Source organism: Elephas maximus, chromosome 4 (assembly GCF_024166365.1).
Source record: "Elephas maximus indicus isolate mEleMax1 chromosome 4, mEleMax1 primary haplotype, whole genome shotgun sequence".
NCBI classification, from domain to species: domain Eukaryota; kingdom Metazoa; phylum Chordata; class Mammalia; order Proboscidea; family Elephantidae; genus Elephas; species Elephas maximus.
Genome location: NC_064822.1, coordinates 32,417,904 through 32,696,825, shown reverse-complemented (window position 1 = coordinate 32,696,825; position 278,922 = coordinate 32,417,904). Strand labels below are relative to the sequence as shown.

Below are 278,922 nucleotides of genomic sequence, written 5' to 3'. Positions count from 1 at the left end.
CAAAAAGACAAATAACCCAATTAAAAAATGGACAAAGGATATGAACAGGCACTTCGAAAAAGACATTCAGGCTGCTAACAGATACATGAGGAAATGCTCACGATCATTAGCCGTTAGAGAAATGCAAATCAAAACTACAATGAGATCCCATCTCACCCCAACAAGGCTGGCATTAATCCAAAAACACACAAAAATAAATGAGAGGTTATGGAGAGACTGGAACACTTATATACTGCTGGTGGGAGTGTGAAATGGTACAGCTACTTTGGAAATCGATTTGGTGCTTCCTTAAAAAGCCAGAAATAGAACTATCATACGACCTAGCAATTCCACTCCTTGGAATATATCCTAGAGAAGTAGGAGCCTTTACATGAACAGATATATGCTTACCCATGTTTATTGCAGTACTGTTTACAATAGCAAAGAGATGGAAGCAACCAAGGTGCCCATCAACGGATAAACAGATAAATAAACTATGGTATATATACACAATGGAATATACTACACAATGATTAAGAATAATGATGAATCTGTCAAACATTTCATAACTTGGAGGAATCTGAAAGGCATTATGCTGAGTGAAATTAGTCAATTGCAAAAGGACAAATTTTGTATGAGACCACTATTTTAAGAACCCTAGATAAAGCTTAAACACAGAAGAAAATATTCTTTGATGGTTGGGAGGAAGGGAGAGGGATATTCACTAACTGGATAGTAGACAAAAATTTTTTTAGGTGAAGGGAAGGGCAACACATAACACAGGGATAGTCAGTACAGCTGGACTAAAAAGCAAAGAAGCTTCCTGAATACAACCAAAAGCTTCGAAGGCCAGAGTAGCAGGTACGGGGGTCCAGGACCATGGTTTCAGGGGACATCTCGGTCAATTGGCATAACAAAATGTATTAGGAAAACGCTCTGCATTCCACTTTGGTGAGAGGCATCTGGGGTTGTAAATGCTAGCAAGTGGCCATCTAAGATGCATAAATTGGTCTCAACCCACCTGGAGCAAAGGAGAATGAAGAACACCAAACACACAAGGTAAATATGATCCTAAGACAGAAAGGGCCACATAAACCAGAGACTCCATCAGCCTGAGACCAGAACTAGATGGTGCCTGGCTACCACTGATCACTGCCCTGACAGGGAACACAACAGAGAATCCCTGATGGAGCAGGAGAACAGTGGGATGCAGATCTTAAATTCTCGTAAAAAGACCAGGCTTAGTGGTCTGACTGAGCCTGGAGGGACCCTAGTGGCCACGGTCCCCAGACCCTTTGATAGACCAAGATTGGAACCATTCCTGAAACCAACTCTACAGACAGGGACTGGCCTGGAGCATAAGATAGACAATGATGCTGGTGAGGAGTGAACTTCATGGCTCAAGGAGACACATGAGACTATGTGGGTGACTCCTGTCTGGTGGCTAGATGAGAAGGAAGAGGGGACAGGAGCTGGTTGAATGGACACAGGGAATGCAGGGTAGAGAGGAGGAGTGTGCTGTCTCATAAAGGGGAGAGCAGCTGGGAGTACACGGCAGGGTGTGCATGGCGTTTTGTATGAGAGACTGACTTGATCTGTAAACTTTCACCTAAAGCACAATAAACAAATTAAAAAAAGAAAAGATGGTGTGTCAACTTGGCTGGGCCATGATTCTCAGTGGTTTGGCAGTTATGATGAAGTTTGGCAGCAATGTAATGATGTAATCATCTCCATAATGAGATCTGATATAATGTAAATCATCTCCATGATGAGATCTGCTATGAGCAGCCAGTCAGTTGAAAGGGAGTTTCCTTGGGGGTGTGGTCTGCATCCAGTATTGGTGGACTTTCTGGCAAAGCTTGAGAGCTTTTTCTTCTGGGGATCTTGCACCTGACCTCCAGTTTCTGGGACTTGAGCTAGCAGCTTACCTGCCAAGCTTGAGATTTGTCGGCCTCCGCAACCTGTGAGCCAGAGCCCTGCTGTCTGACCTGCCTACCTTGGGTTCACTAGACCCTGCAGCTACATGAGTCCAGGAAGCCTCCAGTGTGACCCAGGGACTTGGAACTTTCCAGCCTCTACAACCGCATGAGCCATTTCCTTGATATAAATTTCTCTCTCTCTCTCTCTAGATAGGTAGATAGCTATAGATACATAAAGTATATATATTTGTGTGTGTATGTATGTATATGTATATATTTTATATATATGTGTATATATAGATGCTTCACTGTTTTGCTTCTCTAGCCTAAGACATCTTTTTACTTAGCATAATAGTTTTAAGATTTATCCATGTAATATTGTGATTTGTTCCTTTTTGCTGCTGAATACTACCCTGTAGTATATCTATGAATAACAATTTGTTTATCCATTCACCAGATAATGGATATCTGGGTTGCTTTCACTTTTTGGTTAATACAGTAAAACCTGCAAAAGCCAGAACCCATGTAAGGCAGAACCCTGTCAAAGAAGGAAAACTGAAATATTTTCCACTAATACACAGTGATGGAAAAGTGTAAGACTATATTCAGTCAAAGGCAGAAAACTTGGGAGACACAGAAAAACAAGGCAGTCCCGTAGAGTTCTGGCTCTCACAGTTTTCACTGCATAATTAATGCCATTCTGAACATCTGCATACATGTGTTTGTATGGGCATATGTTTTCATTTATCTTGGGTAAATATCAAGGAGTGAAATTGCTGCATCATATGGTAAGTACATGTTTAACTTTATAAGATACTGCCATACAGTTTCCCGAAGTGGCTCTACCATTTGAATTCCCAGCAACAACCTATAAACATTCAAGTTATTGGCCAACACCTTCCCCCGCCCCAACCCACCCCACAAATAGCCTGGTCGTCCCAGCACTATTTGTTGAAAAGACTGTCTTGAATTTCCTTGGTGATTTTACCAAAAGTTAATTTACCATTTAAGTGTCTGTTTCTCGACTTTCTGTTCTGTTCCTCGACTTTCTGTTCTGTTCCATTGATATGTCTATCCTTACAGCATTACCACAGTCTTGATTACTGTAGCATTATAGTAAGTCTTGAAATTAAGTAGTGTGAGTCCTCCAACTTTGTTCTCTTTTTAAAAATTGTTTTGTCTATTCTAGTTCCTTTGCATTTCTGTATAAATTTTAGAATTAGCTTGTAAATTTCTACAAATTTTCCTGCCGGAATTTCGATTGGGATTGCATTGAATCTGTAGATCAATTTTGGGAGAATTGACATCTTAATAATATTGAGTCCCTTGAACCATGAGCATAGTAAATCTCTCCATTTATTTCAGTCATCTTTAATTTCTTTTTCTATATTTTATAGTTTTCAGTATGTGGGTCTTACACATATTTCATTAAATTATTTCTAAGTAGTTATCTTGATGCTATTGTAAATCAAGTCATTTAAATTTTACAAATTTTCTAATTGTTTATTGGTCTGTTCTTTTTTTTAAATCTATCTCTGTGTTCTTCATGTGGGTAATTTTTATTGATCTATCTTTAAGTTCACATACTGTTTCTTCTGTCATAATTATCTAGTGTTTAAGTTTACCTAGTGTTTTTTTTTTTATTTCAGCAATTTTATTTTTCAGTTTTAAAAAGTTTTTTTTTTGTTTATTGTTTCTGTTTCCTTGTTGAGGCCTCCTATTTCTCTTCTGATATTTTCATTCATTCAAAGCATGTTTTATTTTAGTTTATTGGGGATAGTTAGAATAGTCAGTTTAAAATTTTTGCCTATTATTTCCAACATCTGATTCATCTTGGGGTTATACTTGATTTTCTTTTCTGTTGAGACTATTTTCCTCTTTTTTGTGTGTGTGTCATATAATTTTGAATTGTATCCTGAGTATTATGAATGTTAAGTTGTGGAGATGGTAGACTTTTATATTTTCCAGTGAGCGTTGTCTCATTTGTTTTAGTAAGTAATTTTCTTAACTGCACTTGAAGTGCAAATCCTTTTACATGGGTAGATGCTTCAGTCTCAGTTTAGACTTTTTTATTATTGTTCTGGTGGCGCAGTGGTTAAGAGTTCGGCTGCTAACCAAAATGTTGGCAGTTTGAATCCACCAGCCGCTCCTTGGAAACCCTATGGGGCACTTCCTGTCTTTCCTGTAGGGTTATTACGAGTCAGAATTGACTTTATGGCAACAGGTTTGGGGTTTTTTGTTGTTGTTGTTATCTTTATGCGAGCTGCACCAAGTCTGTTCCATGCATACATAATCCATGGATCAGTCAGAGATGCTGAGTAGATGAGATTTGGGCATTCCCTCTCTGGTTTCTTCCCTTGTAGGATTTCCCCCACTCTGTTCATTGTTCAGTTTCCTGGTTTCCCTTTTCTGATTCACCAGACCAAGGATACTGAAGGTTTTTTTCATGTTTTCCTCCCACCACCACTTCTTGTACCCAACAGACTTCACTTAGCCTCAGGCTAAAATTTGAGCACTTGCAGACTGTTTGCTATTCACTCTCCAGTACCTTCAGGTGGTTGCTTTTTGTATTGCATTCAGACTTTATAGTGCTTTCCTGCAGGAGCATAGTCCTCTGGAAGAGTCTTAGTCATTTTTTTCCAGAAACAGAAGCGTAAAACTCCCATTTGACGGTATCTTTTTTCAATGTTGTATCTTCATTTTTGGCATAGTCTTCAGAACTTTAATTGAATTTTTATTCAGTAATGTTACACATTTTGCAACTGGTTTGTCTGCAGGGCTCACCAGGAGGCTACATAATTTAAAAATAGATGCTTCACATGGGTAATTTTATTAAAAATGGATGCTTCAGAGGTTGATCACTGAGGAGTTTTTCTAAAAGCAAAGGCTAGTGGCCAACTCTTGCTTTTTTTTTTTTTCAGGCTAAAATTCTCATGGGATTCTTAGTCTGGGATCCTTTAATGAGCTTCAGCAGATTGATGAACCACTAAAAATAGAAAGAAAATGTGATGTGTGTGGGTTTTTCTGGGAAGAGGTTTTGTAACTTTTATTAGATCTTCAAAGGAGTCTCTTTCCTAAAAATGATTTAAAACCATAGTGCTTTGCAGTAGAATTACGGAGTCTTGGGTATTGTCGAAATGAGGTGAAAGAGAATCTTGTTTTGACGCTTAAAGTTTCATAAAAGAGTGTTAATCCAAAATTTTGCTTTGTTCCTTTTTCTAATATATAACTTGGCCTTAACATGAGAAATGCAGCAGACAGATCTTTAACAGATGAATTTATATTGTGATTTTCTTGATAACGAATAGCCATTTGACTCCTGTGGTATTTGATGAATCAAGATATTTTGTGCTGGATATTAGCTATGAATACAATTTATGTGCTGCATTCTGGCTCCCAAACTTTGATGGGCTTTAAATTGTATTCATTATACTACAGCCAGTTTAGATTACGTTACAAAAATATAAATCACCGTTAACAGCCAGTTATCAGCTTACAAAAAATATGATTGTTTCTGTTCCCTCTCTTTCTTTGCATCTCTCACACCTTAAAGCAACTTAAGTCTCTCTAATTGTTGTTTTTTGGGGTTTGGAATCACCAGAGACTATACAATTCAGGCTCTTGGACTCTCATAGAATCTCAAATACAAACCCCTCCGCTAAGGCGGCTGGCGGGGCAGGGGGCGGGGGTGGTGGTGGCGGGGAGGGATCCATTCAGAGAATTCTGACTGTTCAGACAGGTTTCTTCAGCCCCTGCAGAGTTCACATGGTAGCACTTTTTTCCAAGGTGGTTTGCCTGACATTGGGAGTGTCTCCCACAGTATCTGTCAGGATTTCACTCTGACCATATTTTTATTTAGGAAGGACCTTCCCTAAAAATAGAACGTTATTGGTGTAGTTGTCTACTCAGGTTTCTGAAGGCCTCTGCCACTCTAATCGAGTGTGTACTGTGTAACCACTCTCACACTGAAGCACTGAGTAATGCGTGTGGAAGAATGATAGCATTGAAATAGACAGCGGTTCACTTGTCCTCATCTACTTTCCAGGCATGATTTTCTTTGGCCACAGAAGAGAGTCCTAATCATTGTTAACTAGATTAACAAGCTTATAGATTGACCTTATATAAAGGAAGCATACACACAGTATATTAGCACATGTACATACAGCGTTAAAAAAAAAAAAAAGATAAAGCCAGGGAGAAGTTGAAACCAGTGACTTGTTTGAAAAACTATAGCATTATGACTAATGAAATGATCATTGGATTATGTGTTGGTAGGTTGGTTACACCTCTGTTCCACTTTGTTAACAACAACAAAAAATCCACAGGTGACTGGTTTGATTTATGTCTTAAGATTTGGAAGGAATATTAAATTATTAGAGTAAGAGATTGAGTTACACTCATATTTATATATATGTGTGTATATATATATACACACATATATATAAATGTTTTTTAGAGAAAAGAGCACTACATACCAAAAATTACAGGGTATTATTAATGTGGTTCTTAATGTCATGCTACCTTCTGAAATGGTTGAACGTCGACCAGTTCTTTTTGGTACGGTAACTCTGTGTATTCCTTCCATCTTCTTTTGATGCTTCCTGTGTCATTTAGTATTTTGCCCATGGAGGAAAAAAAAAAAAAACCCAAACCAAACTCATTGCCCTTGAGTCAATTCTGACTTACAGTGACCCTAAAGAACAGAGTAGAACTGCCCGCATATGTTTTCCAAGAAGCAGCTGATGGATTTGAACTGCCGACCTTTTGGTTAGCAGCCAAGCTCCTAATCACTGTGCCCCCAGGGCTTCATTTTGCCCATAGAATCCTTCAGTATTGCAACTCGAGGCTTGAATTTTTTCTTCAGTTCTTTCAGCTTGAGAAATGCTGAGCGTATTCTTCCCTTTTGGTTTTCTAACTCCAGGTCTTTGCACATTTCATTATAATACTTAGTCTTCTTGAGCAGCCCTTTGAAATCTTCTGCTCTTTTTTACTTCATCATTTCCTTCCATTTGCTTTATCTACTCTACATTCAGGAAATCCTGGTGGCATAGTGATTAAGAGCTACAGCTGCTAGCCAAAAGGTCAGCAGTTTAAATCCACCAAGCACTCCTTGGAAACCTGGTGGGGCAGTTCTACTCTGTCCCTTAGGGTCACTATGAGTCACAAGTTTCAGAGTCTCTTCTGACATCCATTTTGGTCTTTTCTTTCTTTCCTGCCTTTTTAATGACTTTTTGCTTTCTTCATGTATGGTGTCCTTGATATCATCCCACAAATCCTCTGGTCTTCAGTCATGAGTATTCATTGTGTCAAAATTATTCCTGAGATCATCTCTAAATTTAAATGAGATATACTCAAGGTTATACTTTGGCTGTCATGGATTTAATTTTCTTCAGCTTCAGCTTGAACTTGTGTATGAGCAATTGATGGACTATTCTGCAGTCAGCCCCTGGCCTTGTTGTGACTGGTGATATTGAGCTTCTCTGTTGTCTCTTTTCACAGATGTAGTCGATTTGATTCCTGTGTATTCCATGTGGCAAGGTCCAGGTTTATAGTCACTTGTTTATGTTGTTGAAAAAGATATTTCCAATGAATGAGTCATTGGTCTTGCAAAATTCTACCGTGCTATCTCCGACATCATTTCTATCACCAAGACCATATTTTCCAACTACTGATCCTTTGTCTTTGTTTCCAACTTTTGTATTCCAATCACCAGTAATTATTAGTGCATCTTGGTTGCATGTTTGACCAATTTCAGACTGAGGAAGTTGATAAAAAATTTTGATTCCTTCATCTTTGACATTAGTGATTGGTGCATAAATTTGAATAATAGTTGTACTGTATAGTGGAATTGAAGTAGTATTGAAGAAAAAAGTCCAAGATGAACTGAAGGCATTGACAAAAAACAAGGCTACAGGAATTGACGGAATATAAGTGAAACATTTCAACAAACAGATGCAACACTGGAAGTATTCACTCGTCTATCCCAAGAAATTTGGAAGACAGTTACCTGGCCAACCAACTAGGAGAGAGCCATATTTGTGCCCATTCCAAAGAAAGGTGATCCAACAGGTTGCGGAAATTATCAAACACTATCATTAATATCACACACAAGTAAATTTGTGCTAAAGATAATTCAAAAACAGTTGCAGCAGTACATCAACAGGGAACTGCCAGAAATTCAAGCCAGACTTAGAAGAGGATGTGGAATGAGGGATATCACTGTTGATGTCAGATGGATCTTGGATGAAAGCAGAGAATACCAGAAAGATGTCTACCTGTGTTTTATTGATTATGCAAAGGCATTTGACTTTGTGGATCATAACAAATTATGGATAACATTGTGAAGAATGGGAATTCCAGAACACTCAGTTGTGCTCATGAGGAACCTGTACACAGATTAAGAGGCAGTCCTTTGAACAGAACAAGGGGATACTGTGGGGTTTAAAGTCAGGAAAGGTGTGCACACTTATTCACTCTGTATGCTGAGCAAATAATCTGAGAAACTGACTATATGAGGAAGAATGGGACATCAGGATTGGAGGAAGACTCATTAACAACCTGCGATATATGGATGACACAAATTTGCTTGCTGAAAGTGAAGAGGACTCGAAGCATTTACTAATAAAGATTAAAAACTACAACCTTCAGTATGAATTATACCTCAGCATAAAGAAAACAAAAATCCTCACAACTGGACCAGTGAGCAACGTTGTGATAAACAGAGAGGAGGTTGAAGTTGTTCTTTATCTTAAAGACTAAGGTGCGCCTGACTCAAGCCATGGTATTTTCAGTCACCTCATATGCATACCAAAGCTGGATAATGAATAAGGAAGCCCAAAGAAGAATTGATGCCTTTGAATTATGGTGTTGGCAAAGAATATTGAATATATCACGGACTGCTAGAAGAACAAACGAACCTGTTTTATAAGCAGTACAGCCAGTATGCTCCTGAGAAATGAGTATGGCAAGACTTCATCTTAAGTACTTCGGAGGGACCAGTCCCTGGAGATGGACATCGTGGTTGCTAGAGTAGAGGGTCAGCACAAAAGAGAAGACCCGCAGCAAGACGGATTGACGCAGTGGCTGCAACAATGGGCTCAAACATAACAATGATTGTGTTGATGGTGCAGGACCAGGCAGTGTTGCGTTCTGTTGTACATAGGGTCACTATGAGTCAGAACTCACTCAGTGGCACCTAACAAAAACAACAACATTGTTAATACTATATTTGTAACCTTGAATGTTTTTTATTATTTGTAAAAGAAAATAAATGAAGTAAAAGATTCAAGAAATTACAGAAAAGAATAAGGTAACCTTAGAGAAAATAGGAATGAAGAAATAACAAAAGGAGAGATTACTGTGTTTTTACACAAATAACGCGTGCCATCTAAGTTTGTCAACCACTGTCTCCTCCCTTGAGGTATTTTTTGAGCGCGCTATACTAATTTTTTTTTTTTTTACAGCAACACGTAAAAAAATTTGGCATAGGGACACTTAGGAAAATACCTCATAGAGGGAGGAAGCAGTTGGCAAACCAACATAGAAGGTGTGCATTATTTCTGTAAAAATACGATAATAAATTAGGAGAGAAATATTGTAGAAGAAAACAAAGAAAGGAGTCTCTGAAAAAACAACAATATCAAACTTCTAAAGTTTTAATCTATATAAAAAAAAGAATATCTGAACTAAAGAATTAGCAATAAAATGTGGGGTATAAAGACATATGGACAGTTTTTAAGTTATTAGCATATACTCTGTAGATAGAGCTCAATTGGAAATTATGAATGAAAAGTAATATTTTTGCAGAACATATTAAATGGCTAAAGTTGCTATAAGGAGATCTATGATACCTAAAGAGACTATTATCCCCCTCCCCCGCCCAAAAAAAATCCTTGCCATTGAGTCAGTTCCAACTCAGTGACTCTAGAATAAAATTGCCTCATAGGGCTTCCAAGGCTGTAGTCTTTACAAGCAGACTGCTACACCTTTCTCCCCCGGACTGGCCCTGGGTTCCAACCACTGACCTTTCAGTTAGCAGCCAAGCACTTAACCTCTGTGCCATCAGGGTCCTTGAGACTAATATACATAGAGGAAACTTCAGAAATTATTTATAGTTACCTCCCTTTTTAGAGACTCTGAGCCTAGGGAGTTTTATAAGGGAGTTCTGTCACACCTCCAACATTTCCTGTGTTATATAGTTCCTGCGGCAGGGGCTAGGGGGAGAAAGCAGTTTTAATATTTGAAAAAAGAGCATGTCAGTGACATCAAATGCTGTCAAAGGTAGCTTTATAATTCAAAGAAAGGGGATTTATGGACCAGTTTTACCTAAGAAAATAGGTGTGAAAACATTACTAATAAAATGAATTCAACAGCATATTAAAAGAATAATTCACCTTCTACTTGGATCAGTAGGACCACTCAGATTCTCTGAAGGGCCCTCCAGTTCAAAACAAAACCAAAATAGAACCTGCACGAAGCACCTTGTTTCCTTTAATTAAATTACTGGCTTTACAGAAAATAAGAGGGTGGGGAGGCAAGGCAGGAACTGGAAGTGAGAGCATTAAGCATTTAGAAAAGTATAAAGCTGACATCATTTATCCATTCAGTCATTTATTCAATAAATATTTATGGAGTATCTGCCATATGCTAGGCTCTTTCCTAAGTACTGCAGATATATTCGGAGTTGCTGGGTGGCCCAAACAGTTAAGTGCTCGGGTACCAACCAAAAAGGTAGTGGTTCAAATCCATCTAGAGGCACTTTGGAAGAAAAGCCTGGCAATCTGCTTCTGAAAGGTCACAGCCATGAAACCCCTATGGAGTACAGTTCTACCCTGCAACACTTGTAGTCATCATGAGTCAGAACTGACTTTATGGCAGCTGGTTGGTTGGTTGGGTTGGGTTGGGTTGGGTTGGGTGGGTGGGTGGGTGGGTGGGTGGGTGGGTTGATTGGTTGGTTATGTAACAGTAAACAACAGACAAAATCCTTGAGCTCCTGCCCTCATTCGGAGCTCACATTCTAGTAGGAGAGATAGACAATAAAATAATAAATACAGTCAAATGTTAGATGGTTCAGGGTGCTATTGAGAAAACTTAAGCATGGAAGATGATGGGACATGTTGGGTGGTTTACAGTTTTAGATAAGGTAGCCAGGAAAAGCCTCACTGAGAAGGTATTGTGAAAAGACTTGAAGGTGCAGGAGCAAACCAAGCAAACGGAGGAGGAAAGAGCATTCCAGGCTGAGGGAGCTGCACACTACAAAGGTTCTGTGGAGGGAGCATGCCTGCAATGTTTTAGGAACAGTGAGGAGACTGGTATGGCTGAAGAAGAGTGAGTGAAAGGGAGAATAATATGAGGTCAGAACAAGTATATGCAATGAACTGTTTATTCCAGCATGGTGAATTAAATGGAGATATGCTGGGGACACCACCCCACATTCTTCCCTCCATTCATTCCCTCCAAATTCCCTCCATTCTTCCCCAAATGTCCTACAGCCATTTGCTACAGTAATCATACTCTGGGGAGGGAGAAAACCTAGAACTTTTGAGGTCTGTCGGATATGGGATCTGAGCTGTCACTGATTCCAAACCCAGTGGCACTTGACTCCACTCAGACTCATGGCAACCCTGTGTATATCAGACTAGAACAGCGCTCCATGGGGTTTTCATTGGCTGAATTTTCAGAATTAGATCACTATGCCTTTTTTCCAAGGCACTTCTGGGTAGACTCAAACCTGTAACTTTTCAGTTAATAGCTGAGCACGTTAATTGTTTGCACCACCCAGGGACTCCTGATCACTGATTCAAGGCCAAAAGGCATCATGGCCCCCCTGCCACAGTTGGGGTACACAGAAGCCAAGTAATAGATGGGCCTGGCCCAGATTCATCTCACAGGGTATCTGTCTACTGAGTCCATGGACCTAGCCTGTGGTCATTTTGCTGGTCCTTGAGTGCATAATCAAAACGGATATACGTCCCAGCTGATAGAACCCGTACATTGGTTTCTGGACCTGTGGAAGAAGAGCAATTGTGATAAGAAGGTTCAAATGGAAGCCCCTAAAACTGTGTCCCCCGCCCCCACCGAGATAGTAAATCAGAAACATATTACATTCCAGATGGAATGGCAGAGATTAAGTTTGGAAAAACTAATTAGAATAAAAAACAAAATAGTAGTTAAGCCAAGAATGCTGGACTGCTTTTCATACAGAGAGCTCCTTCTTGCTGTTCTTTGATTTTCATCTTAGCTTGATGTTTTCCTCTGAACCATGGCTTTCTATAGGCTGATTTATGTATATTAGTAGTTTGTTTGGCTATTATTGGACTTAAGAAAGGACAAAATAGTCGCATGTCACGTTGCCGCTAGATACACATCTTGTCCTAAATCACAGAGTTAGACTTGGCTAAAAAATTGGGTTAAAAAGTTAACCAGACATTATGCTGAGGGAAATAAATCAATCACAAAAGAACAAATACTGTATGATCTCACTATTATAAAAAGACTAGATATACTGAGATCAGCGTTCACTGGTGGTTACCACAGATAGGTCAGGGTGGGGAGGAGTTACTCTCTAGATAGTAATAGACACTTGTTATTTTTGGTGATGGGAAAGGTAACACCAAATGTGGGTGAAATGTGCACAGCTTAACCAAGGTAAATAATGTTACTAAGAGGTACACAAGAAAAAGCATGTTTTTGGTAAGGTAAATGCTATGACATATACAACTTACCAACAATACCAACAACAACTAAAAAATATGTGTGGTTACAGGTATATGCATGTATCCATACAAGTATATGGGTATGTATATGTGAGTACATATGTGGGCATATATAAATTTAGCTATATGTAGGTGTATTGGAAACCCTGGTGGTATAGTGGTTAAGTGCTACAGCTGCTAACCAAGAGATCGGCAGTTCAAATCTGCCAGGTGCTCCTTGGAAACTCTGTGGGGCAGTTCTACTCTGTCCTGTAGGGTTGCTATGAGTCGGGATCGACTCGACAGCAGTGGGTTTTTTTTTTTAGGTATATATATATATGTGTAAGTATATGCATCGATATATATTCATATGTACCTACACAATAAGGCACATAGGGAGCACAAACACGGATACTTCTTAGACTTAACCAAACACCTCGAGTGATTGGTTTATGGAATCTGAAGGCTTAGGACCATAGTCTTATGGGACAACTCAGCCAATTGGTATAATATAGTACATAAAGATTATGTTCTACCTCCTAGTTTGGTGTGTAGCATCTGGGGTCTTAAAGCTTGCAAGCAGCCATCTAAGATGTAACTATTGGTCTGTATGTGTCTGGAATAAAAGACAAAGAGGGAAAACAAAGACTCAGAGATGAAACTAGTCTATAGGACTAATAGTCTACATGAAACATGACCATATCTACCCTGTGACCATAGGAACTAGATGGTACCCAGGTACCACTACTAACTGTTCTGATCAGGAACACAATATATGGATCCTGACAGAATGGGAGCAAAATGTGGACTAGAACTCAGATTCTTAAAATGTCCAGACTTACTGGACCAGTTGAGACTAGAGGACTCCCCAAGACTATCACCTTGAGATATTCTTTAACACTTGATCCAAAACTATCCCATACCTTTTAGCTAAACAACAGGTTGGCTCATAAAATAAACATTACCCATGAGTACTGTCCTCCTTTAAAATATCATCAAATGGTCAACATTAACTCTAAAGCAAAGATAAGAAGGCAAGGGGGCAGGGAAACTAGATTACTGGAAATGCAACAACCTGAGTGGAAATAATGAGAAAGCTGACACACTGAAAAAACGTAAGCAAATTGTGTAGAAATCATTAAATGGGAACCTAATTTGCTGTGTAAAAGTTCACCAAAAACACAATAGAATATTAAAAAAAAAAAAAAATTAACTGATAAGGCACTCATGCATGTCTTAAGGTGTAGACCTCAGGCCAAAGGCTGGTTGATGACTCTGAGAGATGTTCTATAGTCACATGTTGGAATGCACCATTAATGTGAGGGATTTTTTGTCTTTAAGATTGACCCAAGAATGGGCCTCAAAAGTTATCTTGGTTATCTTAATTCTGCCTTGGTACAGGATGTAAACAGCATTATCCATCCCTCATGCAAGGGCGATTTGTACACCTTAAGTCACTAGTCACGTAGAGATTCCCATTGACATCGTAAAGTGTCCTGTGAGACACCACTTGGGGCTTTATTTAGGACTCCAGCAAAAGGCCATTTTCTCAAGACACAAACCAGTGAGGAATGCTTCAAAGAATAGATAGTCCACAGGCTTGCTTTCTCTTATCTGTATAATCTCCTCTACTCACACTCTCTGGCTTTTCACCCATGTTGAAATGAAACGCACCAAATAAGGTTCGTCAGAGTCTAGTTCTGAGGAGCACAGGTGGGAGGTTGGCCTTTGAGGCCTGCAGGGCTGAGTGTGTTTGGTCAGTGTAGTCTCTGGGCTCCCAGGCCACTGCTCAGTTCAGCCTCAGACAGAGGCATTCTGGGTGACAGCCTCCCAGCAGCTGTGCGGTGATGCTAGGTTTGTGTCTGGGAGATTATCCAGGACTACGTCCTGGAGTCTCAGAGCACAGGACGCCCTTCTGTCAGACCCTTCGTCTCTTCTCGTCAGAGTTATGAACAAAAGAATAATTTATGGTACATTTAGATGCTGATTATGGGGGTGGGTAGAAGTGAGGGTGGAGGGAATATTCCTAGTAGTTGGAGTGTTTGGCTGATTGGTAACTGTTTACAGACTTGTTTCTTTCTAGCACGTACCCCTTGAAATGATTTTCTTTGTAAATGTTAAAAGCCGTATGAAAAAACAACAATAACCACCACCTTGATTACTCTTCTTTGTACTTCAATCAGCAGCATGTCAGCCTCTGAATAAACTTTAATTCCTTCACTAAGCCTGTCAAGAACATTTAGTCCACATTTAAAAATATATCTCGGTAGGGCTCTCAAGAACAATGAGCAATTAAAATCATCTGTTTTCTCCATTTTTACTCTGTAAACGGCTGCTTGATTGATTTCTCAGACTCGGGCATTGCCTTGCTCATAAGCCCCACCTTCAGTAATGCCACAGCTCTCTGAATTGTTGAGGCATCTTAAATATTTTGAGGCAGCTCTCACTGTTCATGAATCTATTAGCGCTTCATTAACTTTGGAACAGAACTTGATGCCTTTTCCAAAGCACATGTTTCTCAGGTTCACTGGTACTCCCCTCTTATCTCCATCCGTGGGGCTGGTGGTGTTAATAGGAAACCCCCTGGCCAGGGCAAGTGCTGGTCAAAGTCCTGCTAAGCCTTCGCTCTCCCCTTGCCCCCCACCCCAACCACAGCCCATAAAGCGCTCTGCCCAAAGATACAGTCCGATTGAGGGTATTCCCGGAACCATAAAATGCTACAGATATAAGAGAATTAAAAATCATTTAGCCCAACCCCTGGAGATTAAAAAGAATCAAAAAACCAGTTGCTGTGAAGTTGATTCTGATACATGGTATCATGGATTGAATCATGTCCCCAAAAAATATGTATGTCAGTTTGGCTAGGCCATGATTCCCAGTATTGTGTGATTGTCCACCATTTTGTCATCTGATATAATTTTCCTTTGCGTTGTAAATCCTATCTCTATGATGTTGATGAGATGGGATTAGTGGCAGTTATGTTAATAAGGCAGGACACAATCTACAAGATTAGATTGTGTTTTAAGCCAATCTCTTTTGAAATATAAAGACAGAAGCAAGCAGAGAGACAAAGGAATTTATACTACCAAGAAAGTAGTACCAAGAGCAGAGCGTCTCCATTGCACCGGAGGTCCCTGTGCTGCGAAGCTCCTAGTCCATGGGAACATTGATGACAAGGACCGTCCTCCAGAACCAGCAGAGAAAGAAAGTCTTCCCCTGAAGCTGGCGCCCTGCATTTGGACCTCTAGCCTACTAGACAGTGAGAGAATAAGCTGTTTCTTAAAGCCATCCATTTGTGGTATTTCTGTTATAGCAGCACTAGGTAACTAAGACACATGGTGATCCCATGTGTGTCAGAGTAGAATTGTGCTTCCATAGCGTTTTGTTTTTGTTGTTGTTGAGAATATACACACAGCAAAATATATACCAATTCAGCAGTTTCTACATGTACAATTCAGTGACATCGATTACATTCTTCAAGTTGTATGACCATTCTCACCCTCCTTTTTTGAGCTGTTACCTAGGGTTTTCAATGGCTGATGACTTTTGGCAGTAGATTACCAGGTGCCTTTGAGTGGACCCTAGCTACCAACATTTTATTTAGCAGCCCAGCACATTAACCTTTTGCACCACCCAGGGACTCCCTGTGAATTTTACACCTAAAGAAGCTGAATTTTAAAAAGACTTAACTAGGTGGTGACAGCCATGACTCCCAAGGTTTCTGAATCCTCATGCCAGTCTCTCTACTACATGGCGTTTGTAGGTGGAAATGTGGCTTAGGTTGTTCTGCTGCTGGAAAAGCAAGATGTTTTATTTGCAAAAAGGTTCAGGTATGATCCTGATTTCAGGCGAAGGAATGGACATGTTGACTTCTGGAATGAACATGATGACTTTTCAAGGCCATAGTTAAGCTCAAGATTCCATAAGAGCTTCAGAAAATGTGGTGATGCTCTATATGGGTGGTTGACTGTCCTGCATCACCTCGTTTTCTCACTTAGCTTCCTGGAGCCCTATCATTGAGGACTGGAAGTGAGGCCCTGCAGCAGGATCAGGATTAAGGTGAGGTAAGAGAGGCACCTAAAGCATCTCACTGGTAAGGAGGCAACTACTCCGACTTTGCACTTGCACAACCCTGAGAGGGATGGATCTATACATTTTGCATCCTGGGCACCTCTCTTTCATCACCTTAGTCCCTGCTGCTAAACCCAAAGGATGTGGGAACAGTGGAATGGAGATGACAAGGGCAGGGTGACTTGGACAGGCGACTGGTGCTGGGGCTAGTCACCAAGATGAGGTGCAATGGAGAAGAAACATCCCCAGCAGGAACCAAGCTACTGCAAACGGGCCCTGAGTCAGAGTTAAGGGAAAGGAGGACCCCTTTTTAGGACCTATAGGGTGACCATTTCCACCTGTACCTAAGACATTAGTCATCCCTGGATCCTGTGCTAAGCTATCATCCCAGGATGAGAATGATGACCTTGTGGACAGAGCCTGTCTCTGGCTGTCTTTCCCTGGGCCACAGCTCCTCAGGGAATCTGTATGCAAGTAGGATCCGGGAAGAACAACCCAAGGGTCCCCGGGAATAATTTTGTTGATCCTTGTTGCCAAAGATAAATTGGAGACATTAACATCCAAGCTCCTCCGCCCTTCAAAATTCTTCCGTGGGCTGTTAAAACGTAGATTAAACTCAGTTCAGCAACACCACCATAATCCCTGAGGTGAGTGTCATGCCGTTTTGCCATGGACAGTAAGCCGCCAGGAGCCAGAGGCCCCACACAAGCAGACGTCACTTAGCAAAGTGGCTTTGTGTGTGGTTCAAGGTGAATCATTCAAAAACAAATAGCTTAAAAGTTTGTTACATGGAGTAACAAAATGGTGGAAAAAATAGTAAAATGCTGTTAGGCATTTCTTTTTCACTCCGATTTTTTGTTGTTTTTAGCTCAGGGAGAGTTGAGGGAGAGTTCTGTTTATGAATAAAATGGGTGAATGACTGTCCTGCTTTAGCTGATTTTCTCACTTACCGTCCTAGAGTCCCATCATTGAGGACTGGAAGTGAGGCCCTGTAGCAGGATCAGGATTAGAGTGAGGGCTTTTAAAAATAGCCTTAAATAAATAAATAGACTTTTATGAGGGCTGTTTTCTAGGAGTCCCTGAGTGATGCAAATGGTTAACGTGCCCAGTCACTAACCGAGAGGTTGGAGGTTTGAGTCCACCCAGAGGTGCCTCTGAGGAAAGGTGTGGCAATCTACTTCCCAAAAAACCCGGCCATTGAAAACTCCATGTAGCACAGGTCTACTCTGACACACGTGGGGTTGCCATGAGTCAGAATCAACTCAACAGCAATTGGGAGATTATTTTCTAAATATAATGTATTTTTTCCAAACTCTGGGGCATATTTTTCCTAATTCATTTAAGTCACTATGTGTTTCTAAGTCACTATGTGGCACTATGTTTTAAATGAATTTTTACTTTTCTTTTTGGTTCTAAGTAAATCTCTGAAAAAATGTTGATCAAAAATTAATCTTTCAAATCACTAATATTTGTATTAATAACACTTGTGGCACTCCAGGATTTTATATTTAAATGTACTTTCAAGTGATTTTGTCCACTTTCTCAGTTACATTGTCTTTTAAAATTATTTAGGCTCATTTTCAGTCAATAATTCCTGTCTTCCTGTTATAAATAATAATCAACAATTGTGCATTCATGCCTCTGTTAGTGAGATGAACGGTAATGCAATGTGACAGGACATTTGGGGCTCACCCAGATGCTGTCAGTGTAGCTCATACTCCCTAACTCACGTACCTGTATCTGTTTGCATTTGTTGATACACACGGGAGCTTTTATTTTATAGAACACAGGAGGGCCTCAGTTTTCCTTCGGGCCCCTTGGATGGGGTTCAGCCCCAAGAAGCTGAAAGAACTCCTTTCATGAAAATCTCTATAAGATTCTGGACAAGAATCAGGAGCCAGAATCAGACTGAGCTCTTCATGAGACACTTTATGAGACTGGGGACAAGTTTGGGGGGTGGGATCAGGCGATAGTATAGCACAAAGATGGGGGTCAGCCATTCTCCCAGCCTCTTCAGGGATCCCAGCACTGTTCATTACTCCAAAGACGAGTGGCTGGGGGTTGGTCAGCATTGGTGTTCTCACAGCAGGCACCATCAACATAGCAGTAATGGGCTCCCTTGCAGCATCATCACAGCAGAGACCATGGACCAGTGGGAGCTGTGGAGCAGAGGAGAAAGAGCAGGCCGCAGCATGGGTGACTGCAGTTAATAGACTGGTTGGTGGTTACCTTTGAGGCTCCCTTTGAAGACTCCCCAAAACCACTGGGAGACATTTCAAGAGAGGATGGTTATGTCCCTTTTTAGGTCTGTTTAGGTAACCCCAGGAGCCTTGGTGGTGCAGTGGTTAAGAGCTTGGTTGCTAACTAAAAAAGAATCCACCAGCTGCTCCTTGGAAAACCTATGGGGCAGTTCTACTCTGTCCTGTAGGGTCGCTATGAGTCGGAATTGACTCAACGGCAACGGGTTTTTAGGGTACCCCAAACTACTGTAATTTGGCATTGAAAGTTAATTAATGGGACTTCATATTGCAGCCACAGGCTAGTGAAACCTGGATGTAACCTATATAACTGTGATGATTGTAATTCTAAATAACAGAGAAATTATCTAGTCAAAACATTTATCACTTTATTAAATTTTGACTGAAAAAATTATACTTAGCTAATTAAAATGTCAGTGAGATATTATTTCTCACCTATCACATTGGCAAGAATCCAAAAGCTTGATTAACACATTATTGGTGAGACTATGGAAAAACAGGAACTCACACACATTGCTAATTGGAATACAAAATGGTGTAACCTCTACACAGGGCAGTTTGTTATAATATCTCCCAAAAAACATATACATTTACCTTTTGACTCAGCAATTTCTCTTCTAGGAATCCATCCCAAATACATACTGCCAAAAATAAGAAAAAGAGAATGCACAAGGCTATTCATTGCAGCACTGTTTGCAATAAAACATGACTGGAAACAGTCCAACTGTTTATCAGTAGGGTGTTGGATAGTCTAGGGTACATCCACACAACAGAGTACTGTCTAGTGATGAGATGAAATGAAGAATATCTCTATACACTATTATGGAGTGATTCCCAGGTTATCTTGTTAAGAGAAAAAAGGCAAGATGGAGAAAAGTGTGTATAGTACCCTACTGCTTATCTACTAAAGTCAAAGACTTCTCTGAATAAACCTTCTTGTATAGATTTTTCTTTCAAACCATGGATATATTTTACATCATTATCAAACAAAATTAAATTTTAGAAAACAATCAAGATCAAACTTCAACAATGAACCTAACTCTATCAAGTTAGTGGCATAACCACATGGGGACACTGTTTCGAATAATTTTAAAATACAATAATTTGACTGTATATCTCTAATAGGATATTATCTAGAGCAAAAAGAAGTGCAAAAGAAAAAAGAAATACTTCTTAGTACCATATTTTGGTAAGTAGTGTTAGTATTTTTATTCTAAAACTATTATGTGCCTTGTGATACAAACCATATAAGTAATTATGTTAGTGTCATTGGGAACTGAGATTTTCAGCATGGAAGAAAGGAGAAACCAATGGAAGAGAGGTAAGTTTAAGTAAAGGCCCTATAGTTTTCAATTTTAAATACAAATATCTGTATATAATCATATAAAGCTCATCATATATTTTATCTTTAAAAAATTAACCATTTCCAAATACCAAAAAGCAAGGTGAAATCCAGTAGCAGTGAGCAGCCCAGTGCCCAATCTTGTGGACTCTGAATATTTTTCACTAAAAGAAATCAGGGCCCTTTGGAAAAAAGAGAATGCACAAGGCTATTCCATGCAATGCGGGACTGGAAACAGTCCAGATGTTTATGGTACATCCACACAGTGGAGTTCTATCCAGTGATGAGACAAAATGAAGAATATCTCTATATACTGTTATGGAGTGATCTCTAGGTTATGTTGTTAAGAGAAAAAAAAAGTAAGATGGAGAAAAGTGTGTGTGGTATGCTACTGTTTATCTACTAGTAGATAATAGATTCTAGATCTGAAACAGGCAATGTTCAAGATGAGCCTGGAGCACTTTGCATTACCAGAAAGCAAGGAAGCTATCCAACACTACTCAGGATCATGTCAAAAGCACTCAGGATCCACGTGGAAAGCTCTCACACTGGCTAAAGATGGGACAATCTGAGCATCAGTGAGATGGTATCTAGAGTGGAGTGAAATACTTCAGATATGTCTAAATCCATGAGTTCCTAATGATTTAAATTAAAAAAAAAAAAAAAACCTCATTGGGCCCTTTTGAGGATATTAGGTAACAAAGTTAGTATTTTTTTTTTTTTTTAAAACAGGTAAAGGGAAAGAATCAAACCTTTATCTTGCCTTTCCTGTAGGAACTATACTTGAAGATAGCTAAATCATTGCTTTTGGAGAGGTTTCTCTTAATAGAAGTAATCCAGATAATAAATAGAATATTATCATTCTGTATCACCATTGTGCAATCCCTAATGAAATAGTGGACCGAGGTAATTATCATCACAAAAAGGAGTGAAAAGTGGACATTCAACCTGAATCTGGTCAGGTTCTGGATAGATACATCAGTGTGTAACAAATACTGGGTATAGAAAACACGTTAAATGATACCATAGGGGTGCAATCAGCAAAGTCCAGACTGTGGAAAACTCTACAGGACAAATAAGCTGATTTCTTCAGTAAATAATTTGTAGAGAGGGGAGATAGAGAGATGACGTATAAATTAGAAGAGATTTAGAAAACATAGTGACCAATTGCAGTGTATGGACCTTACTTGGATCAGGATTTGAACAAATAAGCTGCAAAACATTGTTGAGAGAATTGGAGAGATTTGAACATTACTGGGTATATAATTATATCAAGGAATTATTGTTAATTATTTTATGTGGAATAATGGTTTTATGGGTTTTTATTAAAGCATTATCATTACTTAGAGATGCATGCTGAAATATTTATGGAGGAAATGATACGATATCTGGGATTTGCTTTAAGTAAGGCAAGTCGTAGGATATAGATGGGAGAAGACTGGCCATAAGTTAACGGTTTTGAAGTTGGATAATGGGTACATAGGGATTCATTATATAAGCATTAAGAGGAGAAAACTTCACAAGTGCATCCCACGATTGCTCAGCTCTCTTCCCCGGGGAGAATTTCCCAGCCAAGGAACAGAGCAGAGAAGAGGAGTCTCGCTGAGCTAAAAAGGCAGAGATCAGAGTTCAGAACAGCTCAGCTGTTAGGAATCCGCAGAGAAGGCTTCAGAAAGGAGGGAATTGTGCAGAATAGGGGCCTCAGAAGTCTGTGTGGCTGAAGGCTGGATGGTACTATTATATACTGCATACTCGACTACCCAGTAGGAGAAACTGTATCCAGTTACCAGCAAGCCGATACTACAGGACTGAGGGTCAAACAGAGATGGTAGAAGCTGAGCAGACTGGGGGATATTGAACTTCCAGTCCTGTCATTACCACCTTGTTAACACCTCTGGCATCCAGCGGAGACATCAGAAAGGCCGTGCCTTAGGGATAAGGACACACCCTGACAAAGACTAAAATCAAGCCCCTCCAGACTCAAGCTCAGTCAGGCAAGGAAATAAGATTTTAGTAAAGAAAAGAACAGAAGGAGAATGGGTCTGCTGGACCAATTTTACCTAATGTTTAATTTTCCCGAAGATAGAGGATCTGTGTGTGTTGTGTTGTGTCGTGTTGTGAAGGAGGGGTGGAGAGTGAAGAAGGAGGAAGAAGGAAGAGCATGTGGAGAGGCTCAGCTATGATGGAGCTCTGCTCCGTGAAGCTAATGAAGAACTGTGTTTCATTGACACTAAAACCTGTATTCCCCCTCCCTCCCCATTTTAACATCTCCTGAAATGCCTTACAATATACGAGGTTTTATAATTATAATTGGTAGAATTTTTTTTGTTGATGTCACATAAAATAATGGTGCATCTTACAATTGATGTTTCAAGACAATGAAATTTCAAGACTTCAATGGAATTACAAAGCATAAGGTAGAAAGCTATAAGAAATAAGACTGAAAAAGTAAGCAGGTGGCCAGGTTATGTATATACCACATTAAGATGTTTGAATTTTATCGTGAGTGTAACAGAAAGCCACTAAAGGATTTTTAATAGGGGACTTAATTGGTCAGGCTCGTGTATTTTTGAAAGACAATAGAGAGGGTGAATTGGAAGGGAGATTCAGAGATTATTGCAGTAATCCAGAGAGATGATCGTACTCTGCACTGGGGTTGCAGGAGTGCGATGGAGGTAAAGTCTTCAGTTCTTGTTGATAGTCTGAATGTGTGGAAGGTGGAAAGAGAAGAGTCAGGGGTCACACCCAGGCTTCTCACTTGGGCAGCTGGATGAATGGATGGATGGTGGGGCCATGGGCAAGCCAACTGTCCCTGCTCTGGGGCTGTTGCTGCCCCTGTGCCAAGGGCAGCTCTGCCATGGCCCCTGCAATGGGGGTGTCTGGCCTCATGATGCCAGTTCTGGCTCCCAGCTCCTGGAGCTAGATGGTGCTCCTGGTGGCATGCTTCTCTGAGGGACTCTCTGACCCCATCAGATTATCTGTCCTGTGAGCCAATCCTTGAGCCTTGATTAACTTATTAAGGTGTAGTTATTTAGCATTTACTGAGGACTTAATGGCGCCGGTGCCTGGCAGTGCTCATCTCTAAGGTCTAACAGTCTTAGATTGTTGGGCACATGCCTGCGGAAGACATTGACTTTCCTTTCACCATGTGTATTGTAATGGATCAGACATCCCTAGATCTATCTTACCCCAGGTGCTGTTGTGTGCTATGGAGCGGATTCCGACACCTAGAGACCCTAGGAGACAGAGTAGAACTGCTCCATAGGGTTTCCAAGGCTGTCATCATTACAGGAGCAGATCACCAGGTCTCCGCCCCCCACTCCCCCAGTGGCTGGTGGGTTGGAACCATGGATTGTTATCAGTGGAGCGTTTATCCATTGCACCACCAGGCCACCAAGGCCAAACCAAGAGTGAAATGGCTCCTCCGGGAAAAAAAAAGGCAAAGCCAGCCCTGCAGAAGCAAGAATACCCCTCTCAGTGCCAGCAATACCCGACCCTAGTGATCAGCTAGTTTCTTTTCTGTGGGCTGGGCCCTATCACCGTGCTGGCCCCGGGACACAAGATTTCTAGAGCACTTGAAAAGCATGACCCTAACACAGGAAGCAGCAAGAGGGAGTTTGGGACATCAAAACCAGCGAGCTCATAAAAGCACTCAGAGGGGCCCTGACAGAGCCCAGCTGCTCTCCCGCGGAGTGAAGGGGCCCACCCTGGAGGAGCATTCTCTCCGTCTCCGGTCTGCGGCTTTAGGACCCACGTAGTTTAATCCGGTTCCTGACACCCGAACCGCTTCTTGTGCGCTTTCCAGGAAGTGAAGTGTAGCTGTTGATTGCTTTACTCGCTAAACCTCCAGAAAGACTTTTATTGCTGTGTGCAGCTTACAAGCAAAGGAATATCGGAAAATGAGGAAATAACACGGAGCACATGAACCTTCCTTCTTCATGCTCCCGCCATATTGGCTCTGTCGGATCCATCACTGTGCCCGGCTCCTCGCCTGCGGCCTTTGAACGCTCAGAGCCTCTGTTTGGTGCAGCTTCCCTCCCCCTCCTACCCTAACTCCTGCCACTCCCTCAGGTCTCTGCTCAACTGCTTTGGGAAAGCTTTCTGTGAGCTCCTAAACCCGGTCAGATCTTCCGCTTGTGCACCCTGGACTCTTTCAAATCACTTACTACATTTGCAGCTCGTAATTTACGTGATTATTTTTTAAGGGCATTCTTCCCCACTAGATGAGGAACTGTAAGCATCCCAGTATGGTCTCCCAGCTTCTACTTAGCCTCACCCATCCCAATGGAGGAATCAAAACGCAGATTTAAATAGCATTTCTCACTTGTGGCTTAAAAAGCCAGAGTCCAGGTGTTCCTGCCTCGGAGCTGCTCTAGAGGTCTCCAGAAGCAGGGTTCCTATCTGGAGATAATGAGCTCAAAGGGGCCACCCACGTCTGTCATTGTCACTGCTGTTTCCCCGGGACAACAACACATAGTACTGGAAACTATGCCACCAGTATGTCAGATACCAGCAGGATGACTGGTGGTGGAGAGGTTTCAGCAGAGCTTGAAGACTGAGATGGACTAGGAAGAAAGGCCTGACGATGTACTTGTGAAAATGAGCCAATGAAAAGCCTATGGAGCACAGAATACTGGCCGAGACTTTGACTGTCCTAGTTGGGCTGTGTCATCAGGAGAGACCAATCACTAGAGAAGGCCATCATGTTTGGTAAAGTGGAGGGCCAGGAAAGGCAAGAGAAAAATTTCAATGAAATGGATTAATACAATGGCTGCAACAATGGACTCACACATATCAACGATCATGAAGATGGCACAGGACCAGGCAATGTTTTGTTCTGTCATACCTGGGACTGTCATAGTTGAAGCTGACTCGACAGCAACTAATAACAACAGCATATTGCCTGGTTCACATTGGTGCTCAATAAATAATCGATGGATGACTGAATGAAGGTAGGATGCGTGGCCATGTGAGTCGTGTGGTGCATAAAGTACTTCAGGGGTTATTGTTAGGGTGACCTTATGTCCTATGTGCCTGGGATAGTCTGTGTCAATCGTGCACTCATTCTCAAGAATGTCCTAGTTTAGATGACAATTTTTATGGATGCCCTAGTCTTAGTGGAACTACCAGTCAATCCACATCCTTCTTCCTATTAAATAAAAACTTCTTAATGAAGAAATCAAAATCATTTTGCAGTATTCATATTTTTTAACTACCTTTTATACAGTCCAGCCAGTATGTCCTTTAGAGATGTGCTCTGACTAGAGAGGAAGATAGAATTGTTCTCGTTTCTCTGCAGAAAGTGGTCTCCCACCAGCCTGGCCCTGCTTCATATATTTTCTAAAGGTCAATAGGGACCCCAAACTTTTCTTTTTGTGGAAGTAGAGAAGAGTCAGTTGTAATTCTGTTTCTTCCAACAGCTAACAATTCATGTCCTGGGTGGAAATATTGACCACCACCGAGGGCAGCGGTAAAAATACTCAAGGCTCTAAACTTCTTCCTTACACTGATCCCAGATTCAACAAGAATTTTAAATGCAGTTTTCCTTTGTCGTTATTATAAAAGTAACAAGTACCCAATTTGGAAAATCGGAAAAATTTAGGAAATACACATGCAAAAAGAAGAAAATCTAAATCAACCCTAAATCGACCCCAACACCAGAGATAAGCACTATGGATATTTGGGAACTATTTTTATTATTTTCCCCATGGAAATAAATACTTTGTTTTATAAAATTAAAAGCACATTTGGAAGCACTAAAAAAAATTAATACAGAAAAGTACAGCGTAATCTAACAAACACAACTGTGCTATTCAATGGAATTGGTAAATGCTAATATCTGGTAATGATGTGTGGGGTGGGTGTATCTCCGTGTGTGCATAAATGAAATGCTTCAGATAAAGTTGGCATCCCCTGGGTTCCTCTCCACAGTCCTGTTCCCCTTTGTTCTCCCCAGGAGTAAACAATAACATGACTTTGCTATGTCTTCTTCCAGGCCATATGTATATGTGTGCACTGTTCATATAAATAGTAATTACTGTGCTTGTTGTTTTGCAAGCTATTATTTCTGTTCTACATTTTTTAGATCTCTCCACACTGGCTTATGTAGTACTGATTTATTTAAACAGCTGTATAATACTCTGTTGTGTAAATATATCACATTTTATTTTATTCCTCTACTGTTAAAATTTAGATTGTTTCCAATTTTTTACTATTACAACCAATGCTGAAAGGAAACTCATGTTTCCTTGTGTACTTCTTCAAGGGTTTCCTAAGGTGTGTCAACTTGGCTGGGCCGTGATTCTCAGTGTTTTGGCAGTCATGTGGTGTTGTGGTCTCTTCCCTGTTGAGATGTGATATGTGATCACCCTCATGATGGGATCTGCTGTGAGTAGCCAATCGGTTGAAGGAGAGTTTCCTTGGGCATGTGGCCTGCATCAAGTATGGGCAGACATTCAGGCAGAGCTTGGGGGTTTTGCTCCTTCTGGATCCTGCAGCTGGCTCCTGTTCATCTGACCTCCAGTTCCTGGAACTTGAGCTAGCAGCTTACTTGTGGCCTTACCTGCCAATCTTGGGATTCGTTGATCTTCACAGCCTGTGAGCAACAGCCCTGCTCTCTGACCTGCCGATCTAGGGTTTGCCAGTCCCGGTGGCTACGTGAATGAGGAGAAGCCTCTATCCTGACCCACAGACTTGGGATGTTACAGCCTCTACAACCACGTGAGCCATTTCTCTCTCTATATGTATTTAAACACCTTACTGATTTTGCTTCTCTAGAGAACCCAGCCTAAGACAAAGGGTATATACTTCAATTTCAGTATTGCCACATGATTTCCAAAGTGGTTTTACAAATATATACTCCCTCCAGCAGTCTATGAAAGTTCCCATTTCCACATATCCTCACCAGCACCTGGTATTGCCAGATTTTTTTAATCTTTGGCAATCTGATAAGCTAGAAATTGTATTTGACTCCTCTTTTTAGTTTGTCCATGATTATATGTGAATTTGAGCCATGTATTGTTTCATAAATGCTTACCAGGATTAAGATATTCTAAACACCTTCCCACATAAATAAGTATTCTTCCATATAATTTTAGGGGCATACTATTTGGTATGGCTATGCTGTGGTTTATTTAACAAACACATTACCCCTGGACATTGTTTTTAAGAGTTTGCTCTCACAGTAAAACTGACAAAAGCCATAATCTGTGTAAGATGGAAACCCATCAGAGAAGGAAAACTCAAATATTTTCCACTAAAACAAGCAATAAAAAAGTAGTATGACTGCACCCTGTTAAAGGTGGAAAACTTGCAAGACCAAGAAAAACAAGGCAGTTCCATCGAGTTCCGGCTTTCACAAGTTCCACTGTATAAAGAGCACAGAAGAGGTATTATAGAAGAGCGGTTCACAGAAGGGGCTTTAGAGTCAGACAAAACCTGGCTTTCAGCTGGCAAGCCATCACTTGCCATCTGTGCAGCCCTGGGCATGCCACTAATATCAACCCTCCAGGATCTCACAGTGCAGCAGGGAGGTTGAAAGTTCAGCCTCTTAAACCAGCTACTGTTTGAATCCTGATTCTGCTACTTACTAGCTGTGTGACCTTAGGAATGTTCTTTAACCTATCTCAGTTGCCTCATCTATAAAACGGGGGATGATAGTAATAGGTCCTACCTAAGAGGGTTGACCATCAACCATCTGTCAGTTTGTCATGTTGTGTTGGTTTACATGTTTCTGTGATGCTGGAAGCTATGCCACCAGTATTTCAAATACCAGCAGGGTCATCCATGGTGTACAGGTTTCAGTGAAGCTTCCAGACTAAGACAGACTAGGAAGAAAGGCCGGGCGATCTACTTCAAAAAATAGCCAATGAAAACCCTAAGGATCACAACAGAATTTTATGTGATTTAGTGATGGAAGATGAGCCCCCAAGTTGGAAGGCACTCCAAATACACAGTAGCTACAACAATGAACTTGAGCATACCAAAGATCATGAAGATGGCATAGGACTGGGCAACATTTTGTTCTATTATACATGGGATCACCATTAGTCAGAGCCAACTTGATGGCAATTAACAACACAAGAACAACGAGGAGGGTTGATGGAAGGATGATACAATATAATGCATGCGAAGCTTTTGGCATAGTGCCTGGCATATAATAACATCTAGTGTTCATTATATGTCCACTATTCAAGTCTAGTCAAAATAAAGTAGAATTTGGGTATCAAAAAAGGCCTTTACTCTCAGGTACAATTTCCTCAGATGGAAAAAATGAAGCTCAGAGGAATTAGTGATTTGCCCTCTCCAGTACTTCAATCCATGTCATGATGAAGAAGCTGAAATGCCAAGGATTCGTAAACAAAAAGCTCATCTCTTCAGTGCACCTTCGTCCCATGGAGTCCAGTAGCCATTCTCCTAAGGGGGGTGTCTTGTAACACTTTCTGGCACACCAGTCGCTGTCTAATTCTGGAAGCCGACTTGCTCCAGGATATGACCATACCTAAGTGTTAAGTGTTAGCCTGAGGTTCGAGGATTTTGTTACCAAACCCAGATGCCAGAACCTTGGGTGTGCCAAGCCCTGTGTGTTCTGCTCACTGCTAGGAAACAGGGGTCTGCCTACAGGGAGGAGTGTCTCAGCCTTCATTTCCCTCTAGGGAACTGATCTGTGACTGCGGCCACTGACAAATCAACAGCTCTAATTGTCTTTCAGGGAACCATCAGGGGGTGGTGGAGAGTGGGTATGGCTAAGATACGCGAGTTGCCTGTCGGTGTGTAACCCTTTTTGACCTTAACATCTTGTCGCTGTTCATATGATTTGTTATCTTGCCTAAGCGAGCTGGGCTCTCAGAGCCTCCGGAGCCTCCTTGCCCTTCACCAGGCCCGACAGCAGGCGCAGGCAGTCATGTGGGCGTGCCGTGGCAGAGCACTTGCGAGCAGTGAAGAAGGGCAGAGAGCCGGAGCTGGAAGGCTTCAATTCTTGTAGATGAAGAATTTCAATTCTGTTCCATTTTGGAATCACTGCTCGATTTTCGTCACTCAAATGCAGAGCAAGGACATTTCCAAAAAATAATATAGTTTTCCTTTATAGGGTCGCTATGAGTCAGAATCGACTTGGTGGCAGTGGGTTTTGGTGGGTTTTTAAGGGTAAATTGGTAGAATTCTTGCCAACGCAGAAGACCTGGGTTCAGTTCCCGGCAGTGCACCTCATGGGCAGCCGCTGCCCATCTGTCAGCGGAGGCTTGTGTTTTGCTCTGATGCTGTTCAGGTTTCGACAGAGCTCCCAGGCTAATATGGACTAGGACAAAAGACCTGGTGATCTACTTCTGAAAATCAGCCCTAAATCACAAGGGTCCCGACTGATCATGGGGATGTCACAGGTCGGGGCAGCTTTTGGTTCTGTTGTGCATGGTGTCACCAAGAGTTGGGGGTGACTCAATGGCAGCTAGCAACAACAACAATTCAGAAGATTGTCCAAATAGGGGAATGTGGCCAAACAAGACTTCTGGAGGTTCCTTCCAATCCTGTATTCCTATGACAAAATATCTGTGGTAGTGTTCTAAACCCTGTAAACCACTAAAGCTGCCAGTTACTGTCAGCATGCCTTTGTGGTCATCTTTCACATTTTGATAAATTGAAAAATATTTCTCCCTTTCAAGATCTTTTTGGAAGAAAACAGATTGTAAAACATATAATTTTTTTATTATTATTAAAAATTTCTCTCACTCTCTTCTTTCCTTTTAGGTCCTCTGTTGAATGTAAGACCAACTTTATGATTTTAAGTTGATAACTAAAATTACATTAATAAATCAAAATGCATAATGTATTTATTTGTTTTAAATAAACATTTAAAATATGCCAATTAGAGTTACAGCAAAGAGAAAAGAAGCAATAGAGTTGGGAATATGAAAGACTAAGGAAAGATGGGGTGTGGTTGATGGGTCGAAGTCCTGGAGGAGTCCAGGGTAGTGGATGTAGAGCATGTGGATGGTAACTGGCCTGGAAGAGAAAGAGGAAAAAAAAAAAAAAACGAGTGGATCCTGACTCACAGCAACCCCATGTATTTCAGAGTAGAACTGTGTTCCGTGGGGTTTCCAGCCTGATTTTTCGGAAGTAGATCACTAGGCCTTTCTTCTGAGACACCTCAAGGTAGACTCGAACCACCAACCTTTTGGTAAGCAACTGAGCACATTAACTGTTTGTAGCACCCAGGGACTCCCTGAAGAGGAGGAGGGACACTTATTCTTCTGAGAATGGAGGGAAGGAGCTAAGTGGGGATCCAGATACTGGTAATGATTATCAGTCAGGGGTAGGAAGTTACAACAGATAACTCTCAACTGCCTCAATATTTACCCTGTAGGACTGAGGCAGGTTCTTGGACTGCGAAAGCAACTCTGCCCTGTAGTTGATGAGGGGAAAGAAGGAGGACATTTCTAGACACATGTAAACAGGCTTTATTCATTACAACAAATGTTAATATAAAAATATTAAAAATATAAAAAAATACCATGAACTGCTGGTGGTAGTGGACATTGGTACAACCATTTTGGGAAAGTATTGGGTGGTGTGGTAAATTAAAGTGGCCCCAAATCCTTTGTTCCTTCTGCCATTCAGAGGTGGAGACTAATTCTCCTCCCTTTGAATCTGAGCTGGCCTCAGTGACTTGTTTGACTAATACGATGTGGCAGAAGTGATGCTCCATAATTTCCCAGGCTGGATCAGAAGAGGCCTGGTAGCTCCCGCCTCAGTCTTCTGGAAGACTCGCTGAAGGGGGAGCCAGGTAGCGCGGAGGACTTCCCACCGTCCTGAGATTGCCATGCTGGAGAGACCACATTTAGGGTTTCTGGCCAACACACCTAGTGGAGCCCAGCCTTCCAGCTGTCCACACCAGCTGACCAGATACAGGAGTGAAGCCATCTGGGACCATCCAGATCAGATGCCAGCTGAATACCGCTCAAATGATCTCAGTCACGCCACCTGAAAAGAATTATCCAGCCGTGCCTGCCTGAACTTCTGACCCACGAGACAAATAAAATAAGATGGTGGTTGCTTTAAGGCACTACATTTTGGGGTAATTTGTTAAGCAGCAATAGACAACTAGGACAGATAATATATACTAACTCTGAACATACTCATATCCTATTTATCCTACACAGACAAATATCTAACAAAATATATGCCTCTGTGTACACCAAGTGCTACAGCTACTAACCAAAAGATCACAGTTGGAATCTACCAGGCACTCCTTGGAAACTCTATGGGGCAGTTCTACTCTGTCCTATAGGGTCGCTATGACTCGGAAGCAACTCGATGGCAATGGGTATGTGCACCAAAAAAAGCTACAAGAAGGGTCATTGTAAGACTATATTCCTAATAGCCATAATATGGAAACAGCTCCAAAAAGGCAAGAGGAGAGCTATCCGTTTCCTAGATTGGACTGGATGGAACCAGAAAGGAGCAGGGAGGTGGGTCAGAAGAGGAGCCTAGATTGGCTTTTGGTGATCTAATTAGGAAAGGTCCCAGTTGGATGGTTGTACAGTGTGACAGCTGAACAGACCCATTAGAAGAGGAAGCAGACACTGGCCACCTCCCTCCATTCCTCACTTCATATGTGAGCCCTCCCCTGAACCCCATCCCAACTCACTGATATTTGTTCTTATCATTATAGCCTTACAGTGCCAGGCACTGTGTCTAATGATGATGATGAGAAAGACTGAGGAAGGGAGGGGGAGGGGGAGAAAGGAAGAGAGGGAGACAATGAGGAAGGAAGGGAGGGAGGGAGGAAGGGAGAGAAGAAGGAATAAAGGGAGGAAGGAAGGGAAGGAGGGGAACGAAAGAAGAGGGAGAAGGAAAGGGAAAAGAAACAAGTAGGTCTCTTTCATTTCAGGAACACTAGCAAGAAAACAAATCATTACAAGATGGTAAGTGCTGCATTCCAGGTTTGCACGTGGCTTTTGCATTAATCACTGGGTTTTGCCTTTAATACACCACCTGTCTTCCCTGCCCCTACCAGATAGGAAACTCCTCGAGGATAGGGACAATGTTTTACTCACTTTTCAGTTCCTACAATATCCAGCACAGGGCCTTGTACAAGTAAATACTTTTTTTTTTTTTAAACTCAAGAGGTGAGTTAAGCGAGAGAGCAATTATCAAAAAGTTAGGTTAACGGGGCCACCCAGCCTTCAGCTGATGTGAGTCATTGCTCCATCTGCAGTCAGGTTAGAGGAGATACGCTTGGGGCTGACGAGAGAAGAGCTTATGAGTAATTAGCCTCTGAAATGCCCTCAGCACCCACCTGCACTAAGTCAGTTGGGCTGAAGTGAAGTCAGTTGGGCCACTGACAGCTAAATATATCCACAAAATAAACAGCTAAATATATCCACAAAATAACTCCCCTGTCCCAACATCCCGTGATGCTGCCATCACAACGACCACTGAGCTCCAGGCGCGGGAAGGTCCCATCAAATAATGCAGCGTCCTAAGATCCAAGCAGGCAATGTCCTCTGGCCATGGGGCCAAGCAGAGCCCTGGGGGCCTGGGAGGGAGTTCAGCTGATCCCACAGAAAGAAGGAAACACTCAGGTGAGCAGTGTCTTTCTGTACCTGTTTCTGTTCTCCGGCGGGCAGGCTCCCTGGGTGCTCTGTGCATGTCTCCTTCAAGGGCAGGTAAACCTCGGAGATGGATAGATAGTCCGCTGATGAGCTGTGGTTTAGACATTGTATGTGGTTATAAAGTGGGGGTGGAGGGAAATGCAAATATCTCTCTTCTAATTTTTAGTCTTAAGAATGTCTAAAAATTTCACGTTTCAAATTAAAAATACAAGGTAATTGCTTCAGGCTTCCCACAATTATGAAGATCAGCAATTAATTTTTATGTGAAATCCTGGCCAGGCAAGTAATGGGAAGCTATTGGTGAATGGCAGGTTTTGTCATTGGCATACCTCACTGTCCGTCTGTTTCTATCTGTATCTATCCCATGATATTCTAAAATTCATACTTTGGATGAAGATTATTATTTGAACTTAATAGAAAAATTAGAGTTAGCAACATGATCAGCCTGACCATTTTGTTCCCATTTTAGTGTTAGCTGTGTTGGAATGATGAAACCAAAAATTTAGATTAAACTCCATTTTGACCTATGTCCCACATATAAAGTGGCTAAGACTTTCAAGACCTGTCACTTACCTTGATCTGCCTTTACCACGGGAGTACTAATAGTGCTAGGCATTGGGTCTCAGTCTGAAGGAGGGGGGCTTAGGATTCTTCCAACGGTCCATGGATGCTCCATACATGGACCATACACTGCCCAGAGACTAAATAGGTATAAATATTATGTCTTAGTCATCTAGTGCCGCTATAATAGAAATACCACAAGCGGATGGCTTTAACAAAGAGAAATTTATTTCTTCACAGTAAAACAGGCTAAAAGTCCAATTCAGGGCGTCAGCTCTGGAGGAAGGTCCTTGTCATCCACCTTCCCTTGGTGGGAGCATCTCAGCGCAGGAACCTCGGGTCCAAAGGATGCGCTCTGCTCCTGGGGCTGCTTTCTTGGTAGCATGAGGTCCCCTGTCTCTCTGCTTGCTTCTCTCTTTCATACCTCAAGAGATTGCCTCAAGACGCAATCCAATCCTGTAAATTGAGTCTTGCCTCAATAACACAACTGCTGCCTATCCTCCCTCATTAACATCATAGAGGCAGGATTTACAACATATAGGAAAATCACACCATACTGGGCAGGACTCGTGGCCCAGCCAAATTGATACACACATTTTTGCGGGGACATAATTCAATCCATGACATATTATGTCACCACTATATATGTGTCACCACACACACACATAAAGGTTAACGGAATACAGATTGCACATTACCTTATCACTAAACATATCTTACCAATCAGTTAGAAATGGATGACTAGCATCGTACTGTGGAGGAGCCTCCTTGAAATCTGTAAGTTTGAGAATCCAAGCTCTAGGGTAAGGATAGACGCTGTTAGTTGGGGATTCCACATGAAGAAAAGGGCACAAGTGTGGGACTTACCCAAGCCAAAAGAGGGCATCCTGTGCCTTTAGAAGTCTCTTGAGCACTATTTTTAGGGAGGAAGGAGGGCACAACACCAGAGATGCATTGAATGGGTTTTTTTCTGTAGAGTATGGCACTATTGAGGAAGAATTGATAGCTAGCAAAATCAACCTAAGAGTATTGTTAAAGTGTCATATTCCTTTTGCATGAAGTACAGTCGAATTAATTTTGTCTCTTAAATTAAGCTCTAGCTCTACTTAGATTGACCTAAAGGTCTTAGCCAGTTCCCCTACCCTTGGCATGTAACAGGGTGTGGCGTGACTTACTGTTTCCCTGTGTCTTTCCGTTTTCCAAACAAGTGTTGAGTTTGGAATGTCAAAAAGGTTGCACATGGAGGAAAGAGTGATTCTGTGTGAGACCACCAGAGGGAGCCAAAAGACTGCTTTAGAACCACTCACCAGCTTAGTGTCGCTTTCTTCTTTTGGGAAGCAATATCCTGAAAACGTCTATTGAGCTTCCTATCTCTCAAACCCCTCTCCCCCCACCACCCACACACGCAAAGACTCTTAAAAATTCAGAAGTAATCCTAGCGCTAGAAATGCACATCCCACATATTTCACCTAACATCTCACAGACTTTAAACAAATCAGTAATACTGTTGTGGTGTGCTATGATTTAGCAACGTGCAGATTCTCTACCCTCTTAATAGGGAATGTAAGAATTAAAGGAAGCTTGGCTTAGGAAGAAAACGGAAGTGTGAATACACCGTGAGGAGTAAATCTAGCCAAGTACATTGAAGGTGAAGGGAGGGAGGACTTGGGGAAAACTAGTGAGAATGGTTTACGATTATAAACAACTTACCCAACTGAGCTGATGACTTGTCATACATTTTCAACCAACAATTTCTTCAAGATATATTTTAAAGGGGGACTTAGCAATGAACTTTTCTTCTTTACAGTGTGATGGGGTTGTTGTTGTCTTGTGTTGTCTAGTCAATTCCAACTCATGGTGACCCCATGTATTTATGGAGAACTGCTCCATAGAGTTTTCTTGGCTGTACTCTTTATGGAAGCAGATCACCAGGCCTTTTCTTCCATGGTGCCTCTGGGTGGGTTCAAACCACCAACCTTTCGTTTACAAGCTGAGCACAAACCATTTGTACCCCCTGGGAGCCTGTGATGGGGTTAGCTCTGCATTAACCCATACCGTCAATCTGTATACTGCAAAGAGCTTTGTGTGCCTGAACACTTTGTGATGGCAGGCCTAGACCATGACATTTTTTCTGCTTCTGTCCTTTAAACATATGAGAAGGTCCATCGAGATCAACAGCATGCCCCCATAGAGATGGTATTTGCTGTGACTGGCATTCTGTAGGCCAGAATCTGCTGGAAAATGGTATATCTGAGTGTTAGCCAAGTTCTTAGAATGTCCTCCCTTCCTCCTTCTACCCACCATCACCTTTCTACCCACAACCTGGGGCTGCTTGGTCCTTTTTCTGATATCTCATACACTTTGTAACTTGTAGCTCCAATCCCACTATGTATTTATTTTCTATTTTACTTCCTTATTAAATTCTCAGCTCCTTGAAGAAATAATTGTCTTTATTTTCTCCAGAGACCAGCATGGTAGAAGGCACATACTGGGAGTCAATAAATATTTATGGAATAAATAATACGTTTATGGACAAGATGTAAAATAATAAATAAAAGTTAGCAAGTACTTACTGTGTGCCAGCTCCAGTCTAAGCACAAGATACATGTTAACTCATTTGATCCTCGGAAGAACCCTACAACAAACAAATCCTCAACTTTATACGGAAAGACAAGAGGTTCCAATAGCCAAAGCAATTCTGAAGAAGAACAAAGTAGGAGGTCTCACACTTCCTGACTTCAAAACATATTACACAGCTACACTAATCAAAACAGCCTGGTACTGTTTTAAGGACAGACACATAGACCAATGGAACAGAACTGAAAACTCAAAAATAAATTCACACATCTGTGGTCAATTAATTTTCGACAAAGGAGCCAAACCCATTCAATGGGGAAGGAACAGCCTTTCCAACAAATGGCGCTGGCAAAACTGGATTTTCACAGGTAGAAAAATGAAACAAGATCGATACCTCATGCCGTACACAGAAACTAACTCGAAATGAATCAAGGACCTAATTTTTAAATCTGAAACCCCAGAGTTCTTGGAATAAAATATAAGAGCAAAGCTTTTTGAGAACTAATTTTTCTCAATGATAGATTATCAGACACAACAAGTAGACGAGCAACAGAAAGCAAAATAGGTAACTGGGACCTCATGAAAGTTAAATACTAATGTTCTTCAAAAGACTTTATCAAAAGAGTAAAGAGACAACCTACGGACTGGGAAAAAAAACCTTTGGGAATGATATAATCAACATGGGTCTAATACCTAAACTATACAGAGAACTTCTACAATTTGCCAACAAAAATACAAACAATCCAATCAAAAACTGGGCAAAGGACATGAACAGACACTTCACCAAAAAGGATATTCAAATGGCCCACAGACATGTGAAAAGATGCTCAACCTCATTAGCCATCAGAGAAATGCAAATTAAAACCACAATGAGGCACTATTTCACTCCCACTAGGATGGCTAAGATTAAAAAAAAAGAGGAAAATAAAAAGCTATGGAAAGGATGTGGAGAAATTGGAACCCTCATCCATTGCTGATGGGAATGCAAAATGCTACAGCCATTGTACAAAACAGTCTGGTGTTTCCTCAAAAAACTAGAGGTAGAGCTACCATATGACCTAGCAATTCCATCTTAGGTACATACCCTAGGGATCTAATAGAAGTGACACAAACAGATGTATGCACACCTATGGTCTTCATAGCACTATTCACAGTAGCAAGAAGATAGAGACAACATAAGTGCCCATCAACAGATGAATTAAAAAAAAAAAAAAGGAATGGATAAGTAAAATGTGATGCATATATGCATACAATGGGATTCTACTCAGTGATAAAGAAAAATGAATTCCTGAAGCATCTTACAATGTGGATGAACCTAGAGGACATTATGTTGAGTGAAATAAATCAATCACTATATATATATATATAGTATGTTCTCACTTTTATGAAATAACATGATTGGGTAAATATACGTAAACTATAGGGTCACTATGAGTCGAAATCAACCCGATGGCAGTGGTTTTGTTTTTGTTTTTTGGTTTGAATGTTCATTAGTGGTTACCAGGAGTGGGGATGGGAGGTAAGAGGGAGAAGTACTCCTTAGGCAGTAGTCGCTTTTTGTTTATAGAAATGGGAAAGTGGCACTGGATATGGGTGATGTTTGCATAGCGTGAGCAATGTAAACTGAATTTATGGGCAAATGCTAGGTTGTATATGGTTTTACAACAATAACAATAACCAAAAAAAGGGAGGGGCTACAGATGCTGATACTAATTAAACATAACCAATCACCTCATGGGATCAGTTCTCCTGGTTTGGGCACTTAAGGTTGTGGTCTGGTGGGACAATCCAGTCAACTGGCATTATATAGTTCTTAAACTTTATGTTCCACCTCCCAGTATGGTGAGTAGTGTCTGGGGCCTTACATGCTTATGAGTGGCAATCTAAGATACAACTATTGGTCTTTATTCATCTCTGGAACAAAAGAGAAAGTCAGAAACTCAAGAATTAGAGAAGGAACTGGACTACAGGACTGATAGTCTAACAAACCACTGCTTCCTCCACCTGAGACCAGAAGAACTAGATGGTGCCTGGCTACCACTACTGCACATTCTTATCAGGAACATAATAGAGAAATCCTGACAAAAAGAGAGAAAAATGTAGAACAGAACTTCAAATTCTTAAAGAATCCAGACTTACTGGACCTATTGAGTCTGGAGGAGTCCCTGAGACTATGGCCCTGAGTTGCTGCTCTTCAAACCTTGAATTGAAACTATCCCCCAAGGTCACTTTTAAGCTAAGCAACAGTGTACCCCAAAGAGAAAAGATTGTCACCCTTGTGTATTGCATTATTTAAAAAAAAAACTATATAAAATCAGATAGTCAACAGCTATTTTAAAGCATAGGGCAGGGAGATTAATTACATGGAAGTGAAACAAGTAGAACAGAAATAAAGAGAATGTTGACACAACATGGAGAATGTAACCAATGTCACTGATCATTATGTCTACAAACTGTGGAGTGGGTGTGGGTTTTGCTGTGCATATTTTCACCAAAAAATGAAATTATGAAGTGTGGTGTCTGGGGTCTTAAATGGTAACAAGCAGCCATCTAAGATGCATCAGTTGGTCTCAACCCACCTGGATCAAAGGAGAATGAAGAACACCAAGGTCACAAGATAATTATGAGCCCAAGAGACAGAAAGGGCCACATGAACCAGAGACTTACATCATCCTGAGACCAGAAGAACTAGATGGTGCCTGGCCACAACAGATGACTGCCCTGACAGGGAACACAACAGAGAACCCCTGAGGGAGCAGGAGAACAGTAGGATACAGACCCTAAATTCTTATAAAAAGACCAGACTTAATGATCTCACCGAGACTAGAAGGACCCTGGTGTTCAGGGTCCCCAAACCTTCTGTTGGCCCAGGACAGGGACCATTCCCAAAGCCAACTCGTCAGACATGAATTGGACTGGACAATGGGTTGGAGAGAGATGCTGATGAAGAGTGAGCTACTTGCACCATGTGGACACTTGAAACTATGTTGGCATCTCCTGTCTGGAGGGGAAATGGGAGGGTAGAGAGGGTTAGAAACTGGCAAAATGGTCATGAAAGGAGAGACTGGAAGGAGGGAGTGGGCTGACTCATTAGGGGGAGAGTAAATGGGAGTATGGAGTAAGGTGTATACAAGTTTATATGTGAGAGACTGACTTGATTTGTAAACTTTCACTTAAAGCACAATAAAAATTATTTAAAAAATGAAATTAAAAAAAGAAGAAGAAATGCCTTATGAAATAGGTAATAGGTATTACTATTATCTACTTTAAAAAATGGAGAAAACTGAGATGATTGACGAAGGGGATTAATATAACTTGTCCAAAGTCGAGAGTAGTACAAGCTAGGAGTTATGCTTGAACTCTGGTGCCAGTGCTTACACACTCAACCACCACACCACAAAGCACTGGAGAAATAGCGATAGGGTGATTATGCAGATCTGCTTAATGATCACACTCTAAGGGTGCTGATTAATCACACAGTTGATGTAACCTTGAATGGAGCTCACTTCAGCGTATTAACAAAAAACTCGCTGACATCAAGTCAAGTCCAACTCACAGTGACCCTATAGGACAGAGTAGAACTGCCCCATAGGGTTTCCAAGGAGCAGCTGGTGGATTCGAACTGCCAACTTTTTGGTAAGTAGCCAAACTTTTAAAGGCTAAGATGCTGTAACTACAGACACCTTCTTCCCAAATACAACGGCTTAAAAATTTTTTAAATATTCACTTATCACTTACGTAAGAGTCTAGGGGAGTGTTCTGGGTCAGTAGGCAACTCTGTTCCATGTGTTCATCCAGGGACCCAGGTGCTTCCATCCTGGAGCCATTCCATCCCTGAGGGCCTTGTTGCGTTCTGTGTGGGGGAGAGTGGATCACACCATGTCCAGGTTCCAGCCAGCGGAAAGGTGGAAGAGGGCACAGGGGAGGCACACTCACCATCTAAATGTCCAGTCTTTGGGGAGAACTTGTTCACATTGAACTGCAGAAAGATGAGGTCTCACTGGGCAGCCATGTACTCAGCTACATGCCAATGACAATGGGAAAAGGCAACAGGAGATGCAGGTGGGGAGTTATCCATCTCCAGTACAGTCAGTAATCAAGCCCATGCTAGTCAACACTTTGTTAATGACTTTTGTAAGAATAGATGTTACCTGCTCATTAAATTAGAGGGTGACACCAATACCAGTCTGAGAGAGAGAAGAAATATACTGGATGGCAGATGAGGATTTTTTTTTTTAAAAAATAATAAATTTTGGGAACATTTCTGTAGATACGACATTAAAAGCAAAAGAAACAAAAGAAAAGTAGATAAAGTGGACATCCTCAAAATTAAAACTTTTTCAAAGGACACCAAAAAGAAAATGAAAAGGACAACCCGCAGAATGGGAGAAAATATTTGTAAATCATATATCTGATAAGAGTCTTGTTTTTAGAATATATAAAGAACTATTATGGCTCAACAATAAAAAGACAAATGCATGTAAACCATTTTAAAAATGGGCAAATGACTTGAATAGACATTTCTCCAAAGAAGATATACAAACTGCCAATAAACATGAAAAGATGCTCAACATCATTAGCCATCAGGAAAGTGCAAAGCAAAACTACAATGCGATACTGCTTCACGCCACTAGGATGTCTATTACTAATTTTGGATGTGGAGAAATGGGAACCCTCATACACTGCTGATGGGAATGTAAAATGGTGCAGCCACTTTGGAAAACAGTGCAATTTCTCTAGCAATTAAACATAGAGTTACCACATGGTCCAGCATTTCCACTTCTAGATATATACCCAAGAAAAATAAAAATGTATGTCCACAAAAAACTTGTACACAGATGTTCATAGCAGCATTATTCATAATATCCAAAAAGCAGAAACAACCCAAATGTCCATTAGCTGAAGACTGGTTAAATAAATGTGTTGTGATAAGTCCATACAATGTAATATTATTCAGCAACAAAAAGGAGTAAAGTACTGATACATGCTACAACATGGATGAACCTTGAAAGCATTATGCTAAGTGAAAGAAGCTAGTCACAAGGACTACACATTACATGATTTTATTTACATGAAATGTCCAGCATAGGCAAACCTATGAGTTGGAATCGACTCGATGGCAACAGGTTTGGTTTAGTTTTGGTTATAGAGACAGAAAGTAGATTAGTGGTTGCCTAGGGTTGTGAGTATGGGGGACTGGGGAGTGATAGATAAGGAGTGCAGGGTTTCTTTTGGGGGATGATAAAAAAAAATGTCCTAAAATTGATTGTGGCGATGGACATAGTATATAGTGAATATACTAAATTTGCTTAAAGTCATTGAATTGTATACTTTAAATGAGTGGATTGTATAGGATATGAATTGTATCACAAGCTGTTTAAAAATCATAATTATCCAGAACAATGGTTTAAACTATGAACTAAGTTTGAAATTTTTCATAGCTCCACGTAAGAACGAACTCTTAGACCCTGAAAATCAATTGCACAAGTTCAGGGTAGAGAGAGGCATGGCTTAATATTGACACCAGTGAAAGGACTTAAGGGGCTCAGGTTATCATAAGCTCATTATGAAGAAGCAGCATGATAGTGCTGCTGAACAGTTAAATGTGCTTCATTTAAGGTTGTCCTCTCCCAGTTTAACTTCCAGTGGCTTGTTACAAGCTTTAAGGCAGATGGTACTCTGGAAAACAGAATCTACCAAGACATTATTCACAGCTCCAAACTCACTATTAGGAAAGATAAACACGACGAATTGAAATCTTAACAGCAGCTACTATCAAGGTTTCAATGTCGGAGGAGTCTAGCTGGCCTCAGGTCATCTGACTCCAGGCCACTGGTGGCAGGCCTGGTTGTGACTTACGTCCCTGGTGGACCCTCTCTGAGTCTTAGAGGAACTGCACAGATCTGAATGGGGAAAGCCCCTTTAGTTCAGGTGGGGCTGTTTGCTGGAGATGTAGATTGGCAGCCATATTGCCAGATTTCCTACGAACACACCAGCATAAAAGAGAGAGGGCAGTTAGGGATCAAGTGGGTTTGAAAAGAGGAAAATCAAAATCGTTACAGGTTTAATATTTTTTTAAATACCTCCCAATTATGCTTTCTTATCATTAAGTCAGTTCCTCATTCTCTATACTTCCTCCAAGTCCCTAAGGTGGTGCAAAAAGCTTGTGCTTGACTACTAACCCAAAGATTGGGGGTTCAAACCCACCCAGTGATACCAAAGGAGAAAGGCCTGGCAATCTGCTTGCATTAAGATTACAGTCAAGAAAACCCAATAGGGCAGTTCTACTCTGTAACACACGGGGTCACCATGAGTCAGAATCAATTCAAAGGCAATGGGTTTGGGTTTGGAGTTGTTTGTTTTTTGGTTGTTATACTTCCTGCACCGTCAGTTTTACTTTTGTTTATTTGTACTCCAGCCTTTACCAACAATAATTTGAGGATTATTGTTGTTAGCTGCTGTCAAGTAAGCCTCTGACTGATAGTGACCCCACGCACAATGGAAGAAGACGCTGCTCAGTCCTGCACCATCATTGGCTGCAGACTGGACCATCATGGTCTATAAGGCTTTTATTGGAAGTTTTTGGAAGTAGATCATGGCTTTTCTCCCTAGTCTGTCTTAGTCTGTACACTCCTGAAACCTGTTCACCATCATAGAAACACACAAGCCTCCGCTGACAGATGGGTGGTGGTCGTGCATGGTGCACTGGCAGGAATTGAACCAGGATCTCCCACATGGAAGGTGAGAATTCTATCACTGAACTACCAATGCCTCTTGAAATGATAGAATTGAACATTTGAGCCATCGAAAGGATTTAATACCGTTTCTCTGACTAGGTTTTAATTTTACCTTTGAGTTCCCAGCAGCAAAGGTTAACAGAAAGCCTACTTATTTCAATAGTCCTTCTTTTCAGAAAGGGAAAATTATACCAAATTCTCAAGATATAAAATATCTGATACAACAACTAAAAGAACTTTCTGACATGAATTTTGTTTTAAAGGATCAAATCTAGGTAATGGAAAATCATTTTTCAATAAAGCATTTTATTTTATTCTATATTACATGTGTTGCTCAGAAGTGTCTGGCATTTGCCTCCCAGAAACTTAGTTGGCAGCTAATAATAACACACATGAAATAATGTAAAACATGAAACAGTAGACACTTAAATCCTGATGTGGGTGGCTGTTAGGTAACTTACACGTGTCCTGTAGGAGTTTGAAGAGAGACCAATGAGAACCACAGTAGTCAAAAGTCAGAATGAAGATCTTGGAGACCCGGACTCAAGAATTCTGACCAACCTCTCCATAAAGAGGGCACCAGGCTCATGACCATTCAAGACAGTCTGATCCCATGCCAATGAGGCCAACCGGCCAGAGAGCAGAAGCTGCCAAGCCACAGAGCTCATTATGGGGCAGCCCTCCCCAACAACAGATGCAGCCCCACCCAAACAAGAGAGTTTGGGGACAAAGGAGAGCTAAATCCCTTGGCCATCCCCACCCCCACCCCGCCCCCTCAGCATCACACTGGGGCCTCAAAGGGGCCAGGTGGCACTGAGGGCAATCCTGCCATCAGCTCCTGGGAACTGGCATTTTTAATCTGCTCAATTAGAAATGTAACGATTTCTTGCTTCCGTTTGCCAGGCTGGCAGGGAGAGCATGTAGACAGCCAAATGTGCTCTGTGTTGCTTAGCAAAAGCTGAGAAAGCGCAACCCCTAAAGCAACCTCCTTCTGAATTACAAGCAGAAGCTGAGAAAAAACCCGGATATGCCCCAGCTCTTCCTCTTGACTGTTTTTGGTCATGACTGCAAGCCTGTAATTGTCAAGCACATGGGCTTTGGAATCAGCCCGGCCACTTATTTGGGCATATTTCTTTCCCTCTTTTTTTTCTCATTTTTTAATTGGTATAATGACAGATAGTCTCTGCTTTTGTGAAGATTAAACAATGCATGTAAAATGCTTAAGCCTGATATCTGGGCATACAGGAAGTACCCCAATGATGGCTGTATTTACCCTGTTGGTTTGCAGTATTTTTAGTCCCTACATCTAAAGCTATACTTCCCAGGACAGTGACTTGAGATGCAAGGGAAGCAGGGCTCAAACAGACACCACTAGGAAGATGCACTCAGTAGGTCAGGGTCTCAGCAACAAGCTGGGCTGTTGCCTAAAAATGCCAGAGTTAACAGAGATATTCCAATAAACCCAAGGATGCCATTTCCAGAACTGCAATGTACAGTCCCGTCAGTCGCAGCGTTTGCTCACTTTTCTTTTCACTCTGCCTCACCAGGAAGAAGCAGAGGGGCAGCCATTTATATACCCCCAAAGGTTTAGCCTCCTGTACCCAGGACCACCACCCAGCCTTGCGCCCATGAGGCACCAATCAATGATTTTGTTACAAAGAATCTGTGGTAGGCAGCGTAAGGACCCCCAAGTATGTCCACATAGTAATCCCTGCAACACATGACTGTTAGGTTGTTGTTGTTCGGTGCCGTCCAGTCTATTTTGACTCATAGCCACTGGTGTGAGAGAACAATTGCCCATAGGGCTTTCGAGGCCATAATCTTCCCAGAAGCAAATCATGAGGTCTTTCTCCCATGGAGTTGCTGGGTGGGGTCAAACCCTTTGGTTAGCAGCGAGCACTTAACCATTGCACCACTGGGCTCCTTGAATGCTAGGTTACAAGGTATAATAGTTTCCTAGGGCTGCCATAAAAAATACCACAAACTAGGTGACTAATTAGAACAGAAATTAATCTGTCACGGTTCTAGAGACTAGGAGTCCAAATCAACGTGTCAGCTGGGCCACGCTTCCTTTAAAGACTCTAGGGAAAGACCCTTTCTTGTCTCTACCAGCTTCTGGATCGCTCCAGGTGTTTCTTGGCTTGTAGACACATCTTCACGTGGCCACCCTTCTTCTGTGCCTCCTCTCCTCTTTTATAAGGACATCCCTCAGATTGGATTAGGGCTCATCCTACTCCAGTATGATCTCACCTTAACTGATAACATCTTCAGAAACCTTCTTTCCAAACAAGTCCACAGTCACAGTTACAGGGGTTAACATTTTGACACAATTTAATCTGTAAGACACAGCAAAAGGGGGACTAAGTTTGCAGATGGAATTAAAGCTGCTAGTCTCCTGATCTTAAAATAGAAAGATTATTCTGGATTACTCCAGTAGGCCCTAACTAGTCACAAGGGTCCTTAAGACTAGAGAGAGAGGCAAAAGAAGAGTGTCAGAAGGAGGTGTAACTACAGAAGAATGGTAAGAGAGATGCAACGTTGCCGGCCTTGAAGATGGAAGAAGGGAGCCATGCATCAAGGAATGTGGGTGGCCTCTAAAACTTGAAGAAGCCAAGGAAACAGATTCTACACTAGTGTCTCCAGAAGGAACATAGCCCTGATGACACCCTGATTTTAGCCTAATAAGACCCACGTCAGGCTCCTAATCTACAGAACTACAAGGTAATAAATTGTGTTGCTTTAAGCCACCCAGTTTGTACCCATTTGTTACAGCAGCCCTCGAAAACTAATACAGGGTCTTTCCTTCTCTTGTCATCTGGTGATATCCATTCTGCCTCTCCAGACGTATTTTTTATAGAGGTGGCACATGCCACCTCCCTGACCTTTCTTTTACTCTGAGGTAACAGGTTAGTCAAATGCTGCTAAGCCCCAGTGCTCACCAAATAGAGGTAAAAATTGTCATCATGCATGGGAACCATCGAGTGAGAGCCTGCTCTGGGAAGTGCAGAATAGCCAAGAAAGAGGTATTAGAGCAGGCAGTTGTGTGCATATTCATGAATGCCCAAGGGCACCCTTCAGCAGTTCCCAGCTACTTCATTGCCAAGGGCCCCAATGGGCCCCAAGGTTGAAGAGCTTATGTATATGTTAATTTTAAACTAATTTTCCTGTTTTTATAAATCAGACATACATATATTTCCAACAAAAGCTTGCAGTTAGCAAAAATTAGCCAGAGTTACCACACTGAGTTCATGTAATTCCAGGCAAAAACAAAGCCAGGAAGCTTTAGAAAGCCTGCCTGACCTTATTTTCAGTAAATGTTTGATTTCTGTTGGTTCTTACTTGATATTTAAAATATTTGGTGTAGGCCTATCACCATCTCTATGGCTTCCTAAAAGAGTTCCTGGGTGGCACAAATAGTTAAGTGCTTCACTACTAGCCGAATGGTTGGTGGTTCAAACCCACCCAGAGGCACCTCAGAAGGCAGGCCTAGTGATCTGCTTCCAAAAGGTCACAGCCTTGAAAACCCTATGGAGCAGTTCTACTCTGCACACATGGGGTCGCCATGAGTCAGAATTGATTCTACAGCAAACAACAATGTTCAAAAAATGAATTAATTCTGCTACCTACAACAGCATGGATGTAGCTCTCATTCATAGTGTTGGATAAGAGAAACCCAATACAAAGGAATGTTCAATAACTGCTTACATAAAGTTCAACAATCAGATGAGATTATAGTGTTTACGGATGCAGGCTTAGGAGACGAAGTTCTAAAGAAAAGAAAGGAAATAATTATTACCATGGAAGTTTGATGGCCGTTACTTGGGAGGGAGGGAGGGGAAGGTGATTGGGAGGGGACATGAAAGGGGTTTCTGGGGCACTGGAAATGTTCTGTTTCTTGACCTTGGTGGTGATCTGTCTTGTGATAAATTCTTGAGTTGTATATTTTACACATTTTTCTGTGTGCTACATTTCACAATATTTAAAAAATTAGTCTAAACTATTTCTTTGAAACCAAGTTGTTTTATTTCATTTTTTATTTTATGATTTTCTATTATAAAATTGTAGTCATGACCACAGGAGAACAACTGAAGAAAATTAGCAAGGTAGGGAAAAATCATCTCTAATTCTTTCTCCTGAAGACAAACACAGTTAACATTTTGGTATATTTCTTTCCAATCTTTTTTTCTATGACTAGTTTTCAATGTTTTTATTTTCCATTTAATATGGTCATTTTTATTGAATATTTTTCACTTACTGTTATCCTGCAAGCATTATCAAAGTTACTATAAACTTTCTGACATGATTATTTGAATGACCTCATACTTCATTTAATGATATATGATTAAATGAGCCAAGGAATTTGGGTAGCCTCTAACAGTTGGAAAAGTCAAGGAAACAGATTGTACCCTAGAGTCTCTAGAAAGAACACAGCCCTGAAGGCACCTTGATTTGTGATCATTAAATGACACACCAATTTAAACATTTGGATTGTTTCTTCTCTTTCTACTTAGAAGTAGTGTTATGGCAGAGTTTTCTGTGCACAACCTTCGCTGTATTTCAGATGATTTATTTAGAATGAATGCCTAGAAAGGAAGTTTTTAGGGCCAAGAGTAGTACGCTCCTAAGGCTCTTTATACAGAGCAGGCCCCTTTACCAAATCAGAGTTCAAGGCGTTCGTGAAGCCAGAGCAGGTTTGTCTTAGGTCCATTTAGAGTAGCTCCTCACAGAGCTGGGCCAACTGGCCTATTGCATAGGGTATAGCTCTCCCCAAGCTGCTGCTCCAGTCCGATAATAGCACTAAAACTGAGTTCATGATCCGTTCTCTTTCCATCTTCCCAATGAGATGTTGCATAAGTTGGGTGCGCTTATGTCACCCAGTAGGATTCCTTAAAGGAGCAGAGCTGTAAGTTCATCAGTAAGCCTCTAGATGCCTACAGCAACAATTTCAACAAAGTTTGAGAGTCTTTATTATAAAATGGGAATGCCAATACTTATTATGAAGGAACGTGTTGCTAGCTGCTATTAACTCCGATCATGGAAACCTTATGTACAACAGAATGCAATGCATGCCTGGTCCTGTGTCATCCTCGCAACTGCCAGCATATTCAAGTCTGACCCATCTCACCAGAGGTCTCCCATGTCCTCTTTGGCCCTCCGTTTCACAAAACACCATGTCTCCCTCTATCAGGTGATCCCTCCTGATGATGTAGCCAAAGCAAGCAAGTTAGACAATGTTCTGTTGTGATCCACAAGGTTTACATTAGCTAATTTTCCAAAGTAGATCACTAGACCTTTCTTCCTAGTCTGTCTTAGTCTGGAAGCTCCACTGAGACCAGCCTAGCATGGTTAACCCTGCTGGTATTTGAAATAGTGGTGGCACTATCACAACAGCACGCAAACCACCACAGTACAACAAACTGACAGATGGGTGCTGGTTAAAGAAATATGTGATAGCATAAGTGATGTATTTTTAGGCTGGGTTCTCTAGAGGAGCTAAACCAGTGAAGTGTATATATAAATAGAGAGAGTGTGTGACTTCAAGGAAATGGTTCACACAATTATGGAGGCTGACAGGTCCCAAATCCATGGGTCGGCAGCAGCAAGAGGCTTCTCCTAACTCACGTGGTTGCAGGGGCTGACGAACCCAAAATCTGCAGGTCAGGTGTCAGGTTGCAGGCTTCTCACATCCCAAGCACCGGAGGTCAGATGAGATGAGTACAGGATCAAGAAAGAGATTCACTAGAATACCATTTATATATTGGATGCAGGCTACACCCTCCAGGAAACTCTGCTTCTGACTTACTGGCTGCTCACATCAGATCACAAAATGGCAGATGATATATAGTGTCTGACAAACCACCGAGAACCATGGCCTAATCAATTGACACATAACATTAACCATCAGAGATATAATGCATGAAAAATGTTCAGCACAGTGTCTGACACATAATAGATTCTCAATAGACATGACTGCTCTGCCTTCATTTTTTTCTGGGACTCATCTTTCTCCCCCAGTGGGGCAGGATCAAGGAGGAGAGAGAAAGATGAGGAAAATAGTCACGAACCACGGTAATATTATAGAAGTTGTGACTTCCAAGAATATGTTATGAGGAGGCAACACTTACGGGATATAATTAGACAGGCACACACTACCGTTTACACCAAATCTTGCATTCACCTGAACTTCTACCATGCCTGGAATTTTTACTATTTGAATCAGTCTTATAAGTTAAAGATTTGTCACCAGAGGGCTAAATCATTTGCTTCTTCACAGCTTGACCTAGGGCAGTGTTTGTCCAAATGTGGTAAATGGATCATTTTAGCATTACCTGGTATATAGGGAAAGCAAGTCTAGATGCTATAACAAAGTCACCAAATCTCAGTAGCTAACAGCAGAAAGATTGAGCTATTGCTCATTTCATAGTTAATGTGTGTTGGCAGGCTTTAGGGGGTGGTCTTCCCTAAGCAGTTGCTCAGGAGCATAGATTTCCTCCATCTATGTCTCTGCCATCTTCATGGACTTCAGAGTCATCTACTGAACAAAAAGGATAGTCAAGGCCTACACTGAGTGACACAAATAGGAACAAGCCCGTAGAACTCAAATCCATTTGTTTTAAGGATATTGTTGAGGTTGCTGTTCAAGTCATTTTATGGAGACACACAGAAGAAATTTCTCTCTTGTCAGTGCCATAAATGTGGCTCTTCTGTGAGAAATCTGTTTACTTTTATCTTAGACACTGTGAATCCTGACATTTATTGTGTTTCTTCTTTGCTTTGGCTGCCGCAAAGTTTGGAGCCAAAATTTTTGATCATCACCAAGTCTAACAAGTATACAAAACTTAATCCCAGTTACATCTTATTTTTCCTATATTTAACCCAAATATTGTCACTTGCTTATTTTCTTATCTTGTTCAAGTATATATATTTGTACATGCTACTTGATAGCTATTTTGAATGAAGCAAGATATAAATAGATTTTAATTAATAAAGATGATATTGTGGCAGAAGTGTGAACAGAAATATTGGTCCTTGGGCTTTTGACAACATTTTAGTCCAAGGGAAATTTTCCTTGCAAATAACACACATAATGCCTTAGTCATGGGGTTTAGCACACTGCCAACTGAGTTTCCTCAGAATATATTCATTGATTAAAACCAGATGTACCTTTTCAAGATCACTCTGACCCTATGATGGGATCACCCTATCTGGGCCCAGAGGCACTATAAAACCACCCAGGAGTAGGGTGTTTGGTGAACAGCTCTTGTCTTTGATAAATTCTGCTCTCTGTCCAAACTTTTCCACAGTAATGTTTACATCAAATGGTGGAAAGTTAGAAAGCTAGAAAGAATTTTGATACATTTAAGACATTCCGATACTATTAATAAAATTTTCCTAGGTTGAATTTTAAAAGTTATGGAGGGGATTGAGAGAAAGGTAGGCAATCCCTGGAATCCTAAAAGTAGCCATTCAATTAACTAAAATTTATTGGGCACCTGTTTATGTTTCAAACACTATGACTTTCACATGTTATTCTCATTTTACACATACACACCCACACACACACACACACCCCCACCCCCACACACACCCCACAACACACAAAGTCACAGCCTGGGCAGGGAGGTATTAAGAGTCTGTGATTCCGTTTCTTTTAGCAGTCCCGTCAATGGGCGGAGGCGGGGTGGCGGGGGAGACTAACTTGGGGGAGATTCCCTTTAAAGGCGTGGTCACCGCCTTCAGCACCAAGGTCAGCGCACCTGGCTCCCCAAATCTTTCTCACTGAGAAGCTCTAACGCCCAGAACTGCAATAAAGAAACGTTTCTCACTGAAACAGGCCTTACTGTCCATCCCTTCCTAAACTGTTCTCCATGAAGTGCTCAGTGGTACCAGTACAAAGAAGTTGTTGACAATGAGAGATGAAAACGTTCAATTTATTGGAGACATGCCCTCCTACACACAGAGGTACACACACACAAACACACTGCCAAATGGGCTATAAGTTGGTTGAGTTCGGCTCTAGTCACTCCTCAGAGACCCAGCCCCTCTTTGCCTGGGGAAGCCACCGTGAGGAGCCTCGGAGCCCATGAGTATGGAAGAGCATTTTTGCCTCCCTTCCCAACAAGCAGTGACTTCTGTACAAGGAGGGGGAGGAACATGAGTTCTCAGAGCTCTGGTTTTCTGAGGTCTGTTTTTCCAAAGAGCTTTTTATCCCTGGAGTTTGTGTATAGCTCTTGACTTTAAAGCAAACAATAACCATCTACCAAAAAGACTGCCATTCCTAACCAATGTAATAAAAATTCCGGTGAGGAAGACAAAGTCGGACATTGGTATTACTATTCCCATTTCATGGATGAGGAAAACAAGCCCTAGATGTTAAGTTACTTGTCCAAAATAACAGTGAAATCAGTGACAAAGTACAGCCCCCAAAGCCAGATTTCCAGTCTTCTTTCTTGCTAGACTTTCCTCAGCAAGATACATACATTTACCAATTGTTCCCAGGATCCCTAATTCTGCACTCCTCCAACCCAATTATCTGAAATTCAAAACGGCAGAAAATTGAAAATGGGATTGGGGTCGGTAGGGACCTGAAGCCGCGGGATCGTTGCTGCTTCCTTTTTTAGAAGCCAAATCGACTCTACTGTTCCTAGGAGACAGCACCTCGCCCGCCACGGGGCTCCTAGCTTCCGCGGGCGTCCGCGCAATCCGGGCGCCTCCAGCTGCCCCTTCTCCTCCGGGGGTCTCCAGGCGCAGAGCTCCGGGCAGAGCTGGGGCTAAATAGAGGTGCTCAGGGTGCCCGTGACTGTGCTGCTGTCGGAGTCGCCCAGGGAGCCCAGCGCTGCTTTCTCGCTCTCGTCCGGCGTGGCGGCTCCTCCCGGAACGCAGCGAGTCGGGAAGGCAAGTAGGTTGGTGGGCGACAAGGGAAAACCGGGCGCGGGGTGCGGGGGGGGGGGAGGGCGCGCCCGAGGCCCAGAGACTAAACTGTGCGGAGCGCGGAACCCCGCTTCCCCCCTGCTCACTTCGGACCAGCACTCGCGATGTCAAAGAGAAGCGCGGGTCTCTCCCACCCCACCCTACTCCCCAAGTGCACCGGGCGCGTTTCCATCTGATTAGAATGACGGTAGCTTTCAAGCCATTCATTATGAGAATTTTAGTCTCAAAAGAAAAAGTGGGTCCGACTGTAATTGTGAGTCGTAATAAATGCAAACTTCTGGTGTCTCCTCTGCAGTATGTAAGACAGTAAAAAATGTGTCTCGTCCTAACGCACCCCCTTCCCAAGCCCATTGTGAAGTCAATCGCTAACAAAGGGGACGTGTGAATATTCAACACCGAGTCTTTCAGTTGTATTTTCCGGAATCCCTGAGTCAGTCTTTTTTTTTTTTTTTTTAATCAACGAATACCTGTTTAAGTTTTAAAAGCACATGGAAATCGCCCGCGAGCGACCATATAATTTGATTTGCCAGGCAATCTGCAGAGCGATCGCACATCATTTATAATGTTCATTGAGCATTTTGCCTAATTGTGTCTGTTTCTGAAAGGGCAGCGCACCCCCTCCTGACCGCGAGCAGCACAAGTGGCGACATTCCCATGGAGCGGCCGCGCCGCAGCTTGCGGCGGCCGGGCCGCGCGCTTCCCCGCCCAGGCGACCAGGCGCGCCTGACACTAATAGCTCGCGGCTCAGGTACGAGCGGGCGCCGCGTTTGACTCCATTCAATTCACAACCGGCCGCGCTTGCAGGTGTCGCCTTTTGAAACCGCCATTCAGACGGCCGCTGTTCACTTCTTGCTGCGCCGCGGGTTTTGTGGAAGCGCAAGAATGGGGCTGATTATTCCGGTGCCCACATGCTGCCCCCACACACCCCCACCCTGTCAGACGGGAGTCGTCCCTCGGCCAAAAGAGGCGTTTAATTAGTTCTGGGGCTGCAGAGAGCCAGAGTAGCCCACAAAGCCCCGCTCCCCAGGTAACCCCGTTCCCTACGGCCCCGGGAGGGGGCGCGCGGCCCCAGAGGACCGGTCTCTGGCTATGCGCTCCCTCCGGCGTCAGCGCCGCCTGCCCTGCCCTCCGGCCGGCTCTGCCGAGGCCAGAGCCCTCGCCTGCCAGACGTGGGTGGCCTCGGCCAGCGCCGCTTGCGGTCCCCGGGAGGAGCCAGCTCCCGGGTCGGCACCCCCTTCCTTCCTCTCCGTCCCCAGAGCTGGGCCAGTCTGGAAGCCTGGTTGGCAAAAGATGGGTGGCCGTGGCTGTCTTGCTTGTAGGAGTTTTCTCCGTTACGTGTCATTCTGTCCCCTTCCCACTCTTCGGGAAACATTGGAAATTCTGAAAAAAAAAAAAACCACGTTTTTTCACTTTATCCATCTCTGCGTCTTAGCGCCATGCGCTGAGCTCAGGGGGCTAAGCCGGTTCTCTTCCCAACCGCTGCTCCAGGCACCGCGCTGGCCCAGAACCAGCGATCTGTTGACAACACTGGCCACGGCGCCGCAGGTACAACTTTGTCTAAACCCACACGGCCCCCAAACCCCGAGCCGCGGCCCTGGAGAGCGATGCGCGCCTACCCAGAGGCTGTCTCCGAGCTGCTCTCGCGTCCGCAAGAGCCGGGCCTTTCACTGCGCTCTGGCCGGGAAAGAGTAAACCTGCGGGACAGCGGTGCGCGCCTACCCGGGCAGAGAGGGATGCTGTCTGTCGTGAAGCCCGAATTATACCTTTCCGGGCGGAGTGTGTGTCGGTGCGAGGCGGGGGAGTCCCATCCCACTTTATCATTTGATTTCCGCGAGCGTCTGAGGACAGGGACACCCCATTCGTTACACTCTGCGCTGTGTGACCGAGCGGCGGGGCGGGCGGGAGGAGACTGGGTGGGGGAGGGCCGGGTGGTCGCGCTCCCCCGCCGGCCCCGCCCGCCCCGCCGGCCTCGCCCGAGCACAAGTGTTGGGATTCCCACGGACCGGCGTGCTCTGCGGCTGGAGGCCCTGGCACCCGGGGCCCGGGAGACGTGGCGGACACAGAGCGGTTTGTAGACACGGTGACCTCCGCGCTCCCGCTCTGAAAGGGCCTGAAAGGAGCCGTTTATGGTGCATTACCAGTCAAGGGCTCAGGTACCAGCGCCTTGTGTCGGGGAGCCCCGGCGGCCGCCCCTGCTGCAGGTGTCTACTATACAAACGCCCCGGGAGAGGGGAGGGCCGCGGGGGGTGGGGGGAAAGGAAGAAGAAGAGGGGAGGGGAGGGGAGGTGCCTCCCGGCCTCGCCCCCGCCCGCCGCTCGCGCGGTTTCGCTCTTTCTGCTCTGCTCCGAAAGCAGCCAGCCTGGGGTGCAGACGGAGGCCCGGGGGGGGGGGGTGACAGTGAAAGCAGCGGGCGCCGGGGGCGCAGGAGACGTTATTTATGGGCCAGGCTTAACGGGGAGGGGAGTCCGGGGGTGGCTTCGTGCCTATGCGCAGCGCCCGACCCAGTTTCAAGACTGAGGGCAGAGGAAGGTCACGGGAGGCTAGATCCTCTCCGCGGAGGGACATTTTGCCTACGTGTTGGGCTGCTTGGCGCCCTGAGGGTCTGCCTGGCGCCCGGAGGTCTGCCAGGATTTACCTTGAACTCCGCATCTAGCTCCACCCAGTCCTGGTCTATCTTCGGGTGTCAACATGGGCCTTTCCCTGGGCGAGCGTTTCCTCACGGCTGTACTTGGTTAAAGCAGTGGCCATCTCTTCACTGGCTTCTCCCCCCAGCGCGAGTCACTTCCTGCTGAGAAAAAGCCAAGAAAGGGGCATTCGTTCTTCAGGCTACAGCAACAGGCACGCCCTTAGTGGGTCACCCCTCTGTGCCCCCAAAGGCCTGACAAGCGAAGAACGCAGGCCCCTCAAGTTGGCGTCTAAAGCGAAACCTCAAAATAACTCTTCCCTTGGATGGAGTTCAATTTCCGAGTCAACCTTCAAAAGCTTTTCACATGGTCAAAATACTTGAAAAAGAAACATGGCATCAAAAAATACTGCCATGATATTAAACAATAAAAAAAAAAAGAACAAGTGGTGTTTAATGATATTGGAGACCAATTTGAAGCAGATAAGGAGGCAGACAGGAATTTGGGGGGCATGTCTAAAGAGAACTTCTGGGTACCTCCACAGATTTTAGAGGTTGCCCGTCTTGTTTCCTGATTGTGTCTAATATCACTTGGGAACTGCCTTTTCCTTGCTGCATCACCATGGTTACTTTTATGTATGTCATCTATCATAATAAGTATTAGCTTTCAACTGAGTAAAACTCAGTGATTTTCCTGAAGTAACAGAGAAGTGGGACAAGAGAGGGTGAAAAAGATAAAAGAGATGGGTGAATGTCTGAAAGGGTTTATTTAAGAAAAGAAAACATTCTTACCAGGTCTTTCCTGTCTTAAAAACAAGGGGAATCATTGCCCCCACCTCTCTCTCCAGCCCTCTCATCACATTCACAACTAAGTTTTTTTTTAATACATTGTCCAAAATAGGTGCCTCTATTTCTCACCTTTATTCAGTCCTCAACACACTACCTTCTTGCCCACACTCTACCACAGAAACTAACTTTTTAGTCATTTTTACCAGTAACTCCGATGTCCTAAAATTTAAAGACAATTTCCAGACTTTGGCTAAAATCACAGTAAACAGGCCCACCAGAGCACACATCTCAGTATCACCTTTTAATTTCTCTCTTCTCCAAGTTCCACATTCAATCAGTCACCATGCCCTAGCAATTTTCTCTCCAGTATCTCTCGCCAATCCACCCACCTCTGTCTAACCCACTGCTGCCACCCAGTCCAGGCCTGGATAATCTCTTAGCTGTTCTCTCACTTCAGCCTTCTGATTGGGCTCCCTGCCTGTTATCTTGCTGTGCTCTGATCCAGTCTTCACACTGCAGCCCACGTATCCTTTCTAAATGGCAGACTTGACCATGCTACTCCCCTCCTTAAAACCCTTCCATGGCTGTGCATTCCTTTATGAATTGATTATTTGTAAATTGTAATCACATGTATTAATCAACTATTAAACCAAACCCATTGACACTGAGTTGATTCCAACTCATGTTGACCGTACAGGACAGAGTAGAACTGCCCCATAGGGTTTCCAAAGCTGTAAATCTTGAAGGGAGCAGACTGCCACATCTTTCTCCTGCAGAGCAGCTGGTGGGTTAGAACTGCTGACCTTTTGGGTAGCAGCCAAGCCATTAACCACTGGGGCTCCTAATCAACTATAAACATTCTAAAACACAAAACAAAATTTTTTAATTAAAAATATAGATATTCTAATAATTTCTTCCCAGACCCCAAAAGATCTTTTTATCCACTCTGGAAAACTGGCTAAAACCGTTTAGACCTTCCTTCATCTAGCCTCTGCCTATATTTCCATCCTCTTCATCTGTTTACTTCACCCTTACTAAGTTATTTCTTCAAACATTGCAATGATCATTTTGTTTTTCTGTTTCAGTTTTATTTCTACCTCTACTCTCCATTTCCACTAAAATGTAAGTTCCATTTAAAAAAAGGATGTGTCTGTTTTATTTGCTACTCTGCCACTAATATTTATCACAGTTTCCAGTACAGAATACCAGAAAACTCATTGCTGTTGAGTCTCTTGAGTCTACAGGACAGAGTAGAACTGCCCCATAGGGTTTCCAAGGAGTGGCTGGTGGATTCGAACTGCTGAACTTTGGGTTAGCAGCCAAACCCTCAACCACTGTGCCACCAGGGGTCCCAATAAATGTTTGCTGCATAAGTGAGGCAGCCACATTTTCTATTAAAAAGACTGATGAGCAGAAAAAGCTGGTCCACGGAAAAAGAAAAGAATGAAACACATGTGCACAGGAGAGCAGATGGAAGCACAAGAAAAATGGAGAGAGTGTCCAGGCATCTTTCCATAACATGGTGTATTAATTAGGGTACAAGTTAGACTTTTCTATAAAAGAGTTGAAAAATAAAATGATTTAGAAGAGGCAGAAGTTTATTTCTTTCTCACAAAACAAAACAAAAAAAACTGGATAGGTGTTCCAGGCTTGGTATGGGGGTCTCAATTATGTAGGAGGCTAAGGATCCTTGTATCTTGTTCCACATCCATCTTCAACAAGCAGCTTTTAACTCATGGTTCACAATAGCTGCTTCAACACTTGCCCTCACATAAGCATTCCAACAAGTGGAAACAGGGAAAGGGACAATGTAGGCCATGCTCTTCCCCTTCACGAGACTGAGCTCCAAAGGGGAACGTCACTTCTGCTCACATCCAATCAGTTAGAAGTTAGTGTCATAGCCACCTGGAGCTGCAAGGGTGGCTAAGAAATGTAGTATTTATTCTGGATACCCAGGTGCCAGCTAAAATTCTGGGATTCTGTTACTACAGGAAAAGGGAGAGAATGGATATTAGGGGAGAATTTTCAGTCTCTGCCACACTGAGTATTGCCACCTTCCTGGAGCCTAGCCACATTTCAGCTCTTGGGTTCTAGGAGACGCCCTCTACCCCATGCTGTACCCCCCCTTTAATGTCTGAGTTCCAGTTGGTTTCCATTACTTGGAACCAAGAAGTTTTTAGCAAATATACAGATGTGTGCGTATTTGTACAAGGACACAGATGAGGAACACTAACGCAGCAACACAGGTGTGGCAGAGAAGCTGGGTATGCTGCAGTGACAGCCCCCAAATCTCAGTGGCTCAATGCAACAAAAATGTATTTTTAGTTCAAGTTACCTGTTCTATCAAGGTTTGGGCAGGGCGATAGGCTGGTCACTGTAGTCACTCAGGGTCCCAGGCTAACATACATTCTGCCTTAAGGTGTGTTTCCACAATCATTTCAGAAGGGGGAAGCAAAGAGACAAATTGTACACCGGGTGTTAAGGCTTGCCCCCAGAGGTGACACAGATGGTTTCTCTCACCTTTTGTTCCCCAAGCCAGTCACATGGCCACATCTCATCTCAAAGAGCGTCAGGAAGTACAAACCTATCATTTCCCTGGAAGAAGAACCAGGGTATCTGGCCTGCCCTACTGGCTACCACCACAGGGGATGCCTCTCTAGGATGAGAGCATTTCAGGTTAACTCTCACTTGTAAAGCTCCCAGAAAGCATCATATGCTCCTTCCGTGCCTTCCCTTCTCTGCTCAAATCTGCCCGGCTGAAGAGGAAACTGATCCCTGAGTGCTAGATAGGAGTCCCTGGGTGGGGTAAACAGTTAATGCACTAGACTTCACTGAAAGGCTGGAGGTTTGAGCCCACCCAGAGGCACCTCAGAAGAAAGGCCTGGCCATCTATCTCTGAAAAATCAGCCATTGAAAACCCTGTGGAGCCCAGTTCTACTCTGAGACACATGGGGTCGCCACGAGCTGAAAATGACCCTATGACAACTGGTTTGATTTAAGTACTAGAGATTTCTACGCCAGTGACAACATAAATCTCTCACATTGTTTAAATCAAGGTAGAAAAATAATATAAAATCGGTCCATTTGCATCTTTGGTTCCACTTAGTTCATCCCTTCACGCTTTTGGGCATCTCTGCATATACTCCTAGCTCCATATTGGGTTTTTACGATCTGAGTTTGTACTTAGATGTGGTAGGTACCAAGCTTCTGAAAACAGACACCGAGGACCAGGAGCATGTGAGAAGACAGGAAGGCCTTTTACCATGTGTAAGCACAGGGAACTGGGCCCCAAGGCTGGCAAAGGCGAAATACATGGTAAGATTCCTGGCCGTGAGGAAATCTCTGACTACCCCAAATGCTTTCAAAAGACTGAAATAAGGCGACAAATGGCTCATTTGAAAAATTCATTCCTGTGATTTATGGCTTTACCTTTCAAGGGTACTAATAAAATGCCAGAAAGACAATGGATTTGGTTGCTATGTGTTGCTCATACCTTAGTGAAGCAGATGTTTTCCTTTATGACCTCTCGCTGGGATCAATGGCTCTGAAGTAATCAGCTTTTGAAGAAGGCAAAAAGATGGATAATTTTGGAGCGCTGGGCATTCTCTGAGGCCACGGGCCTTGGTGGGGCATCCATGTGGTCATCAGGAGGCCACTACATGTCAGCGGTGAGGGTGGGGAGTGAGCCAGGACTAAGAAAGGACATGCAGAAAGGCATGTTCACGTGCACCGAACCTGTGCTTGGCTTGAGATGGAGCCTGTAACATGCACGTAGATTTGTTGGTACTCACTCCCCTAGACCAGCGAATGCCACGGGCTATTGTGTGACTCTGGGTTTTGGTAAATGTGCGCGACCTCCCAGAATGTGCTACTCTCTCTCCTCACACTCCCTTCAAGACTCGCTTAGCCCAATAGCATTCCCTTTTTGAACCCCTCCCCATTCCCTGACTCTTGTACCCTGTTGAGGCCCTATACCTCAACTATTGCCCTTTCTACAAAAAAAAAAAAAAGTTACCATCGAGTCCATTCTGACTCATTGTGACTCCATGTTTGTCAGAGTAGAACTGGGCTCCACAGGGTTTTCAATGGCTGATTTTTTGGATGCAGGCTGCCAGGCCTTTCTTTGGAGGTACTTCTGGGCAGACTTGAACCACTGACCTTTCGTTTAGCTGTTGAGTGTTTAACCGTTTGCACCACCCACTGACTCCTGCCCTTATTCCACTGTATTGTAATCATTGTTCCTCTTTCTTACCACCCCAAGAATGTGTTAAGGGGCAGAATCTGCATCTTATTCATCTCTGTATCTCCAACAAAAGGAGCCCTGGTGCCGCAATGGTTAAGCTCTCAACTGCTAACTGGAAGGTTGTTAGTTCAAATCCACCAGCTACTCCATGGGAGAAAGAGGTGGCCCTCTGCTTCTGTAAAGATTACAGCCTAGAAAACTCCAGGGAAGTTCTACCCTGTCCTATAGAGTAGGTATGAGTCAGAGTCTACTCTGTGGCAACGGGTACACAGTGACGTGAACATAGTTGATGCTCAAAGCACATTTCTTAAAGGGATAAATCAAGGCTTAAAAACGGTGTTTTTCATTTTCGAAATACTTCTGCATTGCTATACATATATTATAGCTTTGTATATAATGATGGAAATGATGAAAAACAATAAGGCAATCTAGTTTTAAAAGATTTGATTGATTGATTGGCATTATATAGACTGGGTGGCTCCAAAGTGAACAAGATGTTCAATTGGGGTACAGGAAAAATTTTAGAACTTCTAGTGTATTTTTACTCATCTTTTAAAAAATTCTTTTTTTGTGCATTTTTAAATGTATCATAGTACAGTCTTATTTGCATGCAATTTCAAATACACAAATGCAGATAAATTCACATTTAGAGTGCACACTCCGAAACAGTAGTAATAAGGTATGTCTGGCACAGCTAATCCTCCTCTTCCCCACACACAATATGTTAATCTTATTTGATAGCAATGCAAGTTTTAACTAGGAACATAGCTGCCCAACTCAAGACTGAATTTATCAGCTTCCCTTGCAGCTAGCTCTGCCATATGATGGTTCAGACCAACTGAACGTGAGCAGCAGGGCTGTGTGCCACTTTCAGGCCATGTTTTTAAAAGGAAAGGAGTGTGCCCTTCCTCTTTTCTTCTTCTTGCTGACTGGGGTGCAGACACGATGGTGGGAACTGGGAAAGCCATCTTAGACTAAGGATTGGAAGCCATGTTTCAGGAAGACGGAGCAACGAGTTAAAAAGAAGCTGGGCCCCCAACCTGTGTGGCTAGCATAAATTTTAAATTGCTTATGCTCAGGCTATTAATGAGAGAGACATAAATTTTATATTTTTAATCCCTATTATCTTCAGATCTTTGTTACAAAAGCCAGAACCTGCATCTGAAATAACACAAGGTGTGCAGTCAAAAAAGTTTGCAGATCACCTATATTGACAACTAATTTTGAAATTGATTCCTTAATATAGACAATCAGGGTTCAAGGTGTAGGATACCAGCAGGGGCGGGGGGAGAGCCCTCAGTCATTCTTCAGATGCCTGAGATAGCACTTCTCACTGATTGTTTTTTCTCTTCTTTTTCCTCCTATACTTATAGATGTTTAATAACAACTTACTAACCTACTAAGTGTAGAGGAAAACAGGATGGGAACTAGCTTTTAGAGTGTCTACTATGTGCCATGTATTTTGCATATATCATTTAATTTCCACAGCAGTCCTTAAGGTAAAGGATATTATTTACTCCATTTCTATAGCCAATGGAACTAAAGCTCAGCAAGATTAAATAACTTGCCAGGAACAAACAACCGGTAGGTGATAGCACAGATATTTGAATTCAGGTCTATGTGAGTTCAATGTTCTTGTTTTTCCATTCTCCACTCGTTCATATTGCTTTTCTTACCTTTCAAATTCTGCCTCTTCTCTTCTTTTACTTCTCTTGCTTTTACCTTACTTCTCTCTTCTTTCCTCTCTGCCTTCTAACACACCTCCACCTGAAGCCAAGTATGCTTATTTGATAATTATCTGAAAGAGTATTTCTCAAATTTGAGTTTTAATCTATGTATTTATGTGTGTGTGCAGGTGTGTGTATATCTATGTGCATATATGTATATACATATAGGACAGAGTAGGACCGCCCCACAGGGATCCCACGGAGTAGTTAGTGGATTCAAACTGCCTACCTTTTTGGTTAACAACCAAACTCTTAACCACTGTGCCGCCACGGCTTTCTCTCTCTATATGTATTCTTTTAATAGAAAAACAACAACTAATAAAACCTCATAGGCCCTCGGTGTCAACTTAAATTATTTTTAATATGACATAACTTAAATATTTGCAGATATAATGTTAGTATAAAATCTTTATGCATGTTGTTCTTATATAACTATAAAACCAAATTTTTAAATTAAAAAAAAATCTATAAATCAATAAAATTCAAATTAACCTTAATTTTGTGTGATAGATGATATGATTTTGTTGTAACTAAAACTGCCACATACAAAGTGAACGTGGTATTTGGTCCCCTACACCACAGGCTATTTTCAGTGACCAGCCTGTTCCACTGCGTGCCCCGTGGTGATTCAGTTCTACCCCCAGTTTAATTAATCTAATGCCATAGCCTGGTTCGCCTAGCTTGTTGTGAGGTTACTTGTGCACAAGCACAATATTTGCATATTTTCTTTAGCCAGCAGCAATTCAGGTAGCCTGTTGGCACCACCACAATCTTAGACACAAATACAAACACAGATTCAGGCCCCAAATCCAGTGGTAGGACCAGGGTATAAGGTGATCATCAGGATGGTGAAGAATATGCACATATTTTGTTGTTGTTGCTTAAGACTGCCATCTAAATGGTGGCATAAAATTGAAAAATTATTGTAATAAATTATCTGAGTCCAATGACCCAGCTAATCCTCTGGGATTGACAGGTCCAGTGGTAGGGCTTCATCGGGAAAGCCCAACTCCGGGTTATGGGAATAGTCCCCTCATTTACTGAAGAGATAAGAGACTCTACTGATTGCAAAGGAATGAGCAGACTGGGGAGCCATTGTACTGTATACCAAGCCCTGCTGACTCTTCCTTGCAGGTGAGGGAAGCACCCTTGGCTTCTCTTCAGGGCTAGTGACAACGGAGGAAGCAGGCTCTTACCCTACTTCTGCACTCAGGGCCTTTGTGGCAGCCTAACCGGTGGCTCTGAGAGGAACATTGCAGACAAACTGGAGAGACTGGCCTGCTCGAATGGCCGCAGTTGAGAGCTGCAGTCTTGCTGCTCTGCTACACTGGCTTTTCTCTTGGACCAGAAGTATGTAAAACAGGCTGCTTCTCTACTCTCCACCTTACAGGCACAAGCATTAGCAAAAGGCTGTAACGAGGTCTAATCCTGAAAGCCCCCAAAGTTCATGAGAGCAGCTGACTAGAGGTTCCTTGCATTTTCTGGTGTGAAGGGTGAATGAGGCTCACTGTTTGTTGGCAGGTGATCCACTTTTAATCTAGGAGGTCTGCCAGAGGTGGGCAATGCCAAAAAGGGTGACTCTACCTGATTAAGAGGACTCCTACTTTTCACTGACAGTACACACTGAGGAAACCCTGGTGGCGTAGTGGTTAAGTGTTACAGCTACTAACCAAACGGTCGGCAGTTCAAATCCGCCAGGCGCTCCTTGGAAACTCTATGGGGCAGTTCTACTTTGTCCTATAGGGTTGCTATGAGTCGGAATCGACTCAACGGGACTGGGTTTGGTTTTGGTTTTGGGTATACACTGATCCATTCCGCCAATGTTCACTGAGCACCTGCCCAGCACCAGATTAAAGGGTGGGCTATAAACAAGCAGTCCCTGGGTGGCACAAACTGTTTGCACTCAATTGCTAACTGAAAGGTTGGTGCTTGAAACCCACCCAGTGATCCCCTGAAGAAAGGCCTGGTGATCTGCTTTCCTAAAGATTACAGCCAAGAAAACCCTATGGAGCAATTCTATTCTGTAAGACAGGGTGGCACCATGAGTCCTATTCCACTGGACAGACAACAACAAACAGCGCTATGCTTAATGGGGTATCAAATTCGATATGTGTCAAAAAATTAATCTGACTAAAATCTTATGAAAACGAACTAAATACCAAGTAGTTAACATAATGTTATATAGATGTCCCCAAACTATGCTGGTGCAATGGCATAAGCAGGGTGTGCCAAACAGTGATGTGGAAAATACTCTCATGTTTAAGAACCTAGTTACTGTTTTAATCTGGCAGAAAAGCTCACCACTATGCTATGATGGGAGCCCTGGTGGCACAGTGTTTAAGAGTTCAGGCTGCTAACCAAAAGGTCAGTAGTTCAAATCCACCAGCTGCTCCTTGGAAGCCCTATGGGGCAGTTCTACTCTGTCCTACAGGGTTGCTAAGAGTCGGAATTGACTCCACGGTGATGGGATTTTTTGTTTGTTTGTTTTTAAAGCTATGACTTCAGACACCTTGTGAGGTGTGCATCACCAAGTGGGAACCCCGTGAGGGGCCCTGAAAGCGACTGGACACAAACAGGTGCATCACTGGACTGCTGTTCCTTGACAAGGGTCCACCTAGATTTTTATTACATTATTTTCCTCAAATTTTCAATTTAATTATTTGAAATAAAGAAGTAGACTTTTTTTCCTGGTGCTATTATGTTAAAGGGTGCCATCAACACCCTCTACCCCTGATGGGAAAATATCTTGTCTGGCCCTACACCTAAGGAGCCCTGGTGGTGCAGTGGTTAAAGCACTCACCTGCTAACTGAAAGATCGGTTGGAATCCACCAGCCACTCAGGGGAGAAAGATGTGGCAGTCTGTTTCCATAAAGATTACAGCCTTGGAAACCCTATGGGGCAGTTCTACTCTGTCCTATAGGGTCACTCTGAGTTGGAATCGACTTGATGGCAATGGGTTTATGTTTGGGTTGGCCCTGCACCTACCACTACTGAACAACTTTTATTGCCCTGGTGGCGCAGTTGTTAAGTGATATGGCTGCTAACCAAAGGGTTGGCAGTTCAAAACCACCAACAGCTGCTTGGAAACCCTATGGGGCAGTTCTACCCTATCCTCTAGGGTTACTATGGGTCAGAATTGACTCAAGGGCAATGTGTTTTTATGTATATAGCACCACTTAAGTGCTTTATATTTGTTAACTAATTTAATCCTCAAAATAAGCCAATGAGGTAGTACTATTACAATTTATTTTTGAATCTGCAGAAATGGAGGCACATAGAGGTTAGGTAACCTACCCACACAGCTAGTGAGCAGCAGAGCCACGACTCCAGTCCAAGTAGTCAGGCTCCAAAGCTCACATTCCTGACCACTGGGCTGCCTAGTCTCTCTGGCTGGATGCCTGGAAATTGCACAGGATAATGGGTCACAAAAATGTGACACACATCTCTCATGGGTTCCAGTCTAAGAAGGGGCCTTATGATGGCAAAACCTGAGGCATGGCTGGGAACATGCAGGGTGCTTATTTCTTGGGAAGGACAAGCATGAAAACTGTACACCCAAGTTTTCAGGCAGCTTTCCCAAATAGTTCTTAACTAATAATGGGCACTTCCCTGCTTGGAAACCCTGGTGGCATAGCCATTAAGAGCTACGGCTGCTAACCAAAAAGTGGACAGTTTGATTCCACCAGGTGCTCCTTGGAAACCCTATGGGGCAGTTCTGCTTTGTCCTATAGGGTCACTATGAGTCAATAGACTCAATGGCAGTGAGTTTGGTTTTTTTCCTGCTTGAATCAGGCATGGTCTGGCACAAGCACCTTCAAGCACAGATTAACCCAGCTTGAGGAAGAGCTTTTTCTCTGGAGAGGATTTTAAGAGAAGGACAATAATGCCACTGCAATACCCCAATGTCTCCAGGACCACTGATTTGGGCAAAAGTTAGTGCATTAATTGATAAAAGTAAAAAAGATTCTCTTAGAATCCAAGCAAGGTATAAAGTCAAGGTTGAGACCACAGACAGAACACAAAGGCATTCTGAAAGATGCAGAAAGTATGAACTTGGAGTTCTCCGAAGGAGTGAGTGTTGCTCAAGTGAAAATAAAATTATCCAACAATGCAGCCATGTGATGAACCATCATGCCACTATTAAAACCTGTCAATAAGATATAGGGAAATTATGATGAGACACTGTCAAGTGAAAAATGCAAGATACAAAACTATAAATACATGGAAGAAAATATACCAAAATGTTAACAGTAGTTACTCTTAGGGTGTGGGGCTGTGGACATTGCAAAACGTGTCTTAATGAGCATTCAGTAATTTTAAATTTCCCTTATATTGTTGGGAGCCTTGATGGCACAGTGGTTAAGAGCTTAGCTGCTAACCAAAAGGTCAGCGGTTCAAATCTACCAAGCTGTTCCTTGGGAACGTTATGTTCTACTCTGTGCTATAGGGCTGCTGTGAGTTGGAATCGACGGCAACAGTTGGTGTTTTTTTGTTTTGTTTTACATTGTTGAATCCCTCTAAGTTTTGCTTGATATTAATTTCATGCAAAGAATAACATTTTATGCAGTGCCATCCCGTTTCATCTGCACTGGATGAGGGACTTAGATAATTAGGGTACTGGCTCTCTCAGAATCTGGTCCACCCTCTGAGCACCCTGGACCTGGATGCCCCTGCCAGCCCTCGCCACTCCCAACTGCCAAGGGGTCTTACTGGTTTTTGAAGGCTCAAGCTAATATCCGGGCTCTCCAGAGGGCTCCTCCAGGGTCTGTATGAATAAATAGATCATAAACTCAGAAAATTTTGTTAAAAAACAATTCATTAAATATTTTATATATTTCGTGCATACATTCTAGGTTCACATCGTTCAAAAATCAAAAGGTACAAAAAAAAAAACTATGCAATGAAAAATCCTATCCACTAGCCACTCAGTTCCCTTCTCAGTGTAACCAATGTCATCAGTTTCTTATGTATGTCTAAAGACACTTTATGTCTACACAGACAAATGCACTCACGTATAGTCATTGCCCTCCTTTTTTAAAAACTATGTAAGTGGGAGGATCCTAGCTTTACTTGCTTCTTTCACTTAGCAATGTATCTTGGAGATCATTTCACATTACCACACCAAAAACATGCTCATTCTTTTTCACAGCTGCAGAACGCTCCATTATTTGAATGTCCCATAATTCACTTAAGGCCTTAAAAAAAAAAACCATAATAGACATTAAACCAGAAAACATGTATACCATGGGGCGGGGGTGGGAGGGGAGGAGGACAGATAAGGAAACAAAGTTCTCGTTTCCATTAATTTTTTTTTTTCCTTCACTGCTCACTAGGGAGGTGAAGAAGTAAAAGTTTGGTAAAAATGGCTTACAGTGTTTACATTACTAAAGTTCAAACACCTTCTAGAATAACAAGACTGAAGGACAAAGCTCAGAAGCTTTGCTATTCATCAAACAAACCTTGGCATGACAGAAAACAGCTATTTGGATAATTATATCAGCATTTAGGTGTTTTTTCCCTTTAAGGATTAATGTTTAACAACGGGAAATGAAAAGGCAAGAAGGAAGGAGGTGGGGAGTTCAGCACTGGGTATTTTCCCTGTTTCAAGGCAGCTACTTGCCTCTCTGTCCTCATTCCCTAATGGGGTATGGACCAGCTTTTTTTTCTAGGTTGAATAGCCTCAGAGTGAAGACTGCGTGATGGGGAGCCCTGGCAAATGATGCTGACATCCTCATCTCTTGTGCTAAAAACCCACTTATTTGCCTTCCTGTCTTCATGGGGCCAGTGCTGTCACGCCAAGCCAGTTGCTTAGCCTTTCTGAATCTGTTTCCACTTGCAAGTAGTAAGACAACTTTCCCAGTTCACCTCATAGTTCCTGGCTTCCAGGAACAATGATTGGAGGGTTAGAGCCCAGGCCACTGGCTCTTTCCCACACTGAACTTGGGGTTCGTTCGTTACCCATTGCTGTCCAGTCAATTCCTACTCATATCAACCCTATAGGACAGAGTATAACTGCCCCGTAGGGCTTCCAAGGCTGTAATCTTTATGGAAAGAGACTGCCACATCTTTCTCCCACAGGATGGCAGGTGGGCTCAAACCACTAACCTTTCAATTAGCAAGGCACCCTGATTTTGAAGCAGAGACTGCTAATGAAGAAAGAGGTCTCCAAGTTCTCAGTCCTTCAGCTGCCTCATCACAGATCCCCACAATGCTCGCCTCTTGCCGTGTGTCTTCCCTGCTGGAGCCTAGACTTTACGGAAACCAGGTGCGTCTGTTTTATTCCTTAATTATGGCACACGCCTTGCTTAGTTCTTGCAATCACCAAGTTCCTAACACATTAGAAAGGAATTAGATAATCCCTGTGAAAATCACATTAAATCTCTGCGTTAAATGCAGAGACAGAGGCAGAGAGATGGCATGGAACACATGAGATACGGAGTCAGCCAAACCTGCACTGAATTCTGACTCCTCTTACTGGCTATGTGACCTTGGATTTAAGGCCGAGTCTCATTTCTTCGCCTGTTGAAGTAAAGAGGATATACCCTTCAGATTGCAGGATTGTGAGGATAAACGTATCTGACGGAAGGTCCCCAAGATGTTCATTTCTGTCTTTTCTAGCATTAGTATGACTTCTTCTATCTTAGGATAGAGTAAGATTCTTCAAACCGAATCAAGGAGCTTTCAGACTAGTTGAAAGGAGTAGAGATTATAAAGGGAAACTGAGCAAGCTAGAGAGGGATCATCACGGCATTTGGAGAAATGAAAGCTAATTAAGGGTAAAGAGTACAGGAAGCAGATGGAGAAGTGGGCAGGAGCTATTCCAAGGAAGGCCCTATAAACTGTGTGATGGAGATTAGCATCATAGGGACCAGTCATTCTTTTTATTCCAGGATAAAATGTCACATAGTCAGAGTGAGCCTTCTGCGTAGAAAAACCATCCATAATCTGTATAATGTGACTTTGGGGATCAGAGAAAGCCCATGATTCTCTATTTAATTTCACGTACTTTGTCTTATTCTAGGAATTGCAAGTGATTCCCTGCTCTGTTATTGTCGCTTCTGGACATCAGGAGGTGCTGTGCTATATACATTGAAGACAGGACTGGGTGGCATGAGAGTGGAGGCCAGAAAGGCAGCAATTGGTAATCTGGGCTGGAACTTATATTGGGCTGAGGGGCATTGGGCCTGAACCACATGCTGTGTGACCTTAGGGAAGTCACTAGATGTCTCTGGGCCTCAGAGCCCTTTCAGCATTAACCCTGTGATTTTATTTTTCAAATCCTTTCCTTAGATATACGGGTAAAAGATGGGTTGATGAGGGCATTAGGCTCTCAAGTGAGGAAAAGAAAGGTACCGGGGCAGGGAGGGGAGGCAGAAAATGACAAAGAAAGGGGAAACTGATACAGGAGAAGACAAATCACCCACCTGACATCACCTCTGTGTTTAGGAGTTAGGGGAAGGGACAGTTTGGGTCATGAGGAAATAACAGGGACCCATTTTCAAGCTGGAGAACAGACCACAAGTCACACCACAAATACCTGCTTACAGGCACTAAGTGACGAGTGTGGGATACCATGAGAGCAAGACAGATGCATCTGGTTTCTGCGAAGTCTAGGCTACAGCAGGGGAGACACATGGCAAGTGGCGGCACTGTGGGAATGTGTGATAAGGCAGCTGCAGGACTGAGAACTTGGAGGCCTCTTTTTTCATTAGTGGTTGTTATAGATTGAAGTGTGTCCCCCCAAAATGTGTGTCAACTTGGCTAGGCTATGATTCTCGGTGTTATGTGATTGTCTACCATTCTGTCATCTGATGTGATTTTCCTATGTGTTGTAAATTCTACCTCTATGATATTAGTGAGGCAGGATTAGAAAGTTATGTTAATGAGGCAGGACTCAATCTATAAGATTAGGTCGTACCTTGAGTCAATCTCTTTTGAGATATAAAGAGAGAAGCGAGCAGAGGGACAGAGGGACCTCATTACCACCAAGCAAGGAGAGCCAAGAGTGCACGCGTCTTTTGGACCTGGGGTCTCTGCACTGAGATGCTCCTAGACCAGGGGAAGATTGATGACAAGGACCTTCCGCCAGAACCAACAGACAGAGAAAGACTTCCCCCGGAGCTGGCACCCTGAATTCAGACTTCTAGCCTCCTAAACTGTGAAAGAATAAATTTATGTTTTTTAAAGCCATCCACTTGTGGTATTTCTGTTATAGAAGCACCAGGTAACTAAGACAGTGGTCTCTGCCCCAAAGTCTGGGTGAGACCCAGGGGCCTGGGCTCTAACTCTCCAACTATTATTCTTAGAAGCTAGGAAAAGACTCTGAAGATTTGTTGGGGAACAAACTGAATAAGTTCTTAGGTCCTTGAGACCTTGAGAGGAAGGAGAGAGAGAGATTGATGCAACATCAGTGGCCCTTGCCAGAAGTCCTCCTGGAGCTGATGACCTTGGAGATGGGACTAGACCTAGGAAGAACTGGGAAGGAGGTATGGGAGTCCACCAGGCCCAGGACAACAGGGTGGGGGTGTGGTGGGGGGTAAGCACTGAGACCCTGTTGAAAGACTTGAGGCCTCACCAGCATTTGGTACTAGAAACCAAGTGCCCCTTCCACTGCCCACCTTGGAGGATGGGATGTTATTTTATAATGAAGCAAGAGGTTCTTTATAACATTAAGGACTTTCTCCTGTGAGGCTAGAGGGAGGAGAGAGGGAGAAGGCTGAGCTTAGCAGAGGGTGGGGAGGCTTGCACCCCTGGGACAGGTAAGCCTTTTCCTCTCTCTCCATGAGGTACCTGGAACATTTTCCCTAGGCCCTCTGCATGTGTCACCACTGCTCAGAGGATCCGAGAGTGTGGAGGGAAGTGCTGGAATGAGAGTTGGTGCCCTAGCCTGACAGGACAAGGCTCAGACCCAGCCTTCTCATTGTCCAACCTGTTGCTTCGAGTGGCAGAGGGCTGCCGTCCACGCTATTGTGACCTTCAGTGACCCAGAGAAAATCCCTTTATTAGCAGAAAATTCTTCTTTTTTCTAGAGAAAAGAATGATTGTCTCTTACTTAAGGACAGGGTGTGTGTCTGTGTGAACTCACCTAGCATCAGCATCTGCAGGTCTACCCCTAGCTTCCCAACAGGACCAGTCGGCAGACAGCCAGGCATTCTCTACGGGACAAAATTAGGGCTGGAACAAGTGAGTACCGTTTCTCTACCCGCCTGCTCATCCATGCAGCCCCAGGAGCTGCATGCTAGCTTTCCATGCTAGATTTCATCAGCCTCATAAGACAGTGAGGTTTCCCACCAGCAGCAGGTTTCCCGTTAGCTCACCTGGGTGCCCACAAACTGATCGAGAATATGTAAAATGATTTTCTGTGGAAGCTGATTGTTACAATCTTATTGATTTAAAAGGATAATGATAAACACACTCATCAACTCCCATGTCTGCCTTCGCTCCTCGTGCCAACATATCCATGACACAAATATACTTTCTCAAGAGCCATCTAGACCCATCAGAGACCTCTTGCAGGAGAGCCTTTGTAGGCTCATGTCCAGTCTCCTCACTGGTCTATGGTTGTCAGTATTTTGGATAAGGCTTTGAAGCCTGGTCATTTGCTGTTACTCTTGCACGTCCACTGATACAGCCAAAGCTACGTTTTCACTAGGTTTCAGTCTAACCAAATGAGGGGAGGGGATTAGGCCTTTTAATGTAAAAAGACTTGAGTGCATACCACCATCTGGCTAGATCCATGGTCTTGACTACCATGGCCCGCCCCCCAACAGTTTCCCTCCCTTTGCGGAGACCAAGATAAATCTAAATGCAGGAAATGACAGCTCCGGCTCTGTCACAGGATCATGTCCCCCTTTGCCTCATTTAAAGATAACCACCTCACTAGGAAGGGAGCACGGGTTAAGAAACTAACACAGGAAAGGAACTGATGAAAAAACACTTAAATCTTTGGGTTAAAACTGTCTGAAGTTCTTGACCATTCCTAGCAGGGTGAGGCTCTGGTGTTCTGGTCTTATATATCTTTAGGCTTTAACTTTTTGGTCTCAGAATTCAGTTAATTACAGTATAATGTCTAAAACCAAGAAATAGGCTCAAATCACTGTTCTTAGAAGGGGTGGATGTGGAGTTTGAGAAAAGTCTGAAACCCAATAGAATCTCTGGGACAAGTGTCTGAAGAAGGAAGTAGCTGCTACAGAAAGATGGCTACCCCTTGTCTTCTGCTGAAGGACTGCGCACTTCTGAACTATCCCGGGCTGAGAGCTGTAGCTGTTCTTGACAAGAGCTGCCCTGACCTTGAAGGCGTTCCTTTGTTGCCCTTCAACTGAAGAACTGATGTTGCATTGCAATCTGTGATCAAGTGCGGCATGGGCAAAGAATATATGTTTTTGTGTTTCCTTTTTTTATAAAAAGGTCGAGGATGGAAAAAGCCTGCAGGGACGGTCCCGGTGGTAAGTCAGAAAGGTGAGAGACTCAGGCTTTGAAAACGGTTCACACTCTACCCTTTAACTTCAATGCCCTCCCACCGGACTGCTCCGGAGCAGACGATTCAATCGACTTCTTTTGTATACAGTTTTATTGCTCAGAACCCCTAGGGTCTTGATATGCTCTCAGAAGAAACGTGCCCCACTGAGCTGCTCTCAGAGGCAGCCCCCCAGTTTCCCCATTTCTTTTCCAGCGGAGGGGGCAGAGTCTCTCCGGGGCAGGGACCCGGCACCAGAGTCTGGCTTCTGAGTGCCGCCCTGCAGGCGCGCCCCTAGGCCCAGCACTGCGTCGATAACGCCTTCGGAGCTGGAGCGGGGCGACTTCCCACACCATTTGCACAGACTCCGCCAACTTTGCAAGAGTCCTTGAAAGGTCCAGTCTGGGGATAATAGATAGAATCCCCAAATGAAATCCAACCCCGCACGTGCCCCGGGGATGGGGATGGCGAAATACTCCAAATCTGCCCTTTCCTGCCGTTGGCCGGGAACCATGCAGCGTGCGGGCGATTTCTGCGCCAACCTCGAAGAACTCCGCCGATAATCAACTCCCAGCCGTCCGAGGCTACCAGAGCGCATCCCTAAATCGGTAGCTGCCCCAGACCCAGGCGCCGGAACGGCCGCCCTCCCCAGCGCGCTCGGGCAGGCAACCCGCCCCGAGGGCCGCAGGTGCCCCTAGAGCTGCTGGGAGGGGGGCAGGGATAACAGGCACTGGGGGGGGGGCAGTAAAGGAGAAGAAGCAGGAGCCCTGGGGTCGCGCGGGCCCCGCCTCCGCTTCTCCCCCCCGAGCTGGGAAAGGGAGGAGAGCACCCCCACCCAGAGCCGGGCCTCTCTCCCCCCGCCGGCACCCACACCCTGTGATTGGCTGGCGCGGCGCGGCCCTGGCACGCGCCTGTGGATGTAGTTATAAGAATCCTCGCGTGCCGGCCCTCAGCTCCGGCAAGTCCGCCACTGCCCTCCCCAGCGCCGGGCGGGCGCGGGACAGAGCACAGCGGCTGCTGGCACACCAGGGAGGGCCGGGGGCGCGACGCCGGGAGGGAGGGGGTGCCAGACAAGCAAGAGCTGCAAAACACAATTTTAAAAGAATTACCTCAGCCGATCAGGACCTCCAACCCAACGCGGCGGCGAGCATGGACTCGGTGCTGCTAGAACACTTCCCCGGGGGCCTGGACGCCTTCCCGTCCCCCTATTTCGACGAGGAGGACTTCTTCACCGACCAGTCTTCTCGCGACCCTCTGGAGGACGGGGATGAGCTGCTGGCGGACGAGCAGGCCGAGGTGGAGCTCCTCAGTCACCAGCTGCACGAGTACTGCTACCGCGACGGGGCGTGCCTGCTCCTGCAGTCGGCGCCCTCGGCGGCCCCGCACGCGCTGGCCCCGCCGCCCTCGGGGGCCTCGGGGGAGCTAGACGAAGGCGGCGCCTACTGCTGCGAGCCGGGGGCGCCCCCCGGCGGCTTCCCCTACTCGCCCGGCTCCCCGCCCTCGTGCCTGGCCTACCCGTGCGCCGGGGCAGCCGTGCTGTCCCCCGCGGGCCGGCTGCGCGGTTTGAGCGGGGCGGCGGCGGCGGCCGCGCGGCGGCGGCGACGAGTGCGCTCCGAGGCGGAGCTGCAGCAGCTGCGGCAGGCGGCCAACGTGCGCGAGCGGCGACGCATGCAGTCCATCAACGACGCCTTCGAGGGGCTGCGCTCGCACATCCCCACGCTGCCCTACGAGAAGCGCCTCTCCAAGGTGGACACGCTGCGCCTAGCCATCGGCTACATCAACTTCCTCAGCGAGCTGGTGCAGGCCGACCTGCCCTTGCGCGGCGGCGGTGCGGGCGGCTGCCGGGGGCCCGGCGGCGGCGGGCGCCTGGGCGGGGACAGCCCGGGCAGCCAGGCCCAAAAGGTCATCATCTGCCATCGGGGGACCCGTAAGTGCCTCCGGATCCCAGCTTAGGGAGGCGGGGACGGTCACGGGAAGGCACCGGGGGTGTTGGGTGACAAGACTGACCGACGGATAGTCGGTGAGCAAGGGCAACCTTGAGCCGGAGCTCAAGTTCCCCAGGTTTTCCTGCCATTTTGACCATGGCTTGGAGGGCGCGCACCCCGCCAGAGTTGCAGCTCTTGGGATTCTGGGGACAGGGCTCGGGAGTTTGAGGGGTGATAGAAGAGGGGTGGAGGCATGACCTTAAGAAGCCTGTGCAGTTGAGGTGCCCATGAGGGGGTCCAAAAGGACAGGATGGGGCCGCTGGGAATGTGGATGGACGTTCACAGTCTATTTTTTGTTCTCCCCACCTCTCCAGGGTCCCCTTCCCCCAGCGACCCGGATTATGGCCTCCCTCCCCTTGCAGGACACTCGCTGTCATGGACAGATGAAAAACAACTCAAAGAACAAAATATTATCCGAACAGCCAAAGTATGGACCCCAGAGGACCCCAGAAAACTCACCGGCAAATCTTTCAACAACATAGAAAACGAACCGCCCTTTGAGCTTGTGGCCTGATAAGTCTGGAACTTGCCTGAGGATCTGGTTGTGTGTCTGTGCATATTGTACATGTGAATATCTATGATGGAAATGTAATTTAAGAATCAGATTTTTCTAATGGCAATCAACGGTTTGTTATTTATCTATTTATTATCCTGTTGAGTTAATGAAATAGATTATCTTTTAAATATATAATTTATATAATTTATCCTGGTTTTCTAAAAATATGCAATAGTCTATGGTTCCCACAGCACCTTTGGCAGAACACTGCGTTGTTGAAAGAGCTCTGGCCAGAAAACATCATGCTAATTTATTGCCAGATATGATACTAAGTGTTGTGAATAAATGTTATTTACACCTTTTTCTAAAACGTATTTGTTTAATACACGTGGGGGAAACTGTATCTTTAAAAAGAATTGACTTACTTTATAAAACTTAACTGAATAAGACTCTAACCTTATCTATCTAATAAGAAATCTCACTTGAGCTAGTTTAACGTGAAACGGGTTGGGTGAGAAGTTCAGGCCTCAGCTCTCTACCAGCGCCCTTCATTTGCATCTGACTTTTGCCTGTATTTTTACCCACACGCCAAACACTCAATGAGGCAAATAGATCACGAAGTATTTATTATTCCCATTTTCTAGAGGAGAAAGCCAAGTTTAGGAGACGATGTTTGATTACCTAAGGTCCTCCCCCACCCCACCGCACCCCCATTCTGTCTTTACCTGGTGTATTCAGTGAAAGCTGTTTGTCCCGTTGGAGCAGGGGGCTAGTTTCAGGGCTGGTCAAGGGAAGCGACCTTTCTGCTTCCACAGGCTAAGGAGGCTAAGGAGGAAGGGGTGCTCTTGAGCTTCCCAGTGACCCATCCCTTCTGCAGTTACAGCATCAGGTACTTAGAACTCAGACACACCCCTCTCAAAGTACAGTGCTGAAGCTGAGAGACCACTCGGATGCCTCCCAGCAAAATCTTTTAGGTAAGGAGAGAAGGAGCCTTCCCGCTCCCACTGCCACTTCTGCCATTGGGTTATTTCTAAAACTGACTTCGTTTAGCTTCCAACAGAAATTCGTCCTCCTTGGCAAGCAGCCTTGGGAGAAGATGAGCCTCTGACGGAGAGCACAGGACCGCCCCCTAGCGAAGGGGAGAGGCGCGAGTGCGTGGCCGGGATTGCCCAGCCAAAAAGACCCAGGGAACCTGGGTTCATGCTTGGCACCTCTTCTGTGACCAGCGCGGGTCCCCTGCCCCTCGGGGCGTCCCTGTCTGCCCGCCAGGGGGGGGCACACGGCGGCTGAGGACGAGGTCCGGCGTGCGCTCGGACGCGCCACTGGCCGCGCGGCCGATGCGCACTTTTTCGTGGAACCTGTGGGTACCTGCTGGACGCTGAACTGGCCAAGGCAAGGTGCTGCTCCGCCACCGGGCAGAGACCTGGTCCGCCGCCGTGCAAGCACGAATTGACCCCAAGACGCACGGCCTTGCTGAAGGACAATATGCCGGCAGCGTGCTAATTGCTTTAACCTAGTTTCAAACCCACTGAGGGGTTCCCCGCGCCCCGCGGGTGCCGTGGACGTTGTCCAAGGGCAATTAAGGCGAGGCTAGAGCCTGACCCTGCAGCACAGCCTGGCCAGACACTCAGAGATTCGGGGTCGCAAAGCTCCCAGGAGGCCCTTGTCCATGGACCCTACCATCCCTATCAGAATACGGGTTTCTCCCTGCCCCTCCCGCTAAAAGATGATTTCACACTGGAGACCGAATTTGAGAATCAGAAAAACAATTCGATTTTGTCCTGTATTAGGGTCTCATTAAACACGAAAGTTGCTTTTGCATAAGTGCTTCTATCAGGCATGTAATCTCATTACACTCATTAGAAAGTCAAATGTTGGGCAGATTTCAACTTAATTATAAGTTTTGGAAGTATTGCACCGTTTTCTCCGGCAGTGTAGACCTGCGTTTCAATTCGATTTGGTACTGTGGCACTCTGCAGTTAAAATACTACAATCATTGTGATGTGGCACCTTTTATTTTGCGTGCCACTTTTTTTGTGTGTGAGTCAATGCTTCAACACATCCTTTAGTGCGGTGCAGATGAAGCGGAAGACCCGGGCTGAGCCTGCAAAACACCAGGGTCTCTATCTTGTCACTCTTCTGTCCCGACTTGGCAAGTCCCTTTAAACACAACCTTCAAAGAGACTGACAGCTTCTTTTTATTTACTCATAACCCATTCATTCTAGTGTATCAATTCTTTCTTTAAAATGTGGCAGTAAAAGCAGAACAAACGTATCATTTCAGAGTCTCCTTTGGCCTCAGGGGGCTGAGCTGCCCTGGGTGCTGGAGCAGCTCTCTTTGCAGCTCCAAGCTGGAGGGCCTCTGGCCTGGGGCATCTCTGGCCAGTAAATACAGCTTGGCACTGGAAGGATCAGTGTGGGGGCATTTTGAGTGACAGGTATTCAGTAGTCCTTCTGAGTCGACACTTTCCTTCCAATTAAAAAAAAAATGTGTATGAAAATAATTGAGCAAGCCAAATTCCTGGAGGCTATGGACAGCCTTTGCCCAGTCCTGCTCTTCTGAACATCCATCAGGCCCTGCGCTAAAGCTCAGCCTGGGACCACCAGGGAAAAGAGTGTAAAGTCCACCCTGGCTGCCCTTGTCCATTTAGCATGATAAAGAAGCTGGAAACCCAGTACAGGGTGGATTTTATGATCTCTACTGGAAAAAAAAAATACAACTGGAAAGTGGGCTGAATCATTCCCCAGTGGTCTTGGCTCCGCAGCTAGCAGTTGGGGCGGGGGAGGGGAGGGAGGACTGGAGAGTGTTTCATAAAGTCTTCTGAGACCAGAGGTTGGGTGGGGTGCCTGTGTTGCCCTCTTCTCCCCACCCTCCACAGCTTACCACACCCATCCTGCTGGTCTCCATCCCAAGTTGCTCTGCCACTCTGCCTGGGTGTCAGAGTACCAAGCACTCTATTCAATAAAACTCCTTCTCCCCATTGCTCTCTCTCGCCTAGGTTTCTGGTGGGCACTAGGATTATTGGAATCCTATTACTGGTGCTTTAAAAGATATTACATGTCACAGAAAGGTGTCTTTCCATACTTAGAGGCTGAGAACTCTGTGCACCATACCTCTTTGTTTTTCATCAGGGCAGTTTCACTTACACGAAGGTATGAAAGGTGATGGTTCCCGAGGGGGCGGAGGGAGGAAAAGGAGGAGAGGGGAGCCACTCTGCACCCTTAGCTGTTGACTTCTGGATGGAGGCCCCTTGTGGAGCCTCTTCCTTCCCATGGAGGAGACACTGTGGGTTAATCAAAAGGCCCACATAAAAAGTTGAATTCTGGAGCCTGTAGGTTCTGTAAGGCAGAAAAAGTAGGTGGGAAAGAGAGTGAGTCTCTGACCCCAGGCTGGGAGCAGAGCGCATAAAGAGCCTTGTTGGAACTACTGTGAAATCGCCTGCGCACAATTCCCAGGACTACTCATCTGCCAATACCAGGATTAACACCCCTGCGTGCAGAGGGTGTGAAACCTCTTAAATCCATAAACTCATCCCATTTCCATTAAGGGGCCTTTGCAGTGGCACCGAGTACCAGCTGCGAGGTTGAACAAACACCAGTTGAGTGCTCCCTGGCGAACCTCTCTGGGAAGAGCCCTGGCCCTCCCTCTCACCCTCGCCCTCGCCCTCCCCTCCCGCTGCCTTTCCAAAGCCTTCTGCAGCCTGTGGGAATGGTCCTAAATAATTCCACAACCAATTGCGTTTTTGAGATCTGGAACCACTGGTAGGAAACGATTCCCACGACGAGATGTGAGGTCTGGCCAACAGGTGTTCAGATTTGGCCCAGGGAAATGGGGAAACTCAGGGAGGGAGACAGGGCTGCCAGAAAGCAGGCTGCTCAGGCGCCTCCCAGCTTTACAGGCCGTGGAAGCCGCAGACAATCGAAATGATATCTTTATTGCTAGGTTCATGTCCTGGGCTATAACATATCAATCCCTGTCGTGGTTCTCTAGGATGCACCTGGTATTTCAAACTTGTTCTTTTTGTGCTTCTGGGTCCTGGGCTGCAGCTGCCTAAAACAAGCAAAGAGAGAGGCCCTTACAATGTCTCCAAGACGTGTTGGCATGGTTTGCCTGTCTTTAATGTACCATTAACTATTGTCTTTACACAATATGGGAACTGTAAAGCATGACATGTGTTATAATAAAACACATTTTCAATGATACACTTGGACTTGAGGCTGGGGTGCAGCAAACAAACAGGCCCAAATCTTGTTTTGTCTCCCTTGCTAAGCCTACTGGCAATTAAACTTAAGACCACTGTTTCCCCTCCTCCTGATCAGCCAATTAAATTTTATGTCTCCTAATTTTTCACATAGAAAAAAAGTCTCAGTGCTGGCCCCTAAAGACATTGATTTTCTTGCTATCACCTGGCGCTCAGACCTTAGTTCCATTTATCAAGAAGGGAAACGTCAGGCGTTACATAAAGTGACTCTGTTACCATAAGGCTCTCACCATCCTGGCCTATTGTTTTCCCCTGTTAATAACTCATTACCAGGATTTAACAAATCAACCATTACATATGTTTTGTGTCTCCATATTTTGATCCGTACGATTAAGCAGATGTTACGATTGAAAATTGAAAAGTCCAAGGCTACTCCAGTCTGAAAGAAAGAGGGCAGCCTCAAACAACGAGCTAACAATGAGATTCAGAAGATCTTCAGAAAAACATTTACCACCAATAAACAGACTCCAACCTGCTCCATTTCAACCATTGTGTGCTTTGGGGGAATAATTAAGTTTAATAGGAATAGGTCTGGAGGGTTTTCAATGCCAAGACCACAGGTGCGGGGTGGCATGATGAATAATTTGCCTGATTTTTGCCAAGCTCAAGGGCTCTTCTCTTGGACTTTCAAGCAGATAGAAAATATTGTCATTTCTTTTAATTCACAGCATTACTTTCAAGCCGAACAAAGACCGGGGCCGGGGGGAGGCGGGGGAAGGGCTCGGCTGTAATGAAGCGCTTCAGAGGCAGAGGTGCAGCCCAGGAGGCTGAGGCGGCGGCGAGGCGCGCTGCTGCGTTTGTGCGCAAGTGACTCTCCTGTGCCACACACAAAAGACCTCCCTCTCCCCATCTTCTGCCGCCTCTCAGCCCTCGGACCCCTGCCGAGCCTGCTCCCGGGACTCTGGGGGCCTCCTGGCCGCATCCCCAGGCCAGCTCCGCTTTTGGTTAATCCGCCGCGGACAACGCAAACTTCGCCAAAATTTCCCCAAACTCGGCGGGCTGGGGAGGGTCCCTGGCCGGAGGCGCGCATGCGCCCCGCCCGCTGCTCGGCGTTCCCAGGGTTCCAGAGAGCCTGGGTAGACTCGGACGAGTATCCCCGGAGGCCGGGCTGGTCCCTGCTCCCAGGGCGGTCGGGGGTTGGGTGCTGCCTCTCTTCCTTCGAGGCTGGAAGTGGCTGCTCGGCGCCAGACTCTCCGCAGTTCTGCTATCTTTGCGCATGGAAGTCTCCAAGAGGGGCTCCAGGAAGCGGCGGGTAGAGACTGGGGCGAACGGCTTGAAGGAGGCCAGGAGATGGGACCCAAGGCTTCCTTTGGGGAGGCCTGGGACAGCTACTCCTCCTGTCCCGGCGGAAAGCCCTCGGGCGGCCGCCTGCAGAGGGCTCCGTGGTCCAGGGCGCAGGCTGTGGCGAGCTGCTTTTGCCTCTGGGCGGAGGCGCCGGCGCTAGCACAGGCGGCGTCGAGGGGCGCAGGTTTCTAGCAGACACCTCCACTTTCCGGCCCCTGGGGGCCTACTCTTGCTTCTCAGGCGTTCTTGGCCCTTAGCTGATCCACGAGGCTTGGCATCAACCCCTTCCTTGGCAGGTCAGCCTCTGTTCCAAATAACCTGTTGCGCTGACACGGCTTTGGAGAGGCACCGGCGCTTTGTTTGATGGAGGCAGGCTACGTGCAGGCCCTAGCCGCCAGGAGACTGTTTCGGGTTCCTTAATAACGAGAGGCATTTCCTCCCTACCTGCCGTGGCACGCAGTGAGCCTCACCCATGTCTGCATCCCAGGAAATCAAGGTGTCCTGGGCACCCCTGTACCTCGCTCACTCTGGGTATTTCTCATGTAGCCCTTTGCCATTTAGGTGGAAGTGTTAGACAAAGATCGGGACTAGAGACAGCCACGGGCTAATCTTTTATCTTTCTTGTCCCCCACCCCTACCCCCTCAGTCAGGTAGGACTCTTTGGCCCCCCACCCTCCACCCCCAGGCCTTATATGCGTGCTCCTAGAGAAAGTTAGTCACATTCGCCTTCCTGTCGCAGAGGAACTGGCACTTTGGGCATTCTCACTCTTAAAGCGAATTTCTCTGAATTGTTTCTGGTTTTACAATTTATCTTCAGCGATGGTACAGGATTGCCTTTAGCTCCTTTCTTATCTGGGTCACTGGGAGTGCCCCAAAGAGCTAGCTACATATCTCCGGAGTGCAAGACTTTGGGATTGGATTCCAGTGATAAGGCTAACTAGGGGGGTGTGTCTAGAAGGAGTTTTGTTACGAAACCCAGTTGGGCGACCGTTGTGAAATGGACAGCAACATGTTGCTGGCATTTGGATTTTAAAAAATAGCTGTGGATTCTCATTGGGCCACTCAGAAGAAATTCATCTTGTGGCGTTGGCCAATGACATGTTAAATGGAAATTAAAAAAAAAAAAAAGCTACTTCCAAATGAAGGACGCCAGGCTGCAACGCCACACCTAACACGGTGAATATAATTAAATATTAGGGTTCAACAATTAGCACTTGTGACAATAGCAAATGTGCGACGCCTCTGTGCAATTGCTTGGAACTTTTTCATACTTTTGAAAACATACTGGGCGCCTCACTTCTTTGATAGCTACGCCCATGAGACTCTAGCTGAGCCGCCCCCTCCGCAGTGGTCCTCCTGCGTGCAGCGCTTTCATCCAGGACTTGAATTGTGTTGTCAAAGTTTAGTAGGAGACCGAGGAGGGGGCATGAGAACTGGGGGGTGTCTTGAAAAGTCTTGGAAATCGGTACATTTTGCAGGTGTAGAATGTGCCTAATAACCATAGCTAGTGCGCGCTCCCCAATGGCGAGGGTATGACAGGGACAGCTGGCTCAGTTTTCAGTGTGAAAACACCCCCTCGGTGGACCAAACACAACGACACTGACCTTTCTGCGGGGGAACCAGAGATGTGCCTTTGACTGAATTAGCCATAAAGACGTCTTGCTATGACTTTTGTTCCCCACGAAAGCAAAGAATATTGCGTTTAATATGAGAAGTACTGTTCACAGCTTTTCCGTGCCCCTTAAGAAATATTACAGTGCTGATTTACTGGCTCTCTTCTACGGAGTTGGCCCCAAGGCCAGGGCGGGGGGGGGGGCGGGGGGGTGGGGGGGTGGGGTGGGGGTGGGTTGGAGGCGGTGCGCTAAAATGCCTGTTCCCTGTTTCCAAAGGTCTCTTTGCAGCAGCAAATTTATCAATCTTTTCATCTGACAATTCTTTGAAATATATCATTGTCATCCAGAGTTGTTTGATAGATTATCTGCAGGCACACAGCCTTTTCCAAGGTCAAGTTGAAGATTCTTGTTTGCTGTTTAACTGGGTTGTTTAAAAACTCAGAACAATGCCTGCCTGTTAATTTTTTCACTTGTTCTCATACGGCATTTGAAAGCAAGTTTTCCTATTGACCCCGTCTCTGGACACTTCGTCCTCTTAAGCTTCTAAATTCAGCAAACAGGGCTTGACAGTTTAACAAATATTGGTGAAATCCACAGGAGAAAAAGAGATTAAGCCATCTTTCACATCTCTTCAAAGTGTGTACTAATTTTTCTCTGCACGTTTTGGGCTCTTTATAGCCACACGAATCTCATGAAACTCTCTGCCTTTATTTCAGAGGAAAGCTGCAAACCCACTACCCTAAAGCAGGATTGCAAACAAATTGTGGCAACTCTCTCTTTGCGAGTGTACAACCTGTTGCTCTAAGAACATTTTAAAATCCAGTCAGCCCCTAAATTGTCATGTTTTATGCACATACCTTTTTAATGGAAGTCTGGCTTCACAGTTTTCTCTATATCTTCGATGATTGATATTTTTTTATTCAGCCAACTTTTATTTACCTTGCAAAAATGTTCTGGACCAATGTGATAAATTACAGATATGCAAATTTCTTTGAATGGTGTTGTAAGTGTGTCTAGCTGGAGCTGAATGACTCCTTGCAAGTCAGTCTGTGCCTGCTCAGGACCCCAGGGAGCTGATCAAAGCACCCATTCTCTTTCATCCCCGGTATTCTCCTCCAAACTATTTCGATACAATATGTTTCCATGATGAACTTAATGTGCTAGGGACAGAGAACTAATTATAACCTAGCTAGTTCTGCCGACCTCTTTGTTCCGCGGCAGAAAGTCAAAGAAAAAAGGAAAAGCGTTGCCAGTTGCCAGCTTTCTGAAATGCTAAAGCATGCGTCATTTTTCACCAGGTCTCGTCTTGATATACTCAAAAGACAAACTATGAAACCGGCCTCAGCCCTTTCTGGCATTAATTACACTGCTGTCCAGCCGATCTGTTTTTCCTATTATATGCATTTCTCAGCAGGGATTTTTTTTTTTTTGCAAGACTAATGCAGCTGCGAGTTAAACTATGAATGCATTTTTTTATCACTATGGAAAAAATAAGTGAAAAGGCTGCAAAGCACACAGCAAAACTTTTGAAAGGTTTCTGGTAGATAACAGATTTGGGGTGGGACTTGGGAGTTTTTGCAAAGTCTTTAAACCTGAAATTGACTGAGGGCCTTTAGGCGTTTCCAATGCACCCTCGGTGCTCTCTGGAGACACTTATTGTACCGTGTGAAATGCTGCTTTGGTAGCCAGATAAATCTCAAAGGTGAAACCTTTCAAGGCTTCTGTTAAAATCCTGAAATGAAAGTGTGTCTTGTGCCCACATAAGGCTGCTTCCGAGGAATTTCAGGCCAGGAGAGTGGCATAGAGAATATAAATTCTATTTCATTTCCTCTGTTTCATGTAGGGTTGATTGGTTGGTGGAAATGGCTGGCAGCCAGTTCTGGGAAAGATTCCAGACCTGACTCCGATTAACCCTCTCTGGTGAAACTCTGCTGGAAACCAACTCACCAGCAATTGCCATTAATCTACTTACTAATTAAGCCAATTCATTTCTAAAGGAGAAAAATTCCTTTCTTTAGCCAAACTGATGGGAGGAAATTTGAAAGAAGCGCCAAACTGTGTAACTGTAATTCAGCCAAAGACTGCTAAAACAAGGTGTTGATATATAGCAGCAGATTTAAAACAAGTTTCTAGGGCAACACTGCTTTGGAGACGGTGGCATATAGTGCATAGTAGATGAAGCTCGAATAATGCTCCCCGGCGCTATGCCACCCCATGTACTCGCGATGAAAGTAACAGTTCTCTCTTCCAATTAAATCCTGTTCCTTTTACGCACAAATAAATCGCCTCTTTTGTTTTCTTTCACACTAGAGTGTATCAGCTTTATGTGACAGCGACCACAACCATATTTCTTGAAACTTAATAAATAGCTTTAGAGATTTAGAATCCAGAAAACTGGGCTACTGACTGACAGGGCCTAGCTTTTAGTTAGGGGAGCAGAAAGGACCAATTGAATGTTACGCATGGAAGAAAAAAAGCAAACGGTACTTTTCAGTAAACGGTACCTGGAATTCTGTAAAGACTATAATACATGGATTTTGGTCTTGATACTTGGTGGGAAGCAAAACTCCAAAGAGTTTCCCCACTTACAAAGAATCATTTATGGCTTTTTAAGGCATTGTCTGGAGCCCTGTGCCGATAAAAGTGGATTTCCCCAGAGGAACTTCAAAACCACGTTTAAATCTTTATGGTTCACCTTCTTGGGGATTAGTTGACAGGTGAAGAGGCAGAAAATAGGTTTGACTTTGCTGATGTTATAGAGAGACTGGATTAGACAGAGAGTCAAACAAGTTTAGTGCCTCAAACTTTTGAGGTGAAGTTCCTTTCTTTCTACCCGTAGGCGCAGGGCACACCACTGAGCCAAGGAAGCTCCCAAATTGATTTGCTGGCCCCTTGGGGTTTGTGAGGTGAGCACTAGAGAGCAGTTTTCTTAAAGGCTTGACAAGATGTGTGCAGAGGGCGCACGCGGTGTTCTTTTGAAGTGCCGTAGCTCTAGTGTACATCATCTGAAGGGACTGAACAGTTATTTTAGAAACGCCTTGGAAAAAGGTATCCCTTGCCGGAGAGGCGGGCTTTACACCAGGATGGAGAGGACCCTCTTTCTGTGGCGTCTCTCTGTGCAGCCCAGATTTCTGCCCCGCTACTCAGCCATGTCCACGTTGTCCACAGGGGTGTTCTGGAGCATCTTCCGGTTGGACCTCTCTTCTACCAGGAGACCTGACGATCTCCCTAAGATGTGGAAAGATAAGCAGTCATGAAATTTGTTGTACTTTCTATGCCTAAACAACTCTCCACTCTTCACCCCTAGCTTTTTGCCTCATTTTTAATTGGTCATCCCAGTCCTGGCCCCAACTGTGAGCCTCTTCAGTAACCTGGAGTGGGAGAGCAAGTGGTCAGCACCTCCTTGGCCTTCAAAATAGCATGCTCTGCCAAGTTTTCCTCTGAGACAGCTTTCTTGCTGCCCCAGTCTGTAGAAATAGCCTTAAGTCCTTGTGACCAAGGTCAGTAAATGACCTTCAGCAGAGTTCCTTTCCTGGGATTAGGAGTGGATGTAAGAGAATTAAAAAAAAAGAGTAGGAGGATTGTTTTGTGTTTGGGTCCAGGAATTTAACTATGGAATGTACCCAAGATTTAAATTTCTATTTGTGTTTTCAACCCCACCGCATATGAAATAGAAAATTACAAATGAAAGAAAAGAAAATCACATTGGCACGTATTTTAAAGCTGGGGAAGGGGGTGAGTTGCTCCCAAGTTGGCCTGTAGGGAGGGGCGTTTACCTGGTGTATAAATTGTGAGGAAAGCCTTGGGGGTCTGAGACAGGAAAGCCACAACATGGGATCTGATGTTTCAGCTTTGAAGGGGAACAAAGGCCCTGAGCTAATCCCTGTGAAAGCCAGGAGCGTGGAGAAGGCAACAAAGAATTGCAGCCTTTGGTCACCGGTAGGTGTCAATATGGACACTTAAAACCGGGGCAGTGGGAGAGGGGAACACAGAGCCAGGCTGTCATTCCAAGGCTTAACATGAACAAAGATAAAAACGCGACAACTTCAGCTTTCAATGGTTAGGGAGGTTCAAAGTGGCGTGTTATCCAGTCTATCTTGGTCAAGTCCTTTCTGAAGAAGGGCCTTTCTTTTTGAAGTCAAGTGTCACCCAGGGAAGCTCTGAGGGTATTTCCCCAAAGTAACTTTTCTTACAGAAAGAAAGTTTCTTCAACGTAATGTTCACTTTTACCCACTGCCTAAGGTGAAGACATGGAGCTTTCAAGGTTTCTGGAAACAGTAAAAAGGGCGTTGTTTACTGTACCCCAGTAGCCCCGGTAGCTGCCTTAAGCCTTTATTAACATGAACAGCCTACCTCAACTTTTTGGGTAAAGTTCCCATATTATTATTTTATACATTTAATGAAAACAAATAACATTCCATTTTATGAAGCTAAGAGTACACGTAGATGAGTCTATGGGTATCACAGCTTAGAAAGCACTAATCTTAAAAAGAAGTTTTGGTGGTAAAATGTTGAAGGAACAACGGAAACCTGGCAGAGTTAAATATGCCCAAGGTCTTAGACTTACTATTAGAGAAATGGGAGCCCTGGTGGTAAGGTAGTTAAGAGCTCGCCTGCTAACCAGAAGGTCAGCAGTTCGAACCCACCAGCTGCTCCTTGGAAACTCTATGGGGCAGTTGTACTCTGTCCTACAGGGTTGCTATGAGTTGCAATCAACAATGGGCTATTAGAGAAATCAGCAGGCAAGGCATTTGCCAACAAATGAATCTCCTCTATAATCTGAGAAAAACAATTGAGAATCTTCTACTAATGTAACTGATTAACGAAGATTATTTTAGAGGATTCATAAATGGAAGTGAAAACAAATTATGTTAATTCAAAGAACTAAGACACATTGTTTTCCTTAAATTCTGCCATTAAAACTAAAACGCAAATTAAAAATCATATGTAATAAAATTCTGATTTTCTTTAGTTGAAGTTAAGTCTTCTAAATGATTAAAAAAAGGATGTAAATATCCTTAAAAGACTAATGACATTTCACAGGTAATGCAATTTAGAAAGAAACACTTCCATGTTTTCTTTTCCAACAATGTGCATTTTTGTAAACTGCTATAAATTGCAATTCAAAAGCACTGATCTCACCATCCCCAATCATTTTTTATACTGATCAAATGAATGCAGATACTCCCATTTGGGAGGGGCGACATGACATTTCACTTGGCAGTTCTAAACAGGTCACAGACCTTTCACAGACCCTAAGGCAGTGGGAGGGAGCTCTTTACTAAACCGTGTAACCAAATCAAACCAATGGTTACCCCTTTTCAAAACCATTGGAATGGTTTGCACAATGCTATTCACATAGCAGCACAGAAACTGAAAGGATGGTCATCCAATGGAAATTTCTTTCCTTTTGTTTAAACTTGCAGAGCTCAAACACTAATACTTGAAAACAATTACATGTGCTATGATTAAAATCATAAACAATAAACATGCATTCTTATCAGACACTACCTGGCATAGCTCCAACTGTCCATTTGTATGTATATACATGCGCATGTATATATGTATATGTATGTATATTTATTGGAGATGTTGCTTTGTTTGAAACCTGAGGCACAAAGACACAACATGGCTGCCCTGGAGATGACCTATTGCTTTCAAGTTGCTTGAACACATCAGAATTACCATTGTTAAGGTTGATTAATTGAAACTGATAAGTTACCATGAATAAAGATTGTTTTTCTGTTTAATGTGGTAGGCCTGATTTGGTAAATGCCTCATTCATGTTGCTTTGCAGCGCAGCATATGGGCAAGAGTCATTCAGTATCACAAACATATACAATTTATTATGCTTGTATGGGCACAACCAAAAGGCCTTTCTATTTTAATGACAAAGTTTCAATGAAAAATTCCATTTAAAGAGTCACTAGCAACATGAAGTGTGATTTTGTAATTTATTCTTAAGAGTTTCTGTGAGTAATTTAGAAGATAGAATATCTGAATGTAGTAGAAAACGATGGGTATATCTAGATTATATCTTAGCATTAGTCTTGGGGTGGGGGGAGCAGAAATTATCTTAAATGTTAACAGACACATACGAAGAGAAAACATTTTATCATCTGATGTCACCTTACATCTCATACTATTGATTAAGTTACCATGAACGTTTTCATTGAGACGCCACCAGTGGTAGCTCCCACTGCCCTGCTTGTAAGGAAATGCAAAGGAGGTTACTGGGCAAATAACACGTCAACTTCCTAATGCCTTTCTTATTCTTAATGAATTAAAATTAAATAAATTTAGGGACTATCACATTAAAAAAGTGGGTTTATTAATTTTTTCACAAGCTAATTATCGCTAATGTCCTTAAATGCTGATACCACTTTTTAAGAAGTTGAATACATAAAAACTGTCATAAATATTTACCAACAGAGGTAAGATTTCTAATTTTTTGTAATGATGTTATATACAAACTTTTTTTTTTTTTTAACTTTTTCATTTAGGCTACTCATATACTCACCAAAAGAAGAGTAATAACAAAAATATGAAAGACATGCAAATGAGCCAAAGAATTGACTGTACTAAACCATCAAAGAGATAGTTACCATATTTAGCCTTTAATGTCTTATCAAATAAATTCTCTGGTCATTCATGTCTGTGAAGCAGTTCAAGTTCACTCAACATTTCTCAGTTAAATAAGATGGGTAATCTCAGTTCAACTCTTCTGGAGAGTAATAAACCACATTGGTCACAGTTGACCACAGTTAGTATGTGTTTCATAAAAGAGGGGATGTCCATTGGAAAGCTAATCAGTGCACCGTCACTTGTAAAATTCCCTCCTGCATTTTGAAGTGATAATCTGTATCTAATTTTTAAAGAAAAATTTACTCTCCTTTCACACTTCTGAGGCCAGTTTCTTTTCTGGACCTGAATAGACATCATTGGTGAAACAGTACCAAATAGCTTCGGTATGTGTATAACAAAAACCCATCTCTTTGTAGAACGTAACAAATTATGCAATGTTCACAGATGCGCTTCACATTGTGCCTTTTGTGAGAAAATGAAGGAAGGCCCAACTCTATCCCCCACCCCGCTCTTGATGAAAGACTGAGTTCCCAATGCAATCTGTCCTAATCCTAGAGAAAAATAAATACACTTAATGTGGAAACTTCCAATATTTGTTTTTAAAGGGATTCTCCTTTGGACTTTTGGCCTATCTAATTTTCACAAATATATATTTGAAGTTACAAGCAGCTATTTATTCCTGTAAACAATGGACAATTTGGTCCCTAGGATTAAAACTTTAACTGCTACTTTAACCCACTTTTGACGTGTGAATGTTCAATGGAAATGCCATTTTTATATAATGTCATGCTTGGATTTAAAGGCTACCAAAGAAATCTAGTAATTGTTCAATTACAAATTTTAAAACACACATGCTAAAAATATTTTACATTTTGTTTCTATATTTGGGTTTCTGCTTATTCGTGTGGGGAAAAGGCCATCATTAGATAATCCTGGAAGGTAACGATTTCTGCAGAAATTGTAAAGAATATAGAGAGGCTTTCTCACCACCCCCCTTACCTTGTGGGACCTCTGAAAATCCTGGTATGATTTTATTGAGTGGACTAGTCTTTGAGTGACATTTTAGAATATAAATTCCAAGCACTGAGAAGACTCTGAACTCCTCAAGTGCAAGGTTTCTCTCAATAATTTATGTATCCTCAGAGCCTAACCCAGGGCTTTGCTTATAGCAGGTGTTCATGAAGTCTGTGGAACAAATGAATGAATAGATGAACAAAGAGAAGGTGAGACCTTGAAGGTTGTGTGTGCAGCCTCCAATTTGTATTCTCACCCTTTGTTGTTCCCTGGGCTTGGTCATGGACTCTGGGCTTGGCCAGATGACTTGCTTTGATTAGTGGGACAAGAGCAAATGTGATGCTAGCAGAGACTTGAACAGTCCTTGTGCACTAGAGCTTGCTCTCTCTTGCTGCTCTTGGGAAGCCTGAGTCTACTACCATGAAAGCAAGCTAGTCTGGCTACCTGTCACCTCAGCAGAGAGCCAGCATGTGAGTGAGGCCATTATTTTCCAGCTGACCACAGAACATGAGTGAGCCCAGTAAGACCCAGCAGAAGATCCACCACCTGGGCGAAGGCTTGTATCAAGGCACAGAAGCATGGAATAGGATGGAGCAGCAGGGAAGTGCAGTCATTTGTTATGTCTACATAGAGAGCTCATGTAGAGAAGAGGCAGAGATTCTGAATGGTTTTATATGCAAAACTGCACAACCTGATTGTGTCCTGAAAGCAGTGGAGATCTACTGAAGGGTTAAAGAAGGTAATAACATAAAGTGTGAAACAAATGAACCAAAGAATGAAATCCTTAGTGATCCCCACATTAACACTCAGATCAGGGACAGGGCTGAGAGACCAGCGGCAACTGAGAATAAATGCTCCGAGAAGGAGAAGGAGAACCAGAGCAGGTTGGTGTCTTGGAAGTAAAAAATACAGTAAGAATTAAAACCAAAAAAACCCAAACCCATCACCATCAAGTCGATTCTGACTCATAGTGACTCTACAGGACAGAGTAGAACTGCCCCATAGGGTTTCTAAGGAGTGCCCGGTGGATTCAAACTGCTGACCTTTTGGTTAGCAGCCATAGCTCTTAACCACTATGCAGCCAGGGTTTCCATCAAGAATTAAGGGGTGCTCAATAGTAAAAACAAAAGAAAACACTGGGGCAAGGTCAAGTGAGGTGAGAACTGATAATTGTATCTGGCAACTGAAAGACTCTGGATATCTGTTTGGTGCCGTCAAGTTGTTTCCCACTCATAGAGACCCAATGTACAACAGAAAGAAACAATGCCTGATCCCGTGCCATCCTCATGATCCTTGTTATGCTTGAGCCCATTGTTGAAGCTACTGTGCCAATCTATCTCATTGAGGGTCGTCCTCTTTTTCAATGACTCTTTTCTTTACCGAGCATGATGCCCTTCTCCAGGGCAGGGACTGGTCCTTTCTGATAACACGTCCAAAGTATGTGAGACAAAGTCTTGCCATCCTTGCTTCTAAGGAGCATTCTGGCTGTACTTCTTCCAAGACAGATTTGTTCGTCCTTTCGGCAGTCCATGGTATATTCAATATTCGTCACTAACACCATTATTCAAAGGCATCAATTCTTCTTCAGTCTTCTTTATTCATTGCCCAGCTTTTGCATGCATATGAGGTGACTAAGCTGGCCTGGGTCAGGCACAGCTTGGTCCTTTGAGTGACATCTTTGCTTTTTAATACTTGAAACAGGTCTTTTGCAGCAGATTTGCCCAATGCAATGTGTCATTTGATTTCCTGACTGCTACTTCCATGGGTGTTGATTGTAGATTCAAGTGAAATGAAATCCTTGACAACTTCTATCTTTTCTCCGTTTATCATGATGTTGCTTATTGGTCCAGTTGTGAGGCTTTTTGTTTTATGTTGAGGTATAATTCATACTGAAGGCCGTGGTCTTTGATCTACAAGTTTTCTTCACTTTCAGCAAGCAAGGTTGTGTCATCCACATAACGAAGATTGTTAATTAGTCTTCCTCCAATCCTGATGCCCCGTTCTTGTTCATATACTCCAGCTTCTCCAATTATTTTCTCAGCATACAGATGGAATAAGTGCGGTGAAAGGATACAAAACTGATGCACACCTTTCCTGACTTTAAACCACACAACATCCCCTTGTTTTATTGGAACAACTGCCTCTTGGTCTATATACAGGCTCCGTATGAGCACAATTAAGTGTTCTGGAATTCCTATTCTTTGCATTGTAATCCATAACTTGTTATGATCCACAAAGTTGAATGCCTTTGCATAGTTAACAGAACATAGGTAAACATCTTTCTGGTATTCTCTGCTTTCAGCCAGGATTCATCAGGTATCAGCAATGATATCCCTGGTTCCACATCCTCTTCTGAGTCCAGCTTGCATTTCTGACAGGTCCATGTAAATGTACTGCTGCAGCCACTTTTGAATGATCTTCAGCAACATTTTACTTGTGTGTGATATTAATTATATTGTTCAACAATTTCCACATTTGGTTGGGTAACCTTTCTTTGGAATAGGCATAAATATGGATCTCTTCCTATCCATTGGCCAGGTAGCTGTCTTCCAAACTTTTTGGCATAGACAAGTGAGCGCTTCCAGCACTGCATTCGTTTGTTGAAACACCTCAATTGGTATACATACCATCAATTTTTGGAGCCTTGTGTTTCACCAAAATCTTCAATGCAGCTTGGACTTCTTCCTTCAGTACCATTGGTTCTTGATCATATGCTACCTCCTGAAATGACTGAATGTCGACCAATTCTTTTAGGTATAGTGACTCTGTGTATTCCTTCCATCTTCTTTGGTGCTTCCTACGTTGTTCCATATTTTGCCCATAGAATTCTTCACTACTACAATGCAAGGCTTGAATTTTTTCTTCAGTTCTTTCAGCTTAAGAAATGCCGAGTGTGTTCTTTCTTTTTGGTTTTCTAACTCCAGGTCTCTGCACATTTCGCTGTAATACTTTACTTTGTCTTCTCGAGCCACCCTTTGAAATCTTCTGTTCAGCTCTTTTCCTTCTTCATTTCTTCTGTTTGCTTTAGCTACTGGATGTTCAAAAGCAAGTTTCAGAGTCTCTTCTGTCACCCATTTTGGTCTTTTCTTTCTTTCCTGTCTTTTTAATGACCTCTTGCTTTCTTCACATATGATGTCCTTGACATCGTTCCACAAGTCATTTGGTCTTTGGTCATTAGTGTTCAATTTGTCAAATCTATTCTTGAGATGGTCTCTAAATTCAGGTAGAATATACTCAAGGTCGTACTTTGGCTCTCGTGAACTTGTTCTAATTTTCCTCAGCTTCAACTTGAACTTGCATATGAGCAATTGATGGTCTCGTCTGCAGCTGACCCCTGGCCTTGCTCTGACTAATGATATTGAGCTTTTCCATTGTCTTTTTCCACAGATGCAGGCGATTGTATTCCATCTAGTGAGGTCCACGTGTACAGTTGCTGTTTATGTTGGCGAAAAAAGGTATTTGCAGTGAAGAAGTTACTGGTCTTACAAAATCCTATAAGGTGATCTCTGGCATCATTTTTATCACCAAGGCCATATTTTCCAACTACTGGTCCTTCTTCTTTATTTCCAACTTTCACGTTCCAATCACCAGTAATTATTAGTGCATCATGATTGCATGTTCAATCAATTTCAGACTGCAGAAGTTGGTAAAAATCTTCATTTTCTTCATCTTTGGCCTTAGTGATTAGTGTGTAAATTTGAATAATAGTCATATTAATAGGTGTTCCTTGTAGGTGTATGGATATCATCCTATCACTGACAGCATTGTACTTCAGGACAGATCTTGAAATGTTCTTTTTGATAATGAGTGCAGTGCTATACCTCTTCATTTTGTCATTCCTGGCATAGTAGACCATATGATTGTCTGATTCAAAATGACCAATACCAGTCCATTTCAGCTCACTAATACCTAGGATATAAATGTTTATGCATTCCATTGCATATTTGATGATTTCCAATTTTCCTAGATTCATACTTCGTGCATTCCATGTCCGAATTATTAATGGATGTTTGCAGCTGTTTCTTCTGATTTTGTGTCATGCCACATCAGTAAATGAAGGTCCCGAAAACTTGACTCCATCCATGTCATTAGAATCAACTCTACTTTGAGGAGTCAGCTCTTCCTTAGTATTTTTTTAATTTAATTATTATAATTTTTTGTTATGTTTTAGGTGAAAGTTTTACAGCTCAAGTTAATTTCTCATACACAAATTTAGACATGTACTCTCTTGCAACATTAGTTGCAATCTCCACAATGTGACAGCATACTCCCCCTTCCCACCTCGGGTATACTGTGCCCATTCAACCAGCTCTTGTCCCTTCCTGCCTTTTCATCCTGCCTCTGGACAGGAGCTACTCATTTGGTCTCATGTATCTGATTGAACTAAGAAGCATACTTCTCACATGTATTATTTTTTGTTCTCTAGTCCAGTCCAATATTTGTTTGAAGAGTGGGCTTTGGGAATGGTTTCAGTCCTGGGTTAACAGTGTATCTGGGGGCATAGTTTTGGGGGTTCCTCCAGTCTCTATCAGACCATTGAGTCTTATCTTTTTACTTGAATTTGAGTTTTGCTCCACACTTTTGTCCTGCTCCATCCAGGACTCTCCATTGTGTTTCCTGTCAGGGCAGTCATTGGTGGTAGCTGAGCACCATCCAGTTCTTCTGGTCTCAGGCTGGGGGATTCTCTGGTTTGTGTGGTCCTTTACTCTCTTGGGCTAATATTTTCCTTGTGTCTTTGATTTTCTTTATTCTCCTTCACTCCAAGTGGGATGGGACCAACTGATGCATCTTAGATGGCTGCCGGCAAGATTTTAAGACCCCAGATGCCACTCACCAAAGTGGGATGCAGGACATTTTCTTAAACTTTGTTACGCCAATTGTCTAGTAGTCTTTTGAGTGCCTCCCAACTCGAGGGGCTCATCTTCTGGCCCTATATCAGACAATGTTCTGCTGCTATTCATAAGGTTTTCACTGGCTAATTTTTTTCAGAAGTAGAGTGCCAGATCCTTCTTCCTAGTCTGTCTTAGTCTGGGAGCTCAGCTGAAACCGGTCCACCATGGGTGACCCTGTTGGTATTTGAATACCAGTGGCATAGCTTCTAGCTTCACGGCAACATGAAAGCCCCCGCAGTATGATAAACTGACGGATGCCTGGGGGTCTGTTAACCTATGGAATAGAAATGTCAGTGAGATGCAGAAAGGGTAAACTGTGAAGAGAGTAGTGAAGAAAGCAGTTCAGGTTCCTCTCTAGAGGGGTTAAGACTAAAGGGGAGGAGAACAAGGGGGTGGGTACTTGAAGAGGAGGGCAAAGAGAGATTAATTAAAGGAGACATGGACACGCTTATTGGTAGAGGTTATAGAAACATGATGGTACTCTTCAGTCTGAGGACAAATGGGGGATGTTGTGAGGCAGCAACCTAAGTTAAAAAATTATGAATCTGAATAGGGTGAACCTCAGATTAGTTTTATCATACATCTACTGACCACTTCCTAACTGCCAGGGAAGTGGCAGATGCCTTTATACAAAAACCTTATCACATTTAATTCCTTAATTGTTGTTGTTGTTAGTTGCCATCAAGTCAGTTCTGACTCATGGCAACCCCATGTATGCAGAGTAGAGCTACTCCATAGGGTTTTCAAGGCTGTGATCTTTTGGAAACAGTTTTCCAGGACCATCTTCCACAGAGCCTCCGGATGGGTTTGAGCTGCCAAATTTTTGGATAGTAGTTAAGTGTTTACTCATTAACTTGGCCCAAGGACTCTTAATTCTTAATACTAGAACATATTTTGAAGCTTGAAAGAGGCAGCTTTCTAATCAATCAAGGGGAAATATTTCCTTTATGATGGGCAGAAAATGGCAGAATTCTTTGCCCTAAGATGTAATGGAGGATGGAAACAAACATGAACTCATTTGGGATAATGGCCATACAACCGTTTAATGTAGACGTCATGGAAGTTATTAAATTGCTATCCTTTTCCTGAAAAGGCAGTTTAATCCTATGCCACAGATAAAACAACAGGGAAAGGACTTTTACTAAGGTACAACACAGACTTTTCAATGCCCCCCCCTTTTTTAAAATGACAAATATTTAATGCATGCTTCTGATGATTAGAATAACAGTAGCTATGGGATTATCTACAAAGATAAAGTGTCCTCAGAATAAATTGTATCAATAAGGTAAGGTTGAAATCAAATGAAGTTTCTTTGGTCCATAAGCATGAAGAATACTGATTTGTATAGGATTTTTTTTTTTCTCTTTTTGAGGGGGGAGAGTAAAATGGTATAGTGAGTTTGTGATTTAATATACCATATGGACACGACAGATATAATTTAAAGAGAGAGAGAGAGAGAAAGGCATGCTGGACTAAAAAAGAAGATAAACATCTCTCTGGTAAAGAAATGTAAAGCAATGAACCAGACTGAAACTGATAAACAGGAATAAAGCTCCTTTTTGGTAACAGAGGCTAAATGTGCTCCATGCTGGTTGAAAGGCCAGTCTCACTTCTTGACACCAGAACCCTGAATGAATCAAAACAAAAAAACCCGGCTGCCTTTGAGTCTGACTCATAGTCAGACTATGAAGTAGAACTGCCCCATAGGGTTTCCAAGGAACGGCTGGTGGGTTTGAACAGCCAATCTCTTGGTTAGCAGCCATAGCTCTTAACTGCTGCACCACCAAGGCTTGAATGAAAAGAAGTTGAAAGAGGAAAAAAAAAAAACCTCCCTGCCCCACCTGCAAACAACAAAAATAACAGTTTCTAACCCGGGCCTATGGCTTTATAGAAAACTATAGGCCTAGGGAGGTAGGGAAAAAGCTTATTTCACATTGTCATGGATTGAATTGTGTCCCTCCAAAATATCTGTCAACTTGGCTAGGTTATGATTCCCTTGTATGAGTATATGATTGCCTACCATTTTATCTTCTGATGTGATTTCCCTAATGCAAATGTAAATCTTATCATTATGATGTAATAAGATGGATTGGCAGCAGTTATATTGATGAGGTCTACAAGATTACATAGTGTCTTAAGCCAATTTCTTTTGAGATACAAAAAAGAGAAGTGAGTAGAGACACATGGGGACCTCATACCACCAAAAGAGCAGTGCCGGGAGCACAGCGCGTCCTTTGGACCTGAGGTTCCTGTGCTGAGATGCTCCCAGACCAAGAGAAGACTGATGACAAGGACCTTCCTCCAGAGCTGACAGAGGGAGAAAGCCTTCCCCTGGAGCTGATATCTTGAATTTGGACTTGTAGCCTACTGAACAATGAGAGAATAAATTTCTTTTCATTAAAGCCATCCACTTGTGGTATTTCTGTTATAGCAGCACTAGATGACCAAGACACACACCAAGGAAATAAGCCAATATATTTGCTCATTTGGTGGCTTTAAGATACTAATGTCATAGTAGAGCAGGAATTCCAAACTTATAAGAACTGGTTACAAATTGGTTATGAGCATGTAAGCAGCCACAGCACTGTATTCATGAAAGGGTGGACAGGAGAGAGAGAGAGAGAGACTTGATCCTACAAACCAAAATTCCAAAAAAAAAAAAAAGACTAGAATGCTAGGAAAGACAACAGCAAGTTAAACTTTCAGAACATGAATTCACTCTAGATAAATTTAAGCTGTCAATATGGTGTGACAAAGATTGTAAAATTTGTATGTTTAATGTCCTCAAAGAGATAATTGATAATATCCATTAAAAAAGAATAACAAATTATGATACAAAGCGAACAAGAATAAACTAAGAACAAGTGACTAGGAAAAAGAGTTAATTAAAATCTTGGAAATAAAAGAGTCACTAAAAGAAAATGCTAAAACATGGAATAAGCTGGGCACAGCTGAAGAAAGAATTAGGGAACTGGAAGGTAGTATTGAGGAATCCACTCATATGCATGACAGAGAAACACAAAAATTAGAAAGCATAGTTTAGAGGCAAAAAAAGTATTGAGGAATCCACTCATATGCATGACAGAGAAACACAAAAATTAGAAAGCGTAGTTTAGAGGCAAAAAAAGTATTGAGGAATCCACTCATATGCATGACAGAGAAACACAAAAATTAGAAAGTGTAGTTTAGAGGCAAGAAGAATAAATTGAGAGGTGCTTCAAAAGGAAATAATGTAGGGAATTGTGAACAAGCAATATTTGGAAAGATAGTAGCTGATAAATTTCTAGAATTAAATAAAGTTGTAAATCATCTGATCCAAATTGTACTCTGCATATTGACAAAGCTAGATACACCACTAAATACATTGTAGTTAAACTACAGATCATCAAGAATAAAGAGTAAACCTTAGAGGCTGGCAGAAAAAAATGACAAAATGTTTCTAAATTATTGATAAATTGATAGCAAAGTTTTCATCACCATAAGTACAGGCCTAAAGGCAATGGTATAATGCTGAGGAGAAAACAAAACAAAACAAAAACTGCTGACCTAGAATTTCATACCTTGCTAAACTACCATTGAGAGAGGTCAATTACAGTCTCATGGGACAACTCAGTCAATTGGCATAACAGAGTTCACAAAAATCATGATCTGCATCCTAGTGAAGCGAGTAGCTTAAGGGGTCTTGAAAGCTTGTGATGGCCATCTAAAACACAACTACAGATTTCTACTCTACTTACAAAACAGTAAGAAGGTAACCAAAATCTCAGAGAAGAAACAAGTCTACATTAGCCACAACCTCATCTGCCCTGAGACTAGAAGAACTAGATCGTGCCCAGCTATCCCCACCGACGATTCTGACCAGGGTCACAATAGACGGTCCCAGACAGAATGGGAGAAAAATGTGGAGCAAAGCTCATATTATTAAAAAAAAAAAAAAAAAAAAATCCAGACAAACTAGAAAAGCAGAGAACGGAGGACTCCCTGAGACTATTGCCCTAAGGTACCCTTTAAACCTAGAATGGATCCTATCCCCTGAGATCATCTTTTAGTGAAATAGCAGAGTGGTACAAAAAATAAAGGATATTACCTGTAAGAACAGTGCTGTACTTAAAAACCATCCCATCTGTATGAGACCAAAAGATCAACAATTACTCAAAAGCAAAGATGAGAAGATAAGGGGGCAGGGAAACTAGAGTACTGGAAAGGGGAACAAACTGAACACAATTAAAGAGAATGCTGACATATTGTGATAAATGTAACTAATGTCACTGAACAATTTATGCAAAATTGTCTAATGGAAACCTAACTTTCTGTGTAAACTTTCTCTAAAAACTCAACAAAATATTATTAAAAAAACAAAAAGGACAAAGTGAATTTATTATCAATAGGTAGTCAGGCCCTCACTAAACAAATTATTAAAGGATATCTTTCAGCAAAATTAAACAAATGGTATCTGAGAAATAATTAAGAGCACAGAATTTGGTGAATATGTGGATAAATTTAGTAGTGATTGTGAAAATACTATAAAATTTTGGATAATAAGAAATACAGAGCTGGGGCTATTCAGAGGTAGTTAAAACATGCTTAGGTCCTATCATGTTTGGAAGCAGGGAAGAAATGTTGAATAACTTTAGACATTTATAAAGATATTAATAGTTACATTTATATGCTAAAATGAATAATAACAATTAAAATAATAATAATCATTTAAGGAAGTACAACTCTTAGTTTTCAAGCCAGCAGAGGGGAACAAGAAGGAATATAGAAAACGTTACTAACCCAAAAGAAAGCCTGAAAGAAAAAAATAGGAAGTAAAACAAAAGGTCCCTAATCAGAAAAACGTGAAAATAAGATGTTAACAATAAGTTTAAATATATCAATAACCACAATAATTGTGAACAAAATAAACAAATGATTACAAGGAAGATATCAGAGAGAATTGAAAAGAAAAAAGATTCAGTTTTAAGTTGCTTAAAGAGAAAATCTAATACAAAGAATCATAAGATGATAAAAAATAAAAGGATGGAAAAGAAGATATAAAACAAGTACTAATCAAAGGAAAGATATTGTATCCTTATATACAATAAATAAATACACAATAGAATTTAAGGCATTGAAGAATTAATTGCTAGGGATAAAGAGGAACACTGCATGCAACAATCCACCAAGGGGAGGCGGGGAAGATGAATTAGGACACACTTAAAATAGTCTCAAAATATATAAAACAAAAATTGACAGAAATACCAGGAGAAATTAGCAAATCCTCACCATACTGAGATATTTTTTATATCCCTCTTTCAGAAAAATAATACAGCACATAATACATTAGAAGAATAGAGAATATTTGAACTACCAAATTACCAAGATGACCTAATAGCCCATTGCCATTGGTGGATTCTGACTCATAGTGACCCTATAGGACGGAGTAGAACTGGCCCATATGGTTTCTAAGGAGCAGCTGGTGGATTTGAACTGTCCACCTTTTGGTTAGCAGCCAAGCTTGAAACCACTTTGCCACTCAACAAATAGAGAATATAAATTATTTTCAAGTTCACATGGGATACTTAGAAAAGTTGAGCATATCCAATTTCATAAAGTCTGCACAAATTTCCAAGGATTAATGCCATACAGATGCATTCCCTGACATACATACAATTAAATTAGAAGTCATTAGTTAAAGGTGGGGCCTTCGTGGTGCAGTGGTTAAGAGCTCAGGCTGCTAACAAAAAGGTTGGCAGTCTGAATCCACTGATTGCTCTTTGGAAATCCTAGGCAGGCAGTTCTACTCTGTCAGAAGGGTTACTATGAGTCTGAATCAACTTGATGGCAACGGGTTTAGTCAAAGGTATGGTAATCCCAACAAAGCATGTTTACAAATCACATGTGTTAAAGAGGCAGTCATGATTGCAATGAAATATTTAGAATTAAGGAACAGTTAAAGTACTACACATCAAAATTTATGCTTTGGAGTTAACGTGCTTTGCAGAGTCATAAATGCATTTATTAAAATATAGTAAAATGAAAAGAAATGAATGAACTAGAGAAGAAACAGCAGATATTTCAAAAGTTGTTCTTAGGTGCTGCAGAGTCTATTTCTACTCATAGTGATTCCATGTGACAGAGTAGAACTGCTCCATAGGGTTTTCTGGGCTATAATCTTTCTGGGAGCAGATCACCAGCTCTTTGAACCAAGGAAACACTGGGTGGGTCTGAACCACCAACCTTTTTTTTTTTTTTTTTAATGTTCCTTAGATGAATGTTTACAGAGCAGATTATTTTCTCACTAAACAATTAGTACATACAGTGTTTTGTGACATTGGCTGCCTACCCCACATGTTAACACTCTGTCCTTGGGTTCGCCATTATCAACTTTCCTGTCCTCTCCTGCCTTCTAATCCTTGCCCCTGGGCTGGTGTGCCCATTTAGTCTCATTTTGTTTTATGGGCCTATCTAATCTTTGGCTGAAGGGTGAATGAACCTCAGGAGGGACTTCAGTACTGAGTTAAAAGGGTGTCTGGGGATCATACTCTCGGGGTTTCTCCAGTCTCTGTCAGACCAGTAACACTGGTATTTTTGTGAGTAGAAGTTTGTTCTACATTTTTCTCTAGCTCTGTCCAGGACCGTCTATTTTGATCCCTGTCAGAGCAGTCAGTGGTGGTAGCTGGGTACCATCTAGTTGTACTAGACTCAGCCTGGTGGAGGCTGTGGTAGTTTTAGTCCATTAGCCCTTTGGACTAATCTTTCCTTTGTGACTGTTTTTTTTTCATTCTCCCTTGCTCTGGATGGGTTGGGATCAGTGGAGTATCTTAGATAGATGCTCCCAAGGGAATTACCAACCTTTTGATTAGCAGCCAAGTGCATAACCATCAAAGGTAGAAGTAAGGAAATAATAAAGAAAACACATAAATTAACAAATCAGAAAATGAAAAAACAGTAGAGAGAATCAACAAACCCCAAACATTTTCTTTTACGAAAGGCTAAAAATTATACAAAACCTTGGCAGGATTAAGAACAGGAAAAAAAAAAAAAAGGTGGTAAATATTAAAACAACATTATGGACATTATGGACAGAATAAGGAACATAATTACAGAGATTGTAGAATTCATAGGAGAATATAATTAAAGTTTATCTAAATGTATTTGAAAACCTAGATAAAATGGATTGTTTAGAAGACATGTTGCTAAAATTGACTCAAGACAAAATAGGAAACCAATAACCATTAAAAAAACTAAGTTGGTACTCAGAAATCTCTTCCTTCCTTCACAAAAGATACTAGGCTGAGTTTGAAAGACATATTTCCATACCATCAAAGAACAGATAATGTCTACCTTATACAAACTTCAGTAGTCTAAAAGAACAGGTAGGACCACCCAATTCTTTGAGTCTAGTCAGACTTGCTTACCCAAACTAGTAAAGGTTAAACCAAACCAAAAGCCAAACCTGTTGTAGTCAAGTCGATTCCAACTCGTAGTGACCTTATAGGACAGAGCAGAACTGCTTCATAAGGTTAGCAGCCGAACTCTTAACCATTATGCCACCAGGGTTTCCCGAGAAGGGTAGTTCAGGGAAAAATAATTATAGACCTAGCTCGGGAGAAAAATCATAAATAAAATACTACACAATTAAATTTATTCATATACACAAAACTTTAGGAAATGTAAGTATTATTCAACATGATGTAATTTTAACATTAGAGATTAAAGGAGAAAATCACAATTATCTCAACAGATAAGAAAAAAATTAGTGCAACTATTTAGCAGCACAATTTGACAGTAGCTAGTAAAGTTAAAGATGTATATACCCTTCAACTCAGTAATTCCATTTCTAGGTATCTAGTGAAACTTGCATGATCATTATGACAGATGTACAGGGATGCTTATTGCAGTTATGTTCATGATTGTGACAAACTGAAAATCTTCTAAGTAGCCATCAACAGGAGACTCTATAAATATATTGTAATACACAATGGGATATATATATATATATATATATATATATATATATATATATATATATATATATACTATACAGCAGGTAAAATAAATGAACGCAAAATACATGCAACAACATAAATTTCAAACACATAGCATTTATGGGGAAAATTCATGGATACATATATTCCACTATCATTTATATAATGCTTGAAAAATGCTAAATGATGTTATATATAAATGATGTATGTTGTTGTTGTGTGCCATTGAGCTGATTCTGACTTATAGTGACCCTATAGGACACAGTAGAACTGCTCCATAGGGTTTCCAAGGAGAGGCGGGTGAATTTGAACTGCCAACTTTTTGTTAGCAGCCTGAGCTCTTAACCACTTTGCCACCAGGGCTCCAAATGATACATTTAAATGTTATATAGAATATATATACCAAAAAACCAAACCCACTCTCTTTGAGTCAATTCCTACTCATAGGGACCCTATGGGACAGAGTAGAACTGCCCAGTAGAGTTTCCAAGGAGCGCCTGGTGGATTTGAACTCCCAACCTTTTGGTTAGCAGCTGTAGCACTTAACCACTACGCCACCAGAGTTTCCATATGTATATATACATATACATATAATACATAGAAATGTTATATACATATGCTAAAAGATGTTATATATAAATGATATGTATATAAATGTTACATATATGACATCATTTAACACGTTTTCAAGCATTATATAAAAATGATAGTGGAATATATGTAACCTTGAATTATATATATATATAATTATTATTATTATAAAATATGTTGTTGTTAGGTGCCGTTGAGTCATTTCTAATACTCATGGCGACGCTATGTGCAACTGCCCCGTCCCGCGCCACCCTCACAATCCTTGTTAAGCTTGAGCCCATTTTTAGCAGCTACCATGTCAATTCATTTTGTTGAGGGTCTTCCTCTTTTTCGCTGACCCTCTACTTTACTAAGCATGATGTCCTTCTCCAGGGACTGTTCCCTCGTGATAACATGTCCAAAGTATGTGAGATGAAGTTTTGCCATCCTTGCTTCTAAGGAGCATTCTGGCTGTACTTCTTCTAAGACAGATTTGTTTGTTCTTCTGGCAGTCCATAGTATATTTAATGTTCTTTGCCAACACCATAATTCAAAGGCATCAATTCTTCTTCGATCTTCCTTATTCATTGTCTAGCTTTCACATGCATAAAAGGTGACTGAAAACACCACGACTTGGTTGAATGCAATGTGTCATTTGATTTCTTGACTGCTGCTTCCATGGGTATTGTTTGTGGATCCAAGGAAAGTGGAATCCTTGACAACATCAATCTTGTTTGTTTATCATGATGTTGCTTATTGGTCCAGTTGGTTCCGTAATCCATACTGAAGGCTGTGGTCTTTGTTCTTCATCAGTAAGTGCTTCAAGTCCTCTTCACTTTCAGCAAGCAAGGTTGTATCATCTGTATATCACAGGTTGTTAATGAGTCTTCCTCCAATCTTGATGTCCTGTTAGTCTTCATGTAGTCCAGCTTCTTGGATTACTTGCTCAGCATACAGATCGAATAAGTATGGTGAAAGGATACAACCCTGATCCGTACTTTTCCTAACTTTAAAACCCACAGTATCCCCTTATTCTGTTCAAACAACTGCCTCTTGGTCTATTTGCAGGTTCCTCATGAGCACAGTTAAGTGTTCTGGAATTTCCATTCTTTGCAATGTTATCCATAATTTGTTATGATAAACACAGTCGGATGCCTTTGCATAGTCAATAAAATACAAGTAAACCTCTTTTTGATATTTTCTGCTTTCAACCAAGATTGATCTGACATCAGCATTGATATCCCTTGTTCAACATCCTCTTCTGAATCTGACCTGAATTTCTAGCAATTCCCCTTTGATATACTGCTGCAGCCGCTTTTGAATGATCTTCAGCAAAATTTTACTTGTGTGTGATATTATTCGATAATTTCCGCATTCTGTTGGATCACCTTTCTTTGGAATGGGCACAAATATGGATCTCTTCCAGTTGGTTGGCCAGGTAGCTGTCTTCCAAATTTCTTGGCATAGACAAGTGAGCATTTCCAGCGCTGCATCGTTTGTTGAAACATCTCAATTGGTATTCCGTCAATTCCTGGAGCCTTGTTTTTCACCAATGCCTGGAGTGCAGCTTGGACTTCTTTCTTCAGTACCATCAGTTCTTTCAGCTTGAGAAATGGCGAGCGTGTTCTTCGCTGTTGGTTTTCTAACTCCAAGTCTTTGCACATGTCATTATAAATATTTTACTGTCTTCTCGAGCTGCCCTTTGAAATCTTTTCAGCTCTTTTACTTCATCATTTCTTCCTTCTGCTTTAGCTACTCTACATTCCAGAGCAAGTTTCAGAGTCTCTTCTGACATTCATTTTGGCCTTTTCTTTCTTTCCTGTCTTTTTAATGACCTCTTGCTTTCTTCATGTATGATGTCTTTGATGTCATTCCACAGCTTGTCTGGTCTTTAGTCTTTAGTTTTCAATGCATCAAATCTATTCCCTTCACAATATAAAGTATGCAAACTCACTCACAAACACCAAAACCAGGGTAGTGATTACTTCTGGGGAGGGAGAGAGGGAGGAAAATCAAATACAGCCAGGTGGTGTTCAACATGTAATTTTTTGTATTTTCCAAATATTTGAAATATTCCATAACAAAAATAAAAATGTTTTCTACATAAATAATGGAGCCCTGGTGGCATAGTGGTTAAGAGTTCAGCTGCTAATCAAAAGGTTGGCATTTCGAATCCACCAGCCACTCTTTGGAAACCCCACGTTGTAGTTCTACTCTGTCCTGTAGGGTCGCTATGAGTTGGAATCAACTTGACAGCACACAACAACAAACAACACATAAAAAATAAATAAAATGCACATTAAATATAGTTTCTACATTAACATAAAGAAATTAAGCCCTTCCTCAAGTGAATTTTTGCTGATAGGAAAATAAAAATGATGAAATTATTTTTGTTAATTCTAGCTTATCTTTGTGTAAAATTAGTAACTGACAAATTACTTCTTCATTTGACGTGTTTTGTCCATGTGATTATTTCTTTGAAGTTGAAGAACCTAAATGAAAGAAGTTGCTCAAAGTTAGTGAACTAGCCAGGAATGTGTAGGCTGAGGGTTGGAGTCCAGTGACATTTCTATATACTGAATCTTACTAATACCCTCAATTTCCAAACTTGGTGTTCCTCTAGTTGAAAGTGTTGTTAATACTGTATCTTTCATACAGGAAGATGTCATTTCTAACTAGGGTACACTTGATATGTACATGGATTTGCAGGAGTCCATATACAATATCTTGTAACATTTTGACATTTCTACAAAGGAAGCAAAGAGCCCTGGTGGTGCAGTAGTTTAAGCACTCAGCTGCTAACCAAAAGTCTGTAATTGGAATCTACCAGTCACTCTGTGGGAGAAAGATGTGGCAGTCTGCTTCTGTAAAGATCGTAGCCTTGGAAGCCCTATGGGGCAGTTCTATTCTGTCCTATAGAGTCACTATGAGTCAGAATCCACCAACGGCAATGGGTAGTAGTACAATGGAAGTATTCCTAAATTAAAAAAATTAATACTCCTATGTCAGTACACCAATGAAACACTTTTTCAATATTTTATTACTACCACAAAGGCAAAACCTCTGAAAATGATTTGCAATGCCTCTTAAGCGACCAACAGTATCAGTCTGCAGCCAAATCTGTGAGATTTGAGATGAAATCTGTGGTCACTGGATCTAGAGGCTGCTGAAATCCAACCTGTGGCCCTTCCCTTAGCACCACAGCCCAACAAGAGAACTAACAATACACAGCAGAAAGGTTGGGGTATAATAAGGAATGTCTTAATGGCATTTGTTAAATGAAGCATTGTCTAATAGACTAAGTATAAGACAGCCAATTTAGTAAAGCCCATCTTTAATATTAAGTAAAACTTACCTGAAGTTTAATCTTAACTTTTTACCTACTAAGTTTTTACAATCTTGCAAGTTCAAAGTAATTATCCACCTTATATTTCAAAGATTAACACTGTATTTTCAAAGCATAGGTTCCCTTTCATATTCCTGTTTCACATTTTTCAATCCCCTATCTGACCTGTGGACAGAGCTTCACTTAGATAAAGAACATTCATGATTAATTCTTTAATCCAATCAGTCACCCTGACACCTTTCCATGCCATTGAGCACTGGCCTTACTTGGAAGGATAATATAAGAGATAGGCTTTTTTATCTTCTAGGCTTTAATTTATCATCTAACTTCCTAAATCCTATGCCTTGAGTAGAAGCTATCTCTAGAATATATGTAAAGAGCAAGGAAGATTCCTGAAAGGAAAATAAAAGGTAGCAGAAAATCAGCTCAAATCTCAAAGACAAGGATGACATAGGTAGCTTAGAAATATAACATTAATAACAAGCAACGGGGAAGTAGTAGAGAAGTGGGTGGCAGTGACATCATGAATGCTTACCAACTTCTTAAGACACTACTTAGTAAATCACGTTGTTCTGGTACTTAACTCAAATTCATTGATTAACTCCTTCTCCAAGCATTGTCTATAGCCATCAATATACAACTCACAAATTTGAAAACCTAACCAATTATTTAATCACAGCTGACAGTCTAAAAACAATATAAAAAACTCTGTAAAACAATATCAACCTGTGCCTAAAATTTCTTATTTCATTTTTACTATTTATCTAAATTTAAATGTATTGTGTGGTTTTAAAAATTATTTTTGCATTAAAAAAAAGAGGCAACTGAACACCACCTTCAAATGATATTTATTTTTCATACATTGGTGGAAAATACTCTTAGTAAAAGGAAATACTTTTCAGGTCCAAAGTTTCAAAGAATGAAAAGAAAGGTTTTAAAAGTACATCGACTGTATTGCTATTATTCTACTATTCTTTAAAAGGTTTAAGAATCACCTCTTTGGTGTTTTTCCCCTAAAAATTTCATGGAATTAACAACACAATGTAATCTAGGTTTAAGTTTGGGTTTCTCTTGTATTCTCAGATATTTATGTTTGAGCTTTCCCTTACCGGCAAACCACTTAAAGAGTCACTGTTACTTTGAGGTTTAATCTATGAGATTCGTGTCTTTGGAGCTCATTAAGAACCTTTCCAAAGATTACAATGTCAATAGCATCTAATTACTGGACTGTGAGAAAGGTCTTCTTGAGTACATACAATCTGTGCCTGTGCGCCGTATACAATGGGCAGCTCAGATCCCAAATTTTATCACAGCTAAGCAGCAAACAAATTAATAATGTTACCTGGGCTCTCCTAGGATAATTACTACTATGTAAAAAACTACTTTGAAATTTTGCAGATAGTATTGTACTCATTTTTTATTCTATTACCTTCACAAGGATTTATCTATCTAGTAAATTTTCTATGTTGCTTCAATAACTCTGTTGTCCTTTTTTAGAATGTTTTGATTTAAAACGTCCAACACAATCTAAAATGATTTTTAAGCTGCTTCGGAAAGAAAGACTTATTACCCAATATAGCATTGTTTAAAATTATATTTTATCTCACTGCTTAAAAATATCTTTTTATTATTTTGATAACAATGCTGGATCTTATTCCTACATCTTGTAAAAATTAATTATTAAAAACTATAGAGAGACTAGTTCTTTCAAATTACTAACATATTGCTCTAATGTGGTGGATTAAAATGTAGGTTTATCAGACTTGAGTAGGAGGAGAGGTAGGGATGGGATTAGCTAGGCACTTTACCTCATCTAATCTTCATAACAAACCTATGAGGTAGGGTCACCATCTCCACTTTACATAGCAGAGAGAATTGAAAGGAATGTTGTCACCATGCATGAGTCAAAAATAGCCTCTGTGTATTGGCCCCAAACAGACCTCTTAGCTCCAAAAAGCCCAGTGGCTCCAAACTCAAATTTGTATATATCCAGTTGTAAGAATAGCCTAAATAAGCAGATTTTTAGCTGCTTAGAGCCTGCGTGCTTTCTATATCCTATGAGACAGTACCCGGCATCTGCTGACCTTGGACAAGATAAAATCTCGTAATTATAAGGACCCTACATACTGCTGATCTCTGGAGCTCTCAGATCCAGACTTCCCAAGGCTTGCTGTGGGAGGACATCACTGCAAGGTGCTGAAACTGAGATCTAAACCACAGTCTGTATGTCTCCAAAGCCCTTGCTCTCTTCCTATTACATCACGTGTTTTCCCATTGCGTGTTGCTGAAAATGGGATAATGCATTGTCATGCATGAGCCGTGGGGCAAGTCAATACAATAGCGTGGGCTCTGGGGCCACACGGGCTGGACTTGAATCCAGCTGCTCCACCTATTTGCGGTATAACCGCATCAGCCTTCTAAACACCTCTGATTTCAATTTCCTCATCTGTGGAATGCGGCAAAGCAAGAGCACCTACCTCATGGGTTTTTGTGAGAATTAGAATTAAAACTTGAAAAGCATTTAGAATAGTACCTGCACAGAGTAAGAACCCACTAAGTGCTAGCTATACATGATTTAAAAAGTATTTTATGTGAAAGTACAACCTAAGAACCTCAATCTTTGATGCAACACTGAGGATTTATATCAAGGAGGATAGATTTTAAAATGGAACTCAATACAATAATGACATTAAAGAGTTCATTTGGGGTTTACTATCAGGGAGGTTTGGAAACCCTGGTGGCAGTGGTTAAGAGCTACAGCTGCTAGCCAAAAGGTCGGCAGTTCAAACCGACTAGGCACTCCTTGGAAACTTTATAGGGCAGTTCTAATCCGTCCTATAGGTTCCCTATGAGTCAGAATCGACTCGATGGCAATGAGCAATGGGATCAGATAGGTTACAGTAACCCCCTAGTTACAGAAAATAATAATGATTTGCCTAAAAGCCAGGTGCATACTAACCATGTAGGTGATACCTCTTGATACATATTTGTGAATTAGTGCTTTAAAACCCTGATAATGTATTAAACTTTTTCCTAGGAGACTGAAGTGGGTACTCAGCTTTCCAAAGTACCTTGGTACCTAAGAGTGACTTGTTTGATGAAAACAATTTAGCTCTATGAATGTCTAGTGTGATTAAAATCCACTAGCTATTACCATTAAAGACTATACTTCTTACTGAGAAGATGAATTAACTCCCTGAATTAGTAATTCAGAATTTCTCCTGGCATTTTTCTTTTTTAAATACATTTTATTCATTCAAAATAGAAAATTTGGATTAATTGGAACCCGATAAACAAGAAACTTTTGTTGATGGGATTATTTCCTTGCATTATATTCAAAGGGAAGAACATGACACGTCAAAGTTGACATCAGAGATTTACTAGAAAGAAACGTCAGGGTTATATAAATCTGGAGGCATTCAGTGTGAGCATTTTCACCCATCTCTCCTGTACAATTCAGGGTAATATTCACAACAGTGAGCCTTGTGGTACACTGCAAAATTACGGGTCATAAAAATTTATATTTGATTTTATTAGTGAGGCAAAAAAAGTGGACTAACGAATTTTAGGAGGATTTTCAGTAGAAAGGGTAGAATTAACCACGTTTTACAATTTCAGGGCTGAGGAAAGGGAGTGACAATGCTTTGTTTCAGCTGGGACTGCCTTACAGGCCAAATGGCCATCAAGATGCTACTCAAGTGAACTGGTGAAAAATGGCTTCCTTGATGGGAAAAAGTCAACTTCGTAAATGCAAAACGCCCACTGAGCTTTTTGGGGGGATGGGATGCTGTAGTGAACTAATTTTCTAATTAAAATTTTAGATCAACCACAGACTCCAAACTCATCCATCCTACATCTTTTATGAGAAATCATGAGGGTCTCTCTTTTCCTAGTGCATTAAGATGTTTTAGAAATAACTTACTGTACAGGTTAGAATTTCTAACAACTCAGCAGATTTAATTACTTCCTTAAATACTGAAACCTTTAAAGGGCTGTTGCTTTCTAAGCTAGGGGTGCTATAACGTCCAGTCTTGGCATTGCCATAACCTAGCTGACAGCTTGAGGAGGCAGCCAGCTCCATGACTGCTGAAAGGTTCCTTTATACCCCAAGCGGAACCTGTTGAACAAACACCACCAGTAGGTAGATGCACCCCAGAAAAAGCTTTTCTGCATTGCATGGGGGCCCAAGAAAATTGAAGTTCAATCTTCAAAAGGTAGAGAATTTTAAAATTAGGGCCCAGGATTTAGACGTATATCACAATCTCTACCTTGCATTAAGATTTGTTATGAAACACTCTACTTTTAAACATTCTCAGACATGAAAAGCAGACATTCTGAAACCTTTTGGTTGTCACAGGGAGCCCCTGGGTGGCACAAATGGTTAAGTGCTCAACTACTAACCGAAAGGACGGTGGTTCAAACCCACCCAGAGACACCTTGAAAGAAAGGCTTGGAGATCTGCTTCTGAAAAGTTAACAGCCTTGAAAACTCTATTGAGTGCAGTTCTGTTCTGGAAAACGTGGGGGGTCTCCATGAGTTGGAAATGATTCAACAGCAACTGGTTTGACTGATTGGTTATCAACAATAATAATAATTTAAAGTAATAACATTATATTTTGTTCATCCAACTTGTTTATTAAACTAAAATCCAAACTGGTTTCCACTGAGTCAATTATGACTCTAGTAATAAGCTGTAAATTATGAATTTCTTTAATTTCACCTAATCACTCTGTCCTTCCACACTCTCAGCTGGGTTAAAGAAAGGGGCAATGAGTAGGCTTCCTATTTTGGCTTCCAAATTTAGAGAAAAGGAGTCATGGTTGTTCCCTAAAGACTTAGAGAAACATAAGGACCAAAGTTACTTTCGGTTTCAAAACAGTCTAATTTGAGGCTCTTAAAAGATTGATGGGAAATAAAGTATGCTAGAAATAGTTGCATTTTTCTTCCAGTTTTTAAATTGGAAGAACAGGAATTCAACAGGAGCTCCAGGTTTGTTGACAGCTTAAAAAATAAAAAAGGATTCCAACTGGGACAATTTCTAGTTTTGAATTATGACTAAATTTGTTTTTAATTAGCAGCAATTGATATTCAGAAATACATATTAACATTCTTTCCTCCAGCATATCTACGTATTAGTTTTACAAATTGTCTGAAAACAATGTCATACCTTTACTCAGAATACCAACTACATCAGGGTGACAAAGAAAAGCAAAGTTAATATAGGCTAAGTACCCATTCTATGTGTGGACCTTTTTCCCACAATAAAGATTCTTACCTTTTGATAAATGTTGAGAGGATATCTGATCACTGCCCAAGTCTATGAACTTGCTGCCTCTCTGTCAAACCAAAAAGTTTTGTTACTGAGACTGAATAATACCAACTGATTAAATGTTTAATAGAAAAATAAAAGCTACCTACTGAATATGTATTAATGTCACTTCGGGAAGACGTAGCATCTGTTAGGTTCACACTAGACTGTACAAATAAGGGTTTTACTCTCTGAAACACACAAAACGCACACACTGTGTTATCAAGAGGGAATAACAGTCAAATCAAATTCAGGTAAAATGTTCTTCAACTCTCAGTTAACCAAGGTATGAAACCTATGCTCCCAACTTATTTGCTTAAATATGGCTGAGGCGATTCTTCTCTTTCAACAGATGGAATAGGTTCCCTTCGTTATGCAGGCTGCTTTGAGAGAAAATCAAGAGAAGTGTTTTCCTCAGTTTCTTTCCTGATACCATTTCCTCTCGATTACCTCTATGTCACTTGGAATTACTAGTAATTGGTCAGGCCACCACCTGTTGGTGTGTTGTATTGTAGTGGCTTGTGTGTTGCTGTGATGCTGGAAGCTATGCCAGCAGTATTTCAAATACCAGCAGGGTCACACATGGTGGACAGGTTCCAATGGAGCTTCCACACTAAGACACACTAGGAAGAAAGGCCTGGTGATCTACTTCCAAAAATTAGCCAATGAAAACCCTATGGATCACAATAGAACATCGCCGATATAGTTCTAAAACATGAGCCCCTTAGGTAGGAAAGCACCACCCAACAGCTGCAACAATGCACTCAAGCATGCCAGGAACAGGCAACATTTCCCTCTGTTATACAGGGAGTTGCCACGAGTTGGAGTTGACTCCATGCAGCTAACAACAACGGCAATTGGTCAGGTATCACAGGGTCCTCCCCAGTACCTCCTGGCTACTGGAAGCCACAGCCATGGTGGGCCTGATTCCCAGGAACCCATCAATCCATCTTGTCATGTGTACCCCAAATCTATCGCTTCCAAATACTACACAGTACTCCAGGAGTGCATCTGCCCAAAATGGGTCTTTCCCAGGAGTTCAGAAGCAGCAGCATGCAGGCAGAATTGTCACCCATATCACACACTGAGAAGTAAGTCGTGACATTAAACACTAGGGGGTGAAAAGGACTGTAGGTAGACTAAACATGTTTACTAAAAGAGGTCTGAGGTCCATTAATGAACTCTGGGAATGTATGTGAATTTTTGCCCGTTCAAGGCTTCTCTCTGGTTGGTGTGTTGTTGTTATTGTTAGATGTCGTCAAGTCAGCTCTGACTCATAGTGACCCCATGTACAACAGAATGAAACACTGCCTGGTCCTGTGCCATCCTCACAATCATTATTCTTGAGCCCATTGTTGTAGCCACTTTGTCAGTCCATCTTGTTGAGGGTCTTCCTCTTTTTTGCTGACCCTCTACTCTAGTTAAAATGAGTTGCTTTATAATAATAATAAATGTTACTTGACAATAAGTTAGAAAATACAGAGAAAAAAAGACAGACCAATCAGAAGGAAAAGTAAATATAATCACACCAATTAATTTCTCAGAATCTTTGCCAATATGATCTAATAGCGTTACCTTTACCAGTTTGATAGACGAAAATTATATTTAAAAAAAATTCCTTTTTCTCAGATAAGTAGTATATGTTTTTAAATTTTATTCCTTGACAAGTAGTAAGATAAACTTCTTCTACATGAGTACTCCTCATTTGATTGTGTTTTTCTGTTTAAAAATTGGCTGTATATATTTTTGGCCATTTTCTGTGTTTTTGAACATTTCTTTCTAATAGACTTGTAACAATTCATAATACACTAAACCTGTTCTGTTGAGTTGATTCCGACTCATAGCAACCCTACAGGACAGAGCAGAACTGCCCCATAGGGCTTCCAAGAAGTGGCTGGTGGATTTGAACTGCCAACCTTTTGGTTAGCACTGAATTCTTAACCACTGTGCTACCAGGGTTCCCACAATACACCAAGATAAACACTTTATATGTCATGTATGTTATAAATATTTTCCCCAGATTATAGTTTCCTTCTAATTTTGTTTGTTTTTTTTTTTTTTTTTTGGTATGTAGAATTAAGAATACAAATGTGGAATTAAATCTAAGAAATTCTTTCCTTTATGGTTTCTACCTTTGGTGTAATGTTTTTTATTTTTTTAAGTAAAAAGTTCTGGGGAAAGGTAATAGGAGGAATGATAGAGGCATGCAAAGTCTTGAACAGACCCTTCACAAAAGAAGATCTAAATATGGCCAAAAAGCACATGAAAAGATATTCAACATCATTAGCTATTAGAGCAATGCAAATTAAAACTACAGTAAAATACTAACAGAATGGCTAAAATTGAAAAACAAAACAAAAAACTAACAGGTATCAATTTGGTGAAGATGTGGAGCAACTGAAACTCACAGACGTTGCTGACGGGAGGCTAAATTCCAAAAGCTACAAACACTTTGGAACCCTGGCAGTTTCTTCTGAAGTTAAACAGCTACCCTATTCCCCAGCCCTTTCACTCTTACCTGAGAGAAATGAAAACATATGTTCACAAAAGACTTGTACAAGAATGTTTGTAGCAGCTTTTTTCATAAAAGTCCCTAACTGGAAATGGCCCAGGTGTCATCTTTTCTACACTGTACATCAGGTACTGTTCTAAGCTCTGTGGATAAAAGTTTATAAGATTGACCAGTCCCTGATTTCTTGGAATTTACAGTTTATAAAGGAGGGAGTCATATTTGTTTTGTTCACTATCCTATTCCCAGGACGTAGCGTGGTTCTTGGCACACATTTTTACTCAAGAAATATTTGAGGAGTGGGTGAATGACTAAAGTGTAGAGAAACAAAAATGTTAGTGTAGTGAACATTCACTTACTGTCTTAGATCTAGAGCTGCTATAACAGAAATACCACAAGTGGATGACTTTAACAAACAGAAATTAATTCTCTCACAGTTTAGGAGGCTGAAAGTCCTAACTTAGGGCGCTGGAACTAGAGGGAGGCTTTCTCTCTTTGTGGGCTCTGGGGGAAGAGCCTTGTCTCTTCAGCTTCTGTTTGCTGGTTCCTTGGAGATCTCCATGTGGCTTGCCATCAATCTTCCCCCATCTAGCTTACATTTAATCCCTTTTGTGTCTCAAAAGAGATTGACTCAAAATGTATCCTACACTAACCTTGTCTCATTAACATAACAAAGACAACCCATTCCCAAATGGAATTATAACCACAGGCATAGAGGTTAGGATTTACCACACATAGTTTTGGGGGAAACAGTTCAATTCATAACATTCTACCCTTTTGCCCCCCAAAATTCATATCTTTGTCACATGCAAAACACATTCATCTCATCGCATCATCCCAAAAGTCTTAAATAACTCCAAATCCAAAATCTCATCTTCTGGATCATCTAAACCTAATATGGGTGAGAATTTGGGTGTATTCCGTCGTGGGGCAAAATTTCTCTTCTGTGAACCTGTGAAATCTAGACTAAAAGTTAAATTTCTAAAATACAATGCTGGAACAGGCACAAAGTATACATTTCCATTACAAATGGAAGAAATAGGAGGAGAGAAGGCACCAAACAAGTCCAAAACCCAGCAAAACAATTTACATTAGCTCTCAAGGCTTAAAAATAATTCTGTTTTCTGAAGCCATCTAAACAATGGCCCTGTCCTCCAGACTCTGGGTGTTGGCCAAGCCCTCTGGATTCTGGGTGGAGGCCTCCGGGCCCTGGGCTTCAGCTCCACTTTCCAGGCCCACTGGGATGGCAACTCTGCTCCCTTGGCTTTGGGCAGCCCCTTTCTCCTAGTTCACCTAAGTGACAATCCCACCCCTTTGGCCCTTGAGCACGGCAGCCTTGTCCCCTCAGCTTTGGGAGGCAGTCCCATCCACTTGGCACATCTTAACAGCAGCTCCACACTCCAGAACCAAGTTGGCAAAGATCCAACTCTTTGAAATTTAGGCGGCTGTGACCACACCCTTTGAGATCCAGAAGACAGTGGCCCCACCCTTTAAAAACAAGAAGGCCCTACTTTCCATGTTCTTTCCAACAGTTCTGCTGATCTCTGAGCTGCTCCAGGGATGGTCCTTTTCTTTTCCTGGAGGACAACAGATGCAGCTACTTTGGTTTGTTCCTGCCTGTAGAATTCCAAGAGGCAGACAGTGTTCTTTCCTTTCTTTCTTTCTCTGTCCCCTTCAGTGTAAGCTGATGGATTTTCTGCAGTGGTAGTTGGTTAGATCCATCAGTCACAGGCTTAATCTCTTTAACAAAAGATTGAATAGCCACATCCTTGATGAAAATTCTAGGACATAAGTCCTTAGTTTGCACAACAGAATTTTCCAAATCTTTAGGTTTTGTTTTCATTTTGCACAGTTCGTTTTAAAGTCCATCTCTTTCCTCTGGCATTTTACTATGAGCAGCAAAGAGAAACCTCACAGCACCTTTAAGATCTTGCTTAGAAATCTCCTCAGCTAAATATCCAATTTTATCACTTACAAATTCTACCTTCCACCAAACATTTGAACATAATTCAGACAGGTTCTTTGCCACTGCATAAAAAGCATCACCCTCCATTGTCCAATCACACGCTTATCATTTTCTATCAAAGCCTCACCAAAAGCACATTTAATGTCCACATTTTTAGCAACATTCTGTTGCTGGTGTCACCTGTATTCTCTAAGATGATATAGACTTTCTCTATCACTTCCTTCTGAGGCCTCACAAGAATAGCCTTTGACATCCATAGTTCTACTAATAGTGTCTTCAAGGCAATCTAACTTCTACTATTATTATTGTTGTTAGGTGCCATGAAGCTGATTCCAACTCATAGTGACCCTATGTACAACAGAACAAAACACTGCCTGGTTCTACGTCATCCTCACAATCATTGCTATGTCTGAGCCCATTGTTGCAGCCACTGTGTCAACCCATCTCACTGAGGGTCATGCTGCAATGAATTACTTAATATCATCCTTCTAGCCGTGGTCTTTGTGACTCACATACAAAAATTGAATGGGAATATGCAAATAAAGTACATGGAACCTGTGATAGTTGGGGTTATGTGTCAACTTGGCTAAGCCATGATGCCAGTATTGTGTTGTTGTTCTCCATTTTATATGTTGTGGATCCTGACCTCTACATGTTGATGAGGCAGGATCAGTATAAGGTGTGTCTTGGGTCACAGCTTTGCAGGAGGGAGTGACTCAAGCCCCACCCTTACTAAAGTTACGCCGTTCCCTGGTGTGTGGCCTGTATCTAAGATATATGTGTGTGTCCTGGTGAGGCTTTCTCTGCATCTGGATCCCACGTCCAGTTCGTGATCAACTGACCTCCCCAGAGGCCTGCTGTCTGACCTGTCGATTCTGGGATTTGTAGGCTTCCGCAGCACCTTGGGCCAGCGGCCTAGCGTGTAACCTGATTCACCAGCTTCTGCAGCCTCATGAGCTAGCAGTCTGTGGTTTGGACTGCCAGTTTGGATTCATCAGCCCCTGCAGCCATGTGGGTTGAGAGAAGCTTATGTCTGACCCACAAATTTGGGACTTGCCAGACTCTACAACCGTGTGAGCCATTTCCATTATATGGTTAGTAAGTTCTGTGAGATGCTGCAGCAAATTAGGGAACTCAAAGACAGAAGGAAGAGTACAGAGAGGAGAGTGAGTAATTGATGTTAGAGATGATGGAGTGGTACAACAGCTTGGAAAACTTCAACACTTGGAATATCTTTAATCTCCACCTCATAGGCGCCAGCTTTGTGTTGATCCTTGTAAAAGAGGTTGATTATATAAAGGCCTTCTTCTTTTTAACTGATGTCTTTCTTCAGGGACTGGTCCCTCCTGATAACATGTCCAAAGTATGTGAGATGAAGGCTCACTATCCCTGCTTCTAATGAGCATTCTGGCTGTATATTTTCCAAGACAGATTTGTTTGCTCTTCTGGCAGTCCATGGTATATTCAGTATTCTTTGCCATAATTAAAAGGCATCAATTCTTGTTTGGTCTTCCTTATTCATTGTCCAGCTTTCTCATGCATATGAAGCAATTGAAAACACCATGGCTTGGGTCAGGCGCACCTAAGTCCTTAAAGTATATTTTTGCTTTTTAACACTTTGAAGAAATCTTTTGCAGCAGATTTGCCTGATGCAATATGTCATTTGATTTCTTGACTGCTGCTTCTGTGGGTGTTGATTGTGGATTCAAGAAAAATGAAATCCTTGAAAACTTCAATATTTTCTCCATTTATCATGATGTTGCTTATTAGTCTAGTTTTGAGGATTTTTGTTTTATGTTGAGGTGTAATCCATACTGAAGGCTGTAGTCTTTGATCTTCATCAATAAGTGCTTCAAATCCTCTTCACTTTCAGCAAGCAAGGTTGTGTTATTTGCATATCAGATTGCTGACAAGTCTTCCTCCAATGCTGATGCCCCATTCTTCTTCACATAGTCCAGCTTCTTGGTTTATTTGCTCAGCATACTGATTGGATAAGTATGGTGAAAGGATACAACCCTGACTCGCACCTTTCCTGACTTTAAACCACAGTATCCCTTGGTTCTGTTCGAATGACTGCCTCTTGGTCTATGTACTGGTTCCTCATGGGTACATTTAAGTATTATGGAATTCCCATTCTTTGCAATGTTATCCATAATTTGTTTTGATCCACAAAATCAAATGACTGTGCATAGTCAATAAAACACAGGTAAACATCTTTCTGGTATTCTCTGCTTTCACCCATGGTCCATCTGACACCAGCAATGATATCCCTTGTTCCATGATCTCCTCTGAATCTGGATGAATTTCTGGCAGTTCCCTGATGATGTACTGCTGCAACTGCTTTTGAAGGATCTTCAGCAAAATTTTACTTGTGTGTGACATTAATTGTATTGTTTGATAATCTCTGCATTTTATTGGATCTCCTTTCTTTTGAATGGGCTCATATGGATCTTATCCAGTTGGTTGACCAGGTAGCTGTCTTCCAAATTTCTTCACATAGATGAGTGAGGTTTTCCAGCTTGAGAAATGCCAAGCATGTTCTTTCCTTTTAGTTTTCTACCTTCAGGTCTTTGCACATTTCATTATAATATTTTACTGCTAGGTACATTAAATTCTTCCAGCCTGTATCCATTACCCAATTTCAAAAACCACTTCTACATTTGAGGTATTTGTTAGAACAGCACCCCGCTCTTCTGGTACCAAATTCTGTCTTTTTTTTTTTTTTTTTTTTAATATAACAGAAATATCACGAGTGGGTGGCTTTAACAAACAAATTTAATTTTTCACAGTTTACGAGGCTAGAAGTCCAAATTCAGGGCACAGGCTCTAGAGGAAGGCTTTCTGTCTCTGTCAGCTCTGGGGGAATGTCTTTGTCTCTTCTGCATCTGTTTCCTGGTTCCTTGGAGATCTCCATGTGGCTTGCCATCAATTTTTGCCCATCTCTTTTGAGTAGCTTGTGTTTAATCCTTTTATATCTCAAAAGAGAATGACTCAAGATATAATACCCTATACTAACTCTGTCTCATTAATGTAACAAGACAACCCATTCCCAAATGAGATTATAACCACAGTTACAGAAGTTAGGATTTGCAACACATATTTGTCGGTGACATAGCTTAATCCATGTACTCTCTTTCCCTGACTCTTTCCTCTATTTTAAAAAAATATTTGTTATTCACCATGATGAGTGACTCAAGTGCCAATATGTTGTGTGGATGCACAGAGAAAGATTCATGAGCTTTGGATCCCAGATAAGTAGTGGCACATAGATATACTCTAGATGAAACAACCATCCCCCCTCCTCCTGAAAGGGATTATAGGATCATCTGAGAACAGGGCCAAGAGTTTTCTCAAGACAAAGATTAGACCTACTAATAGGCTTGGTCAGGTACTATTCTGAAACTTTATAAGTCTGTTTCATAAAGCCTGGATAATTCAAATTTGGAGCAGAAAATTTTATCAGATAATAATCATTAAGAAGCCTGATTTTGAGTAGTTCAGCGCTCTCAAGGGTCCTTCAATATTTTATTTGCCCAGGTGATTAAGTATCTAAAATGAGTATTACTCCAATAGAAATGGTAAACGTCATGTGAAAAGAGGAAAAACCAAGAGTGGAAGATATAAACTATATACATTCCTTTCATGTAAACAGAGAGGTCAATTGTTAAAATCCTCAGAACAAGCAAGGTTCAGATTATTATTTAAACGTAGTTAAAAACTAGGACTTAATGTTATGCCAGTGTCCTTAAGTTCTTTGATCTCCTTTGCAACTTAAGTTTACAAAGTTGTCTTTAAGGGAGTATTGACAGAACTCAAAAAAAGAGAATGATTTTAGGTTGTAAGCAAGAAACCACATTTAAAAAGAAAAATTTCTTATACTCTTTCTTGACTTGTTCCCAGTGCATTTAGCATAATAGCAGATGGTCAATAGAGTTTGTAGCATGCCGGTTTACATGTTACTTGAAATTTACTGGCTATACGTCCACACTGAAGTTCTACTGTGTCCTATAGGGTCGCTATGAGTCAGAATTGACTCGACAGCAATGGATTCAGTTTGGTATGTTTACACCGGGCATCACTTAACTTTACAAGTGGAATCCCCCCTCCCCCCATTAAAACATTAAGTTAAACAGGCTAAAAAAATAATCTATGATAGAATTAGGTTTTATCTACAGGTGACCTCTAGTTTTCATGCATGGTTTAAATGGCCTGGTACTAGGAACAGATTCTCTTACCTCCTTTTTCCCTTTGAAATGACTGGATAACTGGACCTTGAGGCCTGATACTTCCCAGCATTCATCCATGCCCACGAATGGGCAGAATGACAGATGCTCTCCATCCAGAGTGAGTGGCACCCCCGCTGAAATTTGCATTTGCCTCTATTATAGTTCAAGCACATTGCATTAAAATTATTTATCTACATGTCTTTATCTTCTGCCAGACTGGACTCTTTGAGTTCAGACACTGTCTTATGCTCTTGGTATCAAGCAAAGTGACTGTCATGTACTATTCCCAGAGTCTATAATAACACGGGCTCAATAAATGTTGAATAAGAGCAGAAAAGACTTGGAAAGGGGTATTCAAAGAGAAAAATAGCATCTAAACATTACACATACTTACAGTATAATTGAAGGATGTATCAGCAAGCACTGCAAACTGACGAAACAGTGTGTGCCTAGTAAACATCTCATCCTTAAGGACATGAAAGCTGAAATAAAAGAAACAGTGAAATTAAAATATATGAAAATCATTGCATAAAGTAAATATGTATTATGTTAATGTAGTTAGGAACTACGATTTCCAATATAAAACAGAAGAGATACAAGTAAAAAGTTTAAAATATTGGTTTGAGCTTTTCACTTCTTTTTTTCCATTTTCAAGTTACATATTTTCCAGCTCTGAAAAGCCCTAGATGTAATAGCAGCCCAATAGTAGTGAGCACCTGGAGGACTCAGACTATGGTTTAAAAAACATTTCTCACTAAAATGAACCAGGGCATTTTTCAGAAATGACTGTGTTACCGATTGAATTGTATCCCTCCAAAAACATCTGCCATGATTCCCAGTTATTGTGTGGCTGCCTACAATTTTGTGGTCTGATGTGATTATCCTATGTGTTGTAAATCCTAACCTCTAGGATGTTAATGAGGCAGTTATGTTAATGAGACAGGACTCAATCTATAGGATTAGGGTGTATCTTGAGTCAATCGTAAAAGAGATAAAAGGAGAGAGAAGCAAGCAGAGAGGGAGGGACCTCTACTACCAAGAAAGAGGAGTCAGGAACAGAGCACGTCCTGTGGACCCGGGATCCCTGCACTGAGAAGCTCCTAGACCAGGGAAAGATTGATGACAAGGACCTTCCCCCAGAACCAACAGAGAAATCTTCCCCTAGAGCTGGCACCCTGAATTTGGACTTCTAGCTTCCTACACTATGAGAGAATAAAATTCTGTTTGTTAAAGCCATCCATTTGTGGTATTTCTGTTACAGCAGCACTAGATAACTAAGACAGGCTGTTTCTAAAACTAAGGCAAGAAATGTACGGATGAGCCTGGAACATTTATAGTACCAGAAAGCAAGGGAGCCATTAAAGGTTAATGAGTTCATGTCAAAAGCACTTGAAAGGATATCAGGTTGAAAGGATTCCCACTGACTTAAGTTTAGAGAAATTAAGCACCCAAAATAAAATAGACACTATATTAAAAATCCGTAAGTTGATAATATTACAAGACAAATTCTCATTGGAACTAAGGCACCAAGTCGTTACTGTGAAAATTGATAAAGGGAATGAATCAAGCATTTAGTCTGCCTTTACTGTATGAATTATATTTGAGGGTAACCACAGGACCCACAAAACAAAGTTCTTTATAGAAGAATTCTGGCTGATAAATGCAGAATGAAGAATAGAATTCCAGCAAAAAGACTAAAAAAAACTCCTTAAGTTTGGGAATTTAAAAACAAAGAAAGAAATGACATAGGAGTTAAGGAAGAAGTCATGATGAAAACTGAATCTTAAGAACTGAGTAATAAATGACTACATATCATAACATGTGAGATTCAGCTAAAGAAGTGCTTAAGGGAAAATTAGAGCCTTAAATTTATACTTTAAAAAAGTTAGTTTAAAAGTAATGAACTAACACTATAAGTAAAGAAGTTACCAAAAGGACATAGGAATAAACCCTAATTAAGAAGAATGAGGTGGGGGTGGAGCCAACATGGTTCCCTAGGCAGAGGCACCATGCCCTCCCTCCACAGCTAAGACCTAAAAAACTAAGTAAAACAGACACTAATGTCAATCTTGGAACCCTAAGCATCAAATGAAGGGATAAAAAAAACTAGATCAAACACTGAATGGAAGAAGAAACTGACAGAAAACAGAGAACAAGGAGAGATATGGAGCAGAGGTCACATGCCAAATAACATGGCATAGCATCACCATCTTGGAACACAGCCAGCAATGACTTGGACTGGGAGTATGGGAAGGCAACCTCATGGATGCTCCCAACAGGAGATAGAGCACCTGGTAACCAGGGAAACATGCTTTCCCACCCCTCACCCTTCTGGTGAGTTGAAGCAAGAACCCACCCTCTATCCCGGAAGCCCCTACAATATAAGACACCCCTCTCCAGGCCCATCCTTTCCTCATCCCCCATGCAGTTTTTTTTTTTTCTCTTTCTTCCTTTCCTTTCTCCCTCCTACCTAGCCCTGTATGTCACCTCTCCCTCCCTTACCACTGGGCTCCACTGCACTGCTGCAGCTAGAGAGCCACTAGCCGCCACCACCCCAGGTTTGCCTCGCTCCCACCCACTGGCTCCTGCCGCACCTTTTCTTTTTCCCTTCCATCTAGCCCCATATACCACTTCCCCCATTCCCAGTGGTCCCCACCATGATGCCACAGCTAGAGAGCTATCACTCATTGTGCCCTGGGTCCAGCCCATCCCCACCAGCCAGCTTCCTGCACTGACATTTTTTTTTCCTTTTCTTTCTCCCTGTACATCACCTCCCCATCCTCCCCACTGGCCCTCCCCCACTCGCTGGCCCCACAGCGCAGCCAGTTTTTAAATCTAAAAAAATATATATTTTTTATCTTCCTTTCTTTTCTTTCTCTCTCCAACCTAGCCCTGTAAGCCACTTCTCTTTCCTTCACGCTGGACCCTGGGTCCTCCCTGTCACCACTCACCAGCCTCTGCTGTGCCACCATTTTTTTCTTTTTCCCTATCTTACCTTTCTTTTTCTCTCCCACCTAGCCCCATATGCCACCAGCCCCTGCTGCTCAGCCTCAGATAGAGTGCCACTGGCATGCTAGCCCACCACTGTCCTGGTTCCACCCTCCCTCACCTGCAGCCCCCATCAAGCCACCATTTTCTTCTTTCTTTTCTGTCTCTGTTCCACCTAGCACGGTATATCACCTCCTCTCCCTTCCCACAAGCCCCCATGTCCACCTTGCCTCCACTCACCAGCCCCTGCTACACCGCCCCCACTAAACAGCCATTTATTTCATTTATTTTCTTTTCCTTTCTACCTCCCACCTAGCCTTGTATGCCACCTCCCCCCTTCCTGCCCCCCCCCACACCGGCTACCCTTATTTTTTCTTTCTCATCCCTTTCTCTCCTTCACCTAGCCCCATACGCCACCCCGCCTTCCTGCCAGCCCCCACCGAGATGCTGTAGCCAGGGCATCAATGGCATTCAAGCCTGATGCTGCAATGGACCCTCCTTGCCCCTCTAATTCCACCACTTGCCTAGAAGCTGAATGGTGGGAAACAAAGCTGTACCACTCCCTGTCCAGCACCCCTGCCTATCTTGTGAGGGGCTATGAATGCTCCTAAACTGCTGGATCAACAAAAGGAGGCTGACAGCCCAGTTTTCCCTCAGCCACCTCATCAAACCAGTGTATAGCAAAGTGGGCTCACCCTGCCTGCTGCTGCCCTGTCCACTCGGGCAAGGTAGTGACAGCTATCGTGCCCACAATGAGCAAGCAGGAAAGCATGCCTGGCTCACCCGCACTGACATATCAAAACAAAATAAAAATGCAGGACAAAACAAGCAAACATACATCCAATAAAGAAAATAATACCTTAATGTCTTGGAGACAGCAGACAATATCAAAACATATAAAAAAGCAGGACAAGATGGCTCCAGCAAGTGACCAAAATAAAGGATCAGATAACCTTCTAGTATGAGAAAAGGCAATGATATGGAATTACCTGATATGGAATTCAAAAGACTAATAGTTAGGGCACTCCAAGAGCTTAGGAAAGAGATCAAGGAAAACACAGACAAAACCAAGGGAAAAAAGAGACAAAACTGTGGAAAACAAAGACAGGACCAATGAAAATGGCCAAAATCACAAAAAACACAGACAACACAATTGAAGAATTCGGGAAAATAATACAAGACCAAAATGTCAAATAAATAAACAACTAGAAATCATACAAAAGCAGCAACTAGAAATCCAAAAGATAAACAACGAAATTTCAGAAATGGACAATTCAACAGAAGGCTTTAGGGGAAAATTTGAAACAAGAGAAGACAGAATCAGTGAGGTTGAAGAGAAATCTATGGCCACAACCCTGAGGAAAAAAGAATGAAGAAAACAAAAGAATTGTGTGGGGCACAATCAAGGACAAAAATTTGTGCATGATCAGAATTTCAGAACAGAGGGAGAAATGGAAAACACAGAGAAGATTTGCTGGCAGAAAACTTCCCAAATATCATGAAAGATGAAAAGCTGACTATCTAAGAAGCTCAACAAATCCCATATAGGATAGACCTTGAAAGAAAGTTGCCAAGACATATCATACACTTGCCAAAAGCAAGACATAGAAAGGATCCTAACAGCAGCTCAAGAAAAAAGAAAAGTCACTTACAAAGGGGAAACAATACAATTGAGTTCTGATTACTCAGCAAAAACAGTGCAGGCAAGAAGGCAATGGGATGACACATATAAAACCTTGATAGAAAAAAAAAACCTGCCAACCAAGGATAATACATCCTGCAAAACTCTCTCTCAAATACTATGGTGAAATTAGGACATTTCCAGGTAAACAGAAATCAAGGGAATTCATAAAAACCAATCCAAACTTACAAGAAATGTTAAATGTAGTCCTTTAGTTTGAAAACAAACAACATCAAATAACAACTGAAGTCTAGGACATAGAATAGCATCAGCCATATACCAACCTAGGTAAGGAACTCTCAGTAATAAAATAAAGCTAAAAGACTTGAAACAGAGATGTTAATCTGTGAATGACGACAACGTCAAAGCAATAAACGGGGGAATAAACCGTGTAAGTATGTTGTTGTCAGGTGCTGTCAAGTCAGTTCTGACTCATAGTGACCCTATGCAGAACAGAATGAAACACTGCCCAGTCCTGTGCCATTCTTACAATCATTGCTATGCTTGAGCTTATTGTTGCAGCTACTGTGTCAATCCACCTCATTGAGGGTCTTCCTGTTTTCCATTGACCCTGTACTTTGCCAAGCATGATGTCCTTCTCCAGGGACTGATCCCTCCTGACAACATATCCAAAGTATGTAAGACGTAGTATTGTCATCGTTGCTTCTAAAGAGCATTCTGGTTGTACTTCTTCCAAGACAGATTTGTTAGTTCTTTTGGCAGTCCATGGTATATTCAATATTCTTCGCCAACACCAAAATTCAAAGGCATCAGCTCTTCTTCGGTCTTCCTTATTCGTTGTCCAGCTTTCACATGCATTTGATGTGATTGAAAATACCATGGCTTGAAAATACCATGGCCTTGGTCTTCAAGGTGACATCTTTGCTTTTCAACACTTTAGAGAGGTCCTTTGCAGCAGATTTGCCCAATGCAATGCGTCTTTTGATTTCTTGACTGCTGCTTCCATGGCTGTTGATTGTGGATCCAAGTAAAATGAAATCCTTGACAATGTCAATCTTTTCTTTATCATGATGTTGCTTACTGAGTGTAAGTATAGAACTTTAAAATGGAGAGGGAGTCAAGGCCATATCAAGTAATAAAAGACTGGTCCAAGCTCAGGAAAACAATGACAAACTTCAAGGTAACCACAAAGAAAGTTAACAAGCCTAATCATTACAATGAAAAAGGAGAACAACATAAACAATTGTAGACACAAAATCTATAATAGCAAAAGAAAGCAAAAGAAATTCAGCACAGGAAAGTAAGGGGAACAAAGAAAACAACAGGGCCACAAAAAATAACCACAACAATATGACAGCAATAAACTCATACCTACTGCTAATCACACTGAATGTAAATGGCTTAAATGAAGTTGTAAACAGAAGTAGAGTAGCAGAATGGATTTAAAAAATGACACATCAATACACTGTCTACGAGAAACACACCTTAGACAGAAAAACCTAAAAGTATTAAAAAGAATGGGAAAAATTATATCACGCAAACGGTAGTCAAAAAAGGGCAGAAGTGGCAATAGCAATCTCAGATAAAAAGACTTTAAGGCAAAATCAACCATAAAGACAAGAAAGGACATTATATAATGATTAAAGAGAGAATCCACCAAGAAGACAGAACCTTAATAAACATCTACACATTGAATGACGGCGCTGACAAAACTCAATGTCCATCTTTAAAAAAATGAAACAGGACCCATACCCCACATCATACACAAAAGCTAACTTGAAATGGATCAAAGTCCTAAATGTAAAATCTAAAACTATAACGATCATGGAAGAAAAAATAGAGACTATACTAGGGGCACTAATACATGGCATAAAAAGAATACGAACCATAACTAACGATGCACAAACACCAGAAGATAAACTAGATGACTGGGAGCTCCCCCAAATTAAATACTTTGCTCATCAAAAGATTCCACCAAAAGAGTAAAAAAAAGGACCTACAGACTGGGAAAAAAATTTTGACTACAATATATCTGAAAAGGGTCTAATCTCTGAAATCTGTAGAATACTTTAACATCTCAGTAACAAAAATATAAATAACCCAGTTGAAAAATAGGCAAAGGATATGAACAGGCACTTAACCAAAGAAGACATTCAGGCAGCTAACAGACACATGAGGAAATGCCATTAGCCATTAGAGAAATGCAAATCAAATCTACAATGAGATACCATCTTACCCTGACGTTAAAATAACAAATGTTGGAAAGATCGTGGAGAAATTGGAAACTCTTGTGCACTACTCGTAGGAAGGCAAAGTGGTGCAACCAGTATGGAAAATCATATGGCACACCTCAAAAAAGCTAGAAATAGAAATATCATATGATCCAGTAATCCCACTCCAAGGAATATAAAAAAAAAAAAAAAAATTTTTTTTTATATTTCCTAGAGAAATAAGAGCTGTCACACAAATAGACATATGCACACCCATGTTCACTGCAGTGTTATTCACAATAACAAAAAGATGGAAATAATCTAAGTATCCATCAACAGATAAATAGATCAACAAATTATGGCACATACACACAATAGAATATTGTTGTTGCTGTTGTTAGGTGCCATCGTGTTGGTTCCGACTCATAGCGACCCTATGCACAACAGAACGAAACACTGCCCGGTCCTGCGCCATCCTTACAATTATGCTTGAGCTCATTGTTGCAGCCACCATGTTAATCCACCTCTTTGAGGGTCTTTCTCTTTTCTCTTTTCCGCTGACCCTGTACTCTGCCAAGCATAATGTCCTTCTCTAGGGACTGATCCCTCCTGATAACATGGCCAAAGTATGTAAGACCCAGTCTCGCCATCCTTGCCTCTAAGGAGCATTCTGGCTGCACTTCTTCCAAGACAGATTTGTTCTTTCTTTTGGTAGTCCATGGTATATTCAATATTCTTCGCCAAAACCACAATTCAAAGGCATCAACTCTTCTTCGGTCTTCCTTATTCATTGCTCAGCTTTCACATGCATATGATGTGATTGAAAATACCATGGCTTGGGTCAGGCGCACCTTAGTCTCCAGGGTGACATCTTTGCTCTTCAACACTTTGGAGAGGTCCTTTGCAGCAGATTTGCCCAATGCAATGCATCTTTTGATTTCTTGACTGCTGCTTCCATGGCTGTTGACTGTGGATCCAAGTAAAATGAAATCCTTGACAACTTCCATCTTTTCTCCATTTATCATGATGTTGCTCATTTGTCCAGTTGTGAGGATTTTTGTTTTCTTTATGTTGAGGTGTAATCCGTACTGAAGGTTGTGGTCTCTGATCTTCATTAGTAAGTGCTTCAAGTCCTCTTCACTTTCAGCAAGCAAGGTTGTGTCATCTGCATAACGCAGGTTGTTAATGAGTCTTCCTCCAATCCTGATGCCCTATTCTTCTTCATATAGTCCAGCTTCTCGTATCATTTGTTCAGCATACAGATTAAATAGGTATGGTGAAAGAATACAACCCTGACGCACACCTTTCCTGACTTTAAGCCAATCAGTATCCCCTTGTTCTGTCCGAACAACTGCCTCTTGATCTATGTAAAGGTTCCTCATGAGCACAATCAAGTGTTCTGGAATTCCCATTCTTCGCAATGTTATCCATAGTTTGTTATGATCCACACAGTCGAATGCTCTTGCATAGTCAATAAAACACAGGTAAACATCCTTCTGGTATTCTCTCCTTTCAGTCAGGATGCATCTGACATCAGCAATGATATCCCTGGTTCCATGTCCTCTTCTGAAGCCGGCCTGAATTTCTGGCAGTTCCCTGCAGCCGGTTTTGAATGATCTTCAGCAAAATTGTGCTTGCATGTGATATTAATGATATTGTTGTGTAATTTCCCCATTCGGTTGGATCACCTTTCTTGGGAATAGGCATAAATATGGATCTCTTTCAGTCAGTTGGCCAGGAAGCTGTCTTCCATATTTCTTGGCATAGATGAATGAGCACCTCCAGCACTGCATCTGTTTGTTGAAACATCTAAATTGATATTCCATCAATTCCTGGAGCCTTGTTTTTTGCCAATGCCTTCAGAGCAGCTTGGACTTCTTCCTTCAGTACCATCGGTTCCTGATCATATGCCACCTCTTGAAATGGTTGAATATCAACTAATTCTCTTTGGTAAAATGACTCTGTGTATTCCTTCCATCTTCTTTTGATGCTTCCTGCATCGTTTAATATTTTCCCCATGGAATCCTTCACTATTGCAACTCGAGGCTTGAATTTTTTCTTCCGTTCTTTCAGCTTGAGTAACGCCAAGCATGTTCTTCCCTTTTGGTTTTCCATCTCTAGCTCTTTGCACATGTCATTATAATACTTTGTCTTCTCGAGAGGCCCTTTGAAGTCTTTTGTTTAGTTCTTTTACTTCATCAATTCTTCCTTTTGCTTTAGCTGCTTGACACTCAAGAACAAGTTTCAGAGTCTCCTGTGACATCCATCTTGGTCTTTTCTTTCTTTCCTGTCTTTTCAGTGACCTCTTGCTTTCTTCATGGATGATGTCTTTGATGTCATTCCACAACTCGTCTGGTCTGAGGTCACCAGTGTTCAATGCGTCAAATCTATACTTGAGATGGTCTCTAAATTCAGGTAGGATATACTCAAGGTCATATTTTGGCTCTCCGTAGACTTGCTCTGCTTTTCTTCAGTTTCAGCTTGAACTTGCATATGAGCAATTGATGGTCTGATCCACAGTCGGCCCCTGGCCTTGTTCTGACTGATGATATTGAGTTTTTCCATCGTTTCTTTCCACAGATGTAGTCAATTTGATTTCTGTGTGTTCCATCTGGCGAGGTCCATGTGTATAGTCGCTGTTTATGTTGGTGAAAGAAGGTATTTGCAATGAAGAAGTCGTTGGTCTTGCAAAATTCTATCATTCGATCTCTAGCATTGTTTCTATCACCAAGACCATATTTTCCAACTACTGATCCTTCTTCTTCGTTTCCAACTTTTGCATTCCAATCACCAGTAATTATCAATGCATCTTGATTGCATGTTCAATCAATTTCAGACTGTAGCAGCTGATAAAAATCTTCTATTTCTTCATCTTTGGCCCTAGTGGTTGGTGTGTAAATTTGAATAATAGTTGTATTAACTGGTCTTCCTTGTAGGTGTATGGATATTATCTTATCACTGACAGCGTTGTACTTCAGGATAGATCTTGAAAAGTTCTTTTTGACGATGAATGCAACACCATTCCTCTTCGAGTTGTCATTCCCAGCATAGTAGACTATATGATTATCCAATTCAGAATGGCCAATACCAGTCCATTTCAGCTCACCAATGCCTAGGATATCGATCTTTATGCGTTCCATTTCATTTTTGACGATTTCCAATCTTCCTAGATCCATACTTTGTGCATTCCAGGTTCCGATTAATAATGGATGTTTGCAGCTGTTTCTTCTCATTTTGTGTTGTGCCACATCAGCAAATGAAGGTCCCAAAAGCTTTACTCCACCTACATCATTAAGGTCACCTCTACTTTGAGGAGGCAGCTCTTCCCCAGTCATCTTTTTAGTGCCTTCCAACCGGGGGGACTCATCTTCCAGTTCTGTATCAGACAATGTTCCACTGCTATTCATAAGGTTTTCACTGGCTAATGCTTTTCAGAAGTAGACTGCCAGGTCCTTCTTCCTAGTCTGTCTTAGTCTGGAAGCTCAGCTGAAACCCGTCCTCCATGGTATCTGAATACTGGTGGCATAGCTTCCAGCATCACAGCAACACACAAGCCCCCACAGTATGACAATCTGACAGACACATGGGGGAGAAGCTTCCTAGACACATCCAAACACCTTGAGGGACTGAGTTACTGGGCTGAGGGCTGGGGACCATGGTCTTGGGGGACATCTAGGTCATTTGGCATAACATAGTTCATAACAAAAATGATTTGGGATCTTAACAGCTTGCAAGTGGCCATTTAAGATACACCTATTTGTTCCATCCCATCCGGAGCAAAGAAGAATGAAGAAAACCAAAAACACAAGGAAAATACTAGTCCAAAGGACTAATGGACCACATGAACCACAGCCTCCACCAGCTTGAGACCAAAAGATGCCCAACTACCACCACTGATGGCTCTGACAGGGATCACACTAGACAGTCCCTGAATAGACTGGGAGAAAAATGTAGGACGAAATTCAAATTCACACACACAAAGACCACATTTACTGATCTAACAGAGACCAGAGGAACCCTCGAGCCCACAGCCCCTAGACACCCTGCTAACTCAGAACTGAAGCCACTCCTGAAGTCCACCTTTCAGCTAAAGATTAGACAGGCCTATAAAACAAACTGTAACACACGTGAGGAATGTGCTTTTTAGTTCAATCAGGTATGCGAGACCAAATGTGTGACACCTCCCCAAAAGCAAAGAAGTAAGGAAGGGACAGGAAAACTGGACAAATGGAATGTGTGTTGTTATAAGCCACTAAGTTTGTGATAATCTGTGGTTATAGCAGCAATAGAAAACTAACACCCAGGACTAAAGAATGATCTTATACCAGTAATACTGAAAAAAAAGAACAGTGTGAAATGACCAATTCCTAGAAAAATATGACATTATGATATAGAATCAAGAAGAATTATTAAATCGTAAGAGTCTTTAAGTCCTTTAAACAATGAAAAGAATGGAATCAACAATTTAAAATCTGCTCGTAAAGAAAACACAAAGCACACTTAGTTTACAGATGAGTTTCACCCCAACCTTTGAGGAGCAAGTAATTCCCATCTCACCCTCAAGTCTCTCAGAGAACAGAAAAAAGAGGCACAATCCCCCAACTAACATCAGGAGGCCACGGTGACCTTGATATCAACAGAAATCAAAGACAGTATGAAAAAGAAAAATAACATTTCAATCTCACCCACAGACATAGATAGAAAGGTCTTAAATATCAGCAGATTTCCAGTTTCCATTGTCAGATGGAGTGGTTTGCAGTATCCAGTATTACCACTAAGAATAACTTAATAACCTAAAATATAAATGTCATATATTTCATAAAGGGACAAGAAAGCTGTGGAAGGAATGAGGATGAGAATAACCAAAGTCCCAGAGAGCTTTTGGCAGTTGTATAAACCAGTTGTCGTTGTGTCCATTCCAACTCAAGGCAACTCCATTGTTAGAGAGTTGAACTGCGCTCCATAGGGTTTTCATAGCTGTGACCTTTCGGAAGCAGATCACCAGGTCTTTCTCCCAAGGTGCGTCTGGGTTGATCTGAACCATCAATCTTTTGGTTAGTAGCTGAGTGCATTAACTGTTTGTGCCACTCAGGAAATGTTGGCAGTTATCAAACCAAAAAACCAAACCCATTGCCACTGAGTCGATTCCGACTCATAGCGACCCTATAGGACAGAGTAGAACTGCCCACAGGGTTTCCAAGGCTGTAAATCTTTACAGAAGCGGACTGCCACATATTTCTCCTGTGGAGCAGCTGGTAGGTTCCAACTGATGACCTTTCGGGTAGCAACCAAGCACTTAACCACTGTGCCACAAGGCTGAATAATGAAGTTACTGTTAAGTCTGAGGGACCCCAGACACATAGTCAATCCCTCCCCCACTTCAAAATATTTGCCTAATTCTGAAGCTTTGCATAATGGAAATATAAAAGGCCAAGCTTCAACCTGTATTGAGTGTACTTTACCTTAGTTCTATGCTGTTGAGGAGCCCCCAGAACACACCAGGTGAGGTGAAAGCCTGGCAGGGAGTGGTGAGCTGAACCTCGATATGTGCAAGTGGTTTTTCCTTGGAACCACTTCACGATCCTGTCTATAGTTAGAGTCCGAACTCAGTCAGCCTCCGGGAGAGAGGCACTGCTGAGGGTTGGGAGAGCCAGAGGAACTTCCGGCAGTCAGGTGAGCTGGAGTGCCAAAATTGGAGAATTTGTGTTTCCAAATGCACAGCTGTTTTCTTCTGAAAATAGTCGCTGGATTCTGGAGCGGCACAGAGCAAGAGGCTAAAAATATAAATTGTAAACCTCTGAGTAGCATCCCCAGGTGGTCTAAAAGGTTACACGCTCGACTACAAGCCAAAGGGAGCACACCCAGAGGTGCCTGGTGGTCTGCTTCTGAAAGGGCACAGCCTTAAAAATCCCATTCAGTAGTTCTACTCTGCACACATGGGATCAGTATGAGTTGGAATAGACTTGATGGCAACTAACAATAACAACAACAAACCTCTGAGTAAAAGTCTCTGCAGCGTTCTCTGTGCTGAGACACCCAGCTCTTAGTTGAAAACTTGGAGGGATATGCATTAGGAATAGAGATGAACCAGAGGTTTTTTTTTTTTTTTTAGAGGTAGATTAAATCTTATCAAGACAGCCACAAGCAGACTCAGCTCAGCTCTGCCTCTATTTGCCTGTCTTGCAGGCAGAGGCATAACTAAGGTATGGCAGGTCAGGGCACCTGCCTTGGGCTTAAGGACGGGCATTTATGAGCAGTTTCTATTGGCAATCATAGTTTCCGTTGAGAGCTGTGCGAGATCATTCAGCAATTTAAAAATAATTGTCATAGGTGCTATTTTCTGTAGATAGGCCCCTGCTTGCAGGAAAAAAGATGAATCACTTCTAGCACACAAACATCATCTGAAGTCTCTACAGTATTTTATATATACTTTAGCCACCAAGTTGCTTGCCACTACAACTCAACAATTAAAAAAAAAAAAGCCCAATTAAAAAATGGACAAAGGATTTGTGTGGATATTTCTTCAAAGAAGACATGGTCACTAGGCACATGAAAAGATGCTCAACTTCCTTAGTCACTTGGGAAATACAAATCAAAACCAAAATGAGATATCACCCTACTACACACACTACTATGATTCCAACTTATAGCTCTCCTATATCAACCCTATAGGTCAGAGTAGAACTGCCTCCATAGGATTCCCAAGGAGCAGCTGGTAGATTCGAACTGCTGACCTCTTGGTTAGCAGCCAAGCTCTTAACCACTGCGCCACACTAGGATGACTAAAATAAAAAAGATAGATGATAACAAGTATTGGAGAGGATGTGGAGAAACTGGAACTCTCATTCATTGCTGGTGGAATTGTAACTTCAATAAAACTCCAGCACGATTTTCGAGCACTTAATAAACCAATTCTAAAATTCATATGGGAGGGAATAGTCATACTAAATATTAGTACACAAAATCATAGTATAAAAACAGTTTGGTAAGGGAAAGTAATAGACAAATCAGCTAGTGGAGCAGAACAGAGAACACAAAAACAGACTATTTAGAATATTCTGGGACAGAGTATATGGCAGAGCGGTACCACAACCTAATCAGGAAGGGATGGATTATTTAGGAGATGGTGCTGGGGAAAAAAAAACGTCCATGAAGAATGTTCTCTTTAGAACAATCAACTATACAAGACCAAAAGGGCAACATTTGCCCAAAACCAAAGATGAGAAGACAGGGTGGGACAAAGAAATCAGACTAATGGAAACGGGGAACCCAGGGAGGAAATGGGGAGAGTGCTCACACATTGGGGGATTGCAGCCAAGATCATGAAACAATCTGTTTACGAATCACTGATTGGAAAATTAACTTACTATGCAAACTTTCACCTAAAGCACAATAAAACGTTAAAAAATAAAAAAGAATCTTTGAAAGAGAGTACTGCTACACCCCCTCAGAGATTCTGGACCCACGTCTTCACTGTACCACGTGCCTCCATACGAAACCACTCCCTCTGTTCTGGAGTCCCCAATTTCTACTGACATCTCAGTTTGGTTGTCATTTGACTTTTGCTTTCAATTCCTCTCACCACTCACCCTGGGAAATTGTTTCTTGGATCACCATCAGCTAAATACTATGCAATTTATGAGTCAGCTCCATCCCACCCTAGGGTAGACTTCAGATAGCTGGACTGAGAGGGAGGGATGAGACACAGGAGTGTCTCGTCTGACTGCTGAGATTCTGGACTTATTCTGGCTTTGCTCTGGCATTTCTTGTGAAACTTGAATTTCATCTAAGATGAAAATGAGAGTTTTGTGGGTATACTCATATGGCAATATACATAGATATTACACATATAGTGTTTTTATATAATCGACACCATTACCAAATGCAGAGTTCTCTTTTCTCCATACTACAATGTGGACATTGGCTGAGAACAAAGAAGCAAGAGTCTCAGCCTGTTAGGTGTGATGCTGGGGAGGGTACGTGCACCAGGAAACTGATATCACTCCTCTATCACAGGAGGCCAGCTGGCACCCGAGAAGGGAGAGTGTTCAGGAGAAAAGAGAAAGTTAAGGAGCAGAGTAGAGTTTCCAGCCCCCCAAATCCAAGAATGAGATGGTTTGCAACAAGTTCCAAGGTGAGGGGAGTTGTTGTAGGCCTTGAAGTCGATTTCGACTCATAACAACCCTATCGGACAGAGTAGAATTGCCCCATAGGTTTTCCTAGGTTGTAATCTTTATTTTTTTTTTAATCTTTATGGGAGAAGATCACCAGGTCTTTTCTCCTGCAGAACTGCTGGTGGGTTCCACTGTGACCACTGAGCCCTTAACCACTGCACCACCAGGGAAGGGTAGGGAAAAAAGGGCAGAAGGGGCTGCACTTGGCATATCCTATCTAAATTTCTGATTGTCAGAATCTCATTGGGATATTCATCTAGCGCTTCAGAGCCTGGGGTGAAAGGAAAAGTGGGAAGAGAGGGTGTGTGCATGTACCTTTAGATCTGTGGAACCCAGAGTGGTGTGGGAATAGTCTGTAAGTTTTCTACGAGCTTTGGAAGTGTAGAGTGAGTCCAATCAACTGCATGAGCTCAACAGGCAGAACAAGGGGATGACTTCAGATGAATGCATGTGGACTACCTCCTGGGGTTGAAATAGGAGCAGCTATGTTACCTGGCATGAGCCAGGTAGGGCTTTGTCCCAGCACTGGATGTGCCACACCTACAATACCACTTGTGTTGAGAGAATGACAGTGACATCAGCAGCTGTGCCAGCCATGCCACACTGTGAGATTAGGGACCAGCCCTCTCCCTTGTTAGCACTGCTTAAGTTCTGTCTCTCTGGAAATACAGGCAGCCCAGCAAAGACAGAGAGGGAGCTTGAAGATAAAGCTCTGAATTGCACTGGGACTGAATATAAATCATGAATGAATGGAGAAATCATTGCATTGGACTGCTACCTTGAAGTGTTTCCTCTAATAAACAAAAACGAGGGCTCCTAAGATCAGTTACAGTGAAATGAAGTTACCGTATTAGCACACCTCAGTCTGTGACTGTACAATTAATTTCCATACACACCATGATGTGGTGCTCTGGACATATACACTCTATAAAACAGTTGCCACCGAGTTGATTCTTACTCATGGTGATGGTGACCCCATGTATGTCAGAGGGGAACTGTGTTCCATAGGGTTTTCAATGGCTGACTAGATTGCCGTGCCTTTCTTCCAAGGAACCTCTAGATGAACTCTAACCTCTAACCTTTTAGTTAGCAGTTGGGAGTGTTAAGCATCTGCACAACCCAGGGACTCCATATACACTCTATATGTGGTTGCTTATATCACAATGAATTAACAGCTGTGATGCAATCAACCTAGGGAGATATAATGCCTGTCCCCAAGTTATGGCCCAATTAATCAATTAAATGAGAAAACATACAGAAAGTGTGTAGGATATACTGCTGTCCTAAATATTTAGAGACCAAAAAAGAAGAATATGATTGTCAACATCTTGGATAATCGCAAAAACAATCAGAAGTAAAACCAATACGTACTTGTAAATGGTCGGTAAAGAATAGGACGAATCCCATAAGAAGAGATGCAAGGTAAATCTTAAGGATGAAAGCGAATCCCATAGAAATAAACAAGGTAAAGATATTCTATTTGGCTTCAAAGATAGTCCAAAATTCATTTGCAGGGAAAGTAAATTACAATGCATATTGAAGTTTTCCTTTGTTCTCAGTCTCTTGTTTCACTGGTATCTATCCTGACAATAACTCTATGAGATAGCTCAAGCAGGTATTAATATGCATATTTTATAGATCACAAAGGAGTTAGCAGAACATATGTAGAAGGTAAAGTCAGAGTGCCAAGCAAAAAAATTTTACCGCAAGGAGATCCATCACTCCCAATTTGGTGTTGTTTTGTTATATGGATTCTTGTTGTATCACCTGAGATTATGTCAATGTAACATATACTGCATATGCAAAGATAATGCATAGAATGGCATATATAATACAGAGTGCATGCTTATGAAATGCAGTGCAGATGTAGGGCCTTATCATCCCGTGATGTCACATGTAAGTTTCAAGGTTGACCCATCACATCAGACCACCCTTTAATCCGTCAGCCCTGAATATGCTTGACTGTGAGAGACTCTTGCAAAAGAAATTTCTACTTCCCACATGGTAAGAAGAGGAGAATATGAGGGAAATAGTGAAGCGAATACAGATTTTTAAAGCTGACATATTAGGACAAAGGAAAAAAAAAACAGGCATTTTCTCTACTTGGCATTGCTTTTAGCCTTTTTAGAATTTTAGTTTCACTTTCTTCATTAAAACAAAACAAAACACAAGGTTGTTTCACTTTCTTCATTAAAACAAAACACAAGGATGACACAGGGAAGACAAATTAAAATGTTTATGTAAGTGGAAAATAGATCTTCAAGATTGAAAGAGCTGGTGATGTTTAGCTTGGCAAATGTTAGAGGATCTAATATATAAAGCAATTTTGCAAAGAAGATATTGACCAGTTAAGGATCATCAGATGCAAATGAAGAACAGGACAAAGTGGAGGAAGGTGGCTGTATAGGTCTAACTAAGCCAGGTACCAGGGCAGCTGCCTTTCCTTGCTGCTCCTTTATAGCTGAAACCTTGACACAGGGAATGAAACAGTCTTGAGTTATTTTTCTTTCAAGTGCCACCGAGTACTCTTCTTTCTCAGACCAATTATTTTGCATTTCTTGTTAAAAGGGTATGAAGGCATTTTACATTAATTAATATGTAAGGAAAAATGCAAGGCCCCAACCTCCTTAAAAGATAGTTATGTCACAATTTTATAAGTAGAATTTGTATATGCCACACTATACCTGTTCCTGAGAACAATGAATTTCTTTTCCCAGTTTTTGTTTATCCTCTCTGATTCCTTCCTAAACCTGTAACAAATATACAGAGAGTTAAATATGGTATTAACTGTAAATGAATAATTATGGATCATTGTGACCAGTACCTTTCTGCCTTCTTTTTTTCATTCTCTAAAGTAGTCTTTAGTATTTCTATTTGGTCTTGCAAAGTTTTTCTGTCTTCACTCTTTCAATAGAAAACACAACACAAAGTGAAAATTACATGAACAATACTTCCTGTTTCTCAATAAATTTGAAAAGGCTACTTCTATTAAATAGCATGCATATTCTAACTACTGTCAAAAATAATTTGTGCATCTACTGGAAAATTATCACAAATGGAAGAGTTTAAGATTCCATGCCATGTTTTTGTTACATGGATTCACTTCAAATCTGCAGGCATTTTAATACTTAATATTTTAATATTATGAAGCAGGCAAAATTTATCTTCATCTCCTCCCTCCACCAGGCTTGGCTTTTTCTAAATCTTATTTTCTCTCCCTTATTGTGGCCTCTCCATCTCTTCATCGTAGGTAGTGACTGCCACTAGTCACTCTATTTCCCCTTCTTCTCAAAACTGTTCTCAGGAAAGGATTTAACCAACTCCTTTACACTACAGCTTTTTATCATTTCTCAGTATCGTTTACATTTTACAAGAGGATGAGTTTTTTTAGCACAAGGAATAACTCTCTAACAGTGGAATTGTAGGATATTGTGGAGAAGAAAGATTTCTTTGGGTGTGGCAGGGACACAACCCCAGACTCATACTGAAGAGGCAGTCAGGTTTTCTGTCTCTCCATAAGGCTGATTTTTAGTGTAGCTTCCAAAGTCATTGCTACGTCTAAGAATAGCCAGCATCAATATAAACAGTAACTAGGTTAAAAATAATAGTCATACTAGTCATTATACCTTATGCTCTGGTACTTTTGCCTTCTTTTCTTGAGGAATTGAAATAGGTGGAGATCGTTTATGCTGGCAAGAAAATAAGCCAAGGTAAATAAAACATTTCAAATCAATGCATAAAGATGTGGCTTTTCTACAACTTACAGAAAGGCAGCCAAGACCTGAAACATGCCAACCATAGGCCCACAGGGGTCTTCCCTATTTTATTTATAAAGTGCAGTGTTTATACATTGAATTTGTAATCGGACCTTCATAACCCATTAAAACCAGTTTTCTACTACTGTTTTCTTAATTGCATTACTCTGTAGTTGTTGGTCAAATTTCACCCTTATACATTTTCTATGAAGTGGGCAGTTATTATCTAATGAAGTCACAAGCTTAAAAATGCTTTAAGATGATAATTAGGGTAAAATTTCACTACTATTCCTCTCTGGTAGCAGGAAAAGCAGTTTATTTAAAAAAAAATTTTTTTTTTTTTTAGAAGTGGGGAAATACACTGAATATAAAATTTTTCTTGATTAGCCATTCCTATTTTTTATATAATGGGCAGCAAATGTTGCTACTTATTACCACCACTACCTTTTCCAAAGGAGTCCCCAGCTGGCACAAATAGTTAAGCACTCAACTACTAGCTGAAAGGTTGGTGGTCCAAATCCACCCAGAGGCGCCTCAGAAGATAGTATCGGTGCTCCACTTCTGAAAGGTCACAGCCTTGGAAACCCCGTGGAGCAGTTCTACTCTGCACACATGGGCTCGCCATAATTCAGAATCGACTCTATGGCACCTAATAACAACAACATCCTCCGAGCTGCTGCCATTAATCTAAACACCCTTTGACCTTTTGCCTACCTTGGTGGGGTTGGCTCTTTCAAGGAGGATCTGGAGCCAAGTCTGGGAGTATGGGTTAGAGAGAGCTGAATCGTTCTGCAGAATAAAGTAAAAGGAGCCTAGAGCTCCCAGAGCAATCAGGAGTGAGAGAGAGAGAAGGAAGGGATGACTGGCATAAAACCACAAGGCTGGAAGTGCTACATGTGTGGTGAGGCCATGGGTGAACCATCAAGGGTGAAGCCCAATACTCAGTGTGAAGTGGCATTTTGGTAACGTAAATTCTCCCTCTTGCTTACCTTCTTCAAACCTCCTTAAACTTAACAAAGGTATACCTTGAATAGGCAGTTTCAGCAAAACTTGCAGAATCAAAATTCAGTGTCTGATTCAGCAAAATGCAAACTGGGATAGCAAGCAGAGCACGATGAGACTCAGAAAGACTGACTGAATTCAGGGGAAGGAGTTCAGAGGCAGCGACAACTCCAGAGGTAAGTGCCAGTGAGCATCTGCCAGTGAGCGTGGGAGACACTTTAGCCTTGAAGCAGAGAATATGGTTTTGAGCCAACTTTACTTCTACCTTATGGAGCAGAGAGAACCCAGATGATGTCAGCTGCCACTTATAAAAATAACAAAACATTTTAGTAACAATCATAAAGCTGCAAATTATTGAGTGCCTTTTTTGGTGCTGTGTGCCAGGCACTTCACATATATTATCATTTATTTCCTTTTGTTGACCCATTCACTTTTTCATTCATATTACATTAGATTTTTAATGATAGATAAAAACAAACAAACAAAACCTCAGAAGTCCCTGGGCAAATGGTTACGCTCCCAGCTCTTAACCAGAACGTTGGTGGCTTGAACCCTCCTAGAGGCGCTTCAAGAGAAAGGCCTAGTGATCTGCCTTGAAAACCCTACGGAGTACAGCTCTACTCTATACACATGGGATGCCATGATTTCTAAATAGATGTATATAAATTACCGCATGACTCTTTAAAAAAAAAAAAAACATTGAATAGTATGTTGCTATTAGTTGCCATCAAGTTGATTCTGACTCATGGCGACACCATGTGTGCAGAGTAGAACTGCTCTATAGTGTTTTCAAGGCCGTGACCTTTCAGAAGCAGATCACCAGGCCTGTCTTCTGAGGTGCTTCTGGGTGGGTTCAAACTACCAAACTTTCGGCTAGCAGTTGAGTGCTTAACCATTTGCATCACTCTGGGCCTTCTTCGAATAGTATACAAGGACATAAAACTCTCGCTTCCCAGATGCAAGAGTACTGTCCTTTTTTAGTTTTTCTCCTGGTTATCACTATAAATTAATAATAGTCTTTATTGATTTCGTTCCCCACAAATAAAGGGGAAGAATTTACAGCGTTTATTTTACCTTCCACCTCTGTTCTCTCCACAGCTCACATTTTCTGTTTGTATGCTTAGTTCCTATGATGGTTGCCTTTATTATGACTTAAGTATATGTAAACTTCTACCTTGACTTATTAACTCCCTGTTGTAAAAGGTGGGAATTTTATTTTATTTACTTTTTTTTTTTTTGTCTTCCCAACGTTCTTCACCCCTTCAACTTCCCAATATTTGGAAGGAATGTTTTCTTTCTTTCTTTTTGAATGTTTTTCTTTTTTTTTTTTGGAAGGAAAAAATGTTATTCTTTTATATTGTTGATGTATATAACATGGTTCTATAACTATAAGTTCTCTATATTGTATCTATAGATCGATTCTAAAAGCTGAACTCTAATAAATTTACATGTACACTATATTTATGTAAGTATTATTTATTATAGAGTCAAGTAGTGTAATTGGATCCATAGATAAGGAAATGTAAGCTTATTAATAAAACTTTGCTATTAAATGAGGCTCTTCCAAGTGTTAAATGTTTAATGCATTGACTTTACATTTTTTCCAGCATCCTTCACTTCTTCTGAGTCATAGCTGCTTTCCCTTTTTCTTGTGTCCATGTCATTCTACAGTTGGATTCCTTTTGCCTTTGGTTAGAGTATTTCTTATGTAATTTTTTTATACAGGGTAAACTTTTTGAGTTTTTTATGTAGTTTTTTATTTTGCTTATATACTAAATTGATGATTTAGCTGGATATAGGACTCAGGTTCAAACTTTTTAATTTTTCTTTTTGAAGGCATCATTTTAATTTTGTACAGCAACCATTGTTGCTGATGGGAAGATTAACGTAAGTCCATTTTTCATTGCAGATAAACTGTATTTCTCTCTCTGTAATTCTTGGAGAGCTGAAATTTCACCAGGATGTATCTATGGTTTCATCAATTCTAAGCCACGCATTCCCTAGACCCTCAGCATTTTAGCAGATTTGAAATTGGGGTGTTTTATGATTGGCGTGGAGATCACAGTTAATAGACAGGAGCTGTTCCTTGCTAGCAGTATATAAAATAATGGTGTGTTTTACACCCAGTGGCATACCAGGTTTGATGAGATACAGTAGATGTCCTGCTTTTCTTATTTACCCTGCTTGGCACTTGGGTGTGCCTTTCCACCAGAAGGTTAATTTTTTATTTAGCTTGTGGAAATTTCCTTCTGTTTCTTTGATTACTGTCTTCCCTCCACTGTATCTATTTTGCCTTCAGAAACTCCTGTCAGAAAGACATTAAACTTCCTGGACATAGTCTCCATATCTTAACTTTTCTCTCATGCTGTCTACCATTTTGCACTGTTCTAGGAGATTTTCTTGACTTTATCTTCCAGATTATTAATTAGATCTTCAGATGCATCTATTTTATTATTCAGCCTGTCCACTGCTTCTTTTTTTTTAAATTTTGTTACTTTCAAGCAATTGTTCTTATCCTCAGACTATTCCTTTTTCATAGCACCCTGTTCTTGCTAATGAATAAAAGATTGAATATCATCAAAATTTTTATTAATAAAAATATTTTTTAATTCTTACCTGATCCCTGCATTAACTGTTTCCTACAGGGCCAGGTGCTTTGTTTGTTCTCTTTGTTTTGTTCTTTCACTCATTAAATATTTACCAAATTCCTACTATGTGCCAGGAATTGTTATAAGCACTGAAATACGATAGGGAACAGAGCAGGACTGAAGTAAAGAACACAGATGTATAAAGAATTATGAACGAGATAGAATTTAGGGTACTTTGTGAAAGAAAAGAGAGGTGTCTGGAATTTCTCATTTGGGCAACTAGATGGAGGGTGGAACCATCCTCTGATAAGGAAAGAAATAAGAATATGGACTATTTTTCATATGCTAGTTTTTTTTGTGTGCGTGTCTGTGCCTGTGTGTGTGTGCGTGCATGTGTGTGTGTGTGCATGTTCTGTTTTTTAATGAGGAAGAATTTGGTAAATTCTGATTCAGACACTTTGTGTTTGGCACCATCAAATGGAGACATACAATAGGCGACTGGGACAAGGGCCTAGAACTTGAGATAGCAGTCTACCCTAGAGATATAATTTGGGAGCCACCAGTAGATTAGTTGAAACTAAAGAATTGGGTATGGCCATTCATGAAATCCAATGAAAGAGAAAAGCAGAAGGCTAAGAATGGAACCCTGAGCCCTATAGCTCTGATCACATTGAAATTTTGTTACTTTCAAGCAATTGTTCTTATCCTCAGACTATTCCTTTTTCATAGCATCCTGTTCTTGCTAATGAATAAAAGATTGAATATCATCAAAAACTTTTTTAATAAAACTATTTTTTAATTCTTACCTGATCCCTGCATTAACTGTTTCCTACAGTCTGACCTATAGCTCTAATTTACCCCCGGCTGATAAAAGGCTCCTCAGGACTGACTTAATCCTGGCTGTGGCCCTAACCCCTTGCTCCTATCTCACCTCTCTAAGCTCTAACTCCTACTCCATCAGTACCTACCATCCTGGGGAGTCCTTTGGTGGTCCTGGAACAACACAAATAACTGTTTCCTTAGTTGTCTACACATATTTCAAACTTCTTCAAAAAAACTATCACCTACCACCACAAGCACAGGGATTCAGTCTTTCCAAAGTCTATGTGACAGGGAGTCAGTCAAAAAGAAAGCTGTCTTAGTTGTCTAGTGCTGCTGTAACAGAAATACCACAAGTGGATGGCTTTAAGAAACAGAAATCTATTTTCTTACATTTTAGGAGGCTAGAAGTCCGAATTCAGGGTTCCCGAACTAGGAGAAGGCTTTCTCTCTCATTTGGCCCTGGAACAAGATCTGTGTCTCTTCTGAGCTTCTGCTCCTAGGCAATCTTCATATGGCTTGACATCTCTTTTCCTCCATCTCTGCTTCTCACATGCGTGTTTAACCTCTTTTATATCTCAAAAGAGATTCACTTGAGACACACCCTACACTAATCCTGCTTCATTAACTTAACAAAGATTATGTGGGATTATAACAACAGGCATAGAGGATAGGATTTACAATACATAATTCTGCGGGACCCAATTCAATCCATACAACAATACAATTTCACAGCAACAACAAAAAGTCTTTGTTATCATCAGCCTTCCTGGGCTTCAGAAGAGTGGGGGTCACCAAAGTGACATCAGACACACACTTTTTGGGGTCCTTCCACTTGTTCTCAAAAAAAGGGCACAGTCCACTTGAACCACCTCTCTATTCAGGGCATAACAAGTACAGAGTGAGTTCATTACCATGTGGTTAACAATGGACCAAGGAAGCCATTGAGGGGTAAGAGATCAACCTTGGAAGGCATTTGCTTAGCGTGCTAAAGGGAAAAAATTAACCCAAATTTAAAATATTAATCCATAGTAAGTTAGGTAATCAAACTGGTAAAACAAAATAAGTTGCAATGTAGAATGACATTTGTATTTATTTCATTATATCCAAAGATACACCAGTTATTTAAAATTTATAAAATGACTCTGTTTAAATTCATAGACAGTAACAACTAGTTCCAATTGTTAAGGCTCCCTTTTCCTGAATCTCATGTAATGATCAACTATGTAATAACTAGAGATAAGGCTGTGCTAAAGCATATCTCTTGTAAAGCAAATAATTATTTAATCTCTCCTAAAGACAATATCTTACAAAGATGAAGATAGCTTCTCTTTTCATTAAAAAAAAAAAAAAAAAAGGCACCTATGCAGACTACAGTGTTTGCTCGCAGGTTTGAATTGAACTTTCAACTTTGCTACAGTATGCTATATTGAATCTCTGTCCACATTAGACCATCATTTTGTTTTGTCAGCTGCTGACATTCCACTTTCGCTGGAATACACATGCTGATCTTTATGTGGCCAGTTCACCGACAGGTGCAAACAGCGGACTGCTGAACAATAGACAGGGGTAAAAATAAATGGTAACATTAATATAGATGTAGTTATCACCCTGTATAGGAAAATTTAAATTAAATGATTGTAAAGATAACCAAAAAATGGGATTAGAAATAATTTATTATAAGCATTTGTCATTTAAAAAATTGTATATTTACTTATAACTAAAATTCATAAAATTAAGAAATAAGGTTCATTTACAGCAGAAGTTGTGATTCGTAAGTTTGCTTCCCATTTTTTAAGCACTTAAGACATGTTAAAAAAATCAACATTTAACATATATAATCTTTAAAATTAGGAACCAACAGCCACGGTTTGTCATAACAGAAGCAGCACAATTATGTTTATTAACTGCCAAAAGATTGACTATATTCCAAATCATATCCTTTCCTTTCTTTTCTTTCTTGCCAATGAAAGAATCATTATACTCTTCTTTTTCTCTTTATTTCTACAAACATCCCTCTTGTTGAAACTTTGGTCATTCTTTCTGGAAGGTATTTTTGCCTCCTTGTCTTTTTCTCCTTTAACCTGTAAATATATTACTGTCACAACAATCTTTCTAACTCTTCAGAAAGAAACATTATTTTCTTTCTCTAAAATTTCAGTAAACTTGACTTTCATATTAACACTTTTTTCTTTTTTACCTTCCAAGCAAACAACTATTTTTGAACACCAGTAATATGCCAGTGGTGGTGTGGGGTTGTAGTAGTGAAAAAGGACATGAGAAGAGGAGAAACAGCTGTCTGTGCTCACAATTTGGAGAGAAGAAATTTGAGAAATAAAAACACTGAAAACAAGGCATGAAGCCATGTGGAATCAAGCGTTAATCATTGTGTAGGCCAAACATTTACATACATATATTACTAGTGAATTTTTTTCTAACAAATAGTTAAGCTATGGAAGTCTTTAAAAAATATAACAAAACTTTCCTCATTTGATGTACCCATATCATGTCTTCTAAGGGACTGTGAAGCCCTACAGAATCCACGGTGATCCAGGCTATATAAAAATCTCAAGTATGTCTTCTCAAAGGGCCTTTGGCCACAAACACCTATGTGGGCTTGGCCTCTTCACTTGACTCCAGGCCATCCTTTTGTTCGCTGCAGGAAGTCAGGTATATAGAAGCAGCATAAACCAAAAACCAAACCTATTGCTGTCGAGTCAACTCTTACTCATGGGGACCCTAATGTTAGAGAGCAGAACTACTCCATGGGGTTTTCTTGGCTGTAATCTTTATGGAAGCTGATCAGCAGGCTTTTCTCCCACGGTGCCACCGAGTGAGTTTGAACTGTCAGTCTTAAGGTTAGCACATGATTTATTAAACTTTCCAATCTAAAAAAATTTTAATCAAAACCCTTACATGATGGGCGTGTTCTCTATTAAAGATGATGAAGTCATTTATGATTAAAAAAAATAGAAACATTATCTCAGAAAGGCACTAGTAAATTGATAGGGATTAGTCAAGGAAATTGTGCACATAATTGATTATCTGTATTCAGTGACATGGTATGGCATTCCCCACATCTTGCTGAGTATGCATATCTGCATCAAGATTTGTCTGAAAGGATGGTCACACGATGTTTTAAGTGGTTATGTCTGGGTAGTAGGATTAAAAAAAAAACTTTCTTCTTTTGACATTTCTTTACTGAGCAAATTTTGTATAATAAGTATGTATCAGTTTTAGAAAAAATGTTCCAGACTTCCTGCTCCCACTTAGGATGCAAAGAATACCAGTCCTGCCCTAAAAAATCCAGATAAGCTACAAAATTGCAACAGTTCTTGAGCCCATCGGAGAACTGACACCCAAAGAGGAATTAGCCCCTCCCAGGAGATATGGGACACGCAAACTGTCTCCTTTATGGCAAGGCATGGAGGAAGAAGCACCATGCCAGTCACAACATAAGCAGCTAAGAAGAATCAACTAAAATAAAAAGGATTGCCAAAGGCCACGTATGGGCTAGCAAGGCAGTCTGAAATAGCTGGAACCACATGTTCAAAGGGGAGTTTGCACTCAGTCATATGCTTTTTCCCAGAGACCCCTCCAGATGCTCATGAGAAAAACTGAGGGCATATCAGGAGAAAGAAGAGAGTCTGTTGACAGTACAGGCTGGAGGAGGTCATCAAACGTAGGTCCTTTCCTAGGAAGAAAAAGTCTTAAGCCCCTGGGAAAAGAGTAGCAAACTCTCTGGCCAATAAGACTCAAAGATGCTATGGAGAACTATTAGTCACCAAGTCCCACCTGCTTTCCTGAGGTCTTTCTTTCCTATGAAGGAAAAGCTTTCATTTCTTGAAGAGAGTCAGCAAAGCCACTTGCCAAATTCAAATACAAAGTAGAGGTAGTTTGCCACAGGTAGGAGGGATAGGAATGTTAAAAAGCCCTAGTCCTGAGACCCAGGCACACAGGGCCTCCTAAAGACTGAGGTCAGGCCAGGAAAACAGAGCACCCTCTCTGCCTGCACTGATAGAATACGAAGCAATAGCAATCTACCATTGAGGGTGGGGTATGAGCATGGAGAGAGACTTACTCTATAGCACAGGTACACAGACTTTGCTGAAAACTGAGGGTGAAGCATCAACATTGAGAAAAGCTATTTCTAACAAATGTTGTTACCGCAGCCCTCACTCCAAGCACGTACACATTGTTAAAGGACTATGAAGGCTATGGTCTACTAAAGAGAATCATAACAACAACCAAGTTCAATTCAACTAAACTCCCGACTATATTGGCTCAACCACTCACACCAAACAGCCTGATATAAGAGGAAACATGTCCATTCAGGTGTGAATACTGTTTACTTCAGTCTCTACTGTTCTACACATGAAGTCCAACATTCAATCAAAAGTTATGAGACACATAAAAAGGCAAGGGAAAAAACAAGAAATTGTCAGGAGACAAAGCAATCAACAGAAAAAGGGTCAGAGATGACCCAGATGTTGAAACTATCATACATGGACTTTAAAATAACTAAAAAAATAAAATAACTAGAAAGTGTTAAAGACTGTAGGAGGAAAGATGAACAACATGCATGATGAAAAACAGACGGGGAATTTCAGCAGATACATGGAAAATATAAAAAAGAGTGAAAATGAAATGCTAGAATAAAAAATGATATCAAGGATAAAGAATTCCTTTGATGGGCTCACTCATCAGTAAATTCAACACAGCTGAGGTAAACAATTAGTAAATTTGAAATATGTCAATAGAAATTCCCCAAACTGAAATATAAAGTGTAAAAAAAAAAAAAAAAGTTTAAAACATAATGAACAGAGCATCCAAGAGTTGTGAGATAATATCAAATAGTCTATCATAGGTATAATTTGAATCTCAGAAGGAGAAGGGAGAGAAAATAGGGCAAAAGAAAAATAATTGAAGACAATAATCAAGAATTAATGCAGGACATCAAACCACTAATTCGGGAACCTCAGATAACCTCAAGTAGGAGAAACTGAACAAAAAAGAATGCAACGAACACTATAATACATTATAGTCCAACTGCTGAAAAGCAAATATAAACAGAAAATGTTGAAGGCAGTCAGAAATAAAAGATGCGTTATAAACACAGAGACAAAGATAAAATTTATAGCATAATTCTTGTCAGAAAGACCATGGAATGACATCTTCCAAGTACTAAAATAAAACTGTCAACCCCAAATTCTGTACCTAGAAAAACATCTATCAAAAATGAAGGCAAAATAATTTTTTTTTTTTCCAGATAAAATGAAGTTGGGAGAATCCATTGCCAGGCAAGGGGAATATGCAACTTAAATCCACACAAAAGAATAAATGTTCCAGAAGTGCTAATAAATGAAGGTCTGCTGGTGACAAATTATATCAGTTTTTGTTATGTCAAAACATCTATATTAAACCTTCAATTTTGAATATAGAATGTTAATAATTCCAAAGTACAGCACCTTTAACAAAAGCATTGGAAATGATTCTTGAAAGGTATTTGGAGCCAGATGCATGGACAGACAGATGTGAGTTTCACAGTGGAGACTAGAGAGCTCTTAAGAAATGTTGTCTTTATTGCTGAAGGCTAAGCTATAGGGTCACTATGAGTCAGAATCAACTCCTCAGCAACCAGATTTTTTAAGCTATTTGGTGGGAGATTTCCAAAGGTTCCTACAGATTGCAACAGCTTTTTAGCTACAGGCATATGCAATAATGGCAGGTAGGATGAGTGACAGCAAGTCAAATCCTCCGTCTTCTGGCAGAAAGACCCAAGTCTCGGTTTGACAGTATGGGTGGTGTATCCAGCCTCCCAACATCAGGACCCTGGCCAAATGACCTGACCCAGGACTGGCCTCAGCTCCCAGTGGGAACTTGAGAGGAACCCATAGCTGAAGGGCAGCCAAACAGAACTGAGCAACATGATGAAGTAAGGGGTCAGCTGACTGCATCTGTTCAATGGCTCCGATGTCAAGGGTGACACTTCCTCTGTTACCTTCAAGCTGTTATCATATGTGGTCAAGACTGTCTTAAGAAGTGGACCTAGCTCAATTTATAGCAATAGATGCACACGTAAAAATGAAGAAAGTGAGAAGATCAAAACAATTAGCTATACAACTCAAGAAAATAGAAAGAGAACAGCAAAAAAAGCCCACAGCCACCAGAAGAAAAGAAATAATAAAGATCAGAGCAGAAATAAATGAACTAGAGAATTGAAAAACCAAAGAAAGAATCAACAAAACCAAAAGTTGGTTATTTGTAAGGACCAACAAAATCGACAAACCACTGGCCAAATTGACAAAAGAAAAACAGAAGAGGACACAAATAACCTAAATAAGAAATGAAATGGGGGACATTACAACAGACCCAACTGAAATAAAAAGGATCATAACAGAGCTTTATGAAAAACTATACTCCAACAAACTTGAAAACCTAGAGGAAATGGACAAATTTCTAGAAACACACTACTTACCCAGACTGATACACAATGATGTTGAAAACCTGAACAGATCCATAACAAGAGAAGAGATTGAAAAGGTAAAAAAAAAAAACTCCTAACAACAACAAAAAAAGCCCAGGCCCAGATGGCTTCAGTGGAGAATTCTACCAAACATTCAGAGAAGAACTTAAACCAGTACCACTCAAATTATTTCAAAATATAGAAAAGGAAGCGATACTTCTGAGTTTATTCTATGAAGCCAGCATAACCCTGATACCAAAACCAGGCAAAGACACCACACAAAAAAGAAAATTACAGACCAATATCTCTCATGAATATAGATGCAAAAATTCTCAACAAAATTCTAGCCAATAGAATTCGGCATCATATCAAAAAAATAATATACCACGACCAAGTAGGATTCATACCAGGTATGCAAGGATGGTTGAACATCAGAAAATCAATCAACATAGTCCACCACATAAATAAAAGGAAAGAAAAGAATCACATCATCATCTCAATTGATGCAGAAAAGGCATTTGACAAAGTCCAACACCCATTCCTGATAAAAACTCTCAATAAAATAGGTATAGATGGGAAATTTCTAAACATAATAAAGGGCATCTATACAAAACCAACAGCCAACATCATTCTTAATGGAGAAAGGCTGAAAACATTCCCCTTGAGAACAGGAACAAGACAAGGATGCCCTTTATCAACACTCCTACTTAACTTAATGCTGGAAGTTCTAGCTAGAGCAACAAGGCAACAAAAAGAAATAAAGGGCATTCAAACCGGTGATGAAGAAGTTAAACTGTCCTTATTTGCAGGTGATATGATACTTTACATAGAAAACCCAAAAGACTCAACGAGAAAACTACTGGAACTAATAGAAAGATTCAGCAGAGAGGCAAGATACAAATTAAATCTACAAAAATCAGTTGGATTCCTATACGCCAATAAGGAGAATGATGAAAAAAACAATTCAGGAAAACAATACCATTTACAATAAAAAAAAAAAATAGCCCCTAAAAAATAAAACACTTAGGAATAAATCTAACCAGAGATGTAAAAGACCTATACAAAGAAAACTACAAAATACTACTGCAAGAAACCAAAAGAGATCTACATAAATGGAAAAACATACCATGCTCATGGATAGGTAGACTCAACATTGTGAAAATGACAATTCTACCCAAAGCAATTTACAAATACAATGCAATACCAATCCAAATACAAAAACATTCTTTAAAAACTAATCATTAACTTTATATGGGATATGAAAAAGCCCCACATAAGTAAAGCACTATTAAAGGAAGAATAAAGTAGGACTTGCACTACCTGAGCTCACAAACTACTATACAGCTATGGTAATCAAAACAACCTGATACTGGTACAATGACAGATACATTGACCAATGGAACAGGATTGAGAACCCAGATGTAAATCCACCCACCTAAGGTCACCAGATCTTCAACAAGAGCCCAAAGTCCATCAAATGGGGAAAAGACAGCCTTTTTTAACAAATGGTGCTGGCAAAACTGGATGTTCATCGGCAGAAAAATGAAAACAGGACCCATACCTCACGCCATACACAAAAACTGATTCAAAATGGATCAAAGACCTAAATATAAGGCCAAAAACTATAAAGCTCATAGAAATAAAAATAGGGTCAATGCTAGAGGCATTAGTAGGATACAAACCATAACCAACAACACACAAACTCCAGAAGATAAGCTAGATAACGGGGATCTTCTAAAAATTAAACACTTATGCTGATCAAAAGACTTCACCAAAAGAGTAAAAAGAGAACCCACAGACTGGGGAAAAAATTTGGCTATTACAAATCAGACAAAGGTCTGATCTGTAAAATCTACAGGAAAATCTTCTAACACCTCTACAACAAAAAGACAAACAATCCCATTAAAAAAGGGGCAAATGAAATGAACAGACACTTCACCAAAGAAGACATTCAAGTGGCCAAAGGACACATGAGGAAATGCTCATGATCAGTAGCCACTAGAGAAATGCAAATCAAAAACCACAATGAGATACCACCTCACCTCAGCATTACTGGCACAAACCCATAAAACAGAAAATAACAAATGTTGGAGAGGCCGTGGGGAGATGGGAACGCTTATGCACTGCTGGTGGGAATGCAAAATGATACAATCATTTTGGAAAATGATATGGCACTTCCTTAGAAAGCTAGAAATAGAAATACCATATGATCTAACAATTCCACTCCTAGGACTATAACCTTATCCTAGAGAAATAAGAATCGTTACACGAATAGACATTTGCACACCAGTGTTCATTGCAGCATTGTTCACGACAGCAAAAAGATGGAAAAAGCCTAGATGCCCATCCACAGATAAAGGGATAAACAAATTATGATACATACACACAGTGGAGTATTACGCAATGATAAAGAACAATGATGAATCTGTGAAGCATCTCATAACATGGAAGAATCTGGAGGGCATTATGCTCAGTGAAATAATTCAATCACAAAAAGACAAATATTACATGAGACCACTACTATAAAAATCCATGAAAATAGTTTACACACAAAAAGAAACAATTTTTGATAGTTACTTGAGGGGGTGGAAAAACACTAAATAGGCAATAGGTAAGTGGTAACTTTGGTGAAGGGTAAGACAGTACACAATACTGGGCAAACCAGCACAACCTGTACAAGGCAAGGTCACGGAAGCTCTATAGACACATCCAAACTCCCTGAGGGACTAAATAGCTGGGCTGAGGGCTGAGGGCTGAGGGGACCATGGTCTCAGGGAACATCTAGCTCAATTGGCATAACATAGTTTATAAAAAAATGTTCTACATTCTACTTTGGTGAGTAGCGTCTGGGGTCTTAAAAGCCTACGAGTGGCCATCTAGGATACTCCACTGTTCTCACCCCTTCAGAAGCATGGAAGAATGAAGAAAACTAAATATATAAGGTAAAGATTACACCAAAAGACTAATGGACCACATCTCCCACGGCCTCCATCAGACTGAGGCCAGTGCAGCTAGATGGTGCCTGGCTACCACCACTGACTGCTCTGATAGGGATCACAATAGAGGGTCCTGGACAGAGCTGGAGAAAAATGTAGAACAAAATTCTAACTCACAGAAAAAGACTAGACTTATTGGCCTGACAGAGACTGAGAAACCCGAGAGTATGTCCCCCTGACACCCTTTTACCTCAGTACTAAAGTCACTCCTGAAGTCCACCCTTCAGCCAAAGATTAGACAGGCTCATAAAACAAAACAAGACTGAAGGGGCACAACAGCCCAGGGGCAAAGACTGGAAGGCAGAAAGGGACAGGAAAGCTTGTAATAGGGAACCCAAGGCCTAGAAGGGAGAGTGTTGACACGTCGTGAGGCTGTTAACCAATGTCGTAAAACAGTATGTGTACTGTTTAATGAGAAACTAGTTTGTTCTGTAAACCTTCATCTAAAGTACAATAATAATAAAACAAAGAAGTGGACCTAGGAATTGCACTGATGGATGAAGAGTGCCTAAGGAAGAATAGGAATTGATACAAACCCCAAATTGATCTTTTCCTTGATTTCCACAGCAATATATTAGGTCCTTTAAATTATACTGTTGTTATTAGGTGCCATCAAGTTGGTTGCAACTCGTAGTGACCCTACATACAACAGAATGAAACACTGCCAATCCTGTGTCACCCTCCCAATCATTATTATGTTTGAGCCCATTGTTGTAGCCACTTTGTCAGTCCATCTCCTTGAGGGTCTTCCTCTTTTTCGATGACCCTCTACTTTACCAAGCACGATGCCCTTCTCCAGGGACTGGTTCCTCCTGATAACATGCCCAAGGTACCTGAGACCAATTCTCATCATCCTTGCTTCTAAGGAGCATTCTGGCTGTACTTCTTCCAAGACGGATTTGTTCATTCTTTTGGCAGTCTATGGTGTATTCAATATTCTTCACCAACATCATAATTCAAAGGTATCAGTTCTTCAGTCTTCCTTATTCATTGTACAGCCTTTGCATGCACATGAGGCAATTGAAAATACCATGGCTTGGGTCAAGTGCACCTTAGTCCTCAAAGTGACATCTTTGCTTTTTAACACTTTAAAGAGGTGTTTTGCAGCAGATTTGCCCAACGCAATGCATCATCTGATTTCTTGACTGTTGTTTTCGTGGGAGTCGCTTGTGGATCTGAGTAAATTGAAATCCTTGACAACTTCGATCTTTTTGTTTATCATGATGTTTATTAGTCCATTTGTGAGGATTTCTGTTTTCTTTATGTTGAGGTGTAATCCATATTGAAGGCTGTAGTCTTGGATCTTCATCCGTAAGTGCTTCAAGTCTTCTGCACTTTCAGGAAGCAAGGTTGTGTCATCTGCACAATGCAGGTTGTTAACGAATCTTCCTCCAATCCTGATGCCCCATTCTCCTTCATATAGTCTGGTTTCTCAGATATTTGCTCAGCATACAGGTTAAACAAGTATGGTGAAAGGATACAACTTTGACTCGCCCTTTTCCTGATTTTAAATCACACAGCTTCCCTCGCTCTGTTTGAACGGCTGCCTCTTGGTCTACGTACAGGTTACACATGAGCACAATTATGTGTTCTGGAAGTCCCATTCTTCACAATGTTATCCATAATTTGTTATGATCTACACAATCGAATGCCTTTGCATAGTCAATAAAACACAGGTAAACATCTTTCTGGTATTCTCTGCTGTAAGCCAAGATCCATCTGACATCATCAGTGATATCCCTCCTTCCACATTCTCTTCTGAATCTGGCTTGAATTTCTGGGAGTTCCCTGTAGACATGCTGCTGCAACCATTTTTGAAGTATCTTTGGCAAAATTTTACTTGTGTGTGATATTAATAATATCATTTGATACTTTCTGCTTTCTGTTGGATCATCTTTCTTTGGAACAGGCACGGACATGGATATCTTCCAGTTGGTTGGCCAGAGAGCTGTCTTTCAAATCTCTTGACATAAATGAGTGAGTACTTCCAGCCCTGCATCCGTTTGTTGAAACATCTCAATTGGTATTCTGTCAATTCCTGGAGCCTTGTTTTTCACCATTCACTTCAGTGCAGCTTGGATTTCTTCCTTCAGTACCATCAGTTCATGATTCTACGCTATCTCCTGAAATGTTTGAACTTCAACGAATTCTTTTTGGTACAGGGACTCTGTGTATTCCTCCCATCTTCTTTTGATGCTTCCTGTGTTATTCAATATTTTCCCTTTATAATACTTCATATTGTACCTCGAGGCTTGAATTTTTTCTTCAGTCTTTCAGCTTGAGAAATGCCAAGTGTGTTCTTCCCTTTTGGTTTTCTAACTCCAGGTTTTTGCACATTTTATTATAATACTTTGTCTTCTTGAGTCGCCCTTTGAAATGTTCTGTTCAGCTCTTTTGCTTCATCATTTCTTCCATTCACTTTAGCTACTCTATGTTCAAGGGCAAGTTTCAGAGTCTCTTCTGACAACCGTTTTTTTTTTTTTCTCTCTTTCCTGTCTTTTTAATGACCTTTTGCTTTCTTCATGTATGATGTCCTTGATGTCATTCCACAACTTATCTGGTCTTTGGTCATTAGTGTTCAATGCGTCAAATCTATTCTTGAGATGGTCTCTTAATTAAGGTGGGATATGCTCAAGGTTGTACTTTGGCTCTTGTGGACTTGCTCTAGTTTTATTCACCTTCAACTTGAACTTGTGTATGAGGAATTGATGGTCTGTTCTGCAGTCGGCCCCTGGCCTTGTTCTGACGGATACTGAGCTTCTCCATTGTCTCTTTCCATAGATGCAGTTCACGTGGTTCCTGTGTATTTCACCCGGTGAGGTCCATGTGTATGGTCACCGTTTATGTTGGTGAAAAAAGGTATTTTCAATGAAGAAGCCATTGGTTTTGCAAAATTCTATCATGCTGTCTCTGGCGTCATTTCTATCACCAAGGCAATGTTTTCCAGCTATTTTTTTTTATCCTTCTTTGCGGAAACCCTGGTGGTGTAGTGGTTAAGTGCTACGGCTGCTAACCAAGAGATTGACAGTTCAAATCCGCCAGGCACTCCTTGGAAACTCTATGGGGGCAGTTCTACTCTGTCCTATAGGGTTGCTATGAGTTGGAATTGACTCAACGGCAGTGGGTTTTTTGGTTTTATCCTTCTTTGCTTCCAACTTTTGAATTCCAATCACCAGCAATTATCAACGCATCTTGATTGTATATTTGATCAATTTCAGAGTGCAGAAGTTGGTAAAAATTTTCAATTTCCTCATCTTTGGCATTAGTGGTTGGTCCATAAATTTGAATAATAGTCCTATTAACTGGTCTTCCTTGTAGGCATATGGATATTATTCTATCACAGACAGCATTGTACTTCAGGATAGTTCTTGAAATGTTCTTTTTGACAAGGAATGCGATGTCATTCCTCTTCAATTTGTCATTCCCAGCATAGTAGACCATATGATTGTCTGATTCAAAATGCCAATACCAGTCCATTTCAGCTCACTAATGCCTAGGATATCAATCTTTATGTGGTCCATTTTATTTTTGACGACTTCCAAATTATATTAAAATTGTATAAACTTCCAAAAAAATGAAACAAGAAAATATAAAGCATAATAGCCAGGCAGTTGATTTTTAATGTAACATGTTTCATTTGTACATCAAATATTGAATATTATATTTATTAAAGTATTTTCAGTCCCAAATTACTGAAAGCAATTATTTAACTTACTATCAAACTACCTCAGAATAAAATAATATAGACAGTAAAAGCCACTCTCGGTTGAATTTTAAAAAAGATATTATTTGGATTTTCAATTCTGACCTCTCAGAGGGAAAACTAAAGGTGAAATCATTTTAGAAGTAAATGAAAAATTTTATTTTAAAATAAAAAAATAATTGTAATGTATGATTTCCACTATCTCTCTCTTCTTTTTTCTAAAGCTATTTATATTATTAAACAAAGATCCACTATGATAAGGAAAGTTCTTCTGTGTCAATGTAATCTATCAAAATATAGTAAATACGCTTTTAAAAACCTCTGAAGACCATGGACATGTCTGGGACTGTCACTTCTCTGTATTACCCCACCACTCTGTGCTGCAAGATAAACAATGAGCAAGACGCTGGCTTTATTTCATAGTTCTTCATAACTATTGACTGCCTTCTTTATCAAGCCAAGCAAAGGGGAAAATAATAAGAGAATAAAATAATGAATAAATTACATTATTTTCTTCTCTGAGAGGGTCTAAACTTTATATGTAATCAAATAAAAGGGTTATGTAAGAAAAGGATGATAAATTTGAGTTTCCAAAACATTTTTCCTTGACCCACCTACCGTATATTTTAAATTTTTTTCTAGCTTGCAGGGTGACTATGGTCACAACTGCAAAACTATTACAAAAAATATTTAACCAAACAATTTCTGAATGTTAGAAGAATGTTCTAGAGTTTTTATTAAAGTCCTTCATGCTGTGCACCTTGCTTTGTATTGAGGGAACTCTAAGGATGGGAACACGATTGACTTCGTACCCATGTCCTATTTCCCACACAGAAGGGCACTAAGGCTTTCTGCAGATCTGAGCACACACCATATGCTCCATCAGCATAGACCAGGTTTCTCTGTGGAAGCCCAGAAGACTTCCAGGGAAGCATTTACTGGGGGCAGCCTCAATTAACTAATTACTCTGATTCAAACAACAACAACAAAAACAAACCTGGGAATCCAATTTAACCTTGTATGTGAAACCTTAGTATTTGAAATGCTTTACAGATATCAAAAAATAAACTTGACACAAAAACACTGTACAAATACCAATTTGATGTTGCGAAACCTTTCATAACTAGAAATCGGACAGCCATGCTGGTATCGTTTCTCTGAGACTGGCTAAACACACGGTTTATCACTGTGTGCTGTGCTGTGCGGAGCACATGGGCCGTTCCCACCGAGTGACACAGATTTCAAAAAAATAAGTATGATTAATTAGATCAGCGAAATGACTGATGTAAAAAGTTCCTGCCCCAAGCTTTCTCTTTGGTCATTTACATGCGGTCAATATTATAAAACCCTTTAAGGACAATTTTTAAGAAGTCCATCTACCTCTAGATACTAAAATATTTTAAAGAGAGAAACAAGGAAATTGCAGCTACAAAGTGAACGCACTTAGAATTAAACTGTGGTCAAGAGTATATCACACAGGGAAGGTGATGTAAGGGAACACTTAGAATAATAGCGATTTTATGAATAACAAAAATGCCTATTATTGTAACAACACTGAACAATAAAAATAAATTTTACTTTACAGTTGAGTTGGTTAATATAAAGATGTGCACACCAGCTTACTTACTCCCTCCTCCCTCTGCCCAGTTTTTAGTTATCATTACACATGACCGTCTCAGCTTCTCCAGCAGACGAGATGTACTGTTAAGCTTTGGAAATACCAGGATGCCAATCGTTACAGTCAGAAGGAAAGATGGTTACACGAACAGAAAAGCTTATTTAAAGGATTCTACCTCAGAGATCCTAAGCCTGCCTTTGTCTCCCCTTTATGGTGCATTTTTGTTTGGTTAGAACAGGAGGCGCCTGCCACTCAGGGCTATGACTTTGGAAGCGCAAGTTTCCATCTGTAAAATGAGGACACTGGGGTTTCTAAGCTGTAATTGTAGGATCTAGTTACTCGACGGCACTGGGTTTTCTTTTAATCACAGCCTTTGGGGTTTTTTTGGGGTTGTTGTAGGGCTGGGCTCCTTCTCCTACTCAGCTCTCCCCCACTGCTGGGAGCTCTGGGTCGAAGGCTCAGCTGCTCTGCCCTAGTTGCTGACCCTGCTCCGCAGCCCTCGTGGTCAACATCGAAGAGCCTCAGACCAAAGACCCTGGCACTTGACCTGGTTTCATGGTAATGAACTCAGCCTTCTGGAGCAGGATGCTGCCTCCTCGGCCCCAGGGCTCACTGAGGCTCTGAGTTGGACTGGAGCCCCTGGTCAGGGGGTACTGCTGGTCCTTCATCCCCACCCCCACCCCTAGGTTAGCAGGCAGATTTGCACACTCAGGTCAGCTTATTGAGGGCAAGAAAAACACTTCTCAAAATCTGGCTTACAGAAATCTCCCTCTTAGAACCCAGCCACTGGTCATTCATTTGCAAATTGTACCCCTCCCTCCCCAAATGTCATTCCTTTACCTTGAGAAATAATCTTAGCTTCTAGTTGTCCATACATCTAAACCTTCTGCAAAGCAGAAATGTCAGATGTCTTTAAGTGGCGAATACTCTTCCTCAGCTGCTGCTGCTTCCTTTGAAGTGAAGTGATGTTCACTAGTATAACAATCCTGCCTCTCCCTGTCTGCTCCCCCACTCCCTTGCTGGACACGAGGAGTGACCCATCTGCTTTGTAAGTAGGCCTATCATTTCCTTTCCCCCGTTTGGAGCAAGGATGCATACCTGGAGCATGACTCTGCTTTGCTCCTCCATGTCTTAAGTTTTAGGGATACAAATTCTGCCCTTTATGGGAAAGAATAGAGGACCACGTAGAAATTAAATCAAAAGAGGACAATTTGAGGGACCAAAATGTGCAAATGGAGAGGCTCTTTCTGTGAAGTGCTATACACTGGCTATATAGGTCACCATGAGGGCTCTAAGCTCTTCAAAAGTCAGTGTGGAAACGGAACCTTGACTTGTTACACAATTCACGGTGCCCACAGGATTAATGAATTGCTTAGAGAAACACAACAGTCCCATAAATAAGAGCAGAAGAAAGTTCTCCACAGGAGCATTATAAGGGTGGGTACTGTGCAATGACGTGAGCAGTGCCTAAGCAATACCCACAATAAGACAACAGTGAGTTGAGCATCAGAGCCACTTCTGAACACATCTTTTTATGTAGACTGATGGTATCACCCTACTTGCAGTAAAGGCAATTCTGATTATTTTGGGAAGAGGTAGATAAGGAGAGCAATAGCATATAATTCATGCGTGCATGTGTCTGATAGTGTGATTTAATCCAGTTGTCAATTTTAGAATATCTACATGAGTAAATGGGCTGTATATCTGCAGTGTCCTTCAGAGAATCATCAGTAAGCTTTTGATAGATACTGGGTAGTAACTCGTTAGAGATTATACTTTCTAGAAAGTGCTTGGAATGTGCTTTCTCTATTTTGCTAATTAGAGACCCACTATGGTTTAGTTTTGCCCCTGGGTGGTGCAAAAGGCTAACGTGCTCAGCTGCTAACCAAAAGGTTGGAGGTTCAAGTCCACCCAAAGGCACCTCGGAAGAAAGGCCTGGCGATCTACTTTTGAAAAATCATCCACTGACAGCCCTTTGGAGCACAGTTCTACTCTGACACACATGGAGTCGCTATGAGTTGGAGTAGACTGGGCAGCGATCAGATTTTAAAGTTTTGTGAGTAAGCTAAATAAAGCACCTAGCTGGAGATGATGCTGCATCCTCTTTGGAAAGCAAGGAAGCCTAACAAGGGCACATAGGTGCAGAGAATAGCAGCCAGAGCCCCTGCTCGGATGGGAGCTGGGGCAGTAGGGGAATCAGGTGTGCTCAGACACTGGCCCTGCTGATGCTGGGCATGAGGTGTGACACTATAGTGGCAATCTTGCTAAAGCCCCTGTGCAGATGAGTGTGCAAGAGGTGGAAGGAGTTACCCGTGTGGCCGCGAAAGCAGCTCTTCTTCCCACGCGGCCCTCTTCTTTAACCACATGTCGCTCCACAGGGCGCTCTTCCTTTACCACAGGTAGCTCTTCCTTGGAAGACTTCTTTAAGGGCTTTCGTTTTTTCATCTTAGCAGGCGATGTGCTTATAGAGGGCGTTTGTGGTCTTGAAGGTATCGTACCCCTGGATGACTCCCTGGGTCTTGTGGGCCACGGGGACAAAGAGGTTTCTCTCCCCTTCGATGCTCTCAGGCTCTGGCACACAAAAATAGAAACAACTTTGTTACTCTTGCTTTGTTCATCAGATTTGTTATCACTGTCCCTTTCTTTTGCTCCCTTTTCCTTCTCTGAGCTGGAATTCCAACGCTGAGGTTTTCAAGTTCAAAGGCTATGGGTCTTTCCTGTCTTCCAGTCCCCCAGCCCCCGGCATCCTGATTTAATTTGCAGGTTGGGCCTGCTTCTCCACTTTTCTCAATGAGCCCGGTGTACTAAGAAAATCATATCAAAGATCGATGTTCTTTAGAAGCATCAGGAAGGTGCGGGCTTTGTGGAGTGGGCCGAGGTGGTAGCATGAGGTTTATGTGTTATCTGTAAGTGAGGGACTAGAAGGTAGGAAGGACTCTGAGGGGCAGGACATCGCGCCTAAGGATCGGTGTTCCCAGGATGACACTTTCACGTTCCTAAAGCCTGGCTTGCTTTTCTCTTCTGCTTGCACCCTCACTCACCCCTTCTCATGGCGCTCAGCAATCAGTCTCCTGAACCCCAGTTCACACTCCCTGCCTCACTCTCAAGGATTTTTTTTTGTTTCAAACTTATACTTTGTCTACAAAATGCCAAAACTAGTTGGAAAGTGAAAAGCTTCAGTACAGTATGTGTATATTCTTCAACCCAGATGCTCAAATAAGAGAAGCAGAAAATAAGAAAAAAATAAAAACCTAAATGCAAACCTTGATGTTTATGGGGTCAACCTTTCTTCTTGTTTCCATCTCTTCTTTCTGTTTAGTAACCTGTAAAATTGAAAGCCCATATTATTTGTTATCATCTGCAAAGATCAAAAAGGAAGATTTTCTAGAAAGCTTCCTTAAGCAATGAAAGAGTAACGTTTTAAATCAATTGGCCTGCCGAAACTGTAGTGGGAGTATGAGTTATAACATCAATTAGAAGAGAAAATAAATTTGTATCCAGAAGAAAAAGTTGTATGCACTTAATAAGACACGAAGGAACTTTGGTGGTGCAATAGTTAAGTGCTTGGCTGTTATCCGAAAGGTCGGTGGTTCTAACCCACCCAGCAGCTTCATGGCAGAAAGACCAGGCAATCTGCTCTTGTAAAGTTTACAGCCTAAAAACTCTATAGGGCAGTTCTACTCTGTCACATGGAGTCACTATGAATCACAATGGACTTGATGGCACCTAACAACAACAACAATAAGAAGTGAACAGAAAGAGGTAAAATTGTAAATATTTTAAGTCATTAGCACATGTTCATTTTTAAGCATTATAAAGATTAGAGAGAAACATGTATTATTTGCCTACATGGTGATAGCTTATTATATAATAACTCATTATATAATAACTAAATTCAAGGCCTTATTATAACGTATTTTTTGAGAGATTTCACAAAGCGTAATAGTCAAACTTTAATAATGTAATGAATGAAATTTTAGTTTAAAATGTCAATTCTAATTTTCAGGCACCAAAAGAATTCTATCAAAACATAGAATGCTTCAATAATGTTAAGATTTTTCGTATTATAATTGTATGGGTAATGCCATTGACGCTAACTCTGATTCATCTTATTGTTAAATTAAACAATGATGAGAAATATATCTAACCATTAATCTCATTGATGTCTGAACAGTGACTAAAGTGGATTTACCGATACAAAGCAGGTCTGCCTCATGGTTTTTGGGGTCTGGGAGGATCGTTACTGATGTACATAAAAGACTGTATCGTATGTGGTCTCAGTGTGTTTCAATACAAGGCTAATATTATAGCTATGCTCCATTATAATGGTTTAAAAGTAATTTTCTCCAGACTGCTATAAGAAATTGCAAGGAATATTTAATAGTCATTCAAAAAGCATTCATTGACTATATACTAAACATCAGACACTGTACAAGAAATGGAGTCCCTGGGTCGTGCAAATGAGCTAAGTGAAAGATTGGAGGTTGAAGTCCATCCAGAGATACATCAGATGAAAGGCTTGGCAATCTCCTTCCAAAAAATCAGCCACTGACCACCCTATGGAGCACAGTTCTACGCTGATGCACATGGGGTTATCATGAGTTGGGACTGACTGAATCACACCTTTTTTGGGGGGGATGGGTAACTTTTTTTTTTATTACAAGAAGCTGAGTATACAGTGGTAAGGCAAATAGACAATGAAGGAAGCTCTACACAGGTGGGACTGGTTTAGATGGAATAGTTAGGGAAGGCCTCCCTTGAAGAGATGACAAAACCAGTTGAGACCTAAAGAATGAAAAGGAGTCAACCACGTAAAGAGTGGGAAAAAGAGCATCTAAGTAGAACAAAGTATGACAAAGACCCCAAAGAAGCAAAGAGCTGGATGGGTATGATAAGATGAAAGAGAAGGTACAAAGTTTGGATTTCATTTGAAATGCAATGGGACACCATTGTATCATTTTAAGCAGGCAATGTTGTTATGTTGTTAGGTGCCATTGAGTCGGTTCTGACTCATAGCGACCCAACGTACAACAGAACGAAATACTGCCCAGTTCTGCACCATCCTCAAAATCGTTGTTATGCTTAAGCCCATTGTTGCAACCACTGTGTCAATCCATCTCATTGAGGGTCTTCCTCTTTTTCACTGACCCTCTACTTTACCAAGCATGATGTCCTTCTCCAGGGACTGATCCCTCCTGATAACATGTCCAAAGAATGTGAGACATAGTCTCTTCATCCTTGTTTCTAGGGAGCATTCTGGCTGTACTTCTTCCAAGACAGATTTGTTTGCTCTTTTGGTAGTCAATGGTATATTCAACATTCTTCACCAACACCATAATTCAAAGGCATCTTCCTCATTCATTGTCCAGCAGGCAATGGCATGATAACACTTATATTATTAAGAGGTTATTCTTAGGAAGAGGTGCTTCTGTTCATGGCTGAGTAGATGCTACCAAACTGACCCTCCCGCAGATGACAACTATAAACTCTGGAAAAAACATAAAAAACAACTACCTGAAGACAGTGGAAAAAGATCGAAAGCAGGCAGATTCTGGAGGCAGTCGATACTTGGAAGAGTGGAACAGCATTGGCTGAATTTTGCATTTTTATGGCTTTTAACTTGATGGGAGACCCCAGTATGTGTTTGGTGAGGGAACTAAAACTATGATGAAAACCTGGTGGGGGTAGAATTCAGGGCAACCACAGCCAGTGGAACGTGAAGTAGGGAAATCCCAAAGAGCGCCAGAATGGAGCGATCTAAATTCTGTATATAAACTTCCCAAACCTCTGACAGACCCCAAGCCATGCTTGCAGCCTAGCTAAGTCTCAAAGATTGAGTTGAGATATGGGCTGCCACCCCTTGCAGGTGAGATAGACCTTGCAGTCTGAATCTAGCCTCATTGTTGCTGGGTGGGGATGAAGACTCAGTGCTCTGCCAGACCCTGCTGACATTACTATGGGGGGGGAATCCGAGGGTGCTGCTTGCTTCTGCAGGGTGGGAGGGTGGGTTGGAAGATCAGCTCCCTGTTCCACCCCACTGAACCCATGGAGTGGGGTAGGATTTTTTCCATTGGTGTTTGGCTGGACTAGGGGAGGCATGGCCAAAATGGTTTTCTGTTATTTGGCCACCCTTTTCCTGGTCCTTTGGCTAGGGGGAACAGTCCTTTCTCAGAGGTTGTTTTTGTCTTTGTCTGTTGGCTACTCTGTGTTGCAGTTGCCTGTTTGTGATATATGAGACCATTTCACTCCCACTAGGATGGCTGGGTTTTTTAGGATGGCTACCCCCACGTGTCTATCAATTTGTTGTACTGTGGGGCCTTGCATGCTCCTGTGATACTGGAACCTATGTGTGGCTCGTAACAAATTATGGATAACATTGCGAAAAACAGGAATTCCAGAACACTTAATTGTGCTCACAAGGAACCTGTACGTAGATCAAGAGGCAGTTGTTCAGACAGAACAAGGAGATACTGTGTGGTTTAAAGTCAGGCAAGGTATGCATCAGGGTTGTATCCTTTCACCATACCTATTCAATCTGTATGCTGAGCAAATAATCCCAGAAGCTGGACTATATGAAGAAGAATGGGAAATGAGGATTGGAGGAAGACTCATTAACAACCTGTGTTACGCAGATGATACAACTTTGCTTGCTGAAAGTGAAGAGGACTTGAAGCACTTACTGATGAAGATCAAAGACCAAAGCATTCAGTATGGATTACACATCAACATAAAGAAAACAAAAATCCTTACAACTGGACCAATAAGCAACATCATGATAAACAGGGAAAAGATTGAAGTTGTCATGGATTTCATTTTAGTTGGATCCACAATCAATACCCGTGGAAGCAGCAGTCAAGAAATCAAAAGACACACTGCATTGGGCAAATGTGCTGCAAAAGACCTCTTTAAAGTATTGAAAAGCAAAGATGCCACCTTGAAGACTAAGGTGCGCCTGATCCAAGCCATGGTATTTTCAATTGCCTCATGTGCATGCAAAAGCTGGACAATGAATAAGGAGATCGAAGAATTGATGCCTTTGAATTGTGGTGTGGTGAAGAACATTGAAGATACCACGGACTGCCAAAAGGACGAACAAATCTGTCTTAGAAAAAGTACAACCAGAATGCTCCTTAGAAGCAAAGATAGTGAGACTGTGTCTTACATACTTTGGACATGTTGTCAGGAGGGATCAGTCCCTGGAGAAGAGGATCATGCTTGGTGTCTTAGGCATCTAGTGCTGCTATAACAGAAATACCACAAGTGGATGGCTTTAGCAAAGAGAAATTTATTCTCTCACAGTCTAGTAGGCTACAAGTTCAAATTCAGGGTGCCGGCTCCAGGGGAAGGCTTTCTCTCTTTGTCCGCTCGGGAGAAAGGCCCTCACCATCAGTCTTCCCTTGGTCTGGGAGCATCTCAGTGCAGGAACTTTAGGTCCAAATGATGCACTCTGCTCTCAGCACTGCTATCTTGGTGGTACGAGGTCCCCACATCTCTTTGCTCTCTTCTCTCTTTTATATCTCAAAAGAGATTGGCTTAAGACACTACCTAATCTTGTAGACCTCATCAGTATAATTGCTGCTAATCCATCTTATTACATCACAGTGATAGGATTTACAACATACAGGGAAATCACATCAGAAGATGAAATGGTAGACAATCAAACAAGGGAATCATGACTTAGCCAAGCTGACAGATATTTTTGAGGTAGACAATTCAATCCATGACATTTGGTAAAGTAGAGCATCAGTGAAAAAGAGGAAGATCCTCAATGAGATGGATTGACACAGTGGCTGCAACAATGGGCTCAAGCATAACAATGATTGTGAGCATGGTGCAGGACTGGGCAGTGTTTTGTTCTGTGTTACACAGCACTGCTATGAGTCGGAACCAATTCGATGGCACCTAACAACAACATACTTACATCACATACCCTAGTAGTATGTACACCTGTGCCCCTTATACAGCATCAAGGAATATAATAAATATTGCTCATAGTAAGTATTTAGCTTAGCCATCACTTTGTGAGAGATAAATGACAATTCCCTGAAATGGAAATTTGGAACTTTCTGCTTGAACTGGCATTAATGGTAATAAACATTGACTTACGTTCATTGGAATATGTTAGCAGAACACTCTGACAGTGATGTGCCGAGGAAAAAGAAGTCATGAACAAAATAATCAAATGATGACAAAGGAAGATTCTCAGGGCATAAAAGGATAAGGATACTCCTGTCTTAGTCTGGAAGCTCTGCTGAAACCTGTTCAGCATCATAGCAACACACAGGTGGCTGCGCATGAGGTGCGCTGACTGGGAATCGGACATGAAAGGCGAAAATTCTACCACTGAACCACTATTGCCCCCGATATTAAGAGGCACTATTCCTAGACAACAGTGCAAATGCATTTTGCAAAGATCACCAAAAACAACCCCTAGTTTTCAGAGTTGTTCTCAGCCTTAGGGCAGCAACCCTTGGCTGACTGTAGAACCCACTTGTGGAATATCAATTTCAGAACAGTGACTGATAGTACTGATGAAAAGGGATAGAAGAATAATCTTAATTTTATCCAATATGCAAGTCCTAGGCAAAGAAATTCAGTGATGTATCTTATTACTGTAAATGCCTGCTGGACCAGCAAAATTGTCATTTTCCTAGCTGGATGGCCAAAGAGTACCAAGTTATAGGCAATAGGATTGGGCAGACTTGAACTGGGACTCAGAAAGACCTCAGGCATCAGGGAACCCAGTTACAGGAACAAGGCAGACTACAGCAATAATTTAGTGCTGTGCCCCCAGAAGGAGGGGCTGGAGCAACCTATGGACTGCCTTCCTATCTTGAGTCTGGATTGTCCTAGAAATGGGTACCCTGAGACTAAACAGATGGAAAATCAGTAAGTTAAGAGTTGGATCATGGTACTTTTCTGATGAGGGTTCTCTGTTTTGTTAGTTTCAGATAAATGAAAGCTACTCAGCTCAGGAATAGTGGGAAGACATAAAATTATTTAATATGATTCCTCAAAAGCCAGTCAAAGGATATGATCACTCTATATTTACCTGCTTACCTATACATATGAATTGTGACTTTTCAATACCAGATCTTGCACTCTGTAGGCTCTTAACAGGCCAGAAATTAATTGTATTGGGAAACAGTAACAGACAACCATGAACAAAAGCTCTTTAGCCAGGAAGTTTTTTAATTTTACAAAATGACCCTGGTCAACTCCACCTTCTCCCACCTGCCCACCTCCCATCATCTTATTGCAATCACAAATCCTCCCACCCTGAAGAAAGCACTACAGTGAGCAACAAGTAAAACAAGGGCTTCCAATAACAACAGAGTGCAGCCCTCTTCAGCAAGAATAGCAGAATGCCTGGTGGTGATGGTGGTGGTGGTGCGGTCCCAAAATTGTGACCTTTCTGGATCCAAAGCCAATATGCCAAGGAAACCTTGGTCACAGGAGAACCTAAAACATGAGTTAAAAACTGAAAATGTGAACCACCAAAGCATTTCTAAGCATCCTGAAAGCTCTGGCACCCTCATCAAGTTTGTGACGCAGACTCTTGCTGCTTGGCAACAAGCTTGGGGCTCAACAAATTTCTAAACCACAAAATAAAACATGATTGGTTCCCCTGTGAGCAATACAATAGCACCCGTTAAACACTTACAGTTAAAAGAAAGGAGCAAAGTGATTCATAGAGTATGGGGTCTGCTTATGTACAGGCACAAACCCACTGACTAAATAGTTTAATTTCTTCTCTATCGCTGCTAACAAACTCACAATATAACCTTGGCTTCCCACTCTATAAAAACACTTTCCATTTTAATGACGATGTGCGCATTTAGTTGTTTGTTTTTAGTCAAAAGGCCTGGACTTTAGAGGAATGGCATAAGAGCATGGGGGTGGGCTTAGAGGTAGTTGACCAAGTATACTGAAATAGTGGAGACTCATATGCCAGGTATTTAAAAATAAAGGGTTCAAAATCGCAAGTCTGTTAGCACATGGTTTTTTGTGCATAGTGAGCCATAACGTTCTTCGTTTCCTGCATTCCCAAGTTGGTTTCATAGAAGGCCTTATTGTAATCCAGGAGCATTGTTTTGCATTAATTTCTATGACAAGGAACCCAAAGCACATGGTGCTGACAGTAACAAAACAGAGCGAGGAGGGCAGTCATGACTTGGCACAAAGTGTGACAAGCTGTAGAAAAGCAAATGTTTCAATATCTGAAGTGGTGCTGATTTCCTATGAACAAACCTTTTCTCTTCTAAACAGTATCATATTCTTTTCAAGCACATTTAGAACGCAAGTCAAGCTGTGTTTTATTTTTTATTATAATAAACACAGTCAGTTTACTGTAACAAAGACATACTAGTGGTGATCAGCTGAAAGCCCAAGTACACCATAAGCTGGGCGGGGGGTAAGACTGGGGGCTTTCGGGGTGGGTAGTCAACTGATAAAATAAAAGACCAGCCGTCTGGAAAGTTCTCTTAAAAGAACATAAAAAGTCAGTGTTTTCTTATGAGACTAACACAGAATGCCAAAATATCTAGCTAGGCTCTGTTTTTGTTGTCATTTATGGCAATTTGTAACTAAAAATAGCAAATCCTTCAAAATATTGGGCTCTCATTTTTTTTTTTTATATATCTCCAGAATAAAATGCAAAAATCTTGTACATTGTTTTAAATTGTAACGCTATTTCTCATGGAAGACTCTTCTGTATAGTAAGTATATTTATTTCAGTATTACCCAAAATGTTTTCTTGAAAATGATAATTTTAAAATGTTCATATTAACCCACATGCACTTAGATCATTTATAATGGAGAAATGAATAGCTTACAGTACAGTTACAAATAAAGTTTATAAAAATTTCATGATTAAATTGCTGAATTCAGATTCATTAGGACAAAAATGTAAATCACCTTACCATATCTTGAACTAGTGATTTTTCATTTTCAAGCTCAAGTTTTAATTTCTCTCTTGCATCAATTAGCTGAAATAGAGAATATTATATTTTGATTAATGATTCAGAACACCTGAAATTCTTCCTCAATAGACTTTAGTGAGACGTATTTTCATTCTAAATGAGAAAAAATGGATCTAACATTATCAAAGGTAAAAATTAAATGTCCACAGATTATTATGAAATAAGATATTATTATAAATTATATTCGTATTATATAAGCTAGCAAAATATACCCAGAAAATGCCAATCTATTGACAACCTTCCTCACCCCACCCCCCAAAAATGTGACATCAATATACATACAATAAAACAAGTTCTCGTCTGACAAAAAGAGCAACTTTACTCTTTGTATGACCCATTTCTCTTATTACAAATTGTCTGCTCTATTTACAGGCTATCAAGCCACATTTTCATACAGATTGAAAAAGCCATCAAAACTATATACTGCAGGGCCATTGTACTCATGGGACCTGTCTCAGTGTTTTAAATTATTGCCATTTGCCACTTATTATATACACAGATAAAATTCAACCTTTGGTTTTCATGCATTCAAGTCAATTCAATCATGTATTTATTAATGTAATAAACATGTATGGGACACCTATTATATGCAAGGTATTGTGTTAGGCTGTTGTCGTTAGGTGCTGTTGAGTTGATTTGAATTCATAGTGATCCCATGTGACAGAATAGAACTGCCCTATAGGGTTTCCTAGGTAGGCTGTAATCTTTACAGGTGCAGAATGCCAGGTCTTTTTCCCAAGAAGCCGCTGGGTGAGTTTGAACTTGCCACCTTTCAGATCGCAGCTGAGTACTTAACTGTTGTGCCACCAGGGCTTTTTTGTGTTAGGCTGTGAGGTACAGAAATGAAGAAGACCAGATCCCTTCCCCTGGAGCACCTACTGTATGGTAGGAGAGCAATGTAAAAAAAAAAAAAAAAAAAGAATGTAATATATAAGAAAATATTTTAATAAACCAAATCTTCAGGTAGTCAAACCTTATGACATGGCAAAAATAATCATAACAAGATATACTATGCCTGGTGTAACTTCACAGAAGGTGCAGCATTTAACAAGGGTCTTGAAGGGTATGTAGAAACTCAGTAAGTTGGGGAAAAGGAAAATACGATGAATAACCACAGAGAAGCATAGATTGAGAGAAACTGGGAAAAGTTTGGTGTTATGGTAACCTAGAAGGCTCACAGAGGGATGGCAGGAAATGAAGTGAGGAGCCTCAAGGTGACATTGTGAGGGGCCTTGTTTGCCAGACTTAGGAGTGGAAGGCAGTGTGATGTATTGCAGAAAAGGGCAGTTAGGTTCAAAACAAAGTTGGGCTCCTTAACAGCTGTGTGGGCAAGTTATTTCTATGCATCAAGCTTTAATGTGATGAAGAAAAGTGCCAGAGGAGAAGGAAAAAAGAGATGGGATCAAGTGTCAACGCAGAAGGAAGAGTCAGGGCAAAGAAGAACATCCCCTCTTCTGATGAAATGGAAAGGTAAGGGTAGGTAAGTGACAGCCTGAGTAAGCAGGTATAGGAGGTATAGGGGAGAAATGATCCAGGTGTCCACCATTTTTTCTGTGAGTTAGGAAGCAGCATAGAGGAATGTACCTGGATGGAGTTGGTAATAAGAAATATATAGTGCTAATTAGATCCAAGTGAAATGATAGGCAGATGGAGGGTCCAGCTACTCTGGGTTTAAACCCCCATACTCCTGCAACATCACCAAAAGGCAAGCTATGAGATTGTCTCCAATAGCACATGGCACTCCACTAGAGTAGGACTGGAGGACGCTGGGGATTGGCTAGATTAGGCCCTCAGAAGGAAAGGATGGCATAGCTGAAGATGAAGGAGGTTGCAGATCAGGTTTAGAGAAAGTAGAGGAATGAGGGAGGTGGAAGGAAAGTTTTTGTATTGCTTGTGATTCATCACACCTCGGTCTGAAAAGAACTGTCACCAAGTTTCCAACGGGTATCAGTTCCCAGCAAACATCAAGGCCATTAGCTGATCCTGCCACAACGTTCGAGGCTCCCCTATGCCCTCAGAACATAACCCATAATCCTTTCTGTCTCAGACCTCTCATCAGTTATCTCTCTGTTGTATTCTTATCCTCTCATTCTTCTTCTCATCAGCATAATTTAAAAATACTATAGGTTCATCTCAAAAAAAAAAATCCTTCTTCAACACCATGTCCCCCTCCAAGTACTCCCCTACAGCTCCCCGGCCATCCAGCCAAACTTCTAGTGAATTGTGCACCCTCGCTGTCTCACTTCCACCTTCACCACACTCCTCAACTCACCCTAGTCTCATGTCTGCTTCCACTATCCTGGTAAAATACGCTCATTAGTATTACCAGGGCCATTTTAGTTGCCAAAGCTAACTGTCCAATGTTCCAGTTTGTAGCATACCTGGCCTCTGGGCAGCATTTGACACCCTCATTCCTTTTGAGATTAGCTCTTGCCTTGGCTTCCCTGAGACCAGCTCTCCTGCTTTCCTTCCTGCTCTATAGCATTCTTACCTGAATGCTATCCAGCCTTAACTTCTCTCTCTCTCCACTCATCTCTCCACCCTTCGACCTTGTCAATGACAACAGCTTTTACTTCCTAACCATCTCTTGAATTCATCCTTCTCTTTCATACCTACTACCACTGTCTTCTTTCTGTTTCAGGACTTTATAATTTCCCTGGATTATTGAAGTCGACTCTTAACTGGTCGCTCTGCCTCCAGATTTTCCTTCCTCTCATTCGTTTCCTTTGTAGAACACAAATCTGATCCAGCCACAACATTCAAGGCTCCCCAGTGCCCTCGGAACATAATCCAAGCCATTTGGCAAGAATAATAATCCTGATTGTGACCTGAGGAAGGGAGCAACCTTACCTCCCACCACATCCTTACTCTCATCATACCCTTGGGCTCTACCAAACCACCCATACTTCCCTCACACAACATGCTATCTCAAGCCTCTTACTTCAAATACCCTTCCCTGATCCCTTACAATCCCAGCTAGGTGTGCCTCCTGGGTGCTCCCACAGCGACCTGTGCTTTCCTGCATCCTGATGCTCATCACACAGTGGACTGTAACCCCTGAGTACTGGTCTGCTCTGTCTCCTCCCCATTCTTTTCTTCCGGTAGCCCTTGAATCATCTGACACACGGAGACCCCATGTGTTGCATAGTAGAACTGCGCTCCATAGAGTTTTCAAGGCTGTGACCTTTCAAAAGCAGATTACCAGGCCTTTCTTCCAAGGCTCCCCTGGATGGGTTTGAACTGCCAGCCTTTCACTTAGTAGTTGAGTGCTTAACCATTTGTGCCTGTTCTGTCTCCCTACCAGAATGAGATTCATGAGAATGAATTATATTGTGGCTGCAGCTGGAATACAGGCACAGATGCAGCTGTTATTAGATTATTGGAATTAAAGCACAAAAGCTCCTGAAATCCATAATTGATAGTGCTTAGCTCAGGTAGATGGCTAGAGGTCAGCCTACTCAAATTCAGTCTCGTTTTCAACTTGCTTTTAATTACATCCAGGACTGTAAAGGGAATATGTGGTTTATCCAAAGGTTTCTGAGTCACCCCTTTTAATTTTCTCTGCCTCTTGCTTAACCGTTTTTCACATCCCTAGACTTTCCCCCTTCTTCTACCTCACCACAGATTATCACCACATAGTCTCGCCAGACTCATACTTCCTATTCTAGCCATAAGTCACAAACAGTTCCACAAACACATCTCACACTGTATGCATTTACACTGCTCCCAGCTCTTCACCCTCTGGTTCACCTGGAAAAGACTTATGAGTTCCTCAAAAATCCGTTGGATTGGGCTTCCCCAAGAAAAGGAGTGTGAGATATATTTGTGGAGCTGTTTGCGAAGCCCTTCTGGAACCTTCTAGATAAAGCCAAACATCTCTTCTCTATGTACACACTTCTATTACAGTTCCTATCACACTGCCCCATGGCTTTCAACTCTCCGTCTAGACTTGAGCTCTTCCACAGGAGGCGCTATTTCATTTCTGTATCTCCGGCAGTAGCACAGCAGCTGGCACTAAGAAGCACCTAATGAACACTGCTGAGCTTATGGACTTAGTGAAAGATACTGGAAACGAACAGCAAATATCCACTCTCATCTAACAAAGTCTAGTATGCTCTCAAGTTTACAAAGCACTTTCACATACATCATCTCATTCTCTCTTATCTACATAATAAGCCGATGAGAAACAGGAAGGAGGGAGACAAGGGACTGGCACAAGGGGTTCTGGTGGAGGAAATGAAACAGGAATCCAGGGTTCTACACTCGTTCTGCTTGGTACCAAAATGTGTCTATATTCAGTGTCTATGTGGAGCTCCAGTGTTCACATACAAAGAAAAAAGAATTAAAAAAAGCAGGATAAAAAAAAAAATGATCAAGCAGATTAGGGACCTGCTACACTTGTGTTCTGTCTTGAACAATAGAAATCTAATGTGAGCCATAAAAAAAATAAATAAGACATATAATGTCAATCACACATATGTGAGTCACATATGAAGTTCAGTAGGAATATAATGAATTAGGGTAGTCACATACGTAGTTTAAAATTTTCTAGGAGCCATTTTAAAAAGGTAAAAGGCAACAGGAGAAATTAGTTTTAATAATATATTTTATTTATCCTAGTATATATTCAAAGTCTTATTTCAACATGGAACCCATGTCAAAAATTATTAGTGAAATATTTCACATTTTTTACACTTTGAAATCCAGTGTGTATTTTTCACTTACAGGACATCTCAATTTGGAAGCAATATTTTCACCAAAAATACCTGATCTGCACTTAGATTTCAAAAATTTACAGAAGAAAAAGTAGATTCACATACCCAGGTTACTCAAAACATACGTAAAATTTTTCTGATAACTGAAATGAGTACCAGTTTTTACATTTAAATTTAAAATAATTAAAATTAAATATAATTAAAAATTCAGCTCCTTGGTTGCCCTAGCACATTTCAAGTGTTCAATGGCCACACGTGGGTAGTGGCCACCACAGGATGGTGTGCAGCTGTAGAAAGGGAAGGCAACGTTTAACTGAAACATATTTTTAATGATATTTTATTGTGTGTTTGGTGAAGGTATACACAGCAGTTTAGGTCCCCTTCAACTATTTCTATACAAGTTGTTCAGTGACATTGGTTACATTCTTCACAATGAATGAACAGTTTCATTACTTCCACTCTGGTTGTTCTGTTTCCATTAATTTCATTTCCCTGTCCCCTTACATTCTCATCTTTGTTCTAAACTAATTGTTGACCATTTGGTCTCATATAGGTGATTTTTTAAAGGAGCACAGTACTTACAGGTGAAATTCATTATTTTTTGAGCCAATTTGTTATTGAGCTACAAGGTGACCTCAAGGGTTAGTTTCAGTTCAAAGTCTGAAGAGTATCTCAGGGCAATAGTCTCGGTGAGTCCTCCAGTCTCAACCAATACAGCAGTTCTAACTTTCTTGTTTTTGTTTTTTTTTTAAAGGAATTTGAGGTTCTGTTCCACATTTTTCCTTCCATTCTATCAGGGTCTATCTATTGTGGTCCACATTTTTCCTTCCATTCTATCAGGGTCTATCTATTGTGGCCCAGATTAGAACGGTTGGCAGTGGTAGCTGGGACCACCTAGTTCTTCCGGTCTCTGGGTAGATGAGGCCACAATTTGTGCAGACTGTTTGTCCTGTAGACTAGTTTCTTCGAGTCTTTGGTTTTCCTTCTCTTGCTCTGGGTCAGTAAAGACCAATAGTTGTAGCTTAGATGGCCGCTCACAAGATCTTAAGACCCCAGACACTACTCACCAACTAGGATGTAGAACATAACTTTATGAACTGTATTATGCCAATTGACTGACATATCCCATGAGACTATGGTCCTAATCCTTCAAACCCAGAAATCCAATCCCTGGAGGTATTTGGTTATGTCTAGTAAGTATTGGTAACTGTGCGCCTATGTGCTTTGTTATATATATGAATACATGTGCATACAGCCACATAGATACATATACATATGCATACACCTATGGAGCCCTGGTAGTGCATGGTTAAGAGCCAGGCTGCAAACCAAAAGTTGGCAGTTCGAGTCTACCAGCTGCTTGTTGGAATCCCTATGGGGCAGTTCTATTCTGTCCCATAGGGTTGCTATGAGCCAAAATCGAGTGCATAGCAACTGGTTGGGTTTTTTTCTTTATACACGTATGTGGCTATATACATACATATATACCTGCACATATATTTTTTGGTTGTTTTTGCTATTGTTTCAAAGTTATATATGCCATAGCAATTAACAACAGGTCCTTTTCTCTTGTGTACTTTTTAGTGACATTGTTTACCTTTGTCAATCTGTGTACACTTCACCCTCATTCACTGTTACGTTTCCCATCACCAAAAATAATAAGTGTCTACTATCTATAGAAAAATCCCCCACCCCCACCCTCACCCTCACCCCCACCATCCCTGGTAACTACTAATGAACATTAGTTTCTGTATATTTACTTGTTCATGCCATTTATAAAAGTGAGAACATACAATATTTGTTTTTCCGTGACTGACTTATTTCAATCAACACAATATCCTCCAGGTTCATCCATGTTTCAAGACATTTTGGGAACTCATTTTTATCTATTGCTGAGTAGTATTCCATTGTATGTATTTACCTCATTTTATTGACCCATTTATCTGTTGATGGATACTTAGGTTGTTTCCGTCTTTTTGCTACTGTGAATAGTGCTGTGATGAACATAGGTGTGCTTAACTGAAATATTCAAGCTCACGCAGGATATAACCAGTTACTCAGAGGACAGTTCTCTTCTTAATTGGTGGGTTAATGGTAAGAATTTTTGCTTAAATTTCTTACTGTACTCATCCTCATAGAGAGTAGTAAGCTTACACACCTCATTTCTACAAGTGGTAGTACACACTGAGTAGTTGTAGAAATATTTAAAGAAAGAAACCAGTGATGTTCTCTTGTAAGAACTAGTAACTAGAAAGCTGAGATTTCATTTTTAACCTTAAAGGTTGATGCCAAGGAGGTTAAACTTGTCTGTTCACAGGCTCTCTGAAGTTCTTTCTGTAAGAAATGCATTTGAACCGTTACCATTGCTGTGGGAGAAGCACAAGAAAGAAGAAATTTCTTTCTGAAAACCTGTGATAGGTTCACAGCTATCATAGAAAATACTTCCCAACTCTGACCCACCAGTGTAACCACTTCTTTAAAAAAGTATTTCTTTGAAGCATTTCTATCAAAAAACTAAGAAGATCATCAACTACAAAATCAGAGCTGGTTGAAATTTGAACCTAAACTTAGGCACATGTGGCCACTGAGCTCTTTTGTGTGTGTGTGTGTGTGTGTGCTTTAGGTGAAAGTTTACAGCTCAACTTAATTTCTCATGCAAAAATTTATACACATATTGTTTTGTCACATTAGTTGCAATCCCCACAATGTGACAGCACACTCCCCCTTTCCACCCCAGGTTCCCTGTATCCACTCAAACAGTTCTTGATCTTCCTGCCTTCTTATCCTGTCTCCTGTATCTGATTGAGCTAAGAAGCACACTCCTCGCATGTATTATTTTTTGGTTTATAGTCCCGTCTAATCTTTGCCTGAAGAGTGGGCTTTGGTTTTAGTTCTGCGTTAACAGAACATCTGGGGGCTGCAGTTTTGGGGGTTCTTCCACTCTCCGTCTAACCATTAAGTCTGGTCTTGTTACGTGAATTTGAGTTCTGCCCCCCCCTTTTCTCCTGCTCCATCGGGGACTCTCTGTTGTGTTCCCTGTCAGAGTGGTCATTGGTGGTAGCTGGGCACCATCTAGTTCTTCCAGTCTCAGGCTGATGGAGCCTCTGGTTTATGTGGACCTTTTGTCTCTTGGGCTCACATTTTCCTTGTGTCTTTGGTATTCTTCAATCTCTTTTGCTCCAGGTAGGTTGAGACCAGTTGGATGCATCTTAGATGGTTGCTTACAAGCTTTTAAGACCCCAGATGCCACTCACCAAAGTGGAATGAAGAACATTTTCATAATAAACTTTGTTATGCCAATTGACACAGATGTCCCCGGAAACTATAGTCCCCAGGCCCCAACCCCAGCTACTCTGTCCCTCAAAGCGTTTGGGTGTGTTCAGGAAACTTCTTAGCTTTTACTTTGGTCCAGTTGTGCTGACTTCCTCTGTATTGCGTGTTGTCCTTCCCATCACCTAAGATGATTCTTGTCTACTATCTACTTAGTGAATTCCCCTCTCTTACCGTCCCCACCCTCGTAACCGTCAAGGAATGCTTTCTTCTATATTTAAACCTTTTCTTAAGTTCTTATAATAGTGATCTCATACATTATTTGTCCTTTTGTGACCGACTAATTTCACTCAGCATAATGCCCTCCAGATTCATCCATGTTGTGAGGTGTTTCGCGGATTCATCATTGTTCTTTATCGTTGCATGGTATTTCATGTGTTTTTGTTGCATAGTAATTCATGTGTAATTTGTTTATCCATTGGTCTGTTGATGGGCACCTAGGTTGTTTCCATCTTTTTGCTATTGTGAACAACGCTGCAGTGAACATGAATGTGCATGTCTACTCATGTGAAAGCTCTTATTTCTCTAGGATATATTCCAAGGAGTGGGATTACTGGATTAGTATGGTACTTCTTTTTCTAGCTTTTTAAGGAATTGCCAAGTCATTTTCCAAAGTGGTTGTACCATTTTACATTCCCACCAGCAGTACATAAGTGTTCCAGTCTCTCCACAACCTCTCCAACATTTATTATTTTGTGTTTTTTTGGATTAATGTCAGCCTTATTGGGGTGAGATGGTAGTCACTGTAGTTTTGATTTGCATTTCTCTAACGGCTAATCATCGTTAGCATTTCCTCATGTGTCTGTTAGCCACCTGAACATCTTCTTTGGTGAAGTGTCTGTTCATATCCTTTTCCCACTTTTTAATTGGGCTATTTGTCTTTTTGTCGTTGCCCACTGAGCTCTTGAAACATGGCTAATGCAACCAAGAAACTGAATTTTCAATTTTATTTCATTTTAATTAAGTTTAAAAGTGGCTACTCAATTCCATCACTGGAAAACATTGATGGGTAGATGAAATGATTTGGGTATATGAATCTGCTTTTTTTCAACTATAAGTTTTATGAACTGTAAATATATTTTCAGTTTATTAGTCACTGAAGAATATTTTTAAGTGTTCCAGGTACTGTGTTAAGCACTAGGAATATATCAGTGACTGAGATAGGCATAGTATTTGCCCACATGGAGCTTACGGTATGGCAGGGAAGGCTGACAGTAACAGGAGTGTTGTAAGTGCTGCAATGGGGGAGGTAGAGCGCTAAGAGAGCACAAAGTAGGAGCACCTGACCCGTATGGGGAAGGGCAGGAATTGACGTGGTCCTGCTGCATTAGATGCACTAGGAAATCTTGACTTCCCAAATACCAAAAGAATTGCCTGCTCGAAACACACATTTACTGGGAAACCTAAGCCCAGTTCATTCATATACAGAAACATGAACATAAATCAACACCTGAGAATAAGACAGCTTATTCTTAAATACTACAATCTTCCCACAACCTCAAGCACATCTTTGGAGTTCCTGTGTATTGTAACTTTGAGGTTTCTTACAATCAATAAGGTAGCTGCTCAATTATCCCAAATAAAAGAAAACAGCAACAACAACAACAAAACCCCACTGCCATTGAGTCGATTCTGACTCATAGCAACTCTATAGGACAGAGTAGAACTGCCCCATAGGGTTTCCAAGGAGTGCCTGGTAGATTTGAACTGCTGACCTTTTGGTTAGCAGTCATAGCTCTTAACCACTACGCCACCAGGGTTTATATATTAGTTCATTTTCAAAATGAAATCCCTATTTGTTACTAGTCACCCTACCCAAATAATGGAGAGAAATTAAATGTATAAATCAACTTTTCTCTGTATCACAGGACAAGCGGGACACAGTGTTATTTCACCAATTGTGCTGATATTTCAATTTAAAAGAGTCATTCATCAATGTAAAAAAGATACAGTACCCTTTGAATGGTTTTATGATCCTTTTCTGCCATCTCTTTCAGAATGAAAATTTCGTCTTCTGTAAACAAAAGGAGAGAGAGGCCAACCATGAAATTACATGCTTATGCCCCTGTATTCAAACTGCGTGGTTCAGGCAGGCTCGACGCTGCTGGCAGGCATGGTGGACCAAAGTCCTAGCAGGACTGTGACCTTCACAACTGCCCTTGACATTCATAGCCTTCTTCCTGCTGTTCAGACGGCTGGTCAGATAGGGATTAAGAACTAAGTTCAAGATCCAAGTGTGGCTGAGGGCCGAAAGCTTTTCATCAATACTAGAGATGGACATTTTTGCTGTTAGTCACAGCCAATACAAAGTGCTTAGCAGGTGGCACTTTATGACTCAGTAAGAACTACCCAAACCTGAAAAAGCAGTATTATACCACATCAGAAGAGAAACTAAACTACCCTGGCATGGTATAATTTGATATTCCATATACCCGATGTTACCAATGCTTTGTTATAATTTTTTTTTGGCTTACTCATTGCTTTTCACACTGAAGATTAAGGGCAACATTAGATAATTAACATAAGTACAGAGATAACAGTATGTGAAAACACGTTAAAGAAATTTAGCTTTGATAAACACAATTTTTTTAATCAGTTTATGGTATTAAAGGGGTATAAGGTGTACAAATGAAAATCTGTACTTAAACTTTGTATCAAAAATTGAAGATAATTAAGTAGTAAGTAGCAGCATTTGGGGGAAATTCTGACTGTTTCTCCGCAAAGCATATTACAATATGTATACTGGAGTGTTATAAATTTTAGATAATCAATTAAGCACATGAAACAGAAATCAGCAAAAGTATCTGTTGGTAGCATTTCTAATTGAAGTAGAGTTCTGATTAGCACATTTTTACAAAGGCCAATGCTTGGCTTGGGGGAAAAAAAAAAACACTGAGTTAAAGTGGCAGGGCTCAGAAGTTCAACTGCCAGCAAGCAAGGAATCCTATCTTAAATAAAAATCAGAGATGGCTATCAAGTTGCCCTTTCAAATGTAAATAGGCGTATGAATAATCAAATGTGCAATGCTTGGAGATCACAGTAAACACAGTTATGGATTTTATGAAGTTCCCAATGTATAGATTTTCTCAAAAGTGACTTCAAAATATTACCTAATACTGCATTTTCTTTTAGATTGAGTTGTATTTCTTCGTCAAGTTCTGTAATGATTTGAGTCAGTCTCTCATTTTCCACTTTCCACTCCAAATTTTCCCTTTCCATGGTTGTTTTCGGAGGGCTGACCTCTTTGGTAAAGGACTCCTGGAAGATGAGGAATTCATATTTCTAAGCAGGGAGCCATGGATTTAAATATGCAACACAAGAACAATACAGATACAGAAGAGCTATCATATAATTTTCTGAATTCTATTACACACTTATAATATGAATAGTAAAAAGGAAAGAGATTAAATAGAGCTTGCTGGAAGAAAGGCTGCCGTACATTATGTACAAAGACCACAACACATGGGGACATTTTATTGACAAGAATAATGCATATCATACTGTTTGTGTGCCCTCATCATTCAGGTCAATTCATTATGGAGGCTGTGTCCGGGGAGGCAGCTGGGGCCCCTCCACCCACACTTCCCTCTGTGTGTGTCTGAAGTGCTGTCCGCCCGTAACTAGGCAGACTGGGGAGACCGTGGACGGGCAGCGCCAGGGGGTGGCAAAGTGCACAGCTAAGGAGGGGGGCTTGTTGCCTTTGTGGCATTTCCCAGTGTCAGTGCTGCCAATGTCAGGAGGAGCACATCACATGTCAAAGTGGTGACGTTTTCAGGCTGGGAGCCGCATGGAGTCCATCAGGCACACGGATATCCACACAGTTGGTTTTCTGCTTGGTGGAGGAGCCACCCAGAGGCAATTCATATTCTGAACATTAACATGGCTTTGCATGCCTGTCACACTTGGACTGTGCAGGCGTTTAATGCTATTGAAGACTTTGGTTTAAATCTCTGTGCAAACAGTGATTACCTTGTAAGAAGGTTTCAGGATAACTTACCACAAAGGACATTAAAGTTATAGTTTTAGTAAAGCAAACTCATTTACATTTTTATTATGTGTGTCTTTTGTTTAAGTCTTGCCATGTCCATTATGGTAGAGCCTTTTTCTTACGCAATTGAAGCTTATTGGGACAGCTACTCCATTTTTTTCCCCCTCTTGTCTGTTTCAGAGCTATTGAAAACATCTGAATATACTCCCTAATGGCTGTCTAGATTTTACTGCCACACATTAAAAAAAAAAAAATTAAGATGTAATAGATTGTGGAAGCTGGTTAAGAACTTTATACTTCACTATGGTAAGATATTAAACAGATTACACAGTCTCAAAATATTAGAGTATGCTTAAAAATCATATTATTATGCTAAAATGATAGAAGGCTCTATGTGCCTTGTTTCAAAAGTACTATAGACACTAGAGATACTTTTGAACTGTAATCTTCAGAATTAAACCTACTCTTTTTGTAGAGATGCCATGATTACAAATAAATAAGAATAAAATCTATCATCAAAAAGGAAAAAAAAAAAATCATGTCTCCCTACAGACCAGTTTCTTATTGGAACTGTACTTTAATCTTATGGGTATCTGGAAGGAATTATAATGCTTTCCTCTGTGATGAAAATGGTTTGAAAGAAAAATAAGTGGCTAAAATGTTTTATAGTATATTAACAATGAACTTAGCTACATCAGAGTTAATATTTAAAATAATTTTATTAAATTCTGCATAAAGCCCAACTGCAAATCTTCACTATTTTGACTCAGCACTCCATTTAAGCTCTTCAAACCCAAACCATTCTTAACTAATGAGGAGAACTAGCAAACCTAGTCAGTAATTCATAACAAAGCTATTTTCTTAATAAAAGCAGAATCCGAGTCATTAATTTGTTGCCTAGACGTTGTTCAACTTGAGACCATCACAGAAAGTATTTATAGACTAAAAAGGCTTCACAAAAACCAATAGTGGCCTTAGTAGGCTTAAGCATGTGTTTCCAAACAGTGACAGAATATGAACAGCGAGAGTGGATGGCAAAACCACCATTATCATAAACGAAACAAGAACTACCTGCATTAATCAGGTGAAGCCCAAAATTTATAAGTTGTAGCAACAAATATCTAAATGAGATTTTTCTAAAAACCTCATTATATGAAAGCAGCAAACAAGGAAAACATATTAAACGTGAGGGCTTTTTCTTCCACAGATCAGTCTACAGCTCCTGTTCTCCCGAGGCTAGCCTTTAGCTCTGTCCCCACCATCTGTCGGCTGCAGGAACTGCAGGTAATTAACTATTCAGACTCCCACAGCAATGAGGACACTCATTAGCAAAATGAACAAAGGGATAGTTCTGTGTGGCTACGGTCATCCGTTACACTCTGAGTGGCAGGTTTTGTGGTGGTGTTCCTCCTACCATCTGCCCATAACACTAGTTTTGGCTTGCTTGAACCAGGAGACTTCTTTAAAATAAACTGCATTAATAAGACAAGGTTAAGAAGGAAGGAAACCATTAAAATGTGGTTAACTCTATGTAGCTATTTAAAGCCGCGTTATACTCTGAGATTGTGTGTGATCTAGGATCATTCTAGAATTTTTAATTTATAAAGAAACTTAACAATTTAAAGTTTTTTTTCTAGCATATTGTGAAAATTAGTACTTTAGGTGGCTTGACTCATTAACTGCTTCGTGTTACCTAAAAATAGAATAAATATTGAGCCCAATTGGCTTATGCACTATTTCTCTTGTGAATATTCACAAGACGAGCAGAATCGCCGTTCCTGGGTTTCAGAAATGCAAATTGAATGTTCAAAGAATTATTTCTGGAAAAAAGTGTACTCGAGAGCCTAGCAGCTCAAAGTGAGGTCCACAGAGCAGGAACCTCAGCATCACCTGGAGGCTTGTTAGAAATGCAGAACCTCAGGCCTCACGCAAGACCTCCTATATCAGAATCTGTATATGAACAAGATCCCCAGGTGATTCATATGCACAGGAAAGTCTGAGAAGCATGGGTTTAGAGCACTTCACGTGTCTTCTCAGCACTTTCCCTTCTGCGCATACTGGCGTCTTGATTCTGCAGCCTCCCGGTAGAGTGCTTAGACATCTCAATTTGATAGTCAGGGTGGAGTTGGGTTGTGATGCATGCCCGTGCCTCGTGACAGTCACGGAGAAGAGCAGGTGCTTGCCCAATGAGTGACAATCAGGACAGTGGCACACTGGGGCAGCGCAGCCCTGCAGAGCTGCCACTCTTGAATGACAGCTCTGTTTGGAGCTGCCAGCAACTAGCAGATATGTTCACCCGTGGAGGGTGGTGGGTGATGGTTGCACAGCTCATCCACGTTGGGTAGGAAAGAAAAACGAAGTCTATTCAAAATGACAACTCCACTTGAAATTAAAATATATGCATGTACACACACGCACATACACACATACTTTGACAGGCTAACCTCCTTTATATTCTCAAAGGGATTTACCACCATACAGCAAGGCAACCGGATAACTACAGTGTTCTACAGTTAAGTTGCATTGGTTTCCCATAGAACAAAACCTGAAAAACTCTTTCCTTTTAATGAAGTTGCTCTCAGGGAAAATGCCATATTAGTTAAATTCTGATCCAGAGACGCGGCTTCTATAACTTGAAGAGTTTCTTTTCCTGATTTCCATTTTGTTGTAAAGAGAATATAAACCAGCTGTTTTTTAAATTGTGTTAAACTTTCCCTTTTCTACTAGGTTCTTGTCAGATTTCTTTCAAAAACAGTCCAGGGGAGATACTCTACTTTTTAACTCTGAAGTTATTTATGTAATTTGACTGTCAGAATAAACTAGATCTTTCCCGCTGTTTCCTGAGTTTATTTGTCAATTTTTTTCCAAATGATTTCCATTGTTATTTTGAAAATTTTCAAATTGTTTCTCCAAATTGTTTTCCAACTTGAATTTCAGATATTTGGTGACTCAGCGTTTGTATACCACTAGAGGGGGCAGTTGTATAAGATTGAACTTTCAAATTAAAAGGTACGGTATCATGCACAACTTCAGTGGCGTGGAGTTTTAGGAAAACTTATTCTCAGAGGATTAAAACAAGTATTTTCCATAGGTTTATTTGATATAACCCATGATCTGCTTCTGTGGCATCACGTCTGTGCCCTTGAAATGCACACGAGTACTGCTCTGCATTGGCTTACATTTTGTTGGGGTCCATAGAAACTGGGGGAAACCCACACACCTAGTTAATCAAAAGTACCTCTCCTTACTCAAATCTTAGGGTGTTCATAGAAACTGTGATGTGGTCTGCTTGGGGACAAGTGATAGTGGAATAATTAGGTTATTCTTGATGCCATCCTTGAAGCCAGACAACACTCGCTTATATATGGATGCAGGGAGCCTCCCACTTACTGGCTCTCAGACTCAGCCACCCTCATTCTTCCCCCCTATTATTCAGACAGGCCAGGTAACAGATTTAGGAGAACACATAGAAGTGTAAACAGTTCAAACATAGGTCTCATGTTCTAGTATAAGGAGTTCAACTACTGAGTCAGGACGCTCTCAATAGTCCAGAGGTCTGTGTTCACCTATGGAGGGTGGTGGTGTTGGCTGAATGGCTCGTCCATGTTGGATAAGAAAAAAAAATGAAAAATCTACTCAAAATGACAACTCCACTTGAAATTAAAATATACGTGTGCACACGCACACTCATTTTTATGGAACGTAAATCAGATGGTCAAAAGGGCTTCTGCATTTTCTCATAATGATAATTAGAATTTTATATACTCATTTTTCTTTACGGAACTCAAAGCAATTGCCATTCCATACAATAGGTATCATTATCATAACCCTTTACCTTAGTTAGGCAGGTCTCACTTTCCGTTTCACAAATGCAAAATAAATGGATCAAAATTGCCTTGCCGCATCGAGGCAGAAGATCTTTGGCCAAGGCAGGATTAAAAGCAAAGCTATTACAGTTTTTTTTTTTTTTTTCCTATTAAGTTATTTTCTTCAACAAATTAAGAGTGGCTGTAGACCCAGGAAACCAAACCAAAACCAAACCCAGTGCCGTCGATTCGATTCCAACTCATAGTCAGACCCTACAGGACAGAGTAGAACCGCCCCATAGAGTTTTCAAGGAGTGCCTGGGGGATTCGAACTACCGATCCTTTAGGTTAACAGCCGTAGCACTTAACCACTACGCCACCAGGGTTTCCGACCCAGGAAAAGGTTATAGAAAAATAAATGCAAAAATTGGACGTTCCTCCCACTCTAAAGCAAACAGAACATATAAAAATAATTAATATTCAATCTTATGAGATCTATGTTTGATACTTATTCCTGCACTGCTTAAAAAATGCCCAGTTTTTTTTTCAGAACATAAAAAATTTGAATACATTAACAAAGGAAACCCTCCTACACAAACTAGTAAACAAGATCCTTTAGAATGACGCTTGATCAATTCCTTGTCTCTGATAACCTTGAGGTTTTAAATAAGAATACTAGTGTAGTATTTAGGTGAACAATTGTAATTAAAGGGACCAGCAACCCCTAAGTGTCTCTTAATAGTGTTAATATTTTGAAGTATAACTTCCCAGACTTTTCTCTGTGCCCATATATGCACATATCAGTATTTACATGTATACATATACACACAAGCATTAATATATATTAATACATTATTATAATATAATTGATACTATACACACACTTTAATTACAACCTTTAATTGTTATAGTAGAGCATAAAGCTCCATCTCCTCATGTGGGATTTGGAGTCAGATGAACCTCGGTTCATGTCCAATCTCTGCCATTTTCTAGCTGTGTTTCCAGGGAAGTGACCTAAGCACCCTGTCTCTGCTTCCTCATCTGTAAGCTGGGCCATGAGAATGAGAAGACCATCAGTAAAGCACCTGGTAGCTGCTAATTGCTATTCTGTAGATTTTTATTCCTTCTGGGTCCTGGCATTTTCACTAGCCTCAAGCCTCAAGCAATCAGCTTCTTGTTCTTAGAACCTAATAATAATTAGAATTATTTTCATGCTGGTGGTGCAGTGGTTAGAGGAGCCGACTATTAACCAAAAGGTTGGCGATTTGAAACCACCAGTGGTTCTGGGGGAGAAAGATATGGCAGTCTGCTTTTGAGAGATTTACAGCCTTGGAAATCCTATGCAGTCCCTATGAGTCGGAATCAACTCAATGGCAGTGGGTTTGGTTTGTTTGTTTGTTTGTTTTGCATCTTAAGGAGCCCTGGTGGTACAGTGGTTAAGGGCTTTGTTGCTAACCAAAAGGTCAGTGGTTCAAATCTACCAGCTACCCCGCGGGAGAAAGATGTGGCAGTCTCCCTCCGTAAAGATTTACAGCCTTGGAAACTCTACAGGGCGGTTCTACTCTGCCCTATAGGGTCACTGGGTCAGAATCAATTCCTTGGCAATGGGTTTTTTCAAGAGGTTATTTACATGTTCTTCTTGAGTAGGAAAACTTTTATAGTGAAAGATACGTTCTTCTACTTCCATTATAAATATTGAGAACAATTAAATTGGTCCAGTTTATAGCTATTATGGGGGTTTTAGAATGTGCCATTGAGCAGAAAAGGGTTGGATTGGCTTTGTTGTAAAGAGCAGAGATGCCTAACCTGCACCCACTGAGTGTCCTTATTCTCTACCCAGGCTTCTAGGTAGGTGTCAGTATATGCACATATGCTAACACTGATTATTTTTTACCTTGAAATGCAGAAATTTTAAAAAGTCATTTTCTTCATGTTGTTCTAGTTCCTCGGTTAATTCCTTAATAATTTGATCTTTCTCTTTCAGTTTTCTTAACAAAACATTCATTTTGACAGTATTGGAGTCTTGCACAGACGTCTTCTCTTCTTCCACCTCAAAGAATTGCTGAGGAGAAAAAGCAGCACTGAAAAGTCAGACACTAAGCTGGCACCACCAGAAACCATTAAATGCTTTGTCTAAGCTGTTGTCTTCTCAAGTTATTTTTGTAGGATGTATACAGTTTTAAGTAAAGAACTATAGGTATACTGAAAGATACACAGCACAGTACTATATCCCATAAAACATATGGTATGATATAGTCCTCTAACTACATCAGCCACACACGATAAGGTACATCCTGATGTTAAATTCACATCATGATTTATGAATCATGGACATTTGTCAATCATTGATAAATGTCCTATTTCAATCATCCTCAAGAAGGGAAGAAAGCAAAATTTTTGAATGTGTAATAAAGATACGGTACAAATTGAAGCAAATATCCATCGTACAACTAATTCCCTCAGTGGTTTAGAGTGGAGGCGAGGGAAGAAAGAGTGCCCGTTTTAAGCATTTAAGTGCTTCGCTATTTGCAGCCATTACTCTGAAGAACTGTATCCCCTAAACAAAACAAGAAGTGCTTTACAGGTGGATGCCGTTGCTTACTTCCAGCAAATAAAAACCTCATTTTCAACATGCAAAACCATTTTATCCATTTTTGACTATTTAGAAATTATAGAAGAATTGTTTTACTTTTATTACTTGTGTATAAGTAATGCATGTGGGCATACACACACAGGAAACAGTAAAACCTCATGATATCTGCTAATATACCAAATGTATTTCAGAGTTAGATTTACAAATCAAAATTGTGCTAATATTATATGATGAATATCAGTAAACTGAGAAGAATAATATATTGAGGTAGGATGGAGTTAGCCTTAGTAACGTAACACTGACATACCTACACCACGCTAAAGAAAATAATCAGTATGTAACTACGCAATAGAATTTAAAAAAGTGAAAATATATGTGATAATATCAGCTATTTAAGTTTAGGGTTTTAAAGAACAGTATTGACTATGTAGATTATATCACATCTATCCTTATCTATGCCTACTGCTTAAACATTCTGCTGAACTCAAGAGCCATTTTTTCCGCCAGTACCCTGGATGTTACCAGGACACGTCAAATTCAAACAGAGCCCAGCATCTGCACTGTCACCCTTTCTGCCTCCCCTGATTAATAGCAGCACAAGCCAGAAACTCAGTACACCTTCTCTTCACCTATTGACTATCTCATTATTCAACGTTTCACATTTATGACAATAGTTAAAAATCAACTATCCAGCTATTTTGCATGTTAACGACATACATCTGGCAACAACAAATGCCGAGTTGCAAGGCAGACTAACACTGTGATGGTTAAGGTTATGTGTCAGCTTAGCTGGGCCACGGTTCTCAGAAGTTTGGCAGTTATATAATCATGATATTTGGCAGGTTTGTAATGATGTAACTTGGCAGTTATGTAATGACATAACTTGGCAGTTATGTAGTGATGTAGTCATTCTCCATTTTGTGATCTGATATAGTCATCCTCCGTTTTCACATAACACTGATTTCACATAATGACCTAGTCTTTGGAACCTAACCACGTTGATAAGTGAGGAGAGGGTATAGCCATTTTAAGTTCTTTCCTCTCCCTCACTAACTCACCAAATCTATTCAACCCATTTCTAAATTTCGACCACACCCACTCCTTCCTCCCCTTTTCTGCTGCCATCTTCATCCTTGCCTTGTTCACCTGGACTATCGCAATAGTCTCTTAACTAGTCTCCCTGCCTCTCACTTTGCCCTCTCCATCCTGTCTCCACACTGTTACCAAAATGATCTAAGATACAACTCTCCCCATCTCCTACAGGGTAAACTCCAATCGCCTCATCATGGTGTAAAAAAGGTCGTTTGTAATTTGGTACCAGCCTGCCTGGCCAGCAACTCCTGCCAGTCTTTTCTCCCCTTTTCCACACCCAAACTGGGCATGTGATTTCCCAGAAACACCATGGGGCCACAGGTCTCTATGCCTTTGCTCTTGCAGTTCCTACTCACCTAACAAGTTCTTACTTGTCAACCTTGCAGAGTGGCATTAGAGCAGGATAGCCTAGGTCTGCAGAACAGCTCTGTCACTTGATAGCTTTATGTGCCTTGAACTAATTTCTTTAACTCCCATGCCTTGGTTTTCATCATCAATACAACAGGACTGACAAGAATAGTACTTGTTGTGAAAATCAAATAAGATAGATAATGCATGTCAACAACTTAGAATCGTGTTTACAACACAGTCAGCCCCAATAAGTTCCATATCTAAGCATTTATTATTATTGTTACTATTTGTCACTCAAACCTGATGCCACCTGCTCTGAGAAGCCCTATAACCCCTCCCTCCCCCATCTTCTTCCTCTGTGTTCTTTCTATATCTTGTAAATACTCTTCCTGAGTCACTTTGTATATTTATTTATCCACTCACAGGATAATTTTCATGATCTGAATATTATGGGTTTATTTTACCCTTCAAAAAAGAGAAAAGAAAGTTTTCATGATACCACAGAGATCAATGTCCTAAAAAGGAATGAGAAAGTGGTGTTGGCCATTGAGGTAGTGATGCTTTTGACAAGCTGGCCAAGTCATTCCCTTTGTAACACAGCACGTAACCACCTCTGGGGAACCAACTTAAAATCCCACCCAGGCCGGTACAGAAATGCTGCAGAAACATGGCAGCACTCAGGCCAGCCGTCCTCGAGGATGGACTCAGTACTTCTGGACTTTAGTGAAGGGAGGGTGATCCTTTGGAAGAACTGAAAGTTTCATTTTTGACATTTCATAATTTTAAGCCTCAAATACAATGGATTCATTTCTTCACCACCTCTTCAAATTTACTCTCTGGTCTTTGGTCTTGTGTTTCTAACCTCTTAGAATAAATCTCAGGCGAGTGCCACAAGTTTTTTTTTTTTTTTTTAAACTCTTAGAGAACAACAACAAAAATACATAAATAGATAAAAGATAAGAAGAAAGCAAAAACCAAAATCATCATCATCCCAGTCCAGTCAACTCCGACCCATTAAATTTCTGTCCTTCCCAGCTCTGGCCTCCCTCAGGCTTAGCAGCGTGCAGTAGAGGAGAGGCGTTGTGGGTGGCTTCTTTTCCTTCCTATGATCTGAGTTAATCCCATGGTCAGGTGCAAAGAAGGAAGAAAAATTGAGACAGAAATGAGTCTCAATTGACAGAGTAGTAACCTGGTGCCTTGGGTTCCTGGGAGACCCTCTGCTGTCTCCTGTGACTATAGACCCCTCGATAGAGGTACCTCTTGCATGGCTCCTGGCCTGGAGTCCACTCTTCTGTTGGGGTTGCGTCACCTCTCCTTGTGGTCCTTGTGAGCTAGCCTCCTTTGGTGATGTCCACATCTGTTCCTTCAGAAACACAGACCTTTGCCCTGCCAATGATGGAAGGACGATGGCAGTGCAGTTTGCCTCCATAGAGGACCCACCCTCTCTGCTTGGTCAACTCTCTCATCTTTAGATTTTTTCCTGGCAAGTCCCACACCAGTCCTCATGTGCCTCAAACTCAGAGACTCACATCAGGCTCTCCAAGTGGTTCTCTTCAAGATTCCTCTCTCACTTGGCACGAAGAGGAAATACTCCCTCCTCTCATCTATTTAACAGCACAGCATACAGTCCTCCTGACCGGCCCCTTCCATCCCCAAATATAAGATTTTTCTGATTGGTCTGGAGCTAGGTGACAGGTTAATGCTGGCCCATTAGCCAGTTTTACAAAGTCACAGCACAATTTACTTTGATGTTCCCCACACTTAGAATATGAAGATGTTATCACCTAGTATTTTGTTCTCCCCCTTTGGGTCTTCAGATGAAACTGAGACACCAAGAATCACAGTTAAACACATCATTAGAAGATGGTTTACCAAAAAACTTACTAAACTTCTAGTTCAAATCCCACCCTGTTCATGTGACGTCTTCTCCTTCATTGAAGATTTTCCTGTCTCTTAGAGGTGAGAGGGGCAATTGGTGTTCAGGTCTTAGGACCTGAATAGAACTAAGTCCAGTCAGGTTGGCACAATTCACTTTATCAGATACTAAAATCCAGCTTGGGCTCAGTAGCAATGTCAAAAAAGTGTTGTCACTGCCTGCTGTTCAAGGGAAATTGTTTTGGAATTTCAATAGTTTCATCAACCTTTTAAAATAAAAATTCCACATTTAGCGTTATCATTTCCATCAAAGTCCAGCTGGTAGTATGTAACTCTCAATCCAGGGAAAGATTATGAACACTTAGATTTAGCTGTGACAAAACTCATCAAATGAGAAGCAAGTCAAACCGCTTACTTCAAAGGCCAACTGAAGAGCACAGACTCTGAAGTCAGAATGCCTGGGGTTGAAGGCTAGCTCTGCCACTTAATTGCCATGTCACCTTGGGCAAGCTACTTAACCTCCTATGTGTCAGGTTCTTTCCTAACAAATAAAAAAAAAAATGAGAATGTCAAAAATATGAGGATTAATTGAGTTAATATTTGCTAAGTGCTTAGAATAGTGTCCAGCGTGTAGTTATTGTTATATTAGTGTTTGTAAAGTGAATACTCTTTGCTGTCGAGTTGATTCCCACTCACTGCAACCCTACAGGACAGAACAGACCTGCCCCATACAGTTTCCAAGGAGCGCCTGGCGGATTCGAATTGCCAACCACTTAACGACTATGCCACCAGGGTTTCCATAAAATGAATAGAATACTGATATCGAAAATTTCTGTCACTATTACTGCCAAAAAGCTATTCTGTATTTTTCTCAGCGCATCATATCAGAAGGTCCTCGGGTGTTGATTTGTACCATTATTGGTGCTGTTAACTTTTATCATTTGGTTAAGATGGTGTATGTACCAGGTCTCTCCACTGTAAGGTTAATTAACAAGTTTGTATTATTTAATTTTAACATTAGTTACACTTTAATAAAATAAATTAATTTTATATTCCTTAATTAATAAGTGACTATTAAGTATTTGGGACCCCTGATGATGCTGTGGTTAAGAGCTTGGCTGCTAACCAAAAGATCGGCAGCTTGAATCCTTGGAAACCCTACAGGGCAGTTCTACTCTGTCCTAAAGGGTTGATATGAATTGAAATCCGATAGAAAACAACTTTTTTTTTATTTTTAAGTATGTATACTCATTAATGAACAAATACTAATACTCAATTTAGGGAGAAATATTTTGATACATTTTCTATAAGATAGAGTTTTCCCTCATCTTACATTTATTATTAGTTTATTATATCAGTGTTGACTCATGGGTTCCTATTTTACTCAAATGGTTAGAATTCATAATTATCATTATTTACTTTGATGTTCAAATTATTCCAGACTGGGCCAGTGGAAGCCCTTACAAGCTGACTTCTGTGTCCTGTGGCTATGTCCCCATCATTCTTTGAGCATGTCCTCAAGATCAACCATGTCTCCATCATTCTTTGAGCATATTCCAAGCTCTTGTATTTTCTATGCCACAGCCCTGGAGTCTTCCATTTCTCCCAAAAGACCCTGGTTTCTTTTAGTGATTAATGGCATTTAAAAGTTGAGGCCTTGATGCTAGGTGCACCCATTGTTACAGGAATGTCATTGTTTTTAGACCCTCTCCAAGGAGAGAACAAGGAAACATATAAATGTATGTACACATGCAAACACATACACACACACACATCTACCTGCATATCTATGTATCTGTATTGATATTTATCTATCCATCCATCTATATCTTATATATAAGACCATAAAATCAAACCAATACCTCTAATTCCAATCCAACCACCACGTGTATTATGGTTCGCCTCCTTTCCGTATTACAACCTCTACTTCAGCAGTGAGAAGACTGATTCCTATTATCCTCAATGAATTTACTTATTTGCTCAATCCTCCCTTTATGTAACCAATCTCCTTATCATACTACACCAATGAAAACTTGGTTCTGATGAAGGTGAGCTGAAACAGGAAAGAGGTAAAAGCATGTATTTGGTCTTTTAATTCACAATGGCAAGAGTGTTTTAGTTTGGACTTTAATTTTTCCTTAGGAATTTGGAAGTGGAAAAGGGTATATATTCAAATTTGGGATCTAGCTCTTTGGTTGGCTTTTTATTTTGGGGGTAATTTCCTGACATCACTTGATCCCTTTTGTAAAGCCTCTTGATAGACAATATTAGACAATACAGCTGATCATAATTTGGGATGAGAGACAGACTATACCCTTTGACTCATTGTCATTGAGTTGATTCCAACTCATAGCGACCCTAGAGACTAGGAAGGAAAATAATCAGTACTAGATCGAAAGTCACCCTGGGGTTAAATGTCATTAATGTACTCCTTTAATCCATTTCAGAGTTTTTCTGAAGCAAAATCTACCCTGTGCCCCAGAGGTCTCAGGATTCCTGAGAAACAGTGGTTGGTATGTGGGCAGCAGCGTCATGAAAGTGGGAGCTGGACTTTCTACGGGATCGTCAGTCTTCATCTCCTCTCCCCAGGGGGTCAGACACACTTCTGGTTGATCACAGGCTAAATGGTTACACTCATTGTGTTAAGGGAAAAAAAAAAATCTGGGGACAGTTTTTCCTTCCATATAGAGTGACATCCGGTAGTATGCGGTTCTTGGCTCCTCTCCTCAGTTATTTGACCTGTGACCTTGGAAGAAGAAATGGCACATACTGGCCATCCATTTCCTTTTCCTTTTCTCTTTGGGGCAGGAGCAGCAGTAGTACAGGCTCTATGTTGCTCCTTCAGGGGCAGGCTCTCTCCTGGCAGAAAAGGACCTGCCTAGCTCATTGCTGGCTGTGACGGGGGTTAAGTCTGCCAAATTCTGGGCTTGAGCAATGTGGCCTGCCACATTCTCCAGAAGCAGCTTTATCAGTAAAACAGGTGATCTCCATCTGCCATCTTCGTGACTTATTTTTCAATTGAATCTGGTGGGGGGGAGGGGGATTGCTTATCAAGACTCATAAACTAAAACCAAACCCGTTGCAACCCCATGTGTTACAGCGTAACTGCTCCACAGGGTTTTCTTGGCTGTAACCTTTTCTTTTTCTTCTAATTTTATTGTGCATTAGGTGAAAGTTTACAGAGCAAATTCGTTTCCCATTTGACAGCTTGTACATAAAGTGTTCCATAACATTAGTTTCATTCCCCACAATGAGTGAGTACTCTCCCCATTTCCATCCTAGGTTTCCGGTTTCCTTTTGTGCTGATTTTCTATCCCTTCCTATCTTCTCATTGTTGCTTTTGGGCAAATGTTGCCCTTCTGATCTTGTACAATTGATTGTTCTAAGAAGCATGCTCCTCTCTGGAGTTGTTGTTCAGTTTATGAGACTGTCTATGGTTTGGCTGGAAGGTAGTCTCCAGGAATGGCTTCAGTTCCAGTTCAGAAGGGTGTCTTAGGGCCATCGTCTCAGGGGTTCCTCTGGTCTCTGTCAGACCTGTAAGGCTGATCTCTTTTGTGAATATGATTTTTGTTCTGCAACTTTTCTCTTGCTTTGTCCAGGATTCTCTGTTGTGACCCCAGTCAGAGCAGTTGGCACTATCTAGTTCTTCTGGTCTTGGGGTCATATGGACCATGGTTCACATGGTCACTCAGTCCTTTGGACTAATCGCTCCTTTGAGTCTTTGGTTTTCTTAATTCTCTTTTGCTCCAGACAGTAAGAGACCAGTAGTTGTACCTTAGAAGTCTGCTTACAAGCTTTTAAGATCTCCGACGTTACTCACCAAAGTAGGATCCATATGCTGTGACACTGAACAGGACGCTCAGTAGTGGTAGCCAGGCACCATCTGGTTCTTCTGTGTGCCATGCATCTGCATACCAGATATGTACCATACTTAAAGACTTAGCTCAGGAATCACCTCCTCTTTTTTTTTTTTAAATAATTTTTATTGTGCTTTAAGTGAAAGTTTACAAATCAAGTCAGTCTCTCACACAAAAACCCATATACACCTTGCTACACACTCCCAATCACTCTCCACCTAATGAGACAGCCCGCTCTCTCCCTCCACTCTCTCTTTTCGTGTCCTTTTCAGCAGCTTCTAATCCCCTCCACCCTCTCATCTCCCCTCCAGGCAGGAGATGCCAACATAGTCTCAAGTGTCCACCTGATCCAAGAAGCTCACTCCTCACCAGCATCCCTCTCCAACACATTGTCCAGTCTAATCCGTGTCTGAAGAGTTGGCTTCGGGAATGGTTCCTGTCCTGGGCCAATAGAAGGTTTGGGGGCCATGATCACCAGGGTCTTTCCAGTCTCAGTCAGACCATTAAGTCTGGTCTTATGAGAATTTGGGGTCTGCATCCCACTGCTCTCCTGCTCCCTCAGGGGTTCTCTGTTATGTTCCCTGTCATGGCAGTCATCGGTTGTAGCCGGGTACCATCTAGTTCTTCTGGTCTCAGGATGATGTAGTCTCTGGTTCATGTGGCCCTTTCTGTCTCTTGGGCTCATAATCACCTTGTGTCCTTGGTGGTCTTCATTCTCCTTTGATCCAGGTGGGTTGAGACCAAATGATGCATCTTAGATGGCTGCTTGCTAGTGTATAAGACCCCAGACGCCACTCTTCAAAGTGGGATGCAGAATGTTTTCTTAATAGATTTTATTATGCCAATTGACTTAGATGTCCCCTGAAACCATGGTCCCCAGACCCCTGCCCCTGCTATGCTGGCCTTCGAAGCATTCAGTTTATTCAGGAAGCTTCTTTGCTTTTGGTTTAGTCCAGTTGTGCTGACCTCCCCTGTATTGTGTGCTGTCTTTCCCTTCACCTAAAGTAGTGCTTATCTACTATCTAATTAGTGAGTACCCCCTCCCTCCCTCCCCCTTCTCGTAACCACAGAAGAATATTTTCTTCTCAGTTTAAACTATTTCTCAAGTTCTTATAATAGTGGTCTTATACAACATTTGTCCTTTTGCAACTGACTAATTTCACTCAGCATAATACCTTCCAGGTTCCTCCATGTTATGAAATGTTTCACAGATTCCTCACTGTTCTTTATCAATGCGTAGTATTCCATTGAGGAATCACCTCCTCTTGAAAGCATTCCTTAACTATTCTTCCATTTCCCCAGGAGAAGTCAGGCACCCATCAGGTGCAAATCTCTATTATGGAAGGTAATTGCCTAGGTTTTTATCTCTCTTGACCACTAGATAACGAACAACTTGAGTGCACAGACTGTTTCTGTCTCTGCTGCACAATCAGAGGATGGATGGGTAAATCAACAACTGAGTGAAAGAACAGCTAACGCCCTCAACATTATACATTCCCTGCATTCTAGGAAATTTCCCCTAGGAACTCATGGTCTATTTCCAGTACTGGTGTAGGTCCAGTTCTCTGGGAGCCTTTCTTAGTTGTATTCAGCCCTTTATTCCACAAACATTTATCAAATATTTATTATGTGCCAGGCACTCTGCTCAGAGCAAAGCACAAATATGAATAAAGACTGAATCCCTTGAAAAGCCTAGTGGGAAAGACCACTACAGAAACAAGTAATTGTGTTACAATACAGTGTGTGGGAGAAAGCATTCCAGGAAGAGGGAACATTATGTGAAAATTCCAGAGAGGTGACTCAGCTGATAAGTGCAAGAAGCTCAGTATTGCCAGAGGGTAAAGTTTTAGCCAAGAAGTGGGGAGAGATGTAAGGGTTTTTTGTGCCAGGTTAAGGGACCTAGCCATCATCATATAGGTACGGAGGAGACGCTGAAGGGTTTTAAACAGGGGAGGGATGTGATCATATTTGTGTTTTGAAAGACCTCTGAGATGACTGGGCAGAGGATAGCCTTAATGAGAACCAAATAGGATAAAAAGGCAATGGCCACCAGCCAGCAAGAGATGCTGGCTGCCTGAACCAGTTCAGTGGCAAGGTAAAGGGAGAAGAAACTATAAATAACTGGCAGGAATATGATGGAGTGTACTAGTTAGCGACTGCTGCATAACCATATTACCACAGAATTAATAGCTTAAAACAATATGCGTTGATTAGCTCACAGTTTCTGTGGGTCAGGAGCCTGGCACATCCTAACTGGGTCCTCTGCTTAGGGTTCTACAAGGTTGCAACCAAAGGTTACGGAATGTACGTGATTACGTGCTACATTACGTAAGAGTCCATAAAGCTGTGGTCTCACTGGAAGCTCCGGACTCAAATGGGAAGGGATCTCCTTCCAAGCTCCCTCACTTGTCGGAGGAATCCCACAATCCTTGCAGCTGTAGGATGCTGACGGTCAGCCACAGGTTTCCCTCAGCTCTTAGAGGAAGATTCTTCGCACGGGCCCCACCCACACTCAAGGAGCCAAAAGGAAGGGATCAAACAAGGGTGCAAAGGCCAGCAGGCAGGAATCAAGGCACCCCCTCCGGAGCCTATCCAGCACAAGGAGTGACTTCCACGTTTCCAACTGGCTGACTGTATGAATCGTGAAGCCACCAACTGAGACAAGGAGAAAGGGCAGGTTTATGGGAGATTACAGTTTGGGTCATGGTGGGTTTGGGGTGACTTATTTTGTACCTGTTTTCCTTCACAGATTTTGGATTTTTGCGGTCTCACCAAGGCAGTTTTCTTTCTCACCCTCTTTTCAACCCAAAGCCCCATTCAGGCCATTAACAGTGTCCCCGGAAATGGAGCGCCTTCCAATCCAAGGAGATGCCCCCTCTCCTGGGCAAAAGCCCATCCTAGTTTCCTAAATCAGAGTGCAGAAAACTAAATCCTCTCCAAATACAAAAGTGTTCATTTTTTTTTTGTTGCATAATACTGTTGTTTAGACTTTTTTATTTAATTTGAGATACAAATCGTTTAACACCCAGACAGTATTTGCTGCATTCAAATTTTGAATGGAACACTAGTGCTCTGGTAGAAAGTGTTCTTCCATACCTTTGTAATCCTCAAGAGGAGGGAGAAAATGTCAATCAACAAAGCAAGGCTTCTGTTGCAAGAATATTTTTCCAGCTCAAACGCTTGTAAACAAATGCACGCTGAACATGACAGCCTTGAAATGGAGTCAGGTAATTCTGCATTAAGTCTTCATCAGTATGTGAAAGAAGTAAAGAAAAGGAGAAACCAGAAATGCTTCCTAGAAGCAAACACTGCTTCTTGCTCTCAATGACAAGGCTGCAGTCCCTGCAAAGGAGTCCCTGGGTGGTGTAAACAGTTAAGCCCTGGACTACTGGCAGAAAAGTTGGTGGTTCCAGCCCATCCAGAGGTGCCTCAGGAAAGCTACCAAAAGATCACAGCCTTGAAAACCCTATGGAGCGCAGGGGGCCGCCATGAGTCAGAATCAACTCCATAGCAACAGAGAAAAAGCTTGTTCAAAAAGATCATAAAGTCATCAAAAAAGAAATGTAATTATGGTGAAAACTGTGAGAGCCGGAACTCAACGTAGCTGCCTTGTTTTTCCAGGTCTCGCAAGGTTTCGGCCTTTGACAGGATGCAGTCTTACTACTTTTCTATCACTATTAGTGGGAAATGTTTGAGTTCTTCTTCTCTGACAGGTGTCTGCCTTAAAAAGGTTCCAGCTTTTGCTGTATTCAATGGTGATGTCATGAGACAATACTTGAAGTTGGCTTATTGACTATACTCCATCTCCCCAACTGATGTGAGGTCAGAATGAGTTTTATCGGAAGGTAGAAAACCACACAAAAATATTCTCTGGTTTAATGATGACGTAATTGGCCCCTGTTGTTTTTTAAGACCACAGTTTCTTAAAAGATCAAAAAAAAATGATCGGTTTTTCATGATTACATCTTCTTCTCTTTTCTGTAGTATAGTTTGCTATTTTTTGAACAATACTTTTATCCAGGAATAGTTTACCCCAGAACTATGGGTTTAATCTTTATATTTTTTATGTTTTCGTTTGTTGTTTTTTATACACTCATAAATTTTGTTTTTGAAATGTAACAGTTTATTTTAAAAAATTCTATGTATCCTGACTACTTTAGAATAAAATATTATTAATATCATTGTTTCTATCTTATGAAAAATAAATACAAAAAAATACATAGCCAGAGGTTTGCTTCAGGCACCGTCCTCTTCCTCCCTCATAACCTTCAACTAGAATAAGGAGTGTTTCCTTTCTGCCCCCAGGTTTCTGAGTTTCCTGCCCAGTGCTTTAAAGTCACTAGGGAAAGACTTGTTCAGGTTTCTGGTTACTGTGATAGTTAATTTTAAGTGTCAACTTGACTAGGCCGCCGTGCCCAGTTGTTTGGTCAAACATTAGTCCAGACTCTGCAATAAAGCAGTTACATATGATTAAATCAATTGACCTTAAGTAAAGCAGATTACCCTCCATAATGTGAGTGGGCCTTATCCAATCAGTTGAAAGCCTTAAGAGCAAAAAGGGAGTTTCCCTAGGGTGTATTCTGCCTCCAGACTATAAACAGGTATCTTGCCAGAACTCCTCTACTCTTCACTCTTCCAGTCAGGTGACTGGATACAAACAAGCCTGCAGGAATCTTCAGCCTGTCACCTGACCTACAGATTTTATACTTCCCAATCCTCATTTTTTTTTTTTAAATCCTCCACAATCGTGTGAGCCAGTTCCTTAAAATGAACCTCTCTGTGTGTATGTATATAGTTTACCGGCTATGTTTCTCTACAGAACCCTGGCTATGACAATTATACACTCCTCCCACATGTTATGAGGGTACTGACCAACCACAGGATGTTTTAAGAGGGTAAGCAGGATGTTGAGGGGTCTAGAATCCTTTTCATATAAGAAACAGTTAAGGAGTTGGTGGAGGTTGCTTAGCAGAAGGAAAGAAGACATGGATAGAGTTTGATTCAAGTATCTGAGTGATAACATACAGAAGAGGGGTTAGCTCCATTCACCTTTCCTTCTGAATGCCAATCACAGTCGCACCAAAAGGCAAGGCATTGAGATAAAAACTTAGATTAAAAATTTGCATTTTTCTGTAATTCATCTGGATATAATGCTAGTCTTTCTTTGTGTTTCTACAGAAACATAATAAATATGATTATGTATATGGAACACTTTGCACAGTGCCTGGGCCATAGTAAACACTCAGTATGTGATAACTGGTATCAGTATCATTAATAATTATCTGCCAAGAGAAAAGGAGGAAGGTTACCCAAGCATTGCTGCTCCTGCCTCTATAACAAATGCATTGTCATTAATTAATAAAACTAATCAATTTTATATTCCTTAATTATTTTTTTTTTATGCCACCTAAGATAAAAGAAAGCAACCCTAGTGGCGAGGTGGTTAAGTGCCCAGCTGCTAACTGAAAGGTTGGCGGATCAAACCCACCAGCTGCTCCGCGGGAGAAAGATGTGGCAGTCTGCTTCCGTAAAGATTTACAGCCTTGGAAACCGTATGGGGCAGTTCTGCTCTGTCCTGTAGGGTCTCTAGGAGTCGGAATCCATTTGATGGCAACGGGCGTTTGGTTTTAAAATGAGAGAATGACTAGTGGTGCAAGTCTGTGTTAGGTTCAGCTCAGGTCTATGCAGAACCGTGAAGGCAAAGCTGATCCAGGGCGCTCTCTATGCCTTCTCTGCTCAGGTCTATGCAGAACTGTGAAGGCAAAGCTGATCCAGGGCGCTCTCTACACCTTCTCTGCTCAGGTCTATGCAGAACTGTGAAGGCAAGGCTGATCCAGGGCTCTCTCTGCGGCTTCTCTGCACTATTTCCCAATTTAAACATCCTCCATCCCCCGCTCTGGCTGTTTCAGATTTTTCTCACACACACACAAAAAGAACCAGATACAGAAATAGTCACTAAGAAGATAACAGCTTCACCCATTAGCCTTCCGAGGAGCATCTGCATTGGCAAAGCAGAAGGTCGTGCTTTGACCTAAGGGAATGCAATTTTAATGGCTGTAATTCAAGCTTTCTTTTTTTTTAATTCAAGCACTCTGTGGATGCATTTAATACTTTTGAATAGTGGACAAATTCTCCTCCCTTTACTGTACCACCCAAAGGTATCTCTTCTGCCCTGAGAGCCGTGTGAGGACGTACAAGAAGTCAACATCCAGTTAAGATGGAGAATAAAATAGAGCTACGAGTCTCTCTAAAGTTCTCTTTAAAAGACTTGGAAGACCATCATCTACAAAAGCATCCAAGGAAATACAGTAAGGCACAAAAAAAAAAAAAAAAAAAGCACAAGAGGTGTGCATATTCCAAACTCTAAAGCAAAATTAAATTACCCTCCATACCAAAGGGTCTGAACTGAGAATTACCTGCTAGGAGCTGCATTTATCACGAGTGTGAGTCAGTTATTGGTTTACATAATGTATTAGGATCAAAGGAACTAGCAATCAAGGACTGAGCCTCCACCATATTTCTGCTCCCTTCTCAGGAATATGCATTAGATTCTCACTTGACAAGCTGAGGAAACATCCAGACCCTTCCCTCTCAGGGATGAGGAGCAGGATCTATCCCACTTGGGCCTATTTAAAGGGACCTGTAGTAATCCAGGCAAAGCTGTGCTCGGAGCAAATAAGGACCCACCTGGGGAGTTACCTCTCAAACTCAAAAATTGTGTAGATCACCTGTGTTTAATCCATTCTAGCCTGCCATTTCTCAGTCATCTTCTCTGGTTCTCTGATCCCCATCTGGTTGTGTGCTCCTAAAGCTGAACTCAAACCTGTCTTGTTTTGATAACCTTGTATTGACCTACTCTTCTGATGCAGTTTTGGTCTTCTCCCACAGACATATATTCTGTATTTGCCTTGTTGCCTTATACACTAAGACTGTAAGTTAATTACATTCCTACTCACCAGTCTGAGGACCCTCCTCCCATCCAGCTGCTCCATCAAGGGATGGATTCAATAAACTATATCAAACAAAAAGCCATTATATTTAACGATAATTTCCTGGCAATATGCTTATTGAACTCAGTAATAATAAAAGAATGAGTGCTATTTTTATTATTATTTAATATTCTGCAATTTGAATCCAGTATAAAAAAAGATACACATTTGAGAAATAATGACATGAAAAGGATCACTTTTAATTAGAATATGTATATAACTAGAAAATACAAATGAATCAACTAAGATCTGTTAAAATTAGATGTGATAATTCCACATTTGGAAATCTGTCAACAAAGTGGTTGGATACAGTATCTATAAAAATCAATGGTTTCACATCAAAAACATTATGCTAAGTGAAAGAAGTCATTCACAAAAGACCACATATTGTATGACCTTTTTTATATGAAATGTCCAGAATAGGCAAATTGAAGAGACAGAAAATAGATCAGTGGTTGCCCGGGGTTTGCAATGGGAGAGCAGAAGGGAGAAGGGGGAACAGGGGATTGACTGCTGATGGGTACAAGGTTTCCTTCTGTGATGATGAAAATGTTCTAAAATTAGATTACGGTGATGGTTGCACAATCTACAAATATACTATAAACCATTGACTGTACACTTTAAGTGGGTGAACTTTATGGTAAGTAAATTATATTTCAATAAAGCTGTTTTAAAAATCAGTGGTTTCTATTCATTCCAACAATAGCTTTTAAAATGTGACAAAAAGACTTCACTTTGTAAAGAGATATAATAGTTAAGAATAACTTGGTTGTATCAAAAATGTTGATCATAAATGGGTCAAGAGACACAATATCCTTGGATAGGAAGACTGTACATTACAAAGGATATGATTTCTTCTAACATTCATGAACAAATTTCTAATCAATCCAATTTCAATGAAAGTTCCAAGGGAAGCTTCTTTTGGGGAGTGGAACAGAACAAAATTATTTTAAAGTTTGTCTAGGAGAATAATAAAAGCAAAGAAAAATTTCAGAAAGAGAACTAATAAAAAAAGACTGAAACCTACCAAATATTAAAACATATTATAATGCTAAAAATGTTTAATACAAAAAGCATAGATAATCTTCACAAAGAGCTGCAAAATAGCACAGATAGCCTTGAAATAAAACTTATTGTTGAAATAAGATGAGGGAGCCAATAAAAATCAATGGAAAAGGAAGAGAATATTCAGTGAATGATGTTGGAGCAATTGGTTAGTGACTTGAAAGCCAGTGAAGGTCTTCTCCCTTTCAATCATCCAGGCTTTCTAAGAGTTTCATAAATGCCTAAGTCCCTGTATTAAATCCCACCTGTTTGATATAACTAGTTTGTTTTTTTCTTATCTGAATCCCAACTGATACATTTCCAAGTCCACAGGTAGTTAAATCAAGTACAATGAAAATAATTTCTTTTATCTGCAAATAAGGTACTGTAACTTCATACATTAAATTGCTTTAAGTTAAACAGATTTAGAAACTTGGTCAATAGCTGGGGGGAAAAAAGTCCCTGTATCCTTAACTGATCCCCAGAGGGCAGCAGAGAGTCATTTACAGTGCTCTTAACCAAAAGTGTATATACCTCTTGTTTTTTTCAGCACTCTTTTGTTCTTTTTTGTTGTTGTTGTTCTTTCTTATCACTAAGCTTTGACAAACTGTGTGGCCAGGATTGGGAAGGATGCGTAGGGTCATGGATCAAAGTGATGCCAAGCAGACAAAGTGAAGACTCAAATGATGGCTTTTGTATCATTAAAACAACTCTTTAATCAGATAAGCCAACTAACCACAATTACTACACGGTTGGTAAAGCATATTTTAGCATCACAGGTTCATGAAAACCTGATGAATCTAAAGCATTTAATCTTTTAGGGATTCATTCCTACTCCTAGAATTATAGAAAGAATATATAAAGGATGATATTCACTTATTGAGCCATATTTTTGAGGATTCGATGCACGCTAGAAGTACATCACGGAGCCCTGGTGACACAACAGTGAAGTGCTCAGCTGCTAACCAAAAGGTTGGCAGTTTAAACCCACCCAGCAGCTCTGTGGGAGAAAGACCTGGAGGTCTACTTCTGTAAAGATGACACCCTAGAAAACCCTATTAGACAGTTCTGCTCTGTCACATGGGGTCGCTATGAGTCGAAATCGACAACAGCAACAATAGAAGTATATCAGTATCCAGTGAATTGTTGAAGATACAAAAGACCATAAAAACATGCTTTAAAAAATCATAGAATTCCGACTTGCCTGCCTACTGTAAACAACAAAAATTCTGAATAAGACAGATTAAATTTATCTATAAATTGACAAGAAAGCAAGGAGTACTTAGGCCAAAAATTAAAATAAGTATAGAAACCTGGGAAGTAAGTGGAACCCTGGTGCTGGCCTTGGCTTTGAGAGCATTGCTGAACCAGGAAAAATTGAGCTTTGGTTCGCACCTCTTGGCACAGAGGAGACAATGCCCAGGTCCTCCCCAAAGTGTGGATTCTAAATAATGAAAGATCACACACTATAGTTGGGTCACCAATGGGCCACAACCTCGGCGTAAGAATGAACTAGAAACAGCCACCTTGACCCCTACACCCACTCCTACCCCACTGCAAGTGGAATTACCTCCTGCTTGGAAACTTGGCTCTAAGCACAGGGAAGGGGGGAAAACAATCTCTTCGGAGAATTTATAGCCACAAGATGGTCCACACAGAGTTCTGTGGCCCAAATTCATACATCTGGGTGGTCTATAACACCTCAAGCTGAGAATTAGGTTAAAGTAGTCACAGACCCAGGAATCTGGCAGAAGCAAACATAACTCTTCTCAGAAGAAACCCACTTCTATTCCAGGCCTCAAAGAATTCCCACAGATAAGGTTAAAAGAAATGTGAGTTCACAGTCAAAAATCATGAAACTCAAAAGTAAATGACATATCATGAGTGAGAGCCAGCACTTATTAGACCCATGAAGATGGAAAATATGGAAGTTATATGAAACAGAATATAAATCAAGTATATCAAACATGTTTATAAAAAAACAGGACTGAATTTATGAGTAAAAAGCCAGAGCCATAAAAAATAACCAGGCAAGGAGTGTCAAAAAGAAATCCTAGATATAAAAAATATAGTAAGTTATTCTGGGTTATATTTTAAAACTCAATGAAAATGGATAAAATAGTAATAAAAATATGTTGTGGGGTTAAAATAAAATATATACCATTAATATATATTATTAAGTCCTTATTCCAGTAAACATAAGTAAATAAATAGTATAAGGATTAAAAATTGACAACTGACATACTATTTACATAGAAAACGCCAAAAAGTCTACAGATAATGAAAATATATACAAGAATTTAGCAAGATTGCTGATTACAGAATTAATATATATCAATCAACTACATTTCTACATACCAGTAATAAACAATCCAAAAATGTAATTTTAAAAACATAGCATTTACCATACCATCAAAAAAGGTAAAGTATGTAGGAATAAATCTAATAAAATAGTGTAAGACCTTTACTGATAAAGTTGTAAAATTTTATTTAAAGACATTAGAGAACAACTAAGTAAACGGAGAACTATATTTTGTTAATATATTAAAAGACTCAATATAGGAAAACATAAATTTTCTGCCAGAATGATCTATGATTTTTCAGGCAAATCCAATAAAATTCCCATTGAGTTTATTTATACAATATAGCAAGCTTATTTTAAAATGTATATGAAAGAGCAAAGTGCCAGTAATATTCAAGCCCCCGCTGAAAAAGAAGAAAATGATACTTGTTATACCAGGTACCTAAAATTAATCAAGGCCATGTGGTATTGTCCACAAGAATAAATAATCCCCCTAATGGAATAGAACAAAATACCTAAAATCTGACGCATACATGGAAACCTGATTTATGACAGTCTTTTCAATAAACTATCTTGTGACCTTTGGATATCCGTAAGGAAAAAAAATGAACCGCTACCTTACACCAATACGGAAAATCACTTCCAGTAAATGAAAGACCTGAATATGAAAAGCAATAATATAAATCTTTTAGGAGACTTCAAAATATAGTAGGATTTTAAAGACAAAACAAGAAACGTGGAAACCATGAAGAAAAGATTGGTGTTTGACTACACTAACATAAAAAAAGCGGAATCCCTGGTGGCGTAGTGGTTAAGCGCTGCTGCTGCTAACCGAAGGGTCAGCAGTTCGAATCCACCAGGCACTCCTTGGAAACTCTATGGGGCAGTTCTACTCTGTCTTGTAGGGTCGCTATGAGTCGGAATTGACTCGAAGTCACTGGGTGGTTTTAACATATAAAATTCATCAAAAAAGCATCACAAAAAGACTGATAGGATAAAGAACTAAGATAAGACACCTGCAACACAGATAACAAAAGATAAGTGTCCATAGTACATTTTTTAAAACACTGCTACAAATTAAAAAAAAAAAAAAACGAGAAAAAAATGAATTCCAATAGGCACTTCAGAGACAGGAAAATGAATGGCCAATACACATATGAAAAGATGGTTAATCTTAATAATACTGAGGGAAACACAAATCAGAACCACAACAACGTACAATTTCATGCCCATTGGATTAACAAAAGTTAAAAAGTCTGAGGATATCAAGTCTCAGTGAAGAAGCAGAGTAAAGATATTTTTATGTACTACTGAAGGGAACATCTGCTGCTACATTTACTTTGGAAGACTATTTGACATTTTGTGGTAAATCTGAAGGAGCCCTGATGGTGCAGTGGTTAAAGAACGAGGCTGCTAACCAGGGGGTCGGCAGTTCGAATCCACCAGCCTGCCCTGTGGGAGAAAGATGGGGCAGACTGTTTCCATAAAGATTTACAGCCTTGGAAACCCGGCAAGGGAGTTCTACTCGGTCCTATAGGGTTGCTGTGAGTTGGAATCAACTTGACAACAATGGATTTGGCTCTGTGGTTTAGTAAATCTGAATACCCACATATCCTACTCAACCATTCCTCTTCCTGAAATATACTTTAAAATAACTCTTGCACATGTGCACACGGGAGTACATGAATGTCCAGAGCAGAACAGTTTGTAATAGCAAAGAACTTTACAGTGGCAATGGATAAGAATATTGGGAAACAGTTATGCTATGGAATATTATGCAGCAGTGAAAATGAACAAGTTATAGGTAAATATAATGACAAGTATGAATCTGAGAAATATGATTTTAGAACAAAAAACAAGCCAAGAAGAATACACACATACAATATTACTTAGGTGATGCGAACAGTTTGCACTCAACTACTAACTTAAAGTTTGGCAATTCAAACCCACCTAGCAGTTCCGTGGAAAAAAGCCCTGGTAATTTGCTTCTGTAAAGATTACAGCCGAGAAAACCCTATGGAGCAGCTCTACTCTGAAACACATAGGGTCGCCATGAGTCGGAATTGACTCGATGGCAATGGGTTTTTATATACATTCATATAAATTCAAAAATGTAAAAATTAATATTTTGTTCCAAAATAAAAACTTAAGTGCAAACAATAAAAAAGGGGAATTGATTAAATGCAAATTTGATGATTTTGATTACTTCTGGGCTGGGAGGGGAATACAGATGAGACAAGAGAGGGGTATATAAAGGACTCGAGAGACACTGGTTGTGTTCTGTAGATTGAGTAGTTGTTATGTGACTGTCGTGGCATAATTCTTTATGCCATATCTATTTTACAAATATTCATTTGTTCCTAGTAAATGCTTAATAAAGGCAATTTAGAAATTGTAAACTTATCACACATTCAGGGAGTCGATACCAAGTTTATGGAAATGAAGTGTTTATACGTAAGAAGTTAATAATCCACAAGTTAAGAAGGACTCAGTAAACCATGTGCCAAAAAAGCAGGGTTGAAACATAAAAACTCAAAAATATTTTTTAAACTGCAGAATATTTTCTGATCTTTTCTTTCCCTTACGTATGACGTCCTTCTTCAGAATCATCCAGTGATCCTGCCTCTGAACATCAAGAAGAGAAGAAGAGCCGGACTAGGGTGCGTTGACAACTCTACAAGCTGTCTATAGCTGCATACACACTCTGCTCTCTCTCTGTTCAATCATGGAAAATCCCTGTTCATTTTAGGGCTTCTCCTAAAACCCTTCTACTCGGGCTGTGGGTCACCTCTGCTCTGGCCTTCTCAAGCACTCCTGTCTGCACTTTATCTTCTGTCATCTACATCTCTGACTTACTCCTGAGGACTAGATCTTTCCTGTCAGCATACAAGCATTCTCTAGTATCATTTCTTTGTAAACAGTGTCCCTTGACCTTATACTCTCCCTCTAGCTATTCCTGACATTTTTTCCAATTGTGGTGGAGTCTACTGTGACCCATAGTGATCCCATGTGTGTCAGAGTAGAACTGTGCTCCATAGGGTTTTTGATAGCTGATTTTTTGGAAGTAGATAGATTGCCAGGCCTTTCTTCCAAGGTACCTCTGGGTGGTCTCAAACCTCTAATCTTTCGATTAGCAGCCAAGTGCATTAACCAATTCCATTCCAGCCATAGTCTCATCATTTTTCCCCCTTCTCCGCTTCCTTCAATCCACATTCAATTTTCAACCCACTCCAACTGTATATTCATCCCCATCACTCCACTAAGATGCCTTGTAGAGGTCACCAATGAGGTCCTCATTGCCTAGTCCATGTTTCTTTTCTACCCACAGCTTACTCTGTTCTCAGCAGTATTTGATACAGTTGACAATTCCATGCTTCTTGAAGCATTCTCTTCTCTTGAGTTTCACTACATCACACTCTTCTGGTTTTCCTACTGCCTCTCTGACAACTCCTTTTCAGTCCTAACCTTCTACTTTATAAATACATTTTATCCTTAGGTGGAAACCCCGGTGGTCTAATGGTTAAGAGTTTAGATGCTAACCAAAAGGTTGGTAGATTGAATCCACCAGGTGCTCCTTGAAAACCCTATGGGGCAGTTCTACTCTATCCTATAGGGTAATTACAAGTTGGAATTGACTCGACAGCAATGGGTTATCCTCAGGTAAGTTCAGCCAGCCCCGTGGCTTTAAATAGTATTATGGTAATGACTCTCAGATGTCTATCTCTAGCCTCAGTCTTACCACTGACCTCCAAATACATATATTCAGCTAACTACTTGATATTACATTAAGATGCCTAATGGGTATTTTTGCATTCATTTGTTCAACAGGTATTGTTAAATGTTTACTTTGCACCAAGAAATATTCTAGGTGTTTGAAATACATGATTGAACAATACAAACCAAGAACTCTGTCCTTGTTGTGGAGCTTAAATTTGGCAAAACAAAACCCTATGGAAACATCCTCTTCCAAGTTTAAGCTAAAAAGCTAGAAGCTATCCATGATTCTACCTTTTTCCTCCTTTCCCATAGCTGATCCACTGGCAAGTCTGTTTGGATCTACCTCTAAATTATACCCCAAATCCATCCACTTCTATCTCCATCTCCACTGATAACATCCTAACCCAAGCTACCATCATCTCTTATCTAGATTACTAAAATAGCATTCCACTCTCTTTCCTGTTTCCACTCTTGCCCTCTTATAATCCATTCTCCTCAGAGCAACCATAGTAATCTTTTAAAAACGCAAGTCAGACACAACGTGATACCCCTGCACACTCACAAGAAGAGTTAAAATTAAAAAGACTGATAATACTAAGTATTGGTAAGGAAGTGGAGCAACTGGAACTCTCATATACTGCTGGAAGGAGTATAAATTGGTATAACTGGAAAACACTTTGGTAGTATCTTCTAAAATGGAAGATGTGCATACTCCATGAACCAGCAACGCCAGTCCCCCAACAGAAGTGCGTACGTATGTGCTTCTCAACACATTTACAACAATGTTCATAACAGCACCATACTTGGAATAGGCAAAAACTGGAAACAACTCAAATACTCATCTGCAACAGAATAGATCAATTGTATGTTATAGTCAAAACAATAGAATACCACGCAGCAATTAAAAAGAACAAACAACAGCTACATGCAACAATATGGATGAATCTTACAAATGTAATGTGCAGTGAAAAAAGCCAGATACAAAGAAGTAGGTACTGTATGGTTTCATTTATATTAAAATTCAAAATAGGCAAAATGAATCTATGGTGACAGATGTCAGGATTGTAGTTATGATGATCGGAGGTAGTAATAAAAAAAAATAGGATGTCATAATGTTCTCATTCTTGATCTTGGTGATGACTATCTGGATATGTTCATTTTATTAAACACATCAAATTGTACTCTTATAATCTGCGTGTGTGCATATTTTTAATTATAGACACACACATATATCCCAAAAAACCAAACCCGTTGCCATCGAGTTGATTTTAACTCATAGAGACTCTATAGGGCAGAGTAGAACTGCCCTATAGGGTTTCCAAGGAATGGCTGGTGGATTCAAACTGATGACCCTTTGGTTAGCAGCCTAGCTCCTAACAACTGTGCCACCAGGGCTCCAAATACACACATACACACACACACACATACATATATACATATATAAAACTCTAATTAAAATGTACTTTTACTTTTAAAAACCCTGCCTATGAGGTCTTCTTGCAAAAAACAAACAAAAAATGAACTTGAATCAAATCAAGAGTTTAGAGCTTGTGTGAGACTACTATCATAAAGAAACAAGAAAAGGCTTAGAAACAGAAAAAAACAAAAACCTTCTTTGATGGTTACCAGGGATGGGGGAGGGGGAAATTATCAAAAAGGTAGAAGATGTGTTAATTTTGGTGAAGGGAAAGGCAATACACAATATGAGAGAAGTCAGCAAAACATGGCAAGGGCATGGGAGGACACTGAGAGGAACATAAGAACAAAGGGCATAGATAATCCTGCAACAATAGTATTAACAAACACTAATCTGTGAATGGATATATAGCTAGACAGATAGGACAAGAGGTGTGGGAGAGTATAAGGGAACACACTCATCTGCAAATATATTTCTGGTGATGGATATTTCTACATACATAAGCATAGATGATGTTTATATATCAACACAGACAATAGAACACACAAGGGCCACAGCCAGGGCAACTTCGTAGACATAAGAAAACACCTCGTAGGATGAAGTTCCTAGGTTTGAAAGCAAAGGACCATTGATTGACTCAGGGGACATCTACATCAATTGGTACAACACAGTTCATAAAGACAAAATTCTGCATCCCACTTTGGCGAGTAGCATCTGAGGTCTTAAAAGCTTGACAGTGGCCATCTAAGGTACAACTATCAGCCTTTTACCATCCAGAGCAAAAGAGAATTAAGAAAACCCAAGACCCAAAGGAGCAATTAGTCCAAAGGACTAATGGACCACACGAACCACAGCCTACATGACCCTGAGACCAGAAGAGGCTAGATGGTGCCCAGCTACCACTCACTACTGACTGCTTGCTCTGACTGAGATCACAACAGAGGGTCTGGACAAAGCAGGAGAAAAATTGCAGAACAAATTATCAAATTCACAAAAAAGACCAGACTTACTGGTCTGACAGAGACTGGTGGAACCTCCGAGGCTATGGCCCTAAAAACCTCTTCTGAACTGAAACTGAAGCCATTCCCAGAGACCACCTTCCAGCCAAACCATAGACAGTACCATAAAATAAACAATAACACCCGAGAGGATCGTGCTCCTTAGAACAATCAATTGTATGAGATCAAAAGGGCAACATTTTCCCAAAAGCAAATATGAGAAGGTAGAAAGGGATAGCAATTCAGTACGAAAGGAAATGGGGAACAAAGGATGGAAATGGGGGAAGGGCAGGTACATTGTGGGGAATGGAATCAATGCCATGGAACACTTTGTGTACAAACTATCAAATGTAAAACTCATTTTCTCTGTAAGATTTCACTTAAGGCACAATAAAAAATAATAAGATTTTAGAGCTAAATTTTAGTTTATAGGGAATATGGAAGACAGAGAAACAAGTTAGATGTTTCCTTGAGGAAGTAAACAAGCAAATCAAGAATGTGGGACATTTTGAAGGACAAATGTTTTATTTGTTGAAAAAGTCAACGGGAAAGAAAAGAAAAAAAAGAGGGAGGGAGGAAGGAGAGAAAAAGGGAAAGAAAAGAGAAGATCCTTACGTTTAAAACTATGTGTATATATATATATATACACATATATAGTTTTTTTACTGCAAATTAAAACGATTGTTATAAAAAGTTGAAGCATAGTTGTTATAAAAATTGAAACAATACAGAAACTTTTAAGTAAAAAGTGTTTCTTTTGCCCCCATTTGCCAGAGTATCTTTTATATTTTACCAAATAGTATATATACACATATATATTCATTTTGCTTTGCATTTTTTCACAAAATGAGATCTACCATATTACGTTGATCTACCACATTTTGGTTTGTAGTCAGCTGCGAACCAGAAGTTTGGTGATTCCAACCTACCCAGCAGTGCCTTGGGAGAAAAGCCTGGTGATCTGCTTCCTCAAAGATTACACCCAAGGAAGCCTCTTGGAGCTCAGTTCTACTCTGCAACACACGGGGTTGTCATAAGCTGGAATCAATTAATGGCAACGGATTTTTTTTTACCACATTTTAAACAAATTCAAATATATCTTCAAACCCCTCTATCTCAGTTATTATTGCCATCGAGTTGATTCTGACTCATGGTGACCCATGTGTGCAGAATAGAACTGCTCTGTCGGGGTTTTCAAGACTGCGACCTTTCAGAAGCAGATCACTAGGCCTGTCTTTACAGGCACCTCTGGCTGGGTTTGAACCACCAACCTTATATGAATTTACCTCAGCTTAAATGTTGTTGTTAGGTGCCATCGAGTCGGTTCCGACTCATTGCGACCCTATGCACAATAGAACGAAACACTGCCGGGTCCTGAGCCATCCTTAAAATTGTTGTTATGCTCATCTTTCTATAAGATTATTCACCATTACTTAAATGACTGGTAGGTGCTCTGAATACAATATGGATATTAATACCTTATCTGCATATTATATTTCAAATATTTTCCCAATTCTTCATTTGCCTTTGAACTATTTTTAGTACCTTTTGTTGCACAGAAGTTTTTCATTTCATGCCTATTTTTATCTTCTTTTATGGACTTTGTGAAATGACTCACACTTAGAAAGTCCCATCTATTTGTTTATTCTTTTGACAAATACTTACCCAGCACCTACTATGTGCCAAGCACTGTCTAGGTACAAAGGCAATATCACTGCTCTAGGGGAGCATAAACTTTAGAAGAGTGAGACAGATGTAAATAAATAAGCAAATGGACAAGACAATTTCAGACAGGGGTAACTGCTTTGAAGACAATAAAATGGGGTGAGGGTATAGGGAAAGACTAGGGTGGAAGGTGGCTGGTTAAGTGGTGGTAGTCACAAAAGGCCTCTCTGAAAAGGTAACATCTGAGCTACAATATGAAAATGGAGGAAGAAGTTTCCAGCAAAGAGAAGAGCCAGTGCCTTGTCCCTGAGGCAGGAATGCAGTTGTCATGCTTGAGGATCAGAAAGCTGACTAGGCACCTGAAATAGAGTGAACTGGGAAGAGGGGGACAGGGCCAGATCACCTAAAGCCTCGGAGACCATGTGAAGAAGTTTGGAACCCATCCTAGGTTCACAGAAGACCACTGGGGTTTTCAAAAGAAGAGCAGTTCAAGGGTTAACTTGCATTTTCCAAACATGTCTATTTTGTTATGATGAAAAAAATGTAAGCATACACCAAAGTAGAAAAAATTATAATAGTTTGTATTCACGCACTTAGCTACTGTTTTGTGTGTACGTATTTTAAGGGGAATCCTAGATGTCATGTCATTGATCCCTAAATACTTCACAGTGCATTGTTAATAATTATGGGTGCTTTGTTACATAATCACAATCCCAGCATCACAGCTAACAAAACTAACAAACAGATCCTTCATATTATTTAAAAGGAGCCCTGGTGTCACAGTGGTTAGGCGCTCAGCTGCTAACCAAAAGGTTGGCATTTCGAACTCACCAGCTACTCCACAGGAGAAAGGTGTGACAGTCTTCCCTAAAGCTTACAGCCTTGGAAGCTGTAATCTTTATGGAAGAGTTCTGCTCTGTCCTGTAGGGTGGCTATAAGTCAAAACTGGTATTATTTAGTAATACACAATTCATAATAAAATTCCCCCACTTGTCTCAAAACTGCCCCCCCTTTAAGAGTTGGTTTATTCGAATCAAGATCCAAACTAGCTCCACGTGCTGCATTTGGTTGACAAGCCTCTTTAACTTTCTTCCAATTTAGAGTAGAATTTTCCTTTTCTCTTTTTCCTTTCCTTCCACTTCTCTACAATCCTACTCACCAACTTAAGTTGCTCATCTTTCTTCCTTCCTTTTTTTTCTGTCTTTAATAAATATGCAGTGTAAAGCTTTTTGCTGCCAAGGTTTGCAGCACTGAAGAGAGTCTGCTGAGCAAAACCTTCATGGTCTCTGTACAGCATATATCCGTATCTGTTTCTCCAATGCGTTGTTACTGCTGTTACAAGAGTAACATTCTAGTAAAGCATCTGTTCTAAAGGATGAGGCATGTCTCTTCTGCTGCTATAAAATGAGGATACTAATGTCTACTTCATACTAATGTCTTTAGGGAAAAAGGCATTTGGGCTTTGTCTCTGAGCACCCCATTTTGGGTAAGCCAGACACACCTGTAGTAGCATAGAAATAACTGGATTTAGTGAGAACAGTAAGTTAAAATCTGAGGCTATGAGATGGCTCCCTTTACCCATAACACCAGTTTTTGAGTCATATCAGGAATTGAAGAGTTGATCTGGGGTCCCAGTTCTTGCTGCTTGCACAGTTAGCTCATTTTTTGAGGACTGAATGAAATAGTGTATTTAATCTCCCTAATGTGGGAAAATCCAGAGAGCAGGCATTCCGTTCCTAAAGGATGAGAATAAAGTTACAAGGCTTCTTGATCTAGTCTCGGAAGTCCTGCAGTGTCTCTTCTTCCACATGCTGTGGTTACAAGGATGTGACCAAGGCCAGCCCAGATTCAAAGCTAGAGGAATTAGACTCTACCTCTTAGTGGGGAAATAGCAAGGTGATGTGAAAGAGCAGATGGGTGAGAAATATTGTTGCAACTCTCTTTGGAAACACAGTCTGTCACAGAGACACAGAGCCCCTTGACAGAGCAGTCGTCCTGGGGTGTTTTCAGCTGCAAGTAACTGAACGTTCAACTAACAGTGGTTTAAACATTCTGCCACCCTCACCATATCCAGAGTGTCCCCGTTCTTGGTTTTAAGGTGGCTGCAGTAGTTCCAAGCATAAGGAGACAACAATGCCAAGGAAACAGCGTTTCTTCCCATGAGTCTCTTTCATTAGGAAGAACAAACTCTCCCAAATACTTCAGCCAACTTCCCTTCATATATGTCATTACGTAGTATTATTCTGTTATTTTCTATAAAAAATGTGTAATAGTTCTGTTATTATACACATAGTTAATGACTTCAGGTCCCATTGCTATAGCTGAAAAGGAAGCTGGGAAAGCAAATACCTAACATTTCAACTTCTGTAGTAGGAAGTGCCTCTGCTAATACAAAAAAGGAGGAGGGAGAAGGTAGGGCTGGAGAATGACTTGAGCAGACAACCAACAGTGTCTGCCACAGGTGTATCAACTGTTGGTTCCTCTAGCAATTAGTAGCTGATTGCTAATTATGTACTAGGTTTGTTGCTAAGAGCCAAGGCCACAGCAGTAAGACAGGCAGCATTTTTGCTCTTATCAGGCTTCCGTTCTGGCACAGAGCAGAGACATTTAACAAGCAATTGTATAATTAACTACCAACATGTAACTACCAGAGAAGTTAAGTGCTATGCAATCTGGTAATTAGCTATAAATATAAAACATTACTTTATGGGAGCATATTGACACAAAAGGCAAGATGAAAGCTATAAGTAACCACGTCCCTGTCAAGTCTAAAAAAAAGTAATATGAAATTTCCCATTATGCTGGAGAGTGAAGCACCCTATTTGGCAGATAGAGTGTCCGCATCATTAAAAAAGTTACTCCATAAAGAGTCAGAGGCCATTCACTGGAATTTACTACAGACCTGATAAACTATCCCTTAAGACCATCTGACTTTCTTTTACCCAACTGCATCTCCACCAAACAAACTTTGGCTTACTTCACTACTTAACCCAGGTGCCTTGGATAGCAGATTGGAATTTTCCAGTCTCTGGAAAATTGTACCTGTCACAAGAAGGTGTTATTTTTGTAAATTTAATGTGAGTGTGAATAGTCTTGGGCCTGAGCCCTCTGAAGTGACCTGAAAACTGAGCAATCAGTCCCTCAAAGCTAAAAACACAGACTGGGAACCCACACAGGAAATAAAGCCAGTCTTACCAGTGACGACACTAAAAACCCACCGTGTACATTCCTTTGGTAATAGCTATGGCATCAGCTAACTGCTGATTGAAGCATTTTCTCATCTGCTCCTCATTCTGCAAACCAAAAATAAATACAGTGAGCACCACAGTATGTTTCCAAATATGAATCACACTTAAGATGCAATCTCTTGAAAATTTCAATTTATAAAGGCTTTAAGTCAGACAGAATTGGACTTAAATAACATTGTGCCACTTACTCTCTGTCTGACCTTAAACAACTTACTTAACCTTGGCAAGCTCAGTTTCTTTGTCTGTAGATCCAGGAGAGTCAGATTTCCATTTTAGGATATTTGAGGGACTTAAGGAGGAAATGTACTTAATAAGCTTAGCTTGGTACTTAGTATGGTATGGTCAACAAAAGATTTTTGTTGTTGTTGTTATTGTTGATTTATGGCAGAGAAATAACAGTGATGCCTATTCTTGATGAGAGATAAGTGTGCTAACCTGACCACAGATTTTAGGGAATTTCTTCCAGCAGCATAGTTTTCACATCTTTGTTCCTAAAGAGCCATGAAAGCATAAATAAGGTCATATAAACGTGTGGTTGAAAGCAAGAACTCAAGTCAAACTGTCTGGGCTGGAACCTAAGCTCCACCATTTTTAACTGGTGACCTTCAGTAAGTTAATGAATCTTCCTGTGTCTCAGTTTTTTCATTTGTGAAACAGGGATAATAACTGTGCCTACTCCATCAGGTTATTATGAAGACTAAATGAGCTCATATACAAGTACTTTAAAAAGCTCCTGGCACATGCTAAACCTATGTATAAATACTAGCTATTATATGAGACACAACATATGTGTGATCGTTAAGGTTGTGTGTCAACTTGGCTAGACCACGATTCTCAGTGGTTTGGCAGTTATGATGTAGTTTGGCAGTCATATGATGATGTGATCACCTCCACGATGGGATCTGATATAAAGTGATGACCTCCATGATGGGATCTGCTATGAGCAGCCAATCAGTTAAAAGGGAATTTCTTTGGGGGTGTGGCCTGTGTCCAAAACTGGTGAACTTTCTGACAAGCCTCGAAGGCTTTTGCTTGCTTTGAATCCTGCAGCTGGCTCCTGTTCATTTGACCTCCGGTTCTTGGGACTTGAGCTAGCAGCTTACCTGCCATCTTACCTGCCGACCTTGGGATTCATCGGCCTCCACAGCCTATGAGCCAGAGGTCTGCTGTCTGACCTTCTGATCTTGGATTTGTCAGCCCCTGCAGCTATGTGAGTCAGGAAAAGCCTCCAGCCTGGCCCATGGACTTGGGACTTTCCAGCCTCTACAACTGCGTGAGCCATTTCCTCGACACGAGTCTCTTTCTATATGTATTTATACACTGCGTTGCTTTTGCTTCTCTAGAGAACCCAGCCTAAGACAGTATGCAAATTAAACTGCCTTCAAAATTACTAAATTCAGAACTGCACTACATACACATTTAAGTACAAGATGAATCCACATACAAAACAAAGAGATGAGAGAACTTCTACCTGTTGATAGTGTTTCTCGATCGATGTGATCCTGTCATGTAGAGCATTGAAAAGATTCAAAGCCTCCTCTTTAAGTCGATCCTCAAACTGCAATTGAAGCAATTGTCTGAGGAACCCAAAATCCACTTGAAGGGCTTTAACAATCTAAAAATTGAAAAACTTACGTTATTGTAGAGGATTATGGCTCTCTATGTGAAGATTCTAACACATTCCCTGGTTCTGGGCACATAACTGGGTCAAGAGGCTGTCTTGACTTTTAAGGATTACTTCTCAAATATTTTGTGCATTGGGCAACCCCAGTAATTCCATCCCATGGTGCTCAGGCTCTCGAAATGACAATCTGTGAAACTATGTATGTTAATGGGATAAGGGAGAGAAGGTTCCTAGCAATTTCTCTCATACAGAATAAAATACCTGTGCTAACAACAGCCTTTTGTCAGCCCTTAAAGTTATTTTCAAGACATGTATTTCAGATCAGAAAAGGTGGGCAAGAATAAACTTTTGTTGAGAATCTACTAGTGAGGTACTTAGATATATAACCAGTGTGTTGAATGAGAACCATTTGTGATATAATCGAAACAGAATATATTTTTGTCTTCCACCATCCATCTAAGATGTATTCACTAGGTAATCTTCCCCTGCCTTGAATGAAAACTTTGGAGAATTCCATGGCTTGTCTGCTCTTTCTCGGGAAGAGGAAGTCCTGCCATCACTCAAAACACGGCCTCAAAATAGCATTTAGAATATGACACCTATGAGTTAATAGCTTCAAATGTCATTCAAAGGTAAGAGTTCTCTTTGTAGTCCAAGCTGTGGCCAGTGGTTAGCAGGTGCCTGTCTTAGAGAAGAGTGTGATCTGCTCTTGCACCCTCTTACCTCCTCTCCCACACCCTAGCTGCTGTGTCAGACTCTACCAGGGACAAAGCAGGAGAGGTAAAGGCACATGGCTGCTCCTACCTGGTGGGGTGGCTTCGCCTTGGTTTTGCAGGGACTGAAAACTAACTCTTCCTCCCTTGGGCACTGGCATAGCTTCTTTAGAGATTCCCACTGCCGGGACCTTCTCTCCTGCAGGTACATCTTGACCCAAGCAGATGCCTCTCTATTCTGGGTGACCATTTGCTACTTCTTCCTCTACTTCTATGAATCTGGAGTTCATTTTTTCTTCTCCCTACTGTCAGGTGTCCTCTGTCCTTCTAGGTCACCCTATGGATAGGACCCAGAATGACCCCACCCTGGGTCTTTCTTGTGTGCCACAAATGGTCCATGGGAAACAATCACACGTTGCTTGCTCCAACAAAACTGGGATTGCAGACTGATACCAACTTAGTCACTCATCTTCTTATCACAGCCCACTTGGGCTTACTTGAAGCAAGTCTTCTGTGACTTACAGTAGTAAACATATTTCAAATTCCATAGAAGTCTGCCTTATTAGCTTTGAGGTGAGGGATAGAGGTCCTGCTACCTCTCCTTCCTTGGGGAGCATGGCACTAGTCGCTTCCAAAGAAACCTCTTCAAAATATATTTCCTCTTCACCCTCTGAGTCTCCTCCTCTTATGATTCAGTGGCTAAAATCACCGATCTGATGTGCAACCATTTCCCCTGAGAATTCTAAAAATGATATCTTACTCACACTAACTTTAGAATTTGATATTGGAACCCACAGAGCCCTGGTGGCATAGTGGTTAAGAGTTATAGCTGCTAACCAAAAGGTCAGCAGTATGAATCCACCACCTGCTCCTTGCAAACCCTATGGGACAGTTCTACTCTGTCCTATGGGGCTGCTATGATTCGGAATCGACTTGACAACAATGAATTTTTTTTTTGAATACTGGAATCCTCAGAAGAATCCCATTTTGAAATCTTTATACTTTGTGGCCCCCAAGTGTCTGTCAGTTTGGCATACTGTGGGGGCTTGCATGTTGCTGTGATTCTGGAAGCTATGCTACCAGTATTCAGACACCAGCAGGGTCACCCATGGAGGATAGGTTTCAGCTGAGCTTCCAGACTAAGACAGACTAGGAAGAAGGACCTGGCGGTCTACTTCTGAAAAGTACTAGCCAGTGAAAACCTTATGAATAGTAGTGGAACAGTGTCTGATATACTGCTGGAAGATGAGCCCTCCCAAGTTGGAAGGCACTCAAAAGATTACTGGGGAAGAGTTGCCTCCTCAAAGTAGAATCAACCTTAATGATGTGGTTGGAGTAAAGCTTTTGGGACCTTTGACTGCTGATGTGGCATGACTCAAAATGAGAAGAAACAGCTGCAAACATCCTTTAATAATCAGAACCTGGAATGTACGAAGTATGAATCTAGGAAAATTGGAAATTGCCAAAAATGAAATGAAACGCATAAACATCAATATCCTGGGCATTAGTGAGCTCCAATGGGCTGATGTTGGCCATTTTGCATTAGAATCATATAGTCTACTATGCTGGGAATGACAACTTGAAGAGGAATGGTGTTGCATTCATCGTCAAAAAAAACGTTTCAAGATCTATCCTGAAGGGCAACGCTGTCGGTGATAGGATAGTACCCAAATGCCTACAAGGAAGACCAGTTAATACTACTGTTATTCAAATTTACCCACCAACCACTAAGCCCAAAGATGAAGAAATAGAAGGTTTTTTCAGCTGCTACAGTCTGAAATTGATCGAACATACAATCAGGATGCATTGATAGCTACTGGTGACTGGAATGTGAAAGTTGGAAACAAAGAAGAAAAATCGGTAGTTGGAAAACACGGCCTTGGTGATAGAAACAATGCTGGAGATTGAATGATAGAATTTTACGAGACCAACTACTTCTTTATTGCAAATACCTTCTTTCACCAATATAAACGGCGACTATATTTTTATACACATGGACCTCGTCAGATGGAACACTGAGGAATCCAATTCACTACATCTGCGGAAAGAGACGATGGAGAAGCTCAATATCATCAGTCAGAACAAGGCCAGGGGCCGACTGTGGAACAGACCATCAATTGCTCATATGCAAATTCAAGCTGAAACTGAAGAAAAGCAGAGCAAGTCCATGAGAGCCAAAATACGACCTTGAGTGTATCTCACCTGAATTTAGAGACCATCTCAAGAATAGATTTGATGCATTGAACACTAGTGACCAAAGACAAGACGAGCTGTGGAATGACATCAAGGGCATCAAACATGAAGAAAGCAAGAGGTCATTGAAAAGACAGGAAAGAAAGAAAAGACCAAGACGGATGTCAGAGAAGACTCTGAAACTTGCTCTTGCATGTCAAGCAGCTAAAGCAAAAGGAAGAATTGATGAAGTAAAAGAACTGAACAGATGATTTCAAAGGGACTCTTGAGAAGACAAAGTATTATAATGAAATGTGCAAAGAGCTAGAGATGGAAAACCAAAAGGGAAGAACATGCTCGGCATTTCTCAAGCTGAAAGAACTGAAGAAAAAATTCAAGCCTTGAGTTGCAATAGTGAAGGATTCTATAGGGAAAATATTAAATGACTCAGGAAGCATCAAAAGAAGATGGAAGGAATACACAGAGTCATTATACCAAAAAGAATTAGTCAGTGTTCAACCATTTCAAGAGGTAGCATCTGATCAGGAACCGATGGTACTGAAGGAAAAAGTCCAAACTGCTCTGAAGTCACTGGCAAAAAACAACGCTTCAGGAGTTGACGGATTATTAATTGAGATGTTTCCAAAAACGGATGCAGCACAGAAAACCCTAAGGAATCCTCCAGAAAACTACTGAAACTAATAGAAGAGTTCAGCAGAGTATCGGGATACAAGATAAACATAAAAAAAATCAGTTGGATTCCTCTATACCAACAAAAAAAAACATCGAAGAGGAAATCACCAAATTAATACCATTTACAGTAGCCCCCAAGAAGATAAAATACTAAGGAATAAATCTTACCAGAGATGGAAAAGACTTATACAAAGAGAACTACAGTACACTTCTGCAAGAAACCAAAAGAGACTTACAAAAGTGGAAGAACACACCTTGCTCGTGGATAGGAAGACCTAACATTATAAAAATGTCTATTCTACCAAAAGTAATCTATACATTGAATGCAATTCTGATCCAAATCCCAACGATATTCTTTAATGAGATGGAGAAACAAATCACCAACTTCATATGGAAGGGAAAGAGGCCCTGGATAAATAAGTCATTACTGAAAAAGAAGAACAAGTTGGAGGCCTTACTTCACCTGATTTTAGAACCTATTATACCGCCACAGTCAAAACAGCCCAGTACTGGTACAATAACAGATACATGGACCAATGGAACAGAATTGAGAATCCAGACATAAATCCATCCACATATGAGCAGTTGATATTTGACAAAGGCCCCAAAACAGTTAGATGGGGAAAAGACAGTCTTTTTAACAAACGATCCAGGCACAACTGGATATTCATCTGCAAAAAAATGAAACAAGACCCATACCTCACTCCATGCACAAAAACTAACTCAAAATGGATCAAAGACCTAAACATAAAATCTAGAACCATAAAGATCATGGAAGAAAAAATAGGGACAATGTTAGGAGCCCTAATACATGGCATAAACAGTACACAAAACATTATAAAGAATGTAGAAGAAAAACTAGATAACTGGGAGCTCCTAAAAATCGAACACCTATGCTCATCCAAAGACTTCAGCAAAAGAGTAAAAAGACTACCTACAGACTGGGAAAAAGTTTTTAGCTATGACAGTTCTGATCAGCGCCTGATCTCTAAAATCTACATGATACTGCAAAAACTCAACTGCAAAAAAACAAATAACCCAATTAAAAAATGGGCAAAGGATATGAACAGACACTTCACTAAAGAAGACATTCAGGTATCTAACAGATACTTGAGGAAATGTTCACGATCATTAGCCATTAGAGAAATGCAGATCAAAATTACAATGAGATTTCATCTCACTCCAACAAGGCTGGCATTAATCCAAAAAACACAAAATAATAAATGTTGGAGAGGCTGCAGAGAGATTGGAACTCTTATACACTGCTGATGGGAATGTCAAATGGTACAACCACTTTGGAAATCTATCTGGCTTTTTCTTGAAAAGTTAGAAATAGAACTACCATACAACCCAGAAATCCCACTCCTTGGAATATACCCTAGAGAAATAAGAGCCTTTACACGAACAGATATATGCACACCCATGTTTATTGCAGCACTGTTTACAATAGCAAAAAGCTGGAAGCAACCAAGGTGTCCATCAACGGATGAATAGTTAAATAAATTATGGTATATTCACACAATGGGATACTACGCATCAATAAAGAACAGTGACGAATCTGTGAAACATTTCATAACATGGAGGAACCTGGAAGGCATTACGCTGAGTGAAATTAGTCAGAGGCAAAAGGACAAATATTGTATAAGACCACTATTATAAGGTCTTGAGAAATAGTATAAACTGAGAAGAACACATACTTTTGTGGTTATGAGGAGGGGAGGGAGGGAGGGTGGGAGAGGGTTATTTACTGATTAGTTAGTAGATAAGAACTACTTTAGGTGAAGGGAAGGACAATACTCAATACAGGGAAGGTCAGCTCAACTGGACTGGACCAAAAGCAAAGAAGTTTCCAGGATAAACTGAATGCTTCGAAGGTCAGTGAGGCAAGGGCGGGGGTTTGGGGACTACGGCTTAAGGGGACTTCTAAGTCAACTGGCAAAATAAATTCTATTAAGAAAACATTCTGCATCCCACTTTGAAGTGTGGTGTCTGGGGTCTTAAATGCTAACAAGCGGCCATCTAAGATGCATCAATTGGTCTCAACCCACCTAGATCAAAGGAGAATGAAGAACACCAAGGTCACACGATAACTATGAGCCCAAGAGACAGAAAGGGCCACATAAACTAGAAACTTACATCATCCTAAGACCAGAAGAACTAGATGGTGCCTGGCCACAACTGATAACTGCCCTGACAGGGAGGACAACAGAGAACCCCTGAGGGAGCAGGAGAACAGTGGGATGCAGACCCCAAATTCTTATAAAAAGACCAGACTTAATGGTCTGACTGAGCCTAGAAGGACCCCGGTGGTCATGGCCCCCAGACCTTCTGTTGGCTCAGGACAGGAACCATTCCCGAAGACAACTCATCAGACATGGAAGGGACTGGACAATGGGTTGGAGAGAGATGCTGATGAAGAGTGAGCTACTTGTATCAGGTGGACACTTGAGACTGTGTTGGCATCTCCTGTCTGGAGGGGAGATGGGAGGGCAGAGAGGGTTAGAAACTGGCAAATGGTCACGAAAGGAGAGACTAGAGGGTTTTTAGTAAGATGTATATAGGCTTATGTGTGACAGACTGACTTGATTTGTAAACTTTCACTTAAAGCACAATAAAAATTATTTAAAAAAAAAAGATATATGGAAGACAGCTTCCTGGCCAAATGACTGGAAGAGATCCATATTTATGCCTATTCCCAAGAAAGGTGATCCAATCAAATGCAGCAATTATAGAACAATGTCATTAATATCACATGCAAGGAAAATTTTGCTGAAGATCATTCAAAACATGCTGCAGCAGTATATCGACAGGGAACTGCCAGAAATTCAGGCTGGTTTCAGAAAAGGACATGGAAACCAGAGATATCGTTGCCGATGTCAGTTGGGTCCTGCCTCTATAACGGATGTTTACCTGCGTTTTATTGACTATGCAAAGGCATTCAACTGTGTGGATCATAAAATTATGGATAAGATTGCAAAGAATGGGAGTGCTAGAACACTTAATTGTGCTCATGAGGAACCTTTACATAGATCAAGAGGCAGCTGTTCGGACAGAACAAGGGGATACAGATTGGTTTAAAGTCAGGAAAGGTGTGCATCAGGGTTGTATCCTTTCACCATACCTATTCAATCTGTATGCTGAGCAAATAATCTAAGAAGCTGGACTATATGAAGAAGAATGGGGCATGAGGAATGGAGGAAGACTCATTAACAACCTGTGATATGCAGATGACACAACCTTGCTCACTGAAAGTGAAAAAGACTTGAAGTACTTACTAATGAAGATCAAAGACCACAGCCTTCAGTATAGATTGCAGCTCAATGTAAACAAAACAAAAATCCTCACACCTGGACCAATGAGCAACATCATGATAAACGGAGAAAAGATTGAAGTTGTCAAGGATTTCATTTTACTTGGATCCGCAATCAATAGCCATGGAAGAAACAGTCAAGAAATCAAAAGACGCATTACATTGGGTAAATCTGCTGCAAAGGACCTCTTTAACGTGTTGAAAAGCAAAGATGTCACCTTGAAGACTAAGGTGCATCTGACCCAAGCCATGGTATTTTCAATCGCATCACATGCATGTGAAAGCTGGACAATGAATAAGGAAGACTGAAGAAGAATTGGTGCCTTTGAATTGTGGTGTTGGTAATGAATATTGAATATACCATGGGCTGCCAAAAGAACAAACAAATCTGTCTTGGAAGAAGTACAACCAGAATGCTCCTTGGAAGCAAGGATGGCGAGACTGCATCTTACATACTTTGGGCATGTTGTCAGGAGGGATCAGTCCCTGGAGAAGGACATCGTGCTTGGCAAAGTACAGGGTCAGCGGAAAAGAGGAAGACCCTCAATGAGGTGGACTGACACAGTGGCCACAACAACGAGCTCAAGCATAACAGGATTGTAAAGATGACACAGGACCCGGCAGTGTTTTGTTCTGTTGTGCACAGGGTCGCTATGAGTCGGAATCGACTCAACGGCACCTAACAACACAACAACAACACACTTTGTGGAATGTGTTAATTAGCATGAGAATATCAAGACTGAGAGACTAAATGACTAAAAAAAAAAAAAAATGACTAGTCTAACATTATATGGCCAGTAAGTGGAAGGTCCAAGATTTGAACAAAGTTATGATTGACTCAGGAGTCCATACTTCTTTCTTTATACCAAGTTGCCATTTCATGAATGGTACTATGTTGGTAAGCCATGGAAAAATACTCTGGATCAAGTACAGTCTTAAATCCCAAGATATAACCAGTGATGGCTTCACCTTTAGAGGATCTAGCCCTATTTGGATTGCCACACGCTGAGGGTGAAGATTTGAAAAGATGAAACGAGTTTGGTACATCGATGGCATCACAGAGCTACTGCCCTAACTCTGGATTATCCAATTCTAGACTTCTTGGTTTTTTGGTTAAGCCAACGTAGTTGGGTTGTCAAAATATGGAGCAACGCAATCCAGTTCCATCTCAAGGAATGAGAAAAACAGAGTAAACCCAAAGATAGTAGAGTCAAATTAAATAATAAAGAAAAGAAATTTATGAAGTAGAAAATAATGACATAATAGAGAAGATTTATGAATACAAAAGTTGGGTCTCTGAAAAAAATTGATAAAATAGATAATCTGCCAAGATTCATCAAGAAAAAAGAGAGGAGATAAATGTAAACAATATCTTCTATGTACACATAGATGGAACACAATGAACATAGATGAAAACATAGACCACAGATGGAAAACAATCGTCAATAAAATAATAGCAAACTAAATGGAGAAATGGAAAAAGAAATATTATGATCAAGTTGAGTTCATTCCAGAAATTCAAGGATGGTTTAATATTCAAAAAACAATAAATACATTTCACATCACCAGATAAAAGAGAAAATCCATATAACCTATGTTCATCTCAACTAATCCACAAAAAGCATTTAAATCCAATCATTCATGATGTTTTAAAAAAAGTCTCTTATTAACTAGAATAGAAGGAAATGTCCTTAATCTAATTTAAACATATTATATTAGAATTTGCACACATATATTAAAAAATTCAAATAACAGAAGCATTAATGAGAAATAATTTTATTCCTCTTTTACTAGAAATCTGGGTAGGCAGTCAGTGTAAAAATGACCCAAGGCTCTTCTACCTTGTTACTCTGCTGTGTGCTGCCTCAACCTCATATCCAGTGGTGGTATCCACGCTCCAGACAGAGAAGTAAAGAAGAAAGGTGATGCCAAAGAAGGAAAGAAGAAAGGAAAGGAGGGAAGGAGCCAGGGAAGCAGCAAAGGGTGCATGTGAGCTGTGTCTTTATTTCCAAAAGCTACCACAAAACTTTTTCATCTAAATTTTACTGAGCAGAGCTTAATCGCACCTAGTTGCAAGGGAATTAAAAAAAAAAACCTTTCCTGAAGGCATAAAAGAAGGCCTAAATAAATTGACAAATGTGTAGGAAAAAGAGATACTCTCAAAAGTTACTGGTGGGTGTGTAAATTGGTACAATCTCTTTGCAGAGCAATTTGGGAACATCTTTAAAAATGACTAATGCATACATCCTCTGATTCAGAAATTCTACTTTTAAGAATTTACTCCACAGATTTATTGGCATAAGAGTATGTGCAAGATTATTCATTGCAGTAAAAGATTAGAAATAACCAAAATGTCCATCAATAGGGGGATATGATGTACATTCACAAAATGTAATACAAGTCTTGTGAAATAAATAAACACTTTATGTACCAGTATGGGATGACTTCCAAATTATATTGTTAAAAGAAAACAAAATCAAAGTACACAAGACTATTTTTACTAGTATGCTACCCTACGTGACAGTTTTACTGATTGGAAGTTTTAATAATAGCTCTTGATATCCAATGCATATAAAATGTTATGTTTCTTAAAAAAAAAGGTCCAAAGGAAATATGATAAAATGTTAAACTTTGACAAAGCCGTATGGTGGCTATTATAGTTATTCATTATATTATTCTCTACATTCTTGTACATACCAAAAAAGTTTTTTTTAATAATTTTGAAAAGAATCATAAATAGAAAATGCCAAAAATGTCAAAAGAATTCAAAGGAGAGTAACAAAATACTTCACTAAGCAAGTTAACATATATATAACTAGGACATAAATACAAGTAGTAGCTTATATTAATAATTTTTAAAACACAATGTCATCTAGTTCTGTTTGTCAAAGATGCTAATATTTTATGAATGTTAAGGATTTCAATTCTGTCAATGAAGGGGACATAAAGACGACAAATACCAAAACTTATCTCAGAAGTTTAAAAAATAAATCCAAATTTACCTTCACTAGCCCTTGTGTAGTCGAGGTCAACTCTTTCATTGGCAAAATTTCACTGGGATCTGTTTGAGTAGCATGGTCTGTGGTGAAAAAGCCAATCTTCAAATCATCTGAAATGTTAAGTCTAGGAAAAAAAAAAGATGAAATTGCTTTATTTAATAGCTATTTCTTTAAATTATCTGTTAGTGCTAAAATGTTTATGTAAATCATGTTAAATTTTAAATATTCTATGGCGCTGGTGAGGAAACCCTGGAGGCATAGTGGTTAAGAGCTACGGCTGCTAACCAAAAGATCAGAGTTCAAATCACCAGGCGCTCCTTGGAAACCCTATGGGGCAGGTATACTCTGTCTTATAGGGTGGCTATGAGTTGGAATCAACTCAACAACAACGGATTAAGGCATTGATGAAGTAAGGAAACCTTCTTGAATTATCAGTTTGTGGTTTAGGTTTTTCACCAGGACAGTGCAGGATTATCAGATTGCCTGTATGTTCCGCTGATGCTCAAAGAAATCTTATTTTCATTTTCTGAGATATGATCAATTTAAGTGCCTTCTCTTAACATCCTTAGCTACAAATGGGTACATCAAGCAGAAATACTTTAACGGTTCTCAAAGTATGGTCTGAAGGCTACTGGAGTTCCCAGATACTTTTTCAGGAAATTCACAAGGTCTAACTTATTTTCATAACAATATTAAGATTTTATTTGCTTTTTCCACTACCATTCTATCACAAGTGTACAGTGGAGTTTTCTAGAGGCTACAGGTTATATGAATGCACCACAAACTGAACACTGAAGCAGACACGAGAATTGAGTTGTCTTCCATTAAGCCAGGCACTAAAGAGAGTTGCAAAAATGTAAAACAATGCCACCCTTCCCATTAATGTTTTGAAAAGCACCGTTGTTTTTCCATAAAAATAAGCTATTTTTATTAACATAAAATTGGTTTATAATTGTTATTTTTAAATTAATATAAATGCATTTTTCATTCTTCCTTTTTAATTTCTAATATGGTAAATATCGGTAGATATAACCAACATAAACTAAAGCTCTTTGAGGTCCTCAATAATTGTTAAGAATATAAATGAGTCCTAAAACCAAGAAACTTGAGAATCGCTTCTTTAAGATCATCATAATCTAATACTGTATTTGATTTTCGAACTGTACTCCTAAAAAAATCTGTATAGGCCAGGAGCAAGTATTTGTAAATGCTTTCTACAGACCTCTAATGACAGGCATGTCAGAGTAATCAGAAGGCCAATTTTCTGGATGTACTGTCTCTGTCATTGTGAACAAACTTACCACAACTATGTGTTTCTAAAAATCAGCTAAAAAAGAGAGCCACAAAAGCCCAAATAGAAATATCAGACTTTTAAGTGCAGTGTCTGTGCTTCCATCCTGGCTCCTCAGTGACCAGGTAGAGGAGACACTGGTGGTAGGCACCCCATGCAATCCCCCTCTTCTTTGTTTGCTGACAGAGTCTCGGCTTTGTGCCCCACAGAACTGAGGGGAGGGTAACCATATCCCCAGTGCCAAGGATCGCCCCGTCCAGTCTAAGCCCATCGTGGTGATCCTGTTCTTCTTGGCAGTGAATATTTAGGAATGAGCATGTAGCCCCTTTTTGGAGAATGAGACATGAGGTAAGGCCGGGGAGCTTGTGGAAAAGCCTTTTACACAGAGGAGAGGTTTCCTTCATGGCTGTGGACATTGCTATGCCTGGATCCGATGCTAAGAATTGCTGCAGTCAACTTGTGACCACGAGAGGGGCCAGCCAGAGGGCAAAGCCAGCACTTGGATGATGAACTTTTAAAAAGATGGAAAACATTTTGACTGACAACTTTGTTGTATCATTGATTCGGCTAGCTCTGAGACCTGTCACACTTCTGGTCTTCCTGTACCGTCAGGTAATAAAAGTACTTATGGTTAGGGATTTCTTTCAACGGTACCTGAAAGCATCCTAACTGATACTCTAGCTATGTGACTTGAGGTAAATTACTTAACCTTTGTGTGTTTTAGTTTCTTCTTACGGAAAATAATAGTGCATGTTTCATAGGGTTATTGTTAAGTATGAAGTGTGCTAATACTTAGAAGTTCTTCCAGCGGTCCTTGTCATATAGTAAGCCCTCAAGATATGTGACTCATTATTATTGCCACAGGAGTCCCTGGGGGAGAGACACAGTTACATGCTCAACTACTAGCCAAAGATTGGTGGTTTGAGCCCACCCAGAGGCACCTTGGAAGAAAGGCCTGGCAATATGTTTCCAAAAGGTCACAGCCTTGAAAACCCTGTGGAGTGCAATTCAACTCTGCAACACGTGGGGTCACTATGAGTTGGAATCAACTGGATAGCAACTGGGTTTTCTAGTTTAGCTTAGTTTTGTTTTATTGTTGCTGTAATGGCTGTTGTTACTACAACCACTACTATATTTAGAAGCATGTTTGGGAAAAACTATTAAAGCATAGCTATATTCAACTATGGAAGGCTAAGTTTAAAGTAAAAAAAACTTCTTAACATTCAAAAGAATGTTTTTAATTAATGTCATGAAATTTTCAACTAACCTCCCATGCAGTCATCAATATTATAACGATGGCAGACTTGTGGCAAGCAACAGCATTATCAGAATGTGGTGGGGAAGCATTGCCAATGTTGTACATCTCAATTTCAACTAAAATTTCTGGGTTGTTTTCCACAGAAAATGTTATTTTAGTTTTGGTCTAGTTCATTTTACAAACTTATATCCTTCTCACTAACACAGTACTATTGGGAGAGGCAATCTCTATGGGCCCTGAGTTTCCCTGCAAGTTCTTTTTTAGCATGCCAAGAATCCAAAGCTCTGACTACTCTTCCTCCAGGCCATTTCTCAGGGCTGTGTTTGCAAGGAGAAACCTTGAAGGATGAGGTAACTCCTCCCCACTGCCAAGAAGCAGGCTTGCTTCTGCTTACTATAAGCGTAGTGAATCCTGCAAGCTCAGGGCTCCTTTTCTGGACTGCAACTGACTATGTGTACAGGCATCCATGATGAGTCTTTTCTGTCACCCCCTGTGGGACTTGGGAGGCATGAGGAACCAACACAAATGAACATAAAGCTCTGGCTACTGTTTTTGCCATGATAATAAATTTCTTTGTCTCTGACCCAGAAGTCTTGTGTTTTCTGCCAACAGTCATGAAACAGTAATAAATTAACTTGTTAGCTTGTAAACAGGGTAAGATCTCAAACCCTGAATAGCCCTCGACAAGTATCTGGCCCATAAAATCCCCTCAATAAATGCTTGTTGCATTGAACATCTTTAAAAATGACGAAGGATGAAAACAGAGAATCACCATTTGGCAACCAGCATAGAGGTGGTTGATTTAGGTGAGAGCTGTCAGGGGTGACTAAGGTTGGTCAGTGAAAGTTTGCTAATGAAAAGGAATTTTGTAATACTTCCCCACAAAGTAATAATTTATTACAAAGGGGGAAAAACAAAACAGAACAACCAAATTCATTGCCATCAAGTCAATTCCAACTCACAGCAACCTTACAGGGTAGTGTAGAGCTGCCCATTGGGTTTCCAAGGTGGATTTGAACTGCCAACTTTTTGGTTAGCAGCTGAGTTCTTAACCACTGTGTCACCGGGGCTCTGTTACAAAGGGAGGGGGATGGGAAATTTAAGGCAGACACCAACACAATAAGGTCAAATTCAAAAGACCAATGGGAGGACGTGACAACACGCACCTTCTAAATCTGATGCACTATGAAGAGGACAGCTTTGCTCCTTTAAATCCTTCCAAGAACACACTACCTGAGTTTGGTTATGAGGAAACATCAGATGGATCTGGGTAGAGCTGGACATTCAATTAAATGTAAAGTCTGTACCCTTAAAAAAGAAATGAGGATGTAAAAGAGAGAAGACTGAGGAACTGTTCCAGATTGAGGGTGTATGAAGAGACATGACAGCTAAAGACAACACAAATTCCTAGATAGGATTCTCGGCCTGAAAGGAAAAAAAAAAAATTACATTGGCACAACTTGAATGGTCTGTGGATTGGATGGTGGTGGTGTGTCAATGTTGATTTTCTGATTTGGAGAGTAATATGCTGGTTCTGATTATGTAGGAGAGTGTCCTTCTTTTTGAGAAAAACACACCGGAGGGCTTAGGAATGACGGGCATCATGCCTGCAGCCTGCTATCAAAAAGTTCTGAAAAAGACGAGTTGTGTGTGTGTGAGTGTGAATGTGTGTGTGTATGTGTGTGTGTACAGAGAGGGTGGGAGAAAGAGAGATAGATAGAGATAAGAAGCAGATATGATAAAATGTTAAGAATTGAGAAGTCTCAGTGAAAAAAGGGGGGCATGGAATTCTTAGTTCTACTCTGACAACTTTTTTCGTAGATTTGAAATTTCAAAATAAATTATTTTTAAAAAATCATATGTATCCTTCAAGCAAGGCCCAACTCAAATTTCACCAATTTTACCCAAATCACTCAGTACATTTTGTCAATATTAATGAACACTGAAAATTAAAAGTTGCAATTTCAGTGAACCAAACTAACCCAAGCTTTTAGACGTGACTGAATTAGACCAGGCCTACTCAGAGCAAGCAGTTACCAAATAAGATCCCTTTGTGCTGTGTATTGAAGACAGTGTAAGCTGCTCTCCCACTTGGACATCAGGATACAACAGACACAATAACACTTGGAGTGTCTATGATAAATAGGAATCTGTGGAGCCTCTGGAAGCACCATTAAGAAAATCATAGCATAGACTTCTAGGATTTTGAAGGGAATCTTATGTGCTTTTCAGCATACAACTATTTTCTTTTTGAGAAAAAGCTTTTTACTTGCTACTGAGCCTTGATAGAGACTAAATGCCTAACCAAGAGTCATTAGGTGACCATATGGCCTGAGTTTCACATGATGAACTGACTTTTAACTGACTCACCAAATTGTAAGGTTGGGCATGTGCAGCTGCATTCGATCCTCAAGTGGAAACATCATGTAAAGGACCAGGCTCATGCAGAAGGAAAGTAAGTTCAGACTCTTAACATTGACTTGGGCTGCATTGCCTCCCCATCAGTCCACACCTATGGCCTCATGGGAAGTTCCCAACAACCACTTGACTGAGGAAGAAAAAACTCAAGCCTGGTTAACAGATGGATTTGCTGCCAGAAGGTTGGTAACTATAGCACTATGGCCCCACTCAGAGATGACCCTGAAGGACGGCAGTGAAGGAAAACTCTCCCAGTAAATATACCTTCAAACAGTACCTCTGGGTGTCCACCTTTTCTGGACTCTCAGATGGTCAGAAGTAGAGTCTACACTAATTAATGGGCAATTGCTAGAGGTTTGGTTGGATAGTCAAGAACGTGGAAGAACCAAGATTAGGAGACTGGTGACAAGAAAATCTGAGGAACAGTCCTGTGGATGAATCTTTTAGCATGGGCACAGACTGAAAAGATATTTGTATCCTAGCTTAAAGCACTCAGCAGCTAACTGAAAGGTCAGCGGTTAGAACCCACCAGCTGCTCCACAGGAGAAAGATGAGTCAGTCTGTTTCTGTAAAGACTTATAGCCCTGGAAACCCTATAGGGCAGTTCTACTCTGTCCTACAGGGTCGCTATGAATCAAAACTGACTTGACAGAAGTGGATTTGGATTTGGTTTGGACCCCAGGTGCATGCTCATCAAAGAGTATCTGCTGCAAAGAAAGTGCTCAATAACATAGCAGGCAAAATGACACACTCTGTGGATACCTGACAGTTCCTTTCCGTAGACATCCCATCGCTTGCTCAATGGAACAAAATGCCCATGGTGGCAGGGATGGAGTAAAAAATATAAACTTTCCTTTACCAAAGGATTCCTGGCTACTGTTACTGCTGAGTGCCTAGTCGGCCAACAGAAGAGAGCAGTACAAATCCTCCAACATGGCACTGTTAACCAGCGGGAACAGCCAGCCACCTGGTGGCAGGTTGATAACACTGAACCCCTTCCATTATGAAGGGGGCAGAGACTCATCCTCATGGTAATAGATTCATCCTCACTGTAACTGCAACATATATTCTGGATATGCATTTGTATTCCCTGCCCATAATTCATCTGCCAGAACCACCATCCATGGGTACACAGAATGTGTAATCCACCATCACGGGGTTTTGTACAGCATCACTTCTGCTCAAGAAACTCATGTCCATTGACTTAACTGGTCTTATCACATATCCCATCACCCAGAAGTGGCTGGCCTAATAGAAAGATGGAAGAGCTTATTGAAGAGCAGTCAAGGCAATTGAGAGACAATGTCATGCATGAATAGATGGGGTTCTGTTTTACAGGGTTCAGTATATGCTTTGAATCATTATGTTGTCTCTCCCAAAGTCAGACTACATGGGCCCAGAAATCAAGTGATGGAAATGGAAGAGGCTCCTCTCACTATTATATCCACCCATAATTTTTTTACTTCAGTCCCAGCAACTACAAGACCTGCTGGTTTGCAGAACTTAGTTCCCAAGGGTAGAATGCTTCTGCCGGGAAACATAATGACCATGAGACAGGTACCCGGACATTTCGGAATCCTCATGCCACTGAACAAAAACCAAAACAAAAAAAAGGTCACTCTACTAGCTGAAGCGATTGATTCTGATTACCAAGAGAAAGTTGGGTTGTTGGTACACAGTGGAGTCAAGGAGGGCTGTGGCTGGTACCCAGGGGACTCTCTGGGATGCCTTTGATATTTCCATGTCCAATAGTAACGGTTAATGGGAAAATAAAGCAGGCAAAAAAATAAAAAAATCAGACTATTGGAAACTCAGGATTTTCAGGAATGAAGATTTGGACCACCCAGCTAGAGCCCTGGTGGTGCAGTGGTTAAGAGCTCGGCTGCCAACCAAAAAGTCGGCAGTTCAAATCTACCAGCCATGCCTTGGAAACCTACGGGGCAGTTCTACTCTGTCCTATAGGGTCGCTGTGAGCTGGAATTGACTTGACAGCAACGGGTGAGTTTGTGTGTAGGTAGGTAAATAATCTTGGCCTGCCCGTACCCTTCCGCAAGTTTCCTGGCTACTTGACAATCCCTTCCTGCAGACCACCTCCGGTCTGTACCCTCTGGGAAATTTCTTTGCCACCAGCAGATTGTAAATTTCTGTGGCAGCCATATTCTCTTCAATGAGGTCTTAATCTTAGCCCTTGCGGTGTGGTCAGGGTTCTTTTAAACCCTTACTTCTCTCCTTATTTACTCTTCCTCACTCCTGGGGAATAGCTGCTTTCTGCATTTGCTATTACCATACTCTTTAGGGGGCCCTGGGGCAATGCAAACAGTTGTTGGCGATTTGCTTTCACTCAGAGGTGCTTCCTGGAGAAAGGTCTGAAGATCTACTTCCAAAAAAATCAGTCACTGAAAACCCTATGTACATTTAACATCTCAGAGATGCAAATTTCCAGGCTAGAAATGCAATCCCTTTGCCTCCCCAATACTAAAGCACTCCTTTTTATTCTTCAACTTCATTTTTCATTAGCCTTGAATATATTTTTTCTTCCAATTTTAAGTAAAAGACCTGTTGTGTGTGGTAGACTTGTAGAGTGTACATAGTTTTTTATTACAAATATATAAATTTTCAAAATATAATTTAGAAACTTGGAATAATATTGTCAGTTACTCCTACTGGTGCCATAAAAGGAATATGTGCTGAATAATATTTTAAAAATTAGTTCCAATACCTTTATAGATATTTCCTCTGGGTGTCTACAAACCAATATTTCCTATTTATTGAATGCTTAATTTGTACCATAGACTTTATTAAAATTTATGTATTAACACAAATATTTCTTCCCCAGGTAATCCTTCCAACAACCTCAGGAGAGGCATATTAACTTTCTTGTTTTGAAGATGTGGAAGCCAGGGCTCAAGGAGAGTAAGTAACTCCTTTCATAACATAAGTCTGGAAGTGGTGGATTGAGAACAGGCCAATGATTCAAAGGCCCCTCCAGTCTTCATACAATCTTTTTGTATGTCTGATTCAGAAAGGTCCCTTCCAGTCCAAATTTTTTAGCATGATCAGTTCAAAAAGATCTGGCTCATTCAGAATCTAAGAGAAACAAGAAGGTTCATTCTTCAGCTTCCCTTAAAACTCCAGATGTCTCTAATCTTAGATGACAAACCCACTGCCTAGAATGGAAACCCACATCACAACAAATTAGCTAAGTGGTTTGTGCCTTCACAGTCCTTATTTATAGTCTCAGGAATTCTATTTCTGAAATATACGTTGGTTGTTATATACACAAGGCAGTCATGAAAAGATAACAACTGTGCTTTTAAAATAAATAGAAAATTAATATATTTATTTTAGAAAACAGATTCATGAGTATTTATTAATGGCATGTAATTATACTTCTCACTGAATCCTAGAATAGTCTGTCCTAACAAATGCTCACTAACAAATTAGTCAGTGAAGATGTCATTAGTTATGCTAAACTTTCACTACAGTGCACACTATTCAATTTTAAATTTAAAAAGAATAGCTTTCCTTCCTTCCTATTCCAAGAATATGCAATTTTAGCATGTTCCAAGGTTCATAGACCTCTCCTCTATGTATGCTCACTTCCTAGGTGACATTGCCAAGTCTCACTGCTTTAAATATCATCTTTGTGTCACTTCCAAATTGATATAGCCAGCCTGGACCTCTCTCCTAAACTTAAGACTTATATAACCAACTCCCTACCTACCAGCCTATATAGATGTCTGATAGGCATTACCAACACATGCCCAAAACTAAGTTTGTGATATTGCCCCCAAACCTGTCCCTCTCATAATCTTCCTCATCCCAGTTCATGGTAACTCCATTCTTGTAGTTAATCAGGTCAAACACCCTTTGAGTCTTTCCCACTCCATGCCCATTCATCAAAAAATACTATCAGTCCTACCTTCAACATCTATCTAGAATTTATGTCTTACCATCTCTAACCACCGATACCACCACACTCACCCTATGCAAGGAATATTGTAATAGCTTCTGTCTTAGTTACCTAGTGCTGCTGTAACAAAATACCACAAGTGGGTGGCTTGAAAGAACAGAAATTATCTCCCCTCAGTTCTGGAAGCTAAAAGTCCAATCAGGGTCTCTACCTGTGGATTCCTTCACTTTCTGGTCTCTCTGGAACACTTTTCTCCCTGATGTATTTGCATGGCTCCCTTCTTCAAGCCTGTAGGTCTTCACCCAAATGTCATCTTCAAGCAAGGCCCTCTCTGATCTCCCTATCTAAAATGACAAACCCCTCCCCACCTGCCACACACACAACTTCCTCTTCCCTCCCTGCTCCATTTTTTTCCTTTAGCACTTATCACTATCTAACCTACTCTATCATTTATTTACTTATCTCATTTATTGCTGATCCCTGACTAGACTGTCAGCACAAAGGCTGGACTTTTGTCTATCTTAGAGACTTCCGTACCCCCAGCACCTACCTATGCCAGGACTGACATCAGCACTTCCGCCTCCCCAACTCACAGGGTGGCACCAGAAAAGTCCCTCTAGCACTCTGGGTGAAGAGAAATCAATATGGGCATCAGTGGTCCCTCTGTTCAGTCTACATATATTAATTGAGGACCTGGCACTGTCCGTCTGTCACTGAGCCTGTCTGGGTGTATTTTGTTGGGAGCTGCCCCACCACAGAATGCCATAGGAATCCAGGACAAGAAGACATTCCTATGAGCAAACAGCTAGAACAAGGTAGGCGGCGTGTGTGCTCCTGGTGCTTACCATACACCAGCTCTAAAATGTGCTTTTCACAACCACCACTAAATGACAGCCAGCGTGTAAAAAATTACCTGGTCCGTTTTAACAAACATACCTATTTACTGCAGTTAACTGGGCAAGCTGAGTCGGGGCAGCACCATCTCATGGGGTTAGTCCCACCTCTGGGTTAGTACAGCTGGGTCCTTGATTCTTACCCACGAGCTGCCTCAAGTGCAAGGAGTTTGTCTCAAAAGGAGCCCATTTGGCCCCAGGAGCCTCTTGCCTGAGGTGTTTAAGTGCTCTCACAGCCGCTAACCTAGTGCTTCTCACTTAATGATTTTTTTTAAAAAGTTTTTATTTAAAAATACATTTCCCCAGAAACATCAGCTCTAAATTATCCACACAAACAACATAACTGAAGCAAAGGGGACAAAAAGGGTTAATGAAAGGGAGGAGCTATTAAAAGGATCAAGAATAACAAATAGTTATACTGGCAAACATTCATAGTGTGCTTTGCATACATGGTACTCTTCTAAACACGTTACACTGATTAATGTATTTAACGTTCACGACAGCCCTATCGAGTGGACATTATCAGCATTGTCATCATTATCATCGCTGTCTTCCCAGCGAGGGAACCGAAGCACAGAGAAATTAAGTCACAAAGAAGTTAAAGAATTTGTGCAAATTATGGGACTTGCAAAACGGTTGCCAGGGTTCGAATCCAGACAGTCTGGAACCGAGGAAGCCTGGCCCCACAGCTGGTGCTCCCAGCACACAGTAATACACTTAAGAAATGAAAACAGCAACCCTGTGACCTAGGAAGCCCGAGGGCGCGGGCCCAGGCGGCCTGAGGGCGGGCCGGGCTTGGGGGAAAGGGAAGCCGGGCACCGAGGCGGGAACTGGGAGGCGGGAAGGGCGGAGCCGGGAGCCGCGGACGCCGCGTTCCTGCTGCGGCTCGCGGCCCATCACCTGGGGTTGAACTGGAAGAGTTCAAGGGTGGACTCGAGATTCTCGATGACCTTCCGGCACTCCTCCGTCTCGGGCGCGTCGCCCCAGCTGTCCCTCAGATCCCGGGAGCTGCCCATTGGGCCGTGAGCCTCCCCCGGAGCCGCGGGCTGGGAGGAGTAGGAGTCCTGAACCCGGCGTCCGTTACCATGGCGACTCCTGGGGAACCAGCGCAGCGCGGGAATCCGTCGCTGCAGGCGCAGCCGGCCGGGAGCGGGACCGCAGAGCGGGCTCTGGAGCAACGCGCTCCCGCTGCCACAACCCGGCCTGACTCATGGCATCTGAGTAAGCCTGTGCTTCCCTGGACGCCCACGTGCAGGGCTCCAGCCCTCAGCGCGGTGCCGAGGCTGAAGTGTCCCCGAAGGAAGCTGGACGGATGTGAATAACCCTGATGCATCCCACCAAGCCACCAAATTCTCCCTTGCTTTCTCCTCTCCTAAGGCTCTGAGCTCAGCTCCCCTTGTGGGCCCCGTGCAGTTGGGGGTGTTAACGGTTTGGATCGTGTCCCCCCAAAATGTGTTGTAAATCCTAAACCCCTATACCTGTGAACGTAATCCCATCTGGGAATAGGAGTTTCTTTGTTGTATTAATGAGACCGTTTACAGTATCAGTGTAGGGTATGTCTAAAACCAATCACCTGTGAGATACAGACGTTAGGCAGAGAAGGAAGCACAAAGGAAGAGAAGACACACCCTCCATGAAGATCACAAGGAACCAAGGAACAGAAGGTGGAAAGAGAGAGGCGCTTACCCAGAGCCTGCAGAGAGAGAAAGCCTTCCCCTAGTGCCGGTACCTTGAATTCTGACTTCTAGCCTCTAACTGTGAGAAAATAAATTTCCGTTTGTTAAAGCCTCCCGCTTGTGCTATTTCTGTTATAGCAGCACTAAGAAACTAAGACGGGGGCTTGTATTGCCCTGGTGGCACAATGGGTAAGAGGTCGGCTGCTAACCAAAATGTTGGCCGTTGGAATCCATCAGCCTCTCCTTGGAAACCCTTGCAATGAATTGCAATCGACTTGAAGGCAAAGGTTTTGTTTGTTTGTTTTGGTATACTAACACCTCTCCAGGCTGTGTTAGACTGCTTTTCTTTGCTAAAGGTCACCCTCAGGGAGGATGAAAAATAATGAACCATTTCATAACAATATCAAGACATAAGGAGCCCTGGGCTGTAGGAACAAGGTCATAGTAAAAGAACAGAAGGCCTGATGAATGGCCTACACCTGCCCCTTTACCAAGCATGTAGGTGGCCTTGGGGGAAAAAAAAATCTCTCTAGAGATCAAACAAGCCTATATTCCTAGTTAGGAGCCTGTGTAGTGCAAGGGGTTTGCTGTAAGCTGCTAACTTAAACGTTGGCGATTTGAACCCAACCATGGGCTCCCCGAAAAAAAGGCCTGGTGATCTGCTTCCCTAAAGATTACAGCCAAGAAAACCCTGGGGAGCAGTTCTACTCTGTAGCACATGGGGGTCTCCATGAGTTGGGGGCCTGACTAGATAGCAGCTAAAAACAACATTCTTAATAATATAAAGGTTGGAAAATAAGGCAATAATATTTTAAGCTATACTATGGGGTGTGGAATTCATTTTGACCAATTTTCTACAGTAATAAGATAAATTTCTTAGTAGTGAAACTGCTCTTCATCTTTTGTTTTAAATTGTGTATCATTCATTGAGAATTGATAGAAGACACCTATTACTGACAGTACATCTTTTTCTGGTCTCAGAATTAAGTATTCTATATCTCCATTTCTACATATTGTCTACAGGAAAATAATTCGTTTTCTTCTCGCCTTTATAATAATTATGTGAAAAAGAGGCTAATTTGTAAATTGGAGGCTCAAAATAGAAAAAAAAAATCACTGCACATTGTCACTATTCTTATATTTAAAGACAAAGCTGAAGAGCCCCAAATGCCAAACTAAAACCACAACCAATACCAACATACCCTTCTGTGAAGGTTTGCTTTCTTGGGGGAGGTGAAGAGATCGGCAAAAATAATAATTTTTTTTCTCTATAGAGGTTTTTAATTTCAAAATCTAACTTTAAAATCTAGTTTATATCCTTAAGAAATTTTTATCGTAGCATCTAAAAGCATTTTAAAAGAAAATTATCTATCTACAATATTTTGGGTTTTTTTAAGTGATTTTTTTTTTTTACCATAATAAATCTAAAAATTTTTAAATAAAGAGTAAAATGCAGAATTAAATTGAAAACCTAATCTGTTTACAACTGGGCTGAGATAGTGAAGAATGTGACAAGCCTTTGGCTCTTCTGCTACTGCAATTATAAATGAATATTTTAAAACTGCAGAGGGAGATTTCACACTGTATCTGCTGAGTCATCGGTCAGCTCTCTGCAGCCTTGTTGACTGATATGGACCCAATAGTTGCACTACCCCCACAAAAACATTTCCCGAGCAAAACATATTTGTGTAAAACCATGCTATAGCATATCAAGAAGTTTCAGATTTCCATATATAGGAGACAAAGTTATGATCATGATTGTTTCTGAAACTATTTACTGCACGACACTCCTCTCCTTGTCAGTTGCCTATATTTTATCTCTAAGGTGTTCTGGCTTCTGAAATTGTTCACTTTAGATCATATTCTCACCTATAGTAACTGGTCGTCACTGTCAATACATTTGTCATATTAAATCAGGCCTCTCTTATCACATGATAAATTCATTGATGATTTTTAGTGAAAAGTTCATGAGCACTGGAGTAAAAAAAAAAATACTGTCTCTGAAATGTACTCTTGTGGGCAAGTTATTTAACATTGCTGAGCCTCTGTTTCCTCACCAGTAAAAACTGGATAACTTAACTTCCTCATAGGTGGTTGGGAGCAATCTATAAAGCAAGAAAAGCACATAGCACAGGTCAGCAAACACACCACGAGACATGTCCACCCATTAGGTCTTCAAGGAGTGTGTGTTCCTTCCTTCTCGGTCACCACTAAGGAATAGAATTTTGATTTTTTCATTTTTTAAACAGTTGATTATTTCACAAGCTAAAATAATTTTTTTCCTTGTAAATTAATAGGACTTAGAACACAGTTTTAAAAATTGAGAATGCTTCTCTGAAACTAACTTATAAATATAATGTCTAAGAAAATATCACATACCAACTATTAAAAGTGACCATATCTCAGATTAAATAGCATGAGGATTTGATTAAGAGTCAAGTGCTGACTCTAAACACAGTAATTTATGTATTCCATTTGGATATTATCAGTTCTATAGCGTAATAAAAGCCAAGAGGTTTCAGTTTAGGTTTGTAATTTAAATTCTTTCTAGATAGTCATCATATGTAAAGTGCTTATTTTTCTTTTATCACCAGCTGTAATCTATGATTATGTGGTACACTCTGTTATGTAAACTTATTTTATGTCATGCTTCATCCATAACCAAAGTTCTTAAATAAGGGCTTGGGAAAGGAAATAGCGAGACTTCTCGCCAGGACAATCTTATGCTACTACCAATAAAATATCACTGAATCTTTTATGAAACACTCCTAGGACTAGATCACTTTAATGTTTTAAATTTTGCTGCAATGAGAAAACCTACCCACTCTTGTAAAAAGCCTATCAGTAAGTGTCACCTGGCAAAGTTGAAAACCAGAATTAGATTCACACTAGGGAATTTGGCAAAGAGTGATCTTAATATAGAATTTGAAGCCCTTACTGCCAAATGTCATTCTGTATTGTACCCATTGCCATCAAGTTGATTCCAACTCAGACATACCCTACAGGGCAGAGTAGAACTGCCCCATAGAGTTTCCAAGGAGCAGCTGGCGGATTCAAACTGCCGACCTTTTGGTGAGCAGCAAAATGTTAACCACTGCACCACCAGGGCTCCTTGAGCACTGTAGGAAGGGTTTTTCTCTGGAGATAAATTAAGATTATCAGCCTTTAAAAAAGAGATTAGTCAACCATTTTGATCAGGGCCACAATACATGGATCCTGATAGAATGGGAGAAAAATGTGGAACAGAACCTCATATTCTTAAGAAATCCATACTTACTGGACCAGTCGAGACTGGAGGACTTCCCGAGACTATTGCCATGAGATACTCTTTATATCTTGAACCAAAACTAGACCTTGAGGTAAATAACAGATTGGCTCATAAAATAAAGAATATCATCCACGAGTACCATGCTTCTTTTAAAAATCAGCCATACGAGACCAAATGATCCACAATTACTTTAAAACAAAGATGAGAAGGTAGATTAATGAAAACGGAACAACCAGAACAGAAATGAGAATGTTCACACATTGTGAAGAACGCAACTAATGTCACTTTCTTAGTTATCTAGTGCTGCTGTAAAGGAAATACCACAAGTGGACAGCTTTAACAAACAGAATTTATTCTCTCACAGCCTAGGAGGTAGAAGTCCTGTGGGTTAGCTGAAATGTTTGAGAGCTACTCCCTACCTGCATGAACAGAACATAAGAATCTAGCAAGGCCTGTAACTTAAATCATGAGGGATGCTGCTTAAAGCTTGCTCCCTTAACAGCCTTTTGTCCAGACATTGGTTTCTAGTGGCCCGGTGCTTCCCAAAGGGCCCAGGATCTTGCTTCTGGAATGTTGTCAGATCTGCTTCATACGAACCATTCATGCCAGCTGGTAGTTGGAACACCAAAAAGGACGGAAGGCAGGACTTCATGGAGCTCACAAAACAGGTTGCATAAACTGTTTGTGGCCTGCTTGTTAATGATTTTTTTTTTTTTTTAATAATTATCTAAGAGTTGCTTTCCTTATAACCTGAGAGTAAGGTTGGGAGAAATAGCTAAGCTTTACTTTCATCAAAGTCCTTCAGAGGGTAAAATCCCTACCCAAAAGAACCTAAGAGTTGTGTGTGACCAAACTAGGTCAGTGTTCTGGGAAGACCACAAAAAAAAAAAAAAAAAAAAAAAAACCCACTGCCGGTCTAATCGATTTCTACTCATAGCGACCCTATACGACAGAGTAGAACTGCCCCATAGAGTTTCCAAGGAGCACCTGGTAGATTTGAACTGCGGACCTTTTGCTTAGCAGCTGTAGCACTTAACCGTTACGCCACCAGGGTTTCCACAAGAGATAATAAACGCTTCCTTAACATTTTTTTTTTTTTTTAACATAATTGATTTTGATGCGTAGGGCAGAGGCTTTGTCTGTCTTACTCATCCTTGTTTCCTCAGGGCCCAGACAGCATCTTCCATAGTAGGTGTTCAAGAAATATTTATCAAATAAATTCATAACCGAGTAAGTTGCTTAAGAAAGTTATTCCTAAAGAATTGTGCACCTTGATTGTTGGCACCAGAGAATCTGGCAGGAAAGTCCTGTCGGCGACTCCCAAGAGGAAAGACTGAGAAATTAACCCAGGATGCCTGGGCTTGATGGCTGCAGGAGACAGTTCACTCTGAGAGAGAAGTAGAGATTTCAGGCTAGAGAAGCATTAATGCTCTGCTGTCCCATCCATTATGAAGAAGAAGGAAGTCCCCACCACCAATTTATAAGTGAGGAGAGGGGAAGCATGGCAAGTGATAACTTCCCATCCAAAAATTCTGGGTCTAGGTTCAAGCCACCAACTGAAGAGATTGGCCCAATGAAAAATCAACAAATTAATCAGAAAAAAAAAACAATAATTAGAGGATAGCCTTATTCTCTTTGCAGTTGTTCCTTAGTATCAATAACAGCAAACATAAGAGAAGGACTGAGAATAATAATTATTACAACACGTCCAATATTTACTGAACGCTTACTACATGCCAGGAACTTTTCTAAGCACTTTCTACATTCCTCATTTAGTATATTACCCTTAATTTAAACAGTGAGAAAACGGAGCCATCAAGAGATTCAGTTACTTGCCCAAGTTCATACAGCTCCAAAGTGGTAAAACTGGACTCGGAACCCATGCTGCCTTGCTCCAGAGCCGACATGATTAATCATGATATATTGCCTTATCAAACTGTCATGAGGAACAAATTATTTCAGATCTTCCCACAATGTTAGCTTTGGCAAAGGCCTAAGAAGTGTCTCTAAAGCTGTCAAGCACATATTAGTAAATTAATTATGAACTAATTTTTGCTGTGGTTACCGTAGAGAACCAAATACCTTAACTGCTGCCCAACCAGAGCTCATTAGCAACCTGCAATATGCAGATGACACAGCTTTGCTTGCTGAAAGCCAAGAACTTGAAGCACTTACTGATAAAGTTCAAAGATTGCAGTCTTCAGTATGGATTACACCTCAACAGAAAGAAAACAAAAATCCTCACAACTGGACCGATAAGCAACATCATGACAAACGGAGAAAAGATAGAAGTTGTCACAGATTTCATTTTACTTGGATCCGCAATCAACATCCACGGAAGCAGCAGTCAAGAAATCAAACGACACATTGCATTAGGCAAATCTGCTGCAAAAGACCATTTTAAAGTATCAAAAAGCAAAGATGCCACTTTAAGGACTAAGGTGCGCCTGACCCAAGCCATGGTGTTTTCAGTAGCCTCGTATGCATGTGAAAGCTGAACAATTAATAAAGATGACAGAAGAAGAATCGATGCCTTTCAATCATGGTGTTGGTGAAGAATATTGAATAATATATCATGGACTGCCAGAAGAAAGAACAAATCTGTCCTGGAAGAAATACAGCCAGAATGCTCCTTAGAAGCAAGGATGGCAAGACTTCTTCTCACATACTTTGGACATGTTATCGGGAGGAACCAGTCCCTGGAGAAGGATATTCTTGGTCAAGTAGAGGGTCAGTGAAAAAGAAGAAAACCTTCAATGAGATGGATTGACACTGGCTGCAACAATAGACTTAAGCATAACAATGATTGTGAGGATGGTGCAGGACTGGGCAGTGTTTCATTCTGTTGTCCATAGGGTCTCTATGAGTCAAAACAGACTTGATGGCATCTAAGAAACTAATAACAAACCAGAGCTCAGTTATCAGGGAAATTCTCCTTTGTGCAATATTTATGGGAACAAGACAATGTGCAGCCATAGTAGCTACAAAGCCCATACCTAAAACCTATTTACTTTACCCCCAGGAAACCGTCTGAAACTTTTACTCTCTATCATTATGTAAAAGTCTATATTTTGAGATCTGCTTTCTACCTCTAGAGCAGGTTAGCATCAGCCAGTCGAAATAGGGAGATGGGCTGCTGTAGGTATTAGTACATGGCAGCAATGAAAAGTAATAGCTGGCAAAAGCACCAAAAAATTATAAAAATCCGAAGCAAAAATTTAAATAACATGGGGGGTTTAGGCTGTTGCAGGCAGCAAACCTCTGCTGTCAGGGGTCCTGAGGACATAGCTGGAAAATAAGCAAAGCTCATAATAATGAGTCATCAAAATATGTGTCTATGTTTACTATATGCTTTTAAAAGGCAAATACATGTGTAATTTAAAACAATTAAAACTATTGTCTAAATTCTAAACCCTTAGCTATCCCAACTTGATTTATTCTTGGGGGAGAACAAGTGGGTTGGGAATAGCTGAGATCGTATTACATCCCTTAAAAAAGTTAAACTTTTTGTAACTTGCATGAGACTGCTCTATGTTGTTTGGGTCTTAGAATTTTCAGAACTCAATTGACCTTAGAGTTGGTATACTATGAGTTCACTGGCTCAAGGATGTATAGGTAATTAGGCCACAGCTAGGTCTAGAATTTCTTTATCCTTAGATACATCACAGTGCTTGTATTAGTCATGACAGGCTAGGTTATGCTGTGGTAACAAGCAATCCAAAATCTCAGTGGGTCAACACAACTCAAGTTAATTTCTTGCTTACACTGCAAGTCCCAAACAGCTGACAGGGAGCTCTGCCCCATATAACTACTCAGGCACCCAGGTGATAGAAGCTCGGAGAACTTACCAATTAGAGTTCTAGAAGTAAAGGCAGCAGAATTGGAATGGTGGACCCAATCACATAGTAAATACTTAGCGTTAAGTTAGGCACTGGAGAGAATACCGGGGTAAGGTGTTGCCTTCTGGAACCTTACAAGCTAATTGAGAAGACAAAATAACACATGTGAAACAATACAGGCCCATACAATACAGTATAAGGTAGTCCCCAACTTCTGTTCTGAAGGCTCGGTCTAAGTTAGTTCTAATATAAGTGAAATACCTCTTTTTTTTTTTTTAATTTTCATTATTTCCTTTTATTATCAGTATCTTTATGAATACAGCAATGTTTTTAACGGTATCTGCAAGTGAACATCTGAGAATGAAAACATCAGCAAATTACATGCTGCTGCATCGTACGTAGTACATATTACTAACAATAAGGATGTTGGTAAGTGCGGTTCCGAGTGACTGGACTATGCCGTAAATCGGGGACTACCTGTACAATGAAGTGTTGGTTTGTATAGTAAAGACACTAAATTATAAAGAAAACAAAATTTTTAGAAAAAATGAGTGACCTCTGAAAGGGGAACATCTAGTGAGTATTTCATGGAGAAGCTGATCTAGAGCCAGGGCTGGAAGCCTGAGTAGAATTTGCAAAGGCAGAGAGGAAAAGGGAGTCAATGCTGAAAACGACATGAGCGAAGGTAAGAGCGTGCGTGTTCCTGGGAAAGTGCCTCACACCTGCTGTGGCACGGCACGTTGTGTTATTCTTAGTTACGTACGTGGATAGTTATCCACTAGACTGTGATCGTCTTGAGGAAAGGACCAGTCTTTGGTGGAGCAGACGTTGCATTTGGCACGTAAAAGGTGCTCAAAACCGTCTGTTAAATTATATGGTTTAAAAGTTTTCCTTCAAATAGTCACAGGTTTCACAAAATTTTCTTGAACCTGTTTGTTATCAATTAATTTTAAATGGAAGATTACATTCCTAATTTTTTTTCCTTCCTAAATTAGCATTAAGATTCAGACTGTTATACTAGGAACCATGCCAAGCAGTTTTGTACCACAGGCAAAATACCCAAGTAACAATAAACACGCTCCTTTGTTACTTTTTTTTATTCTACTACCCGGGGAGAAAGTTCGAGTGAAATCTAAACTATGGCCAAACAAGAGGATTTCCTAATTCAGCTCATTTCCCCTTGAATAATTCATTGCCGAAGTCCCTTTTACCTGCCACAAGCCTGGACTAGAGTTTCTTATTGTGTCTTAATGAATTTTAATTGTACTCCTCCCTATCATGACATCAACAGTGCCTCATTTACTAGTATATTTTGATCCCTTTTAATAATTCTTTAGACACCAAAGCTTGACACAGGTTGTAGTTTTTGTTTCCTGTTTTCATGGTCTTCCAAGGCTACTGAGCTCAGTTAATTAGCTCATGGAGTTCACAAGTCCAAGAACAGGGGCTTGGCTCCTGAGTCCTTCTTTCTTCCTTGGCCACAAATGGCCACCTCCACAATGCGGTCACGTAAACGTGCAGCTGAAGTACTGGTTAGTTGAAGGGACGAATTGCAACTGCTGAATATGTCACTCCAAGAACTTGACTTACTGATGAAGGGCCATTAGCCTTTAATTTATTATGGGGACAGCAATCAGCACAGTTCGAAGGCTCAGTTTCCCCTCCTTATAAAAAGTAGATGATGATTAATATAAATAACTACAAAGACTGTGTACCACCACTCAAAAGCAAGACCCAAAGTTATGTGTGCCCTACGATTACAATCATATAAAGTTACCTCTAGTTGTAATAGTCGAGGAATGAAAGGGAAAAACAGAGATTAAAAAAAAGAGAGAGAAAGAAAAACAGACAAAATAAAAACCAAAACAACATAAGGAAGAAAACGATTATGTTAGGGAAGTGGGATTATGAGCAAATTTATTCTTTTCTCTAGATTTTCTTTTCACATTGTTGTTATAAATAAACCAGATGTTCAAAAATCCTCTAGACTTCTGGGATTAGCCTTTCCTTTCATGTTCAAATAAAACGGCTACCCTTTGGTGACCCAATTATTTTCTCCTTTGAATTTTTTGTTGATACCATGTGTTTTCACTAATGGAAGGCATGCTGATTAAAGGACCAATTTTGAATTTTTGCTATGATTTAGGGGCCTTGATACCCATTATCTGGGATCATATATGTCCCAGCAGACGATGGATGCAGTAAATCTTACTGATATGAGTCAATGAGAAAATCGGTTTTTAATTTTTTTTCTTAAAAATTTACAAAACATGAGGTAAAACACGAAGACACCTGGCAATGACTACACATATATTTTATTCTAGTCTCCTTCTTAGCCTGTTTATTATTTTTCATGAAACTTTTCAAAACATGGTACAGTGCAGCTTTTCTTACTTTAAAAGCAGTACTTCCAGCCCAAATAAATAAAGTCAAGGGTTTTTTTTTTTTTTTTATCTCAGGAAAATTACCACTACAAGGCATTCTTCATTACTGCAAAAGCAGTACTGACAGGCTAAATAAATAAAGTTAAAGAAATTTGAACCTCAGGAAAATTATCACTAGTATGTATTTTTCATGATAACAAAAGCGATATAACAGCTAAGAAGCTGAACAATCTGCCCTGGAATACTGCAGAGCTGCTCACAGTAGTGCATGCTACCTGCTACACGTGGAAGCAGTGATTGGGCCCTAAGATGGAGTGTGGGATAAGAATAATTTATAGGAGCTCAAGTCTCTTGAAAAGTACCACTACCATGCATTACTCCTTATTGCAAAGGCATTTTATTTGGTGTTCAGAAGCTAGAAAAGCAGAGAGCCAGTAATACCTGGAAATAATGAATGGCGTCAAGGAGAAAATGGACACTGTGACTGAATGAAGACTAAGGATAGCTTATTTAAGAACAGAGTAACTGGGAAACATAGTGAGGAAGCTTATCTCACAGAAATAAAGGCAAACCTGCCAAAAGTTTAGAAAATGCACACATCCAGGAGGCATCCCCTAGGACAATGCTCAACCTACACAAAAATGAGGCTCCAACCCAGGGTTCTTGAGTTTCACACATTTCAAAAGGCTCCCACCTGGAGGCTAAATGTGTTAAAATAGGGCCTCCACCTTCTCAAAGAACTCCAGAAACATAAAAAGTGGTTGGGATACCTTATGACCCACAGTTACCAAAGGGTTAACCATCCATCCCAGTATTTTCCTGAGATTAAAAAAAAAATTCCCAGCATGGATGTAGCAGAGGAGAATTTATTCTCCTGCCCTTGTTCATTTCCCACTTGCTTTGTTTCAAGTCCATTCTCAGTACAGCTCCCCCCTAAGCAGAATACCAGCATCTTCTTCAATTCCAAATCACTATTAACTCAAGGCTATTAACTAATTAGGCAACCTGGGTGGTGCAAATGGTTACTCACTTGTCTGCTAACCGAAAGATTGGAGGTTCGAGTCTACCCTGAGGTGCCTTGGAAGAAAGTTCTGGCAATCTACTTCCAAAAGGTCACAGCCGTTGAAAACCCTGTGGAGTTCACTTCTAACCTGACACACGTGGGGTTGCTATGAATTGGAGTCAGTTCGATGGAAAGTGGTATTGGTGTTATTATTATCTTGCCAAACATTTGAGGAAAAAGAGGAGGGTTATAGCACAGCATATATAACACAAAACGACCTGAAATTAAATATTAGACATCACTGGTTTTCAGTTCACAGTCATTCCCACTGCAGAGAATTTTTCACTGTTGTTTTTTTTTTCCTCCAGGCCCCAGTCTCCCACCATGGTCTTCTGCCTTCTTTCTCCCCATGGAGATTCTTTTTCTTGTTTCAGAGCCACCTCACCCTTCCTTTCTCACCCCGCAAGCCTTCGCCCACTCTGGGGACTCAGAGGTACCTTCCCCGGAGGACATGACGCTGCAGCTGAGTTTCAAAGGTTGAGTAAGAGTTAGCAAGTGAAGAACAACAGAAATGGCGTCCAAGGCAGAAGGAGGAGCATGAACAAGGCCATGCAGATATTAAACAGCATTATTTGTTCAGGGAATTACAAGCGAGTTAACACTGCTAGCTGGTATGTTTGATGCCAAGATTGATGATGAGGGGGAAAAGATAGGTCTTGGGCTTTCTCATGATCAAATGTCTGTTTTAGATTGTTCTAACTGCAGTTTAGAAAATGGATTTAAGTGTAGCAAGTTTGGAAACAAGGAGACTTGAAGAATGCTACAGATGGGATGGTGAGAGTGGGAGGAGGTAGGACAGAGTTAGCAGGAGTGAGACTAGAGGACAGAGCTTCTGGTTAAAGGTAAACACAAGCAATTAAATCTAGTCCATCATGAAACCTCACTAAAGCAGTAGTGAAGGATTTATTTTAAACAATGCGAACACTCAAGGACTAAGAGAATAGGAGAGGAGTCAATAGTCATAAAATATTGGATGCAGGAAAGCAGAAGGATGAGTGGTAACTAACTCAGCTGACTTGAGAAGGAGCCCTGGTGGCACAGTGGTTAAAAGCTACAGTTGCTAACCAAAAGGTTGACAGTTCAAATCCACTAGCCACTCTTTGGAAACCGTATATGGTGGTTCTATCCTGTCCTATAGGGTTGCTATGAATTGGAATCGACTTGATGGCAATAAGGTGTTTTTTTTTTGTTGGTTGGTTGGTTTTTACCTCTCTGGGGCTATTGAAAATTCTCAGAGAAAAGAGCCAAAGATACTGAGGTTGGACGTTTCCCAGGGAAAGTGCCAGTCAGATCACTGCCCAGAGAAGCTTATAGTCAACTTGTCTCACCTCCAGCAGAGAGCTTACAATCGTCTTTTTAGTTTCCAGTTCTCAAGTAGAAGCAGATTGCCAAATATCAGCACAATTTTGAGGAAAGCCTGAAACAAAAAAGACAGAGAACTAACTAAGCATGAAGGAAAAAAAAAAAAAAAAAAAACTCAGAAGAAACACTGTGAACAAAATGAAAACTGGATGAAAATCTATCATTGATGTTCCCAGTTAAGAGAGGACATTGCACTGGCTGGTGCTTTGGGAACTGGAGATAATACTTCACATCATCTGATTTAGCCTCACTTGCAAAGAAGGGCCAGGTGAATAGGGTATGTTATGTTATTATTATTTTTAGGTACTATTGAGTCAGTTCTGACTCACAGCTACTTTGTGTACAACAGAATGAAACACTGCCCAGTCTTATGCCATCCTCACAATCGTTGTTATGCTTCAGCCCATTGTTGCTGCCACTGTGTCAATCCATCTCACGGACGGTCTTCCTCTTTTTCACTGACCCTCGGCTTTACCAAGCATAATGTCCTTCTCTAGGGACTGGTCCCTCCTGATAACGTGTCCAAAGTCCGTGGGATGAGGTCTCGCCAGTCTCAATTCCGAGGAGCATTCTGGCTCTACTTCATAATTCAAAGGTATAATTCAAAGGCATCAGTTCTTCTTCGGTCTTCCTTATTCATTGTCCAGCTTTAGCATGCAGAATAGGGTGTAAGGAGAGAGAATTAAATTCATCCATTTAACCACTTAATTTACCTACAGGTACTCAGTGCCCGTCACTGTGCTACACTAAGGATCCATCAGTGACAAGGCTGACATGGAGTTTACCATTCAGATTAACACTCATTCTCCATCTTTCCACAGCACAAAACATTCTCCATACCCTTTTCATTTTCTAAACTGCAATTAGAATAGTCTAAAACTGACATTTGATCATGAGAAAGCCCAAGACCTGTCCCTTCCCCTCATCTCCACCAGTCTTGGCATCAAATGTACTAGCTAGCAATGTTAGCTTGCTTGTATTCTTCCTCTTAGAAATTCACGCTGTGTATCCTGTATTATAGGCTCTGAGAAAACCTGCGTTAAAAAAATTGTAAGCATATTTAATCCCCTGTGCGTCGTTGGTGGCGCAGTGGTTGAGCTTGGCTGCTAACCAAAAGGTCGGCAATTCGAATTCACCAGCGGCTCCTTGGAAACCCTATGGGGCAGTTCTACCTTGTCCTATAGGGTCACAGTGAGTCGAAATCGACTTGATGGCAATGGGTTTGGTACTTAATTGTTTTGTTTTGGGTTTGTTTTTGTTTTTCCTATCAAAGTCTTTTCCCTCCACCCCATAGATGCCTATTAACATCCTTGGAACATTTGGGGAAACCACCACCTTAGGATATAAGAGAAGTTGTGGCCAATGGCAGTATTATGAATTTAATTGCATCTCTCCCAAAAGATACGTTGAGGCCCTAGCCCCTGGTTCCTGTGATTGTGACCTTGTTTGTAAATAGAGCCTTTGAAGATGTTATCAGTTAAAATGAGGTTACACTGGAGTAGAATGGGTCCTAACCCAGTATGAGTGGTGTCCTTATTGAAAGAGAGGAGACACAGAGCCAGAGTGACACTCTGGGAAGAATGTCATGTGAAGATGAAGATAGAGATTATAGTGATGCCTCTACAGACCAAGGAATGCCAAGGATTGGATTGCCAGGAACCACCAGAAACTTGGAAGAAGCAAGGAAAATCTTCTCCTAGAGACTTCAGAGAGAATGCGGCCCTGCCAACACATTGATTTTGGACGTCCAGCCTCCAGAACTGTGAGACAATATATTCCTGTTGTTTTAAGCCACCCAATTTCTGGTTCTTTGTATGACAGACCTAGGAAATGAATAGGTGGGCGAAGTGCAGAAAGCCATGACTGTGTATGTCCCAGCTCCTTCTCCTTGAGCTGTGCCTCTCAATAGGGTCATTGTGACTCCACACCACTGGGCTGTGTAGGCTTGAAGACAGAACATCAGCAAGAACCTAATGACCATAATGTGGAGCTCTGCAATGAGAGAGTCTGCAGGAAGACTAGGTGAAATGCTCTGAAGAATCACAAAGACTAAAAGCTTTTAGCTGGTGTTGGCCTACAGTACTAAGCATAAAACAGTACTAAGCATAATCACCAATAATGAGAGAGAATCTTACACAAAAGTATCAGAATTGGCACTTCCCAATGGGAACACATCTTTGGAGACAGTTCGCTTGTAATGCTGCCTTTTGCTTCTGCTAAAGCACAGAGCTCAGGTCTGGCCCTGGCACTTCTAAGCTGCATGAGCTGGTCAAGTCTTCTAACTGCTCTCAGAATGCAAAATGTGCCAAAACACTTGGTAAACTCCAGTTTGCCTTATAAATATTGATTATTGCTTTCATTCATGGAACTACGCTGGTCTTAAGTTCCTGCCCCCTCCCTTCACTTTGTGTTCATATGAAACAGTGGAAGGCAATCTTCTGCACTGATGATTCCCAGGGCAAGTGTCTGGTACCTGGAGCCCCTGATAAATTTAGGATACAGTCTAAATTTCTCCCTCTATAGTTTCTGCTTAGTATCTCGGCTCTACACTAGGGCTCTACACTAGGTGCCTCACTGAATCCCATTCAGCGGCTGGTGGCCCCCTCTTCATGCTCCAACAGCTTCCATTTCTTGGGACTTGCTAAGCATGAGTAACTGTTCCCATGATAATCTCCACATTTCAGGTCTAGCCATTTGCTTGTCTCTCTGGTCTTTTTTTTTTTTTTTTTTTCCTATCCAAAGACTTTCACCTCAACATTCTACACATCACTTCTAGATTGGTCAGTCTTCTTTCCCATGAGTCTTTATAATTGCCCATCTCTATGCACAGCACAGGACAAAGCCCAACCCCTTAGATGTGACATCTAAAGTCCTCCCAGGACAATCCCATACTTATTCCTTATGCATTTTACATAGCAGGGCCGAGACTTCCATCCCTAGAAAGGCTGCTTGCAAGGTTGGTATTTGGCTGATATCAAGAAACCTGGATTTTGGGAGGGTTTGTGGCTTGCATGTTGTTATAATGCTGGAAGCTATGCCACCAGTATTTCAAATACCAGCAAGGTCACCGATGGTGGACAGGTTTCAGTGGAGCTTTCAAACTAAAACAAACTAGGAAAAAATGCCTGGTGATCCACTACCAAAAATAAACCAATGAAAACACTATGGATCACAACAGAGTATTGTCCCATATAGTGCTAGAAGATGAGTCCTCTAGGTTGTAAGGCACTCAAGATACACAGTGGCTGCACCAATGGATAACAATTGTGAAGATGGCTCAGGAATGGGCAATGTTTCGTTCTGCTGTACGTGGGATCACCATGAGTTGGAGCCGACTCAACGCAACCAATAAAAAGCCACAACCCTTATTGACAGGAGTTGCTCACTGTGTCCAAACTGTTTGTACAATGTAGTTTATGCTGAACGACTGCTTTCTTCTAGGAGTCTGGAATTTTGGTATGTGCTAGGCAAAGGGTGTCTATGTGACCACCTCCAATAAAAACCCTGGGCACTGAGTCTCTGATGAGCTTCCCCGGTAGACAACACATGGTGTCACAACTTACTGCTGGAGGAATTAAGTGTATCCTGTGTAACAAACTCTACTGGGAGAGGATTCTGGAAGCTTGCACCTGGTTTCCTTCAGACTTTATACCATGCACCTTTTCCCTTCATTGATTTTTCTCTGTACTCTCTCACTGTAATAAACCATAGTCATGAGTAAAAATATGTGTTGAGTCTTATGAGTCCTCTTGGTGAATCACTGAACCTGGACATAGACTTGGGGACTGCCGACACATTACTCTATTTTTTATTCTTTATTTCTCTCCATGGATTTTGCCCTCTGGTTCACTCCAAACCCAACTTGTGCATGTCTAGCTGTGTGTCCTCACTCATACAACCTCCCTTTCCCAAGTATCCCTAGTCTTTCATGGTTGAAGGCTCCCGATATGGATTGAATTGTGTCCCCAGAAAATATGTGTTGTAAATTCTAACCCCTATACCTGTGGTTATAATCCCATTTGGTAAGGGGTTTTCATTGTTATGCTAATTAGAAAATATTAATGTAGAGTGTGTCTTAAATCAACCCCTTTTCAGATATAAAAGAGAGCAGATTAAGCAAGCACAGAGGGGAAGATACATGCCACATGATCACCAAGGAACCTAGGAATAGAAGTTGAAAAGAGACAAGGGCATTCCTCCAGAGGGGACTGCAAGAAAGAGATTTCTCCCCAGAACTGACATCTTGAATTTGGACTTCTAAGGCTCCTAAACTACGAGAAAATAAATTTCTGTTTGTTAAAGCCACCCACTTGTATTTCTGTTACACCAGCACTAGATACCTAAGACAGCTCTCTTCAAAGCCTACATCAAGTCTTACCTCCACCGAGTCCTCCAGACTGGGCCAGCCTTTGAGGATGCTTCCTCTTCTGAACATCTTTTAATGTCTATTCCATTTGACATACAACCTTGATCATTATTTAAGTTTTTATATTTATGATCTGCTTTCTCAGTTTGACTGTTAAGTCCTGCAGGGAGGAGAATGATACTTTGTCTCTGGCTTTCTGTTCAGAGCCCCTATTCATACTAACTTCCCTGGGAATATTTAATGGCCTCAGACACCTTTTGACCAACCCAGCATCCCACTTTATGACCACCACTTCTCTACTTCCAGCTTGTGGGTTCATCTCCTCCTACCCTCTCCGTGACCACCAGAACCTCCAGTAAGTCAACTCATCTGCCATCTCCCAACTCATCTGCCTAATCCCTTTTTCACTTCCATCTTATCAGCTTATACTTCCTGGGTCATTATTTCAAATATTTTTGTCAATTTGGTGTAATCAGCTGGCTAAACTCCAACTTAATTGTTCTGTTTTCTCCTAGGCATCTTGGTGCAGTTAGGGATAGTCATACCACAAGGCTTATTGATTTCATCATAAATTGTGATCACCAACCTCAGATGGGCTATATACCAGTCAGCACCCCAGCAGTAAACAGATGGTGCACTTATAATGGATAATTAAGGAGAGTTCAATGAAGGAAAGATTTACAAAAGTATGAGCAAGGTTAAAGAAAACTAACAAGGCATGGTGAAGTACCCATGGCTGAAAACCTTTCCTATCTCTGGACATGTAGGGACCAGGGGAGGGAGTGGTTACCAGAACCCAGCAAGAGCAGTAGCTGGAGGGAAGGCCTGTTTGCCCAGAGATGGGCTTCAGCAGGAGAACATAGCAAACTGGTAAAACCTGAACCTGCAGGGAAAAAGCTGGAAAATAACTACCCAAACTTTCCTATTCCCAAATTCCACTCCACTATATATATAAAAAAAAAAACTATATAGTGCCTCAGAAACCCTAGTGGCATAGCGGTTAAGCACTACGGCTGCTAACCAAAAGATCAGCAGTTCGAATCCATCAGGCACTCCTTGGAAACCCTATGGGACCATTCTACTCTATCCTACAGGGGAGTCGGAATTGACTCGATGACAATGGGCTGGGTTTTTTGTTTTGTTTACTAGTCCTTCCAATGAACTGAGCCTAATAAAAGTCAGAGGTAAGTGACCCTGGTTGAGGCAGTGCACAAAAGTCAGCTCCTAGGACCTGAGGATTGAGAAGAATGGAGATTAGGTTTGGAGATCAGGGAATATCCAACAGACTCTTGGGACTCACCAGAAGTTTTACTCAATTTTACCGTTTAACTCACTCTCCCACTTTCTAAAACAGCTCTTTCAAACCTGCTTCTCTCTCCTTACACTCTTGACATTTCCAATTTTTATTCTCATCCTATGACCTCACATCTTACTTCATAAAGAAAATAAAATTATCAGAGAGAAATTTCTTCAACTTCCCATCACCAAAAGCCCAAACCCACTGTATGAGTTAGAATTAAGTTTGGCTGTGAATAACAGACACACAAATGACTGTGACTTAAGCAGGATGAAGTTTATTCCTCTTTTATGTAGAAGTTGGCAATGCAGGCCTGATGGGTGGCTCTGCTCCACAAAGGCCTCAAAAGTTCGGTTCCTTCTATCTAGCCATTCCTCTGTGTGTGGGCTTCTCATTGCCTGGATGGTTGCTCCAGCTCCAGCTCCAGCTCCAGTTATCACATCTGCATTACAGCCAGCAGGAGGGAGGAAGAGATGAAATAGTGGCAAAGACAGACCAGCTGTCTTTCAAAGAACTTCCAGAGTTTCTACACATCACTTTCACTTCCACTTCCTTAGCAGAACTTAGTCACTTGGCCACGCTAATTACAAGGAAGCGATGCAGTTGTTTATTCTGATGAACTATGTACCCAGTTAAAAACCAGGGATCCTAAAACTGTAGAAAAGGGAGAGAAGGGGTGAAGGTAATTAACGTTCCTTGCTGCACCCACCTACATCTGTTCCCCAACCTCTCCCTCTCAGCTAAGTTCTTCCCATTGATCTTTAAGCATGCTCAGGTTTTTCCCACTTAAATACGAACTAAATCTGAGTCAACAGATAATTTTAGTTCTGTTAGGTAAAAAAAAAAAAAAATTTTTTTTTTTTTTTTACCTGATTAGGGTCCGTGCCCTGGAGCAGTCGAGCCAATGAAACAAACTCCAAGTCAGAAAGAGTGAGAAAGTTTATTAAGGAGATGCATACATCACCGGGGACCCAGCAGCAACACAGGCTGTCTCTATGGAGTCCCAAAGAACAATTTTACATTCGAACTTATGTATAGAATCTTACAAGGGTTACAAATGTCTTTGTAGTCCTCTGCCAGACATTTCTTTATTAGGCTAAAGATATACATATCTGATACCGGGGCTCCAAATTTCCTGTGTGGGTTGTATGCCACAGGTAGTCCGGACAGAACAAAAGGTTATTTGCATCAGTTTAAAACAAAGAACAAAGTCATTAACATTTGGTCAAAACAAAGTCATTAACAGAGGAATGTGAAGAAGGAAGCAGGCAGAGCAAGGAGAAGAACTTTTTGGTTCATCATGGCATTAGTTATGTCAAGCTCTCAGTTGCCCATTTTGAAAAAGGAGAAAACATGCTGGGGAGTATTGGGGCCATAGTTCTCATCTTGCTTGACTTTTTTTTTTTTAATTAACTTTTATTGAGCTTCAAGTGAACGTTTACAAATCAAGTCAGACTGTCACATATAAGTTTATATACACCTTACTCCGTTCTCCCACTTGCTCTCCCCCTAATGAGTCAACCCTTCCAGTCTCTCCTTTCATGACAATTTTGCCAGCTTCCAACTCTCTCTATCCTCCCACCCCCCCTCCAGACAGGAGATGCCAACACAGTCTCAAGTGTCCACCTGATACAAATAGCTCACTCTTCATCAGCATCTCTCTCCTACCCACTGTCCAGTCCCTTTCATGTCTGATGAGTTGTCTTCGGGAATGGTTCCTGTCCTGGGCCAACAGAAGGTTTGGGGACCATGACCGCCGGGATTCCTCTAGTCTCAGTCAGACCATTAAGTATGGTCTTTTTGTGAGAATTTGAGGTCTGCATCCCACTGATCTCCTGCTCCCTCAGGGGTTCTCTGTTGTGCTCCCTGTCAGGGCAGTCATCGGTTGTAGCCAGGCACCATCTAGTTCTTCTGGTCTCAGGGTGATGTAAGTCTCTAGTTCATGTGGCCCTTTCTGTCTCTTGGGCTCTTAGTTATCGTGTGACCTTGGTGTTCTTCATTCTCCTTTGATCCAGGTGGGTTGAGACCAATTGATGCATCTTAGATGGCCGCTTGTTAGCATTTAAGACCCCAGACGCCACACTTCAAAGTGGGCTGCAGAATGTTTTCATAATAGAATTATTTTGCCAATTGACTTAGAAGTTCCCTTAAGCCATAGTCCCCAAACCCCCACCCTTGCTCCGCTGACCTTAGAAGTATTCAGTTTATCCCGGAAACTTCTTTGCTTTTGGTCCAGTCCAGTTGAGCTGACCTTCCATGTATTGAGTATTGTCCTTCCCTTCACCTAAAGCAGTTCTTATCTACTAATTAATCAGTAAAAAACCCTCTCCCACCCTCCCTCCCTCCCCGCCTTGTAACCACAAAAGTATGTGTTCTTCTCAGTTTATACTATTTCTCAAGATCTTATAATAGTGGTCTTATACAATATTTGTCCTTTTGCCTCTGACTGATTTCGCTCAGCATAATGCCTTCCAGGTTCCTCCATGTTATGAAATGTTTCACAGATTCGTCACTGTTCTTTATCGATGTGTAGTATTCCATTGTGTGAATATACCACAATTTATTTAACCATTCATCCGTTTGCTTGACTTTTTAGAAGCTCTTTGACTGCTCTTTTCTTTGGAAATGCACCATTGCCTTGGCTTCTTATGATACCATTTATGCTGTTCCTGGTTTCCCTCCTACTACTCTGGCTGCTCCTTCTTTGTCTTGTTTGTTTGCTTATCTTCTTTCTAGCTATTAAATGGTGGCTTTCCTTAAGGCTTAGAGCCCTGGTGGTGCAGTGGTTAAGAGCTCGGCTAGTAATCAAACAGTCAACAGTTCAAGCCAACTAGCTGCTCCTTGGAAATTCTGTGGGGCAGTTCTATTCTGTGAATCGACTCAACAGCAATGGCTTTGGTTTTTGGTTTTCACTCTAAGGCTTAGACTTAATCCCTCTTCTCTTCACACATTAGAATATCGCCTTAGATCTGTTGTTCTCAAGTTGTGAGCTAAGGACCCTAGAGGTCCCCTAGACCCTATCAGAGTGTCCATAAGGTCCTGTTTTTTCTAATTACACATCTGTGTGAAGCTAGATTTTCTTCATATAGTTCAACCAAAACAGCATATCACAGGAGATTGAATGCAGAGCCAGAGCAGACATGGGGATCCTGTGCTCTTTTATTAAAGCCAGATGTTAAACAGGTTTGTGAAAATGTAAAACAATGCGTAATGGATTGAATTGTGTCCTCCCCAAAAAATGTGTGTCAACTTGGCTAGTCCATGATTCCCAGTGTTTTGTGATTGTCCACTATTTTGTCTTCTGATGTGATTTTCCTATGTGTTATAAATCCTATCTCTACAATGTTAATGAGGTGGGATATCTTAGGCTGGGTTCTCTAGAGAAGCAAAACCAGTAAAGCATATAAATATATATATAGAGAGAGATTTATATCAAGGAAATGGCTCACGTAGTTGTAGAGGCTGGAATGTCACAAGTCCTGTGGATCAGGATAGAGTTTCCTTTTGATTCACATAGCTGCAGTGGCTGGTGAACCCTAGATCTGCAGGTCGAAAAGTAGGGCTCTTGCTCATAGGCTGTGAAGATCTATGAATCCCAATATTGGCAGGTAAGTTGCTAGTTCAAGTCCCAAGAACCGGAGGCCAGATGAACAGGAGCCAGCTGCAGGATCCAGCACTACCAATAAGCCCCAAGCCTTGCCAGAATGTCTGCTTATATTTTATGCAGGCCACATGCCCCAGGTAGCTCCCTTTCAACTGATTGGCAACTCACAGCAGATTTCATCATAGGGGTGATCACATATTGAATTTCAACAGGGGAGTGATCACAACGTAATATGACTGCCAAAACACTGAGAGTCATGGCCCAGCCAAGCTGACATACAATCTTAACTACCATATGGGATTAGCAGAAGTTATGTTAATGAGGCAGGACTCAATCTACAACATTAGGTTGTATCTTAAATCAATCTCTTTTGAGATGTGAAAAAGGACGTGAGCAGAGACATGGGGACCTCAAACTATGAAGAAAGCAGCGCTGGGAGTAGACCGCGTCCTTCGGACCTGGGGTTCCCTCACTGAGAAACATCTCGATCAGGGGTAGACTGATGACAAAGACCTGCCCCCAGAACTGAGAGACAAAGCCTTCTCCTTGAGCTGGCACCCTGAATTCGTACGTCTAGCCTCCTGGGGGTGCAGTGGTGAAGAGTTCAGGCTGCCAACCAAAAGATCAGCAGTTTGAATCTACCAACCACTCCTTGGAAACTGTATGAGGGCAGCTCTACTTTGTCCTTTAGGGTCACTATGAGTCGGAATCTACTGGATGGAGATGGATCTTGTCTGATCTAGCCTCCTAGAGTGTGAGAGACTAAATTTCTCTTCGTTAAAGCCATCCGCTTGTGGTATTTCTGTTATAGTAGCGTTAGATGACTAAGGCACAATGTTATCCTTCTCACAAATTATTTTGTTGTTTTGGAACTAAAGTTATTTTTAATTGAAATGCGTTAGTCATGTTAATGTGCAGTGGGTTTATTATTGTTATTTTAAGTTTATTATAAATATTCAAATTTTTTTCAGGCTAAATTTCCAATGCAGTTAAGTATGAATAGATATAACCACATAAACAAAAGCCCTTTGGGGTTCTCAATACTTTTTAAGAGCCTGGAGGGACCCTGAAACTAATATGTTTGAGAAGTTATGCTCTAGATGACCTCATCCATCTTGTTGGCAGCAATTACCTATGACTCAGGCTTCCTTCTGAGTCTAGACTTGTAGATAGAATCACCTACCTCTCTTGAAATGAGCCCAAAACACCTCAGACTTAACATGGGCAAATCCATGATCTTCTCTTTGAAATCTGGTTCTCTTCCAGTCATGCAAATGGAAATCTAGAGGTCATCTTGATGCTTCTCTCTCTTGCACCTGCCAATTCCAAACCCTCTCTAAGATCTCTTTCTTTTGCCTCTTAAATATGCTTTGAAGCTGTCCATTTCTCTTCATCTCTGTCTACTTCAGTCCTAGCTACTGACCCACATCAGCCACCTCCTAAGTGGTCTCTCTGCTTTTAATCTTACCCACCTCCAATCTGGTTGATAGTGAAAATCCTTGCCCCAGACTACTTAGCCCAGCAAAGGCAGGTCTCTATCTGTTTCTCCAGCCTCACGTGTATCACCTTGCCTTTCACTCGCTGCACCGCAACTACACTGGCTTCTTTTGTTTTCTTCCATAAACCATGCTCCTTTCCACCACAGAGCTTTTACACATGCTGTTGTCCCTGCTGGCATTCCCCACCCCATCACATATTTCTAGCTAACTTCCTCCAGAAACCTTTCTCTTCCTTCCCTGACCAGATCAAATGTCCCCTTGTCATTACTCTTCTTAACAGTTAAGGCAGTTTTGATTTCTACATTCATTTGTGTAGTTATGTGGATTAATAACTTTCCCTCCCACTATATTGTAAGCTCCATAAGGGCAGGGTTCATTTTTGGTTTGTGCTGACCATTGTATTCCCAGCACCTAGCATAACATCTGGCCTATAGTAAACATTCAACAAATATTTGTTGATTGAATGGGTAATGATTGTTAATATTTCTTGAGCACATGTGATTTTATTGGCATTGCATTTATGTGTTTTATATGTTCCAGGCACCATTACATGTGCTTTATGTATTACATCTCATTTAATTCTCATAACTACTCAGGGGATCTATACTATTCTTCTCCCTGTTACACTATTGACAAAATTAAGGCTCAAAGAGGTTATGTGATTGCCCAAGTTCACACAGTTTGTAAGTGGAAGAACCGGGATTCCATTAGTCAGCCTGCATCTGGTGTCCATGCTCTTAACCTGCAGGCCATGCTATTTTAAATAGATGATTCAGTGAATAAAGAGGCAGGTTCATTGAATTCTTCACTCCAGAAAAAACGCTTTGTCCATCTAATATGTGCAAGGTTTTTTTTAAGGCAAATGGGATAAAGTGCAGACAAAATAATTCCTTTCTCGCAAGTAGCTTATACTTGTGTGTGTGTGTGCGTGCGAGTATGCGTGCACATGCACATGTGAGATAAACAGATAAACACATGAATACGTAATGTATCAGGTAGTGCTAAGTGCTATGAAGAAGAATGAAGCAGGGTGGGCAGTGGGGAATGATGACCAAGGAGCTGCTCTTTCAGCTGGTGTGGGCAGAGAAGGCCTCTCTGGAAAAGCGAACTTCCAACAGCTGAAGAAGTCAAACAGAAGATACATAGATGATTTGAGAAATGTCTTCCCATTAATTCTTGATTCAAATAAAAGAATATGAGGGGATAAAATATAATAACAAGCATTCACTATGGGCCCTGAAACTCAAAGTTTCTTACAAGCCCAGGTTGGGAGAAGACAGCAAAATACCCTGGAAGGTCAATTTACACACCACAGCATGGTTTCTCTTAACGCCAGGGTAATTTAGGTCCTTTAGTCCTGAAGTACCATTAGGCAGTGGTTCTGTGGTAGAATTATGCCCTTCCATGAGGAAGAACTGGGTTCGACTTCCAGCTAGTGTACTTCATGCGCAGTCATCACACGTCTGTCAGTGGAGGCTCACGTGTTGCTATGATACTAAAGAGGTTTGGATGCAGCTTCCAGATTAAGATGAAGTAAGAACAAAGGTCTGGTGACCCAATTCCAAAAATCCGCCGTTGAAAACCCTGATGTGGTCTGATGTGCAACTGATCATGGGAATGGCACAGGATGAGGCAATGCTTTGTTCCATTGTGCATGGGGTGGCCATGAGTCAGGGGGCCGACTCCACAACAGGTAACAACAACAAGCCCTGAAGTACACATCCTGTCAAATGCTGCTGCTCTGACTTCTGGTCTCTTTGGCCAGTTCTGCTGGGTGCCCCCCGCTGCGTCCTCCTGGGTAGGCTCCTGATAGCTGTAAGATGCAACAAAACTATGGGGAGCAGTACCAACTAGAGTGCACAACATCATCGTCTAAATGGCACCTATGATTCCTAAAAAGTAAAATTGAACACAAGCTCCTCTACAATCCCCAGATCACCAATCTGCTCACTAAGCAGTGGCTTTGCTTGGGGAAAGGTGCTTTGGTTAGTGACTGATGCTTGGCCCGCTGAGTGGCACTCTGCCTGAGGAGTCATGCATTTCACTCAGATGTTCCATTGATGCTCAGGTGGCAGGTTAAGCATTTAAACCAACTGGCTCAATGTTGTCTAATAAGAAAGTCTTGGGAACATGATACACAACCCGAACTTTTGTTACTAAATCTTTGTGAGAAAATGGACTGAGAGAGAGCCACAGAAAACAAAATTTTGGTGAGAACGATTAGGTGTTTTGATTCCTAAAGCAAAGGAGTTCTCTTAAAAAAAAAAAAAAAAAAAACCAAGTAGCTATTGAGTGGCCTCTAGTCTTACTAGAGTTTCTAAACAGAGTAAAATTCACCCATTGGTGCTTTGGATCTATTTAGTATAATCCCTTCTCTCCATGACCCTCTCTCTTTTTTCTTTCTCCTTTTAGAATTCATTCAGTAGCAGTACACAGACCAGCAATGCCACATTCAGGACAGCTGGTTAACTGATATACCTGAGGTTTTTGAAAACAAAGGAGCTGAACATTTCTTTTGTGCCAAGGAGAGGAAGTAGAGATGGGCTAAAATACTATGCTTTATTAAGAAACCCATTTAGTCAGAATGATTTCCTGACTGCGGAGGTAAATTATCTATTCAATCTTTCCTTTATTGATCTGCCCAAAGACCATTAAAATACAGATTATATCTGAGAAAATGGATGCAGGGATAAATGTTTATTGAACTAACATTTACCTAGCAGTGCAACAATAACGTCTATAATCACTGCCTCTCTGAGATGTCATCTTCATCTATCTGTTTCCCTGTCCATAAGGTGATAAGGCAACTCCTTCAATGTTTGGATGAACTCTCAGGCGTTGCTGTTGACATTGTTGAAGGTTAGTTCTTGGACTCTATGTTTTGATTTGAGGACAAGGAAAGAGTCAAGATTTCTGGCCCCCCTTGGGCTGGATGTGGCGCCTGTATTACTTGGGACACTTTCAGCCGTGGATAACTGAACATCACATTTAAACAATAATTAAATGTATTGGCTCATGGACCTAGGAGTCCAGAGATAAGATAAAAGAGTTCTCCTGAAGACTGGCTCAATCCACTGGCTCAATTCAGTGTCTCTTTAATTCTCTTGGCTCATTTTCAGGCTGGTAGCAAGATGGCCACAGCCGTTCCATGCCTCAGTCACGTCAATGTCCAGAGAGAGAGAGAGACGGTAGTATCCAGAAGTTCTCTCAAAGAGTTTGAAGAGACAACCCACAGAATGGAGGAAAATATCTGCAAATCATATATGTGATGAAAGTCTAGTATCTTTAATATACAAGGAAGTCTTAACCTCAATAATAAAAAGACGAACAAACCAATTAGAAAATGGACAAAGGATTTGAATAGTCCTTTCTCCAAAGGAGAAATACAAGTGGCCAATAAGCAGGTGAAAAGATGATTAACAAAATTAATCATTAGGAAAATGAAACCAAAACCACAATGAGGTATCACTTCGCACCCACTAGGATGGCTATTATTAAAAAAACAGAAAGCAACAAGTGCTGGCAAAGATACAAAGAAATTGGAACACTCCTACATTGTGGATAGTAACATCAAACGGTGCAGCCACTGTGTAAAACAGTTTAATGGATTCTAAAAAAGTTAAACATAGAAAAATACATATGATCCAGCAATTCCACTCTTAGGTGCATACTCAAAACAATTGAAAACAGTGATTCAAAAAGACACATGTACACTACTGTTTATCACAGTGTTATTCACAATAATAAAGAGGTAGAAACAACCCAAGTGCCCATCAGCAGATGAATGGATAAACAGAATGTGGTATACCCATACCGTGGAACACTTTTCCAGTCAAAAAAAGGAAAGAATTCTGACACGTGCCCAACATGGATGAATCATTAAAACATTTTGTTAAGTGAAAGAAGCCAGATACAAAAGGCCATATACTGTATGATTTCATTTATAAGAAATGTCCAGAGTAGGCAAATCCGTAGAGACAGAAAGGAGGAGGAGACAATGGGTATGGGGTTACTTTTAGAAGTGATGAGGATGTTCTGGAATTAGATAGTGTCGGTGGTTGCGCAGTTTTGTGAATATATACTAAAACCACTGAATTATATACTTAAAAAAAATCTGCTGCTGTCTAGTCGATTCTGACTCACAGAGACCCCACGTGTTACGGAGTAGAACTGCTCCATAAGGTTTTCTTGGCTGTAATCTTAACAGAAGCAGATCACGAGGACTTTCTTCTGTGGTACCACTGTGTTGGTTCTAACCGTTAATCCTTAGATCAGTAGTCAAGCACAAACCATTTGCACCACCTAGGAACACGTTTTAGGAACATTTTTACACTTTGTTGTTGTAGTTGTTTTTTTTAGGAACATTTTTACACTTTGTTGTTGTAGTTGTTAGGTGCTGTCGAGTTGCTTTTGACTCATAGTGACCCCATGTGACAGAGTAGTACTTCCCTAAAGAGCTTTTTAGGCTATAAGCTTTATGGGAACTTTAAAAGGGTGAATATTATGGTGTGAATGATATCATTAAAAAAAAAGAGAGTTTTTTTTTTTTTTTTAAAGGAGTGTGAACATTGCTTTCCCAGTTCTCAGAAAATCATTCCTCTCTTGTCAATGGCCTAAACTGAGACACATGAGCTAATACCAGAGTCCTGGGGGAAGTTCTTTGTCCAGTGAGTTAGACTTGCTGGTCCCTGTATGACTCAGACCCCTGAGGTCCACCATTAGGCTGGACCAATCCTCTAACTCATGATTGCTGCACAGAGTGACAAATATTGAGGATATTGGGAAAAATGGCAATCTCCATTCTTGTGCTCCTCTTCTCCTGTCAGCCCAAATATTGGGCATACCTTTGTACCTGCTCTTATTCTAGTATAATGTATTACAATTCTCCATCTTTTTGCTGTCTCCCCTTCTGAACTGCAAGCTCCTTGAAAGCAAAGGCTTCTGTGTACCCCCAACTTAAATATTTATTGAGTAAATGGCTGATGTGAAACTTGAAAATATCTTCTATTCTGGCTGATGGTCAATATTTCTATCAGCAATTAATTATTTGTAAGAAGTCATGCCTTCTGATACGTCCTCTTTAATGCAGTAGTCTCAAAAAGGATAAAGCATTGAACCATTCACAGCTTTGTGTGAGTTTCTCAGCTCCTCTCTGACCCACGAACCGAACTAGCCTGGACTTCCCAGAAGTAGAAAATACTGAAGAGAGACTTGTCTGCTTGATCTTTTAGTTTGGGGCCAACTCATATGACAAGCTCATGGTATATTAGCTTAAAGGATCTTTTTCTTTTCTTTTGGTATGATTAAGATAGGAATTGCCAGTTATTAAGAAATATCTGCCTCACACACACACACATACACACACACAGTGACATCCTCAGATACTTGAAAATGAAAAATGTGTTCTATAGACATCCACACAAAATTGGATATGTGCATCAGTATTGTTTATAATATTAAAAAACTGGAGACCCAAATGTTTTAAAGATGGAATTGGTTTAAAAAATTATTCTACATTTATGCCATGAAATAAATACACAGGTATTAAAATGATTTTTTAATAATGCAAAATATTCATAACATATACATATAATTAAATTAAATGAGGCTACAAAGCAATGCGTATATTTAATCCCAGTTTTGGAAAAAAGGAAAGAACATATGCATGCATGAAAAGAAAGAAACAACAAAGACTGGGAGGATATACACCATAACCCCCCAAACTAGCAATGATTATCTCTGGGGTTATGAGTGATTTTTTTCCTGGGCAATTTTTAAAATTAAATACTTTATACTTAGTATGTGCTTACTTTTTAGTATAAAAATAGTAACACTCTATGCATTTTGTGAGAAAATAAACAAAAATAGCAAACACATATGGCACTTAATATTATTGAAGAAAGTGCTAAGTGCTTTACATAGAATAATTTTTAAAGTTCTCAAAACAACCTTCTGTGATAAGGACTATTACTATTCCCATTTTACAGATGAGGAAACTGAGGCAGATGTTTGTGAAAGTAAACGGTGAAATTGGAATTCAAATCTAGACAGCCTGGTGGCGGAGCCTGAGCTCTTAGTTCTTATGACCCTTGAAAGAAAGATGAGAAAGTGTGCAGCTTCAGTTTAAAAGACAAATACAGTGAAATAGCACAGAAAACATGTCCCTGTCCTTAAACCAGATTCATCTGGCTTAGCAAAAAGGCCATTCACAGTACCTGGAGGAAAATAATGGGAAGCTGGAGAAGCTACAGCAAAAAAAAAAGGGGCCATAAAAAGCCTGGTGATGCCAGAGGGGCTTCCCAGTTGAACACAGACTAACATAATTCAGATGCTTCAGTTTGGAAAACTGAAGGCCACTGTGAGTGACTGTTATATTCACTAAGACTCATGGAAAGCTAGAAACCCAGATCACTCTAACTTGAACTTGTAATAGTACAGGGGTTTCTGATGGAAACGACAGTGAGGAATGAGTTGGCAGGCCCAGGGCAAGGGCTTGGAACCAGCTTCTGGAAACTGTTATGTCTCTTTCCCTATTTCCCACCCTAGGTGGTTTCATAGACTTGGCCCTATGCTTAGGAGAGCCCCATGCTTGGTTTAATGCCTTGTGGTCTTAATAATTACAGCTCGAAGTTGTGTTTTGTCAGTGAAATGCGATGAGAACTGAATAAGCAGGGGCACTGATGGTGCTTTCCTTGAGAACCAGAACTCGCTTTGGCTGCAGACAGAAGCATTGGCGTTCTAAGCAACATGAGAGACTGAGGAGTCTATCATATCTTTTCTTACTTGTATTATTCCTCTGTATTAGACAACCGCTTACTCTGAAAATGATCACATAGAAGGAAAGGGAAAGATAGGGCAACCTATAGTTCCTTCTCCTTTTAGTCTTTCCTCACTAACCAGTAAACTGAAGTTAGAGAGTACAGATAGGATGTGCGCATATCAAGAAGTGAAATAAGAAGATCTGAGTTAGTTTTATGCAATGTTTCCACTGTTTGGGTAAGAAGGACACGCATATGCACATAGGAACTAGGAAATACAAATTGTGTCCTGTCAGTGATTCTAGATGCAAATGAAATATCCCCATATTTGTGTTTAAAACTGGCATTGCATTACATTATGTGAATTACATTTCAATTAATAAAAAGAAAAACAGGCAGTTCAGACAGCCAAGAAGAAGCAGGGGGCAGGAGGGAAGGGCTCTTCCCTTATTGTTTAAAAAAAAAATGGTTCTTTTTTTTTTTCCAAAATTACAAGCATAATGATTGCTTACTGTAGAAAATTTAGAAAACAGAAGAGTATTAAATGAAAATCTTTTAAAACAGCATCTCATCTGGTAATTGGGGACTTCAGCCTTTGTTTTAGAGCTGAAAACAAAAAGAAAAATTCTAATGGTTTGTAAAATGGAGGGAAAAAAAGATACCTAGTTCCCTTTGGCTCAATAAATAGATCAAGCAGATCCATCACCCCCTTCGCACCCCCCAAAAGACTGACATTGGACAATGCAACAATAAATGGTAAAAAGTAGAATTCATGCTAATGATTTAAATTTCTAATTTTTCTTTATTTAGAATGACATTAAATAGCAAATAAAACACCACAACAAGCTGAAAGTGAGACCATGGAAGAAAGGAAGAAGTTTTATACTTTAGTGCCTTAAAGACTTTTTTTTTTTTTTGCTGCTTTTTGAATTTTGTTTTGCACTTGGCCTCACAAATTATATGGCTGCTCTCATCTTTACTTCTTCCTGAATTTGCTTCATTCTTCTCTTCCTGAGGACCATGGTGTTATTGCTTCTTGAGTCTATACAGCAGACATGGCCGTTTACACTTCCTACATTTACATGTACAGTTGTAACAGCACTCGGAGACCCACTTTCTCTCCCAGGCCTACTTGCAAATTCCCTACAGAAAGTATTTGGTTGGCCCAGTTATCATTGTGTCCCTTCCTGATCCAATCTGCTGCGGCCAGGGGCAAGGTTGCATGGTACAAACATGGCTTCAAGGACCAATCCTGTGCATGGATGGGCTGGCAGTTCCCAGAGAAAGAGTTGCTGTGAGCTGGGCAAGCACCCTAAACTTTGTTTGGGATGGCTCTTCCAAGTTGTGCAGAATCAAAGCAAGGGGTGTAGTTCTTTACACTCCTAGTCATTGAACGCAGCATGCCCCCAGGGAGGGAGCATGACCTTGAGCTGGGCTGCTCTCTCTCTCTTCCCCCAACAGCAATTCCCAGAGAAGGATTCAGGTGACAGCTATCAGCAGCAAAAGTCCCAGGAGCTGGTGGAATGAGTCTCAGTCATGAAATGCTGCCAGGGATCAAGGCAGTGTACCACAGCACCCCTACACCCTGCTACTTGGAAATGATGAGTTTTTTTTTTTTTAACTGGAATTCCTTTTATAGGGACTGAACGGTCCTCATAAAAGGTCGAAGCACCGTTCTAATCTGGAGGCGCTCTGGGACTTCAGGTAGTACTTCCATGGATGAAACTTTGGTCTGGGAACCCGTGAGGTCAGTCTAAGTGTCAGTAATTATTAAAAATAATCATAATAAAAATAAATGTATCTGGTAAAGTTGGAGGTTCGAGTCTACCCAGAGGCACCTTGGAAGAAAGTCCTGGTGATCTGCTTCTGAAAAATCAGCTGTGGAAAACCCCATGGAGCACAGTTCTACTCTGACATACACGAGGTCACCATGAGTCAGAATCGACTTGACAGCAACTGGTTTTTTGGCTTGGATTGTCTGGGCCCAGTAATGATGGTGCTGGGACTCTAGGAACACAGACAAAGGTCTCTGCAAAACCACCTGGAGTAGTGTGTGTGTGTGTGTGTGTGTGCGTGCGTGTGTGTGTGTGTGTGTGCGTGTGCGTGTGTGTGTGTGGAGGTGGTGGGTGGTAGGAGGAAGGGGAGGGGTAGGTGGGAAGAGGAGGCAGAACTTCCGGGGTTATGCATACCTTTTTATCAAGAAACATCCCTTAACTCCACAAGAAAGCAAGGCAGAAGGGCCAGGGATGACACCAGGAAAGCTCCTCAGGACCAGGGGGACTGACTTGGTACCAGAGCCTTTAGAAGGATTGTTGTTCTCTAATAAATTCAGCTGCAGACTTTTCAAAACGATTCAGAAGATTAAACAGAAAACAACCTGAGTTTCAGAACACAGATAAAAGATATTTTTTCTAGAGGCTTCTGGGCCCACTTGAATTACGAATTCAGTCACTTCTGAGCATTTTCTGCAGCCCCAGAGACTCAGTAGCTGGTTGCTTCCACAGAGGACAAAGCTCAAGGGTGAAGGGAGAAAGGACAGGAAAGGGCAAAGGGCACTGAAGGGCATTTTCACTTGTTTGTAAGTGACTCGAATGACATTAACCCTGCCCCAGCTGGAACCAGAATGCTTTATCTTGCTCCACCTTTGCCTCAAGCTGTCCAGGCAACACATTTAATTGGAATTTAATTGTTCTTTATTCTCTCATACCTTTCTCCTCCCGATCAATTAACAATCCAGACAACATTTATTGAGGCATTCCTTTATATAAGGTAGTATACTAGACACTGTGATGGACACAATATTGAATAAAAATAGTTCCTAATTTCAAGGAAAGTATGATCCTTAGGGGAAGATTGGGAAACCCTGGTGGATAGTGGTTAAGAGCTCTGGCTGCTAACTAAAAGGTTGGTAGTCAGAATCTGCCAGGTACTCCTGGGAAACTGTATGGGGTAGTTCTACTCTGTCCTATAGGGTCACTATGAGTTGGAATCTACTTGGTGGCAATGTTTGTTTGTTTGTTTGTTTGTTTTTTTAGGGGAAGACTGACAGGTAAACATTGCTGAACCCTTTGCTGTTAAGTCAATTCCAACTCATGGCAACCTCATGTGTGACAGAACTGCCCCCACAGGGTTTTCTTGTCTGAAGTCTTTAAGGAAGTAGATTGCCAGGCCTTTCTTTTGTGGCACCACTGGGTGGGTTTGAATAGCTAACCTTTAGGGTAGTCGTCAAGTGCAGACTGTTTGAGCCACTCAGGGACCTGGATTGACACTTACACAACTTTTGATAAAACCCAGACAGTGCTAGCTCAGTGGCTATATATTTGGCTGCTAACCAGAAGGTCAGCAGTTTGAATCTACCAGCCACTCCTTGGAAACTCTATGGAGCAGTTCTACTCTGTTTTACAAGGTCACTATGAGCCGCAATTGACTCAATGGCAACGGGTTTTGGTTTTTTGGAGATAGTGCTGTAATAACAAAGGGGCAAAAACCATAGAAGAAGAGATGAGGGGGTAAAAATTCCCACTGGGAAAGTGTATTTGCTATCATTCACTCTGCGTGTTTGTTAATCCACTAATGTCAATATAACCCATGGGGAAAAGTAGTGTTCAGTTAATAAGCCTCTTCTCTGCAACCTTCCATAATAACCAAAAAAAAAAAACCAAACCTATTGTCATCGAGTCGATTCTGACTCATAGTAACCCTATAGGACAGAGTAGAACTGCCCCGTAGAGTTTCCAAGGAGCACCTGGCTGATTCGAACTACTGACTTCTTGGTTAGCAGCCGTAGTACTTAACCACTACGCCACCAGGGTTTCCCCTTCCATAATATGCGGTAGTAAATTGCTATATGCACAAGAGTGGACCTTTCTGACTGTATTTCTAAGTAAAATTTTTCTTCCCCAAATCAGATCTATATTACATTATGTAACAAATAACTAGCCATAAATGTATCCATGGCACAAATCTTCTTGATTTTACCCTTAAAAAATAAACACCACATCATAATTACTAGTCTTCTCTTGGTGATTATTCAGAGGATTTTGAACTTGTCTTCCATAAAGCACAGACGAACACTCCCATGCCATTGTACGATGTTTGTTTTGCCTCTTGTTGCAAGAATGTATTGCACACTTCCTGAAATATTTTAACAGCCTCCAACTCTCTTCAATTTTTTAATCCTTACATGACAAATCAAAAGAATTTGAATACTGCTTCAATAATAAAATGATTCAGAAGAAATCTTGTAATTTGAATGTTACAAGACACAAATTCACAAAACAGGTATTGAAACTTTATTTGACATAAGCACACCACGAACAGTTGTTCATTTCAGGTCTCAAGCCTGTTCTACTTAAGCAGGCTCTCAAGACCCAACAAGTCATCTGGTGACTCAGGCAACTGCTGAGGAGAAGCAAAACGTTCTGTTCAACCTGTGTTTCTGAACCATTTACTGGGTGTAGCCCTTTATGAGCCAGCTGAATTCTTTTTGCAAAATCATGCAACAAAGAATTCAATCATCAAAGCAAGAACAAGTCTGTAGCATTCCAGAAAGGTTCTCTAATCTGAACATGAAATATGCAAGTTAAAACCAATCTAGCACATCACAAGTGAACGTAAGGGTGATTGTGATAGGCCAAGGCAGGAAAACATCTAGTGCTAGTAAAGCAGCACGGAATTTGGTAAAGTTTCACCAATTATTCGCAATTGAGAAAATCACATCATTAAAATATTTTAATATTGTGACAATTTGGATAATGGGACCAACTCAAAGAATAATTCCCTTAAATAAACTTTATGCATTATTGAACTAATTAAGAAAACTATAGCCTATAGTCTGACACCCAAAGAATGGGAACTTAAAATTTTTTTTATAATTATGCCCCTATTTTTTATTTATCTTTTTCACTACTGGATATGATCATACAGGCAAACCCAGAGCTAAGGGAACTGTGAATCATGAGACAATGGCTATACATTTTAATTTCTGTTGTACTTATTTTTTGTACTTAATTTCCTGAATTTTAGTTTTATATTTAAAATGAATAATACTTCTTGAACAGAAAAACGATAGAAAGGATCAACAGGACCAAAAGCTGTTTTTTTGGAAAGATCAACAAAATCAACAAACAACTGGCCAAATTGACAAAAAAAAAAAAAAAAGGCAGGAGAAGAAGCAAATAACCCAAATAAGAAATGAGATGCGTGACATCACAACAGAACCAACTGAAATAAAAAGAATCATATGAGAATACTACGAAAAACTGCACTCCAACAAATTTGAAAACCTAGAAGAAACAGACAAATGTCTAGAAACACACTACGTACCTAAACTAACATAATCTGAGGCAGAAAAACTGAACAGACCCATAACAAGAGAAGAGACTGATGACTTAATAAAAAAAGAAAAAACTCCCAACACAAAATAAAGCTCTGGCTCAGATGGTTTCACTGGAGAATTTTACCAAACATTCAGAGAAGAGCTCACACTAATAGTACTCAAACCATTTTAGAGCATAGAAAAGAAAAGAATACTCCTGAATTCATTCTATGAAGCCAGCAAAACGCTGATACTAAAGCTAAGTAAAGACACCACAAAAAAAAAAAGAAAATTACAGACCAATCCCTTAGGAATACAGACGAAAAATTCTCAACAAAATTCTAGCAAATAGAATTCAACAGCATATCAAAAAAAAAAAAAAGATATATCATGACAAAATGGGATTCATACCAGCTACGGAAAGATGGTTCAACATGAGAAAATCAATCAATGTAATCCATCACATAAATAAAACAAAAGAATCAAATGATCATCTCAATCAACACAGAAAAGGTATTTGATAATGTCCAACCCCCATTCCTGGTTTTTTTAAAAAAAACCTCTCAGCAAAATAGGATTGGAAGGGAAATTCCTCAACATAATAAAAAAACATTTATACAAAACCAACACACATTATTCTCAATAGAAAGAAACTGAAAGCACTCGCCTCGAGAACGGGAACCAGAAAGGATGCCCATTATCACCACTATTATTCAACATTGTGCTGGAAGTCCTAGCTAAAGCAATAAGGCAAGAAAAAGAAATAAAGGACATCCAAACTGGGAAGGAAGAAGTGAAACTATCCCTATTCACAGGTCCTACATACAGAATACCTGAAAGATTTCACAAGAAAGCTACTGGAACTATTAGAAGGATTCAGCAAAATATCAGTATACAAGATCAATATACAAAAATCAGTTGGATCCCTATAAACCAAAAAAGAGAACTTCGAAAAGGAAATCAGGAGAATAATACCATTTACAATAGCACCCCAAAGATAAAATACTTAGGAATAAATCTAACCAGGGACATAGAATATCTAGAAAACTACAAAACACTACTACAAGAAACCAAAAGGGGCCTACATAAATGGAAAATCACACTGTGCTCATGGATTGGAAGACTTAATATTGTGAAAATGTCAATACTACCCAAAGCAATCTACAGATATAACACAATTCTGATCCAAATTCCAAAAGCATTCTTTAAGGAGATGGGAAAACTAATCACCAACTTTATATGGAAAAGAAAGAGGCCTCAGATAAGTACAGCATTATTGAAGAAGAACAAAATAGGAGGCCTCATATCACCTGATCTTGGAACCTATTATACAGCCACATTAGTCAAAACACCCTGGAACTGGTGTAATGACAGATACATAGATCAATGGAACAGAATTTAGAACCCAGTTCTAAATTCATCCACCTATGGGCAGCTGATCTTTGACAAAGGGCCAAAGTCAATTAAATGGGAAAAGACAGTCTCTTTAACAAATAGTGCTGGCAAAACTGGAATGTCCATCTGCAAAAAAATGAATTAAGACCCATACCTCACACCACAGAAAAAATCTAACTCAAAATGGGCAAAGACCTAAATATAAAACCTAAAACTATGAAGATCATGGAAGAAAAAACAAGGACAATGCTAAAGGCCCTAACATATGACATAAATAGAATACCTAACATAACTAAAAATGCACTAAAAGCATAAGATGAACTAGATAAATGGGAGCTCCTAAAAATTAAACACTTGATTGCTTATCGAAAGGCTTTTCCAAAAGAGTAAAAAGAGAATCTACAGACTGGGAAAAAAATTTTGTCTATGACATATCCGACAAGGGTTTAATTTTTAAAATTCATAGAAAGCTTCAACACCTCAACAACAAAAAGATAAACAACCCAATTAAAAAATGGGCAAAGTTACCAAAAATGACGAAGAGAAACCAGATAACTGGGAGCTGCTAAAAATCAAACACCTATGCTCATCTAAAGACTTCACCAAAAGAGTAAAAAGACCACCTACAGATTGGGAAAGAATTTTCAGCTATGACATCTCCGACCAGTGCCTGATCTCTAAAATCTATATGATTCTGTCAAAACTCAACCACAAAAAGACAAACAACCCAATCAAGAAGTGGGCAAAGGATATGAACACGCACTTCACTAAAGAAGATATTCAGGCAGCTAACAGATACATGAGAAAATGCTCTCGATCATTAGCCATTAGAGAAGTGCAAATTAAAACTACGATGAGATTCCATCTCACTCCACCAAGGCTGGCATTAATCCAAAAAACACAAAATAATAAATGTTGGAGAGGCTGCGGAGCGATTGGAACTCTTATACACTGCTGGTGGGAATGTCAAATGGTACAACCACTTTGGAAATCTATCTGGCATTATCTTAAACAGTTAGAAATAGAACTACCATACAACCCAGAAATCCCACTCCTCGGAATATACCCTAGAGAAACAAGAGCCTTCACACAAACAGATATGTGTAACACCCACGTTTATTGCAGCTCTGTTTACAATAGCAAAAAGCTGGCAGCAACCAAGATGTCCATCAACGGATCAATGGTTAAATAAATTGTGGTATATTCACACAATGGAATACTACGCATCGATAAAGAACAGTGACGAATCTGTGAAACATTTCATAACATGGAGGAACCTGGAAGGCATTATGCTGAGCGAAATCAGTCAGAGGCAAAAGGACAAATATTGTATAAGACCACTATTATAAGGTCTTGAGAAATAGTATAAACTGAGAAGAACACATACTTTTGTGGTTAAGAGGAGGGAGGGAGGGAGGGTGGGAGAGGGTTTTTTACTGATTAGTTAGTAGATAAGATCTGCTTTAGGTGAGGGGAAGGACAATACTCAATACATGGAAGGTCAGCTCAACTGGACTGGACCAAAAGCAAAGAAGTTTCCGGGATAAACTGAATACTTCTAAGGTCAGCAGAGCAAGGGCGGGGGTTTGGGGACCATGGTTTAAGGGAACTTCTAAGTCAATTGGCAAAATAATTCTATTATGAAAACATTCTGTATCCCACTTAGAAATGTGGCGTCTGGGGCCTTAAATGCTAACAAGCGGCCATCTGAGGTGCATCAATTGGTCTCAACCCACCTGGATCAAAGGAGAATGAAGAACACCAAGGTCACACGATAACTAAGAGCCCAAGAGACAGAAAGGGCCACATGAACTAGAGACCTACATCATCCTGAAACCAGAAGAACTAGTTGGTGCCCGGCCACAACCGATGACTACCCTGACAGGGAGCACAACAGAGAACCCCTGAGGGAGCAGGAGATCAGTGGGACGCAGACCCCAAGTTCTCACAAAAAGACCATACTTAATGGTCTGACTGTGACTAGAGGAATCCCGGCGGTCATGGTCCCCAAACCTTCTGTTGGCCCAGGACAGGAACCATTCCCGAAGACAACTCAGCAGACATGAAAGGGACTGCACAGTGGGTAGGAGAGAGATGCTGATGAAGAGTGAGCTATTTGTATCAGGTGGACACTTGAGACTGTGTTGGCATCTCCTGTCTGGAGGGGGGATGGGAGGATAGAGAGAGTTGGAAGCTGGCAAAATTGTCACGAAAGGAGAGACTGGAAGGGCTGACTCATTAGGGGGAGAGCAAGTGGGAGAACGGAGTAAGGTGTATATAAACTTATATGTGACAGTTTGACTTGATTTGTAAACGTTCACTTGAAGCTCAATAAAAGTTAATTAAAAAAAAAAAATGGGCAAAGGATATGAACAAACACTTCACCAAAGAAGACATTCAGACTGATAACAAACACATGAAGAAATGTTTGTAATCATTACCAATTAGAGAGATGCAAATCAAAAATACAATGAAATACCATCTCGCCCTGACATAACTGGGACTAAATAAAATAACTAGAAAATGACAAATGTTGGAGAGGTTGTGGAGAGACTGAAACTTGTATACACCTCTGGTGGGAATGTAAAACGGTACAATCTTTTTGGAAAACAGTACGGAGCTTCCTTAAAAAGCTAGAAATAGAAATATCTTATGACCCAGTAACCTCAATTCTAGGTCTATACCCTAAACAAATAAGAGCCATGACACAAATGGACATATTTACATGTTTATTCATTGCAGCATTATTTACAGCAAAAAGATGGAAACAATCTAAGTGCCCATCAACAAATATATGAATTAACAAACTGACTGTGGAATACTATACAACAATAAAGAATAATGATGAATCTGAAAAACATCTCACAACATGGATGACTTTGGAGGACTTTATGCTGAGTGAAATAAGTCAATCACAAAAGGACAAATATCATATGAGACCACTATTATAAAGAAATAAGAAAAGGCTTATACACGGAAAAATAAACAAAAAAAAAAACCCATAATTTTCTTTGATGGTTACCAGAGATGGGGAGGGTGAGGGAAGGAAAAATTACTGAAAAGATAGAAGACACATGTTAATTTTGGTGAAGGGAAAGGCAATACACAATATGGGGGAAGTCAGCAATACATGACCAAGGCATGGAAGGACACTGAGAGGAACACAAGAACAAAGGGCAACAAGGGTTATTACTATAGCACAGACAATCCTGCAACAATAGTATTAACAAACTCCAATCTATGAATGGATACATAGGTAGATAGATATGCCAAGAGGTATGTGAGGGTGTAAGGGAACACACACACCTGCAGATATAGGCTTGGTGGTGGATATTTCTACATACAAGACTATAGATGCTGCTTATATATTAATACAGACAATAGAGCGCATAGGGGCCACCGTCAGGGAAACATCTTAGATATAACAAAACACCTTGTGGGACAAAGGGACAAAGTCCCCAAGCTTAAAAGTGAAGGACCATAGACTTGGGGGACATCTACATCAATTGGCACAATATAGTTCATAAATACAAAGTTCTACATTCTACTTTGGTGAGTGGCATCTGGAGTCTTAAAGTTTGCAAGCAGCCATCTAAGATATAACTGTTGGTCTCTTACCATGCAGAGCAAGCATAGGAGAATTAAGAAAACCAAGACCCAAAGGAGCAGTTATTCAAAGGACTAATGGACCACATGACTCAAAGCCTGTACAACCCCAAGACCAGAAGAACTAGATGGCTCCGGGCTACCACTACTGACAGCTCTGACTGGGATCACAACAGAGGACTCTGTACAAAATTGGGGAAAAACTGGGGAACAAAAAATCAAATTCACAAAAAAGGCCAGACTTACTGATCTGACAGGGACTGGAGGAACCTCTAAGACTATGGCCCTAAGGTCCCCTTCTGACCTGGAACTGATGCCATTCCTGGAGACTACCTTCCAGCCAAACCGTAGATAGGCCCATAAAATAAACAGTAACACTGGAGAGGAACACGCCCTTAGAACAATCAATTATACAAGTTTGAAAGGTCAACATTTATTCTAACTCAAAAAGAAAGACCAGACTTGCTGACCTGACAGAGACTGGAGAAACCCTGAAAGTATGGGCCCCAGACACCCTTTCAGCTCAGCAATGAAATCTCTCCTGTGATTTACTGTTCATCCAAAGACTGGACAGGCTTATAAAACAAAATGAGACTGAAGGGGCACGCCAGGACTAGAGTGCAGGGTAGAACAGGAAAGCTGGTAATGGGGAACCCAAGGTTGAGAAGGGAGAGTGTTGACATGCCATGGGGTTGTTAGCCAATGTCATAAAACAATGTGTGTACTAAC

At 40.9% G+C, this 278,922-nt stretch overlaps 2 protein-coding genes across 2 annotated transcripts; one reads left to right on the top strand and one right to left on the bottom strand.

Moving 5' to 3' along the window:
* The first annotated feature begins 72,665 nt into the window (after nt 1–72,665).
* On the top strand, nt 72,666–74,015 carry PTF1A (pancreas associated transcription factor 1a). The gene is made up of 2 exons (XM_049881589.1): nt 72,666–73,443; nt 73,816–74,015. Exons 1-2 carry the CDS (start codon nt 72,666–72,668, stop codon nt 74,013–74,015), a joined length of 978 nt encoding a protein of 325 aa, XP_049737546.1.
* Nucleotides 74,016–83,696: 9,681 nt separating this feature from the next.
* On the bottom strand, nt 83,697–243,610 carry C4H10orf67 (chromosome 4 C10orf67 homolog). Its single transcript, XM_049881626.1, has 18 exons — nt 243,488–243,610; nt 237,660–237,928; nt 226,990–227,110; nt 216,947–217,090; nt 215,446–215,520; nt 186,222–186,389; nt 179,644–179,791; nt 178,489–178,547; nt 168,429–168,494; nt 160,770–160,829; nt 159,817–160,077; nt 138,186–138,248; nt 137,384–137,463; nt 137,244–137,309; nt 119,940–120,027; nt 110,955–111,035; nt 110,812–110,872; nt 83,697–84,384 (listed from the first exon to the last, which is right to left on the bottom strand). Exons 1-18 carry the CDS (start codon nt 243,608–243,610, stop codon nt 84,296–84,298), a joined length of 2,022 nt encoding a protein of 673 aa, XP_049737583.1. The 3' UTR covers nt 83,697–84,295.
* Between the last annotated feature and the right edge of the window lie 35,312 nt (nt 243,611–278,922).

What these genes read in the sequence shown, in the direction of transcription:
- PTF1A (XM_049881589.1), top strand. Translation starts at nt 72,666, where the DNA reads ATGGACTCGGTGCTGCTAGAACACTTCCCCGGGGGCCTGGACGCCTTC. An exon ending in CATCTGCCATCGGGGGACCC is followed by an intron (nt 73,444 to 73,815) that starts GTAAGTGCCTCC and finishes CCACCTCTCCAG; the next exon opens with GGTCCCCTTCCCCCAGCGAC.
- C4H10orf67 (XM_049881626.1), bottom strand. Translation starts at nt 243,610, where the DNA reads ATGTCGGCTCTGGAGCAAGGCAGCATGGGTTCCGAGTCCAGTTTTACC. An exon ending in TTACCAAAGGAATGTACACG is followed by an intron (nt 186,390 to 215,445) that starts GTGGGTTTTTAG and finishes TTTTCTCCTCAG; the next exon opens with CAATTCTTTGAGGTGGAAGA. An exon ending in GAAAAAAAGAAGGCAGAAAG is followed by an intron (nt 137,310 to 137,383) that starts GTACTGGTCACA and finishes TATTTGTTACAG; the next exon opens with GTTTAGGAAGGAATCAGAGA.